This window comes from Bufo gargarizans, chromosome 9 (genome assembly GCF_014858855.1).
Source record: "Bufo gargarizans isolate SCDJY-AF-19 chromosome 9, ASM1485885v1, whole genome shotgun sequence".
NCBI classification, from domain to species: domain Eukaryota; kingdom Metazoa; phylum Chordata; class Amphibia; order Anura; family Bufonidae; genus Bufo; species Bufo gargarizans.
The window spans coordinates 34,330,677-34,619,034 of record NC_058088.1 but is presented as its reverse complement, the minus strand read 5'-3'; the positions used below and the strand labels follow the sequence as shown (position 1 = coordinate 34,619,034).

General features: G+C 45.5%; 2 protein-coding genes across 2 annotated transcripts; one reads left to right on the top strand and one right to left on the bottom strand.

Annotated features, from left to right (window-relative positions):
• Nucleotides 1-88,154: 88,154 nt before the first annotated feature.
• Nucleotides 88,155-131,458, bottom strand: LOC122919302 (UAP56-interacting factor-like). The gene is made up of 9 exons (XM_044268246.1): nucleotides 131,300-131,458; nucleotides 112,189-112,323; nucleotides 111,959-112,107; nucleotides 106,091-106,188; nucleotides 105,697-105,778; nucleotides 101,948-102,000; nucleotides 101,797-101,868; nucleotides 101,578-101,698; nucleotides 88,155-88,394 (listed from the first exon to the last, which is right to left on the bottom strand). The coding sequence occupies exons 1-9, from the start codon at nucleotides 131,307-131,309 to the stop codon at nucleotides 88,299-88,301; spliced, it is 816 nt and encodes a 271-aa protein (XP_044124181.1). The 5' UTR covers nucleotides 131,310-131,458; the 3' UTR covers nucleotides 88,155-88,298.
• A 19,591-nt stretch (nucleotides 131,459-151,049) lies between these two features.
• LRCH2 (leucine rich repeats and calponin homology domain containing 2) lies at nucleotides 151,050-263,387 on the top strand. The gene is made up of 20 exons (XM_044268945.1): nucleotides 151,050-151,386; nucleotides 180,909-181,053; nucleotides 184,114-184,240; nucleotides 184,353-184,458; nucleotides 185,518-185,654; nucleotides 196,470-196,603; nucleotides 200,389-200,476; nucleotides 203,165-203,273; nucleotides 204,089-204,192; nucleotides 210,922-210,989; nucleotides 211,407-211,514; nucleotides 218,361-218,406; nucleotides 221,330-221,440; nucleotides 228,704-228,748; nucleotides 234,944-234,994; nucleotides 250,284-250,341; nucleotides 251,923-252,032; nucleotides 255,919-256,056; nucleotides 259,698-259,775; nucleotides 260,329-263,387. The coding sequence occupies exons 1-20, from the start codon at nucleotides 151,050-151,052 to the stop codon at nucleotides 260,446-260,448; spliced, it is 2,220 nt and encodes a 739-aa protein (XP_044124880.1). The 3' UTR covers nucleotides 260,449-263,387.
• Nucleotides 263,388-288,358: the final 24,971 nt, after the last annotated feature.

The window sequence follows — 288,358 nt, the reverse complement described above, 5'->3', positions numbered from 1 at the left end:
TGCAGTTTTTTCAAAACCAGCAGTGAATTAAAGAAAAGAGCATAAGTTGTTATCTGTCCTTTATACTTTCTTTCCTTTCATGTTCTGCTTCTGATTTCTGCTTCCAAAACTGCATGCAGAAGCCTGGCCTTGTGGTCATATCCTTATGGTTTCTCTGCCTATTGTTTTATTTGAAGTTGTATCTGCACTTATAGGATGGTTTGACCTCTTTTCATACAAAGTATATCAGTTAAACCTGCCATTACAGTAACATTTTTATCCAAATGATAAGGGAAAGGACGGCTCACCCCTGATTCAAGATGGCAAGGTGCACCAATCAGATGTCGTACCCCGACCACCAAAAAAACAATTGTAATATAAAAAGAATGGGCACTCTTATACCTGGACCACACAGTTGATGAAGCGACACTAGTTTATTAATTGCAATAACCACCATTCATAAAGGTTAATAGCAGTACATAGAATTATATGCCCTATCTAAAATTAAACTACAGTAATAAAATTGATATAAAAATATTAAAAAATAAAAGTTTGTAAAAGTTAATAAAAGGATTGACAATACAATAAAGTCTTCAATCCGCTGATATAGCTGATAAGATAAGAAGGTCAGGAGGCCTAATAAACCGGCCAGATAAAAGAACAAGTGTGGAACCTAGGTCTGTTCCAACTGCCTGTATAAATGGATCAGCTACAGCAGTGGTGAATACCGAATACCGAGTCAGTCCCCAAAGAAGATAAATATATGTGAATTGTGAAACTAAAGATAAAGAAGTAAAACGTGAATATAGAATACCCTTCTCAGGGTATATACAAAAGTACAACAATATGCATCCAAATGCAGACACCAAATGCTGGCAAGAATAACAATCAATAGTACTCAAAATACAGTGAAATTAAGTGCAAATTACTAAAAAATATGTATAAAGTGATTGGAGACTAGCAAAGTTCGATCTTCAAACAGCCATGTAAAATCCACAAGTATCTCTGGAGATTCAAAAATAGCAGGCTCAAAAATAGCAGTAGGCAGTCCGTCTCCCTGGTTAATAGTAGCTCTAAAATATAAACTTGCTTCTATAGTAGAGTATTTGTAGATTTATAGTATTGGATCCACACAGTTCTTATAAGGTATCACAGGGTTAAAGTCCTACAGGTTTCAGCAGAGACTATCCAATGTCTGGTATGTCTCAATGTAACGGAATAGTATTGCAACAGTCAATATAAATGTAGCAGTATTAGTGGTGACTTACTTACATTCAGTCCTGCCGTCCACCGTGGCGTCCCACGTGGTGTAGGTAGCAGGGTAAGTGAGTCTTACTGCCGCTTGGAACGACTGTATAGTCCGATCTGATAGTCTTTGAATCTTCAGTCCTCACTCCAAGCGCTGGTCGTATTACGCTGTGGATGCAAACTATGTTGCCTTGATTGGAATGAATGTTCCACCTGTGATTCAGTCACGCCCTTAGGTAGCTGCACGGTAGCCAAAGGCCGCAATTCCTTTTACTTATCTTTATAAGCGCTTATTCGATCCGGACAAAAATAACAAATTTTGTAGTTTGTAGTTGTCCGGTTTTGGTCAGGACATTGGAGAAAAAGCAAAAAAGAATATGATTATTTAAACAACCCTCATCCAAACACACTTGTGATATATTTTTTGCCAAAGGTCCATAAGGACCCGATACATTCCCCTGGGAGACCGATAGTATTCGGGATTGAGTCTGTTATTAGTAGAGTATGTGTACATCTTCTTACAAAAATATGTAAAAACAACCCCCTCCTTTCTTAAAGATACGAGAGAAGTTTTGAGAATATTGGAAGAAAATAAGTATTTTTCTGTTGATATGTTTCTAATCACAGTTGACATGACGTCACTGTACACTATTATACCTAAGGAAGTTGGTTTGAGGGCAGTTGAGTTTTATTTGGAAAAGGATGAGGATTTTAAAGGAGGCCAAATAAGATTTATTTTAGATTGTATAGAATTTTGCCTAGGACATAACTAAGTTTGGTATGGCGATGAGTTTTATGTACAGACCACAGGTATGGAAATTCGCAACAAGTTTCGCCAATTTATTTATGGCGTATTGGGAACATATGTATTTAGACCCTGTGTTAAGCGGGGAGAAGGGTAATAGTAACCTGATACTGTGGAAGAGATATATAGACGACTGACTATGCATCTGGAAGGGAGAGGAAGAATCTTTGAAGGATTTTATTAGATATATTAATGATAATACCTGGAATATAAAATTCACAGAAAATAGCAGAAATTCTGTAAATTTTCTTGATTTGGAGATTATGGTGGAGGACGGCCAGATATATACAAAAAAGTATTTTAAACCTACAGACTGTAATGGATATAGTGATATCAATAGCTGCCACTATAATACTTCGATAGATAATATCCCCAAGGGACAGTTCCAGAGGATAAAAAGGAATTGTACAAAAATAAAACATTATGATGAGCAGAGGGAAAAAATCCTACAAAGATTCAAAGAGAAGGGATATAGAGATGAAGTATCAATTGAGCGTAAATAAGAAATAGCGAAAGAAAATAAAGTAGTAAAAGAAAAAACTACAAAAGATTGGTGAGAAATACAGATTTGCTTATTCTACACAATAGTATGTTCTCAGATTAAAGAACTAATAAAAAGAAACCGGAGAACCCTTAAGAATGACCTAGTTTTAGGGCATTCCCTTCCTGTAAAATCTCCATTTATATTCAAAAGAGCACCGACAATTCAAAATAAGATCATACATAGTTGTTTGCAGGAAGGAGAAACCCCACCCATCAGTGGCATGTTCACGTGGTGCGGTTTCTGGATGTAAAAACAGACCAAAAGAAGAAAAAAAGTATGAAAACAAATAATATCACTGCAACAGTAGATAAAAAAAAATCTAAAAGTGAGAGGACATCTATCTTGTGAAAGTATGAGGGTGATATACGTGCTAGAATGTCCATGCAAACTTCAATATGTGGGGGAGAACACTTAGGAAACTTAAGATAAGAATTGGTGAGCACATTAGAAATATTAGGAAGGGGCTGGAAACGCATAGCGTGTTGGCACATTTCAAAAAAGCTCATAAAAAAATCCGGAAGGTTTGAAGTTTATGGGGGTTGAACTTGTTTGAAATAAGTGGAGAGGAGGGGATCCAGTTAAACATATAAACAAAAGAGAAGCAGAGTGCATTTATAATATGAACACGCTGCAGCCTAAAGGGTTAAATATTGAAAGGGACATTAGGTCCGTGTGTATGTATTGAAGGAGGAGTTAATGAGAGTAGAGACGCCATTTAATCTGTGGGGATTTACATTGGAGTTTGGCAGTAGTGCGGTACCGGTGTTGTATCAGAAAAATGTGTATCTATAAAGGCGACTTACTAAGAGTGATATAGGAGTAATATGACATCACCTGTACGGAGAAGAAATAAAGTATAATAATAAGTTAATATGGGAGAAGGCGCAGTCAGAGAGTGCGATCTGGTAGACTGTGATGGGAGTGGGACGCCGCGTGCGACCCATGGTGTGGTGATACGAGGTACCGGTGTTGCATTAGAAAATGTTAATCTATAAAGGCGAAGCACGACTAATACAGAAGAAATATGTCATGACCCATACGGAGAAAAAATAAAGTCTAATAATAGGTTAGCACAGCAGAAGGTGTAGAGATAGTTTGCAATCTGGCAGACCACAATGGGAGTGGGAAGCGGTTTGCAACCCTTGACGCAGTGATAGGAGGTATGCGGCAGGTTGGTGGAGAGTGAAGTATCTAAAGTGTTAGATTTGGGATTTATGCCATCCGGACACATAGAAAGGGAAAAATACAAATGGGGCGATAAGATATATTTGTGAATACGATTAGGATTATGTATTAAAGTATTAGACTGATATGTGTATAGAACACAGGAACTGAGATCTAGTGATCTCAGTTTGTACGAGTTATATTTTTATTTAAAAATATTGGGCCAGGTGAGGAACAGGACCTGAATGGTGGAATAATGTTTCATGAGATCTTAAATATTTATTGATTAACGTGTTTTAAAAAAAGGGAAATGACGTAAGGTGTTGCATAAATAAATACCGCCCATACCTGAAAGGGCATTTTTTACATTTATATGTGAAGTTCAATCCTGTGAACGTCTAAAAAGCGGGTCTATGCTATGTTAATGCTTTAAAGGAGTGACAAGAATGATTCTGAATTGCCCGTGGATTTAAAGACACAGACGCTGCGACCGTGGAGAACAAAGGAGGAGATTAGCGGAAGTAGTGTGCTGAGAAACAACCTTACATTGTGTTACCTCTAAGACTAGTCTTTTTAGCGCAGACCCTATATTTGTGTTTTGTATTGACCAAGGCCAATAGAAAGAGAAAGTGGGCACATGCCCCAGTAGTCCCCACCATAACTAGGCTCCTGAGTTAAAGGGGTTTTCTGGGATATTTTTTATTGATGACCTATCCTCAGGTCCTAGGTCATCATTAGCAGATCGGCAGGGTCTGACACCCGACATCCCGGCCAATCACCTGGTTGAGGAGAAGGCCACGTTCCCTTCATTGTTTACCTGCTCACTGTCGACATTGCAGTGATGAGCAGTGTATTTACAATCCGTCCCATTTACCTCAAGTGTATAGGAACGAGCCATCCCATAGAAGTGAATCGGATGGCTTCTTTAACTACACCTGCTCACCGCTGCAATGTCGACGGCGAGCAGGTAAACAATGAAGGGAAGGTTGTCCTGGCAAGGCACGCAGGCCTTCTTTTCAACCAGCTGATCGGCGGGGGTGTCGGACTTCCGCTAATCTGATATTAATGACCGATGCTAAGGATGGAAAATAAAGATTGTAGTCAGCTTCTTCTCTTTGCAAGTCTTTTTCCAGTCCACACATAAAGACAGGCGTGTCTGGCCAACTTCTCTCTCCACTTCTGAAAGTGGCGATGCACACTAAATCTCGCATACGATACGCACAAAATGCACGCCACAAAACTGGAATAGCAGATTTGATAAATGAACCCCTATGCAAATTCTAGGCCGTAAAAAGGATTATGAAGTGTAAGGTGGCATTTCTATGGAAATTCTAATCATAGTATGAAAATCATTTGCCAATGACCTTTGGCACATGAATTGCACAGTTGTCCTATGGAGTGAGTTTCTATCTATGCTATGCTTAGATCTGTGGTAGCCAACCCAACTCCATATGTAAGCCAATACTCCTCATCAAAGGGCCACGCATCTTCAAAAAGGGCTGGAATAAGGGCTCAATCTACACACAAATATCTGCTCTGATGGACATACTTGCTTTTGTGTTTTCTCCGTTAGTGTTCGGCGCGAGCATTCGAATAGCGAATATTAATCGCGAATATCAGCACTTCGAGAATTCGTGAAGATTTTGAATATAGTGCTATATATTCGTATTTTCAAATATTCTAGATTTTTTTTTTTTATCTGAACCCATGATCCCTCCCTGCTTCTTGCTTGTGGGCCAATGAGAAGGCTGCAATATCTTTGTCTGAGATTAGCAACATCCCTAGCAACCAATAGGAAAGTTGCCTACCCCTTACTATATAAGAACCTCCCCAGCAGTCATTTTCTACAGTTTTTTGCAGTTCTGAGAGAGAGAGAGCGAGCAGTGACATTGCCGTGCTCTGTGCTTTGCTGTGTAATTACATTAGATAGTTAGTTAGCTTATGTAACGGACCGTTTCAGCAGACAAGGGGTTAAAATCCGTTTAGGCGATATGCCCCTTTCTGAGAGACAGGCACAGCTACTGCAGAACACCAACCTCCCGAACTGGATACAAAATAGCACTCCAAACTGGAACCTCGCGGATAGCTGCCAGCAGACGAACAGGAAAAGCATCCAATCAGCTTACACTCCTGGCAATCAGTCTCTAACAGCATATAGGGAATCCCCCCAATAACGAGACAAGGCTCCGTCTTGAGGGTCAGCAGTGGTCTGATGTGCTGGCACACCCAGCCTGGTTTTTATTACAGTTTTGCAAATACAGAACAGATACAACACATCCCCACAATGCATCATGGTTTCCTCCTCTCTGTCCCAGAGACAACCGAAGGCAATCCAATTATCTCTCAGGACAAAGGGAGATCACCAATACACATGTGGAGACAACAGGACAGACATCACCATTTAAACACACAATGGCACACCCCCACAGCAAACACAGACATTTAACATATCCCCAGATAGCTCAAGTCTGAGTGCATATCATTAGGTGAATGGCACTCAGAATACACGAATACAATAATATTAGCTATCTGGGTGCCCTCACATAACATACAATTTAACCGAACGCATAATAACCTAAAATACAATTCTACAGACAGATTTAAGCTGTGCGGCCGGTCTGTCTTCTCCTTTAAAGTTACTATGGGCCATAATCCTGAGGCAAGAGGCCTTCAAACAGCCCCCTCCAAAACACTGTGGCGAGGTTGGTTTCGCCACAGCTTATATATATAATACAGATAGTTAGTGGGAGATAGTCCGTGTAGGTTAAATCGTGATATAGTGTAGCTGATAGGTTTTGCTGTCCATACATACATGCTACAGACATAGTGCTGTGATGTCACAACAATACTTAGTGCACCAATCAGTAATATGTAGTCAGACCTGCTAAAATGTGAAGTTGCACGTATTGTGCCAAAACATGCGCATCATTAATTGCCAATTAGCTCAATTGCGAATATATTGAAGCACTCTATCTGCATATAAAGCTATTGTAATGTTCTGCCGTGCCAACCATTTTCTCCAGTCTCAGGAAACTTCTAGCAGCTTGGTAAATGTAGCAAAAGTGACCCACGCCTGTATTGCGCGCTCTTTACGCAAATATTACATTGCCAATTTTCGCAATCAATAAAATAATTGCGAATTCTCAAACATATGACGAATATTCTACAATATATTCATGAAATATCGCGAATTCAAATATTTTCCCTGCTGCTCATCACTATTCTCTGTATAGTTTATATCGAGGGAACAGAGACTGCAAATATGACCATATAAATAATACCATACTTACATGCAAACACACACACTTACAAATTTGAAGGTGGAAATGATGCTTCAGCACACGAGAATCAGAGAGACAGATAGCAACTCATTTGACGCTTAACATGCAGAAACGGTAATGCATCTGATATCAGTGCTCTCCGATGAGGACCAAGAGGGGGTCAGATACCCATCGTCTGATCGCTGCATTAGCCTCTTCTAATATTAGATTAACTCAAATGACATTACTGAAGCCTTCCTTTGTACTAATAACGTCTATCTTCCCTCTCAGGCTCCTCACAAGACATTCTTTGGATATGGTCACATATAATGGTTTTGGTGTTTGCAAACATGCTCCTACCAAGGCTTCCAGAAGACTCCCGCAACAACATTGTTCTGTCATGGTTAATCTTCAACGTCCTCAAAAAGGGAAGTAATCCAACATTCCTGTTTAGCCCATGATGGCAGACATTTTTATATTATTATAAAAAAAAATCAAAGAGTTTGCTGCTGTGAAGAGCCTGTCACTTTTTTACTGATGTACTCTGGTTTACTCAGACCTCCTCATATATAATACAGAGGAAGTCTGGATTTTCTCTAGAGAGTAATTCCAGAACTGGGAACTTTATTGCAAAGCAAAATAAATGTGGTGTAATATAATAATTCTTGGATAATATCAGTAATTTATAGATTTTTTTGATTTGTCCGATCTTTCCACGTTAATACCAAAGCCTGTGTGTGATCATATTAAATATATTTCATTCATATTATATGATATATCCAGGAATAGCAAAAAAAAAGTCCAGCTCCTTTTCCTTAAAAACCAATGCTTTATTCTTTCACATATCCAATTAAAATCCATGTGTACAAACAGAGAAACTGTAGCACAATGTGACGCGTTTCGGGCCACTTGAGTATGGGCCCTTCGTCCAGACATGATGATATATCCTATCATTTTCTCTCAAGCTTTAAAGGGGTCGTCTCACTTCAGCAAATGACATTCATGATGTAGAGAAAGTAATACAAGGCACTTACTAATGTATTGTTATTATCTATATTGCCTCCTTTGCTGGCTTGATTCATTTTTTCATTCATTATACGCTGTTCATTTCCATGGTTACGACCAGTGGCGTAACTAAAAATGACTGGGCCCCACAGCAAATTTTTCAACTGGCCCCTGACCCCCAAGCAACTTCTTCTCAACTCCCTCCCCCTGTGCTTCCACCACTCTTGCATCTAATTAAGATCGCTCTCTCAGACCAGGCCCAGCAGCCCCTCCATCCATTTCCTACAATGTCGCTGTACATAAAGTAATTTTATAATACTGTTGAGGGAGCCTTGACAATAAAATCTTTCAGACCTCATCCTGGGTGGGACCCTTCTGAGTACGGGCATCAAAGCCAAGTATTGGCCTCAGTGGTCACTTGGAATTTCTGGGCATATCATTGCTGCAGTACCGGAAACAAGGACCATTGGGGGCACAAGAGAGGTGGAGCTGGAAATCTAAGGGGTTTGAACGGGTGAGTAAGACTAGTTTTTTATTCCTGACCAGCTAGTTTGATTTGCTTTGGAAAAGACCTTTCATTGCCAATAGGTTCATGGGTGTATACCATTATATAAAAGTATCTTTTAGCAAATTTTCATACGTCTTGTTTTTTAGAGCGTGGTGCAGAGACAATAACATTTCTACCATTTTTGCTAATGGAATGAAGAAAGAAGACCAGTCATTATTATCTGACCCACAGTGAAACCTTTACTCCTAATATCGAATGAACTTTTCTTGCATGCTGGACTTGCCAACCATCGAACTTTCCCACAAACTGTACAGCAGAAGGATAGAGTCGATGGAAATTGTTCTTTTGGGGATGTCCAAGGATGGAACAGAGTTTTTAGGCGTCTTACAATGTTTGCTACAAATACTGCTAAGCATGCTCCTGGTCTATATAGAAATGCTAGTTACACAATTACAGTTAGGGTCCATTCACACGTCGGCAAAACACTGACACCGGCCATGTGCGTTCCGCATTTTGCGAACCACACATGGCCGGCACTTTAATAGAAATGGATTTTCTTGTCCGTGTCTGTGGACAAGAATAGGACATGTTTTATTTTTTGCGCAACCGTGCGGAAGTGCGGATGCGGAACGGAAGTGCGGATGCAGACCGCATCTTTTCCGGCCCCATTGGAAATAAATGGGTCTGGATCCGTTCCGCAATCCGGATCCATTTTGCGGACGCGTGAATGGACCCTTACAGTAGTTATACAACTAGTAGCATTACAACACTTGAAACACATAAGCCATAATTCTTGGATTTTTAAACCTTTTGTGACGTGTCTAATGTGAAATAAAGCAATGGATTCTAACTGGAGTGCTAGACGGATACTTACCTTTTGGATACAATAATTATACAATTATAATTTGTGGTTTGTTTTAAACATCATTATGTTAATATAAGTAAAGCTGTAAGAATATAAGAAGGTTTATTCAAGTTGTTCTGCTTTTAAGTTAAGTTCTATGACTCATCTATGAAGACCATCTATGAAGGCTGATGCCAAGGGGTACAAATTATTCTTATGTTCCTTGAAGCAACAAGAACTGACGAAAAATATCTGAGTGTCTACATTCCATGTAAGGGTGGTAACCCAAATGTGAGGTGTGTAGACAGTTACATTTTGGAACGCAGCCCCTAAGGCTGAGTTCACACGAGCGTGACAGATTTGGTCCGGATGCGTTCAGGGTGCGTTCAGTTAAACTCGCACCATTTTGCAAGCAAGTTCAGTCAGTTTTGGCTGCAATTGCGTTTAGTTGTTCAGTTTTTTCCGCGCGGATGCAATGCGTTTTGATGCATTTTTCACGCGCGTGATAAAAAACTGAATGTTTACAAACAACATCTCCTAGCAACCATCAGTGAAAAACGCATTGCATCCGCACTTGCTTGCAGATGCAATGCGTTATTAACGCAGCCCCATTCACTTCTATGGAGCCAGGGCTGCGTTAAAAACGCAGAATATAGAACATGCTGCGATTTTAAAGCATTGCAGAAGTGATGCATGAAAAAAAATGCTCATGTGCACAGCCCCATTGAAATGAATGGGTCAGGATTCAGTGCAGGTGCAATGCGTTCACCTACTGCATTGCACCCGCGCGGAAATCTCGCCCGTGTGAACTCAGCCTTAATGTGAGCTCTCACTTGCTAAGCTCCTAGCAAACCTGGTTCTGTGAATCTTAACATTTGATGCATTTCACAGTCAAATTCTACTGAATTAAAGAGGTTTTCCATGACTCACATATTGATGACCTAGCTATAAGATAGTATTCAAGTATAGGTTGACGGCAGCATGTCCATGCAAATTTCTTTATTTATATGCTCCATGAAAAATCTACAAAACGGGCAATAAAATGCAACGTTTCGACTGCTCAGTAGTATTTCTCAAGCTTTAGAAAGACTACTGCGTAGTCGAAACATTGCATTTTATTGCCCGTTTTTGTAGATTTTTCATGGAGCAACTATAAATAAAGAAATTAGCATGGACATGATGCCGTCAACCTATACTTGAATACTTACTAATCAGCTTTCGTGGATCCGGGGTTGTGGGTGAGCTGATGCATTCCTGCAAGGGTCGATGAGGTACAGTGGTGCTGCTCTACACATGATTTATCTTATCTAGCTATAGGATAGTCATCAATATAAGATTGATGGGGGTTGAACACCAGGAACCTGAACCAATCAACTCTTAGTGGCATCTGTGATTCCCGAAGGAACAGGGACGGACTGGGAACATGACCTTAACCATGGAAAGAAAACATTAAAATGGCCCCTATGTTGTAGGCAGGCCCTAATTTACCCAACAGGGCAATATAAGTTTTCATGGCCAATACAAAAAGGTGAGGCCAGCAATACCATAATGCAGAAAAAAATAGCTGTCCCTGTGCGGTGGCCCTCAATAGCTTTGATGTTCTGACCTCCTCCAATTATCTGGATATGTAGAAGGGGTTTTAGAAGGTGAGATTTGGGTCACAGCAGCAACCTGGCCCTACTCTCACATGCTGCCTCAACTTCCTCTAGTAATGACCAGTTCTGTGGCCTGACATGACTGTGTCCCTGCACCATTTGTACACTGAAAAATATAGTGGCCTGTGGCCTATGAAGGTGAACAGCAGGACAGGGAACCATGGGCTATCATGCCTTGCCAAAGTATCCTGAGGACAAAGATACAGTTGAATTCAGGAGAGGGACTTGGGGCCAATGGCCAGGTACCATACCTAAGTACCTGATGCTCCCAGTGGCAGAGGGGATGGCTCAGGCAACCCCCTGGACAATGGCCCACTGGGAAGTTTCCTTGTGGGGTCTATGGCCTCTCCGCCCCTGGTAGGAAACAACATACAGCGCAAAAACACCATTGCTCTGTGCACTGCATAGTGGCCTCTCAGGTACTGCAGCTCAGTTCTCTTGACTCTTGGGCATTGCAGGTTCACTTGAATAGGAGCTGGGCTGCAGCACCCAAGAATGGCCATTACACAGCGCATTTCCAACACATCAACATCAATAACTGACAGATTGACCAATCACTTTACAAGTCAGTGCTTACAGGATGAGTTCGCATATTTTGGCCATGATGTAGCCGAAACCTCGCTGACATGCAGACTGGCATCGTTTTCAAATAGATGGCAGCGAAAAGCAGTTTGATTGTTAATGCCCACAAGTTTTCAGCTAAACTGGATGTTGCTTGGTATCGGAGGCATCCTGTTAACCCTTGTATATAGCACATATATTGTATTTCATTTACATTAGTAAGCATGGACAAGGAATTCTATTTCTCACTTCTGTTTCCTTAACTCTAAGTTCACTGGACATTGTGACTTGATCCAATGCTTTATGCATCATTATGCAATAAACATATGATCATCCAGCTGGGACACCACGCAGATATTGCCTAACATTTTCTATTTCAAATGTATGCTTAAAAGGTTTGTTCAAGAATGTTTTTTTTTTTTTTCAGCAGCAAGTCGCCCCCCCCCCCCAACTTTACCATACTTGTAAAGGGAAGATTACTTACCTGCTTCCCAGTGCTGGCTCCCCACTCCTTCTCCTCAGGCCTGCAATCTTTGGCTGGGCTCCCTCCATGTCAACATCTGGTTTGACTGCGGTGGAGACCGGATCCCCCTGTGATCATTTGTCATGACATAAGGGGATCTGGTCACCGCCACTGCCACTGTTTGGCTGCAGTGTCATAAAGACTGTTTATATCGAGGTAGCCTGAGGAGCATCGGAGGCCTGGAGGAGAAGAAGCAGGGAGCCAGGAAGCAGACAAGTATTCTACCCTTTAAAGATCCAGTAAAGTGGGGAGTTTCCAAAAATCCCCCCATTCTTTCGCAACACCTTTAAGTGGGACAAACAATGATTTTATGAATATTATTGTAAAACGTAGCACTTGCATTTAAAAACACATATGGAAAGCATCACAAAAATTATATAAGCAATGATGGCCCCCAAACAGACAGACTGAGATGAATGGATGGAAGTCTTTTTCTGGAAGAACAATACATAAAAGAAATAGGCTAAGCTTGATAGTTGGCATTTTTTTCTTCTGTTTTTTGGATTTTAATCATTTTCTGTTTAAATTAGACCTATCGCCTCTCCTGACTTGTCTGTTCTAGTAGATAAGTATATTCCCTTTTAAATGACAATTCTTTAGCATCTCTTTTTAGAACTCTGTATTCCTTTGTTGTTCCTTCTAGAAAAGTATGAATAAATTGACAATTAGATGTTACCATTTGGGGTGTGTCCTTACACAGTCTGACGCTGCCCAATCAGAGCTGTATGTACAGGGACACCCCCCATTAACAAGATGAATGGTAACACCCAGTTGTCAGTTTATTCCTAAATTTCTTGGAGAAAAAACTGATAAACAACACAACACAGATTTATCAGAGAAGATGTTTCAGAAGAATTATTTCACGGAGAATACAAGTATCTTCCCAAACAGACAGGCCAGGAAGGGTGACAGGTCTTCTTTAAATAAAAATATCTAGAAGGAAAGGTAACACAAGCTAAGAGTATGTAACACTGAAACCTGAGGCCTCAGCTAAGATTACACTGGAGTACCCCCGATCTAGAGGAAATGTGAATATAATTACTGAGCAGTTACTGTTATTTTAGGTCATTTGCGATTTATCCAGAGCAGTGAGCATCAAAGAGCTACTAAGCAATATGCCCAATATAGAGAGGAAGTTTTATTTCATTCCATCCCATTCATTACAATGGCCCAAAAACATTATTCTAATTGCTCAGTAGTTACATATACATTCAAAGAGAAATGCTCCATTTTTGGCACGGCTTCTTCTATTTAAAAAGACCATCTGGAACGTGAATCAATATTTGCATGTGATGAGAAATTTATCTGCAAAACAGCTGCATGCGAGCTAAATAATAAGTATACATGTGAGCTCTGGAGAACGCCAGACACTGGGTTATTGTCTCTCAGTACATACTGAGCCCTAATTGCCTGTATCGCAGTATATTTACATAGAACTTAACTTCCTTTCTTGTCGGCAAACCTATCACCCAACACAGACGTACGTACTAGCATTTAAGTCCATAGAACCACAGACAATCCCTGCCATCAGCATCCAGAGCTGTTCAAAGGAAAACACCTTGATGAGTCAATGCAGAAATAAGAATAGAAGTAAAAAAAAAATAACATTGAGGGGGTTGTGCCATCTCAGCCTTTAATGGGCAAGATGGGAATAACTGGAGTATGCATCGGCCAGGGTTGGCGGAGTTACACAAATGGGTGCTCTTCTCCTCCCGTAACTCCCACAACAATATATTAGAGTTAGGCTACTTTCACACTAGCGTTGTTTAAATCCGGCGTTCAATTCCGACACCGGAACTGCCCGCCGGATCCGGAAAAACGTGTGAAAACGGATTACATTTGAATCCTGATCAGGATTTTGATCACAATGAAAAAATGCATTGGAAAAAACGGATCCGCCATTTATGGACTTTAACTTTTTTTTCACATTTTTCGGGTTTAACATGCAAATGCTGGATCAGGTTTGACTGAACACAAGGCGCCGGCGTTAATGCAAGTCAATGGGAAAAAGACCGGATCCGGCGTTCAGTCAAAGTGTTCAGAATTTTTGGCCGGAGGTAAAAATACAACATGCTACGGTTTTTTGAAAAGCCTGATCAGTCAAAAAGACTGAACTGAAGACATCCTGATCCATCCTGAACGGATTACTCTCCATTCAGAATGCATTGGGATAAAACTGATCAGTTCTTTTCCGGATTTGAGCCCCTAGGACGGAACTCAGCTAGTGTGAAAGTGCCATTACACAAACAGCTTGCTGTGCTACACCGCCTGCGTAGCCCCCATTCACCGCTATAGGAGCTATGGAAACAGCAGAGGACAAGCCAATCGGATGTTTCCGTAAATCTATCCTCACTTGGCCAGCACTTTCTATGGTTATTCCCATTTTGGCCGTAAAGCTGAGATGGAGCAACCCCTTTAATAATAACAGTACTGTCCTACATTTATAGACCACAAAACACTTTGATTAAAAAAATCATTGCTGATACTGACTATTTTTGGAAATGCAAAAGCTTTGAGCAAAGAAAGTGAACACTTGTTCTAAACTTATGTGATTGAGGCTTATACAGGTCCTCATGGCATGGCGGACTTATAGAGGTTCTGAGTCTGCTCAGACTCTTTCAATGCTTAGGAGTCCAGTGGGTGGTTCTATCAGTTACCAGAAGCTGTCTCTGTATATATTGCTATATAGAGACAGCTGCCAATCACTGAGTAGGACCGCCCACTTGACTCCTAAGCACAGAAAGTCCAGGGATTACAATGACAAAATTACAAGTTTTGCTGAATCTTTTCCCCAAAAAACATATATCAATCTGCCCAGCTCCTCCTCCTCCAATGCTTTATGCATCAATAGGCAATAAACATATGATCATCCAACTGGGTTGTTTACACCAAGCAGATATTGCCTAACATTTTCTATTTCAAATGTATGCTGAAAGGGGTTGTGCAAGAATTGCTTTTTTCATCAACAACCCCCCCTCAACTTTCCCATTCTTGTAAAGGGAAGATTACTTACCTGCTTCCTGGTGCTGGCTCCCCACGCCTTCTCATCCAGGCCTGTGATGGTCAGCTTGGCTTCCTCAATGTCAACATCTGGTTTGACTGCGACTGTGTTTGGCTGCGGTGGAGACCGGATCCCCCTGCGTCACGTGACCAGCAGTGCCACTGATTGGCTGCGGCAAAGTCATACAGACTGTTTATATTGAGGGAGTCCAGAGGAGCATCGCAGGGATGGAAGAGAAGAAGCAGGGAGCCAGGAAGCAGGTAAGCATTCTTCCCTTTACAGGTCCGGTAAAGTGGGGAGTTTCCAACAACAACCCCCCCCCCCATTCTTTCACAACACCTTTAAATGGGACAAACAATGTTTTTTAGATATTTTTGTAAAACTCAGCACTTGTGTTTAAAAACACATATGGACAGCATGACAAAAATTATATAAGAAATGATGGCCCCCAGACAAGGCTACCCATCAGTTTGCATAAAACAGACAGACTGAGATGAATGGATGGAAGTCTTTTTCTGGAAGAACAATACATAAAATAAATCGTCTGAGCTCGATAGGTATTTTTTTCTTCTGTTTTTGGATTCTATTCATTTTGTGTTTAAAATAGACCTATCCCCTCTCCTGACTTGTCTGTTCCTGTAGATAAGTATAAGTGTATTCCCTTTTAAATGACGATTCTCTAGCATCTTTTCTTAGAACTCTGTATTCCTGGGGTTGCCCCATCTTTTCCCATAAAACTATATATCAATCTGCTCAGCTCCCCCTGTTCTGCAAAACCTGATGGGCCCTAGTGCCCTCTCTGCAACTGCCGGGCCCTCTGCACCTTGATTAACAGGGCCAGGCATGATTAGGTTTACTGCCTGTTCTGTCAATCAAAGTGGAGAGGGCGCGGCAGTTGCTCCTAATGGCTCATTAACATATATTAAAACATAAAACAATGTGGGCACATATGAACATGGGACCAATACAGATCCCTTCAGCTGCCAAACACGCATAGGTAGATAAACATTTTCTGACAGATGCCTTTTAAAGGGTTTCTTTCATCAGAAAAATCGTTATGTAGCTGGCTGACATTAGCGATGTGCCAATGTCAGCAGAACAGCTGCCGTCCTTCACTCACTGCGCTTGCGCCTAATACTAAAATGGACGGCGCAGGCGCGGGATCTGCGGGCCACGGAGGAGACCGAGGATGTCAATCACCTTTACAAGGGCGTGCCAAACGGTGAGAGGACGGAGTCTCTAGGTGCTGCAGCGACGCCCACTAGCACCTGGAGGCTCATTTGCATATTAAAAATAATTATTATTTAGCGAGAACGGCGGCAGGCAGGGAGATATAAGTCATCCAGTCATGTTCTGCTGACATTAGCACATCGCTAATGTCAGCCGGATACATAACGATTTTTCTGATGACAGAAACCCTTTAAGTCTCAGATAAAACAGTCATGAATAATGAAGAAGCAAAGCTGACCCAATGGGCTAGTTTTGTTGTATTTGTTATTTATTATTTTATGATGCTGCTTTAAACTCATGGAACAATAGTGCTGTGGAGAACTGAAAGAAGATCTCCATTGTGGGCGTCTTGCATATAATATCGTAGCATTGTTTTCACCAACCTCAGACTAATAGACACAATACTAACGATATGGGAATTGTTGGCAGCCTATCAAAGCTGCTTTTCTGCTGCTGCTCAGCATGGGATTTATAGGCATCATAAACTTTGCTGGGAACTTGATACCTTCCTTCTGCCTCTGGTTCTTACATGGTACAAAGGTTCTTGGTCCCCTTTCTATCTGCTGTCTTTCCCTTCACATTGTAGATAACTTTAAACAGTGGACAATTCTATCAAATGATCAAAGTAAGTCTACTTTCACACTGGCGTTTTGGCTTTCCATTTGTGAGATCCGTTCCGGGCTCTCACAAGCGGTCCAAAACGGATCAGTTTGCATTCTAATGTATTCTGAATGAAAAAGGATCCGCTCAGAATGCATCACTTCAGCCTCCATTCCGCTCTGGAGGCTGCTTGCAGCACTTTGGTGTCCGTCTGATGAAACTGAGCCAAACGGATCCGTCCTGACACACAATCTGGCACAATAGAAAACGGATCCGTCCTCCATTTGTCCTACAATCGTCTTGGCTATGTTAAAGATAATACAAACGGATCCGTTCTGAACGGATGCAGACGGTTGTATTATCTGAACGGATCCGTCCATTACTTGACACAGGTCTCTCTACCTGTAATTTGTTTATGTAGGTACATTTGCAGGTACTTTTATACTTAAAGGGGTTATCCGACCCTTGAAATGCCCTCCCGTATGTCCGGGCCCTTCACAAACAATGTACTTACCTGGCTCCCCGACACATGCGTCACTTCTGAAGCCCGCATGGCCGTTGCTGCATCTCCATGTCACGGGGATGAAAACATCTGGCTTTGGGGGGAGTTTGGGTCAGCGGTTGACGCTAGAGAGGCTTGTTCCATGATTTGATTTGTCTCATTAACAAGAGTTCTTCCCCTGCGAGGGGCTGTCCCAGTTACATTTCAGGTGGCCCTGACAATCTGTGAGTAGCAACGCAAGCACAGAGGTTTTGCTACCAGAGCAGTGACTATGCATGCTACTGGGTAGCAGCACACGAACAGTTGCTGCTCCAGAAGCAGAGTGTATGGGCTAACTTTGTAATGGCAATAAGCACCAGGGTGCTACTCTTTATTGAATCCAACCAGCCATGACAAGGCATTACTAGCTCCAAGCAGAGACAACCAAAGCTTTGCCACCTATACCATACAGTATTGAACCTGCAAATTACATAGTATCTTGGAATTTGGATGTCCTCTTTGGACATTCACTGGAATTGGAGACTCTGTAGCCATCAATAGACATGTCTTGTTGTTGGGCTTTTTACAATATTAGATCTCTGATCTTTTTACAAATAATGGTGTAAGAGATTCTTTACCAAATTGTTGCACTGGTCAGTTCTCAATGATTGTAGTGGAATGAGAGCCCTCAACCTTGTCTGGAACTCCCACAATTCTCAAATTATTATGGCAAAGCCCATTTTCTAGGTTGTGCAATTTCTCAAATATGTAAGTGATGTTTTATGCACACTTTATCCTTTTTTTCAAATTAGTATTGATTTGGTTTCAAGTGTACCGACCCCTTCTTTCACAGTTGACCAGTGTTATATTTAGAGTAGAAAGGATAGATTTATTGTAATAAACGTACCTGTCCAGGCTCCAGCAGGTGCGACCGCATCCCTAGCAATGGGATGCAATGCTATGTTTGTCCTAGTAGCGCGCGTGTGCTGGGGGAGACAAGCAGTGGGATGATTGACAGCCCAGCTGCTCAGTCATAAGTCGGGTTGTGTTCTAACCTATGGAGCTCTGGGCTACTGGACCAATCAGGTTCTGATTCAGGGACCCGACGCTCTATTTAAATTCTCTCCTATCCATTCACCAGTGCCAGTGATAGTCTTAGTTGACTCACTAGCATTGTTCCCCTTGTTCCTGATTCCTGTACTGCTATTAGTAAAATGTGTTTCTGACCACTCTGTCTCATGTTCTGTCTTTTGATCACTCTCTGTCACACATTTTGGTACTGTGTAGCCCGTCTGGTTTTGATCCATTTCTGTCGACTCTACTTTTGTACTTGTTCTATCCATGTGTTTGTCTCTGCACCTATTTAACATAGGGACTGTCGTCCAGTTGGAGTGCAGCCGTTTGGGGCTGCAAGTAAATAGGGGCACAGGGTGGTCTCACACTCCTTGCCTATACCTTGGCTATATTCCTGACATTTACACTCTAATATAGCATAAAACACATCTTTAAGTGTGGTCCTTTATCCAGTTCTTTCACAGCAGCATCAGAAGTTTGCCTATCCTTGCCTTTACAGAGTGAAATAAAATGGTCACATCGCCATGTGAGTTAATCTCCTGTGGTTTGGTAGCTTCTACATCCCCGTCTGAAGACTCCACCATCTCCTCAGCCTCAGAGTCTTCTGATGATTAAGGCTGCAGGCACTGAAATTGGGTGGCAGCTGACTCTATCTGGTACATGAGCAAATCCCTCTGCCATCTCTTTTTGTTTCTCCATGGCCTGAGACTTTGAAGCAGAAGGACTAGCAGTGCCATCTTAGATCCCTCCCAACCGTCCCCAGCTTGATCCTTCTTGTTCCACTTCTTGGTCATCTCTGCTGCAGGTACTGTAAGATCAATGTGGGAGATGAATAGACTCCAGCTGTTCAAGGTCTGATTCCTGGCTGAGAAAAATAGGTCAGATAAAGGATAAAATCCAGATTGCTGTTCAGAAGCTCTACACATGCTTTGCTAGGCTATTCAGCAGGTCAGGAAAACGTATTACCAGTTTACATATGTTTGGTCATGTTCTTTTTACATAATCCTGATTTCCACTTCTTCGACTCTTGTTAAGTCAGCAATGTATCTATGAACTTTGCTTTCTGGTTTTGTGTGATGACTTGTCCTGATTGATTCCACTCCTTCTATGTCAACTTTAATATTGCTGCCTCCTTCGAATCACAGAAAAGTCATTATGAATACTTTACCGCAAGGCAATAAGTGTAGATTGCGTGTGTAATTTTCACCTAAAACAGCTGCTCCTGTCCAAATGCATATCAGCGAATTGGAAGAAGACTGAGGATGAGTTAAAATTCAGGCTGAAATAGTGGATCAGACGACCACATCTTACTTATGTGTGATCAGCTTTGTCCTGAACTTTGAATTTCATAGTCATAACTTTTTAAAGGCTATGTACACCTTTGGGGGAAATTTTTTTTAATTATTGCATTGCACTCATTTTGAGCAAATTTTTTTTTTTATTGGTCTTTATTAAAAATATGGAGTTATTTTTTTCTGTACAGAGCACCCTTTGCATTTTTCAGTAAGACCAGGAGCTGACAGACTCCTTATCTTTGCTCTCTGACCTCCTAAACACTCATTATAGCTGTTCTTATCTTTCTAATAAGAATTGTGGCTTAAATAAGTGTTTATGACCTTTTTATTAATTTAGAGATAAGGTTTATTGGATGACCATCACAAAGTGAAAGTACTGGTTACACAGCCAGAAAAACAGTTATCCTTTTGTGACAGAACAGCCCAATATTTTTAATAAAGGCCAATTAACAAAAATAATTTTAAGCCAAAAATGAGTACAATGCAGTCTTAAAAAAAATTGCCTCCAAAGGTGTACAGTCGTGGCCAAATGTTTTGAGAATGACACAAATATTAGTTTTCACAAAGTTTGCTGCTAAACTGCTTTTAGATCTTTGTTTCAGTTGTTTCTGTGATGTAGTGAAATATAATTACACGCACTTCATACGTTTCAAAGGCTTTTATCGACAATTACATGACATTTATGCAAAGAGTCAGTATTTGCAGTGTTGGCCCTTCTTTTTCAGGACCTCTGCAAATCGACTGGGCATGCTCTCAATCAACTTCTGGGCCAATTCCTGACTGATAGCAACCTATTCTTTCATAATCACTTCTTGGAGTTTGTCAGAATTAGTGGGTTTTTGTTTGTCCACCCGCCTCTTGAGGATTGACCACAAGTTCTCAATGGGATTAAGATCTGTGGAGTTTCCAGGCCATGGACCCAAAATGTCAACGTTTTGGTCCCTGAGCCACTTAGTTATCACTTTTGCCTTATGGCACGGTGCTCCATCGTGCTGGAAAATGCATTGTTCTTCACCAAACTGTTGTTGGATTGTTGGAAGAAGTTGCTGTTGGAGGGTGTTTTGGTACAATTCTTTATTCATGGCTGTGTTTTTGGGCAAAATTGTGATGGAGCCCACTCCCTTGGATGAGAAGCAACCCCACACATGAATGGTCTCAGGATGCTTTACTGTTGGCATGACACAGGACTGATGGTGGCGCTCCCCTTTTCTTCTCCGGACAAGTCTTTTTCTTGATGCCCCAAACAATCGGAAAGAGGCTTCATGGGAGAATATGACTTTGCCCCAGTCCTCAGCAGTCCATTCACCATATTTTCTGCAGAAGATCAATCTGTCCCTGATGTTTTTTTTGGAGAGAAGTGGCTTCTTTGCTGCCCTTCTTGACACCAGGCCATCTTCCAAAAGTCTTCGTGCAGATGTGCTCACACCTGCCTGCTGCCATTCCTGAGCAAGCTCTGCACTGGTGGCACTCCGATCCCGCTGCTGAATCCTCTTTAGAAGACGATCCTGGCGCTTGCTGGACTTTCTTGGACGCCCTGAAGCCTTCTTAACAAGAATTGAACCTATTTCCTTGAAGTTCTTGATAATCCTATAAATTGTTGATTGAGGTGCAATCTTAGTAGCCACAATATCCTTGCCTGTCAAGCCATTTTTATGCAACGCAATGATGGCTGCATGCGTTTCTTTGCAGGTCACCATGGTTAACAATGGAAAAACAATGATTTCAAGCATCACCCTTCTTTTAACAGGTCAAGTCTGCCATTTTAACCCAATCAGCCTGACATAATGATCTCCAGCCTTGTGCTCGTCAACATTCTCTCCTGAGTTAACAAGACGATTACTGAAATGATCTCAGCAGGTCCTTTAATGACAGCAACGAAATGCAGTGGAAAGGTTTTTTGGGGATTAAGTTAATTTTCATGGCAAAGAAGGACTATGCAATTCATCTGATCACTCTTCATAACATTCTGGAGTAAATGCAAATTGCTATTATAAAAACTTAAGCAGCAACTATTCCAATTTCCAATATTTATGTAATTCTCAAAACTTTTGGCCACGACTGTACAGTACATAGCCTTTAAATTATTTGCAATATATATAAGACTTGAAATACAGTAGTAGAAAGCAGTAGCCCCATGAAGACAACTCTTTCTGCATGGTAGCCTGTGCAGTGATCAGCTGATCACCGGTAGGCAATTGGCCCAAAAAGGGATGATTTTCTGACCATTTTTTTATTTTAAAAAATAATTACAAATCAGACAATGCAGTGTGTTATTAAGCAGGCAGTTTTTTTCCACCGTCCATTTACCCATAGCCATAAGTCACTGTTACTTTGACATTACTAATGGTGTCATGGCATTAAAGAGCTTGAAAGGGGTTTGACTTTTCTGGGCAATTGGCGCACTTTCGATTCAGACCGAATTTATTTGGACCAAATCAAATCTGATAACCAATTCGACTGAATCAGACGCCAAATGAATTTTGAGATATTCACTCATCTTTACTCAGAAGTCATGTGGGATGCCCTACATACTGATTGATATTTATCTCTGTATGCTGTGATACCAATGCTGGATTGGTAGTGGAAGGGAGGTATATTTCCCCTAGATTCCTCTCCTATGTAAGTAGCAGGTGAAAGAATCTCACCTGTGAGGTAATTAATGAAGCAGCACTGAGGGTGGGGATATAACAGAGCAGGAGGTCAGTCAGTCTCTCTCTGCCTGGGGACACAGAAAGCATGTCTGTGTGAGTGAGCAAACTGTGAGTACTAGGTTGCTGATGCCTTGTTTTGTGAGCTGGCTGGGAGAAGCCCACCAGCGGATAGATGGGAACCTCTAATGTTTAGTAAGTGCCGGACAGGCAAGACTTTTCTTTTGTTTTATTTTATTTGTGCAACCTGCTCAATAAACCTGGCTCCAGGCCAGCTTAAAACTTCTACCTTGGTGGCTGGTTGGAATTGTGTGAAACAGACAAGTGTCCTTTGACCCCAGCAAAGGCGATCCCGAGCTTATCCCCCCACAATACATACATGGTTGCCAACTGTCCAGAAATTTAGGTGACTTTTTTTCTGTGTCCGTGGAAAAAATTGATCTGTCCATGATTTTTTGGAGGCTGGTGGTACTTATTAGTAGATTATTTTGGTGGTAATTATCATCACTTTACAGCTCACAGTAAATAGTGGTGAGTTCTTATCAGTATATTGAGCTATAGACATGTAACAGGTCCGGTGCCCATTGACTTACAATCATTTTTATACCATATCTGGTTTGTTCAGTTTTGATTTAATACAACTGGATCTGGCCGAAAAGAATGCATCCAGATGTATTAAATGGCAAGCATCCATTTAATCCCGGTTTTGAGATCCTCTGCTGGATCTCAAAACTGGAATAACAATGCAGATGTGAAAGTAGCCTTACAAGTTTTGCTAAATCATGTCCCATAAATCTACATACATCAATCTGCTCATCTCTTCCTGCTCTATAACACTCTCTGTGACTTTTTAATGAATGAACAATACACCTGGTTTGTTATACGCCCTGTTCAAGGTCATGTAAGTTGCTACATTTGAAATGATCAGTCTGCCTTTATCAATGAATATCTTAATAATGTGTCCTGTATAGTGACTTGTCTACCTATTCCTCAATCCTCACACATGGTTGGCATCTTTGCACTTCGATCTGGTGGTACAGTACATCTACACTATGAAGGTGTAGACTTAATAGTCAAGGCTGTTATCAGCCTGCATTTGTGGGAGGGGCGTCTAGCTACTTATTCCCCCAGCTATCGCTCAGCCAGGCGCCCGAGCCTCACGCCCCTCCCTCCCGCCCCTTTTTTCAGCTTCCATCGGGAATGCCCCCTTTTCTTTGGTGTACCCGCGCCCGTGGCTCCCGACACAATTCAGCCACTATTTTCAGGGCAGGTTTCTCTGCGTACGCTGACGTTTTTCCTAGCCCTGACCATAAATTAGTATAAGATTACTTCATTGTAGAGATGAAGTTGGGTAAAGGGGCATCGATTTATCCTCATCAATATTAGTGAGGGTCAGTCACCTGCCACCAATCAGCTATTTTTGGCAGCCACCAGGACTAAAAACTGAAAGTGGATGGAGATGGAAGCAGAAGGTTCTGTCCACTGTGTAGAAGATGTGTCGGGGTACTGTAGCTCAGTTACCATTCCAGTGAATGTGAACCAGTGTTGGAAACTACACAGTGGATGGAGCCTTCCATCCACCAAATAGTTTCCAGTGCTGGTATTTGACGGAAGCATCTGATAAGTGGGAGTGTCGTGTGTTGTACAACCACCAATCTGATATGATGACCTATCCAGAGAATAAGTCATCAATATCCAAGTACCAGAAAATGCTGAAGACATTGGTTTACCACCATTTTTTTGGGGGGGGCACTGATTTCCTGCTTTACCTTGTGAATGGGTGCCCTGCTTTGCAGTATTGTTTTAGTGGATTAACTGCACTCAAATTTCTCTGTACAGTTGTACATATAAGACACTTTATTACACTTATAATACTATTTAGTAGAGTGATACCCCTTAGATGAAATTAAGGCTCTTTTCACACTTCCGCTAAAATTTCCATGTTTCTAACCATCACAAGATCAGAAAAACAAAAATAACAGAGCGCTTGATCTGTCTTAGGACACACATCAAAGGCTCCCGGTTTCTGTCATGGTGTCCCACGTTTTGATGGGAAAACTGGCTTAGCATGCTAGATTGTTTACTTGTACAATATTCTCGTAACAAAGCTTCTGTTGGAAATGTGAACAGAGCCTTACCATCTGCAACAGCAGGCCTTCGTCATGCTGAGTACTCTGTGATGTGTGGACGATTATCAAGTGACATGTTTGTTGTTTGCTTATACACTGGTGGCACTATTCGCCAGTCATCAATCTACGCCATCCTTTGTGCTACATTAGCATTTCACCTACAAATAATAAAGTAACGTCACTGACTTATTAACAACGCCCTTAGGTGACCGGTGAATCATTCAGGGCTTGGACAGGTGAAATCTATTTTTGTGGAATTCAGGAAATGTTACTTATGCTCTATATAAAGAACCAAGTAATGACAAGCTGTGCGTATACCTGTAGGAGTGTTCCTGACATTCATTTACACTTATATACTGGACTTATCAAAAGTAAACAGTCATCCACTGAACAAGCCCTTTATCATAGATGTGTTCAGGGTATAAGTCACATAGCAAGTTCTATAATAAAAAAAAAACTCCTGTGAAAGACATGTAAAAGTTCACCCAAAAGGAATTATTTTAACTATATCAATGCAAAAAATGTCTCCCTTTTTCTCTTTTTAACAGCAATTTCCAACTCTTTTTGTGGGTGGGCAGCAGCTCATCACATAAGTCAATCAAGCACCTGCATCTCCCACGAGTGTATTGTAATCAGCCCTTGTTAAACGCATCCTCATCTGCATAGAAAATAGTCCCTCACAGGCAACCCCAGTAATTCCACAAAAAATAGCACAATGGTATTTAATGCACCTACTGTAATTTCCTTCTCCACTGTTCAGAGAGTGTTATACTGTGGCTATATATGTCACGCTCGTGTGTGGGAGGAAAACACCACACCGAACATAGGAGGGAAAGGGGATACCTGTAATTTGCCCACTGGCCCCTGGTATTGCCCATACGGCACAGTTAGGTGAGTGTTAGGTCCCGGGCTACTTGAGAAACCTTGGCGTGGTGCCCGGGCTTAGATATGTCCTAAAACGTAGGACATGTTGGCTAATCTCTCAATTTTAAAATCAGTTTGAGGGTTTAGTAAGACTGCAGAGTGCACCTGTCTTTGTTATTATTTTGTTATATTGTTATATTGATTATCACATCCACATAATTGCTATCTTGTGTAGGATGTCTATTGTGGTACTTGTGGTTCGCTGCGGGCATCCTCCACCGTATGCATTTTTGCTGGGGATCGTCATTAGCAATGGGCCACAAGTGCAGGATTTGCTCCCCTATATATATGCACAACTGCATGTGGGTTTGAGCACCTCCTGCTAATACCACGCCATTCTTCTCAGTTTGTAGATACCGGAATAAGGCCTGGAAACTAGGGATGAAGATAGACACCTCCTAGAGAAAACTCTAACTCCAGTCCTGACAGACTACCAGTATGAACAGGCCCCCAAAAAAGGCAAGTTCATACACCAGATACCTAGAATCATATCTCCCCCTATAGGACCATGGAACTAATGTCAGGACTAAGTCTACGAACAGGAGTCTCCCTCAGGCCTGATGACAAACAACAGGGAAAGACAACAAACACATATTTATAAACAAAAAAACAAAAGGGAAAGGAAATACATCTTCAATGAAGCTTTGGTAGCACCAGGAACTCAGCCGAGAACCAAACACAAGCTAACCACAAGTCCAACAGAAGCTATAAACCACATAGCATAGTGGGAGAAACAACAATAAATAGAGATGGTAAAATTACCATAATAGCCACACCTGGAGAAAGAAGGTGTGGCAAGCACCAGAAACAACACAGATGTCATTTGATCTAAAAGGAAAACATGTCAGATCAAACCATGTGTTGCCAGTCTCACAGATCTCCTGCCACCTGTCGCGGGAACGTCCGTATGTCTCAGTAAGTCCGTGACAATATATTTCTATGAATTTAGAAGTAGGAGTGAATGAGTTAAGATGTCTAGGCTGCTTCACCTGAATATTTATGAGCTCACTATGCCTGCACTGAGAGGAGGAAAAGAGCAGGAAAAATCATGAGCATTTCAGTCCACCGACTGAACCCATTAGAAAGAGACCCTTTAATCCCTATACAGGTATCTGGACTTTGCTGCAGAGGAACTACAAGGTTGCTACTTCCTGGAGTAGTCCCAAAATGGTTAACAGCTGACCCACTGGGGTCAGAGACACCATTGTGATACACTAAGGGATCAGGCCAAACTCATAGTCAGTAACAGGCCAAGGTCTGGGCAGGCAGAGTAAGTGCAAATCTGTGAAACAGGTCTAAGGGTCAAAATTATAATCAGGCATAGGTCAGGCAGCGGAGAGTTAGTCATGAATCAACCAGAAGTCAGTGCAGCGCGTTTGCCCTTGAACAGCTGGAGACAGTTTGTGTGCACCCTAGGAACAGATATGAGAGACCTGGTAGGGAAGCACAGGACATCGCCTGCAGCAGGAAGAGGCACATGGGACGACAGTGGCCGTACCTGCTGCTGGCAGGCAGAGGAGGACTAGTGGGTCCAGGCCACCGACACAATAGAGACCAGTTGGGTGAGTAACGCAGTGTTCATCCCCGTTTTGAGGAGTGGGACATCTGTGGGCACAGGCTGTAACAGTCCCACTGTTAGTCACTGTTCATTTATGCCGTATGAGCCTTCAGCAGGGCTTTTGTTGGTGTTTCTGGCATTTAGATGGAAAGAGTAGATGGACACAGACTCAGCAAGTTCAACAGGGACAGATGTTTGCACAGGAATGGGGCAAATAGCATGACATGGGAAAAATAATAGACACAACATGTTGGGTGGAAAACAATTGGTCACAGCCTTTATTAGTTAATCTTTACCAATTAAATCAAATAACGTTAACTATGATTATCGCAAGTGAAAACTTCATGAAACAATACTAATTCAAACAATAATAACAACCATAACGAGCTTTAAATCATGAGGTGAGACACCTGTACCCCTTGTCGGCCCCAAATTTATATCACCAATGTTGATCACATGGGAAACCCTTGTCCCCAATGACCAACTTGTACCTTGGGCATAAGGGAAAATGTTCCCTAGCCCTAGTAAACGACTGGTCACCATACTTGACTAATCACCACCGCCCCCATTCTGGGCAAATCTGCCCAGTGATGGCATAACCAATCATTATGATGTTACCACTCCACTGAGTAATTCTGCACAGAGATGAAGCTGATACTTTTGGCTGAAATCCCCGCCCAAACTCTGGAAGGAATTCACGTAGGTTGACTATAATCATAGAAACATAGAATATGTCGGCAGATAAGAACCATTTGGCCCATCTAGTCTGCCCAATATACTGAATACTATGACTAGCCCCTGGCCCTATCTTATATGAAGGATGGTCTTATGCCTATCCCATGCATGCTTAAACTCCTTCACTGTATTTGCAGCTACCACTTCTGCAGGAAGGCTATTCCATGCATCCACTACTCTCTCAGTAAAGTAATACTTCCTGATATTACTTTTAAAACCTTTGCCCCTCTAATTTAAAACTATGTCCTCTTGTAGCAGTTTTTCTTCTTTTAAATATTCTCTCCTCTTTTACCTTGTTGATTCCCTTTATGTATTTAAAAGTTTCTATCATATCCCCTCTGTCTGGTCTATGATGACTATGATCCTGGATCCTGCCAGTCTGAGTTCTGATTAACCAGAACAGTTGTTTAAACACACACAAACAAGTCTTGGTGGTTACAATTCTAGGTTGAGGTTCTAAGTTTATTGGTTATACTTTCTAGCAGAGGCACTAAACTTTGCAGTTTACAAAAGCGGGTTTCTTATAACTCTCTCAGGTGATCTTAGCAGGACTTGCACTACCACCAGTTTGAGCATAGTGATACGCCAACGTTTAGTACAGATTATTAGCCACACATTCAGTGCAGTTTACTTCACCACCAACAAAGCTTTAAACTTCTCAGATGTTCACCGGTGGGCAAGCTGGATGGTCATCCTTAAGCCCAGGTGTCACGGACGGTGTACAGGAAACAAGGCAAAGCAACATGTATAAATGACTCGCTGGATCCAAAAGCTAAGGAACCAAGGGAGACCCCTGCAGAAGACCTGGCACTTTCCCTGGCTGCTCAGCCTATGCAAAGATCCGAATGGTGGAGGTTTGCATATCCACGAACCTTGACTATAAAGCCCTAAGCAGCCTACAATAGTGAGGGGACACGACCACCGGCTCCCTACACAAGATACGGAGGGAGTCAGGGTCACCTGGGATCCAGCAAACAGTAAATAACAGATAACGGTACAACACTTAGCTTTGTAGCAGACAGGAGAACAAGGTCAGCATGCACACACACTCCAGGAAGAAGTATAAGCCGCCCAGAAAAGCATTCTGGGGAGGAATTTAAAGGGAAGCAATTAGTCCAACACATGACAGCTGAGAGAGGCTAACGAGAGGAGGAACTGAATACCCCAACACAGAAACTCAAGGAGGAGGTTCTGAAAGGCCTCTGTCAGAGCTTCTCAGCTGTCTGGTTGTGACAGTACCCCTCCCTCTACGAGTGGACTCCAGACACTCAGAACCCACCTTCTCAGGATGGGACCTATGGAAAGCCCTGATGAGACGAGAGGCCTTAATGTCCGTCACTGGGAGCCACATCCTCTCCTCAGGACCATACCCCTCCCAATGAACAAGGTACTGAAGAGAACCGCGGACAAGACGAGAATCCACAATCCTAGAGACCTGAAATTCAAGATTCCCATCAACCATAATCGGAGGAGGAGGCAAAGGCGAGGGTACAATGGGTTGAACATAAGGTTTCAATAAGGACTTATGAAAAACATTATGGATCTTCCAAGTCTGAGGAAGATCAAGACGGTATGTAACAGGATTGATGACAGACAGGATTTTGTAAGGCCCAATAAACCTAGGACCCAACTTCCAGGAGGGAACCTTCAATTTGATATTCTTGGTAGACAACCACACCAGATCACCAACATTCAGGTCCGGACCAAGCACACGTCTCTTATCTGCCACACGCTTATATCTCTCACTCATGCTCTTTAGATTATCCTGAATCTTTTGCCAAATAGATGACAAAGACGAGGAGAATCTGTCCTCATCAGGTAAACCAGAAGACCCCTCTCCCGAGAAAGTCCCAAACTGCGGATGAAACCCATATGCACCAAAAAATGGTGACTTATCAGAGGACTCCTGACGACGGTTATTTAAAGCAAACTCAGCAAGGGACAAAAAAGAACACCAATCCTCTTGATTCTCCGCCACAAAACAGCGCAGATATGTCTCCAGATTCTGATTGACGCGCTCTGTCTGGCCATTCGACTGCGGGTGGAAAGCAGAAGAGAATGACAACCGAACCCCCAAGCGAGAACAGAAAGCCTTCCAGAATCTGGAAACAAACTGCGTGCCCCTATCAGAGACTATGTCTGAAGGAATACCGTGCAATTTGACAATGTGATCAATAAATGCCTGCGCCAGCGTCTTAGCATTGGGCAAACCAGGAAAAGGGATGAAATGCACCATTTTGCTAAAACGGTCCACCACCACCAGAATCACAGTCTTCCCCGAGGAACGAGGCAGGTCCGTTATGAAGTCCATGGACAGATGTGTCCAAGGACGGGAAGGAATGGGTAAGGGAAGGAGAGGACCTGATGGCCGTGAATGAGGGACTTTGGCACGAGCGCAAGTCTCGCAGGCTGCCACAAAACCCTCAACCGACTTACGAAGCGCAGGCCACCAGAATCTCCGAGCGATGAGATCCAGTGTGGCTCTTACCCCCGGGTGCCCAGCAAGGACCGTATCGTGGTGTTCTTTAAAAATCTTGTGTCTTAAAGCGAGAGGCACAAACAACCTCCCAGGAGGACAAAGATCAGGAGCCTCTGACTGGGCTGCCTGCACCTCTGCCTCCAATTCAGGAAAAAGAGCAGAGACCACCACACCTTCAGCCAAAATGGGACCTGGGTCTTCAAAATTCCCGCCTCCCGGAAAACAACGTGACAGGGCATCTGCCTTCACATTCTTAACTCCAGGGCGGAACGTGACAACAAAATTAAACCTAGAAAAGAACAAAGACCATCTGGCCTGTCTCGGGTTCAGACGCTTGGCTGACTCCAAGTAGGCCAGATTTTTATGGTCAGTAAATACGGTAATAGGGTGTCTGGCTCCCTCTAGCCAATGGCGCCATTCCTCAAAAGCCAACTTGATGGCCAACAATTCCCTATCTCCCACATCGTAATTTCTCTCTGCGGAGGAGAGTTTTCTTGAGAAAAAGGCACACGGTCGCCAATTGGCAGGAGAGGAACCCTGAGACAAGACCGCCCCCACACCCACCTCAGAAGCATCAACCTCAACTATGAAGGGTAAAGAAACATCAGGTTGCACCAAGATGGGAGCGGAAGCAAAACTCTCCTTGATATCAGAAAAAGCCTTACGCGCCTCTACTGACCAAGAAAAAAAATCTACCCCCTTTCTGGTCATATCAGTGAGTGGTTTGACAATAGAAGAATAATTCAAAATGAACTTCCTGTAATAATTGGCAAAGCCCAAAAAACGCATCAGCGCCTTCTGATTCTCAGGAAGCTCCCACTCAAGCACAGCGCGGACCTTCTCGGGGTCCATGCGAAAACCAGAAGCGGAGAGAAGAAACCCCAGAAATTGAATTTCTGGAACCGCAAACACACATTTTTCCAGTTTCGCATATAATTTATTCTCCCGCAGGATGAGCAAGACCTGACGTAAATGTTCCTTATGAGTTTTGAAATCGGGAGAAAAAATCAAAATGTCATCCAAATACACCAAAACAAATTTTCCCATCAAATGATAAAAAATGCTGTTCACGAAATGCTGAAAAACGGCTGGGGCATTCATCAAACCAAAAGGCATAACCAAATTTTCAAAATGGCCCTTTAGGGGTATTGAAGGCCGTCTTCCATTCGTCCCCTTCTCTGACCCTGACCAGGTTGTATGCCCCTCTTAGATCTAATTTGGAAAAGACTTTAGCCCCAACAACCTGATTAAACAGGTCCGGGATCAGAGGAAGCGGATAAGGGTCACGAATTGTGATATTGTTCAGCTCCCTTAAATCCAGACAAGGTCTTAAAGAACCATCTTTTTTCTTAACAAAGAAAAAACCAGCGGCAACAGGTGACTTCGAGGGTCGTATGTGTCCCTTTCTCAGACTCTCAAAGATATAAGCACGCATAGCGATCCTCTCAGGTTGGGAAAGAGGATAAACGAGATTTAGGCAGCTTGGCGTCTGGGATGTGCGGGGGCAAATCCTGAACTCCACTCTCAGAGAAGACATCCAAAAATTCAGAGAGAAAAGATGGTACAGTCTTAGTAGCAACCTCAGAAACAGATGTCATGAGGCAATTCTCTCTACAAAAGTCACTCCAACCATTTATTTGCCTCGCTTGCCAATCAATGGTGGGGTTATGCTTAGTGAGCCAGGGCAGCCCCAACACCAGAGGGGTAGGTAAACCGCTAAGGACGAAACATGACACATCCTCAACATGAGCATCACTCACAATTAAACGGATATTATGAACTATGCCCTTTAATGATTTTTGAGAAAGTGGAGCGGAATCTATAGCAAAAACAGGAATATCCTTTCCCAAAGTGTGCACCTGGAAACCATGCGTTATCGCAAATTGATTATCAATGAGATTGACCGCTGCTCCACTATCCACAAAAATCTCACAAAATATGTTCTTGCTCTCTAGCGCCACCCTAGCCGGCAGGACAAAACGGGAACTACAAGCAAATGGAAAACCTTCAATTTCCACCTCAACCCTGCCAATAGTATAAGATGGAACATTTTTAAAAGATTTTTTCCTGTTTGTTTCTTTATTACTCCCAGAAAACTGCCTGAATCTCCTAGAGGGACAAATATTTGCCAAATGATTTATACCTCCACAACAAAAACAAACCCTCCCATGCGGGCTGAATCTTCCATTGTCAGAAGCAATCAACCCCAGCTGCATGGGCTCCTGCTCAGAAGGGGCTGACGGCGACTGAGACCCCTGCGCACAGAATGGGACCGCTGCACTGTCCTGGGACTGAGTATGACAGGAAGGGGACATCTCTCCTCTCTCTCTAAGACGCCTGTCAATACGAACGGCCCGAGACATAGCAGAGACCAAAGAAATAGGCCTCTCATGAAAGGCAAATGCATCTTTCAATCCCTCTGAAAGACCATGGCAAAATTGACTTCGGAGTGCAGCATCATTCCAACCAGTATCAACTGCCCATCTCCGAAATTCTGAGCAGTATATTTCTGCGGATTGTTTACCCTGGCATAATAGACGTAGTTTAGACTCAGCCAGAGTAATACGATCCGGATCATCATATATCTGACCCAGGGCTAAAAAGAATTCATCCACTGAATGGAGAGGCCGTGCCCTCTCCGGCAGCGAAAAGGCCCAGGACTGAGCGTTACCCCTGAGCAGCGATATAATGATCCCCACCCTCCGTTCCTCATCACCAGAGGAGTGGGGAAGAAGGCGAAAATGGAGTTTGCAAGCCTCTCTAAAACGCACAAAATTCTCACTACCCCCGGAGAACGTATCCGGGAGCGAGATCTTAGGCTCAGAACAAACTCCATGAACGCAAGCTGAACCGGTCACTTGAATCTGAGAAAAAGTCTTACGGAGATCAGCTACCTCCAATGAAAGACCCTGGAAGCGTTCAGCCAAAAGTGAAACCGGATCCATGCCTGAGATGGTTAGGGCGGCTTATAATGTCACGGACGGTGTACAGGAAACAAGGCAAAGCAACATGTATAAATGACTCGCTGGATCCAAAAGCTAAGGAACCAAGGGAGACCCCTGCAGAAGACCTGGCACTTTCCCTGGCTGCTCAGCCTATGCAAAGATCCGAATGGTCACAGTTCAGGATGTCACAGTCTCCGCTCTATAATGGGTGTGGTTCATACACTTATCAAAAACTGGTCAGAGGCTCTTGGTGCAGCTCCAAGGCCAGTACAGCAGGTCCCGAGCCAGAGCTGAATTTTTGCTTTCACTTTAGTTGTGAATGGAAAAGAAAACAATAAAAGGCTCAAATCAGTACAAGATAATTATAGAGAAGTATCAAGTTTTATGGAGATTATAAATGTGTACATGTTCAAAGGGGGAGCTATATTGTGATCATTGGCTATTAGGACTATTGGTCACTCTGTCCTTATCTTCCTGTAACACATAATGGAATACAGAGCAAAAGGTGTTTAATGTTTTTGGCTTTCATTCTGGAGACTTACGCCAGTAGTTTGGATAGGTCAATACTGAATATTTACTCTACATTACTTTCATTCTGTGTTTAGTACATTCCCATGTAGTTATTTCCTTAACTGGTTAAATGAAACTATATTTATTTCTGGCTACAAAAATATTACACTATATCCTATATATTAGCAAAAATCCAGAATTGTAACATTTCCTCAAGCATGTAAAAACACTCGAAGTGTACCAGGATCTGATTAACCAGTATTAGAGGGGAAATAACAAGGGTTTATGTATCCACAGAGGTAGCCCACTGAGCTGCTATCGGACCCATTGAGAAGGAGTCCCAGTGTAGGTTGACCCCATTCATACTCCCCATAGACAGTATGAACCTATGCTGGACTGCTTTCTCTAGATAAAATACAACATAAACCAAAATTCCGGCGAGAACGAACGGATGAGAACGGGACAGATGAGAACCATCTGGTACGAGTTGTGGAACTACTGGTTTGAGAATGGAAGTTCCTGATCAGTTTTTGGTAACGCCATCATTATTCTACTGAGATCTGTAGTATAGAGATGAGCAAAAGCAATTTTTAAAGTGGTTATCCAAAGCTTTAACCCTCCACCCAAGATGTGATCTGAATCGAATCAAATGGTTGATTCGGCCAAATCAGACATGAATCTAATTTTAAGAAATCTGTAATGTTTCATGTACATATCATCCCCGGTTATAGGGGTTGCGCTATTTAGTTCAGCCCTTTTGAGATGTCCTATTAGAACATTTAGACAACATTGAGGGGGGTGATCTGGTAAAACCTCCCTCTGTGAAACTGAGCAGAGAGCCAATGCATAGTGTGGGTGCAGTACCTGTATATTGTGCGCCCATTCACATGATAGCTAATCACTGGGCGTCACAGAAGTAGTCAATCACCTGGGCGGCTTCAGGGTAAGTAGGAATTGTCCAGATGGGACAGCACTTTTAAGGCCCACCTAGCCGTAGTCTATCATTCTACAAAGATGGTTGGAAACCAGATGGGGAATGACAATATCTGGTTTTAGCTCATAACATGTTTTTTCTCATTAATTTCTTTGTTTTATGTCCCTTTAAATCCTGGCTGATTATTCAGGGAAACCTTAACTAATGGTTCTTGATTGGTCTGTGAAGCATCATTTGCAGATCCTTCTGACTCCATTTGAAAGGTAGGAAATTGTAATAGAATAGCCTGCCAAGACCAACAACTTTCACTTCTCAAAACAAACCTTGAAAGCGAGTCTGGCTTTATTGTTATCTGCACTACACAATGTACTGTACATGGGTTAACTTCCCCGAATCAACAATGATTAGACTTTATATGCAGACTCGACTTACTTTTAATCCATAACCATCAATCATCTCAGTTCTGCCTATGAAGCTTTAAAAGGGGTTAATGCAAAATACATGTGTGATTCATAATGAAAGCAAGATGTGACCACTAAGACAATGATTAACTAGGAAGAGAATGAGGAAATACTTAGTAGCTGAATGGCTTCATAAATGTTTCTTTATAACAATATGAGCATTATAGTAACGTAGCAATGATAACTGTAATGAGTCAGGCACTTCTGCTGGCAGAGTAAATTACAACGGCAAGACGGTATAGTCACATTTGCAAGTTTTTTGCTGCGATTTTGCCTTGATTGCTTGGGGGGAAAAAACTATAACACCAATATTATTCTGATACAGAGCTCCTGTATAGACCTTACATGCTGGCTCTTTGCAGTGACCACTAGAGGGAGCTCAGGAGTTTACTGCATACTGTTTGCACATAAAACTCAGCTATAAACCAGTATTTTTTTTTAAATCCCTCTAGTAGGCATTTCTATGCAGAGGCACAATTCATTCTTGAAAAAAATAAAAATAAATTGGTATACCAGAATGAAAAAAATATATATAAATTGGGAAAAAAAGAAGAGTATATGTGTGGTTTTCAAAACAAGAATTATCTTGGTCATTAAAAATGTAAAATATTTAGAGAATACTAGAATATACCTTAGAATAAACTTACATTACATAGTCAGCAGGTTTAGTCCACTGATAGCAGAGTGTTGCTGGTATTGGATTTCAAGGATTCATCCTCATGAAAACTTACGGTGGTTGCACACGTTTTTCATGGCATGATTCAGGGTGTTTTCGTTTTTATTTTTTATTTTTTTACCCACAAAAATAGTTCACCCAGATGTTACCTGAAAGTCAATAATGAAATACATTATAGTAATATAGATTTTTGTTGTTGTTCCTTTTGCATTTGTGGATCTGTGACTTCTCTGGTGTTTTTCAGGTGTTTTTACTTAAAGGGGTTTTCCAGGATTACTATGGTTTTTGACATATTTACTCATGTTGCTTACGTCGTGTACTTCATCTTCATGATGTTGTTTTTTTAGTTTGGACTTTCCTGATCCATTTTCACCATGCAAACAAATCCTCATAGTTTTTTTTTTTTTTGCCATCCTTTATGTAGCACCTCCTTTTGCTGTATGCAACCAAACCCATGGTGCACTTTTCCCCTCACTACGCTCAGCTAATTTTTAGATCCTCCCACCCAGCTAGTTACATAGATCACGGACTCTACCCTGGACTTAACTTTAAAGGAAATAAAAAAGAGATATATGGACATGTTCATGTAACCACAGCCCAGAATGTCACGTGCCGGAGGCCCAAGGCAGACCTCCGGGACGTCATGCGAACAGGACACAGGAAAACAGACCAAGGACCCACAGAGAACTTTTTTACAAGTGTATTAAAAGCACATGACAGTAGGCAGGTAGGCAATAGTGGTAGTACTACCACAGAACCAAGAGCACTGGCAGACCAGAGACAAAACCCAGAGAGTGGAGAGCCAGTGAGCCTCGTTCTTCACAGAGCCCCTGGTGGTGGGGATGAACTGGGCCAAGGACTTACTGGTCGCACCTCCAGGAAGGTCCCGATACACTTGGCCCCTATCTGCAGTGAAACACGCTGGTGCAAGCACCATCAGATCAGACGACAATGGAACTGGAACCCATACAAACACAGCACATGGAATAGACAACAAGACCAATGGTAACCAGTACAGAAGCAGGTGCCTGGACCCCAAGCGATATAAACAGAAACAGATCACCATGGAGATGAGCGCTTCGCTTCCACAATGGAAGTGCTCATCTCAGTGCCTGCCCCGCCGCCGCCGCACACTGCCTGCCCCGCCGCACACGGACCATGATGAAAGGGAACGGCGTTCCTGCCATGAAAAAAGTGCAGGAATGCCGTTCCCACGCGTTCCCCCTCGACTCGACCCCTGCGCAACACCGCTCAGAATGATCGATGGTAAAAACCCCTGGGTCAGCAGAAAGGAGCCACACCTGGAAAGACACAGGACAGAAGATAGACTGACCTTCTGGGTGAGCAGTGAGGCACTACACCCAGCAAGACACAAGAGATTGACCTCAGGCTCCACAGCTCACAGGTAGAAATAGCTGGATAACGAGGGCACCTGATAATCCAAACCCAGGCACACATCAGGGGAAGTTAACCCCATCAGAACAGGAAATCAAAAGCAAAAAACACACAGGCTGCAGTACAGGATGTTGCCCCTGGCCACCAGCATACACGGAGACCACAACAGCCAGTACACCAGAGCACAAACAACCCATGTAACACAAACAAACAGAGAAGCATCACAGGAAGAGCAAACATTTACAGGAAGCAGTTCACAGAAGACACCGCAGCCAGCACACAGCCCCAAGCAACCAGCCTGCACAGGTGGCAGCCTGCAGGCAGTATGCAAGAGGGCATGCAGCCAGCCTACACTGACACAACTGTCACAGTGAATCACACTGTGAAACAGAACAGAAGATAGGAGCAATAAAGGTACAAGAAAAACATTACACAATTAAAGCTGCTTTCATAAAAGGAGGCTGATGCAAACCAGAAAAACCTCTTTAAAGAACCATAAAAAAATGAATAGAAAAAAAAACTTGTGAAGAGAGTGAAAAATGCTTGAAATTCTTGAAAAAAATGATTTGGCAAGTAAAAAAATACAGAACAAAATATTCCACATATGACTTCAAGAAACCTAAACTTGAAATAAGTAAGAAGATGCTCTTTTGTGCAGTCAGTAAAGTATTTTGGCCATGTCTCTAGAAGTTGAGAGGATCACTGGGTTGCCTCCTGGGGTGGATTGGCCATAGACCTTACAGGGAAATTTCCCGGTGGGCCAATGCCCAAGGGGCCGCCTAAGACGTCCTCACAGCCGGCAAGTGATAATTTTGGGGGATGTATTTTGTGCTGATGGGAGCAGTATTTTCTGATGGACTGTGGTATTTGGCTCTGTTCGGGTGGTATAATGTTCCACAATATTGTATTGCTGGTCCTGCCTACTTGTGTTGGCCCTGCCTTCCATCAATTTCTACCCGACTACAAAATGGGGCCACTTTTAGTATTTCTTTCCAGGGCCATTTTAAGTTCCCAATCCGCTCCTGGTTGCCTTCTGTAAAGTGCCTAGAATCTAAGAGATCTTAAACAAGAAACTTCAGGTCTTGAGTGGTTTCTGACAGATCTCCAGTGCAAGTATAAGTTCACCTTGACGTGTTTTTACATCTTTATATTTACTATGTTCACTGTTGATAATGTGGCACATACATTGTTTATGTCATGCTCTGCCTCCTTGTCATTCCTTTTAATTCTTCCATGAGATGAGAACTAATCTGCCACAGGTTGTTAGAGACCTCCTGCGGTTCATATTTACCCTAACAACTTGCCTATCAGGTATGGGGGAATCAGCATGAACTATATGACACAGAAGAGTTAGCCTCAAATGGTATATGGTACAACTTAATATTTAACTTTTAATAATCACATTTTAAAAGATAGGCCCATAATAATATATAAAAACTTAAAAAAGTGCAAAAGAAATTACTCCAGTGCACCTAAGAAAAAGGAATGGTCTTGCCACTTCTGTAGAGTGTTATATGGAAAGGAGCAGACAACATGCCCTGAGGTGCCCCTACTTGGCTAAACTATTCTGTAGAGGAGCACCCACCCTGATAAAAGAGACCCCTCTGAGCCATCCCTAAAGGCTAGGACTCTCTATGTACATGCTAGTGCAGCTGATACCGACTTTGCCTTGGGTGCATGCCCAATGTTGTCCCAACGCATTTCAGTGGATTGTGAACCCAGAATCATCAAAAGAGAACCAAGGAGTAGAAGCATTCCAGCCCTTAGTACAGTATATAACAGGGCTGTAGATATGGAGCTCCCTGTGCGTATGGCTAAGCAAATGCCTGGTGCTGCAGTGCTGTGGCACTTACAGTCACAGCGTCCCACGTGAAGTAATTAAGTGCAGAAATCACATGCGGCTGACCATGCCTCCAGGAAATGCATCATACATGGTGCATAGCACATGAATAATGATCAGCTATGTAGGCCGCCAATACAAGGGAACACCCCTTGGCCACATCACCTGTAAAGCAGAAAAAAGGGGTCGTGGGTTAGGAGAGGGCTCGCCCGGTAAGGACGGGCTAGTCACACCCAAGGGTCCTCCCCATAGCGTTCTTTTTGATCAACTAAGTCACCCAGCTGATTCTACGAAACAAGTGTGCCCAGCGTACTATTATATCTGATATTTTGTGTGCTAATGCTGTTAACACTCTAAACAGGTGTTACAGATCAACAGATGTGAACCCACTGTGCTACTGACTGGCTGTACCCTGGAGGGGCATGACTAAGCAACTACCTGGTCTTTGCGAGAGCCTCTGATGGTGAGAATAGACTTGGGCCGTTAAGGTAGTTGCCAGGTGCCACTTCAGAGCAGTCCCAGAGTCAGTAGCAGCTGGTCCAAGTGGACCAGAAGAAAGCTGAGATAGGTACCAGCAGTACAGGCGTGGTAGACAGGCAGGGTCGTTACCAGGAGCAACAAAGCAGGAACCGAAGGATGAGGCAGAGGCATGGTAAGACAGGCAGAAGGTCAGGGCAGGCGGCACAGGTACAGGTCAGGCAATCCGGATCAGCAACGGGAGAGACAAAGCAAGCAGGCAGGGATCAGACAATAAGCAGAGTCCAGGGACAAAGTATAGGTCAGGATCACAAGTGGTTATCAAGCTCTTTAGCAACAGACTAGGACCTTGACACTCAAGAATCCGGTAAAAGGGCTGAGCCACTTAAGTTTGTGTAGGAGAACCAGGGTTGGTCAACAAGGTCACCTGACCCAACCCAACCCAGCCCAGGGAGCGATGTGTACCGCCGAGCAGTGACACATGAAACCAGCCGAACTCATGCTGTGTCCAGGGCTGAATGGAAGCTGTGGAGTGGAATCCTCAGAAGCAACATCACTTACACAGAGTGTCCCGGACTGCAGCGGTAACTGGGAAGCACTGGCCACAAATCACCGGGATCGCATTGGTAAGCAGGGGAACAGCGTCGCACAGCAGTCGCTGTTACAACAGGGCTTAGAGCTAGGGGCAGGGTGTTGGACAGGCCATCACTTTATAAAGGCCGGACAACCTTTATAAATTGAGCTGAGCTGCAATATCAAACACAACCAATGGACAGGACTGGTGCAGTTTTTGGAAGAAAGCAGCTGTGTTTTTCTAATAACCCTCAAGAATGTGATATACTGTAAATGTTAGCAAATTAAATGTGATCTTTGCAAAATAAAGCATTCTTTACTTTTGGATTACAAAATGGGAGATCTAGTTTTAGGTTATGAAATGGGTATTCCAACTTTTAGATATTGATGAACTATCGGGCAGATTGTGGAGGTCAAACACCCAGTATCCCCACCAATCAGCTGTTTGCGGCCCACTGTGCCAGAAACATTACAGTGGACCATACTAAAAGCAGGAGGAACTGCCCAGTACACTGGCACGGCCACTGCACAGTGGACGGAGCCTTCTGCTTCTGCCCACTGCTATGTTTCTGGTGCTGCAATTAGGTGGAAAGTTTCAAACATGGGCATCATCAGCTCAATAGCAATACTGGTGTTATTATATGCCTTGTCCCAATAAATTACTAATGATTATATCAAAGTTATGGAACTTACCAAGATCCTGGAAGCTGTATGCCAGTGTTCCTCAACTCTAGTCCTCAGGGCCTGCCGGCTGGTCATGTTTTCAGGATTTACTTAGTATTGGGCAGGTGAAATAATTAGTGTCAATGCATCAGGACTTACCACAGGTATTTATTCTGTGGGATATTCTCAAATCATGACCGGCAGGTGGGCCCTGAGGACTGGAGTTAAGAAACTCAGTTCTATGCCACATCCGGGGACACAACATTTTAAGGGAGCCTGTCACGTTAAAAATACAGTCCAGTCCGTGGGTAGCATGTTATGGAGCAGAAGGAGCTGATTGGTATGGTTTTGTGGGAAATGATTCAGCAGAACTAGTAATTTATTAAATCTTGTCCTATTTCAGGCTTAAGAGTCCAGTGGGTGGTCCTACTCCTGTATGAGTGTGCTACCAAGGAAGTCTGTCAATTTCTGTGAATTAAACCACCCACTGTACTCCTAAGCCTAGAACAGGCAGAGGTTCAAATTAATAAATTATTATTCTCTTGGTGCCAGCCAACTGGACTGCATCTTCAATGTGATGAATTCCCTTTACAGAACCTTCCTATTCTTCACCCTTACACACATAGGCATGGAATTTTCTGGTTGGATCCCCAGGTCGCATCATCAATTGGTGGCAGGGGCACTGTAGAGTATGTCCGGTAGAGATGTGATGTCGAGAATGGATGTGTAAATAAGATTAGCCAAGAGTACAACAGCAAGGTATCATGTATAAATCCAATAGGGCAAAGCAGGAGAGTAGTCAGGACATAGCAGGTTTGTAACCAGAGTTAGGGCATAATTACACAAAATAATGCCCAGAGAGGAAAAAACTAACCTAAAGTTCAGGCAAATTTTCAAGCAGAGGTGCTATCGTGACTAGATACAGCTAGCATGGAGATGCAGGAAGGGCCAGAGCAACAGAAAAGGGCTTTCCAGCTTTTGGTCTTCTGTTGGTACCAGTATGGTTCTGCACATTACTCACATTAAACTAGATTAAAATGATGATAAGAGCAATCCAAGTCATTCCTATTAGTAATGGTTATATCCTGGCGACATCATGTTTAGCATAAAACCTTATTAACCATTCTTACTAACTTCAGAGAGTGTTTTTGCATTCAACTTCCACCGTACCTTCTTGTAAGGAATATTATTTTTAACTTTAGCCCTGCCAGGAATAGCTATGTTTTCTCTGGCAGGGGTAGAAAGAGGGAATGGAAAAGTGATAACAGGAATGCTGCAAAATTATGCTGATATAATTGAAAAAAGAAGAACAGAGCAACCTCACATGGCATACACCCACAATCATATCCTGCAAAGAAAGAAGACTTTAGCTGAGGTCTCTAAAGTTAAAAATAATTTCTAAATCTGAAACAATTACAGCCTTATAAGGGAAGAGAAGAGCAAACTTCTAACCATAATTCTAAAACTACGGGCACTAGACAAAAATATAAATCTGCAGTGCCATGCTTCCTATTTCACAGCTGTCCTCACAATCCATGTTAACACTTTAGGACCATTGGTATTCCACTGTATGTACTTAAATACACAGTTACTATCACTCACGGGTAAACTAAACATTTAGGCATTAAAGCAGTACCCATAGAGCCCATATGCAGAGGGGCCAACAACCAATAGGGGCTTATAGTTGGCTAGAGACCCTTGCTATCACCAATGTTGGGGAACCATACTTGATTATGTTTATTTCCTCTGTGGCTAAATAACTACCTGATACCCTCAAGAAATGGGTTCCTTCCAATGAATCTCCAGAAAAGAAATCACAGGACCTGTTTCTGAATCTTTCTACAACCTGACATGGGGAATGACATGATTAGACTGCCATGTTTTTACAATTCGGTACAAACCATTGAAGTCCAACACTTGTAAAAACATTGTGACTTCTCTTCACGAGGGATTATTTCAGAGCTCTGGTGTAGTTGTCTCAGCCTGTCTGCTGCAAAAATTATAAAAAGACAGCCATTTTGAATTGAATATGTTGCACTAGTGCAATAAACAAGCCAGTGTTATTGACATACATAGAAGAGATTTGGTCCGCACTTCGGAACTTGGTGGTGCACATGGTAAGGAAAGGATCCCGGACTTTATGAAACTCAAAGAATCCCGACACGCATGTTTTCAGTTCACTTCATTTTTTATTCACATTATATTTTATTTATATAGCGCTACTATATTCCACAGCACTTTACAGAAATTAGCATCAAGCTGTCCCCAATGGGACTCACAATCTAAGTTTCAGTATGTCTTTGGAGTGTGGGAGGAAACCCATGCAAATGCAAGCAGAACATACAAACTCCAAGCAAATGTTGTCCTTGGTCGGATTCGAACCTAGGACCCCCAGGCTGCAAGGCTCCAGTGCTAACCACTGAGCCACTGTGTATGAATTGTCACATTAGGACACGGTTCGGACCATGCTGGGCCTTTGTCAGCCAAAATATAAAAAAGCTTTGAACTGATTTTTTTATTTTCATTGGCATACATAGGGAATGGAAAATAGAGAAAGAAGCGATCATTGAACAGTTAACTCTTCTTCTGGCCGGCTTTATGACTACTGCTGAGAAGTGCTGTAAACCCCTCACCGACTCTTTGCATTTATAGGTATAACTATTTGCCTAGATTTATCTGGCCAGAGCTATACATCTTTTATCACTTGCCTTCCATAATCCAGCTGAAATAATATATATTTTTTGCACCAGGTTGGCCTAGAAAAACAAGCCGACCTCTCACAGAGCAAAATTTAGACCTAAGTAAAGTATAGTGATATTTTAACATGCTGCATATTGATCTATACTTTGTGTATAATATATGCAGCCCCAGGAATCTACTGTAGACATGGAGCCATCTATTACACTATTTGTAATATGAGGGCATTAAAAAAGCAAACAGTGGCAATATATTCAGGTCGATCTATTGCATTTCAAACATATGCTTCTACTCCACTGTGTCATATGATCTTGCTGAATTTTAGACATTAAATTACAACAGGATTCTTGGCAAAGTTTCCTATAAATACATATGTCTCGACGCTCAACTAGTATGTAATCCGAAATGTAATGTATTCTTATGGGACACGAAACATACATACAGATCATCCACTGTTTAGAATATGATTTGTCCTCAAGGCTAGGTTCATAAATATGGAAGCATTTTGCGCCGTATTTGGGATGGGTGACCCAGCCTGACCATGGGTTTAACTCACCCGAACTCACATTATAGAAATCTACGATGCTGTGAGTGAAGCCTGCAGGCGAGCAATGACACAGATGAGAACGATGGACTATGATGCAGTTCTGTACGTGCCCATCCTTGGTGAACAGAGCCACACTGTGGAGGAACTTCTCTGCATCATCAAAAAGAAATCAAACACTGGAGTTGACCCATGCGCCCTGTGCAGGAGGAGCTTGAGGATGATGCCAAAGATGATGCAGGTGACCCAGACAGACAGTGGCAGTATGCAGTGAAGATGGAGGCAGGGAGGCGCTCTGAGTCCCTTGCACAAATAGCCAGATGAATGCTGTCATGTTTGTGTAGTGACAACCGCATTGTTATAATTCGGCAGAGGATTGACTACTGGATATCCACATTGTTAGAGACCCTCGCTACCAGTCAAAAATGGGGGCATTTTTTAGACCTTCTGAGAAGCGTGCAAATATGGACTACTATAGAGACATGCTATGTAGTCAGTTGGTCGCTGCCTATGAGCGACATCACCCGTCCACAGGTAGGTCTGATCAGGTGGGTGGGCAGGAGCATCACCAGCTCCATATACAGCAACTTCAGTCTATGGTGAGCAGTTTTCTTTCACTGCCTACTGAAGAAACCACCCAGCAGCAGCAGGACATGCAGCAGAACCTCAACCAGCAGGTGGTGGCATACTTGGACTGCCCCCTGTCACCCATGATCCAAGATCCGCTGGACTACTGGGCATGCAAACTTGAAGTATTTGCCATTGGCATGCTTTCCTGTAGTGTGGCATCAGAGAGGGTGTTCAGTGCAGTGGGGGGGCATACATAGTTAACCCTAAGAGAACTTGCCTTTCCTCCCAAAATGTTGAGAGACTAACCTTCATAAAGATGAATAAGGTGTGGATCAACCCAGATTTCCAGACGCTGATGCAACGGAATTAATCTTTTTGCCACTAATGATCATACTGTAGAGTGTTGCTATTCTAATGCTGCCACCCGCCTGCTGCCTCTACTTCCATTCCTACAATGGGGCTTTTTGGCCTACTGATATGTACATGTTCAATTTTTACAAGAATATGCATACCACTGGCCCTTGCTATCACACTGCTGTTTTTGGGTTCTGCTACTTCTGTGATCTGCCATTATCTTGTGCTGTATGCCACTGCTGTTGCCCCCCATCCCCACTCTGTTATGAGGCCTCTATTGTCACTGTTACTTCCACTGCTGCTGCCACCCTCCCCACTCTGTCATGGGACCACTACTGGAATCTTAGGATACTGCATGGTTAAGTCCATGTTGATAAATTACACCTGACGTTAACATTGATCTGTAGTACTGACACACAGTAAATCTACAGCTAACAGAAGGGATTAAAAAGCATGTGTTTTGGACTGCCACAACATGGATTAAAATAACTTTTTTTTTCTCTCCACTACTTTATTGGCGCTGCCTCCATTTCTTTATTTTGTTTCACTAAAGAGCCATTTGGACACAGCTCGTGCACGGGCATGCACATGTTTTTGGCTTTACTAAAGGCTGCAGTATGCTTTTATTTTAACAGAAGGGATTAGCTATGAATCTTGGTGCCCTTATTGAATTGTACTCATTTTGAGCTAAAAAATATTTTTTTAATTGGTCTTTATTAGAAATATGGCATCCTTTTTGATGTACAGAGCTGACAGGCTCTAGTAGCACCCTTTGGAGTTTCTGTCTTTTACGTCAGACCAGGAGCAGACGGACTCCTTATCTCTGCCCTCTGACAATATAAACACTCATTATAGCTCAGTTCTTATCTTACTTAAGTGTTTATGATCTATCAGTAGTTTAGAGATGAGGTTTATCAAATGACTGGCACAAAGTTAAAGTACCAGTCACACAGCTAGAACAATAGTTAACCCTTTATGACAGAAAAGCGTAAATATTTTTAATAAAGGACAATTGAAAAAATGATTGTTATCCAAAATTGAGTAACATGCAATCATAAAAAAAATTGCCTCCGAAAGTATACATAGCTTTTAAGTTCCAAGCCTTCACTCTTGGGCCACCAAGTGGGATGAATATGATTAGGCAGAGTGGCCTGGGTATACCTGATTTATCGTGATTCGTGAAGAAGTTCGGCAAATCACATTTTTCAAAACTTCGCTCATCTCTAGTTTTCACAGCCTGGCCCTGTCAATCAAAGTGCAGAGAGCGCAGCAGTTGCAGAGAGAGCTGAGCCTCTAGGTGTAACAGCAACACCCTGATTGTTCCTAGAGGTTCATTTACATATATTAAAACATAATTTTTCTCAGCAATGCGGACACATATAAACATGGGACCAACACAGATGCCTTCAGCTGCCAAGCGCACATGTAACAGGTCAGCCAGTGTCATAGGTACAAATCTGCTGACAGATGCCCTTTAATATTTCTTTTTCCAAAGAATGCTATGCTGCTATCTGTTATAAGCCTCCTATTCTGTTTCTGCCTTAAAATAGGCATGAAAATGGATAACCCTATAAATTTGGTCCTCATCCTGTTGTACACTGTCAGGACTCACATCATAGCAGATCTTTAGTAGAATTGCCCCCCATGAACAAATTACTTCATGGGGGGCAAAATACTTCATGGGGCAGTGTGGAGGCAAATTACTTCATGGGGCAGTGTGGGGGAAATTACTATATAGGGGCAGTGTGGGGGAAATTACTATATAGGGGCAGTGTGGGGGAAATTACTATATGGAGCAGTGTGGGGGAAATTACTATATGGTGGCAGTGTGGGGGGAATTACTATATGGGGGCAGTGTAGGGGAAATTACTATATGGGGCAGTGTAGGGGAAATTACTATATGGGGGCAGTGTAGGGGAAATTACTATATGGAGCAGTGTGGGGGAAATTACTATATGGGGCAGTGTGGGGGAAATTACTATATGGGGCAGTGTAGGGGAAATTACTATATGGGGCAGTGTGGGGGAAATTACTATATGGGGGCAGTGTAGGGGAAATTACTATATGGGGCAGTGTAGGGGAAATTACTATATGGGGGCAGTGTAGGGGAAATTACTATATGGGGAAGTGGGGGGGAAATTACTATATAGGGGCAGTGGGGGGGAAATTACTATATAGGGGCAGTGGGGGGGAAATTACTATATGGGGGTAGTGTGGGGGCGTTGCTATTAGGTGACATTAATTTTGGGGACACTATACAGGTATTATTACCTGGAGCAAAATATAGGGTGTGATTATTACTGGGGGCACTCTAGGGGACATTATAATTGCTGTAGACACTATAGGGACCTTTTGGGTCAAACTGGTGTAAAGTAGAACTGACTTAGTAGCCCACAGCAACAGATTCCACCTTTTATTTTTGACAGGTCCCTGAAAATGAAAGGTGGAATCTGATTGGTTGCTACGGGTTCTACTTTACACCAGTTTGATAAATGACCCCAATTATGAGAACTCTAACGTGTCTGTGTAACAAACTCTGTAGAGTCGAGATACGGCTGAAAGAATTAGTCATGGAGGTCTGGGTCAAACGAAGGAGAAGAGGAAAGAGAAGATCTACATGACAGGGGATGTCGCTGGAAGTAAGAGGTATGTGGTGCTGTATTCCCCTATATCTAGAGCTAGTGCACTGCTGTGACCTGCATCTCATTTTCTCCTCCAAGTCTTTTTTATCATAATCATATGTACAGTATTTTAAATTTGGCAACAAAATTTTTAATTTGTCACCTGTTGTCCTATGTAACAGCCCAGATAACAGTGAAAACTTTCTGTGTGCAGATAATGTAGTAGATATTCCATGCAGTCCTATGTAACACCCCACATAACACAATAGTTCACTGTGTTATGTGGGGTGTTACATAGGACTGCAGATAACATCTATGACATCTGTACTCAGAGAGTTATGAGATGGTGGAGGTCCGACTCCTGGCACCCCCACCAATCAGCTGTTTGAGGAGACCGCGATGTCCCAGTGACCGCTGCAGCCTCTTTGCTCCTTACCAAGCACAGCGCTGTCCAGTGGCGTACATACAGGGGTCGCAGTTGCGACCGGGCCCGGCACTCCAGGTTTTTTAATACTGGACTTTACTGGGACATGAGGAGGTACTTCATACTGGCAAATGAGGGGGAGGGGGTTGGCACTTCTTACTGGCAAATAGAGGGGTTGGCACTTCTTACTGGCAAATGGGGGGGTTGGCACTTCATACTGGCAGATGAGGGGGGTTTGGCACTTCTTACTGGCAAATGAGGGGGGTTGGCGCTTACTGGCAAATGAGGGGGGTTGGCTCTTCTTACTGGCAAATGGGGGGTTTGGCAACTTGGCACTTACTGGCAAATGGGGGGTTGGCACTTCTTACTGGCAAATAGAGGGGGTAGGCACTTCATACTGGCAGATGAGGGGGGTTTGGCACTTCTTACTGGCAAATGAGGGGGGTTGGCACTAACTGGCAAATGAGGGGGGATTGGCACTTCTTACTGGCAAATTGTCATGGAACCATGAACCAGACGTACAACAGAGATGAGTGGAAATAAGAAGGCTTTATTGGAAATCAAGCCGTAGCAAAAGTCCAAACGGATGGCTAAACCGAAGCAGGGTCTTGCGTAGACAGAGGTCAGGAACCAGGAGGGTGGTCAGACGAAGCCAGGATCAGGAACCAACGGGGTAGTCAGACGAAGCCAGGATCAGGAACCAACGGGGTAGTCAGACGAAGCCAGGATCAGGAACCAACGGGGTAGTCAGACGAGGCCAGGATCAGGAACCAGAAGCAGCAGCAGTCTTAGAAGCATGTGAACACAGGAGGACCAAGCAAGGAACTGAAGCCACAGACCTTCTATATATATGAGCTAGGCATCCAGCTCCTCCCAGTGGGAAGGAGAAGCCGCAGGGTGGGAGGCTACAAGAAACCCAGAAACCAAGATGGCCGCCAGCACATGTCAAACGAAGGTAAGACCATGACAGTACCTCCCCCTCAAGGGCCCCTCCTCCGCGGAGTAAGGAACGGTTTCTGAGGGAAGCGTGCGTGGAAGGCTCGGAGCAAAGCAGGAGCATGGACATCTGCGGAGGGAACCCAGGAACGCTCCTCTGGACCATAACCACGCCAATGGACCAAAAACTGCAACCGACCGCGGACCAGGCGTGAGTCCAGGATATTGCTCACCTCATATTCCTCATGATTGCCCACTTGGACCGGACGGGGCCGAGGAACCGAGGAAGTGAAACGATTACACACCAACGGCTTCAACAGGGAGACATGAAACACGTTGGAGATCCGCATGCCAGGAGGAAGCGCAAGGGCATAGGCTACCGGGTTTACCCTGCGAAGCACTCGGAAGGGACCAACAAAGCGAGGCGCCAGCTTGGGAGTGGGCACTCGAAGGTTGAGGTTGCGGGTGGACAACCATACACGGTCTCCGACCTGGTAGGAAGGAGCGGGCGCTCGTCTGCGATCAGCCTGGAGTCTCTGGCGCTGCGCAGAGACCTCAAGGGACCTCTGGATCTGTACCCAAGAAGCACGTAGGACGGAAAGGTGATCCTCCACAGCCGGAGTATCCTGGGGAGAGAATACCTCCGGTAACACGGCAGGTTGGAACCCATAATTGGCCATGAAGGGAGACGTCCCAGAGGAAGAGTTCACCGCCGTGTTCCTGGCAAACTCAGCCTAAGGCAGGAGGTCAACCCAATTGTCTTGGTGATCGGAGACATAGCAACGAAGGAATTGCTCCAAGGCCTGATTAGATCGTTCTGCGGCCCCATTGGACTGAGGGTGGTAGGCCGAGGAGAAAGAGAGATGAATCCCCAACTGGGAGCAAAAGGCGCGCCAGAACCTGGACACAAACTGACTCCCCCGATCCGACACAATCTCCTTGGGCAAACCGTGCAACCGGAAGACCTCCCTGGCGAAAATCGTGGCCAACTCTTGTGCAGAGGGTAACTTCTTGAGAGGAACACAGTGGCACATTTTGGAAAACCGGTCCACAATCATGAGAATGACCGTATGGCCTCGGGAGGCAGGGAGGTCCACAATGAAATCTATCCCCAGGTGTGACCATGGGCGCTCCCCGGTGGCTATGGGTTGCAAAAGGCCCAACGGAAGGTGCCGAGGGGACTTACTCTGGGCACAAACGGAGCATGCCGCTACATATGCGGCGATGTCGGAACGTAGAGAAGGCCACCAGAACAGACGTGAAACAGCCCAGGACAGCTGGTTCTTTCCAGGATGCCCCGCGGCCTTGGAGTTATGGTAGGTTCGCAACAACCGAGTGCGCAACTCCTCAGGCACAAAACACCTGCCGTTGGGTCTCCCAGAGGGAGCACCAGATTGAGCCGCCAAAATCTGCTCACCCAGGGGAGAGGTCAGGCTGGTGCGAATGGCGGCCAGGATCTGATTCGGAGGTATGACCGAAGTCGGAATCGACTCCTCCCCGGACAGCTCGGAGTACTGCCGTGATAAGGCATCCGCTCTGATGTTCTTGGAACCGGGTAGGTAGGAGACCACGTAATTAAAACGTGACAAGAACAGAGCCCATCTGGCCTGACGTGGTGTCAATCTCTTGGCCTCAGAAAGGTAGGTCAGATTCTTGTGGTCCGTCAGGATGAGAACCGGAACCACTGAGCCCTCGAGCAAGTGCCTCCATTCTTTAAGGGCCTGCACGATGGCCAATAACTCCCTGTCACCAATCTGATAGTTGCACTCCGCGGAAGACAGTTTCCGGGAGTAAAACCCACAGGGAAGCAGAGGACCCTCTGGTGTTCTACGCTGAGACAGAAGGGCGCCTACTCCCGTCTCAGACGCGTCCACCTCGAGGACAAAGGGCAACCCAGGGTTGGGATGCGACAGAATCGGAGCCGACACAAAGGCGGACTTTAGAGCCTCAAAAGCTCGGATGGCCTCGAGCGGCCAGACCTGGAAATTACTGCCCTTCCTGGTCAGATCCGTGAGAGGCTTGGCTAGCATGGAAAAGTCCCTGATGAACTTCCGATAATAAATGGCGAAGCCCAAAAAGCGCTGCAGGGCACGGAGACCACTGGGCTGGGGCCACTGTAAGACAGCCGAAACCTTCTCAGGATCCATGGAGAACCCCTCAGCGGAAATGATATAACCTAAGAAGGTTACCTGGGATCGGTGAAATTCGCATTTCTAAAGCTTACCGAACAGCCTGTTCTCTCGTAACCGTTGCAACACTCGTCTGACATCCATAATGTGGGCCTCCATGGATTCAGAATATACCAAGATGTCATCCAAATAGACCACCACACACTGCTGCAACAGGTCACGGAAAACATCGTTGATGAATTCCTGGAAGACTGCGGGCGCATTGCACAACCCAAAGGGCATAACCAAGGATTCATAATGACCGGTCCTGGTGTTAAACGCGGTCTTCCACTCATCACCCGCCTTGATCCTTACCAGGTTATATGCCGCCCTCAGGTCGAGTTTAGTAAAGACCGTGGCCCCTTTGAGGCGATCGAACAGCTCGGAAATCAAGGGTATCGGGTAAGCGTTCTTGATCGTGATGCGATTGAGACCCCTGTAATCGATGCAAGGCCTCAACTCACCGCCCTTCTTTTTCACAAAGAAAAATCCAGCCCCTGCCGGGGACGAGGATTTGCGAATGTGTCCGCGTGAAAGCGCCTCCCTCACGTACTCCTCCATGGCCTCATTCTCCGCTACCGACAGTGGATAGACTTTGCCACGAGGAGGAACGGCACCGGATTGTAACTCTATGGCACAATCGTATGGGCGGTGCGGAGGTAGGGCAACCGCGCGCACCTTATCGAATACATCCCGGTACTCTTCGTATTCAGGAGGCAACAGAGAGTCCGAGGAAGTACACAGCAACTTGACAGGCCCATGGATGCAACTAACCCCACACTGCGGTGACCACGAGAGGATCTCGACCGATCTCCAATCGAAAGTCGGATTATGCTTCTGGAGCCAGGGGTACCCCAAGACCACCGAGTAGTGTGGAGACGAAATAACCTGGAGACAGACCGACTCTCTGTGAACGGCACCAATGGCTATCCCCACTGGAAGGGTCTCATGAGTCACGTGTGGCGGCAGAAGGGGTCTGCCGTCTATCGCCTCAAGAGCCAGTGGGGAACCTCGAGGCTGCAGAGGAATGGAATTGGCGGCAACGAACACTCTATCAATGAACAAACCACCAGCACCAGAGTCCACCAACGCCTGGGTCGTCACCGAGCCCCCGACCCAGGAGAGGACAACCGTGATCAGTGGTTTGTCAACACGGGAAACCGGGGACGAGGAGAATCCACCCAAGATCTGCCCCCGACAGGACCTCAGGTGCGAGCGTTCTCCCGGACGGTTCGGACATGCCAACCGAAAATGCCCACCGAGACCACAGTACATGCATCGGCCCTCGCGTCTCCGGAGTGCCCTCTCCCCCTCGGACAGGCGAGCAAACCCCCGCTGCATGGGTTCACCCCCAGACAAGTCATCCCCAGGAGGCGTGGGAGGAGAGGGAGGCACGGGTGGGACAGCAAACGTAGGCGCCAATCTGTTAGGAGACCTCCGCAGGCCCTCCTTAAAGGAAGGTCTCTCCCTGAGTCTGGTGTCAATCAAAATCAGGAAAGAAATAAGAGACTCGAGCTCCACTGGTAGGTCCTTAGCTGCAACCTCATCCTTCAAGGCATCCGAGAGACCATGAGAGAAAGCAGCGACCAGAGCCTCATTATTCCAGCCCACCTCTGCTGCCAGGGTACGAAACTCAATGGCGTATTCAGCTACGGATCGTGAACCCTGTCTGATGGACATAAGGAGCTTCGCAGCAGAGGCAGCACGAGCCGGCACATCGAATACCTTCCGAAGAGAAGCAACAAAACCGGAAAACTCGGCAACCACCGGATTGTTGTTCTCCCATAAAGGGCTGGCCCAGGCCAAGGCCTTGTCCGAGAGCAGCGAGATCAAGAAGCCCACCTTTGATCTCTCAGTAGGAAAGGCATGTGGCAGCAACTCGAAATAAATGCCCACCTGGTTAAGGAAACCTCGGCACTGAGTTGGCTCTCCCCCAAAGCGCTGTGGAAGGGGGGCAGAACCGGTCATACCCTGAGACACCGCAGGCGCAGCAACAGGTGTCGGGGTAGACTCTGGCGCAACAACCGGGGCGGCAGTAGGAGCGGGCCCAGGAGCGACAACCGACCCATCGGCAACGGAAGCGAAATGAGCCGTGCGTTCAAGCAGGGTTTGCAACGCCACAGCGAACCGACCCAACAGGTGATCCTGCTGATCAAGTCTGGCAACCAGCGTAGGTAGCGAGGATGGCCCTGTACCGTCAGAATTCATGGCTTGGTCCTAATGTCATGGAACCATGAACCAGACGTACAACAGAGATGAGTGGAAATAAGAAGGCTTTATTGGAAATCAAGCCGTAGCAAAAGTCCAAACGGATGGCTAAACCGAAGCAGGGTCTTGCGTAGACAGAGGTCAGGAACCAGGAGGGTGGTCAGACGAAGCCAGGATCAGGAACCAACGGGGTAGTCAGACGAAGCCAGGATCAGGAACCAACGGGGTAGTCAGACGAAGCCAGGATCAGGAACCAACGGGGTAGTCAGACGAGGCCAGGATCAGGAACCAGAAGCAGCAGCAGTCTTAGAAGCATGTGAACACAGGAGGACCAAGCAAGGAACTGAAGCCACAGACCTTCTATATATATGAGCTAGGCATCCAGCTCCTCCCAGTGGGAAGGAGAAGCCGCAGGGTGGGAGGCTACAAGAAACCCAGAAACCAAGATGGCCGCCAGCACATGTCAAACGAAGGTAAGACCATGACACAAATGAGGGAGGTTGGCACTTCATAGTGGCAAATGAGGGGGGTTTGGCACTTCATACTGGCAAATGGAAAGGGTTGGCACTTCATACTGGCAAATGATGGGGGTTTGGCACTTGATACTGGCAAATAAAGGGGGGGTTGGCACTTGACACTGGCAAATGAAGGGGGGGTTGGCACTTGATACTGGCTCACGGGGGGTTTGGCATTTTATACTGGCACACGGGGGGTTGGCACTTGATACTGGCACATGGGGTTTTGGCACTTGATACTGGCACATGGGCGGTTGGCACTTGATACTGGCACATGGGGGGTTGGCACTTGATACTGGCACATGGGGGGGAGAGGCACTTGTTACTGACACATTATTAGGGGCACTATTGGGGACCACAGGGCACAGTAGTGGGGTGGTAGGATGTTTTGTCCAGAAGATGGTAGGATGATGGAAAAGTGGTAAATTAAGATTATTATTATTTTTTTCAAACTGCAGAGATTAAAAATGGCGCAAAAATGGTGGTCTGGTCTGAAAGGAGAAGACAGGGACAGAGAACATCTACATCGAAGGAGACGTCACTGGATGTAAGAGGTAAGGGCGCGATTTATCGGTGGGGCTGTGTGTGGGTGTGGTTTGAGGGCGGGTGGGGACACAGGGGCCCCATAATCTCCTATTGCCCGTGGAAATGCCCCTACCGAGACCGGGGGGGGGGCCCATGGATCAGTTTCGCACCAGGGCCCCATGGATTGTGTGTACACCACTGGCGCTGTCCATTTAATAGCTCTGTACTTGGTATTGCAGCTAAACCCCAATCACTCAGATGGGACTGAGCTACACCTAGGCCATGTGAACGATCTCTTCCTAGGGTGTTACATAGGACTGCAGATAACATCTATGACATCTGTACTCAGAGAGTTTTGAGATGGTGGGGGTCCGACTCCTGGCACCGCCGCCAATCAGCTGTTTGAGGAGACCGCGATGTCCCAGTGACCGCTGCAGCCTCTTTGCTCCTTACCAAGCACAGTGCTGTCCAGTGGCGTACATACAGGGGTCGCAGGGGTCGCAGTTGCGACCGGGCCCGGCACTCCAGGGGGCCCGGCCGCCTGTGGACCCCTGGCCCCTGCAGTAGTGCCACTCAGACTCAGGTGTGGGCCCGCGGCAGCTGTGGCTCCTTACCAAGCCTAGGAAGAGACTGTGGCACTCACGAAGCACCGCAGCCTCTTCATACAGATTTTTTTTTAAACTAAAATGGAGGGAGGGGCCGAGTTGAGTAGACAGCCCCGGGCCAATCATGCATCCGCCCCTGTAAGGTGGTATTTTGTTTTGCACTACAATATTGCTGGCCCCCACCTACTTCTGTTGTCCCTGACTGCATGTGCTGGCCCTGCCTAATTATATTAGGATACTTTTACACCTCCAGAGTGAAACTCCTGCATGGCTGTTCCAACAGACAAGTGGAGGATCGGCAGCACAAACCGCACCATGCAGCGGTTTGTGTCGGCCGGTTCTACGCTTGTCTGCCAGAATGCATACGGATGACCGCCGGACACTATTATAGTTAATGGGGACAGTGGACATTCCATTCGCATCCGGAAGCATCGGATCTGGAGAATTCCAGCATGCTATTCTCTGCCAGCCTGACAGAATTCAAACCGGAGATGTGAAAGTAGCCTAAGCCAGTTCCATTGCCAGTAACCAGAATCAAAGAAACTACGCATAGCGGCATGATGTGAGGACGTAGGCGTGCCGCGATCCCTCCCACCCTCCCATCTGTCTCCTTGTGCCGGACCGCTTGTACCTGCTCTATGTCGGTGTCTCCCCTGTGCTGTCCTTGGTTTGCTGTTGGGTGAGGAGCCCTGGCTGAAGTGAAGGGCCAATCATGCCCCACTGTCTGTGACGGTGGGGCCTGAGTGGAGGTGTCGATGCTGGTCTGGGCTGGCAGTGGGGCCTTGTTCGGCGTCTGCTGAGTTCTCCTGATCCTGCTTGCCTTGCTCTCTCCTGCTCTTGTTGGACCTGGCTGGATGGCAGAGACGCCGTGGAGAGCACATGTGCTGGTAGCCGCGTCCTGTGGTGGTTCAATTGTTGCACGTCTTGCGGACCTGCGCTTAAAGTTTTGGTCGGTCTGCTGTATGTGAGTAACCTGAGGGGTGACCTCTATGAACCAGTTTTTTAAAACGATCAAAAATTAGCAAAAATTAACAACTGCTTACACTGGCTAACATCTGCTAACACCTGTGGACTTGCTGGCATATATTTAGCTCCGCTACGCCTAGTGAACCTGGGCTGTTTTTGTATCCATCTTATAAATATTAGTTGGCCCACCTTGCGATCTCTGGTGATATAATATTCGAGATGGACGATCCCTATGGAACAACGTCCTGGAATCCTTGGCAGAGAATAACTAAAAGCAGCTAATTAATATCTGCCGCCTTAATCTTTTGGTTGATGAACTTGTGTCTTGATGTGATTAACTAGGCATATTAGCAGAACTCCAATAATAAGCAAAGCTGGTACTCACTAACATTTATTGCAACTGCTTTGGCTGAGGGACCCTTTGTCCTTGCGTCATTTTTTGGACTGTTATATAACCTGCCGCACCTCTGCATGTTCTCTCCTGTTTTGGTCCGTATAAAGAGGTCTTTGTCTTACGTGGACTCCGCAACGCTTCCCCTGTGGTAGCAGGGGTATGGACGAAAACGGGGGACTTGGGGATTGCCTATGATATACTGAGTCTGCGACAGGACTGGAGTCGAAGTGTTTCCTGAGATGTTCCCCAAGCCCGGTAATATTTTGGAACCTATTTTGCAGGCGTGAAAATTGTTATTTGCTTTTTCTCCTTTTTGCCTCTTTCTCTATCTTAATATTGTAAAATGCTGTATGTTTCATAAGATAATGTCAGCAAAGGTTCCAGGTAGGAAGTCCTTGGGTGTAAGCGGAGGTAGCCCAGTCTCAAAAATGGATACATTTTTTTTAAATCACTGCAGTATAAGACTAGGACTAACCAGAAGGGTAACAAGGAGAATAAAGATGATCAAATAGATCCATCAAACACAGAGGGGATTGATGATGTAGAAGAGGGAAGGAGTGATAAGCATATAGTAACAAAAGAGAGGATAGATATAGTGGATAAGAAGTTAACAGATATCCTGAATGCGGTTCAAATTTCGAACCAATCATTGGGAGATCTGTCCGCTAAAATCTCCATAGTTCAAACTGATCTGTCCTTAATCAAAGACGAGATGAATAAAGTGCGTGAGAGAGTGAAAGATCTTCAATTGACTACTAAAGAATTAAAGCGAGAGACGGATGGGATTAAAAATAGATTGGGGGCGATAGAAACTGAAAAGAACCTATCACAGGAAAGAGTCACCGAAATGGAGGATAGATCCCACAGACCGAATATACGTCTGGTTGGGTTCCCAGAAGGGTCTGAAAAAGAAGACCCGACAGGGTTTATCCAACAATGGTTACTAGATGTGTTTGGCGTGGACAGATTGTCTACAGGGTTTTTGGTGGCGAGGGCCCACCGGATACCAACTAAACAGTCATCTGTAGGGGGCCCTCCAAGAGCAATTATTGGCCAAAATGATAAATGTTCTGGATAGGGACAATAAAATGAAAAACAAAAGACTCTTATTTCCTTTGGAGTATAACGGGACGGAAATAGAACAATATCCGGACTATTCAAGGGCTACACAGGAAAAAAGCCGTGAATTTAGAGAGGTTAAGAAGAGAATGGCGGTAGCTAAGATTAAATATTCCCTTTTCTATCCGACTAAAATGATAGTGATATACCAGGATCACGTTCACTTCTTTAACCAACCAGACAAAGTACGGGAATGGCTGGATGGTAGGTTCTTGATCTATAGGCACTTTAACACCTAATGGAGACGGACGGAGGGTGGATGGGCGGGGTGGAGGGGCAAAGTGTAAGGGGTTAGAAAACCATTAGGTTTGTCTGACCAAGTGGGGGTGGGTGGGTGGGATGGCAAGGGGGTGGGTAAATGGAAGGTGGGATGGTTCGAGTGGGTTGATGGGGTCTCGCTGGTCGCTTTGGGGCGCTCTCTCTCTTTCCCTCCCTCCTCTACCCGTCTCCGTGGTGGGTGGTAACATTGCGTAAGAAAGTACATGAATAGAATATTAACATGGAATATACGTGGAATGGCCGAGAGGGCTAAGAGGGTGGTCATATTTGATGTAGTTACGAGACATCTTCCCGCAGTAGTATGCCTCTTAAAAACACACCTTACAGATGAGAACATTAACTATGTGAAAAGGAAATGGGTGACTACCATGCTTGCTGTTTGGCGTATTCCCGGGGTGTTAGTGTCTATGTCCACAGAACTATGGATTATACTCCAATCGCCCATAGAATTGATAGAGAAGGTAGATTTGTTTTTTTGGATTGTTATTTAAATGGCATCGAATGCATATTGGCATTTGTGTATGTCCCTCCCCCTTCTCTGTGTGTGTTATGTCATATTTGCTGGACTTTATCGGCTCTAGAGCACGTTTTCCGGTTCTGGTAACTGGGGACTTAAATGATGTTATAGACTTGGAGGAAGATAGATACTCTAAGGATCATCCCTTTAAAGTAGATAAAGATAAACCAACACCATTAAGAAGAGTCTTGCGGGAAATGGCACTGACAGACATCTGGCGATATCTATACAGGGAGAAAAAAATGCATTTTCTTGTTTTAGCTGGGGCGAATACTGTCATGTCCAGAATATATTTAGCTTTAGCTAATCCTGATATTTTAGATTGTGTAACCAAAATGAAGTATGAAATACACACGATATCCGATCATTCCCCAATGGTTATCACGATAAAAATGGGGAACGTCAAAAAGAAAACAAGAAACTTCAGATTAAATCCCCAGTGGATTAAGTTAGTTAAGGATCAGGAAAATATAACAAGGGAGATCCGGGAATTTTGGCTATTGAATGCTCCGACTCTTTTTAAATCTTAAATGCGTGGAGTATACATAGCCAAAATCAACTAGAAAAAAAAAAGAATACGCTGCAAAAGAATTAGCTCTTAAAAAAAAGGTCCAGTACCTATAGGGAGAGTTACTCAACAATAATACTACTGTACAACAACATTTTGAGGAAGCCAGACTGGAGTATAAAAACTACCTATTTGAAAAAGCACCACATAGGGTTTTCTTTACTGGAGCTAAAATACTTCTCTCAAGCAGGGAAACCAGTAAACCTCTTGTCATTCCTGATCCAAAATCAAAAAAATATTAACAGAATAAAAAACATTAAAGGTGGAAATGGGAGATAATCTCGCACCCGGAGGAGATCGAGAGAGAATTTGTTAAGTATTATAACACCTTATACACAAGCAATAAAAGCCAGCAGGATGGAAACGTTGAAAAGTTTCTGGAGAATATCAACCTTCCTAAACTAACAGACCAGGAGTGTAAAATATGAAATCGACCCATAGAATTAAAGGAGTTATTTGAGGCTGTTGGAACTATTTAAGGAAACTCTTCCCCAGGGACTGACGGGCTCCCGTTTGAAATGTATCGCCAATATGGGGACATAATCCTGCCAATGCTATTACAAGTTCTAAATAACACCTATCAGACAGGTCAGTTACCGCTATCCCTATCTGAAGCAGTAATCACACTTATCCTAAAAAAGGGTAAGGACGAGAGAGAGAGATCGGTGCGTACCGCCCGATCTCTCTCTTAAATAGAGACTATAAAATTTGCGCAAAAATATTTTCTAACAGACTAAAGGGAGTTATTAATAGGCTAATCCATCCAGACCAGAATGGATTTATACCCAAGAGACTGGTGCAATCTAGCATACGTAGAGCTTTTTTAAATATCCAGGTTGATCTGGGGGGTGGTTCCCGCTCCATCCTGTCCCTAGACGCTGAGAAGGAGTGCAGTGTCCCAGGGGGGTCAGTAGTGTATGCTGGGCTTTGTAGTGCAGATGTACCCACTAACCTGGGATCCACTGTCGTCTTCAATTCTGGTCAGATACTGGAACAGGCAGGTGATTAAAAGTTCGTGACGCCAGTGTCAATTAAACGGTGACACGCCGTGTATGGTATGGTGGAAGAATGAAGCAAGCATAGGGTAGCCAACAAAAACTGGAACTTTACTGAATATCAGCGATAATAATACATAGACGCAGTTGGAAGCGCCGTTCCATGAAAGACAGTTGGTTTTCCATAAGAATACAGGTGGCTCTTGGAATTACAGAATGGCCGGTCTCAGCAATGTTTTATACAGAGTGTTGATTACAGGAGATGCAGTACAGGCGGCTTGCACACTATTCCTGACTGGTCCTGAAACATGTGACTTTCTCTCCAAGGTCTAATGCCCTTTATCTGGCGTACCCTTGAAGCTGTCCTTATCTAGTACCTCCTCTGTTATCTTGAGTACCTCTTGCTTTATCTGATCGGCCTCTGTGGTATTCTGTGTCTTCAGGCTGATTAGCTATGCCCTTCTGACTTTTATGCATACGGACTCAGGAGGGAACCCTCTCTGCACTGAGTCTGGAAACTTCTAAACTTCCTGAGCTAGGCCCTAGCCTATTTATACTGAACTGGGGGCTCCCTCTGCTGGCTGTGATAAGGATTGCCGGTAACCGGCCTGACTGGCTTAAAGGGAACTACACATTCAAATCTAGCAGTGTCGGGTAGCCTACCCGTATGCTGCACACCCCCAGACTTTAACGTGAGTAAGGCCTCGTACTCACACACATGCCTGAACCAACATAAGCTGATGCATAAGTTAAACATGGCATTATAAATATAATAAACAACTATTTCACACAAAAATATAACATTTGCAATAAATGACGCGAGAAAGAGGGGCGTCTTCTTTCTTCTTAGGCACGGCCGCTGACCTGGCACAGCGGACTTAAGGTGAACCAGGTTAGTCTATTTTTCTTGACTGAAGTATAATAAGGAACTACACAGGGTTTCCCCGTGGGTGTAGAACAGGCAAGGGCTCACGTGGAGGAGTCCATTCTTGAGCACAAACATCAAGCAGACTATTTCCGATAGTAACTGTTCGGGAGGAGACGCCACCAGTATAGTCAAAGTCTCCTAAATGGACTGGCGGACGTCCCCTGGTCATCCGGGTGGACCTTCTCAACACAGGGGTTTCCTCTTCCCTTAGCACCGAGGTAGAAGAGAGAGGAGCAACAGGAGGATCTCCATCCGTGAGACCTTGGTCAGGAACAACGGGAACAACAGGAACAACAGGATCCACTAGAGGGGGAACTGGATCCGGGGCATCTTGAACCGGCTCTTCTGGAAGTAAAGGTACAGTAGGTGCCGGAGCGGGCACCAACAAGTTCAACCATGGTGTCAGAAGCCAATGCATGGGATCAGCGTCATACCTTAGATTTCGGACAGCCTGCATAGGATCCTCGGGCTGTATCGATGACTCTGACACAGGGGGTTCAGATATAGAACTCTCGGCACTGGGTCCTGGTGTCAGGCAGAGCTTTAACCGGTTTCGGTGCACAATTTGGGATCCCCTGCCCTCCCGGGTGATCTCATAAGTGTGAGTTCCAACATTTGGGATTGCAGTGACAACATAGGGACTTTGCTCCCATTTACTGTCCAGTTTACTGGTACGGCGGTTATTTTTTAACCATACCACAGCCCCTATCGTCAGGGGTTCTGCATGGGCTGCTTGGTCATAGTCTCTCTGCTGCCGGTCTCTAGCATAGTCCATACGTTCCTGAACAATAGCTTGGGCCGTATTCAATCGCCTTTGGTGTTCAGCAACCCAGTCGGTATTAGGGAATGGGTTGATGCAATCAGGTACGAGTACATCCAAGGAGTGGTCAGCAGGCAATAACCCTTGGCGCCCAAACATCAAATAAAAGGGGGTATACCCGGTGGAACAGTGTATGGTATGATTGTATGTGAACATGAGCTGTGGCAACAGATTAGGCCAATCTCCCCTGGTTTCAGGAGGCACGGTCCTCAGCATCTCTATCAAGGTCTGATTCATTTTTTCCCATAATCCATTACCTTGCGGATGGTAGGCCGTCGTCCGGATCTTCTTACAGTTGTGCAGGCGGCACAGTTCATGGAACAGGTGGGACTCAAAAGCAGGACCTTGATCGGTGAGGATCTTTTCTGGACAACCGTAGGGCAGGAGGAAGTGTTTCCAGAACAGTTCGGCTGTAGTCTTGGCCGTCTGGTCTCTCACAGGCACCGCTACAACAAACTTAGTGAAATGGTCAATAATAGTCATAGCGTACACATACCCTGAGCGACTAGGCTCCAGTTTCACATGGTCGATGGCGACAAGTTCAAGAGGACGAGTACTTACAATGGGTCTCAGTGGTGCCCTCTGATCATGGTGTTCACCTCGTTTCAAGGCACAGGCTACACACTCCCGTCACCACTTCTCCATGTCTTCTCTCATGCCCACCCAGTAAAACCGCTGGCGGATATTTGCCTCAGTCTTTTGGACCCCAAAGTGACCGGATTGATTGTGGTACATCTCCAACACCATACCTGCATCTCGTCGGGGTATGAGAATTTGATGCACTCTTTCGTTGGACACTGGGTCTAGGCTTCTCCGTAGCAACAGGCCCTTTTGTATGAAGAGTTGATGGCGCTGTCTCCACAGTTTGATGAGCTCAGGATCTGTACTCTTACGCCGAATCCTCTCAGGGGCTCTGCCACTGGTAATGAAGTCCAACAATTCACCCAGCACTCTACTTTCAGACTGTAGTTTCACCCACCTTTCTTCTTTAAGTTCCGGCCTACTGGAGGGTGAAGGAACTGCAGCTCTGTTACTGGTAGCCCGAGCCTGATCCTGTTGAGCAAATTTATGGTAGAAGGCCGGCATTTCTACATCTTCCCAAGCATCTCGCACATCATCAGGAGCTGTCTCTGTGGGAAGTCTGGATAAAGCATCAGCATTGTCATTAGTACGTCCAGCGCGATATTTTACAGAGAAATCATAGTTGGCGAGACGAGAGGCCCATCTTTGCTCCAAAGCCCCCAATTTAGCTGTATTTAGATGTGCCAGAGGGTTATTATCAGTGAATGCAATGAATGGGGTAGCGGCTAGATAATCTTTGAATTTTTCCGTCACTGCCCACACTAGTGCCAGGAATTCTAGTTTGAAGGAACTATAATTCTGGTCATTTTTCTCAGCTCCTTTCAGGGAGCGGCTTGCATAAGCTATCACTCTTTCTTTTCCCTCTTGAATCTGGGCTAACACAGCCCCCAGGCCCCGCTTGCTAGCATCAGTATACAGATGGAAGGGCTTGCTGTAGTCGGGATAACCTAACACGGGAGGCTCGGTCAGTTTTTTTTTTAACAACTGGAACGCTATCTCTCTCTCTTCATTACACTCAATGAGCACTGGAGTTCTAGGACTTTTCTTGGGCTGCCCCCTCAAAAGTTCCTGGATAGGATCGGCTATTTGAGCAAAATGGGGGATGAAACGTCTATAGTAGCCGGCAAAACCAAGGAAACCCCTCACCTCTTTGACGGTAGTGGGTACCGGCCAGTTACGGACAGCCGCTAACTTATCAGGGTCAGGTTGTACGCCCTCTCCGCTTACCACATGTCCCAGGTATTTTACCGCAGGTTTGAGCAGGTGGCATTTAGATGGCTTTACCTTCAGGCCATATTTGACAAGGATTTCAAAGACCTCTGCTAAGTGTTTCAGGTGGTCTTCATATGTTTTTGAGTACACAATGACGTCATCTAGATACAGCAGCACTGTTTCGAAGTTTTTGTGACCCAAACACCGCTCCATTAGTCTCTGGAAAGTTCCTGGGGCATTACATAGCCCGAACGGCATACAATTGAATTCGAACAGGCCCATGGGAGTGGTGAAAGCAGTCTTTTCCCTATCTGCCGGGGCCATGGGTACTTGCCAGTAGCCACTGGTCAAGTCCAATGTGGAGAAATAGGCAGCGGAGCCCAGAGCAGTTAGTGACTCTTCAATGCGGGGCAGTGGGTATGCGTCTTTGTGGGTTATTTGGTTAATTTTTCTATAGTCCACGCAGAAACGGATACCACCATCCTTCTTCTTTACAAGGACCAGGGGTGCCGCCCACGGGCTACGACTGTCCCGGATTACATTCGAGTCTTTCATCTCTTGGATCATTTCTTTTACAGTCTGATATGAAGTAGGCGGTAAGGGTCGGTATCTCTCCTTGATAGGAGGATGAGAGCCAGTAGGTATGGTGTGTTGTATGGCACTAACCTCTCCATAATCAGTAGCATGTTTACTGAAGGCCTGGTGGTGCTCTTTGACAAGCCGTAGTATCCCTTCTTGTTGATGTTGGGGGGTAGTCTCGTCCCCGACATGTAGCTCTTCCCACCAGGGTACTTGTGACTGGGGCACCGGCGGACATCCGCTGACTGCAGCTGGCGGCTTTTCTGTCACTGGAAGACGGATAATGTCTTGGAAGAACACCTGAGAAAGCTGGGCAACAGGGTAATGCTTAGTAAGCGCAACAGGATGATCACTCAGGTTAATCAGACGGACAGGTACTTTACCTTGGGAGACGTTCACCAGGCACTTGGCAGCTCTCACATAAGGGTAGTTCTCCATCTGGATTGGTTCCACCAGGGCTGGATAATCTTGGCCTTGGACTCCCAGGACAGCACGACACCATAAGAGAGTTTGGGAATTAGGAGGCAAAGTCACAGGCTTATTATCACGAATCTTGGCAGTACAAATTTCTCCTTTCCCGTTAGCAAACCTCTGCTGGGCACTTAACACAGTGATAGTCTTTTGAATCACCCTTTTGGATGCAGTGGAAGCGGTGGGCAGAGTCTGGTGTAATACGGCAAGGATTTCTGCATAACAGTTTTTGAAGACATTGGTGCCTAGAATGACAGGATGTCCTCCTCTGTCGCCGGCCTGTACTACTATCACCCCCTGTTGAGGCAAGGTTACTTCTCCCACCTGCAGGGTGGGTTCCCAGTATCCATGGATCTTTACCGGTTTGCCATTGCTGGCGATAATCTCTACCCAGGATTCAGGCGGCTGGGTCAATTGATTGGTGTCCCAGAATCTTTCAAAGGCGGGCAGCTGAATAGTAGTGACCTGAGACCCAGTATCTAATAGGGCTTCAAAGGGGACCCCGTTAATCTCCACATTGATTTTAGGATGGGATCCTACATACCGTGGCATCCAATTTGGATCTTTTGGACCTAGTGTTCTACCTCCCGAGGGGTGGTCCTCAGCCTCAGGGGTTGCCCGTTTAACTGCCAGCAAGTGGATTCTGTGTGTCCCATCTTTTTGCAGTATGTACACACGGGCCGCTGGCGACCCCTATTGCGCCTCCCAGGATCCCTGGGGTGAGTCTCTTGGTATGGAGGTGGGAACGGCTTAGAGGGTGACAGGAACTCCTCTTCTGACATCATAGGTTTTTCCCATTCCTCCATTTTTCTGCACACTCTCTCTAGGCTTTTAGTGAGGTGATTTACTTGCTCTGTCAGCATGGCGATAGTATCGGTAGCTGTAGCTTGAACAGCTTGACCGGCCTCAGCTCGGTTAATGATAAACGGTTTTGACCTGCAGGCTGATAACTCAGGTGGGGTGCTCAACTCTGTAGATACTGCTGACCCCAGAATTTTTATAGCCAGTTCTTTAAAGTCCAGAAAGGTACTGTTAGGGTGTTGGGCGGACAGCATCATTAATTGGGTCCTTATTTGCTCACTAGACACTCCGGTAATAAATTGTTCCCTCAGGGTCTGATCCTGGTTATCAGCTTCCTTGGGATCTATCTGGATTACAGCCCCCAAAGCCTCCTGAAGTGATAGGGCATAGTCACGGAGGGACTCACCGGACTTCTGTTTCTTGCCAAAGAAGTGCATCTTTATCTCTGAGGCAGTCCTCGTTTCAAAAGTGGCCCGGAGGCGGGTGAATATCTGCTCCAGAGTACTCCTTTCAGCAGCAGGCCAGGATAATACCTCTCTGCGGGCAGCCCCCTCCAGTTGCGCTAGCAAGATTTCCATTTGCTGATCGGCATTTATGGGGTACAGTTTGAATAAGGCCAGCAACTTTTCTTTAAAGTCTCTTAGGGTATGGGCCTCTCCGTTATAGCGGGGAAACCATGGGGCCCCAAAATAGTAAGGCATGGTAAAGGGCATCATGCTGGGGGCTATAGGATGATTAGGAGCCGCAAGCTCTCCCGGGTCCGGCCGCTCGGCAACTCCCGGATCTGACATATTAACTTATTACGAGGTGGCCGCTGGTGACTAAAGGGGCCGGAACAATCCCCTTCCCTCCGGATACAAGTTCTTACCGGTTTCGCCGGGTGTGCGCAGGCCAAATCTCGAGAGACTCCGGACGTCCTGTGTACGCGGTGACGTTGCTGACGCAGGAAAAGCAGGGCCGCGGCGGTGCGATGATGAAGAGGGGCGGGATTCTCTGTGTCTTTGAAGGGATCCGCCCACGGAGGTCCTCAGCAGCGCGGGAAACTTTACTCCAGGCGGCCGGTGGCCATCTTGATCACGATTCCCTGACAGCAAGCAGGGTGTTGCAAAGTCCAATAAATCACAGTCCACAAATACGATTTTCTCTCTGGGGGTAGCGCAACACAGTACAGCGTCTCTGATTCCTCCCAGGCACAATTTCAATCCACCGGCTTGGAAATAAAGGGTGCAGTCCTCGCAATACGGTGGTGGAATAGTTAAAGCACACAGTTCACACTTCTCTGCACTTCAGAGGTATGCGGATCCTGTTCGTGACGCCAAAAAGAGCGATGCAGTGTCCCAGGGGGGTCAGTAGTGTATGCTGGGCTTTGTAGTGCAGATGTACCCACTAACCTGGGATCCACTGTCGTCTTCAATTCTGGTCAGATACTGGAACAGGCAGGTGATTAAAAGTTCGTGACGCCAGTGTCAATTAAACGGTGACACGCCGTGTATGGTATGGTGGAAGAATGAAGCAAGCATAGGGTAGCCAACAAAAACTGGAACTTTACTGAATATCAGCGATAATAATACATGGACGCAGTTGGAAGCGCCGTTCCATGAAAGACAGTTGGTTTTCCATAAGAATACAGGTGGCTCTTGGAATTACAGAATGGCCGGTCTCAGCAATGTTTTATACAGAGTGTTGATTACAGGAGATGCAGTACAGGCGGATTGCACACTATTCCTGACTGGTCCTGAAACATGTGACTTTCTCTCCAAGGTCTAATGCCCTTTATCTGGCGTACCCTTGAAGCTGTCCTTATCTAGTACCTCCTCTGTTATCTTGAGTACCTCTTGCTTTATCTGATCGGCCTCTGTGGTATTCTGTGTCTTCAGGCTGATTAGCTATGCCCTTCTGACTTCTATGCATACGGACTCAGGAGGGAACCCTCTCTGCACTGAGTCTGGAAACTTCTAAACTTCCTGAGCTAGGCCCTAGCCTATTTATACTGAACTGGGGGCTCCCTCTGCTGGCTGTGATAAGGATTGCCGGTAACCGGCCTGACTGGCTTAAAGGGAACTACACATTCAAATCTAGCAGTGTCGGGTAGCCTACCCGTATGCTGCAGGAGTTTTACAGGGTGGAGTGGGAATATCTCTGGAAAGTAATGTATCGGATGAATATGGGTAAATATTTTATCAAATGGGTCCAGATCTTATACAATCACCCCAAAGCCAAAATCAATATAAATGGAGTATGGTCGGAGCAAATGGAGCTACATAGAGGAACAAGACAGGGATGTCCCCTCTCTCCTTTACTGTTCGCTCTATTTATAGAACCACTGGCAGGCAAAATTAGATTGGATTAGGGGATCTCCGGTTTCGGTATGAGGGGGATTTTTGATAAGATAAGTATGTATGCAGACGACATTCTGATCTTCCTGGAGGATCCAACATCGCAGTTGCCTTATCTTATGGAATTAATAAATAGGTTCAGTGATATCTCTGTATATAAAGTCAACTGGGCAAAATCAGTATTGCTAAAGTCTCCGAATCCCCTGGGAATTAGGGTATTAAAAAATACAGAATCTATGGAATATCTGGGCATAAAGTTAAGCGCAAACATATTAGACTTCGTGAGATTGAATGTCACCCCCCTACTGACTAGATGCAAAAGTAAAATTGGTGTTTGGCAGAAGTTATCTATGGGACAGGTGGACGGAATTGCATTAATAAAAATGGTTTTGCTTCCCCAGATTCTGTATATTTTGGCGGCCTGTCCAGTTTGGATAGAGGATCATTTCTTCAACCATCTGGAACGACTGCTGAATTACTTAATCTGGGGAAGAAAAAGGGTAAAACTCAAGCAAAAATATCTCTGGTTAGCAGAAGAGGATGGAGGTTTATCGGTCCCTTTTTTCCAGGGATATTACTTGGCCTCTCAAGTTCAGTGGATAAAGCCGGATGGAAATAATATAAAATAATTTCTGGAACGGGGTTTTAATGGCCCAAAATACAGTATATTTAGCATATTGGAGACGGGATTTATTAAAAATAAAGGTAAAAAAATGCCCAATATGTTGAATGGTGGACTTGTCTTGGGGAAAGATAAAAAAAAAATTGGGAATCTTGAACACTTCAAATTTCTCACCTTTGTGGTGTAATAGTAACATTGTAGAATTCCAATGAATCACTGACTATAAATACTGGGTATTTTTATGGTATTATTTATGCATCACAATTAGTGAAGAATGGGATAATAAAAGCACTAAAAGAATTATGCCCTGGAATTAATATAGACCCAATGAGCCAATATCGGTATCACCCATTAAAACACGCATTTGAAGCCACACAAAATAGGGAATATTTCATCACAACAAAACATGAATTTATAGATTTCTGTCACAAACACATGACAACAATGGTGACCATCTCTCAGGTGTATAGGATAATAAGGAAGGGACTGGGGAAAATATTAAAGTTTAATAGTGAAGAAAAATGGGCAAAGGATATAGGATCAAACACAATTGAATGGGGTAATATATACAAAAATATAAAAAAGACAACGATAGCTAGCAACTTTAGGATTATTTATTTTAATATTATTCATAGAATATACTTGACTCCAATATTGCTAAGTAAGATCTATAAAGAACGTGAACCAAAATGTAGGAAATGCAGAGAAGAGCCCGCTGACTATATCCATATGATATGGACCTGTTCAAGTATGCAATCTTATTGGCGAGAGGTCTTCGGTTTCCTAAGTGTAGAGTCCCTAATACCCCTCCCATATAAACCAGAAGTGGCCGTTCTTGGGTGTTTTCCATCACTAATAAGGGAAAAAGAGAAAAAAAGGCTCTGGATAAGAGGCCTTATGGCGGCAAAAGTGATCATTGCAAGAGAGTGGGGAGCAAAAAGAGCACCTAGCAATAGGGAATGGAAAAACCTTCTGGTAAGGATCGAGAGATATGAGGAATACGTGGCAGGTGCTGAATGAGTGCCACCGCTGCCCGGGAAGCGGGTGGGGTGAGTGGGGGAGAGAGAGATTGGAGCGACAGTGGTGACGTCCACCGAGATAACCATCATGGGGGGGGAGGGAAGGGTGATAAGTTTGGACAGACAGTGGGAGATCTGAGTCTAATGCAATATGGAACTGAACAGGAAGTTTGTGAATTTTTTTAAATAGGACAGACTATACATTAGATCTGCATTTTTTTCTCTGTTCAATGTGATATATAATGTATGATATCTGCTATGTTGGCAGAACCTGTATTGATGTACTTAGACTCGGCACTCTCAAACCTTCTGTTTTTTAATTTTGTGTTATAAAGGAAAAACTGAATAAATAAACTTAAATAAAAGAAAAGAAAAAAAAGCCTAAGCTTTGCCTAATTGTGTTGTCCTACCTTCTGTCAGTTTGGACCCACCTACAAAATAAGGCAACTATTAGTTTTTTTTCTAGGGCCACTTTAAGGTTCCAGTCTGGCTCTGGCAACCATCCCTTTTAAAATTGGTTACTGCGTATAAGCACGATCAAACTACAATTTCACCAGAAAGATCTCGACTTAAAGCAAGGCAGAATGTTTATGAACTTCAAGCAACTACATTTTCAGCGCCTGGAGCCACTTGGCTGATAATCTGCCCTTCAACCAACTAGAAACTTTCACTGTCAAATAAGTTTCAGTGTGTTGTGCACTAATGCAAAAAATAATGCACAAGTAGCAACTGTTTTGCATCACCATTTGCATCCTTGGCTAGGTTCGTTCTGGGGCACAACCACTCCAACCAAATATTTTACTGCAAACATGGTGTGAAATCGATACCGAGAATTGCATTGAAAAGTGATCAGCTAGGAGGTGACCTTTTCAAAGATGTCTACTATGCATGATATCTGGTGGAACTGGTCTGGATAAGGGCTGGAAAAGGTTGTGGTCTTCTGGTCCTATCTACTAGCTTTTGGCTACGGTGGCTGCTGAAAACAGCAGCTTGTGGTGAGTGCTCGTTGTCCGACCTCCACCGATCTGATATTAGTGACCTATGTGGAAGCTAGTCATCAGTATCTGAAAGCTGAAATATGCTTTTAATTACATTGAGCAGGGCTTTCACAAGAGCTTATGTAACTCAACTTGAACTGAAAATGGAAGAAGTGAAACTTGAGAAACTATTGTGTGTATGGACGGATTGGCCATAGACCCTACAGGGAAATTTCCCGGTGGGCCGATGCCCAGGGGGCCACTTAATCTCTCCTCTTGCCTTGTCAGCAAGGTACATAAAGATGTCTGTTACAGTGCGGTTTACTGTGACAGTTGTGTCCGTGTAGGCTGGCTGCATGCCCTCTCGCGTACTGGCTGCAGGCTGCCGTCTGTGCAGGCTGGTTGCTTGGGGCTGCGTCTTGTGTATGTTTGCTCTTCCTGTGATGCTTCTCTGTTTGTTTGTGCTCTGGCGTACTCGCTGCGGAGGACTCCGTGTATGCTGCTTGCCAGGGGCAACGTCCTGTACTGCAGGCTGTGTGTTCCCTTTCCTGTTCATGCAGGCGCCCCACCCTGTTTGGATCAGATGGGGTTAACATTGCCTGTTGTGGTCCTGTTGTGTGGCTTTTCAGGTGCCCTCTTTATCCAGCTATATCCATCTGTGAGCTGTGGGGCTTGTGGTCAGTCTGTCTTGTGTCTTGCTGGGTGTAGCACCTTGCAGCTCACCCAGGAGGTCAGTCTTTCCTGCGTCTTTCTAGGTGTAGCTCCTTGCTGCTGACCCAGTTTTTTTTTGCCACCTGCCCTTTTGTGTGGTGTCGCCTGGCATTGCATTGGTGTTTGTTGTTATTGCCTTGTCTGTTCTCCTGTACCTGTTCTGTGATAGTATCCTTGTCTGATCTGTACCTGTCCTGTATGATGTTATGTTATCCTGGTCTGTTCATTTTTGGCGAAACAGCAGTGCGCAACTGCATCTGATGTATTCTGTCCTTTGTCCCGCCTGGAAGTGCCTACTGCTTGTGATCCTTGTTTGTTCATGTCTGCTTGTTGTGCCTTTCTGCATCTGTTCCTTTACCGTGTACGTCCTGCCTTCGTGAGAGGGTCCCTGGCTTCCCCGGAGTCTGCGTGAATCTCTTGTCTGTGTATTTATAGTCTGTGTGCAACTCTGCCTGAGACCGCCATGTTTCCATTCCGCTTGGGGTCCAGGCATCTGCTTCTGTGCTAGTTCCCGTTCGCCTTGTTGTCTGTTCCATGTACTGTGTTTGTATGGGTTCCAGTTCTGTTGTTGTGTGTTCCGCTGGTGGTTTCACCAAACTGGTTCTCTGCAGGTAGGGGCCAAGTGTACCAGGACATTCCTGGAGGTGCGACCAGTGAGCCCTCGGCCCAGTTCATCCCCACCATCAGGGGCTCGATGTAGAAAGGGCAGGGCCATCTTTAATATTGATTGGACCCTGGGCAAGAATTTACTTGGGCCCCCTGGATCCCGCCTTCCCACACCCTAGCATGCAATCATGCCCTCCACCACAACACACACAAAAAAATCCACATACCTCGTAGAGTAGTAGACTTTAATAATGATGAGTGGCCACAAGAGGTGTTCCTTGGCAGTAATGTAAATACTGCCTTTTTTTTCTGAAAAGGCAGTGTTTACATTAAAAAGCTTGCAGAGACATGCTATAGACACCAGAACTACTACGTTTAGCTGTCGTGGTTCTGGCAACTATATTGTCCCTTAATATAGAGAAAAAAAATGAATCAGCACAAAAGTATAAAATAAAATAGCTGTATCATTATTCTAAAAATTAAAAAAGCACAACTTCTGACACAAATATATAGTATTTTGCATCCAGTGACGTCTATTTGATGTAGATGTTCTCTTTCCTCATCTTCTCCTTTCAGACCTTCAGATCAGACCACCATTTTTTAGCCATTTCTCGTCTCTGCAGTTTGACAAACAAAATCTTTCCATCATCCTCTCATCTTCTGGACAAATCATCCTACCACCCCCAATACTGTGCCGCTGTGCTCCCCAATACTATACAGCAGAAACAGATAAACCCCCTAATAATAGTAGTACCATGCAGATAGTGCCCTTCAATAATTATTGCAAAATAATTGTGGAGCCCCAGTTATGGGTCTTCAACACAGTGAAAGCCAGATATCCCTCAAAGGAAGGAAAACCGAGCAAAGGGGTGTCCCCATTACAGAGATGACCAAATCCACCATATTAAGTGGCCCCTATGTCAAGATCCCACTCTTTTACAAGCTTTAAGGATGTGACGGGGAAGACCTAAGCCAGTTATCCATCCACAGACAGCTGTTTCAGGGTGTTGCCCCTCATCAGTGTGGAGTAGGATTCTGGCTAACCGGGAGCAATGCCTTGGAGACTACTCAAACAAAACAATGGCTGATCTTAGGGAGACCAGCTACAGAAAACACTGTGGGGCCTCATTTAAGTGTCTTGACACAGCAATCCAAAGTGCAAAGCTCCCTGGGAAACAATAATTATTGGCACACAGTGCTCTAAAATAACTGCGCCCAGCAAATAGTGCCCCTGACACTAATAGTGTAAACATAATGACCCCCAAAAATAATTGTGGTAAGCTGATACTGTGCCAAGGTGCCCCCACAGTAATAGTGCTCCCAAACGTCCCACCAATAGGAACAATTCTCTGCTAGAGCACAGGTGGTAGTGCTCCTACAGTGCCCCCAACATGTCCCCACTGTGCCCCAGAAGTAATAATGCTCCCATAGTGCCCATACTAGTAATCATGTTCCCCATATACCCCCATTAGTAATAAAGCCCATCATAATGTCCCCCAGTAGTAATAGTTCTCCTTATAAATTGCCAGTGCAAAAAATACCCCCTTTTAATGCCCCCAGTTTAGCTAATGTCCCCATAGTGCCCCCATAATGTGCCAGTAGAAAAAAATATATACAGTGCCCCCAGTAAATGCCTCATTGTGCTCCTTTCCCCCCTTCTTCCTAGTGTCCCCCATAATGTACCAGTATAAAATACCCCATATATAGTGCCCCAGTAGATGCTCTCAGTGTCCCCTATAATTTGCAAGTATAAAATACCTCTTCTTAGTGCCCCCTATGGATGAGCCCATAGTACTCCTCTCTCCCCTTCCCCATAGTACCCACCATAATGTGCCCCAGTATAAAATATCCCTATACAGAGCCATATAAAATACCCCTTCTTTGTAGCCTCAGTAGAAGCCCCCATAGTGTTACTCTCTCCCCTTCCCCCATATTAAAAACCCCTTCTTTGTGGCCTCAGTAGATGCCCCCATAGTGCCCCCAATAATGTGCCAGTAAGAAGTGCCCCCATAGATGCCCCCATAGTGCCACCCAATAATGTGCCAGTAAAAAGTGCCACCAATATAATATGCCAGTAAGAAGTGCCCTCATAGATGCCCCCACAGTGCCCCCAATAATGTGCCAGTAAAATGTGCCACCATAGATGCCCTCCAATAATGTGCCAGTAACAAGTACCCCCATAGATGCCCCCCAATCATGTGCCAGTAACAAGTACCCCCATAGATGGCCCCCAATCATGTGCCATCAACAAGTGCCCCATAGATGCTCCCCAATCATGTGCCAGTAACAAGTGCCCCATAGATGCCCCCAATCATGTGCCAGTAACAAGTACCCCCATAGATGCCCCCAATCATGTGCCAGTAATAAATGCCCACATAGATACCCCCCAATCATGTGCCAGTAACAGATGCCCCCATAGATGCCCTCCAATCATGTGCTAGTAACAGGTGCCTCCATAGATGCCCCCCAATCATGTGCCAGTAACAGGTGCCCCCATAGATGCTCCCCAATAATGTGCCAGTAATAAATGCCCCCATAGATGCCCCCCAATCATGTGCCAATAACAAGTGCCCCCATAGATGCCCCCAATCATGTGTGAGTAACACTTGCCCCCATAGATGCCCCCCAATCATGTGCCAGTAACAGGTGCCCCCATAGATACCCCCGAATCATGTGCCAGTAACAGGTGCCTCTATAGATGCCCCCCAATCATGTGCTAGTAACAGGTGGCCCCATAGATTCCCCCCAATCATGTGCCAGTAACAGGTGCCCCCATAGATTCCCCCCAATCATGTGCTAGTAGTAGTACCATATAAAAAAAATAAACACTTATACTAACCTCCTTCAGGCTGGCAGCGATGCTGGCCTCTTCCGGCCTGTGTACCGCGCTGTAAGGTTCAGGCGGCGCGACATCATCGCGACGCCTGCACTGGCCTCTGATAGGCTGCAGGCCTAGTTCCTGCAGCCTATCAGAGGAACGGGGAAGGGAGACGCTCCTCTGCCCCGCTGCAGCACTTCCATCTGTATCGCTGTCCTGAGGACGCTGATACAGATGACTATGGAGATGAGCGCTTCCACAATGGAAGCACTCATCTCCCTGTGCTCTGCCGCGGTCCCCTACATCACCAGTGGCCAGCAGGACTCAAGAGGCAGCTGCCTTAGGCCCCCCAAGAGCAACCGCCCCTTTTTCCCTGTGTTAATGTAGGAGCTTCAAACATAGCTTTATACTCGGGGGGGGGGGAACCTTCCTCAGTCGGCGATTGGCTAAGCGGTATTTCCTTTGTGTCTAGCTAGGACCAAAATGGAGAGACCAGCAGGGACCTGTAAGCGCCAGAACAGGAGTGGTGGGGGATCTATGATATCAGTAGCATTTTTCTATTATTTTTCAACCAACTCTGAGTACTTTGCCAAAATGTTTCCCCACTGTACAGCCCCTCTAAGCTCCCAGGTAAAGAGGCAACCTCCTATTATGAGCCATTTTTAATACTGGGAGTTTTCTCGTATGGCAAATTGGCTTTTGGCTCCCCACAGTCTCCAAGACCCTGGTGCACCCCATATAGCAATGGAGCAGGCAGGCTTTATGGTGTGCCAGCTGGCAGCATTATGTAAGAGATATGACAGGTGCGGCATGCTGTGTGGAGCGAACAGTGACTTCTTGTCAGCTGTCATTGACCACTGATTGCTCTACAGGATTAAATGTCCCTTCCCCGAGTACCACATAATAACTGACCTCTGTTTTAGCTGCCAAATGGAGAAAAACATTTTCAGGAAGTAGAGAAAAAAAAGCTAAGCTTTGTGAATTACGGTTCTTTCTACCAAGAGGGACAATCATTGTAATGGATGAAAATGCCCCTTTGTTTATTTTGGCTTTGGGGCACTTATGGCTAGCAGTGGGGGAAAAAACACCCGCCATGTAGATACTATGAGTAATTGTTCCAGTTCTTCTTGATGATACCTCAGGCAAGTGGAAAGAATGATTATTGGATGACTGCTCCTCTTCATTATTAAAGGGGGTTCTCCGGGATTTACATCCTCAGGATAGGTCATCAATATGAGATCGGTGGGAGTCCAACTCCTGGCAGCCCAGCCGATCAGCTTTATGAAGAAGCGGAGCCTCCTCCTAGGCCATGTGACATCATGTCCATCAGTAAATAGCCTAGGCACAGCTCAGTCACATTCATGTGAACGGGTCTGAGCTACAATACCAAGCGCAGCCGCAATACAATGTACGGCGCTGTGATTTTTTTAGTGGCAAGAAAGCCACGGCGCTCGTAGGAGCTCCGCAGCCTCCTTAATGGATCTGCTAAAAAAGGTATGCTTTTAATCAGTAGGGTCAGCCTGGTTTAACAGGGTTGATTCTGCTGACAGGTGCCCTTAAGGAGGAAGCAGCATCCAGTGAAATGCAGCAGACCCTTTGTCCGAATTGTGACACATTCCCATCCACTCAATTGTGCAATTAGGCCTCTATTCAATTTATTCTGACAAAAGAGCCTCCCGACTCTTTGAAAAGAGCGAGAAAAAAAACAAAACACTGGGATTCTTGCAGTTTACAAATACAACGGATTTCCCCTTTAAGATATGGCAGTTTTACATACGCCAAATAATTACTCTGCAGAAAGAAATCCTTCCAGATCCCTGAGCCAGTACATCAGCAGAGAAGCCTGACTCATCCAGGCATTTACAGTAAGGTATGAGACTAGAAATCGCTGACTGCAAGCTTATCTCATTAATAAGTGACCGCGCCAATACAATGCAGACCTCCAGTGTTATAAGGCAGATAGCTTATATCCTACACATCACCTTATATACTGCCCAGCACCATGAACAGTCTACCTGTATATACAAGCTTAGGAAAGAGGCAGAAGTTTCAGCTGTACCCAGGCCCTGGCACTTGCCAAAAGTCTCACTTCCACATAAGAGGTCAACAATATCCTTATAGGGGTTGTCTGGCTGCAGAAGCAAATTTAAAGGGAATCTGTCACCAGTACCACCCTAGATCGTTTGTAACTGTATGACGCATGCGTAGTTCAGTTAATGAGACCGGTGCCAGCAGAAGATAACAGACGGGCCGGGTGATGACAGAAATAAGGCTGAGTTCACACGGGCGAGATTTCCGCACGGGTGCAATGCGTGAGGGGAACACATTGCACCCGCACTGAATCCGGACCCATTCATTTCTATGTGGCTGTGCACATGAGCAGTGATTTTCACACATCACTTGTGCGTTGCGTGAAAATTGCAACATGCTATACTTTGTGCTTTTTTCACGCAACGCAGGCCACGTAGAAGTGAATGGGGCTGCATAAAAATCACAAGCATCCGCAAGCAAGTGCGGATGCGGTGCGATTTCCGCACACGGTTGCTAGGAGACGATCGGGATGGAGACCCGATCATTATTATTTTCCCTAAATAATTGAACTCACCTCATCCACTTGTTCGCACAGCCCAGCTTCTCTTCTGCCCGCACATGCGCAGTATCGGCCGGTGTCCAGCTAACTCTGCTGTGTGCCTTCATCTTTGCTGTGCAGTAGGAAAAAGACCTGTGGTGACATCATTACGCTCATCACATGGTGTCACGGCTGAGGATGGGGAAAACCCTCAGCCGTGCGGTATCAGAAGATGGACGGTCAGAGCATGGCCAGGACAGGAATCAGGGAGCAGGTCACCTCCTAACAATCCCTAATTCTGACCCTGTCTCCTAGCCTGTATGAGCCGACCCTGATGGTAGGAGGGCTCATACTCCGGAACCTGATAGTCCTGCTAGCCCTCAGGGTGGCCCTGGACTAGGAGCAGGGAAGACGACCTGTTCCTCCTAGACACGGAGAAACAGGAGTCTCACTGGCCAATCTACAAAGAAAGGGGAACATAAACAGACATATGGCAAAGACAGGTAAGTGAGACTAGTACCACACCTACCTGCCACAGACACACAACCTGGAACCCATGTACAAGTGCTGCTGTCCAAAACAACGCAAAGGACACAGCACACACCAGACATCACACGGGAACCCAGGAAACCATATGCTGCAATAATAAGGAGACCAAACAATCTTCAAAACACCATAAGTGAACTTATGACCACAAGGGTGGACCACTACATGCACACAACACCACACGTTGCCACGGGCAACCAAGTGAAGGAAAGTGTCACAAAACACACCATAGGCCGTGACACATGGTCCGTCACATGATCCATCCCCATGGTGATGTATCATGTGATGAGCGCAGTGATGTCATCAAAGGTCCTTTTCCTACTGCATAGTAAAGATGAAGGCACACAGTAGAGTTAGCCGGACAGCGGCCGATACTGCGCATGCTCCGGGAGCCTCACCAGCGGTTAGGGTAGGGAAAAATTACAGGCCAGTGCGCAGGCGCGGTGATCGGATGGATGTTCTCAGCTGGACACCGGCCTACACTGCGCATGCGCTGGAAGCCTCACCAGTGGTTAGCGTAGGGAAAAAGCACTGGCCAGAGCATGACATCGCCGCAGCTAGGAGATGGAGAGAAGAAGAGGAGGGGAGGAACAAGGCTTTGTTCAGACAGGCCGGGGTAGGGTCCAAAATAAATTAGTACAGCCCCTTCAGCTCTTTTTACCTAATCAGCATATAACAACCTGTTTTATTTGGGGGGGGGATAGACATGATTAACAAATGGCTATAGCAGAACTACAGTGCCATACAAGCAGTTACAAAAGGTCCATGGTAGTGACATATTCCCTTTAAAGGGATTTTCCGAGATTTTTTTCCCCCTCTGGAGACATCATCAGTATCTGATCTGTAGGGATCCAACACTCAGGAACTGCACCGATCAGCTGTTTGCGAAGGCAGTGGCGCTCCTGTGACCACGAGGTCTTCTTTCAGCTTTTCCTAGGTCAGTGACGACACGTTCATGTGTCCAAGGAGCAGCTCAGCCCCATAGAAGTGAATGGGGCTTAGCGCGATACCAAGCATTGCAGTGGGGCTCACAGGAGCACTAGTATGTCTTCTCAAACAGCTGATCAGCGGAGGTCCTGGGTGTCCGACCCCCACCGATTAGAAAACCCTTTTAATGGGGGCTGGGAAAATGTTTAAAATAAAGAAAAAAGACACTCAACATTGCTCAGTTCCAGCACCGAAGATCCCAATCCCTCCGGAACTGCTGTGACACATCATCTTTGATCCCATTATATTGCCTCGGTGGTTCACGTGACCACTGATGAGATGTCACATTTCCAGTCCACAGTATAGCCTCAATGCTGGAATGGGGCATTGGTGACTAGGTGAGTGTCTCCTTTGATTTTACTTGATGGTTGGGGGTGCCCCAAACAGCAGAAGAAATAAATTACGTCTATTCTCACGCCATACAGCGGTGAAAGGGTTAAGCATTAAATTAATGCAGCAGAATCAATTACAGAACATACATCAACGTGGCTATCTTTAGTGTTTGTTACCAGCAGACCAGAGAATCTATCAATGTCCCAAGAACCGGGAAGTGCATTAGCGTTTGCTGTCTCAATGGGGCTGAAGATGGAATTTGCCTATTTCTATAGTCATGTGTCTGGTTTTTTTTTTTTTTGTTTTTTTTTTAAGGGAATGTCCATCTTGTAACAACATGCAGTTTTTAGGTCCAAGTTTTTGTGCTGATAGATTTCTTATTGTATCTTTGTAGCAGAAATCTGTTGACAGGTAAAAGAATAAATTCTGATTGCAGGCAGTTACCACTAGAGGGAGCTTTATGCACTATGCTTTATCATTGAGTTCAATGTGTAAATCATATGTAGGAACCTGCAGGCAGCCTGAATGTATAAATCATAATCAGTAAGCAGCTCTGAGTTGTCACTTTTGGATCGTCCTTGCAGATGCTCTCTGGATTTTACTAGCTTTAGATCTTTTTTATTTTACTCTCATTAACTTCTAGTAAAAAGTGTAACCAGATCTCCTTGTACATTAGCTCAAGCCATAGTTCATCTCTTGTGTGTGCTCCTTTAATAAATACTGAGAGATCAGTCCAATTATTGTCAGTAACGGATTATTGTTAATTTGTTGATAATTATGGCCACTTCTTTGTCACCTAATCATCTAAACACTAGGGTGCAGCTGATTTATTCTAACTGTATTCGCTCTACAGAGGTGTCTTTTCAGTCCTACATACAGCATTGTGACTGAACCCATCAGAGGGATTATCTGTCACTGAAATCCTCCAATAACATTGAACTTCCGTGTTACTAGACTGCCACCTGCTGGAAATAAGATGCACTACCAGATTTATGTATGAAAACTATTTGTCCTGTGTATTTCATTACGATTATTGTGTTTAAAACTATTTGTAATTTATATTTTAGGATTTTAGTTTCTTTAAGACAATACTTGTCAATGTCTGATTAGCGTACTTGAAAAGTGTTGAGTGAACTTGCGATTTGCAGGTTCGGTGTTTGGGTTCGGGTTATCTAAGAATTCCGTCATAAATTCCCTTACCACGGACCATAACAGAATTATATGACGACATGCACCACGGAAGCCTATAAGAGGCATTCCGTATTGCATTCCGTCATAATAGACGTCTATGGGCCCTTTCACACTTGCGTTGTCCGGATCCGGCGTGTACTCCACTTGCCGGAATTACACGCCGGATCCGGAAAAACGCAAGTGTACTGAAAGCATTTGAAGACGGATCCGTCTTCAAAATGCGTTCAGTGTTACTATGGCAGCCAGGATGCTATTAAAGTCCTGGTTGCCATAGTAGGAGCGGGGAGCGGGGGAGCGGTATACTTACAGTCCGTGTGGCTCCCGGGGCGCTCCAGAATGACGTCAGAGCGCCCCGTGCGCATGGATGACGTGTTCCATGTGATCACGTGATCCATGCGCTTGGGGCGCCCTGACGTCACTCTGGAGCGCCCCGGGAGCCGCACGGACGGTAAGTATGCTGCTCCCCCGCTACACTTTACCATGGCTGCCAGGACTTTAGCGTCCTTGCAGCCATGGTAACCATTCAGAAAAAGCTAAACGTCGTATCCCGCAATGCGCCGAAACGACGTTTAGCTTAAGGCCGGATCCGGATCAATGCCTTTCAATGGGCATTCATTCCGGATCCGGGCTTGCGGCAAGTGTTCCGGATTTTTGGCCGGAGCAAAAAGCGCAGCATGCTGCAGTATTTTCTCCGGCCAAAAAACGTTCCGTTCCGGAACTGAAGACATCCTGATGCATCCTGAACGGATTTCTCTCCATTCAGAATGCATTAGGATAATCCTGATCAGGATTCTTCCGGCATAGAGCCCCGACGACGGAACTCTATGCCGGATCCGGACAACGTAAGTGTGAAAGGGCCCTATGCTGGTCAAACTATTGATTTGGTTATAAATAGTGTTGAGTGAATTGAAGCACCTGAAGTGGAATGTGATCTGAAGTTTAGGAAAAATTTGATTTATGACAAATCCAAATTTCCTGGTGCTACGTGGCAACGAAGTTTTTTTCCTAAAATAGCGGCTACACGTGTTACCAGGGGCTGACTGGCAACTTTTGGCCCAGGGGGCAAGTAACACGCAGAGGCCCACTGAGCCCCCCTCCTGCTTACCCATTTCCCCTGCCTCCTCCTGACCCCCCCATGACACTTTCGTCAGCCATGTAAATTACAACACAGGAAAACAAAATAAACTAAGGATGCTCCGATATATCAGCCGCCGAAACATATCAGCCGAAAATTGCATTTTTGGTATAATGCCGAAAGTGTCATTTTCTGGCTTATACAGTGTTGCATCCGTGTATTCTCTCCTCCCCGCTGCTCTGTGTCACCCCCCCCCCCCCCCCCCAATGACACCTGATGACTTTTGCAGAAGAAACTGTATATTGTGGGGCACAGTGGATGCTTTATGTGTATAACATAAACATATTTCATATGAAAACTTACAATTACTTGGCTTGACCCTTGGGGATCTCGAACACTTCCACACATTTTGGCCGGGTGCTCGGCGGAGCTGATGTGTTTTATCCTAATGAGAAAAATATCATAATAAGGATTTGGAGAAGGGTAGAGGGATAGCAGAGCAGGGAGAGGATGGTGCTGCTACTAGGGGCTCATACCATGGGGGAGTAATAAAGCCCACCATAATGTCCCCCCCTAGTAGTAATAATTCTCCTTATAATAGACAGTGCCAAAAATACACCCTTGTAATGTCCCCAGTTGAGCTAATGTCCCCATAGTGCCCCCTATAATGTGCCAGTAGCCAATAGGCCCCCCTATAATCTGCCAGTAGCCAATAGGCTGCCCTATAATCTGCCAGTAGCCATAGGCCCCCCCTATAATGTGCCAGTAGCCATAGGCCCCCCTATAATGTGCCCAGTAGCCATAGGCCCCCCTATAATGTGCCAGTAGCCATAGCCCCCCCATATAATGTGCCAGTACCCATAGCCCCCCCATATAATGTGCTAGTAGCCATAGGCCCCCCTATAATGTGCCAGTACCCATAGCCCCCCTATATAATGTGCCAGTAGCCATACCCCCCATAATGTGCCAGTAGCCATAGCCCCCCTATAATGTGCCAGTAGCCAGATAGGGCCCCCCTATAATGTGCCAGTAGCCAGATAGGGCCCCCCTATAATGTGCCAGTAGCCAGATAGGGCCCCCCTATAATGTGCCAGTAGCCATATAGGGCCCCCCCATAATGTGCCAGTAGTCATAGCCCCCCCCTCTAATGTGCCAGTAGCCATACCCCCCCTAATGTGCCAGTAGCCATAGCCCCCCTATAATGTGCCAGTAGCCAGATAGGGCCCCCCTATAATGTGCCAGTAGCCAGATAGGGCCCCCCCTATAATGTGCCAGTAGCCATATAGAGACCCCCCTATAATGTGCCAGTAGCCATATAGGGCCCCCTATAATGTGCCAGTAGCCCATAAGCCCCCCACTATAATGTGCCAGTAGCCAGAGAGGGCCCCCCTATAATGTGGCAGTAGCCCATAGGCCCCCCACTATAATGTTCCAGTAGCCAGAGAGGGCCCCCCTATAATGTGCAAGTAGCCAGATAGGGCCCCCCCCCCTATAATGTGCCAGTAGCCAGATAGGCCCCCTATCAGTGACAGAAATGAGAAGAAGGAAAAAAAGCCAGTCAGACTTATACTTACCTCCAACCTCCAGCACCTTCACTGAAATACTCCCGTCCCGCCTCCAGCGCTGCTGTCGATGTTCTTACTTTACGGCCGCGCAGCGGCTCAGTCAGGTGGCGCGATGACGTCGTCGCGTCGCCTGCGCCGGTCCGGCAGCCTCTCTGATAGGCTGCCGGCCGCATGCCTTCCCGCTCCCCGTCTCCCTCCGCAGGCTGCAGTCACATATCATTCCGCCGGGACCAGTGGCGTAGCGTGGGTTGCCAGCACCCGGGGCAAGCAAAAAATTGCGCCCCCCCCCCCCTACAGGCACGCCCCTTTTAACAGATACTGTAGTAGATCACTAGCAGTCCTATGTAACACCACAGATAACACAGTGATAACTCTGAGTACAGATAATGTAGTAGATGGGTGTAAGCCCCCAGAATTCAGAACACACACAGTGTGACCTGAAGTCTGGGGCCGAATGCGGCAGGGTGGGCCATATTCTCAATCTTCTCCCCCAACCCTACCGTGAAACAGATATGTGCAGCATGGACATTATTATTACAGTATAATACCGCCCCATACCTGTTACATCCAGTGACGTCTCCTGTGATGTAGACTCTCCTCGACGTCTTCATTCAGAGATAAGACCACCATGATAACTTCTTTCAGCCGCTTCACGTCTCTGCAGAGTTTCCCAGAATTTTTTTTAGGTTCCTCACTTTACTCTCATCCTCTCCTTCCTGGTGTCTCAACAACTCATCCTGCTGCCCCCCAATACTGTGCTAGAACCAGATAGTCCCCCATTCCTCATAATATTATTTCCTCCTGTATATTATAATAGCCCCCTCTTTATTATTAATATAATGACCCCTCTTTGTTATTAATATAATAGCCCCCTCTTTATTATTAATATAATGACCCCTCTTTATTATTAATGTAATGGCCCCCTCTTTATTATTAATATAATGACCCCCTCTTTATAATTAATATAATAGCCCCCTCTTTATTAATATAATGGCCCCCTCTTTGTTATTAATATAATAGCCCCCTCTTTGTTATTAATATAATAGCCCCCTCTTTATTAATAATATAATAGCCCCCTCTTTGTTATTAAAGGGGTTATCCCATCTTAGACAATGGGGGCATATTGCAAGGATATGCCCCCATTGTCTGATAGGCGCGGGTCCCACCTCTGGGACCCGCACCTACAACGAGAACGGAGTCGGGGAGAGTTGTGGCTGGAGGACCCCGGGTTTCCCAGGGTCCGACCACCACAAGGCACAGCTCCCCGCCTCTCCCATTGAAGTGAATGGGAGCGCACCGCACATGCGCGGCCAACGCTCCCATTCATTTCTATGGGGCCGACGGAAATAGCCGAGCCAGCGCTCTGCTTTTTTCGGCAGCTCCATAGAAATGAACGGAGGGCGGCTACGCATGCGCAGTGCGCCCTCCTCCACTTTCTCTGCTCCGTTCTCCTTGTAGGTGCGGGTCCCAGCGGCACCTATCAGACAATGGGGGCATATGGATATGCCCCCATTCTCTAAGATGGGATAACCCCGTTAATATAATAGCCCCCTCTTTATTATTAATATAATAGCCCCCTATTTATTATTAATATAATAGCCCGCTTTTTATTATTAATATAATGGCCCCCTTTTTGTTATTAATATAATGGCCCCCTCTTTGTTATTAATATAATGGCCCCCTCTTTGTTATTAATATAATGGCCCCCTTTTTGTTATTAATATAATGGCCCCCTCTTTGTTATTAATATAATGGCCCCCTCTTTGTTATTAATATAATGGCCCCCTTTTTGTTATTAAAGAGGGGGCCATTATATTAATAATATAGAGGGGGCCAGTACATTAATAATAAAGAGGGGGCTATTATATTAATAATAAAGAGGGGGCCATTCTATTAATAATAAAGAGGGGGCCAATACATTAATAATAAAGAGGGGGCTATTATATTAATAATAAAGAGGGGGCCAATACATTAATAATAAAGCGGGGGCCAATACATTAATAATAAAGAGGGGGCCAATACATTAATAATAAAGAGGGGGCCAATACATTAATAATAAAGAGGGGGCCATTACATTAATAATAAAGAGGGGGCCATTATATTAATAATAAAGAGGGGGCCATTATATTAATAACAAAGAGGGGGCCATTATATTAATAATATAGAGGGGGCCAGTACATTAATAATAAAGAGGGGGCTATTATATTAATAATAAAGAGGGGGCCAATACATTAATAATAAAGAGGGGGCCAATACATTAATAATAAAGAGGGGGCCATTATATTAATAACAAAGAGGGGGACATTACATTAATACTAATGTATTGGCCCCCTATTTATTATTAATATAATGTCCCCCTCTTTGTTATTAATATAATGGCCGCCTCTCCCCTCCTCTCACCTAATTACACAGGGTGGGACTACTCTGCACTCAGGGACAGTCACTGACTCAGACTGTCACTCACTCTGGGTCTCTTGAATTACTCTCTGCCTGGCCTGGAGTCTGGACTTCTGCATCTTCATTCATGCTCCGGCTACTGGCTCTGCACTGCCTTTCCCGCCTGGAAGGTGGGCGGGGCCTATCGGGAACTGCCGTGCATGCCCCGCACCCTCTCCCCTCCTCACTCTGCTCTGCAGCCGGACGCTGTGTGAAAAAAAAAAAAAAAAAACACAGCTTCAGACTCGATTTAACTTGTGCCAGCCCAGCTGACAGCCGCGCCCCCCTGCAGCGTGGCGCCCGGGGCAACGGCCCCCCCCCCCCCCACACTACGCCCCTGGCCGGGACTATGAGCTGACAGAGAGGCCCGGGGGGCAATTGCCCCCCTGCCCTCCGGCCCAGTCCGCCCCTGCGTGTTACAAAGAGAAAGTTAAAAGCCTGGGAATGTGAGATCACCCATAATGCCATGCAGCTAGCCAATGAGTAGATGGTTAGTGAGAGTGCAGGGACAGTGTAGGAAGAATGTAGGGCGAGTTTTTACACACTGTAGGGTGTGATGGACGAAAATAGCGAAAATGGTTGTAAAATATGCATAAAGGATGCTTGAAATACAGGATTCTATTATTTCTGTCCTTCTGACAGATCAGAAGAATGGAAAATGAAAAGGTGATCTGAATCCAGTGAAACGTGTCATAGGCTTGTAATGCAAGACCTGCAGTGACATTCTGCACATAGGATTACGTACGCTGCACATGAATGTGTTTTTGCATTGTGCTGTAGCAGATTCCAGACATGAAATGTGTCTTAAAGGGGTTATCGTGGGAAAAATAATGATGACTTTTCCTAAGTACAGGTCACTGTTATCACATCATCGGGGGTCCAAGTCCCGGCACCGCCGCTGATCAGCTGTTTCAGGGAGCCACTGCGCTCACTAAAGCTCTGATGAGCGATGCAGGCTCCCGACAGCTTTCCAAGGACAGCGCCGTACATTGTATAGTGGCAGTGCTCGGTACTGCAGCTCAGCCCCATTTACTTGCATGGGGCTAAGCTGCAACTAGGCCATGTACAGTGATATCACTGGCCTAAGCAGAGGCAACGGCGCCCAAAGCCTATTCTGACAGCTGATCGGCGGGGGTCCTGGGTGGACCACCCCCCGCAGATCTGATACTGATGACCTATCCAGAGGATAAATCATAAATACCCTTTCCTAGATAATTCCTTTAATTTTACCTGACCATTTGATGATTTGAGCAATGGCTGCTATCCCATACCGGATAATACAGCGACAGCCTCAGCTTTGACGTTGAGGATGGAAGGTGGGAACAGCTGTATTCCTTCTAGTTTGATACAATATTTGTGCCACAGACACAGTCAGTAGCTGTACTTATAATATGCCACCCCTAACCAGGGGGGCATAAATGACAGATCCGCTTTAAAGTACTTATAATACATCACAGATGCATGTAAGGGCAAGGGGTTAATTAAGACCCGTCTGTTCTCCTGACATGTCTGTTTTATTACATACTCACATCACCCTTAAAATGACAATTCTGCAGCATCTTTTTAAGATCTATATGCTTTCCTTTCCCTCTGTTATTCCTCTTGGAAGTGTACAGATAAATTGACATTACCATTGTCAGCAGCAACAGCATCCAGTCAGCGCTGTTAGTGTCAGAGTATGTAGGGGCCCAGCCTATTGATAATGGAAATGCCCAGCTGTCTATTAAGTTGTATTATTTCAGAAGGAATAACAGAGGAATGGTACAAAACAGAATTCTTACTAACGGTGCTCCAGAATATTTGTTATATGAGGAATACAAGTATTTACTAAAACAGGAGAGCTGACATTCTGGAAATTAATGGAGGTTTCAGATCACAGACTTCCCACATGTATCCAGGAGGATTCTGTAGACTTGTACTGTAAGTACAGCAACCTGTCTAAATAATGGAGCAGAAGAGTTTGCCTGTCATGAGGGAGGACCGCTTGTCTGGTTGCATTGCATTTATCTAAAGTATTACATTTCATGTATGGATGCTTAAGTCAGAGTGGAGTGCAGAGTAAGGCTACTTTCACACTAGTGTTGTTAGAATCCGGCAGGCAGTTCCGTTGCCAGAACTGCCTGCTGGATCCGGCAAACAGTATGCAAACTGATATCCTTTTTTTTCTGGATCCGTTAGACGGAATCCATAATAACGGATCTGGTATTAAAAAAAATTCAAAGTTAAAAAGCGAAACCAACTCCTCCTATATCCGGGCACATGAGCAGACCGGAAAACCAGATCTGGCGACGCAGCAATTTCCGGAACACTTGGTACCGGATCTGGCATTAATACATCTCTATGGAAATTAATGCTGGATCCGGCAAGTGCAGTATTGTTCTGGGATTTTGGGCAGGAAAAATACCATACAAGGGAAGAACGGAAGACATCCTGATACATGCTGATCGGATTGTTTCCCATTCAGAATGCATTAGTTTTTTTCCAGTATTGAGCCCCTTTACTGGATTTCAATACCGGAAAAGAATAACGCTAGTGTGAAAGTACCCTAAAAAAGACCATCTTAAAGAGACACCTTTTGGTCTGTTACTACCTGTGCAGCTGTGAAGCCTGTAACATCTGGGAAAGTGCATCTTGTGTACCATCTTGACAGTCCATACCTGATGAGAACTGTCCTGTTTGCATATGAATTCTTCAATAAAGAACTGTTCTCTTGCACAACTGCCTCCGCATTGCTTCCTTCACTACTATTGCACCGAAAAGTGTTGACATCACAAAAACTGGGACCCTGCCTTGCCCCTCATCAAGGGTACCTCAATCGTCAGGCAGGAGGATCCCAGAACTGAAGTGTGCCCTTCCCATCCTGCCACTTTACAAATCACTAGTCAGACTCTACATAGAGTATTATGTACAATTCTGGGCTCCTGTGAACAAGACAGACATAGCAGAGGTAGAGGGGGTTCAGAGGAGGGCAACTAAAGTAATAACTGGAATGGGTGGACTACAGTACCCTGAAAGATTATCAAAATTAGGGTTATTCTGTGCAGATAAAAAAAAAATTCACTATGAAACTGGAGAACCCCATATACCTAACAGTCTCTCATAGTAGACTAAAATTCTAGCAAACCAGCCTATTACTCACTATTCTCTAGCTTCCAGATTTATGGGTCATTTATATGATTTATGATACTTATACTTCATTATTCATCATATTTTGTACTGCTTCTTTTATAAATAAGACAAATTGTATTACATAACTTTATTAAGTATGATGGGAGTTCTTGATTCTTCAGTGCACTGCATTAAGTCTCTATCCAAATCTAAAGTCCTGGAGAAGAACAGCTGAGGTTTACACGTACTACATTCTTCTGTCCAAATGAAGCTGATGTTAAGTGAGCATGACTGTCCGCCCCACTCGTCTAGCTGGTATATACTGTCCTTTAATCTTGATTGTAGAAAACCGTTCATTCAGTGTGACATTCGTCTGAAAAATACACAGGATCACATCAGCATTTATTCTTCCTACTGTGCAACAATGAAATGTGAATGTTCAACTTTGTTTAATCTCAAAATTTGTCACAAAATATAAGAAACCCAAGTAGAGAAGTACTCTGAAAACTTGGACAACCCATCAAGTTCTATTACTGTTTAAGCACTGAAGATTATATCTTCAAAACACTGCTCCAATAAGTGTTGTGGGATTACCATTGAGACAGACCATGCAGCATCTGTTGGTTCCTTGTTGAGAAAGGACCCAGTCCTAGTTGGTCCTACTCTCTTTGTTATAGGGTGGTGAGAACCTGTGCAGGACTCTCCTCAATAGAGGAACCGTACAGTTAACAATGAAGGAGGTAAGGTAATGGCCTATGGTCATTGAAAAGGTGTGGTGGAGAATTGTATACCTCTTCTGTCCTGGGTGGCAATACTCAACACTGAATCAGTAATACAAGTTACGTTTCACAGTTAAATCATATTCACAGTGGGTGGAAACGTTGTAAATGGAATAAAACTACAAAGTTTATTAGGTATACGTTAAAATGAAGGGGGAGGGTATGCGAGCCCTACATCAATGTGTACAAACAAACAAAAAAACGACACTAAACTGGTCGATACTCTGAACTGTACAGACAGACCACCAAATATCCCCTCAGAATTCCCTTGCGTAACAACAGTGGATTATTGGCTGTCTAAAGGGATATAACCCAGAGTGTACGCAGCTAAATAACGCACTACACTCTACAGTGCATACAAACTGGTATCTATTGATGAAGCTGCTGTGACGCAGTGTGTCTTCAGCATATTACCAGCCACTGTCAGTTCAAGAGTAGCAAGTCACCAGACACCTGTAGACTGCAAGGCCGGGATCTACTTGAAATCAGTGGGTAGGGGGCGTGGCTTCGGCATGGCGGCGTGAGGACGTGTGAGCAGAGAGCTCCGTGACCAGACCCAGGAGAACGATCAAAGACCGCTCCCCTACCTGCCTTTCTTGGCCATGACTAGAGGGAGACGTTCGAGGAGTCAGCCCGCGGTCCCCCCTGAGCAATCTATCGGCCGCTTCCTCCGTTCCAGTCAGCAGGAAGGGTGCGACTCACCTAAGATGGCTGCCGCTCCCTCGTCCCTGCGCCCAGCAGCACCGCCATTTTCGCCGGCGCCAGCATTGGAGATGTCCCGGCCACCAGCTCGTCACCTGGGAGAAGACATTACTCACCATGCTGAGACTACAGTGAGTAGCCAGGACGCCGGTCCAAGTCCTTCGTGGCGCCACGCTGCATCATCCCAGCCGGAGCCCGCGGGTACCGCCAATCAGGCTAGTTCAGGGCCTACTGAAACGGAGGGCTTGCGTACAGCAGTCGCTTCTCCATATGCGGCTAACAGACATTCTGCTGAACCTAGGCAGTCTATGGACAGGGCCCCGGCTCACTTATTGTCCCCTGTTGATATCTTTAAGGGGAACCCTGGGGTGGACAAGACGCCGCCTTTGAAGGCTGCAATCCCCATTTCAGGCCACACGCCAGGTCACATGGGGCTGGACCCAGCCACCCAGTCCCTCAGCCAAAGTGTGCCGGCCATCTTCTCCACGCTGACACAGCAACCAGAGGAGCCACAGGGGTCTCCCTTACCCCCGCCCTCCATTGATCGCACGCTGGCAGAACTGTGGGAAATGATAAGGGCGCTACCCACTAAATCGGACCTGGAGGCGCAGGTGGCCCGTATTGAGAACAAACAGGCCCAGGCCCTGCAAGCTGTCCGAGATGAAGTCCATCATTTGGATGATCGCTTGTCCTCGCTAGAGCACCGCTACGCAGTTACCGCTTCCGTGGTTCACTCCCATTCGGAGTCACTATCTGCACATACTCTTCAGATGCAAGATTTCTCTCTACACCTCGATGATGTGGAAAATAGAGGTCGCCGAAATAATCTTAAGCTCCGCAACATCCCGGAGTCTGTTCCTAATGACCAACTTCATTCCGTAGTGGTTGGCATTTTTAATTCAGTCTTGAGTCCATAGGACTGCAGGACCCAGAAACCGTGATGCAGACAGACCGCGTGACGTTATCTGCCGGGTCCATTTTTATACAGTTAAAGAGCGTATCCTGCGCAAGGCCTGGGAAAAAAAGGAGATTTTCTTTGAGGATATACCAATCTCCATCCTGCCTGATGTATCCCGTCTGACCTTGTCTATGAGAAGAATGGTCAGGCCCTTGTTGGAGGCAATCAAAGAGGCGGGGGCATCCTATCGCTGGGGACATCCGTTCCATATAATTGTCAGGTACCCTAACGGCCAATCCATGCAGGTTCGTTCTCTGGCTGACCTGCCGGATCTGTTCAGGTTCCTCGATGTCCGCCCCTTCACGGTTCCTGACTGGACTCTGCCTACGTCTTTGCAAGGTTTGCATCAGGAACTGGACTTTCCACAAAGAGCACCATCTACATCCCCGAGACGGCTGTCTCCTGGCCACTCCGACTCTTTCCGCGGCCGCCTTTCCGGACCACAATACCAGCCTCCTCGGCGCCTTCCCCCACCTCCTCGCTGATCCACCGGGGTGTCCGCAACTGAAGAGTCTGTCTGCCTGAATTGTTAAGGGTGGTTCAGCTAAGCGGTTTTCGGCATCCCTTCATTCTTCATGGACTTATGTGATCCTGAGATAGTCTCGGCACCGCCTCTTCTGTGTTATCGTCTTACTCTTGAGATGACTCCTGTCCCTATATTTCATGTCTCATTGCTCCTAACACTGCCTTCCTCTATTCCACTCAGCTACAATACCATAACCTCGGGGGAAGGGGTCTTTGGTTCTTATTCTGTCCTGTTTTTCTTTTCTGGTCACGGACCGCTCTCCGTGTGAAATGTGTTCTTTCTTCCTTGTAGACGCCGGCTGTTTCTCTCCCCCCACTAGGGCACTGTGAGTTCTTGCCTCTGTGAAGTCTAACAGACAGGTGACTCGCAGTTACTTCTACCTTGATAGGGTTTTTTTGTCCCTCTCCTGAGGGCTAGATTTCCTCCTTCTTTCCGTCCCGGTGTTCCTGTCCCCCCCCCTTTTCTCCTTTCCCTCATCCCCGCTGTCAGTGCTCTCTGCTCTCGCTGAGAAGTTCTACTTGTCTCCGTTCTCTATCTCACAGTATTACACCATGTCTGACGTTTTGTTGGTCTCCCTTAATGTACAGGGGTTGAACTTGCCGGAGAAGAGATCGTCCCTTCTACGTCTCCTCTGGAAGAAACGCGCACACGTGGCGTTCATCCAGGAAACTCATTTTCGTTCGTCTTCCACTCCGAAGCTCTCGGACAGGCGCTTTCCACATGTCTACCATATTACTGATCCGGATACCAAGACGAAAGGTGTGTCCATCCTCATCTCCAATGCTATCTCATGGGACCTGATTGACTCTCGCACTGATGGAGCAGGCAGGTACCTATTTGTAAAGGGTAACTTAGCGGGCTCTAAAGTTACACTGGTAACAGTATACGCCCCCAACAACTGTCAGGTGGGATTCTTATCTAGAACCCTCAGGGCCTTGGAGGATTTCACGGAGGGTCTGCTAATTCTTGGCGGGGACTTTAACATTGTCCTGAATCCTCGCTTGGACTCCTCCAAGGGCCAGGTTTCCTTCCCACTCTCCGCCATTACCAGACTTAGGGAGCTCTTATTTTCCCGCCAACTTGCTGATACCTGGCGTATCCTTCATTCAACATCCCGTTCTTTTCACATCCCCACAATTCCTACTCCAGACTGCATTATTTCTTCCTGAACCATGCTAGACTAGACCTTCTCTCTAAAGCTGAGATTGACCCTATTACATTCTCGGACCATGCCCTGGTCTCCATATCCCTTACCCTCCCAGCCCACCAATCCAGAGCCTGGCATTGGCAGTTAAATGACTCACTTCTCCAGGATCTCCAGGTCATATCGGAAGTCCAGAGAGACTTGTCTGAGTATTTTGCGACCAATGTAACTCCCAAGAGCGACCCTCTTACCATATGGGAAGCCCATAAATGTTATATCAGAGGCACCTTTATCAAATTGGGGTCCCGTGTGAAGAAGGAAAGAGCAGCGAAGATATCTACCCTTCTAACGCGCATACACACACTAGAACAGCAGCATAAGAGGATTCTGGACTTGCAGCTGGGAGCGGAGCTTACCCAGCTAAGGGAACAGGTTCGCGCTTTATGCCTTTCAAAAGCCAAAGCGACCTTAATTAAGTGCCGTAGACATTTCTATGAACATGGTAACAAACCAGGCAGAACCCTTGCACGGGCGTTACAAAAGACTAGGCTGCGTTCCTTTGTCCCACAGGTATCCCTTCCCTCCGGTAGACAGACCTCTCTCCCGAAGGAAATAGCAGAAGCATTCAGGTCCTACTACCACACCCTGTACAATCTTGGCGACTCTCATCAATCCGTTAGCCCTGATCCCAGCCCCTCAGTAAGGACTTATCTTGAAACTGCGGGCTTGCCATCTATGTCCCCAGAAGCGGTTACTGATTTGGAGTTACCCATATCATTGTCTGAGTTACAAGCAGCCATTAAGGACACCCAGTCAGGGAAGGCCCCGGGTCCAGATGGACTTACGCTCTCCTATTATAAACATTTTAAGGACACTTTGCCTGCTTATTTTATAGCGGCCTTTAATTCATTGGATAGGGCCCGCACACTTCCGAATGACACCCTAAGGGCGCATATCACAGTAGTCCCCAAGGAAGGGAAGGACCCCTCATGTTGCCAGAGCTACCGCCCCATTTCCCTGATTAACGTGGATCTGAAATTATTTTCTAAAATACTTGCCACTCGCCTGCTACCTCATTTGCAAAAATTAATCCACTTAGACCAAACCGTTTTTTTACCTCTAAGAGAAGCCCGTGATAGCACCACGAGAGCAATTAACATGATCTACCGTGCAGTTACCTCCAAGACTCCAACTTTATTTCTATCTACCGACGCCGAGAAGGCGTTCGATAGGGTCAATTGGGAATTTATGTTCGAAACCCTGCGCTGTGTGGGAATGGGGACAAAATGATGGCTCGAATTACTAACCTCTACTCCAACCCCTCGGCAGTGGTCAAGGTGAATGGTCAGTTCTCCATGCCCCTGTCCATCCGGAATGGTACCAGACAGGGCTGCCCCCTATCCCCTTTGATATTCGTGATTTGTCTGGAACCGCTTCTGTGTCACATAAGGGGGAACCCAGATATTTCAGGGCTGCGGATTCATGAGACTTCGCACAAGGTTGCAGCTTATGCTGATGACCTTTTGTTCTTTCTCACCAATCCTAGGGTTACCCTCCCGAACCTTTTTCAGGAGCTAAAAATATATGCTCACCTCTCGAACTTTAAAATCAATTATCAAAAATCGGAGGCATTAAACATAACCCTTCCCCCCTCCATGGTCCAATCTATCTCAGGCAGCTTTCCATTTAAGTGGGCTCGCTCATCCTTGAAATACCTGGGGATTCAACTGACCCCCATACTAGCGGAGCTCTATCAGGTCAACTATCCACCTCTTCTTCGAACCATAAAAGCAGATTTGGATAGGTGGCATACTGGTACGTTTTCTTGGTTCGGTAGGATATCTATTTTTAAAATGAATATTCTGCCGAAGATCCTGTTTTTCTTCCAAGCCCTACCGATCCACATCCCCAGACTCTTCTTTCACACTCTCTTGAAAATGTTGACCCACTTCATATGGGCAGGCAAACCGTCCAGGATAGCTAGGGTCCGTACTTTTCCGTCCCAAGCTGGAGGGTGGTTTAGGGCTCCCCGACTTCCTCTCATACCATAGGGCATCACATCTTCTTAGGATAGTTGATTGGTGTCGACACCAGACGTATAAACAATGGGTCTCAGTTGAGCAGTCCTTCCTATCGGCTCCATTGTCAGCCATTCCTTGGTTGGCCGCCCAGGTTCCATTGGAGGCTCGCCTACACCCGACAATTGGCCCTTCCTTGAAAGCCTTAGGCTGCATTCAGAATCGTCCGGGTATCTCTCCATCCCCCTCTCCTATGTTCCCTATTTTGGGTAACCCTCAATTCCCCCCAGGGTTAGAGCGTGGTCCTTTTAGAGAGCTGGTGAAATGCAACAAATTCAGGGCCCACCATCTGATTTCCGCGGATCAATGGCTTTCCCCACAACAGATCTCGGAGACTGTGGGTCTCCCTACCCTCAATCCCTGGCAGTCTAGACAACTTACACACTTCCTGTCTTCACTCCCTCCCGCGACTACATACGTCCGTGCCAAGACAGACTTTGAGGCCCTCTGTGAGCAGTCCGGAGTGACTAGACGCACCCTTTCACGCACATATTGTCTGTTAACATCCCCCCCGGACCAACCTCCCCCCAATTTTGTCTCCCAATGGGAAACTGACTTGGGAATGACTCTCTCTTCAGAACAGCGTTTGAGGCTATACACATGCATTCACAAATCATCTATGGCTAGCAATGTGCAGGAGGCGGGCTTCAAACTCATGTCCCGTTGGTACAGGGTCCCGACTAGGCTCAATTCTATCTTCCCATCTGCCTCGCCCATGTGCTGGCGTTGTGGCTCTGAGAGGGGTACATTACTGCATGTGTTTTGGTCTTGTCCCCTTCTCTCGGCTTTTCTGGGACTCAGTGTGGGGGATCACGTCAAAGTTCACTACGTATACCCTCCCGAAGACGCCGGCCTTTTTTCTGCTCCATCAGTGCGAGATTCCTTTGGCATCCTATAACAAGTCTGTGGTACGACATCTGGTGAACGCGGCGAGAGCTTGCATCCCATGCCTATGGAGGCAGTCTTCTGCTCCCTCCATATCAATGTGGATCAGTAGAGTCCAGGAGATTATGAGAATGGAGGATCTTACTTCATCACTGAGGCACACTGAGAAAAGATTCTCCAAAACGTGGAGTCACTGGTTGATCTTTTATGACTCGGCTGAATGTAAAGCCCTTCTAACACCTGAGCGAGAGTAAAGGTTTGAGTATGCTGCCCCCCCTTTCCTTGTCCGTGTCGGCATTATGTTTGCATTTAGTTTGCATATTTCTGTTCCACAGTTGGTTGTGGTTTTCCCGAGTAGGGTTCAATAATTGCACGACCAGTCGATTGTCATTTATTTTACCTGTGATTTGTAATTGAGAGGTAGTTACCGTCAGTCTCATTGCGTGTCATGCTTTGGGATTATTTATTTTTACCATGCTTTGGTACTGAGATGTATTCAATATCAGTCTCATTGCTTGTCTTGCTTTACTCTAATGAAAATTGGAAAATTTAAATAAAGAATTTACAAAAAAAAAGAAATCAGTTGGTAACACAATGCTAGCCTCCCCACCAATACTGTATAGTCCCCTTGCTGCCTCTATTGTTGTGCAGTAGGATTGTCTGACTACAAGAACATAACGGCTATCTACCCTATGTCCCCATAAAGGGGTAGCGCTGAACCTGTACCCTATTCACTGCTCTACGTTTCGCCCTGTAGGCTCATCAGGAGCTAGGTAACCGGAGTTCAGAACATACAAACATATAGAACGCTGTGTGCCTCGTGTGGTGAGGCAACGGCACCGGCGCTGGGGTGGCCGTAATACGGCCGCCGCTTACAGCTTGTCAAATAGGGGAAGCCCCTCCCCCAGAGGGGTGGATCCAACAGTTGCCGGCGAATAGGAGAGCGGTAGGTGTGTCACACGGACTGAGCGCCTCCGCCCTCCCCCCGCCCATCTCGGCGACGCAATCCTCTCTAGAGTGTAAAAACACTCCCATATATCAACAGGGACCAATCGGCGGTTATATAAACACTAACAGGCATCAGCACCAAAGGTACTATGAAGCTAAGTTACGGATGTAAAGATCCAATAATAGGGAAGTAACCTGCAGATCTATAATGACCAAAGGGTATGCCACTAGACTCATTTCACTGCTCGCAGGGGTACAGTACTCACACCGGTCCGCAGTAAGCACACCATACACTGCAAAAATGCAGTGTATGGATTACAATGCATACCCCCTGATAATGTACAGAACAAGGAAAGCGGCGAAGCCGGTAGGAAAAATAGTCAGTGGGGACTTCTAATCATGGGGTACATAGTGAGGTCCAGCAGAACCAGACATCACCTTTATATGAAACACGTATATGAGATGTGTTCATTCAGGCCTCCTGGACGTACGGTTCGTAACCTGAACGTTCATTCTGCCTCCTTCTGTAACAGTTTTGTATCGAAGTCCCCTCCTCTAGGAGTTCTTCTAATGACCTCAATACCTTGAAATCTGATCGCCTCCAGGTTGCCAGAGTGGCTTATGTGACGTGCGATAGGGGTGTCCACATCATTACGGATATCATTGAGGTGTTCCCCTATCCTCCGTCGGAACTCCCGTATGGTTTTGCCTACATACTGGAGGCGACACATAAACGTTGCCAGATAGATGACCCCTCTGGTCCTGCAATTCATGAATGACCAAATTGCAAACCTTTGTTGTGTCACGGTACTGATGAAACTGTTCCCCCTCTCAATAGCACCGCATGCCACACACCCGCTACAGGGGAACGTGCCCTTAGGTTGGCGATCGAGTCACGTCCCCGGTTGTGGGGGTTGTAGAAAGCTGTGTACTAAACGATCTCTTAAACTGTGGCCTTGGCGAAAGGTAATGCTTGGGGTATCACCTACAAGGTGTCCCACATCTGGGTCCGATTTAAGGATGCCCCAAAAGCAGGTGAGGACCTTGCGTACATATCTCTGAGCCTCATCAAATGTGGCAATAATCCGGACTTGGTTATCGTCGCCACCTCTAGTACGTGGTACCAACAATGTATCGCGGTTTACTGTAAGCAAATGCTGGTATGCGTTCGTCAAGACCTATCGTGGATACCCCTATCTGTAAACCTACTCTGAAGGTCCCTAGCCGCCACCAGGTAGTCTGCCATCCTAGAGCAGTTTCTGCGTAATCTCAAGTACTGCCCTTTGGGAATACCTTTTTGGCCCCCAGGGATGTGGGGCTGTGGGGGCCTTTTTGCAAGAAAGGGGTATGCACATGTGGCTGCACAATGAGTTTGTACTGGAGTTATTACTGTTTATTCTGGAACATAACATGTTTTTGTTTAATGGCCGCCTGTTCCACCAGCTCAGGGGAGTGGCAATGGGTAGCCCATGTGCACCGACCTTTGCCAATCTCTACTTGGGCTGGTGGGAACGGAAAATGGTTTTTACTGAGGAGAAAAACATGGATTAAACACATAGGCCTGTGGTTACGCTATATCAACAACGTGCTGATCCTATGGTCTAGGAGTGTGAGTGACTTTAACCTTAATAAGAATGACCTGGGACTATATTTCACGTCGGAAATCCATCAAAACCACATCACCTTTTTAGATCTTAACATCTTTAAGGATCCTGAAGGGAATATAGGCACACGGAAGGACACAGCCACTAATAGCCTCCTACGTTGGGACAGCTGCCATCCGGTAGCTCTTAAAAAAGGTATTCCCAAAGGGCAGTACTTGAGATTACGCAGAAACTGCTCTAGGATGGCAGACTACCGGGTGGCGGCTAGGGACCTTCAGGGTAGGTTTACAGATAGGGGGTATCCACGACAGGTCCTGACGAACGCATACCAGCATTTGCTTACAGTAAACCGCAATACATTGTTGGTACCACGTACCAGAGGTGACGACAATAACCAAGTCCGGATTATTGCCACATTTGATGAGGCTCAGAGAGATGTACGGGAGGTCCTCACCCGCTTTTGGGGCATCCTTAAATCGGACCGAGATGTGGGACACCTTGTAGGTGGTACCCCAAGCATTACCTTTTGCCGAGGCCGCAGTTTAAGAGATTGTTTAGTACACAGCTTTCTACAACCCCCACAACTGGGGACGTGGCTCGATCGCCGTATTATGGCCACCCCAGCGCCGATGCCATTGCCTCACCACACGAGGCACACAGCATTCTATATGTTTGTATGTTTTGAACTCCGGTTACCTAGCTCCTGATGAGCCTACAGGGCGAAACGTAGAGCAGTGAATAGGGTACAAGTTCAGCGCTACCCCTTTATGGGGACATAGGGTAGATAGCCGTTATGTTCTTGTAGCCAGACAATCCTACTGCACAACAATAGAGGCAGCGAGGGGACTATACAGTATTGGTGGGGAGGCTAGTATTGTGTTACCCACTGATTTCAAGTAGATCCCGGCCTTGCAGTCTACAGGTGTCTGGTGACTTGCTACTCTTGAACTGACAGTGGCTGGTAATATGCTGAAGACACACTGCGTCACAGCAGCTTCATAAATAGATTCCAGTTTGTATACACTGTAGAGTGTAGTGCGTTATTCAGCTGCGTACACTCTGGGTTATATCCCTTTAGACAGCCAACAATCCCACTGTTGTTACGCAAGGGAATTCTGAGGGGATATTTGGGGGTCTGTCTTTACAGTTCGGCGTATCGACCAGTTTAGTATATTTATTTATTTTTTTTGTACACATTGAGGTAGGGCTCGCATACCCTCCCCCTTCATTTTAACGTATACCTAATAAACTGTGTGGCAATACGCAGAATCATGATGAGGCTTAGGACATTTCATCTTTGCTATGAGGTACTCTTCTCTTAAGGGGCTGTCTTTTTTTTAACAGACTCTGTTTGTTACAAAGATACATTGACGAAAAGCAGATCACAGGACGTATGCTGCTGGGGCTAAAAAGTTGTGAAGAGGTCCTGATTCACTTTTTGTAAATACCTCCTAATATATACTTGTGGGAGAACTTCATAATTCTATTTGACCAGAATTCTGGGGGAAATAAATAGCACATTTTGAAGAACCATTTTTGCACCAAAATTTGCAACTTTCATTTAATTCTCTCGCCACTTTTTAAAAGTGAATGGAAAGTGGGTATAGCTAGGTTAATTAGGTGTTCAAGCAGAATTATCAATTGTCACCAAAAAGTTGCAAAAAAAAAGATGCAGCATGCCTTATCTTGATGCGGAATTCACGCTGAATCTATTATTGAAATGAATGGGAAGCATCAGGGAAATGCTCTGTATACTGGAGTATACCGCAGTTTTGAAGATGCCGTCTCAGTGGTTCACTGCTTAAATTGGTTAAGATGTCTTTGGTTTATACTGGTATTCCAAGAGCTGTGTATGAGGAGCAAGGGGTTAATTTTACCAGCTACTTAGAGACAGTTGCTAGCTGTGGGTTGGTCCCACCCTTGGGGTCTTTGTTGACTAGCTGGTGGCGAGCAGATGGCAATCGGGGTGTAAGCAGCACAGGTGTGATGCTGGTGCTACAGACAGGAGAAGCTGACAGGAATACTCTAGTCCTGTGAGCCACAAGTAGCTTTAGGAGCAATCCTAACAGAACTCAGCCTCTGAGAGAAGGAAGCAGATACTTTTACAGAAGGTTGAGGGCCATTTTAGGGGCAAGGCATGGAAAAAACATTAGTGATGGTAACAAATGAATGTAGGCTGTGGACTTCACTGCATTTGGTTGGAGATAAGCTTCAGGTACCTTGCCATCCTTCATACTTATTGTAAAAGAGATTTTGCATCCCTTTTCCTAATATGCAAGATTGCTTATATTAAAGGGGTTGTCCAAGTTATTTTTGTTCTAACCAAATGTAAGGGGTTTCCAATTCACTTACTTCATCTACAATGGCCCCTTTCTCATATTTCACTAAGTATCACATGACCTGTGACGTCAACTTTTTCCCCTGCTCTGATAATGTTCCATGCACAAGCCTGAGGGAGCAGGAAGGAGCAGGTCTGCCTCTGTGCACGGAACGTCCGTATGAAGGCTGTGCTGGTTGGAGAACCAACAAGCCACGCCACCTTCACTGCCCAATCTGCTGGCTGAGCTGTCTGCCCTGTGTCTCCCCTCCCAATAGATTCTTCAGCTAGGTTTAACCCCTTCTACCATCACCAGCACAGACTAGGGGCTGGAGACTCTGCCTCAGGTACTGAGCAGCTGCAGGGCTTACTCTTCTCCAGGCAATGAAGAAACAAATGCTGTGCACAGGATCTTCCCTCTCTCCTCACATTGCAAACACAGAGCTGACTGGAGGCGTTCTCTCCTCTGTACTCTTCTGCTGGCTGTAAGGAAATGTCTGCAAAGCATTGCACAAGAACAGGTAGGGGGAAGATCCTGTGTGTATCAGAAATATCATCACTTGTAGTTCTACACATACAACATGCTGCTGAATATTCCAGCTGTCAGACTGAAAGTAGGGCAGCAATTTTATTCACTCCCTTTGCAGAGCAGGGGGGGGGGGGGGAGGCAGTATTTGTTGACACCATAAATATTCATGAGGAAAACCTCAAAGATTGTTGTTACATACCCCCACAGCTCTGCAACTGCATGTCAACAAAGGGGCCAGGACAGAATTAGGTACATACATTTTTTTTTATTTTTTTGCGTAAAACTTGCTTAGCCTATGTGTATATTGCTGATAATCATATTTACAGTGCTTTTTTTTTTTTTTTTTACATAACTCGGAAAACCCCTTTAACTGGTAAGAGACTCAAAGAGGTGCTCATTGTATGGTCCATATCCTCACATAGCCTTGGGAAAACTGTGTGTACCACATGAAAATACTGAATTTGCTTTTGCAATGCCTGTGTGTGTCATCTGCCTAAACTACTTTAGTATAGTTAACTTGCTACCCCAACACCAGCCTCCTCATTGCCTTGCATCACCTACGTGCACTGTCACACCATTGCCCTTCTTGCCGGTACTACAAGGGAGCCTTGCCTTGCACCTCAAAATCCACCAACATCAAGGGCACCCCATCTACCACGGGCAGGGGATCCTGAACCAGGGTGTGCCCCAAGGGGAAGAAAGGATGTGTCCCTCTCATCACTGCATGTTCCAGGGAGCTCCAGGGTGAGAACCCACCACTACCACTCCTGTCCTCTCCCTTTCCCCTTGCAGGAGGAAGATTTGTCTGGCTACATATTTTATCTGCAGCAACAGATGAATGGACATGCATACCTTATATAATATATTAACTGCTTTCTATGCTTGGACGATCCAAAGTGGGGTACATCTATATTTCTTAATAAGACATATGGCTAGGGATGGTAATATAATGTTTGCCAACAGGTATCCAGCTCAACACTAAAAAGGGTAGACCGTTATCCTTTATCACCAGAATAAACTGGTTTTATCTCGCTCAAGCATAAAGTCAAGAATTCACCAAAAAGTTGGAAATTGCTAATAACTTACATGATTGGCCATAGCCCGGAAATTGAATCTCAGAGGAACTCCTTTAGGAGGGGGATCTATAGGATGCGCTCCTGTTTTTCTAAATCTCCCTCCTGGTCGCTTCATTGCTGGTCTTTTGGACCTATGATATAGAGAGAAGACAAAATCATTAACAAATTGTATAAATAGATTCTTATTAATTGAATGGAGCAGTATGTAAGATGGAAAATGTCTACTCACTGAGGATCAAAAGTTGCTTTAGGATTAGGGACTGAAACCGTTAAGGTGGATCCAAATCCATCGTTTTGCCACCTGGAGAAGAAGAATGCACTCATTACAAGATCTAAATAACTTTAATGATAATAAGCTAATAATTTTTAATGATAATAACCTTCTTAAATTTGTCTGTCTTTTACCACGATTCATAGTGACTTGTTGCGTCAGCTGGGAGAAATAAAAAACATAAGATGTATTAATTTTATTTTCTGAGTAGAAGTTTCATACAAAAATAACATCTGAATCAAAATGTCATGGCAAAACCTGAAATGGAGAATCACTTCACTAAAACCCACATCTGCAGCAAGTAAATTCATGACATGAATAATAATGATAATCTTTCCCTCTCCTCTCCCCTGTCCATACGTTCTTCTTTTTCTTGTCCTTCCACCCAATCATCTATTATCAATTTTCCATTGCCCCTTTCGTTACTCACAAGGACGGTTAACCTCACCATACAGGGAGTGCAGAATTATTAGGCAAGTTGTATTTTTGAGGATTCATTTTATTATTGAACAACAACCATGTTCTCAATGAACCCAAAAAACTCATTAATATCAAAGCTGAATATTTTTGGAAGTAGTTTTTAGTTTGTTTTTAGTTTTAGCTATTTTAGGGGGATATCTGTGTGTGCAGGTGACTATTACTGTGCATAATTATTAGGCAACTTAACAAAAAACAAATATATACCCATTTCAATTATTTATTTTTACCAGTGAAACCAATATAGCATCTCAACATTCACAAATATACATTTCTGACATTCAAAAACAAAACAAAAACAAATCAGTGACCAATATAGCCACCTTTCTTTGCAAGGACACTCAAAAGCCTGCCATCCATGGATTCTGTCAGTGTTTTGATCTGTTCACCATCAACATTGTGTGCAGCAGCAACCACAGCCTCCCAGACACTGTTCAGAGAGGTGTACTGTTTTCCCTCCTTGTAAATCTCACATTTGATGATGGACCACAGGTTCTCAATGGGGTTCAGATCAGGTGAACAAGGAGGCCATGTCATTAGATTTTCTTCTTTTATACCCTTTCTTGCCAGCCACGCTGTGGAGTACTTGGACGCGTGTGATGGAGCATTGTCCTGCATGAAAATCATGTTTTTCTTGAAGGATGCAGACTTCTTCCTGTACCACTGCTTGAAGAAGGTGTCTTCCAGAAACTGGCAGTAGGACTGAGAGTTGAGCTTGACTCCATCCTCAACCCGAAAAGGCCCCACAAGCTCATCTTTGATGATACCAGCCCAAACCAGTACTCCACCTCCACCTTGCTGGCGTCTGAGTCGGACTGGAGCGCTCGTCCCTTTACCAATCCAGCCACGGGCCCATCCATCTGGCCCATCAAGACTCACTCTCATTTCATCAGTCCATAAAACCTTAGAAAAATCAGTCTTGAGATATTTCTTGGCCCAGTCTTGACGTTTCAGCTTGTGTGTCTTGTTCAGTGGTGGTCGTCTTTCAGCCTTTCTTACCTTGGCCATGTCTCTGAGTATTGCACACCTTGTGCTTTTGGGCACTCCAGTGATGTTGCAGCTCTGAAATATGGCCAAACTGGTGGCAAGTGGCATCTTGGCAGCTGCACGCTTGACTTTTCTCAGTTCATGGGCAGTTATTTTGCGCCTTGGTTTTTCCACACGCTTCTTGCGACCCTGTTGACTATTTTGAATGAAACGCTTGATTGTTCGATGATCACGCTTCAGAAGCTTTGCAATTTTAAGAGTGCTGCATCCCTCTGCAAGATATCTCACTATTTTTGACTTTTAAGTCCTTCTTTTGACCCATTTTGCCAAAGGAAAGGAAGTTGCCTAATAATTATGCACATCTGATATAGGGTGTTGATGTCATTAGACCACACCCCTTCTCATTACAGAGATGCACATCACCTAATATGCTTAATTGGTAGTAGGCTTTCGAGCCTATACAGCTTGGAGTAAGACAACATGCATAAAGTGGATGATGTGGTCAAAATACTCATTTGCCTAATAATTCTGCACTCCCTGTAGATGCTGCTATGTCTGCTATCCTGGTATTTACACCCATGACCAGGGGCGGACTGAGAAGCCTCAGGGCCCCCTGGCAAAATAAATAAATCAAGGGCCCCCTTACAGGCCCCGCCCATGTTCTGCTGCAAGCCCAACCCACGTGTACAGGACCAGGCCCCTCCTGAGTCCTATCCTATACAGGTAAGTATTACGATTCGCAACTAGGGTGGCCACTTGCTTCACCCCAAAAAGGAGGACATCCTAGGCCACACCCTCAACCTGAGAAAGCACGCCCCTCTCCCAGTAAGTGCCCGGCAAAAGAAAAAAAAATACGTCACTATAGCGCTTTTACTTTACTGGACTCTGCGGGATGGAAAAGCACTGTATTATTAACCCAGTTCAGCAGTCCTGAGTCCCCCATTCACAGTAGTTATTAACCCCTTTCACTAGTCCCCTCTTCAGTGAAGAGGGGACTGCTGAAGGGGCTAATAAATACTGTGAACAGGGGACATTTGAAAGGGGTTAATAATTACTGTGAAGGGCCTTCAATAGTTATTAACCCCTTTCAGCAGTCCCCCATTCACAGTATTTATTAACCACTTCAGCAGTCCCCCAATTACAGTATTTATTAACCCCTTCACTGAAGATGGGACTAGTGAAAAGGGTTAAAAATACTGTGAATGGGGGACTGCTGAAACGGGTTAATAACTACTGTGAAGGGCCTTCAGTAGTTATTAACCCCTTTCATAAGTCCTTCATTCACACTGGTATTTATCAGACTTTTTTATAACTTATTTTTCTCCCCTTTTCACCCCAGCCCTGCCACAGCCCACAGCAACAGCAGCGCCGCCAGCCCAGCACAGTCTTTCAATTTCTTTCAGACCAGACACGGCTGAGACGTAAAGCTGCCTAGGCTACCACTTAACCCAAAACCACTACCTCAGCGCAGCTGTGCTCACGCTCCTTTAGAGTTCCCTTCCTTCTCCCGCAAATCCTGCAGCACCAATGAGTGCGCGAACAGCGCCGCGGTGTGTGTGACGTCAGTGCGGTGTGGAAGGAACACAGTGACGACTGACGTTATGTGCACTGCTGCGGCGAGCCCCAATCCCGGCCGGGCCCTCGGACCACGTCCGACCGCTCAGTCCGCCCCTGCCCATAACTATAACAAGAACTTAATGGCACTATTCAGAACTTTTGAGACTCAAATTCTTTCCATACTTTTTCATTCTCTATCTCAGTCAATGGTACACTGCTTAAGTCCATTGGTCCAATAAAAAATTGGTTGGGAGGGGGCAAAATCTTAGAGATTGGGAATTGATATATTGTTACCTTATTCTTTGTTCTTAATAACCTTAAAGGGGTTGTTTTGACATTAAATGTTATTTTCATATAATTCAGGATGGATGGAATTACTTTTGTTATTTACCTTCTGTTCCAAAATGCTTTAGTTGTGAGATATTCCCTATAATCCATTATAATGGCACCCCCTGGTGTTCAGTCTGTATGGTAATGTGTACGTCCTCCTACTGAGCTGGCTCCCTGCTGGTCAGCTTCATAGGTTACAGGCCACTTTAGGCCTGAAACCTAGGAGGCAGTAGAATGCAGGAGGGCACGATAACATCACCACGACCTCCTACACTGGGTCTCAGGTGGAGTGATGACATGGTCACAAATTGCTGAGACCCAGCAAAGGAGTTTGCAGTGATGTCATCGCAACCGCCTGTGCGGGGACACGGGAACTCAGGACAAAGTCCAGAAGAGGCCTGTGGCCTACATCGTGGACGGCAGCGTGGAGTGGGCCACAGGTGATTATTTTCTGGCTATAAATCATAGTCTAGTCTTCACTATTAGAGTATCAATATGCTGCCTTACCCTTGAATTTCGGCTGACTAGATTGGTTCTTTGCTGTCTTTGCCCATCTTGCATTTGTGGTCTTCTATTCTGTGTGTTAATTCTGTTGCAATACAAAATATGATAATTAAAGGGGTTATCTGTGATTAGATAAAAGGGACTGCTTTTTTTTTCTCTTCCAGAAACAGCGCCACTGTTGTCCATGGGCTGTATCTGGTATTACAGCTTAGCTCCATTCACTTGAATGATGATGAGCTGCAATACCAGGTACAAATCAAGTATATGAGTAGAATTGATTCTGAAAAAACAGTAGACCCTTATATATAATCTCAAACAAGTGCGTTTCCACAGTATAATAATGGTTACACATGCAATTACAAGATTTCAAAATGACTCTCTAATCCTCTTCTCTTACCTCCTTGATAACGACTGCACAGGGATATTTGTTGCTCTATACTTCTTTGTGTTTCTTTGGACCTTTTGAGTTCGTGTTTTTACCATCTTCTGAGAACTCTGTAGAAAGACTGAGTGTTAAAGATGGAATCACAGTTAAAGGGGTTGTCCGGGCTACAGATTTTGAGGCCCTATCCTCAAAATAGGTCATCAATATCAGATCAGTAGGGGTCCAACACATGGCATCCCACCAAATAGCTGTTCTGGGCAGCCGCCAACCCCAGAAGCTATATATAGATACAGTGGATATAAAAAGTCTACATACCCCTGTTAAAATGTCAGGTTTCTGTGCTGTAAAAAAAAATGAGACAAAGATAAATCATTTCAGAACTTTTTCCATCTTTAATGAGACCTATAAACTGTACCACTCAATTGAAAAAAATCAAACTGAAATCTTTTAGGTGGAGGGAAGAAAACAAAAAAAAGCTAAAATAATGTGGTTGCATAAGTGTGGGGATGTAGCTGTGTTCAGAATTAAGCAATCACATTCAAAATCATGTTAACTAGGAGTCAGCATACACCTGCCATCATTTAAAATGCCTCAAATTAACCCTAAATAAAGTTCAGCTGCTCTAGTTGGTCTTTCCTGAAATTTTCTTAGTCGCATCCCACAGCAAAAGCCATGGTCTACAGAGAGCGTCCAAAGCATCAGAGGGATCTCATTGTTAAAAGGTATCAGTCAGGAGAAGGGTTCAAAATAATTTCCAGGCATGGGCGTAGGGATCACCATAGCAGCCATAGCAATGGCTATGGGGCCCTACACCACTGGGGGCCCAGGCTGCCTGCTGAGGATTATTATAATTTTTTTTAATTCATGTGGTATAGCTACAGGGGTCGCAGGCCCCTCCAGGACAGACAGAGAAGGCGCTATCTGCAGGGCCTGCAGGCTGTGGGCAGTGCGATAGGGGGAGGCTGGAGGCAGAGAGGCGTACCTGCAGTGAGGAGAGGGAGTGGTCCCGCTCCCAGTCTGGGCAGCAGTCCTACTGGCCGGAAGTGGAACAGGTGGAGCGTACAGCGAAGCAGCGTGCTGCTGAGCCGGGCAGCACTGCTGGAGTGTGGGCGCGCAGACGTTCAAGTGGCTGTGAGGTGAGGGCTGGCTGACTCTGGGACTGGTTAAATTTACTCTGGAGTCCTGGACCATTATATCTAGGGAGGAGGGGGGAGCAGGACCCTGGAGGTCTGGACCAGTACATTTAAGGAGAAGGGGGGAGCAGGACCTGGAGGTATGGTCTGGACCATTATATAGGGGGGAACACAACACTGGACCATTATATCTTGGGAGGAGACCCTGGAGGTCTGGACCATTATATTTAGGGGGAAGCAGGACCCTGGAGGTCTAGACCAATTTATTGAGGGGGGAGCCGCAGGATCTCCAAGGTCTAAACCATTAAATTGTGGGGGGGAGCAGGACACTTGATTTCTGGACCATTATATCTGGGGACTGGCGGTGGGAGATTTAGGATGGGTGTGGGGGTGGGAGGTCTTGGAGGAGTGTGGGGATGCTGGGGTGGGACGTACTGGAGGGGTGTTTGGGTGGGAGCTCTGGAAGGGGTGGGAGGTCTGAGAGGTATGTGGGGGTGGGAGATCCGGGAGGGGGGCCCATACATTTTTTTGCTATGGGGCCCAGTCATTTCTAGCTACGCCCCTGTTTCCAGGGCATTAGATCTACCATGTAACACAGTGAAGACAGTCATCATCAAGTGGAGAAAATATGGCACAACAATGACATTACCAAGAACTGGACGTCCCTCCAAAACTGATGAAAAAAGAAGAAGAAAACTGGTCTGGGAGGCTACCAAGAGGCCTACAGCAACATTAAAGGAGCTGCAGGAATAGTTGGCAAGTACTGGCTGTGTGGTACATGTGACAATAATCTCACAAATTCTTCATATGTCTGGGCTATGAGGTAGAGTGGCAAGACAAAAGCCTTTTGCTACGAAGAAAAACATCCAAGCCAGGCTACATTTTGCAAAAACATATCTGAAGTCTCCCAAAAACATGTGGGAAAAGGTGTTATGGTCTGAGGAAACCAGGTTGAACTTTTTGGCCATAATTCCAAAAGATATGTTTGGCGCAAAAACAACACTGCACATCACCAAAAGAACACCATCCCCAGAGTGAAGCATGGTGGTGGCAGCATCATGCCAAGGGGCTGTTTTTCTTCAGCTGGAACTGGGGCCTTAGTTAAGCTAGAGGGAATTATGAACAGTTCCAAATACCAGTCAATATTGGCACAAAACCTTCAGGCTTCTGCTAGAAAGCTGAACATGAAGAGGAACTTCATCTTTCAGCATGACAACGACCCAAAGCATACATCCAAATCAACAAAGGAATGGCTTCACCAGAAGAAGATTAAAGTTTTGGAATGGCCCAGCCAGAGCCCAGACCTGAATCCGATTGAAAATCTGTGGTGTGATCTGAAGAGGGCTGTGCACAGGAGATGCCCTCGCAATCTGACAGATTTGGCGTGTTTTTGCAAAGAAGAGTGGGCAAATCTTGCCAAGTCAAAATGTGCCATGCTGATAGACTCATACCCAAAAAGACAGAGTGCTGTAATAAAATCAAAAGGTGCTTTAACAAAGTATTAGTTTGAGGGTGTGCACACTTATGCAACTATATTATTTTATTTTTATATTTTTTCTTCCCTCTACCTAAAAGATTTCAGTTTGTTTTTCAATTGAGTGGTACAGTTTATAGGTCACATTAAGGCCTCATGCACACGACCGTTGTTGTGGTCCGCATCCGAGCCGCATTTTTTGCGGCTTGGGTGCGGACCCCTTCACTTCAATGGGGCCGCAAAAGATGCGAACAGCACTCCGTGTGCTGTCCGCATCCGTTGTTCCGTTCCGTGGCCCTGCAAAAAAAATATAACATGTCCTATTCTTGTCCGTTTGGCGGACAAGAATAGGCATTTCTACAATGGGCCGCCTGTTCCGCAAATTGCGGAAGGCACGCGGGCGGCTTCCATTTTTTGCGGATCTGCGGTTTGCGGACCGCAAAAAACTGAACGGTCGTATGCATGAGGCCTAAAGGTGGAAAAAGTTCTGAAATGATTTATCTTTGTCTCATTTTTTTTACATCACAGAAACCTGACATTTTAACATGGGTGTGCAGACTTTTTATATCCACTGTATATGTGTGTATATATATATATATATATATATATATATACACTCACCTAAAGAATTATTAGGAACACCATACTAATACGGTGTTGGACACCCTTTTGCCTTCAGAACTGCCTTAATTCTACGTGGCATTGATTCAACAAGGTGCTGATAGCATTCTTTAGAAATGTTGGCCCATATTGATAGGATAGCGTCTTGCAGTTGATGGAGATTTGAGGGATGCACATCCAGGGCACGAAGCTCCCGTTCCACCACATCCCAAAGATGCTCTATTGGGTTGAGATCTGGTGACTGTGGGGGCCATTTTAGTACAGTGAACTCATTGTCATGTTCAAGAAACCAATTTGAAATGATTCGAGCTTTGTGACATAGTGCATTATCCTGCTGGAAGTAGCCATCAGAGGATGGACATGGTGGTCATGAAGGGATGGACATGGTCAGAAACAATGCTCAGGTAGCCCGTGGCATTTAAACGATGGCCAATTGGCACTAAGGGGCCTAAAGTGTGGCCAGAAAACATCCCCCACACCATTACACCACCACCACCAGCCTGCACAGTGGTAACAAGGCATGATGGATACATGTTCTCATTCTGTTTACGCCAAATTCGGACTCTACCATTTGAATGTCTCAACAGAAATCGAGACTCATCAGACCAGGCAACATTTTCCCAGTCTTCAACAGTCCAATTTTGGTGAGCTCGTGCAAATTGTAGCCTCTTTTTCCTATTTGTAGTGGAGATGAGTGGTACCCGGTGGGGTCTTCTGCTGTTGTAGCCCACCTTTCTTTCCCATTCTGACATTCAGTTTGGAGTTCAGGAGATTGTCTTGACCAGGACCACAACCCTACATGCATTGAAGCAACTGCCATGTGATTGGTTGACTAGATAATTGCATTAATGAGAAATAGAACAGGTGTTCCTAATAATTCTTTAGGTGAGTGTATATATATATATATATATATATATATATATGCCCCGATTCATCAAGACCAGCATATGTGGCATCAGTCTTGACAGGGCCTGCACTGCTGGAGGAGGTATGTAATTTATGTATAATAAATATACGCCTTCTCTGGCAATCCGTGCGCCATAATGAAATCTACAGCAGCTCAGTTTTTGCCTTAAATAAGGATGAATGTGCCGATGGCTCCACCCACATTATGCCCTGCCACACCCCTTTTTTCGTAAACTTGGCGAGGGTGCCGTAAAATGGCAGTTGCTACTTAAAAAGTCAAAATGTCATTGAATAAGTCATAAAAACAGGATTTTGCAACTTTTTTAAGCCAAAAAGACACATAGGGTGAATGGTGTATTTTCCCTTTAGTGTATGGAGCAGAAGCAGACAGCTCCATACACTGTGTAGTGGCCATGCTGGGGTACTGCAGCTCAGTACAAGTTACCAAGTGCTGAACCACAGTATATGTTAAAAACTACACAGCATATGGACCTGTCTGCTTCTTCTCCATACACTGTATAGCTTCCTGAAACAATATGTGTAGCCAAGACAACCAATTTAATTCCAGTGTAAAGATGGAGAAGTTTAAAGTTTATTTCCAATTGCCTTACAACTGCAACTTGTCTTAGGAGCTGCGGCCGTGAGCCACCGCTGTCCTGGTAAACTTACCCAGGAGATCAGACCCTCCTTCTGTAGCTCTCCTGGCCAGGCTTGGGCCCGGTCTGCCTCCTCAGCTTGCCTCGCTCCCCTGCACCCATAGGGTGCACACGTGTACTCCTGCCTGCTTTTAAAAAGCGCCTGCACGTCCCAGTCAAAGGTTTGCAATCCTGGGGAACTTCAGGCACCTTCCCCAGTCGGTTTTTTAGCTTGCTCCTTGCAAAGGTGTATTGTTCCCGGCTGTGTACCAACATCTTCCCATTTAGACCTCTTTCACACGACCGTATGGCTTTCTTAGTGTTTTGCGGTCCGTTTTTTCACGGATCCGTTGTTCCGTTTTTTGTTTCCGTTGTGTTTCCGTTTATGTTTCTTTTTTCCGCTCCGTTTTTCCATATGGCATACACAGTATACAGTAACTACATAGAAAAAACGGGGCTGGGCATAACATTTTCAATAGATGGTTCCACAAAAATGGAACGGATACGGAAGACATATGGATGCATTTCTGTATGTGTTCCGTTTTTTCTTGCGGACCCATTGACTTGAATGGAGCCACGGAACATGATTTGCGGGCAATAAAAGGACATGTTCTATCTTTCAACGGAACGGAAAAACGGAAACAGAATGCATACGGTGTACTTTCAATTTTTTGGGCGGAACCATTGAAATTAATGGTTCTGTATGTGGACCGTATACGGAACCCAAAAAACAGCCCGTAAATGGGGGGAAAAAACGGTTGTGTGAAAGAGGCCCTACTCACATTACTCACTGCAGTGAAGTCCAGATCCCTGCATAAGTGTTAAAGGGCGAAAACCAGAGGACTTCCAGGATAACACCCTTAGGTTTGGTCCAAAGACAAACTGGTTAGTTGGCGGAGTGGTTCCATAGCCACTGCCGTAACACAAATCCTAGCATGTACCGACAGCCTGCAGGATCCACTAGAGGGATATATCCACAGCAAGAGGAATATGGCAGCCGGGACCCAGCACTGACTTGCAGGCAATGAGTAAGGCTTGATAAGGACATTTTGCTAACATTTTAACACTTTTGAATTAAAGGTCCAGCAATTTTTCTGGCATGAATAGTTACCTTTGTATTCAAACTTGGCCTATTGAGGGGGCTCACAAAATTCAGTGAAGCAGCCGCTCTTTGTCTTGTTATTGGACCAAGGGCATTGTTCCTGATCGTCACGCCAGAATACCTTTGCTGTCTGAAACTTGGTTTAAATCTTCCGGACCCTAAGAAACAATAAACATTTTTAAAAAGTTGCCATAAAATGCATCACTATAAAACTGAAAGCCATTAGTTATTATAATAACCTTGTTGATTTCTTGGAGCGTTCCTAAAATATCTCTTATTCTGGAAATTGCCTCTTTTAATTCTGCCATTCTGCCCAGTCTGATTCAAGGGGGACTGAGCTTCTGACTCTTCATTTTGAAGTTTTATGATGTCATCTGAAAAGGAAAACTAGTTTAAAGGTTGAAGTAGACATTAGAGAGAGTCTGTCGCTCTCAATTCACTTCTAAAATACGCATATGGCCTTGTAAGGGATGAGGAACATACCTTTCCTTTGTAAATCCATGTTCTATAGGCCACCAATGTCAGATAGGAGCGGGTCCCACCTCTGGTACCCTCTCCTATTTCTAGAACAGGCCCCCTGAAGTGAAGGAAGCATGGTCACAACAGAGTCCATTCACTGGCCACACCGCAGTCCATTCACCGCAATAGGACTGCCAGAAATAGGGGGAACGAAGGGTGGCCGCACTTGCACGCCTGCTGTTCCTGGGGTCCGTTCTAGAGATAGGAGCCATTGATAAAATATCCTAGTGATATGCCGTCAATATCTGAGATGGAAATACCCATTCAATTTGCATCAAAATAAACATAGAAATTTTTCAGAATTTCAGGCGTGACTTTTGGGCTCTGATTAGGTGCACATCCCCTACAAGACCGTATATTTACTTCCGAAATGTTTTATGAGCGTCTCTTCAAGATTTCTGAGTGTTGTTCATTATATATATATATATATATAGGAATGTCTTTTTTTATGAATATATAACATGCATTCAATAAGGGTACATGCACACGTTCAGGATTCATGTGCGGAGAATCCGCACTGAAATCCGCAGGTGTTTGCAGGCAAATCTGTGCGGTCAATCCGCATTAATTGGTGCGGATTTGCGTGCGGATTTGGTGCAGATTTTCCGCATGCGGATTTCACTAAGTGAATGAAGAAAATCCGGTCAGGAAAAAAAAAATTAATTAACATGTCGCGGATTTTAAAATCCGCACCGCAGGACAAAATCCGCACAGAAAAAATCTGCATTGTGTGCATTGAGAATTTCAAATTCTCATAGAATACAATGTACATGACCTACGGTGCGGATTTTCCGCAGACAAATCCGCACGCTGGGCTGCTAGATCACCACTAGCACATCCGCAATATGCAGTCCCCATAGCTCTCTGTGCTTTTATATGTAAATGAACCTTAGATGAGTCCTGTCTCCTCCATGCTTCAGAGAGGAGCCCAGCCACGTTCACTGTTGCCCAGCACCGCACCGCATCCTCTGAATCTCCTCCTTGCTCCCTGACGTCACAAAGCTAGAGCGCCGTAATCTTGCGATGCGCGAGCTAGCTCATGCGCAGTTCATTCCCTGAGGCTGATGTCAGCACAGGGAAGGAACACTGCGCATGCGCTAGCTCTCGCATCGCGAGATTACAGCGCTCTACCTTTGTGACATTAGGGAGCGAGGAGGAGATTCGGAGGATGCGGGGCGGTGCTGGGCTCCTTTGCAGTGGGTGTGGCTGGGCTCAGAGTCAGAGAACGCTGGACTCATCTCTCAAGCATGGAGGAGACAGGACTCATGCAAGGTTCATTTACATATATATAAAATCGTTTTTTTAACACAATAAAAGCACACAGAGCTATGGGGACTGGGTATTGAAGATGTGCTAGCGGCGATCTAGCAGCCCATGTCCTCAGCTCTATACCCAAAATCCAGGTGACAGGTTCCCTTTAAGGCCTCTTTCACACGGGCGTCATGTTTTTTCCCCGAATAAGATGCGGGTGCGTTGCGGGAAACTTTTTCAGCGCGAGTGCAAAACATTGTAATGCGTTTTGCACGCGCGTGAGAAAAATCAGCATGTTTGGTACCCAAACCTGAACTTCTTCACAGAAGTTCAGGTTTGGGTTAGGTGTTCTGTAGACTGCATTATTTTCCCTTATAACATGGCTATAAGGGAAGATAATAGCATTCTGAATACAGAATGCATAGTACAATAGGGCTTGAGGGGTTAAAAAAAAATTCTAAAGTAATTTAACTCACCTTAATCCACTTGTTCGCGCAGCCCGGCTTCTCTTCTGTCTTCTTTGCTGTTCACAGGAATAGGACCTGTGATGACATCACTGCGCTCATCACAAGGTCCATCACATGACCCAGATTTTTCCCTTTGAAACGGGGGCGTTGCCGTTACACCTAGAAGCTTTGCTCTCTCTGCAACTGCTGCACCCTCTGCATTTTGATTGACAGGGTCAGGTGTGATCACTCACATTTACACTGCCTGGTCCTGTCAATGAAAGTAGAGAGGGCTTAGCAATTGCAGAGCAGAACCTCTAGGTGTAACGGAAACGCCCCCGTTGCTCCTAGAGGCTCATTTGCATATATTAAAACATAATTCTTCTCAGTAATGCGGACACATATGAACATGGGACCAACACAGATGCCTTCAGCTGCCAAGCGCACATGTAACAGGTCAGCCAGTGTCATAGGTACAAAACTGCTGACAAATGCCCTTTAACGTCTATAAACATCAGTGGAGGCTTCACTTCTATTTAGAGAGGGGATCAGTTACAGTTTAGGAGCCCCTTACATTTTTTCTGCTAAGGGGCCTCAATGAATCAATCCTGGTTATTCAGTCACTACATCACTAACCTTATGTAAAAAATGAAAATCAGACATCATATGGGACAATCTCTTTCTAGCAACATCCACCCTGTACTTCACATGGATCCAGAGCTCTCCCCATTCATTGCACCCACTGCTCTGCATGACCCTCTTCAGGGTGACAACCCAGGGAGTGCATCCTTTCTGCTAAAGCCCCCTCCCTATAATAGCTCAGGGGTTTGTGTCCTTTCCGCTGCGGTTCTCTCCCTGTAACTGTTAGAACTTGTAACAGCCGATATGAATGGTGGCAGTTGAAGGATGGAACTGAGCATGTGTGACCATCTCAATAGGGCTCATTCACGCGAACGTGTGATGCCCGTTGCCCTATTGCGGACCGCATTTGCGGATCCACAATACACGGGCACCGTTCCGTTGCCATTCCGCATCACAAATGTGGACCCATTCATTTCAACGGGTCTGCAAATCTGGAGATACGGAATGGAAGAACGGAATGGAACACTACGGAGTGCATTCTGGGGTTCCGTTCCGTACCGCAAAAAGATAGAACTTGCTCTATCTTTTTGCGGTACGGAAGGATCGCGGACCCATTCAAGTGAATGGGTCTGCGATCCCCATGCGCCTGCCCCACGGACGGTGCCCGTGCATTGCGGACCTCAATTTGCGTGTGAACGAGCCCTTACTCTGCAGAATAAACACAAGAGCTGTCATTATAATGAAGTAAAGAAAATATCTCAGAAGAATGGAAGAAAAGAAATTATGAAAGTAACTAGTTTTTCGTACTGAATTATTTAAAAGAATGTTTAATGGTGGCAAAACCCCTTTACTGATATGTATATGCAGCCAATGCGGGTAAATTACTAAACTAAAAAAGACCAGAATTCAGGCTTTACTTATGACAAAAAATGATGATTCTGCCTAGCGCTAGATGAATTACGTATATGTTATAGGTACTTTTTGCTCTTAACTAGAAAGTATTGAAATGTGTCTTTGGAAAGTGCGGTGGTGAAGAACACAAGGCACCAAATTGTGCCAAAATAACGGCACAAAATATTGCTCTAAAGTGTGTTAACTGATTGGAGGCATAATGAAGAGAAAAGTGTCTAACATGTCTATCAAGATGGACAATAAATTTGGGATGACTTCTGCCTGTCTGCTCTAAACTTAAAGGGGTTGTCCGTTTTCTGGCTACTATTGACAAATGTGTTTATAAGATGATTATATGGTACTTACTAATATAGTCTTTGTTAAAATGATGTGCCTTTTTCTATAGTTTATAAGATGTGCTCCCTTGTTTGCCAAGATATTTGTGCCGGGAGGTCCTGTCCGTAAAATGGCTGCTGATGGAGGGTCATGTCATGGTCTCCTCTATTCAAACACATTGCACCTGCACTAAACTCCAGGTGCATTTTATTTGAATGGAGGAAACATCATGTTTAGGAAATTTGCCTGGTCACATGACCCTCCATCAGCAGCCATTTTATGGACAGGATCTTTGTGTAGACGGCACAAAAAACTTGTCCAACAAGGGAGAATACCTTATGAAATATAGAAAATGGTGCAGAATAGAAGCAAATACTAAATTAGTAACAGTCATATAATCATCTTACAAACACATTGATCAAGAGTAACCGGAAAATGGCCAACACCTTTAAAGGTGTTTTCCCATCTCGCTAGGATATGCCCCCACCTCTGGGACCCGCACCTACAATGACAACGGAGCAGAGAAATGAACGGAGGGCGCACTGTGCATGCGCAGCCGTCCTCCTTTCATTTCTATGGGGCCGCCGAAAATAGCTCAGGGGCCGCGCGTGTACGGTACACTCCCATTCACTTCTATGGGAGCAGTGGGGAACAGCGCTGTCATCACCAGATCTTTGAGAAGTTCTGTTAGACGTTCTTCAGTACCTTCTGCATGATCTTCTTTTGTTTTGCTTTCGTTTTGACATCTCTCCTCCCCTCCCAGCTGTCATCTATTAGCAGTGATTGCCTCCCTATATATCTCCTCCCCATACTGCCTCACCTTGCGGTTTATACAACTTCCTGGAGTGTGCTGATGCTAGAAGCTGTTACTGCTGCATCCACAAGATAAGTCTGTTTCTTTATTTCTGTTTTCCTGTGGGCTTGATCCTAGGTGACCCTGACTCCCTCCGTATTAAGTGTAGGGAGCCGGTGGTCGTGTCCCCTCACTATTATAGGGTGTTCAGGTGTCATACAGTCGAGGAACGAAGGTATGCAATTTTCTACCATTGAGATTTTTGCATAGGCTGAGCAGTAAGGGAGAGAGCTAGGGCTCTTACAGGGCTTACCCTCTTGTTCCTTAGTTTTGGATCAAGTCAGTCGGATCTTCATTTGTGTCTTCTAGTTTTCTGTAACACCATCCGTGACAAGCGCTTAGTGGTGGGCACACTCCGGGAAATCCGGGGTCCTCCAGTCACAGCTCTCCCCGCTCTGTTCTCCTTGTAGATGCGGGTCCCAGAGGTGGGACCTGCACCTATCAGACAATGGGGGCATATCCTAGCGATATGCCCCCATTGTCTGTGATGGGAATACCCATTGAAGACCGCAATAACAAATCCCCCCCCCCCCCCATGTGAGTAGAATAAAACTGTATAAAACTACAAAACAGGCCATAAACCAGATATAAGTACAATAACAATAGTAAAAGTCTACTTAGTAGTTTTGTAAAGTAACATCTTGTTAGTTTCATTCCCATTTCTTAGAATACTGTGTGCACTTCAGCTGATGAAGAACGCACATCACTGCTAGAAGACGCCATCTATTCAAACCCCACAGACAGGACTCCCTTCTGATATTCTATGATCTGCGCTGTCATTCTTAATAATACGGTAGGAGGGGTAGTTCTTTGAAGCCACTGAATGCATAATAGATACATGCCCTTATTATTTCCTCCATCATGAAGACAGAAGAGCAATTAACTGTGAGAGATGACAGGATTCTACTTAAAATGTCCAGCAAGTGAAAGTCGATGCAGATTTCCCTTTCAGCAACTGTCCCTGTCAGACAATCCGGGTGTCACAGTGAGCGGGGGACACAGCTGCTGCGTCTTACCACTTTCTGAGCTGTGTCATCTTTATGATCCAGGCCCGAATTACATTTAACCCTCTATATCACTAGAGAGACCAATAGACTCCACAATGTACCGCTCTCTTGTCAGATGATGGGTTTATCGTGGACCATGCTGCAGTGATGATCTACTCACACTCATTCCGATAGAGGACAGAGAGGTGGTCACGCCATTATATCCACCATAAAGTAGCCTTGAGTATGGTACAGGGCCTGTGCTACCATTGAATGTTATTTTAGTATAATTCAGCAAGATAAACTAGTTATATTTGTAATTTGCTTTCTGTTACAAAAATACTCGAGTGGTGGGATATTCTCTTTACTTCACTGTAATTGTGTTTAATGTGGATAGCAATGTGCACGTCCACCTACTGAGGTGGACGTACATGCTTAGTTCCATTCTTCTCTGACAGTTACAGGGAGAGAGCTGCAGCAGAAAGACAAACCCACTGAGATATGACAGGGAGAAAGCTGCATCTGAAATGACATACCGTATTTTTCGCCCTATAAGACTCCTTTTTGAGGAGGAAAATAAGAAAAAATATTTTGAACCAAAAGGTGTGCTTTTGGTGGGTTTTGAACTAATGGTGGTCTGTGGAGGACACTATTATGGGGGATCTGTGGATAACACTGTTATTGAGGGGATCTGTGGATGACACTGTTATAGGAGATCTGTGGATGACACTGTTATAGGAGATCTGTGGATGACACTGTTATAGGAGATCTGTGGATGGCACTGTTATGGCGGGGATCTGTGGATGACCATGTTATGGCGGGGATCTGTGGATGACCATGCTATGGGGGGGATCTGTGGATGACCATGCTATGGGGGGATCTGTGGATGACCATGCTATGGGGGGGGGAATCTGTGGATGGCACTGTTATGGTGGGGATCTGTGGATGACCATGCTATGGGGGGGATCTGTGGATGACCATGCTATGGGGGGGGGGGGGGGATCTGTGGATGACACTATATAGCATCTTATGCTATATGTGTCATCCAGAGATCCCCCCCCATAACAGTGTCCCCCAATACACCAGGCCCCGCCGCTCACAGCAGTATACATATCTAAACAGTAATCCTTAACCTTGAGTAACTTTAAAGCAGCGCTATCCTGTTTACTACATTACAATCAAGCGTCCGTAACAGGCAGAGTGGGCGACAGCGTAACGTCACTCACTCACATCACGCGCCAGCTCCGCCTGCTTCATTCGTAAAGTGGGAGGAGCAGGCGCGTGACGTGACGTTACGCTGTCGCCCACTCTGCCTGTTACCGGAGCTTCATTGTAAGGTAGTAAACAGGATAGCGCTGCTTTAAAGTTAAAGTTACTCGAGGTTAAGGATTACTGTTTAGATATGTATACTGCTGTGAGCGGCGGGGCCCGGTGTAAGAGTACAGTGACTGCACCGGGCCCCGTCCCTCCTCGCTGATACATCGCTGCACTGTGCAGCATCGCAGCTGGCGATGTATCAGCGGTAGCGATGTAAAAATGGCAGCATTCGCCCAATAAGACGCACTGACATTTTCCCCTCACTTTTGTGGGGTAAAAAGTGCGGCTTATGGGGTGAAAAATACGGTACTTCCTGAGAAAGGACACGCCCTTCCTCCCAAGCTGCCAGCCTGGAGAGAATCTTGCAGAGCCATTACAGAAATAAGTGAGGAGATCGCTGAATCCACACGAGGTACAGAGCTGGTTGTAGGTTTGTTAGAAAGAGATTAGATTATAGATAGATGATAGATACTGTAAATAGATGATTGATAGATAGATAGATAGATAGATAGATAATAGATAGATAGATACTAGATAGATAGATAGATGATAGATAATAGATAGATAGATAGATAGATAGATAGATAGATAGATAGATAATAGATAGATAGATAGATGATAGATAATAGATAGATAGATACTAGATAGATAGATAGATCGATAGACAGATAGATAGATAATAGATAGATGATAGATAGATAATAAATAGATGATAAATAGATAGTAGATAGATAATAGATAGATGATAGATAGATAGATAGATAGATACTAGATAGATAGATTGATAGATAATAGATAGATATATACTAGATAGATGATAGATAGATAGATAGATAGATAGATAGATAGATAGATAGATAGATAGATAGATAGATAATAGATAGATAATAGATAGATAGATAGATAGATAGATAGATAGATAGATAGATGATAAATAGATAGATTTTCCCTACTACAGAGAATTAACATTGAGTTAAATCTTAAAGATTTCCAGAGGATTTGCACAATGGAGAATAGAATGTAATTGTATTTATTATGTTTAACAGACTAGAAATATCCCTAAAGGTAAAAGCCTTTGCTAAGTGCAGAGCAATGTCCCCCATAACAATAAAAATACCCCCAGTACATTTCCATACATGCAGCCACTGAAGGCCGGCCATTATAATGACTATTTCCGCCTGCGGTGCTTGTGTTACTATTCGCCCAGCCCCGCTGTATATTCTCCAAGCTCCATTTACTCTGCAATTTTAGAAATAGAAATTGTGCCTGAAGGGTGGATACAGTCTGATGGTATGAAGTGACTACATTGTGTCAGAGATGGTGCTGAATGACAGCAGACACAATCCCACGTGCCCAGTGATCACCTATAGAAAGAGTAGAGGAATTGTACATCCTTTGACTCACTCCGCTATACACAGTGTTCTATGGGCTCCAGCTAGTTGTGGACTTGTTGCTATATTGTTGTGGGATTTGCAGACCGCTGTTGGTGTGTGTGACCTGCCATGCGCTGCTATATAGGATGTAATGATTCTATGAGATTTTAGTGCATTGGATTTAATAAAGATTGTTCATTGTACTAATTGTGCGTGGCTCTTTTTGGTGTTTATAGGGTTTATGTACCGCGCTAATGGCAGTTATCTAAGTGTTATGGGATCCTTGGATTATAGAAAAACCATGGACATAGTGTATACACACAGTATAATCTGCAATGACACATTGTAGCCAACTTTTTCATCCTGCACTTTTCTGTTTTCTGAATTCTTCAGAGTTTTTCGATGGGATCATACAAAAGTAAAGCCAGTATGGTGGACCACAATATTCCTAAAGTTCTGTTCTCTGGAGACATAGGCATCATCTGTCATCATGCGGTTCCTCCATGTGGCGTTATATTTCAGCAGTAAACACCTACATAGTCCCGCTTGTGATGAAACAAACCAGGATTTTTTTCCCTTTTGAATCCAGTTTTAAAAAACCCTCTAATGTCTCTCAGAGACACACATAGATCTAGTAATGGGCTATAGCGCCATATTACAGATATGTACAGCACTAGCATACAGCCATGTGTATGAAGCCATAAGGCCTTTCCTTTTGTCATCTCGGCTGCTGTACCCATGAAAAACATCAGATTTGCCTGGTCCCTGCCGCTGTGTTCCAGCTCCCTGCTCTGGTCTACTGATCCCTGTCTGTAAACTACTGGAAGGATGGCGGTCATATGCCAATGGCTGGCCTCGGCAGTGAAGGCGGCTCAATACTGTTGGGTCACATGCCACCTCTGAAGCCAATCATTGGCTGCAGCAGCACACATGACCCTGTTCATTCAGAAAATTACAGATGGAGGCCAGAAGACCAGTGAAGGGAGCCAGAACGGAGCAGTGGGCACCAGGTGAGTACAGGAGGGTAAGGCTAAAGTTTTCAAAAAGCAAAACAAAATAGGTGGTGCAAAGTTAGGCCAGACAGCCAGATTTATCATCCAGCATCGGCCACTATGATAAAGGGGATTTAAAGGGGATGTATACATGGTGGCTTTTCATGCAACGCAGGCCCTGTAGAAGTGAATGGGGCTGCATGAAAATCGCAAGCATCCGCAAGCAAGTGCGGATGCGGTGCGATTTTCACGCACGGTTACTAGGAGACGATCGGGATGGAGACCCGATCATTATTATTTTCCCTTATAACATGGTTATAAGGGAAAATAATAGCATTCTTAATACAGAATGCTTAGTAAAATAGGGATGGAGGGGTTAAAAAAAAATATATATAATTTAACCCACCTTAATCCACTTGTTCGCGCAGCCCGGCTTCTCTTCTGTCTTCTTCTTTGCTGTGCAGGAGGAAAAGGACCTGTGGTGATGGATCATGTGACTGACCATGTGATGAGCACATTGATGTCATCAAAGGTCCTTTACCCAGGTCATGAAGAAAGAAGAAAGAAGAGAAGCCGGGCTGTGCGAACAAGTGGATTAAGGTGGGTTAAATATATATATATTTTTTTAACCTCTCCATCCCTATTTTACTAAGCATTCTGTATTAAGAATGTTATTATTTTTCCTTATAACCATGTTATAAGGGAAAATAATACAATCTAACCCAATCTAACCTACAATCTAATCTTCTGTGAAGAAGTTCGGGTTTGGGTACCAAACATGCCGATTTTTCTCACGCGCGTGCAAAACGCATTAAAATGTTTTGCACTCGTGCTGAAAAATTGTGCATTTTCCCGCGACGCACCCGCATCTTATCCAACTCAAATCCATGACGCCCGTGTAAAAGAGGCCTTATATAATAACACTAAAATAGAGAACTTAAAGGGGTTGTCTCACTTCAGCAAATGGCATTTATCCTGTAGACAATGTATGCAGGGAATATGGCCACAGCTGCAGTACAGATACAAAGTGGCCAGAACAGGAGCTGCTGCGCATGCGTACCTATGTGTGCTCCCACGGTCCGACCACCAGAGAGGCTTGATTGCATGGTGGTCATAACCAAGGAAACGAGCAGTGTATAATGTAATGGAAAAATAAATCAAGCCAGCAAAGGAAGCAATATGGACAATAACAATACATTAGTAAGTGCCTTGTATTAACTTTCTCTACATGATAAATGCCATTTTCTGAAGTGAAACAACCCCTTTAAAAGAAGAGGAGGACGTGTATGCTTTATACAGCTGTCATATAATATGTATATACGGTACATCTGTCATATATGATATATTTGGGGGTCAGCACTTATTTGAAGTTAGGGAGCAGGATGAAGCTGTCTCTGTGTAGGGGGAAGCAAAAGATGACAATAAAGATGTTAGAAATATTTTCCCTGGTCTTCACAGTATAGCAGGGATCAGCAGCCTATGGCTCTCTAGCTGTTCTGAAACTACAACTCCTAGAATCCTCCTTTCACTTCTATGGGAGTTAAAAGAACAGCCAGGAAAGTATGCATGCTGGGAGTTGTAGTTGCACAGCAGCTGTAGTGCCGGAGGTTGCTGATCCCTGCAGCAGTGATGGTCAGTTCGCATTGTGCGCCAACGAACACATGCGGGCTGCCATCTTGACTCACCTGTCCGGCGATGCACAGGTAAGCCCTTACCTGTGCCGGTCTGAAATCAAATGCGGTTACCGGGAGCAGGCAGTTCCGAACAGCCACCGGGGGCCTTCATCGGGCTGTTCTCGGAACTGCCTGCTCCCGGTGACCGCATTTGAGTTCAGACCGGCTCCCGGCACAGGCACAGGTAAGGGCTTACCTGTGCATCGCCAGATGGGTGAGTCAAGATGGCAGCCCGCATGTGTTCGTTGGCGAACACTCCGAACTGACCATCACTGCCCTGCAGTACAGGACAAGGTTGGGGTTGGTGGATCTGCATTATTGCTGTTCTTCTACATAAATGATATTCGCATGTGCGGATCTCCCTCGCTGCTCCTCTCATTGCCATCCATACAGCTGACACATTGTAACCAGCGCAATCTATTTTACACCCAAACACATGTATCTGTAAATAATATATCAAAGTGTGTCTGCTCGCTTTGAAGATGACTTAAATACATGCAAACAGCAACTCAACGTATACAAAACTCCCGGCTCAGGCTTGAAGGGATTCTTCTACCGCTGCCTTTGATCAAAATTAAAACATCGAATCAACAAAACAAAGATATTGCTATTTTGTACTAAACTTGACGCATCAGATCCCTGCTGGCTCTTCACAGAACGACACAAGCCCAATGCTGCATACTGGGTGTCTAGCACTAGAGCGTCCTGGAAAGCTGCCTAATTATACAGCGAGAAGGGGCAGGAAGAGTTAAAGGGGTGGGGCACATTTACCAATCTCACCTGTTTTTGGCCATAAAAGCGGACTAGCTGTATTGCTAAGGCCTCTTTCACACTTGCGTTGTCCGGATCCGGCGTGTACTCCACTTGCCGGAATTACACGCCGGATCCGGAAAAACGCAAGTGTACTGAAAGCATTTGAAGACGGATCCGTCTTCAAAATGCTTTTAGTGTTACTATGGCAGCCAGGACGCTATTAAAGTCCTGGTTGCCATAGTAGTAGTGGGGAGCGGGGGAGCAGTATACTTACCATCTGTGCGGCTCCCGGGGCGCTCCAGAGTGACGTCAGAGCGCCCCATGCGCATGGATGATGTGCCATGCGATCACGTGATCCATGCGCTTGGGGCGCCCTGACGTCACTCTGGAGCGCCCCGGGAGCCGCACGGATGGTAAGTATGCTGCTCCCCGCTCCCCACTGCACTTTACCATGGCTGCCAGGACTTTAGCGTCCCGGCAGCCATGGTAACCATTGAGAAAAAGCTAAACGTCGCATCCGGCAATGCGCCGAAACGACGTTTAGCTTAAGGCCGGATCCGGATCAATGCCTTTCAATGGGCATTCATTCCGGATCCGGGCTTGCGGCAAGTGTTCCGGATTTTTGGCCGGAGCAAAAAGCGCGGCATGCTGCGCTATTTGCTGCGGCCAAAAAACGTTCCGGAACAGAAGACATCCTGATGCATCCTGAAGGACGGACTGTCCATTCAGAATGCATTAGGAAAATCCTGATCAGTATTCTTCCGGCATAGAGCCCCGACGACGGAACTCTATGCCGGAAGACTATAACGCAGATGTGAAAGAGCCCTAACAAATACACCATTTCAGGTTCAGATACTCTTTAAGGGTACTTTCACACTTGCGGCAAAGGATTCCGGCAAAACGCATGCAAACTGATGGCATCTGTCAGATGGATCAGGTACCTGACCCGTATGACAAATGCATTGACATGCCGGATCTGTCTCTCCAGTTTCATCCGGAAAAATGGATATGTCATTTATTTTTTTCACATTTTTTGCGGTCTGATCATGCGCAGACCGCAATGCCGGATCCGTTTTGCCGTATCCGGCATTAATGCATATCAATGGGAAAAAATGCTGGATCCAGCTTTCTGGCAAGTGTTCCCGGAATTTTGGACGGACATAAAACCGCAGCATGCTGCGCTATTATCCCCGTCCTGAAAAGTAAAAAAGACTGAACTGAAGACATCCGGATGCTCTCTATTCAGAACGAATTAGGATAAGGCCTCATGCACATGACCGTTGTTGTGGTCCGCATCCGAAACGCATTTTTGGTGGCTCGGGTGTGGACCCATTCACTTCAATGGGGCCGCAAAAGATGCGGACAGCGCTCCGTGTGCTGTCCGCATCCGTTGCTCTGTTCCGTGGCCCTGCAAAAAAAATATAACATGTCCTATTCTTGTCCGTTTTTGCAGACAAGGATAGGCATTTCTACAATGGGCTGCCCGTTCCGTTCCGCAAATTGCGGAAGGCACACAGGCGGCTTCCGTTTTTTGCGGATCCGCAGTTTGCGGACCGCAAAAAACAGCACGGTCGTGTGCATGAGGCCTAAAACTGATCAGTTATTTTCCAGTATTGAGCCCCTAGGACGGAACTCTATGCCGGAAAAGAAAAACGCTAGTGTGAAAGTACCCTAAAGAGAGACTACCCACACCACTTTAAGAATAGTAAAAGGGGTATTCCCCGTCTGAGAGTGGAGCCAGAGGTGAGACCCGCACCTTTTATACTGTTTAGGCCTCTTTCACACTGGCATGTGCGCCCCATTTCCGTATTGCGGACAGCATTTGCGGATCCGCAATACACGGGTGCCATTCCGTGGGCATTCCGCATCACGGATGTGGACCCATTCACTTGAAAGGGTCCGCAAATCCGGAGATGCGGAATGGTGCGGAACGGAACCACGGAACGGAACCCTACAGAGTGCTTTCGTGGGGTTTCGTCCCGTACTTCCGTTCCGCAAAAGGATAGAACATGTCCTATTTTTTTTTGTGGAAAGGCCAGATCGCGGACCCATTTAATTGAATGGGTCCGCGATCCGCTGTGGCTGCCCCACGGACTGTGCTTGTGTATTGCGCCCCGCATTTTGAGGGGCCGCAACATGGCAACGGGCCGCACACGCTAGTGTGAAAGAGGCCTTAACCAGAGCTTCACCCCCTAATGGAAAGTAGCTAGATTATGCAATCCATGATGGTCACTGTTAGGCCCCTTTCACACGGGCGAGTTTTCCGTGCGGGTGCGATGCGTGCGGTGAACGCATTGCACCCGCACTGAATCCTGACCCATTCATTTCTATGGGGCTGTGCACACGAGCGGTGATTTTCACGCATCACTTATGCGTTGCGTGAAAATCGCAGCATGCTCCTCTTTGTGCGTTTTTCACGTAACGCAGGCCCTATAGAAATGAATGGGGTTGCGTGAAAATCGCATGCATCCGCAAGCAAGTGCGGATGCGGTGCGATTTTCACGCATGGGTTCTAGGTGACAGTCTATTCACTGTATTATTTTCCCTTATAACATGGTTATAAGGGAAAATAATAGCATTCTGAATACAGAATGCATAGTATAATAGTGCTGGAAGGGTTAAAAATAATAAAAAAGTTAACTCACCTTCTCCTCTTGTTCGCGTAGAGGCCGGTCTGTTCTTTAGCTGTGGCTGAAGGACCTTTGATGACGTCAGATCACATGCTCCATCACCATGGTGATGGACCATGTGATTGGAGCATGTGATCTGACGTCACCTCAGGTCATTCAGTCCACAGCTAAAGAACAGACCGGCATCTACGCTAACAAGAGGAGAAGGTGAGTTAACTTTTTTATTATTTTTAACCCTTCCAGCACTATTATACTAAGCATTCTGTAGTCAGAATGCTATTATTTTCCCTTATAACCATGTTATAAGGGAAAATAATACAATCTTCAGAACATCAATCCCAGACCCGAACTTCTGTGAAGAAGTTCGGGTCTGGGTACCAAACATGCGTGATTTTTCTCACGCGAGTGCAAAACGCATGACAATGTTTTGCACTCGCGCGGAAAAATCGCGCATTTTCCCGCAACGCACCCGCCTCTTATCCGGGCAAAAAACATGACGCCCGTGTGAAAGAGGCCTTAGGCCTCTTTCACACGGGCGAGTTTTCCGCGTGGGTGCAATGCGTGAGGTGAACGCATTGCACCCGCACTGAATCAGGACCCGTTCATTTCTATGGGGCTGTGCACATGAGCGGTGGTTTTCACGCATCACTTGTGCGTTGCGCTAAAATCGCAGCATGCTCTATATTGTGCGTTTTTCACGCAACGCAGGCCCCATAGAAGTGAATGGGGCTGCGTGAAAATCACAAGCATCTGCAAGCAAGTGCGGATGCGGTGCTACTTTCACGCACGGTTGCTAGGAGACGATCGGGATGGGGACCAGATCTTTATTATTTTCCCTTATAACATGGTTATAAGGGAAAATAATAGCATTCTGAATACAGAATGCATAGTACAATAGGGATAGAGGGGTTAAAAAAATAAAATTCAAATTAAACTCACCTCATCCACTTGTTCGCACAGCCCAGCTTGTACTCTTTCTTCCTCTTTGAGGACCTGTGAGAAAAGGACCTTTGATGACGTCACTGTGCTCATCACATGGTCCATCACATGATCTATCCATCAAAAATAGACAAGTATAGCACATGTTCTATTTTTTGGGCGGGGCCCCATTGAGATGAATGGGTCCGCATCCGATTCACAAAAAAATTGTTCATATTCACGTAGACTGGTCTAATTTATTTACGCATGAAAAAAAGCCCTTAACAAAAGTGTCTAGGATTAGAAAAAAATTGCAGCTTTTTTTTTTTTCTGAAATTTTGTTTCTGAAAACAGCGCCACACCTGCCCGCAGGTCGTGTGTGGTATTGCAGCACAGCGTTGATGGAGCTGAACTGCAGATATAACTCATGAGTAAGTGTGGGGGTGTTTCTGGGAAAAAAAAAGCAGACGCATTTTTTCTAATCCTGGACAAACAGGAAGCATTTATGGTATGAGTAGTCTTTGGTTTTTGGATATATTTGTCTGTGTTGACTCATACCTTGCTAAGAATAACCTGTCGTATCTCCACTGGGCACTGCCAAGGAAAGATCCTCATACTGCGCCCATACTAATTTGTTTAGTCACTGCTGTACGACATAAAATAGCACAACGACTAAGGGGGGATATTCCCAGAGCATGTCAAATTGTTGAACTATAAGACCCAGCATGTCCTGTGATGTGAACAGACAAGTACAGCATAAGGCCTCGTTCACATGACAGGTTGTTTTTTGTGATCCGCAAATTGGGGATCCGTTGTTCCGTTGCCGTTTTTGTTTCCAATGTGTTTCCATGTGTATTTAGTTTTTTTGGGCAGACAACCCCCAAAAAAAAAGCAAGGTAAAAAAAGTGTAATTTTAATATCCCCACCCAGAATACTGGTATATATGCTGGTCCCCAGGCAACGGATTCTACAAAAACGGACGCGGATGACAGACGATTGTGCATCCGCATTTTTTGCAGTCCCATTGACTTGAATGGGTCCGCTAACCGTTTTTCACGGACAAGAATAGCACAGGTTACCACGGACGCGGATAACAAACAGTGGACTATCCGCATTTTCAACGGCTCCATAGAAATGAATGGGTCTGCATCAAAAATGTTAAAATCGGCGGAACGGATGCGGAAACAAACAATGATCGTGTGCATGAGGCCTAAGACGCATTGCCACAGCATGATGATTGATTCAATGCTATAAATCCATAGGGGGTCTAGCAACAACCGGCGCTTAGGGGTCATTCACACAAACGTATTTTCTTTCCGTGTCCATTACGTTTTTTTTGCGGAACCATTCATTTCAATGGGTCCACACAAAAACAGAAGTTGCTCCGTGTGCATTCCGTTTCCGTATGTCCATATATCATTCCGTAAAAAAAATAGAACATGACCTATTATTGTCCACATTACGGACAAGGTTACGACTGTTCTATTAGGGGCCGGCTGTTCCGTTCCGCAAAATACGGAATGCACACGGATGTCATCCATATTTTTTGCGGATCTGCTTTTTGCGGACCGCAAAACACATACATTTGTGTGCATGAGCCCTTACATTATGTGAAAATGCAGGGGCGGTTACATCCGATACCGCTATACATAATAATGGAATACTGCAGATATAGGGCTCATGCACACGGCTGTGTTCTGAAGTCCGCAAATCGTGGATCTGAAAATCACAGATTCTGACCGAGTCCAAGACTCCATTTATTTTTCAACTTCTGTAGAAATGTCCTATCCTTGTCCGCAGAACCACGGGAAAGACGTGTGGATAGCACACAATGTTCTATCCGCATCTATTGTGGCACCATTGAAATGAATGGGTCTGCTTCCGATCTGCAAAAAATGGGGATTCGGACAGAAAGTACGTCCGCATGAGCCCATACCGAGATGGCGAACTCGGCGACTGATGAGTATGTCTCATCACAACATCCTCTTGTTATAGTGAAGCCCTATTGATGGACTGTGAGTCAATCTGGCTTCAGAACGGCTTCTTGTTTGCTGGGTTTGCAGGGTCCGTTTGTCATGGGCACCAGGAATATTCTTGACACATGCATCAAATGGACCCATAGGCCTCCCATTAACCTGACAGACTAGTATATGACAGTGTACTTCATTTTTTAGCCGTATTGATTAGCACTTTTCCATACATAAGCATGCAGTAAAAAAAAAAAAAAGTATAAGATGTGGCATAAAGGTTTTTTATTTTTACATAGGTGCCTACCTATCTATACAAAGGCGGCACATTGTGGCACAATACAGTGTGAAAATACCTACACTCCTCCCAGTAACAGCTGTGACAGCGGCCACTGCAGGGGAAATGTGGAATTACACTGTAACCTGAGTAGTGCTGCCGACACTGACTCTTGTTCCCTAATTAAGGCCTTGTGACATTTATTTTTTGTTTGCATCGGATCTGCATTTTTCCCGTTCACTTTAATGGTGGTGCAATAGATGCAGACAGCACGCCATATGCTGTCCACAGCCGTAAGTCCATTGATATTGGTACACACCTCCCTTGCCTTGCTGCAGCAGACTGCCATTGGAATACATTGCGAGGACTTCTGAGCTCTGCCAGTCCTCTCCGTTATAACCGTACACTGAAGAGTCCTGTCAATGTATTCTAGTGGCGATTTGTACCGGTACGTCGGGGGGACAGGGTTGGGTATCAACACAGTGCCAGCAGTCCATGTAGTACCTCAACGGGCGTGAAGGAGGGGTAGGGCCAGGGGTGCACCACCAATGAGGCCAGGTGAGGCGATCGCCTCAGGAGGCACCAGGTAGGGGCAGGATGGAGGCAGCAGAAGGGCCGTGGGGAATAAAGAGGTTAGGTTAAGAAATTGGCATTGGGGGCGAGCGCGTTTCAGTTTTCGCCTCAGGCAGCAGAACGGCTAGGTGCGCCCCTGGGTAGGGCTGTCCTTGTAATCCATAGATGCTGTGGCTCTCCAGTCTGGTTAACAAAAATACAGAAGTAACGCCCTGTTTTCCAGATCGTAATAGTACCGCAGACATAACAATTACCGTTAAGGCCCCATTCACACGACCGTATTTTTAGTCCGCATCCAATCCGCATTTTTTTGCGGATCAAATGCGGACTCATTTATTTCAATACGGACAAAAAAAAAAGCTGACTGCACACCGTGTGTCCGTTTCGCAGCTCCGCAAAAAAAAATAGAAAATGCGCAGTTTTGCAGACAAGAATAGGCATTGTTAGAGCTCCTGCACACGCACACATGCAGATAGCAGTCCGCAATGCACGGGCACCGTCCATATGGCCTGCGCTGACAGAGGCAGACCCGTTTAATGGGTCTGCAATCCGTCCGCTCCAGACAAAATATAGAAAAAAATATAGCTCCATAATGCTTTCCTGGCCTTCCGCTCTGTGCCTCTGCTCCCTATCTTCCAACTTGCGGAACCTTTCAAGTGAATGATACGGTGCGCATGCGGCCAGCGCCTGTATATTGTGGACCGGCTGTTTGCAGGCTGCAATATGGGCATGGCCGGCACACGTGCATGAGCCCTTACCATGCAACACAGACATCACACGAACGCCATCCGTATTTCTTGCGGACCAACATTTTTCGGATGTAACCTAAATATAGTCAAATCGCTCACGTCATCCAGAATAATTCCATCACCAGCCTTACTAGTTCTACTAATCAGCCATGTTGTTAGGAATAGAAGAGGGGCAGTGACTACCCCAGAGCACATGTCCTTAGACAGGACACTTGTGGTGTCAGCAGGGACTCTCCACAATGCAGCACAGCAGCAGTCACCTACCCAAGGACATGTCAATCTTCTTATTGTCCTCCTGGACCTTCAGCTTCTGGCTGACTCTCGTCCACCTCCATGGCTGCCCGGGGGGAGCTCCCTGACACCAGGCACAATGGCTACAGAAAGCTCCGGACACAGAGTGCCCTCTCCAGGCTGGAGCGCATGTCCTGGCTCCATGCCAACTCCTGAGGATGCCAAATAGGGGCATGAGCTCTTACTACAGGGCAGACCCTGCCTGGAGCGCTGCCAGGACGGGCACAGGTGCTGCTGTATACCAGGCAATCACCCGGGGACAGGCAGCACCGACACTGGAGATACAAGGTGTCTGATCCGTATTCACATCCATAGAAACTCTGCGCTTATCACAGGCTGGAGACTAAGGGGACATGTATGTACATTTCCAGCAGATGGCGCTGTTCTACACCAATACTATAGGGGGAAGGGAACGTCACATTTCATGTGCTTTATATTCAGTACTTCCCTTTTATCTATCTATCTATCTATCTATCTATCTATCTATCTATCTATATCTATCTATTATCTATATCTATCTATTATCTATATCTATCTATTATCTATCTATTATCTATATCTATCTATCATCTATATCTATCTATCTATTATCTATATCTATCTATCTATCTATCTATCTATCTATCTATCTATCTATCTATCTATCTATCTATCTATCTATCTATGCGAGCGAGCCGAGAGCGAGCGAGCGAGGAGCGAGAGCGAGCGAGCGAGCAGCGAGACGAGCAGCGAGGAGAGAGAGCGAGCGACGAGGAGCGAGAGCGAGGAGCGACTAGAGCGAGCGAGGAGCCGAGAGCGAGAGCGAGCGCGAGCGAGGCGGCGAGCGAGCGAGCGAGCGAGCGAGCCGAGAGCGAGCGAGCGAGCGAGCGAGCGAGCGAGAGAGGAGAGAGCGAGCGAGCGAGCGAGCGAGGAAGAGCGAGGCTAGCGAGCGAGCGAGCGAGCGAGCGAGCAGCCGAGAGCGAGCGAGCGCAGGAGCGAGCGAAAAGCGAGGGAGCCGAGCTAGCGAGCGAGCGAGCGAGCGAGCGAGAGCGAGAGCGAGCGAGCGAGCGAGCCGAGAGCGAAGCGAGCTAGCGAGAGAGCGAGCGAGCGAGCGATCGAGAGCGAGAGCGAGCTAGCGAGCGAGCTATCGAGCGATCGAGCAGCGAGCGATCCTATAGGATCGATCTATCTATCTATCTATCATCTATCTATCTATCTATCTATCTATCTATCTATCTATCTATCTATCTATATCTATCTATCTATCTATCTATCTATCTATCTATATCTATCTATCTCTATCTATCTATCTAATATCTATCTATCTATCTATCTATCTATCTATCTATCTATCTATCCTATATCTATCTATCTCATTATCTATCTAAAATCTATTTATCCTATCTATCTATCTATCTATCTATCTACCCTATATCTATCTATCTATCTATCTATCTATCCTATATCTATCTATCTATCTAGAAAAGAGAAAAAAGGCAGCACTCCAAATTGTGATGAAAAAAGTTGACGGTTTATTCACCCATCTAGCAGCAACGTTTCAGCTCTCTCTTTGGAGCCTTTGTCCAGCATACATAAATAGTGCAAATAATTAGCAGAGTTCTAAATTGACATATAACAATAAAGTGCAAGTGCATAAGTAATATTGCCATATAAGAAGTATAGTTCATCTATCTTCATAATTCAAACCCCCATAGCTGTGAACATGATCATACAAATTCCATAACATGATCAATACAGTGCAAAATCACAAAATATACATGATTGGCAATCAAGTGTGATAAAGTGTACAAAGTGCATCTCAATAATAAATCAATTAAAACATTAAAAACCTTTGAATGGATCACATTGAGCCAAAGAGACCTGGTGGGAACTGTTGGCGTCCGGAAAAGCAGTCGGCGCATGCGCCGCTCCATCTGTTATCGCGAAACACATAGTAGTTACAGGGAACATGAAGACCACAATAAAGATGGCCGCTATTGAACATCGCACTAGGGCGCATGCTCATGCCAATACAGGCCGGCAAGCATCCAGTACAGAACTGAAAGACACATCTATAGTGTCCAAAGCACCGCAGTTAGAAGCAGACAAGGCTGATCCACATACAGAAGACCGACGGGTGAGTGCCGGCCTCCAAGTGGAATGTCTGTGACAGCGGGGCGGCACGGTCATCAAACCGCAAAAACCCTACTGTCCAGACCTGACAGCATATCCGCTCCGTGACAGAATCCACCACGTTATGGATGGGGTCCACAAAACTGTGAGCCCACTTCTCCTGTCAGTGGGGGGGTCACGGATACACTGCATCGGAGCAAATAGTATATTGATTTTGAACATGACAAAGCCACCCCCGTCAGTGAGCAGTGTCATCCGAGCCCCATCCGCGGCTGGAGTGGCACCGAAACACAGACATGGGCTGTCACCAAAAAATTGGTAACCCAACATAGTAAGCAAATGAATAACATAAATGGATCGCCGGCACAGTTCCTCCAGTCTTCACCATACGTGACCATTCATGGCATACAGTCAAAATTATTGTCCTACAAAAAAGGAAAACACAGTTAGTATATAGCACATGCTGTTTTCCATACACAGACTCAAAGTCGAGAGTACAAACATAACCAATGACTAGACAACCCTAAATTCTACATTTAAGCCCTGTGGCTTCAAAGTACCCAGTGTATAGATCCAATAGAGCTCTCGTCTCTTCTCTACAATAATTTAGTTCTATCACCACCTCGCCTCGAGGGGGGTATTTGTTCCAAAATTCTAAAGCGTAAATCATTTTGTGTATGTTTAGCCTGAGTGAAGTGTTTTGATACGGGAAGATCCATTTTTTGTTTTCTAATAGAATATCGATGTTGATTGAGACGAGTTTTAACGTCCCAAGTAGTCTCACCTATGTATAAAAGGTGGCAGGGACACATCAACAAATAAATAACATAGGACGGATCACATGTTAAGTATTGTTTGATCTTGACTCTTTGTCCAGAGACCGGGTGAACAAATGAGTCACCTCTTAACATCAGATTGCAGTTTACACAATTATAGCATGGAAAGCTGCCTTTGTTCTCTTTTCTATACATTTGGGATCTTGGTCTCAGATCCCCGGGAGGATTTGCACCCGTGCTTATTGTGTGCTGCTTTTTTTTCTTTTTCTTTTCTTATCTATCTATCTATCTATCTATCTATCTATCTATCTATCTATCTATCATCTGTCCATCTCATATCTATCTAATTTACCAACTGATATTCTGGTGTGAATCTGACACTGGTATTACACCAGTGTAGCTCACTCGGTACGTTAGGATATGTCTGTAATATTGTCAGATGCTCCCATGTTCCCCTGTAGTGAGCTATACAGCTGGGGGTCCAGAGCCACCGGTTTGGAGACCACTGCTATAGGATGTGCAGAGGCAGCCCCTGGTGGACATTCAGGGGGTTGTAATGACCCTCTTTGTTAGGCTACTTTCACGCCTGCGTTCGGTGCAGATCCGTCCTGTATGAACGGATCCGTTTGCCGTATTCTTTTTAAAAAAAAGTCTAAGTCAAAACGGATCCATCCTGACTTACATTGAAAGTCAATGGGGGACGGATCCGTTTTCAATTTCACCATATTGTGTCAGTGAAAACGGATCCGTTGCCATTGACTTACATTGTAAGTCAGGACGGATCCGTTTGGCTCCGCATCGTGAGGCTGACACCAAAACGGGGGACGGATCCGTTTTCAATTTCACCATATTGTGTCAGTGAAAACGGATCCGTTGCCATTGACTTACATTGTAAGTCAGGACGGATCCGTTTGGCTCCGCATCGTGAGGCGGACACCAAAACGCTGTCCGCCTCCAGAGCAGAATGGAGGCGGAACGGATCCAAAGTGATGCATTCTGAGCGGATCCTTGTCCATTCAGAATGCATTGGGGCTGAACTGATCCGTTTTGGGCCGCTTCTGAGAGCCCTGAAACGGATCTCACAAGCGGACCCAGAAACGCCAGTGTGAAAGGAATCTACTGTAGATTGTGGGCCCCAGTGGGGACAGGGACAATCTCTGTACAGCGCTACAGAACATGTACAGGTTATATAATGAAGAAAAATCTGCTATATACGATAAATAGTATGTATAACTGTCCCTGTATCTGGTAGACCAGCTTCTCCCTGCCTCTTTACTTTCTGACAATTACGAGCGCTGACTGCCCGCTCTCATGTATCTTCTGTTGGCTCGTTACTTATTCAGTGCACCGGGGATACAGAAGGATCATACACTATAAGTGCTCGCCACATTGACAGTGTAAGGGTACGTACACACTAGCGTTATTCTTTTCCGGGATTGAGTTCCGTCCTAGGGGCCCAATGCCCAAAAGAACTGATCAGTTTTATCCTAATTCAGGATTAAGCATTCAGAATGGAGAGCATTCCGTTCAGGCCTCATGCACACGACCGTTCAGTTTTTTGCGGTCCGCAAAAAACGGAAGTCATCCGTGTGCCTTCCACAATTTGCGGAACGGAACGGGCGGCCCATTGTAGAAATGCCAATTCTTGTCTGCAAAACGGACAAGAATAGGACATGCTATATTTTTTTTGCGGGGCCACGGAACGGATCATCTTTTGCGGCCCCATTGAAGTAAATGGGTCTGCACCCGAGCCACAAAAACTGCGGCTCGGATGCGGACCCGAAAAACGGTCGTGTGCATGAGGCGTCGGAATGCATCAGGATGTCTTCAGTTCAGTCTTTTTGCCTTTTCAGGACGGAGATAATACCGCAGCATGCTGCGGTTTTATCTCCGTCTAAAATTCTGGGACACTTGCCAGAATTTTTTTCCATTGAAATGCATTAATGCCGGATTCGTCCCCGAGTGTTCCGAAAAAAATAAATGCCGGATTGTTTTTTACGGATGACACCGGAGAGCCGGATCTGGCATTTTAATGCATTTGTCATACGGATCAGGATCAAGTTTGCATACGTTTTGACGGATCCAGCAGGCAGTTCTGGCGACGGAACTGCCTGCTGGAATCCTCTGCCGCATGTGTGAAAGTACCCTCAAAATAGCCGTGAGACAGCGCAGAATATACGTAGATTGTCAGTTCTAGTGATATATATGAGGGAGCAGTGAGCCCAGCATCTTCACAGCTCAATACTGTGAAGACGGATATTCCTTAGCAATGCTCATTTATAAAGTGCTGCTAAGGGACACCTCAAAGCCAATTTTTCTATACACATGTAAAATTTTTCTTAATAAAGTACCAATATTTCGTTTCATAAGATGTAGTTTCCCCTGCCCCAAAAGTGGGGGGAGAATGGCAGTGCATCTTATAGCGCTAATTCCTTTATAGAAGCGGTCATTAGTATTCCGAGGCGTGGGGAGCGAGGAGTGTAGCGCTGCTAGCGCTGGCTGTACCGCTGGCTGTACCGCTCCCTGAGTTTCTCCCAGGCACTGGGGTGTCCTGACTGTGTGTATTGTCGGGCTGTAGTGCACCTAGGCATGCACTATGACCGGACACGGTGCGGCAAGGACCAAGGAACAGTGAGTGCAGAAGAGATGGCAGTGCTGTCCGGAGAAGGAGAGGTAAGTTCATTTATTGTTTTATGTCGGATCTGAGGTCTGATACAACTTTGGGGTCTGATCTGAGGTCTGAAGGATCTTGGGGGGTCTGATGAGAGTCTGATATGAGGTCCAAAGGGTCTTGGTGATCTGATGGGGGTCTGATCTGAGGTCGGAAGGACATCAGGGGTCTATTGGAGGTCTTATTTGAGGTGTGATGGAGCTTGTGGGTCTGATCAGAGGTGTGATGAAAAACATGTTTTCTTATTTTCCTCTTCTATATCCTAATGTTTTATGGAGCAAAAATACGGTATATTACAAAAATTTCCTTGTCAATTCCCCTACATATTGCAAAAAAATGTAAATGACAGTTACACTTTAACACAGCCTATAGAGCCGTTTATAGTAGTTCTCCTATAGGATGTCAGAACTATACCACTGTCAAATTTATGATTGCTTTAGTTTTGCCATAAAATAGTTTTTATATACCTGTCAAGGACCTTTGAAAAGAGCCCAAGGGGCTGTGCCAAACATCTGTGGAGCCCAGCAGCACCCTTTCCGAGGGAGCCCAACACCATCCTGCATCCCAAAGTCCCCTCCTAGCTCCTCCGACATCATTCAGAGGACTCTGTGTAATCTCACCTGTGCTCCTCACATAAGCCCCTATGTGGTCTTCCATGTGGGGCGGTGCTGGGGCTCCCTCGAAATGAGCACACCTGGGCTCCACAGTCGTTTCGCACAGCCCCTTGGCCTCTTTTCAAAGGTGATTGACAGGTATATAAAAACGATTTTATGGCTAAACTAAAGCTACCATAAATTTGACAGTGGTATAGTTCTGACATGCTATAGGAGAGCTACCATAACCTATAAACGGCTCTATAGGCATAATCTAGCTGACAGAGTTCCTTTAAGCTGGCCATATACATTAGATAGTTCAAAGCTATCCCTCCTGACTAGGGATGACCGAATCGATTCATATCATCTGGACAAATTCTGTGGGGGACTGTCCCTCTGCAGATGATTCCCCACTGTGCGACAGATTAACATGACCGCACATCTCACGCGGCCTTGAAAATCTCATGCATGTGCAGTTACTGTATCTGCGCATGCACAGATGATATGCCTACCAAAACTAATTAGCGATTGTGCATGCACAGCTAAAATTAGTTAAGGGGCGCACGCAAATTTGTTGATGCAGATTCATAGGCATATCATCCACATGTGCCGAAACTTGCAGTAACAGCACATGTGCAAGATTATCAAGGCTGTGTGAGATGTGTCGGGGGAGAGGGGAAAGGTCCCCATATACAGTTGTGTTCAAAATAATAGCAGTCAGACGTTACTAACCTGATCAATCACTGTTTTTGTTAGAAATGATATTTATACATGGCAAATAATTTACTAGCAGGTGTAGTAGAGTAATAGAAATTCAACAGACCCAACAGTCATGACATGCATGCTGCTGATTCTCTGTAATGCAATCACTTATTGAAAGGAGCATGTTCAAAATAATAGTGTGGAGTTCAATGAGTGAGGTCATTCATTCTTTGAAAAACAGATGGCAATTATTATCCTTATTTAAGGAAGGAAGGCAGCAAATGTTGTACATGCTGGTTACAATGCATTTCTCTCTGAAAATCTGAGGAAATTGGGTTGTTCCAGACATTGTTAAGAAGAACAGCGTATCTTGATTAAAAAGTTGATTGGAGAGGGAAAAACATATAAAGAAGTGCAGAAAATGATAGGCTGCTCAGCTAAAATGATCGTAAATACTTTAAAATGGCAACGAAAACCTGAAAGACGTGGAAGAAAACGAAAAACTACCATTCAAATGGATAGAAGAATAGCCAAAATGGCAAGGACTCAGCCAACAATCAGCTCCAGGAAGATCAAAGAAGGTCTAAAGTTACCTGTGAGTACTGTTACAATTAGAAGATGCTTATGTGAAGCCAAGCTATCTGCAAGAAGCCCCCGCAAAGTCACACTGTTGAAAAAAAGATATGTGCTGAAGAGGTTACAATTTGCAAACTAAAGCTGTAGAAACCAGTGTCAGGCAGCTGCTGTCAAGGCCAATAAGATATTGGGTTGCATCAAAAGGGGCATAGATGCCTGTGATGAGAACATAGTCCTACCACTTTACAAATCACTGGTCAGACCACACATTGAGTACTGTGTACAGTTCTGGGCTTCTGTGAACAAGACAGACATAGCAGAGCTGGAGAGGGTACAGAGGAGGGCATCTAAAGTAATAACTGGAATGGAGGGACTACAGGTCCCTGAAAGATTATCAACCTTAGGGTTATTCACATTAGAAAAAAGACGACTGAGGGGAGATCTAATAACTATGTATAAATATATCAGGGGTCAGTACAGAGATCTCTCCCATCATCTATTTATCCCCAGGACTGTGACTGTGACGAGGGGACATCCTCTGCGACTGGAGGAAAGAAGGTTTGTACACAAACATAGAAGAGGATTCTTTACGGTAAGAGCAGTGAGACTATGGAACTCTCTGCCTGAGGAGGTGGTGATGGTGAGTACAATAAAGGAATTCAAGAGGGGCCTAGATGTATTTCTGGAGAGTAATAATATTACAGGTTATAGCTACTAGAGTTCGGTTGTTGATCCAGGGAGTTATTCTGATTGCCTGATTGGAATCGGGAAGGAATTTTTCCCCTAAAGTGAGGAAAATTAGCTTCTACCTCACTGTTAACAGGCTGAACTGAATGGACAGATGTCTTTTTTCAGCCTTATAAACTATGTTACTATGTAACTATACAGTCTTCTAAATCTTCCTGACGGTCTTTTGCGGTCAAGCAGGAGTTCTGATTTGCCTTTCTATCAATCCTACGAGCAGCTGTCTCTAAAATTGTTCTTGGTCTTCCACACCTTCTCTTGACCCCCACTGTTCCTGCTAACTGCCATTTCCTTAACCACCTACCGACCACCTAATGCAGGGATGCGTCCTGCGGGCGGCCGGGTTATTCCTCCTTGACGCATCTATGCGTCATCTCGCGAGAGGCGAGATTACGCGCATATGCGGCCCGCACATGTGCAGGTCGGCAAAAGGCGCACAAGGAGTTGGTCACCAGCCTGCCAGCCAATGATCAGCGCTGGCAGGATGGTGACTTTTAAAATAATGAACCACCAGGCATATAACACATTATATTTATAAATTTAATGTGTTAAATGGCTTCTGTGCTCTCTGCCGGTCCTTTTCGTCGGTTGGTCTCAGCAGAGAGCACAGATCACAATGAGTTCACCAAACACTACATATTTAGCCCCAGATCACCAACCCCCCCCATCACCCCAATTAACCCCTTGATCACCCCTGTCAATCACTAGTGAAAGGGAAAAAAGTGATCAGTGTAAACTGTCACATTTTTTTCCCCACCAGTATTGACTGTTAGGTTTAGGTTAGTTTAGGCCCCCTTTGGTAGGTAGTTAGCTTCAGTTAGCGCCCAGCCCACCGCACCGCAGTCTGTTATTCGCTGATTAGCGTATCGCTAATCAGCATTGTGTCATGGAACCATGAACCAGACGTACAACAAGAGATAAGTGGAAATAAGAAGGCTTTATTGAAAATCAAGCTGTAAGCAAAAGTCCAAACGGATGGCTAAACCGAAGCAGGGTCTTGCGTAGACAGAGGTCAGGAACCAGAAGGGTAGTCAGACGAAGCCTGGATCAGGAACCAGCAGGGTAGTCAGACGAAGCCAGGATCAGGAACCAACGGGGTAGTCAGACGAGGCCAGGATCAGGAACCAGAAGCAGCAGCAGTCTTAGTAGCATGTGAACACAGGAGGACCAAGCAAGGAACTGAAGCCACAGACCTCCTATATATATGAGCTAGGCATCCAGCTCCTCCCAGTGGGAAGGAGAAGCCGCAGGGTGGGAGGCTACAAGAAACCCAGAAACCAAGATGGCCGCCAGCACATGTCAAACGAAGGAGAACAGTAAGAAGGTAAGACCATGACAGTACCTCCCCCTCAAGGGCCCCTCCTCCGCGGAGTAAGGAACGGTTTCTGAGGGAAGCGTGCGTGGAAGGCTCGGAGCAAAGCAGGAGCATGGACATCTGCGGAGGGAACCCAGGAACGCTCCTCTGGACCATAACCACGCCAATGGACCAAAAACTGCAACCGACCGCGGACCAGGCGTGAGTCCAGGATATTGCTCACCTCATATTCCTCACGATTGCCCACTTGGACTGGACGGGACCGAGGAACCGAGGAAGTGAAACGATTACACACCAATGGCTTCAACAGGGAGACATGAAACACGTTGGAGATCCGCATGCCAGGAGGAAGCGCAAGGGCATAGGCTACCGGGTTTACCCTGCGAAGCACTCGGAAGGGACCAACAAAGCGAGGCGCCAGCTTGGGAGTGGGCACTCGAAGGTTGAGGTTGCGGGTGGACAACCATACACGGTCTCCGACCTTGTAGGAAGGAGCGGGCGCTCGTCTGCGATCAGCCTGGAGTCTCTGGCGCTGCGCAGAGACCTCAAGGGACCTCTGGATCTGTACCCAAGAAGCACGTAGGACGGAAAGGTGATCCTCCACAGCCGGAATATCCTGGGGAGAGAATACCTCCGGTAACACGGCAGGTTGGAACCCATAATTGGCCATGAAGGGAGACGTCCCAGAGGAAGAGTTCACCGCCGTGTTCCTGGCAAACTCAGCCCAAGGCAGGAGGTCAACCCAATTGTCTTGGTGATCGGAGACATAGCAACGAAGGAATTGCTCCAAGGCCTGATTGGATCGTTCTGCGGCCCCATTGGACTGAGGGTGGTAGGCCGAGGAGAAAGAGAGATGAATCCCCAACTGGGAGCAAAAGGCGCGCCAGAACCTGGACACAAACTGACTCCCCCGATCCGACACAATCTCCTTGGGCAAACCGTGCAACCGGAAGACCTCCCTGGCGAAAATCGTGGCCAACTCTTGTGCAGAGGGTAACTTCTTGAGAGGAACACAGTGGCACATTTTGGAAAACCGATCCACAATCATGAGAATGACCGTATGGCCTCGGGATGCAGGGAGGTCCACAATGAAATCCATCCCCAGGTGTGACCATGGGCGCTCCCCGGTGGCTATGGGTTGCAAAAGGCCCAACGGAAGGTGCCGAGGGGACTTACTCTGGGCACAAACGGAGCATGCCGCTACATATGCGGCGATGTCGGAACGTAGAGAAGGCCACCAGAACAGACGTGAAACAGCCCAGGACAGCTGATTCTTTCCAGGATGCCCCGCGGCCTTGGAGTTATGGTAGGTTCGCAACAACCGAGTGCGCAACTCCTCAGGCACAAAACACCTGCCGTTGGGTCTCCCAGAGGGAGCACCAGATTGAGCCGCCAAAATCTGCTCACCCAGGGGAGAGGTCAGGCTGGTGCGAATGGCGGCCAGGATCTGATTCGGAGGTATGACCGAAGTCGGAATCGACTCCTCCCCGGACAGCTCGGAGTACTGCCGTGATAAGGCATCCGCTCTGATGTTCTTGGAACCGGGTAGGTAGGAGACCACGTAATTAAAACGTGACAAGAACAGAGCCCATCTGGCCTGACGTGGTGTCAATCTCTTGGCCTCAGAAAGGTAGGTCAGATTCTTGTGGTCCGTCAGGATGAGAACCGGAACCACCGAACCTTCGAGCAAGTGCCTCCATTCTTTAAGGGCCTGCACGATGGCCAATAACTCCCTGTCACCAATCTGATAGTTGCACTCCGCGGAAGACAGTTTCCGGGAGTAAAACCCACAAGGAAGCAGAGGACCCTCTGGTGTTCTACACTGAGACAGAAGGGCGCCTACTCCCGTCTCAGACGCGTCCACCTCGAGGACAAAGGGCAATCCAGGGTTGGGATGCGACAGAATCGGAGCCGACACAAAGGCGGACTTTAGAGCCTCAAAAGCTCGGATGGCCTCGAGCGGCCAGACCTGGAAATTACTGCCCTTCCTGGTCAGATCCGTGAGAGGCTGGCTAGCATAGAAAAGTCCCTGATGAACTTCCGATAATAATTGGCGAAGCCCAAAAAGCGCTGCAGGGCACGGAGACCACTGGGCTGGGGCCACTGTAAGACAGCCGAAACCTTCTCAGGATCCATGGAGAACCCCTCAGCGGAAATGATGTAACCTAAGAAGGTTACCTGGGATCGGTGAAATTCGCATTTCTCAAGCTTACCGAACAGCCTGTTCTCTCGTAACCGTTGCAACACTCGTCTGACATCCATAATGTGGGCCTCCATGGATTCAGAATATACCAAGATGTCATCCAAATAGACCACCACACACTGCTGCAACAGGTCACGGAAAACATCGTTGATGAATTCCTGGAAGACTGCGGGCGCATTGCACAACCCAAAGGGCATAACCAAGGATTCATAATGACCGGTCCTGGTGTTAAACGCGGTCTTCCACTCATCGCCCACCTTGATCCTTACCAGGTTATATGCCGCCCTCAGGTCGAGTTTGGTAAAGACCGTGGCCCCTTTGAGGCGATCGAACAGCTCGGAAATCAAGGGTATCGGGTAAGCGTTCTTGATCGTGATGCGATTGAGACCCCTGTAATCGATGCAAGGCCTCAACTCACCGCCCTTCTTTTTCACAAAGAAAAATCCAGCCCCTGCCGGGGACGAGGATTTGCGAATGTGTCCGCGTGAAAGCGCCTCCCTCACGTACTCCTCCATGGCCTCATTCTCCGCTACCGACAGTGGATAGACTTTGCCACGAGGAGGAACGGCACCAGATTGTAACTCTATGGCACAATCGTATGGGCGGTGCGGAGGTAGGGCAACCGCGCGCACCTTATCGAATACATCCCGGTACTCTTCGTATTCAGGAGGCAACAGAGAGTCTGAGGAAGTACACAGCAACTTGACAGGCCCATGGATGCAACTAGCCCCACACTGCGGTGACCACGAGAGGATCTCGGCCGATCTCCAATCGAAAGTCGGATTATGCTTCTGGAGCCAGGGGTACCCCAAGACCACCGAGTAGTGTGGAGACGAAATCACCTGGAGACAGACCGACTCTCTGTGAACGGCACCAATGGCTATCCCCACTGGAAGGGTCTCATGAGTCACGTGTGGCGGCAGAAGGGGTCTGCCGTCTATCGCCTCAAGAGCCAGTGGGGAACCTCGAGGCTGCAGAGGAATGGAATTGGCGGCAGCGAACACACTATCAATGAACAAACCACCAGCACCAGAGTCCACCAACGCCTGGGTCGTCACCGAGCCCCCGACCCAGGAGAGGACAACAGTGATCAGTGGTTTGTCAACACGGGAAACCGGGGACGAGGAGACTCCACCCAAGATCTGCCCCCGACAGGATCTCAGGTGCGAGCGTTTCCCGGACGGTTCGGACATGCCAACCGAAAATGCCCACCGAGACCACAGTACATGCATCGGCCCTCGCGTCTCCGGAGTACCCTCTCCCCCTCGGACAGGCGAGCAAACCCCAGCTGCATGGGTTCACCCCCAGACAAGTCATCCCCAGGAGGCGTGGGAGGAGAGGGAGGCACGGGTGGGACAGCAAACTTAGGCGCCAATCTGTTAGAAGACCTCCGCAGGCTCTCCTTAAAGGAAGGTCTCTCCCTGAGTCTGGTGTCAATCAAAATCAGGAAAGAAATAAGAGACTCGAGCTCCACTGGTAGATCCTTAGCTGCAACCTCATCCTTCAAGGCATCCGAGAGACCATGAGAGAAAGCAGCGACCAGAGCCTCATTATTCCAGCCCACCTCTGCTGCCAGGGTACGAAACTCAATGGCGTATTCAGCTACGGATCGTGAACCCTGTCTGATGGACATAAGGAGCTTCGCAGCAGAGGCAGCACGAGCCGGCACATCGAATACCTTCCGAAGAGAAGCAACAAAACCGGAAAACTCGGCAACCACCGGATTGTTGTTCTCCCATAAAGGCTGGCCCAGGCCAAGGCCTTGTCCGAGAGCAGCGAGATCAAGAAGCCCACCTTTTATCTCTCAGTAGGAAAGGCATGTGGCAGCAACTCGAAATAAATGCCCACCTGGTTAAGGAAACCTCGGCACTGAGTTGGCTCTCCCCCAAAGCGCTGTGGAAGGGGGGCAGAACCGGTCATACCCCGAGACACCGCAGGCGCAGCAACAGGTGTCGGGGTAGACTCTGGCGCAACAACCGGAGCGGCAGTAGGAGCGGGCCCAGGAGCGACAACCGACCCATCGGCAACGGAAGCGAAATGAGCCGTGCGTTCAAGCAGGGTTTGCAACGCCACAGCGAACCGACCCAACAGGTGATCCTGCTGATCAAGTCTGGCAACCAGCGTAGGTAGCGAGGATGGCCCTGTACCGTCAAAATTCATGGCTTGGTCCTAATGTCATGGAACCATGAACCAGACGTACAACAAGAGATAAGTGGAAATAAGAAGGCTTTATTGAAAATCAAGCTGTAAGCAAAAGTCCAAACGGATGGCTAAACCGAAGCAGGGTCTTGCGTAGACAGAGGTCAGGAACCAGAAGGGTAGTCAGACGAAGCCTGGATCAGGAACCAGCAGGGTAGTCAGACGAAGCCAGGATCAGGAACCAACGGGGTAGTCAGACGAGGCCAGGATCAGGAACCAGAAGCAGCAGCAGTCTTAGTAGCATGTGAACACAGGAGGACCAAGCAAGGAACTGAAGCCACAGACCTCCTATATATATGAGCTAGGCATCCAGCTCCTCCCAGTGGGAAGGAGAAGCCGCAGGGTGGGAGGCTACAAGAAACCCAGAAACCAAGATGGCCGCCAGCACATGTCAAACGAAGGAGAACAGTAAGAAGGTAAGACCATGACACATTGGTACTTTATAGTATCTGTAAGTGATCAGAACTGATCACAGTCAGATCTATAATAGTATTAGTGTCACCTTAGCTCGCCCTCCACCCAAAACGCAGGCCTGATCGGTCGCCCACACGTGCGTTCACCCACTCCCGCCCCGCTGCAGTGACAAAATTTTTATTTATTTTTTTATCACTGCACAATCACTACACAAGCGCTGCGGCGATAAAAAAATCAGTTTTGATATTTTTTATCAATCGCAGCGGCTTCCTGTACTTTGCTGGCCTCCCATTTGTAAGACAAGTTAATGTTAATAAATTTATTGCGTTGCTGCCTGTTTTTTTTTTTCTACCTTCTAGGTGGACCAAGCGATCAACCAGCTGCAGCACTGATGTGCATTCTGACAGAAGCATTGCGCTGCTGTCAGATTACACAAAAGTCGGTGTATGCGGCGCTGCAAGACGAGATTTCTCCTCTGCAGTAAAAAAGTAGGGCAATGTGGTTTGGGGTGTATTTTTACATATACCCATGCTGGGTGAGAGAAATATCTCTGTAAATTGACAACTTTGTATAAAAAAATGTAAAAAGTTGTCATTTACAGAGATATTTTTCACACACAGTATGGATATATGTAAAAATACACCCCAAAACACATTGCTCTACTTCTTCTGAGTACGGCGATACCACATGTGTGACATATTTTGCAGCCTAGGTGGGCAAAGGGGCCCAAATTCCAATGAGTACCTTTAGGATTTCACAGGGCATTTTTACACATTTGGATTCCAAACTACTTCTCACGCTTTAGGGCCCCTAAAATGCCAGGGCAGCATAACTACCCCACATGTGACCCCATTTTAGAAAGAAGATACCCCAAGGTATTCCGTGAGGGGTATGGTGAGTTCATGTAAAATTTTATTTTTTGTCACATGTTAGTGGAATATGAGAAAAAATTCAATTTCCGCTAACTTGTGACAAAAAATAAAAACTTCCGTGAACTCACTATGCCCATCAGCGAATACCTTAGGGTGTCTACTTTCCGAAATGGGGTCATTTGTGGGGTGTTTCTACTGTCTGGGTATTGTAGAACCTCAGGAAACATGACAGGTGCTCAGAAAGTCAAAGTGCGTAAATAAATTTTTTTGCACCATAGTTTGTAAACGCTATAACTTTTACCCAAACCAATAAATATACACTTATTGCATTTTTTTTTTATCAAAGACATGTAGAACAATAAATTTTGAGAGAAATGTATATAGAAATCTAGTTTTATTTGAAAAATTTTACAACAGAAAGTGAAAAATTTAATTTTTGGGCAAAAATTTCGGTCATTTTTGATTAATATAAAAAAATGTAAAAATGTCAGCAGCAATGAAATATCACCAAATGAAAGCTCTATTAGTGAGAAGAAAAGGAGGGAAAATTCATTTGGGTGGTAAGTTGTATGACCGAGCAATAAACGGTGAAAGTAGTGTAGTGCAGAATTGTAAAAAGTGGGGGGGTTTAAAGGAGTTGTCCAGCCACTTAAGATGTTTTTTAAATTTAAAATCATTCAGATTGGTGTAAAATGATAAAAGAATACCATACTGATCCACCATCACTCCTGTTCTGATGCTTCCTTGGTCTCCTGCTGGACTCTGTACTTCCTAATCTCTCTTAACATGGACATGTGACCGCTGCAAGTCAATGAGTGGCTGTAGCGAGTGACCACTGTGGCTGGTGATTGCCTGAGCAGTCACATGTCGTTATCAGTGGGGACCAGGAAGTACATAAACGGTGGGGGATCTGTTTGCTCTTTTCCTTATTTCTCTGTCCACCTCACTGAGGTGGTCGCACACGCTCAGTTTAAAGTTTCAACTGTCTTCAGCCATAGCTTCTGTTAGATGTGGCAATTACTGGTAAAGAGCTACAGCAGAAAGGACACCCCATCCCCCCGAGCTGAAGCAGAAAGAAAGGACACCCCCCCCCCCCCCCCCTGAGCTGCCAGCCTGACATAAATCTAGCAGAACAATTGGAGCAATGAATGGGGAGATCTCTGGATCCATGTGAGGTACAGGTCTGGTTCTAGCTTTGTGAGAAAGACATTGTTATGTCCTATACGATGTCTGAATTTCATTTTTAACATCAGTCATGGCAGAACCCCTGTAAACCCCCACCTCTGAGAGCCTTTTACTTCCTATCAGTTGAAGCTGTATTATAGCTGTGCAAGCACCAGGCTTGTTGTGATGTAGACAGGAGGGGGTTAACATGGCAGTGTACTATCTCCTGGCATACGGGAAATGCCTATGAAAATGACACCTGTTTCTAAGTAATTTTCAGAATAATTTAACACTATAGTAAAATCTGATTGAATGCATGTTAAATATTGCAGAAATGATACGGTAGTATTAAGAATAACTGTGTTGGCATAGCAACAGCATGTGCTATATATTACTTGAGAGCGGGTACCTGGTGTCATAGCTGGGATGATGTCAGAGGGGCAGATCCGGTGGCCTGCACGTATTCTACCCTATATAAGGACAATTTCCATTCATAGAGTGCAATCTGCATTAGAGGGAACATAAGCATTTCCCCTAATTACAGAACGTGTCAAGCGCTGGAAGTTTCTGACATTATTCCTACGTTGGAGCGTGTCTAGCGCTGTCTGGATGTCAGTCTGGGGGGATGTTCTCTAAAACAAGTCAGTATGTGCAGAATATATGTATGATTGGTGGGGGTCTGACCACCCTGAGCCCCACCATCCACAAGAACAAAGGGTCCACAAATACCATGGCAGGGCTGCACCTGGGAGAGGGGCTGTGCAGGCGGTATATAAGGATAACCTACCCTCATACACATAACTTATGCTCGACCAGCCTGAAGTCACATCCTACAAATGCTCAATGCTGGGCAGGTGTGTTGTCTTACCTCTTACGCTGGGTTCACACCTGAGCGTTTTACAGCGCGTTCCTACGCGCTGTAAAACGCACAACAGGCAAGAACCAATGATTCCCTATGGGAAGGGTTCACACCTGGGCGTTTTACAGCGCGTACGATCGCGCTGTAAAACGCCCGACGCTCAAACAAGTACAGGCAGCTTTTTTTGGCGCGTTTGACGCGCGTTTGGGCCATAGACTCTTTGGACAACACTGCTGTCAATCACCCAAACGCACGTCAAACGCGCATTCACTATTAAAAAAAAGGCGCATAAAACGCACAACAAAAACGCGCATAGAAACGCGCGTTTGAGAAACGCCTAGGTGTGAACCCAGCGTTAAAGGGGCTGTCCACTTAGCACTACCTTTGACCTTTAAGAGTAACTGTCACCGTGATTAACCCTATGATACTGCCTGACTACTGAGATCGGTATTACCGATGCAGAGAAATTATTACTTGTAGTTATACAATATGCACAGTAAATAATATGCTCGGAGCACTAAGGGGCTGGCCTAGCCCTTCAAAGCACCATTTCACCTTTGCCTTTCTCACTTGCCACTCTCCCTCCCAGTGAGATTGATCGGGCCTGGCATCCTCACTGCCCAAATGCCTGGCCCTGAAATCTTGTACAGGAGGATCTCCGAGCGGTCGCCCTCGCTCTGAGAGCTCTTCACTGCACATGCACTGATGTTACTGCCGCCTGTGCGTGTGCGAGATTTCGTGGCCAGGCATCGGAGCAGTGAGGATGCCAGGCCCTATCAATCTCACTTACCCTGGGTTCAGACCTGAGCGTTCTGAAAGGAGCGCTCTGTACAGGCGTGCACACATTGTCGCGCGTTCCCGAATATCTATGTGCGGGAACGCGTGACAAATGCCCCCAAAAAAGCTCAAGAACTTGTTTGAGCGTCGGGCGTTTTACAGCGCGATCGTACGCGCTGTAAAACGCCCAGGTGAGAACCATTCCCATAGGGAAGCATTGGTTTCTCCTTGTTGAGAGTTTTACAGCGCGTAGGAACGCGCTGTAAAACGCTCAGGTGTGAACTTAGGGTAAGGCTGGTTTCACACGGGCGTTGCGGATTGGGGCCGGATGCGTTCAGTGAAACTCGCACTATTTTGCAAGCAAGTTCAGTCAGTTTTGTCTGCGGTTGCGTTTAGTTGTTCAGTTTTTTCCGCGCTGGTGCAATGCGTTTTGATGCATTTTTCACGTGCGTGAACATCTCTTAGCAACCATCAGTGAAAAACGCACCGCACCCGCACTTGCTTGCAGATGCAATGCGATTTTCACGTAACGCAGAACTGATGCGTGAAAAACAACACTCATGTACACAGACCCATTGAAATGAATGGGTCAGGATTCAGTGCGGGTGCTATGCGTTCACGTCACGCATTGCACCCGCGCGGAAAACTCGCTCGCGTGAAAGGGACCTAAGAGGGGGAACTGACAACTGGCACAGGACGAGGTCAAGTGGTGCTCCGAGGGGGTAGGTCAGCCTCTCAGTGCTCTGAGCACCTCATTTCGGGCTTATGCACACGAAAATTTTTTTTTTCCGTGTCTGTTGTTTGTTTTTTTTGCGGTCCTTATGCGGAAACATTCACTTCAATGTGTCTGCAAAAAAACTGAAATGACTCAGTGTACATTCCGTTTCCGTATGTCTGTTCCGCAAAACATGTCCTATTATTGTCTGCATAACGGACAAGGATAGGACTGTTCTATTAGGGGCCGGCTGTTCCGTTCCGCAAAATACGGAATGCACACGGAGGTCATCCGTATTTTTTGCGGACTGTAATATACATATGGTCGTGTGCATGAGCCCTTACATATAACTAAAAAGACTAATTTCTCAGCGTCCGTAATGGCCGTCACAGCAGCTCTCTGACAGATACACTGAAAAGGAGGACGCAACAGTCTGCAGATGCACTGAAAGTGAAAGCAGTTGAACATTTTTAATAAAGATGAATTAAAAAATATATTTTAAACCCAAAATGAGTAAAATGAAATGATAAAAAGTCCCCTTCGCTCACACATGTTGGATTTGACACAAAGTTTGGTACCAAAATCTACCTCACATTCGGCCACATCCCATGTGTGTGAACTAGGTTTCCACAAACCCTGTTCACGGTCCTGTGCATGAGCCCTAACTGTGCGCCATTGTCTCCAGCCGCTCATATAATGGTCTTCTGAGGTAAATGATGGGCACTACGCCCGGCGCTGCGCCAGAAACCTTATCTTTTATTATAGTATATAACACTACTAATAGCAACCACCGTATTGAATCTCTGTCTGTGCGCCCAGGCGGCTGACATCCGATGTACGAAGTGACGACGAGCCCCTCAGAGCCGCACTTTTGTTTTGGTTTCGCCTCCCACCGCACACAGGTTTCTGGAACGCCCCCTCACGTCTCCGCTCTTGGTACAGCCCTCCCTTCATCAGGATACCCTGCGCCTGCGCATAGTGTTGAGCACTTGCTAACGGTGTCATTATAGCAGGGCTATTCCTTGATAGAAATGGCGGCGAGTCAGACAGCGGTGGCCACTGCCGCTGCGGGGGGCACCGGTGGGCAGAGTGGAGGAGGGGGGACTGGGCAAGGTGGTGGTGGTGGCGGCGGCGGAGGAGGGGGTGCTGTGAATACCACAGCCGGTATCTGCCCAGGCTCCTTGTCTGTGTTCCCCAGCTTCCCCCATGGACCTCACTGGAGCACCGGGACCCTGCACCAGCACACGGCGAGGAGCCTGGACCGGGCCCTGGAGGAGGCGGTGACGTCCGGCATCCTGAACCTGAGCGGCCGCAGGCTGAGGGAGTTCCCGGGCACGGGCTACGATCTGACGGACACCACACAAGCAGGTGGGGCCATTGTCAGCGATCCGCTCTAGAGCGTCCCCCCCATTGTCAGCGGCCGGGCCATAGACACAAAGCTGCTCCGTGCGTGTGCCTGCTCAGCCAGGGTTCACACTGTGCAGTGACACAGGCCACCAGTAACGGCCTTCACTAGGACTGAGCGCAGACTGCACCTGCTGTGCGGATCACATAGGGTTAATCATGGAATGCATGGACTGACAGCAGAAGAAATCCGTCCTCTGGGGTCCGCAGCGGTGGTACTGATCACGGGACACCCTCTGGGGTCCTCAGCGGTGGTACTGATCACGGGACACCCTCTGGGGTCCTCAGCGGTGGTACTGATCACGGGACACCCTCTGGGGTCCTCAGCGGTGGTACTGATCATGGGACACCCTCTGGGGTCCTCAGCGGTGGTACTGATCACGGGACACCCTCTGGGGTCCTCAGCGGTGGTACTGATCATGGGACACCCTCTGGGGTCCTCAGCGGCGGTACTGATCACGGGACATCCTCTGGGGTCCTCAGCGGCGGTACTGATCACGGGACATCCTCTGGGGTCCGCAGCGGCGGTACTGATCACGGGACATCCTCTGGGGTCCGCAGCGGCGGTACTGATCACGGGACATCCTCTGGGGTCCGCAGCGGCGGTACTGATCACGGGACATCCTCTGGGGTCTGCAGCGGCGGTACTGATCACGGGACATCCTCTGGGGTCCGCAGCGGCGGTACTGATCACGGGACATCCTCTGGGGTCCGCAGCGGCGGTACTGATCACGGGACATCCTCTGGGGTCCGCAGCGGCGGTACTGATCACGGGACATCCTCTGGGGTCCGCAGCGGCGGTACTGATCACGGGACATCCTCTGGGGTCCGCAGCGGCGGTACTGATCACGGGACATCCTCTGGGGTCCGCAGCGGCGGTACTGATCACGGGACATCCTCTGGGGTCCGCAGCGGCGGTACTGATCACGGGACATCCTCTGGGGTCCGCAGCGGCGGTACTGATCACGGGACATCCTCTGGGGTCCGCAGCGGCGGTACTGATCACGGGACATCCTCTGGGGTCCCCAGCGGCGGTACTGATCACGGGACATCCTCTGGGGTCCCCAGCGGCGGTACTGATCACGGGACATCCTCTGGGGTCCTCAGCGGCGGTACTGATCACGGGACATCCTTTGGGGTCCGCAGCGGCGGTATGCTGTGGTGCACGTTGGCGGTATTTTTCACGGGACAGCTTCTATAGTGTTGTGATAAAGTGATTGTTTGCATTCAGTGTCAGACTGAGTTGAGATTTCAGGAGAACGGAAAGGACGGATTCGGCACATAACGGAGCCTACGGACCCTATAGACCAGTCATTGTGAACCTTTTAGAGGCCGAGTGCCCAAACTGCAACCCAAAACCCACTTATTTATCGCTAAGTGCCATAATGGCAATAACCCGAATACCAATGTTGTATATCTTACATGTACTTTATCATGTAGCTATAACACCCTGCCTGTGCTGTTCATAGTGCGCCCTGCGCTGTTGAATGGCAGGAAAAGTCTAAGGCATATTGGTACACCATAGACTTTTTCCAGGGGGCAGGTGCCCACAGAGGGCGCTCTGAGTGCCACCTCTGGCACCCGTGCCAAAGGTTCGCCATCACTGCTATAGACTATAATGGGGTCCGTTAGGTTTCCGCTCAGAGGAAGATTTTTGAAGTGGAGACAAAAGTCCTGCGCGCGCTACTCTTGTCTCTGCTTCAGAAGTCTTCCTCTGAGCGGAAACCTAACGGACCCCATTATAGTCTATAGGGTCCGTAGACTCTGTTATGTGCTGAATCCATCCTTTCCGTTCTCCTGCTTCTATAACAGAGAACAGATAGGCTGAACGCTGATGTGAACACAGTATTAGGCTGATCTGTTGATCGTGACATTTGTTGGACACAGATAAAACCTTAGAACAAATTTGTGTGATCTGCAATGTTTTCTGACATTTGTGCTGATGAATCCATAAACCCTTTTTACCCCTGACGATAACAGCATCATGACCTGCTGTTCAGCGGTCACCTAAGGAGCCTGTGTTTCCAAGTAACAGGCGGTGGTAGCCTTCTGCCATTAGGAAGACCACGTAACAGGCGGTGGTAGCCTTCTGCCATTAGGAAGACCACGTAACAGGCGGTGGTAGCCTTCTGTCATCAGTGTATAGGTGCTGTATCTGTGCACACATCAGTTGTGTTCGGCTCCCGGTCTCATAACATAGTCTTGCTGTAATACTGTAAATTGCAAAGGGTTACATGGGGTATGCTAAAATGTGAACGCCACTGTTAGTGCCTGCTCATACAGCAGATTCTGATGCTGTGAATATCCGGAACGTATAATGCAGCAGAAATCGCCACAGTTGTTTACTGCAGATGCTGCAAGTGGACACCTGCCATGGCTTCCAGTGGTGGCTGTCCGCACACTGCACCAAGAGTGGACATGTGGTTTTAAACTCCCTACCTGCTATCTTCACCCCAGACCACACATGTGAACGGCCCCTTATAGAGGCGTCCAGCTGTTCCAGAACTACATCCTTCAGTGCCCCCTGCGACTTCAGCCTGTGGCTATTGCCGGCATGTTAGGTGTAGTAGTTCTGTACCTGCTGAAAGTAAATCCTCAGGGTGTGATCCGCAAAACAATGCGGCTGGCACATGGATGGAAAATACGATCGTGTAAGGGAGGCCTCGTAACGGGGAGTCCTTCAATCATAAGCTAGAGAGTATAGTAGCTCCAAAGAGTCCCTGCAGGACCCAGCTTGTCCTGGTTATGTAGAGAGCCATTCATTTTAATGGTCGTCATAGTGGTGGTGCTGCAGGGGAATTAAACACTTGCTGATATGTTTCCCTTTGAATTACCGCCGACTACTAAGGGCACCAGCCGCAGGGGCGACATACCATATCGTTTTTTTTTTTCCCTCGGGGTATCTGGCTGATGAGAGGGAATTGTCCAAATCCAGCAACTTTTATGTTTTCTGCAGTTAGCTCTTTTTAGGGGAGCGTCAGACGTTGTATATAAGGCTGGTTTCACACGGGCGTTGCGGATTGGGGCCGAGTGCGTTCAGTGAAACTCGCACTATTTTGCAAGCAAGTTCAGTCAGTTTTGTCTGCGATTGCGTTTAGTTGTTCAGTTTTTTCCGCCCGGGTGCAATGCGTTTTGATGCGCTTTTCACGCGCGTGATAAAAAACGGAATGTTTACAAACAACATCTCTTAGCAACCATCAGTGAAAAACCCATCGCACCCGCACTTGCTTCCGGATGCGATGCGTTTTTCACGCAGCCCCAATCACTTCTATGGGGCCAGGGCTGCGTGAAAAACGCAGAATATAGAACATGCTGCGATTTTCACGCAACGCAGAACTGATGCGTGAAAAACAACGCTCATGTACACAGACCCATTGAAATGAATGGGTCAGGATTCATTGTGGGTGCTATGCGTTCACTTCACGCATTGCACCCGCGCGGAAACCTCGCTCGTGTGAAAGGGACCTAAGTGTTCTCTGCAGGACAAGCCTCTCTTCTAGCTGTGTATACAGAGCAGGGCGGTATACGCCATTTCCATGGTATGCCAGTTTTTTTCAACTGAGCCTTAGGGCTGATGCCCATGAATGTAAGGGCTCCGTGCCTGTATTGTGGACCACAAACGACAGGTCTGCAATATACGTGTACTGGCCGCATCTATTCCGTGCTGCGGACCCATTGACTTGAATGGGCTAATGATCCGCAAGATACGACCGAAGACAGGACATGTCCTATGTTTTGCGGAGCAGAGGCACGGAGCGGAAGCCCATGGAAACACTACGAAGTGCTTCTGTGGGCTTTCGGGTCCGTGCCTCCACACCGCCAAAAAAATAAGACGTCCTAACTTTTGCCATATCTTGCAGATCGCGTACCAATTCAAGTCAATGGCTCCACAGCACGGAGAGCACGCGCCCAGTGCCTATGCATTGCGGACGACTAGTTGTGGTCCACACAGCCCGGGCACGGATTCCTTACGTTCGTGAGCATGAGCACCTATAGTGCTTTCACAACAGCTGTGCATGGTCTGTGAAATGTGGTCCTTGTGACGCATTTCCTAGAGCGAATGCTGCTACATCAAAAGTTATCTATGATGCCGTCAGTTCAGCGGCTCGGCTGTCGCATTTCCCGATCACACACGGCTGTGTGAAAGTAGCATTAAAGCGGTTTTCTCATACATTTATAATGTCTGCATGGTTATCACAGGGGTCTGACTGCAGGGACCCCCAATGGTTATGGGACTGAAGGGGGACTGAGTGAACAGAGCAGTAATGTGCATTGTGCAGCTATTTTTTCTGTTCAGCACCCTGCTATCTCCACCAGTCCCAAAGACATTGGGGGTCGTTTACTAACATCTTTACACAAGGTTTTTGCATAAGTTACAAAACCCCCGTTTATGATGAGCCTTCACCTCGTCATAAATTAGGCACTTCCTCTGACAGCACGGGACTGTGAAAAATGACCCATTGGATTACAGCAGTGGTTGCACTGCTCTCGTCACTCAGGACTAGAGGACCCTCTCATCAGTGGGGTCCAGTGGTTGAGCACCCCAGCGACCATGCATCAATGGGAATTCCCCTTTAAGCTCACAAACTTTTTTTTTTTTTTTTGTTTCCACGATGGGGGAGATTTATCAAAACTGGTGCAAAGAAAAACCAGCTTAGTCACCCATAACAACCAGTCAGATTCCAGTTGTAATTTCTTAGAGCTCCTTTGAAAAAAGAAAGGATCAATCTGATTGGTTGCTAAGCTAGTTTTCCTCCCTTGCCCCTCCTGCAACATCTCAAGCTGTGATTCAAATAGCAGTTCAGATCTGTAAAATTGTTCATCTTGAGCTTCCTGGTTCATGGAAATACACTTCTGCATCACGTAAAAAACAGTAGAAATGATTGTTATATGAAGCCTAGAGATCTCCTGCCGCTCTGCCTGCTCCAGTCTTTCTGTTCCTGGCAGGCTCCCCTTCCGCTAGCGTCTGGCTAGGCTTTTCACAAGAACGGATATAGGGCCGCTGCGTCTGGTTGCCTCTGTTGCTGTGTAGGCAGGTGCTGTCATCTGCCCCTTTAAATAATTTCCAACAATCTGTGTCAGGGCTTGCTCTGTATTGGAAACGGGGAGTCCCCGGCTGCCGCGCTGTTCAGCCTCGCAAACCATATTCAGGGGAATGAGAATTTATTTCACAGCATTGCTTCCTAAGTGATGGAGGAGAATGTATACTTCCCTATATACTGTGATCAGTGACTGCCCGATCCCTCGTTATACCGTAACGGTGTCGGGCAGTGTGGTTGTTTTCCTCTCCCGGCCCCTGCAGTGGGGTGCACTCCCTGTGCCCACGTATTTATCTAGTCCTGTGATAATGACACATCTAGGATGCCGTCCTGGCCGCCCGTGCGGCTGTTACCCATCCATTTATTGCAGCCGCGGTCTTTCATGTCTCCCGGCCTGCGTGCGGTGCTTTTGTTGCTGGAGGCAGGGGTATATTTATGGGCTTTGTGCTCTCGCTATGGAATTCCAATGAGCTGGATTTTATAGGACAGGGACTGGTAATTGCTGGTATTGTTCGTTTTCTTTTTTCAGGCTTTGAATGGTTTTAAATATACATTTTATTTTAATATATTAATGTTATAGTGAAGGATCTCGTGCCCCCCCCCCCCCCTCTCCAATTGACAACCTGTTTTTGTGTATGGCGTCCTGCATACAGACTTCTTATTAATTCGCCTGCATTAGAACGTTTATTTTGTAGCAGAAAATTCAGCGTTTGAAAAATCGGTTCCATTAATTTGAATGGGGAGGCGAGCACATGGATTTCTGCAAGCCCCAGTACAATGAATGGAACAGATTTTAAGCCACAAAATCTGCCACGTGTGAAGGTGTACTTACAGATCTGTGATGCTGTCAGTTGTGGTCAATGGACCTGCTGTCTGGCCAGGACATACGGATGTAATACACGGTAAAAGTGCCCATAATACGCTTGTCTGAGATTGGCCTATGTCATATAGACGTATACAGTTTCATAGGAGGTCACTTAGAGGGGTTCTGCAGCTTTTACTTAGGCCACTTTTACACTAGCGGCAGGATGTTCTGGCGGTGGAACAGCCTGCCGGATCCGTGCTGCCGCTAGTGCACCGTGCTGCCGGAAGTCCGCTCTGGCCCCCTTGACTATAATGGGGGCGGGCCGGAGGCAAAGGTCTCAATAATGCCTGTACAAGCGTCATAGACGCCTGTTCAGGCCATTTTACTCCCTGGAAAAAGTGCACCAATACGCCTTAGGCTACTTTCACACTTGTGTTCAGAACGGATCCGTCTGCATTATATTGTAGAAAAAATTCTAAGTGTGAAAGTAGCTTCAGACGGATCCGTCCAGACTTTACATTGAAAGTCAATGGGGGACGGATCCGTTTGAAAATTGAGCCATATAGTGTCAAATTCAAACGGATCCGTCCCCATTGACTTACATTATTGTAAGTCTGGACGGATCTGTTTGCCTCCGCCTGCTGAGCGGAGCGGAGGCCAAACGCCGCCAGACTGATGCATTCTGAGCGGATCCGCATCCACTCAGAATGCATTACGGCTGGACGGATGCGTTTGGGGCTGCATGCGAGAGCCTTTAAACGGAACTCACAAGCGGAGCCCCGAACGCAAGTGTGAAAGTAGCCTTAGACTTTTCCCTGCCATTCATCAGTGCAGCAATGCTGTCTGAAACAACCAATCACAAAGCTCCTTACAGTAAGGAGCTTAGTGATTGGTCAGTTTGAGCTTATGGCACACCGCTGTGAAGTGATGGAAAAGGAGCACCATTGTCACTGGCGGGGTAAGTGGCCTTGCTGCGCAGTGAAATTTAGTGGGGGTCCCAGATTTGAGCGCCTTATTTTTCTCTATAACGATGAGTCTGAAGCCCTCAGCCGAGCGCCGTCTCTCCTCCCTGCTGAGCGCGGTACTGAAGACGGCCTCAATAGGAGGTCTATGGGACCGTCTTCACTACCTCGCTCAGCAGTGAGGAAAAGTGGCTGAGCGTTTCTAGAAGTCAGCGAGGGTCTCAACGCTGGACACGCCAACAGGACACCAGCAGCAAGAAACGCCAACCTCAGACTTGGGTCTGACCTCCAGCTGCAAAACAGCGAGGACACGGGAGGGAGACCCTCAGGGCAGGTCAGTCTATTGTCCCGTAGCCAGAAAAATAAAGGAGGAGCAGCTTCTAGATACAGCAGACTGTGATGTTCCTGTGTACCCGGTGCGAGGCCCAGCACAAGCCCCCTGGCTGATACCCATGTCACAGCATGACCGACTTACAGATACCCCTCCTCTCATTGCCAATGCAAATCCTGGAGATAGCAGGCGGCGCAGAGAGGATGCTGCAAGCACCATGGAACAGGAGGCTGCGTGAGGGGCAGGGTCGGGTTCACACAGACTGTACTGGCCATGGAAAAGCATCACTGTCCCACTATATACCGTACACTATTACACAATGTGCGGTATAGTCCAGGACACTATCATACTGTATCACTATGTACACTATGACAGTATATACAGTACAGTATAACAGCACACAATCACACTACATCCAACTATGTGCAGAGCTCTCTGTGCCACCCTAAGACTACATAACGTTGGAGGAATGACTGTAATTAGGAGTCTACTCTTCGCACTATACCGGCACGAACTGGTGGCACTGTTTAGGTGGCAGTGGTCTTATGTTTAGTATATGATGTCAGCTAAATTTTAAATTGTCTAAATTTGCTATTTATGCATGGAAGTTAGTTCTGGAATACTGGTTTCCCTGCATAAATAGCCCCCCTTAATGTTATGTAGGCCTTCGTATTAACTATTTGAATTACTGTAACCTTCGTACTTCTCATCTGCTAAAAATGCTCCTCAAAAAATGGTAAGACAAGTATTTTTACTCGGGCGGAAAAAATGTAGCGCGACCTCTGACGTCGTAGTTTTATTCTGGCCGCATCTTGGCATGTTTGCCGTGCTGCGGCCGGACCTCCGGCCCACCCCCATTATAGTCAATGGGGCCGAAATGGACTTCCGGCGGCACAGTGCACTAGCGGCAGCACGGATGAGGCAGGCTGTTCCCCCGCCGAAACAGCCTGCCGGAGAAGGCTGCTGCTAGTGTGAAAGTAGCCTTACTGATGATCTATCCTCGGAACCCCCCATCGATCAGCTGTTTGAGAAGGCAGCAGTGCCGCAGCGTTCTCGCTGTTTCCGACAGGCCCAGTGATGTCACGACTAGTATCCCTGCTCCGGGCGTGACTAAGCCCCATTGAAGCGAACGGGGCTTAGCTGCGCCCAGGCCGGTGATACTAGTCGTGACGATGCTGGGCCTGGACGACTGTATTTTAGTCTGCATCCGATCTGCATTTTAATTTTCATTTTAATTTTATTTTTTTCCCGGACAGGATGTGGACCCATTCATTTCAATGGGGCCGCAAAAGATGCAGACAGCCCTTTTCTTGTCCATTTTGCAGACAAAACAAAGGGCGGGATTCACCTGGCCGGTATCTGGCTTATCCCTGTGGTGTATTTTATATAGTAGCAGCACTATAGATGGGATTTACCAAATCATCCGCGCTCTGGAGGAAATACATCTGTGCAGAAATTGACACGTGGTGTGGGGTTGAAAACTGCAGCATGCCAACTTGTGTCGTGGGACTTTACCCTGCAGACCCATGTAAAGCCTCATGTGAAGCGTGCAGATTGTGCTGCGGATGTCGATGCAAATCTATACCCATTTGGTTTCTGTTCACATTATGGGGACATAGGTGAAAGGGGGGTTTTCCCGTTGTTTCAAGTTATTCCCTGTCCACAGGATAGTTAATAACTATTAGATCAGTGGGGGCCTCGTACCCTCTGCAGCCCCCCTGAAATGAACAAAACGGCTGGTTGGACACGTGCAGCCGCTCCATTCATTTTTGGGAATCCTGGAGCAAGTCAAGCTCTGTACTCTATCTCCGGAACTCCCATAGAAATGAATGGAGCTGCCACATGGGCTGGCCTCTCCGTTTATTACGGGGGGGGGGGGGGTGTACGGGGCCCCGTTCTTGTGGTCCCAGCGGTAGGATCCCCCCCGATCTAATGGTTATGCCTTATCCTATGGATAACTGGAAACAGCTGGATTACACAGCTAATGGAATAAGCCGTTAGAATCGATAATCTGCTCTACAAATAGTCGCAGTGTGGCTTCACCCTTATGTGACATGCCACCCGGCTGCGTTTTCACAGCTCGAAAATAGTCTGGTGACAACAAGTTGCAGACGAGTCGCACATACTTTTGTGTCGCAAGACTTTTCTGTGACTTGTCGCCCTAGCAAGACCGCCATCTGTGGCATTGTGAGCAGAATGAATTACCTGGTGGTCTCAGCTTGGTCCTGCTGATGTGACCGGAAACTGAATTATGTCACTAAGAAGACTGAAGGGGCGTCCAATTAAAGTTCTTGTGTTCCTGAAACATTCTTCTGTTGTCTAAGGCCTCCTGCACACGCCGTATCCTTTTTGCGGTCCACAGACCACGGATCCCTTCCTAATGTGACAATCAGTGCCAGGCTGTAGGGAGACGTTCCTTTCACAAGAGGAAAACCGGGTTCTACTAAAAGGGTCCATTCACACATCAGTATGTGTTTTGCAGATCCGCAAAACACGGACACCGGCACATCGCCGGCACTCTTATAGAAAATGCCTTTCCTTATCCGCAATTGTGGACAAGAATAGGACATGTTCTATTTTATTTATTTTTTTCGGAACGGAAGTGCGATTCCTCAAATGCAGATGCGGACAGCACATTCCGGCCCCATTGAAAATGAATGGGTCTGCACCTGTTCTGCATAATTGCGGAATTGATGCGGACCTATTTTGCGGATGTGTGAATGGACCCTAGAGCAGGCAGGTGGATCATGGCTGCTGTCCTGCATCTCTCCCGGCACACTGCTCGCCTGCTGTGGATTACTGCTCCTGCTCCTTTTGTGCCTAGGAAATGAGAAAGGAAGCTATTTACTGCTATGGCTTCAGGACGACGTATCTGTTAAATCCAGCGCAGCAACCTCCAAAAATAACTTCCTGATTTCTAAAGCCGCCAGTTATTGTTAGCGAGCGCCCGGTGATCCGTGCCCAGTATGTGTCAGCCCAGGAAGCCTCATCCAGAGGAAACGCAATGATATACGCTGATCTGTGAGCCTGATGTTGGATGGTCGGTCTGTGATCTTGGGTTGTATTCGTACAGTATGGAGCCTCTGACGCTAATTTCTCTGGATGCGACCTAGCCGCATACTGCCATTCAGCTCCAGGGCCCATTGCCTATTATCAGAACCGGTGGGGATTCGGCTGGGCAAAAACTTGAGCGCTGCGGTATATAAATGCCCAGGCGTGGCTGGATTCCTGCAAGGTCCCATTATAGTCTATGGGTTCCGGTAGGCAAGCAGCACTATGCAGCTAGGCCGGATCTGGAGAACTCGGGTAGGCTTTTCCTCAGCCAGAGCTGCCTGCCGGATTGCTTTAACGCTAGTGTGAAACCAGCCTTAAAAGGATAAATCTATAGCCCAGGGATCCATGAAATTGGCTGTACGTCGGTTTCGGTATTAGGCCTTATGCACATGGCCGTTGCCCAGCCATGCCCATATTGCAGCCCGCAGACAGGGGGTCCGCAATATACGGGCACTGGCCGTGTGCGCATAATATCACGGATGCGGACCTATTCACTTGGCTGGGTCCACAATCCAGGAGATGCGATGCGAAACGGAGGCACAGATCGGAAGGCCACAGAAGCACTACGGAGTGCTTCTCTGTGGGTGCTCTGTCCGTGCCTCCGGACCGCACTACTCCGGACATGCACTACTTTTTTGTGGTGCGGACCATCTGATGTGGATCGTGAACCTCATTCAAGTGAATGGATCTGCAGACGGCGGCCACACTCGGTGCCTGTGAATTGTGGACTGTCATGTGCATGAGGTGTGGGCCTGATTCCCCATTATCAACACTGCTCTTTTTGCAGGAGCACACAGCATTAAGCCTCATGCAGACGTCCGTGGAACACAAACCGTGAGATACCGGCCTGGATTCCTGCTGAGTGCAGGAGCGCACGGCGTCATTGGTTGCTATGACGCCATGCGCTTAGTGCTGCCGCTGCTGTACAGTAATACACTGGTATAGATCATATTACTGTACAGCAGTGGCGTCACGAAGCGCATGGCGTCATAGCAACCAATGACTGTGCGCTCCTGCACTAAGCAGGAATCCAGGCCGGTGTTCCACGGACGTGTGCATGAGGCTTTATACTGACTTATAATGCTGTGCGTCTCTGCATGACCTTGCTGCTAAGGCTACTTTTTACACTTGCGTTTTGGGCGGATCCGTCATGGATCTGCAAAAACGGATCCATTACAATAATACAACCGCATGCATCCATCAGGAACGGATCCGTTTGTATTCTCTGTATCATAGTCAAGACGGATCTGTCATTACCTCCATTGAAAGTCAATGGGGGACGGATCCTTTTTCTATTGTGCCAAATTTTGTCAGAGAAAACTGATCCGTCCCCATTGACTTACATTGTGTTTCAGGACGGATCCGTTTGGCTCAGTTTCGTCACACTTCAGGCAGCGTTTTGGTGGCCGCCTCCAGAGCGGATTGGAGACGGAACGGAGGCAAACTGAGGCATTCTGAGCTGATCCTTTTCCATTCAGAATGCATTATGGCAAAACTGATCCGTTTTGGACGCTTGTGAGAACCCTCAACGGATCTCGCAAACGGAAACCAAAACGTCAGTGTGAACGTAGCCTTAATTATTAGGGTTCATGCACAGAAACGCATTTTTGGGCCACATCAGATCCGTATTTTTTTTGCTGGTCGGATCCAGACAAATTCACTGCAGTGGGGCCTCAAAAGATGTGGACAGCTCGCCCGTGTGTAACGGAAGTGCCAGATTCTGTACGTAACGCAACGGAGCCAAACAGATCCTATTGACTATTATGGGATCCATTCCGTTTCTCTTTTTGCTGTATGGCGCCCACTTGGGGCGTCTGTTTAACGTATACATCATGTGCCTATTTTAAATGTGGGACAAAAACGTCATGTGAACACAGCCTTGCCATGATTTTTGGATGCTGCAGTTCACTTGTCACCTTCATGTGCCTGATGAATCCAATTTGTGCTGAAGGGGTTAGAAAAGGGATTTGTATCTGTATATAGTCCCGCTTGCAAAAAACCAGTAGCAGTCGGCTGGTTTAGCTTCCGGAGACGGCCGAGTACATCGCTCTGCTATTTCCAGAACTTCCAAAGAGAGGAATGGAGTGGAAGTGTGCGTACCCAACCTGTTGCTGCGTTCATTTCGGAGGGACACAAGGGATTGTCTCATGCACACAAGCGTATTTATATATCACATATTTATTTATTTTTTACGTATCCATTCCTTTTTATTTTTTTATTTTATTTTGTTTTGTTTTGCAGCCCGTATGCGAAACCATTCACTTAAAAACGGAAATGACTCCGTGAGCATTGCTTATCCACGTCGCCATTCCGCAAAAAAATAGAACATGTCCTACTATTGTCCGCATTACGGATAAGGATAGGACTGTTCCATTAGGGGCCAGCTGTTCCGTACTGCAAAATACGGAATGGATGAGCCCTTAAAGTAACAACTAGTCGCAGGTAGCTGTTAAAATGCCATGAAAAACGCTTGGCGTGAATCCAGCCGGAGGCGGTCAATACTCGGGGCCCAGGAGATCTGGTCAGATCTATTAGAATTTCAGATCCAGCGATGATTTTCGTCATATTGTATTATCGGTTGTTTACATGTGCATGCGTGTTTGTATGTAGTGTTAGCCGTGTTTTACGTGAGTCTGTGCACACAGATACTGGAAACTTGCTCTTATCTAGGTTAGACACAGGGCGAGATCCTCACATGATATCGGGGCATGAGGACTGGTGGATTATCGTGCTGTTTATAGCTAGTTGTGCTTTTGAAGGGGTCTGTTAATAAGGGTACTTTTACAAGAGCGTTTTTCTGTTCCGGTATTGAGTTTCGTCAGTTTTATCCTAATGCATTCTGAATGGAGAGCAATCCGTTCAGGATGCATCAGTTCAGTCCCTCTTATGTTTTTTGGCCAGAGAAAATACCGCAGCGTTCTGCAGTTTACTCTCGGGCCAAAAACCCTGAACATTTGCCGGAATGCCGGATCCGGCATTAAATTGCCACATTAATCCGGTCTGCGGACCGCAGTGACTGATCCGGTATTTCAATGCATTTGTCAGACAGATCCGGATCCGTCTGACAAATGCGATCAGTTTGCGACGGAACTGCCTGCCGGAATCCTCTGCCGCAAGTGTGAAAGTAACCTAACCCAAGTCACATTGTGGGTCACACAGCTAACACATGAGACCTCATTTCACCACTTCTGTGGCTGCAGTGTTCCAAAAGTGAAGTTTAACCCATATGCAAATGAGATGTTCAAGTGCCCAGGGCCCCCGACGTTACTCAGCGGAAACAGTATATGCCTGCGAACTCCAGCGCCGGCCCGCGCATTTGTTATCTGTGTGTGTGTGACCCACAATGTGGTATGAACAGACCCCCTTTAAAAGGGTTATCCAACCCCTATAATGCCCCCCAAAATGCACGGGCACCACATACAGGTTATACTTACCTCGGCACCTGCGTCGCTAGGGAGGCTCGTTCCAGTTGCGGCCTGCTATTGGCTGCCACCCCGTCGCCAGATGTTTTGATCCACGGCAGAGATGCAGCCGCGGTGTGGGCATCAGGAGCGACAATGGTGACGGGGGGCAGGGTAAGTGTAACCTGTATGTGATGCTTGGGCATTTTGGGAGCATTATAGGTGTTGGGTAACTCCTTTTAAGTCATTGATAATTTCATAATTATATGGAACCCCCAAAAAGAGCTGGCGGAATTTCTAACTCCCAGGAGGAGATTGGGAAGTCGTGTCTACATTACCGCTTGCCTACACGTGATCCACAGCGCGAGAGCAGGAGGTGTCTATAGGCTTGGTGCCCGGGTAGTTTTATAGGCTTGGTGCCCGGGTATTTTCACCCACAAGTGCTGTGCCTGAGTACGACGATGGCGCGGTTTCACAGTGCGCTTCCTCCAGGCTCCTCACGCTCTTCCAGTGACATTTCTCTTGTCTGCATAAAAAGAGGAACGAGTCTACACAGGAAACCTCATTGCCAGGCCCTGCACTAGTTCCTTAGTCTGCCTGTATGCCACAGAACGGTGTAAAAAGATTTATAATCGCTTTAGGACAGGGGTCGGCACACCACGATTCCCAGCATGCTCCATTCCTTTCTATGGGAGTCCTAAAAAGAGCAGAGCAAGTATGCATGCTGAGAGTTGTAGTTTCACAAGAGTTGTAGTGCTGGAGGTCTCCTACCCCAGCTCTGGGAAGATTCGTTAGGACCCTTAGGCCTCATGTACACGACAGTTGTTTTTCTCGGCCTCAGTTCCGTTTTTTGTTTTTTTCTGCGGATAGGATGGGGACCCATTAATTTCAATGGGTCAGCCAAAAAATGCTGAGGGTTCATCTGTTTGTGTTCCACATCCGTTGTCTGTTTCCCTTCAGCAAAAAAAAAAAATAGTGCATGTCCTACTTTTTTTTACATTTCCGTAAAGGATAGGCATTTTTTACAAGGGATCTGTGAGAAAAAAAACGGGTCCGCACAATTTGCGGACGCAAAAAACAACTGTTGTGTGCATGAGGCCTTACACACATTCTGGATTTGTCATAAACCTTTATTTGCAGATTCTGCTCCTAAATGCTCATCCACGAGCACTCCACTCCCCGTGTTTACCCCATTCACGTTGGGAGAGAGATCAGTGCGGACAAGAATGCCATATAGAAACAGCGCCTCATGTGTGTTATCAGCAAACAAATGCAGGTGTGTAGGTGGGTAATGCACTTGCTGTGCCTTTAGTACTTGGTGGCGTACTGTTCTATCACCGCCCAGTGAGCGGGTGTTTGGGGCCGCAGCCTCGGTTCACAGCCGGCCGCGCTGTGGGAGCGATAAGCTGGTACGTAAAATGAACAAATCTATATGGAAAGGGAACAACGATCAGGCGCTGTCACCCATGGACTTAAAGGCAGAATTCTAGGAATATAGCATTATTTTAGAAGAATTTCTTTTCTTCATGTATTGCGCCTGCCAAAGAGGGCTGTCCGCCCCCAAAACGCGTACATATATTTACAAATCCATCCCTGTGACAAGAGTGCACATGTTCATGTTTCTTACAGATTTTGCGAGGACAGGCCTCAGATTAGCGCCCTTCAAGTTGGACACTACAGCAATCACCCGGTGCAGAGGAGGGCCATATGAGGGCTTTTTAATTTATTTTTTGTAGCATAAATTCAATTTTTTTTGGGCAACGTCTATTTGGGGCACATGTAACGTATGGATTAACCCTGACTTTCCTGCTCCATCTGTGCGATGTTTCGGAGGACACGCCTGATTAAGGGGGTATGGTGACTTGGTCCTCCAAAACGTCGCGCGGCTGGAGCAGAAAAGTTGGCGTTCTCTAAATGCTATTATACTATGAAGTATGAATTGAGGTCAGAGGACTGACTAAAAAATGGCGGCACTTTAAAAGTACCTTGTGGTGGTGAGTAGTACATTGATGCTTACTGCGATATATTGAATTAACTTTATTACACATTGTGTGAACAGGGGCTTAGGCTGGGTTCACACGGACATCGCGTTTTGGCTCAGGATACGTCCCGGGTGCATTGCGGCAAACCCGTGCGATGTGCAATGTGTTTTGCACGCGCGTGAGAAAAAACTGAATGTGGTACCCAGACCCGAACTTCTTGAATGATGTTCGGGTTAGTTGTAGTGTAGATTTTATTATTTTCCCTTATAACATGGTTATACGGGAAAATAATAGCATTCTTTAATACAGAATGCATAGTAGAAGGTCAATTGAGGGTTAAAAAATAAAATTAACTCTCCTCCTCCAATTGATCGCGTAGCTGCCGGTCTCCTGTTCTTTCTTCAGGACCTGTCAAAAGGACCTGTGGTGTCGTCACTGAGCTCATCACATGGTCCATCACCATGGTGATGGATCATGTGATTGGACCATGTGATGTGACGTCACCACAGGTCCTTTAGCCGGCAGCTCATGATTAAAGAAGTAAGAAGAGACCGGCAACTACGTGATCAAGAGGAGGAGGTGAGTTAATTTATTATTATTTTTTTTAACCCTCAATTGACCTTCTACTAAGCATTCTGTATTAAAGAATGCTATTATTTTCCCTTATAACCATGTTCACCGCTCCTCTGCACAGCCCCATAGAAATGAATGGGTCCGGATGCAATGCGTTCACCTCCCGCATTGCACCCGCGCGGAAATCTCGCCCGTGTGAACCCAGCCTTAGTGAGGCTCTGCAGCAAACAGCTGGAGATTGTCCTGCGTGTGGCTGGCTATGGGTGATTTGGACTGGTAAAAGTAACGCAGCATGTTGCTGTATTTTTTTTTTCCAGCATTCTTGATGGGATCTGTAATGGACTCTTGAACCCGGAAGTGACTGTGTCATTACCTGACCAGAGGCCCATCCTAGAGATCTGTCTTCTCATACCGCTCTGTGATTCACAAAAAAGCGCGACGCTCTCCTTTATGGCCCGGCGTGCTCCAGGTCAGACCATAGCGGCGGATCTCCGGTCAGGACCTCTGATGTGGGAAGTACTAGAAGCTGGATTATTCTCCTTGGAGATCCCTCCGAGCTGCAGGATTCTCCAGAGCCTACACTTTCTAATAGTTCTCATTATTAGATGGCTTTGAACCTTAATTATTGCCGTCGCCATTCTAGATATGTATTTTTATTTTTTTTCTTTGCCAGGTCTTCAGATGTTGCACCATTTCCATGCATATAAATCGGAGAAAGCTCTGAATGCTGATTGAAGTTGCAGTTGTTACAGCCTCATGTCGCCGTTCTATATATGTATTTTATTTCTGTGTCAGGTTTTAAGATCTTGCGCCGTTTCTTTGCATATAAATCAGAGAAAGCTCTGAATACTAATTGAAGTCGCACATTCACCGAAGACTTCTTCCAGTCCTCTGAAATGTAAATGTAAGACTGTTTTGATGGTTAATCATTCCTCCGAAAACGTATAATAAGCGCACATGTTGTTCTGCTCCACTGCCCCCGTCAGTCCCCACACAGAGCAGAGCCCCGGGGTGTTCTCTGTGCCCATTAGAGCCAGTAATGCATATGTTGATGCCAGTGTAGTAGCCGGGCTCCTGTGTTAAAGCGGTATGATATGTATGGGTAGACATACCGTTGTTTAGGGCAAGGGGGATTCATACCACAATAAAAAAATATATATACACTTTTCTTCCACTGGGTCCCTCTGCTGTCTGTGCCCACCCCTTTATGATATACCACACACTGTGCGCTCTTGTTTTGTCTCTTTTGCTGCTATTTCACGTACTAGAATTAAAAGGGGTTTTCCAAGCGTTTAATACTGATGACCTATACATCAGTATCTGATCGGTGGAGGGGACCCCCTGCCGATCAGCTGTTTGAGAAGGCACTGGCAGTAGCAGCGTGGCCTACTCCAGCTTTTCCTAGGCCGAGTGATGACACATTTTTCGGTCACGTGGCCTAGGCGCAGCTCAGCCCCATAAAGTGAATGGGGCAGAGTGCGATACCAAGCACAGCCGCTATACAATGTACGGCGATGTGCTTGGTGAGCCGAGAAAAGGCTGCGGCACTCTCCGGAGCGCCTCTGCCTTCTCAAACACCTGGTCGGTGGGGGTCCCAGGTATCAGACCCCCACCGATCAGATATTGATGATTAGTGTTGAGCGAAGTGAGCTTTAGATGAAGCATCCAAAGTCGCTTTTTTTCCAAAACTTCAGAATAATACTGTACGGAGATTCTTCTCCATACAGTATTAGAATGTATGGGCTCCGATGAGCCGAAGTTAGTTATTCACAAAGTTGCTCGTGACTTTGTTGAATAACTTCAGTAATAGATTTTTTAAAGTGGAAAACCACTTTAAAACTTGAAACCCAACTCGGTTCTGACTAGTACCCTCATACAAGGTTCAGGTGTGCATGAGGCCTAACTGGCCGATCCTCTGCTGCTCCGAGGCTTACAAGGTTCCCTTTTTGTCAACTTTATTATTTTGGTCCAGTATTGACGCGCAGGAAATGACCACAGCAGTGACCTGCTGCTACGGCAGTGGGTATGGAACCATATTCTAGGGGCGTTGTCCTGGCAGTCCCTATGGTATTCACTCTTTAACCCCTGTACAGGGATCTTGCACAGGTACCACTGGGCCCCTACTTCTTGGGCTAGTCTCTGTGTCAGACAATGGTGCAGGGCCCTGAAGGCTCAGGCAGAATCTTAGTCGGGGACGGGCTAAGGTCATGGCAGGCAGAGTAGACGCTATACGGTAAATTTAATTCCACTTAGTCCCTTGACTATAGAACGTCTTTATACAGTTGCTAAAATAATTAAGATGTAACTTTTTTTATATTTGTATTTCATAAACACACTGTGTGAGACCAATTACATCTCTCAGTAGGTGACAGCCTTATGCCTTTTGTATCTGATCCATATGATGTGGAGCTGGTGCCGTTTGTTTCTCACCAGTAACATCAGTAATAGAGCAACAAAGCGGCCATCTACACCCTCATTGGTTACATTTCTATCTCATTTGTGTATTGAGGATCGGGCGAGACTATGGGCCAGATTAATCATTAGCTCAAGTCAAAATAATGGAGTGAAAAAGTTGAAAATTTTTGCACAATCACTAAAACTGCGTAAAAATTTGCGACTTTTATTGGCTCTGCACTATGCTTGCCAGTTTTCTGAAAGTGGGAGTGTTTTCTTATGTAAATGAATCTAGACAGATTTACTATTGCGACAATCTAAAAAGTCGCAAAAAATGCGCTTTTTCACTCCAGTGAGGACCATGCTTATCTTATGCGACTTTTTTATAGAACATGTGACTTATTCGCAAAGACGTGCAAATTTTGTAAAGCCACTTACTGAAGGATAAACTGCTACCGTCAAACCACATTTACCACAGTATTAAAGGACCGTTAATAAATCTGACTTATGGAAAAGTGGAGTAAGATGTAAGTGTAATGATAAATCTGGCCCCATGTCTCCTACTGCTCACACAAACACGTTCTCTGCCTCCCGGCATCTTCAGGGGATCGGGCAGGTACCTGCTCTATTAGTAATGTTACTGGTGAGAAGCCAACAGCACCAGCTCCACATCATATGGATCAGATACAAGAGGCATAAGGCTGTCACCTACTGAGAGTTGTAATTAGTCTCACACAGTGTGTTTGTTATGGTTTTAATGAAATACAGATATAAAAGTTACGTCTTGATTATTTCAGCAAGTGTATAAAGACGTTCTATAGTCAAGGGACTAAGTGCAATTAAACTAATACTGTAAATGTCGTACACTTTGCTGAGAGGTCCCTGTATTTGTGTTGGCATGTACTGTACGGTAAATGGTCCGAGATCAGCTCAGGCAGCAAAAAGTCAATACAGGAGTCAGGCACTAGTCAGGCAGTGGAGGGTCAGAAACCCATAAAGAGCACTGACAACAGCACATCTTTGCAGGATACTAGCGCTCTTGAACACCTATTTCTCTGGTGCCTTAAGTACCTCAAGGATGCAAGCCATTGGCTGGTGAAGATTGGGGTGCATGTGTGGCCCTTTAAGAGCCAGAAGGAGTGCATGCCCTATGGAAGGAAGGCTTTGATGGCAAGCAGCCTGCAGGGAAGGACAGACCAGACCCCGTAGGGGGGGAGCTGTTGGGACGAAGGCAGAACTATATACTATATGCCAGAGATCAGCAACCTCCAGCTGTGGTGAAACTACAACTCCCAGAATGCTCCATTCACTTTTATGGGAGTTCTGAGAATAGCCAAGCAAGTGCACATGCTGGGAGTCGTAGTTTCACCACAGCTGGGGTGCTGAAGGTTGCTGATCCCTGCTATATGCCATCAATAAGTGATCAGTGTACATCTGACTGCTGGGAGCGGCACCTTTTAAAAAGAGCAAAGGTGCCCAAAGCATACAGGCGATAGTGGAACTGTGTCGGGTAAGGCTACTTTCACACTAGCGTTCGGGGCTCCGCTTGTGAGCTCCGTTTGAAGGGGCTCACAAGCGGCCCCGAACGCATCCGTCCAGCCCTAATGCATTCTGAGTGGACGCGGATCCGCTCAGAATGCATCAGTCTGGCAGCGTTCAGCCTCCGCTCAGAAAGCGGACACCTGAACGCTGCTTGCAGCGTTCGGGTGTCCGCCTGGCCGTGCGGAGGCAAGCGGATCTGTCCAGACTTTCAATGTAAGTCAATGGGGACGGATCCGTTTGAGCCATATTGTGTCATCTTCAATCTTCAAACGGATCCGTCCCCCATTGACTTTCAATGTAAAGTCTGGACGGATCCGTTCAGGCTACTTTCACACTTAGAATTTTTTTTACAATATAATGCAGACGGATCCGTTCTGAATGGATCCACCGTCTGCATTATATGAGCGGATCCGTCTCAGACGGATCCGCTCTGAACGCAAGTGTGAAAGTAGCCTAAGGCTGCATTCACACGTCTGCAAAATGGGTCCGCATCTACAATTTTGCGGAACGGGTGCGGACCCTTTCATTTTCAATGGGGCCAGAATTCCGTTCCCGAAAAAATAGAACATGTCCTATTCTTGTCCGCAATTGCGGACAAGAAAAGGCATTTTCTATGAGAGCGCCGGCGATGTGCGGTCCGCAAAATGTGTAACGCACATTGCTGGTGTCTGTGTTTTTTTTTTTTTTTTTTTTTTTTGGTGGACCGTTTATGGAACCATTCATTTCAATGGATCCGCAAAACAAACGTAAGTTACTCCATGTGCATTCCATTTCCATATGTCCGTTCCTCAAAGAAATAGAACATGTCCTATTATTGTCCGCAAAACAGAAAAGGATAGGACTGTTCTATTAGGGGCCAGCCAAAACCAGGTGCGGCTCTAAACACAGAACAGAAGCAGGTCTCTCCATTATACCTTAGGTCTGTATAAGCTTCACTCCTGGTTTTGGCTCACAATAACTGAAGGAAATCGCTGACCAAATAACTGAAGTGTGAACTCGGCCTAAGGCCTCATGCACACAGCCGTTGTTTTGCGGTCTGCTTTTCACTGAACCGTTGTTCCGTATCTGATTTTTTTATTTATTTTTTTTCTCTATGATTTATGTCCTCTTCTGTTCTGTTATTCCACAAAACATATCTGTATGGTTTCCATATGCGATCCTTTTTTTTTTTTTTTTTTTTTTTTTTATGCGGATCGGAAACGGTAACTTATTAATCACCAAACACATGAGCAATATGGCCTGGGCATAGGATGTTTACAGTATGGATCCGTGAAATACGAATGACACGCGGATGTGTTCCGTGTGCGTTCTGTACTTTTTGCGGACCCTTTGACTTGAATGGGGCTTTGGACCGTGATTTGCCGACAAGAATAGGACATGCACTATTTTTTTGCGGAACGGAAATACGGAAACGGAATGCACACAGAGTACCTTCCGTTGTTTTTGCGGACCCATTGAAGTGAATGGTTCCGCATACGGTCCGCAAAGAAGATGGAATGAAGAAAATACGTTCATGTGCATGAGCCCTAACAAAGAGATTGTCTTGTACTATATGATGTCTGATTTTAATTTTGCACATTAATGGGTCCCTTTGTTCTTGTGACCGATGGAGTGCCCACATATCGTGAACATTATGAAGCCAAAACTAGCCGATAGTAGATCAGCGGTAACATGTTCCCGAAGTCTCAGGTCTGCCGCTGTGCTTCCCAGTTTACAAATCAACATCCTTGTTTCTGCTGCGTTGTCTGTGTCAGGTAAAACAAACAGTAGTAATTGTAACACATTAGCATCTGCTACATCAGTCAGCACAGACGTAAGATATACATGTACAGCAATGTACTAAGGGATCTAGTGATCACTGCGGAGAGGCAGAATAGGATTGAGGGAATGTGGGGGAAAAGTGATCTGTGTGCAGGGCATGAGTTTTCTTCACATTTTTATTTTATATGTCCTGCTTGTTGAATGTCAGTTTTTTTTTTTTTTTTAATAGTACAAATTCCCAGGCCCCTCCTATAGACAATGCTTACCTAGTCCCCCGACACCCACGCCCCTTCGGATCCCTGCATGGCCATCGTTTCATCTACCCGTCGCTTGGATCAAAATATCCGGCAACGGGGATGGAGCAGCCAATATCGCACCACGACGATGACCAGCCTCCCTTGCGTCACCTGTGATATTTTGATCCTTGCGACAGGGAGACGAAGCGGTGGCCGTGTAGGGATCCAGAGGGACGCCGGTGTTGGGGACCGGGTAAGTATCGTCTATAAGAAGGGCCTGGACATTGTGGGGGAATTTGTACTATTTGGATAACCCCTTTAAGTATACAAAAATTATTTTGTGATGCAACAAAAAGTATAATTATGGCAACAGAAGCCAGGCATTTCATAAATATCTATAAACATTCTTACACCTCGGTTCATGCGTTTAATATGTGCTTTAAATTGTAGCAAAATGAGTTTGTAAGGCTGAAAAAAAGCCATGTGCCCGTTCAGTGCAGCCTGTTATGCTATAATGTTGATCCGTGAGGTAGCAGCCAGTTTTTCTCATCTCAGCAAGTTGCGGAATGGATTCAGACCCATTCATTTGGGGCTAGAAAAGATGCAGACAGCACTTCCGACCCACATCCGCACTTCCGTTCCGCAAAGTATAGAACATGTCTTTTCTTGTTCGTGTCTGCGGACAAGAATAGGACATTTCTATTTAAAGTGACTGCCATGTGCGGTCTGCAAAATGCGAAATGCACATGGCCGGTGTCCGTGTTTTGCGGATCCGCAATTTGCGGACCGCAACACTTTCGGACGTGTGACTGGACCCTTGGGGGGGAGAGGGAAAGTATTTCCTGGCAGTCAGAATAAGGCCCCATTCACATGACTATATTTTTGCTCCACATATGAGCCTCATTTTTTTTTTTTTTTTTTATCGATTGTATCCTTTTATTTCAATGGGTCTGCCGTGTGCTATCTGCATCCGTATGTCTGTTCCGCAGGCCCACAAAAAAGAGCCTGACCAATTCTTGTCCATTTTGAATAGACATTGTTACAGTGTATCCGCTAAATATATAACAGATGGAACACGGACATCGTCCCTATTTTTTTTGCATACCGCAAAATATAAACGGTCGTGTGAATGCACCCGAACTCCCTGGATCAACAACCCTTCTCCAGAAATCTAGTGACTGAGAGGCTAGTTTCACACTAGCGTGCAGGGATCTGGAAGGCTGTTTCGCCAGAGCCCACTAGATCCAGTTTTAGGCTACTTTCACACTAGCGTTCGATCGGATCCGTTCTGAACGGATCCGATCATAATAATGCAGACGGAGGCTCCGTTCAGTACGGATCCGTCTGCATTATTTTAGCATATAACAGCTAATTGTGAAAATAGCCTCGTACGGATCCGTCCAGACTTTCAATGTAAAGTCAATGGGGGACGGATCCGCCTGAAGATTGAGCCATATTGTGGCATCTTCAAACGGATCCGTCCCCATTGACTTACATTGTAAGTCTGGACGGATCCGCACGCCTCCGCACGGCCAGGCGGACACCCGAACGCTGCAAGCAGCGTTCAGCTGTCCGCCTGTCCGTGCGGAGGCGAGCGGAGCGGAGGCTGAACGCCGCCAGACTGATGCAGTCTGAGCGGATCCGCTCCATTCAGACTGCATCAGGGCTGGACGGCTGCGTTCGGGTCCGCTCGTGAGCCCCTTCAAACGGAGCTCACGAGCGGACCGACGAACGCTAGTGTGAAAGTAGCCTTAGTCTAGCCGATTCTCAGCATATTTGCTGGGTTGCGGATCTCCGGCAGTCCCCATTATAGTTAAAGAAGAACTCATGCAAAAAATTGTATTCTCTAACCTGCTAGAAAGGTATGATGATGATGTAATCTGTGGTGAATGAAGGTAATGTTCTCATCAGTGACTGTATTTGTGAGCTATCCCCTCCGTTCTGATCCTCAGCTGTGTCATGTGACCAGCAATCAGTCTTTCCAAATGACACAGCATCTTATGTGTGGACAGGAATTCAGTTTCTCTACATATTCCTATGGAAGCCTCCAATGTCAACCTCATAGGAATGAATAGAGAAATAACTGACTTGCTGTCCTGTCGGCGAGTTGATGATCAGAGAGTTGGTCACATCACACAGCTGAGGATCAGAAGGGAGGTTATAACTCACAAATACAGTCAGATGAGAAGATTACGTTCACTACAGATTACATCAGGCACCTTTCTAACAGGTCAGAATAAAAAAATGTTTGTGTGAGTTCTACTTTAAAAGGGTTTTCTGAGATTTTCATACCTCAGTATAGGTCCTCAGTATCTGATCGGTCCCCCCTGCCGATAAGCAGCAGGTCTTGTGTCTTGTAAAGTGTTCCTGGCATGTTGGCACCTACCAAAAGTGATCCAAGAAAGAACATGCAATGAACCAGCAACAGGGCAATGGTGCCCAAGGCTCATTGACTCATGTGGAGGGTGATAGCCGGAGTGATCCCACAGAAGTATTGCAGCACAAATTGCTAGAAAAAAATCCCTGCTAGCTATAGAAGGGCGTCAGAACACGCAGGGCTTCGTAGCCGCGCAGTACGCAATGTTACGGCTGATCAGTGAATATGGATATCTATTTTCATATGAAGAACTTTGTCAGACAGCTTGCCTTATGGAAGGCAAATGCTTTCGCTCATCATCCAAGCCCAAGGACCAGATGTATGAATATGACTCCACTAAAGTAGCCTTTGAGGTGGGCGTGCCGCTCGTTCAGAGTCCAGAACCCCTTTTAGCTTTTGAGGCAGCCGTGTCCTGGGTTAACCTGTGAACAGCAGAGAATCCCTCGCCTTTTGCGTCTTTACTCATTCAGATGTAATTAGATCTCTGTGAAGCTGCGTCTTGTCTGTAGTAATTGGTTATTCCTCCTCCTTCGGGGGATTCGCAGGTTCATAAACGGCCATGGAGCGTCGTTCTGAATTGTTAAAGACCCAGCGGCCTCCCCTTTGTTCTTCTTCGATATTTCATGAAGAACTTTGCTCTTGAAGTATTGATGATGCGATGGATATTTTGTGGGTAAATGCAGAATTGAATTCCAGATAGCAGTTTTTTACAGACCTGAAGACGCGGGCCCATCATGGCACAGACCAGTCTTCTAGGCCTGGTAGTGAGATCACACCTTCCAGTACGTTTGTACAATGGGTTAATGGCAATTCGTTATGGGACTAGATCTTGTCGTGTAAAGGAGCTGCTCCACGAACGAAGGTGTCTAGAAAATGATTCATCATATGAAACAAATAATTAGAAGTGGAAGCTTTAAATAAATAAAAAAATGTTGCCATGTTTTCCCAGATTTCCAGTTACCTGCTGTAGTAGTGTATGTGACGGCCAGAGGTGGGATTACACCGCCGTTGAGGAAGCAGTGCTCGCATGGTGCGCTGCCTCCCCTTTAGACAACTGATCAGCGGTGGTGTCGGGTGTTGGACCCCCCACCACTCAGATATTCTGAGGATAGGTTATCGCCATCCACTGCCTGCACAAGGGGTTTTCCCATCCCAGACAATGTATTCCCCCATTGTCTGATAGGTGCAGGTCCCACCTCTGGGACCCACATCTATCTTATAAATGGAGCCAGCAAAGTTCCAGAGAGCGCACTGCGCATGTGCGACTGCCCTCTATTCATTTCTATGGGGCTGCCGAAAATAGCTAAGCGACGATTCAGCTATTTCCATCGGAAAATAGTAGTGAATGGAAGTGGTGGTTGCACCACCCCCCCATTCATTTCTGTTGGCTATGTTTGGTGGGCCAATTGGAAAGCATGGTGGTGGCTGGACCTGGCACTTCTGGCCACCACCTTCCCCGCTCCATTCTCGATGTAGGTGGGGGTCCCATCTCTGGGACCTGCACCTATCAGACAATGATATGCCCCCATTGTCTGAGATGGGAATACTCTTTTATATTTTGTCATAGATGAAAAAGTTTGGTTACATACACTTATGTTCGTGATTGCACAGTTCAAAGAAATAGTTTGTATTGCCCCTGCCCTCTCTTTTTTTTTGTTTTCTATCTCCAGTGGGCAGTAGGCACACAATTACATTTGGGCACTATCTGAAGAAATAGCAATACTCCGAGGTACTAAAGAGGATAAAGAAAATAATACTGGTAAGGGCTCATGCACGCAACAGTATGTTCGGTCCACATCCGATCCTTATTTTTTGCAGATCCATTTGTTTCAATGTAAGACCTTGTCTGCAAAACAGCCAAAAATAGGACATGTTCTATCTTTCTTGTGGGGCCGCGGAATGGACATACATTGAAATGAATGGATCTTCAAAAAATAAGAGCATTTCTACAGTAGTTTGAAAAAAAGTGGTGTCCTGCACGATGCCAGGATCAGTGCTTTGTAAATCTGTGATTTGTGGACCACAAAACGGCTACGGCCACATGAGCCCTAATAATGGGAAAATGGAAAATTAGCATTTGTGTGTTCTATGCCCTCTTAAAGGGGTTGTCCGAGTTCAAAAAAATATATATACCACTGTAAATCTCATAGTCGGCAATATATACATAAGCTAAGCAAGTTTTTTAGGCAAAAAAAATTTAATTTCCTAGTTTCCCTTGTTCTCTTCTGGCTTCTGTTTACCTGCAGTAACAACAATCTCTGAGGTTTTCCTCATGAATATTTGTGCGCCCCCTGGACGACTCCGCTTTGCAAAGGGAGTGAAGAACTGTGCTGCCCTGAGTGACATGTCTGACTGCTCGGATACTTAACAGCATGTTGTATGTGTAGGACTACAAGTCCCAGCTGTACAATGACACTGCTGATACACACATGATCTCCCCCTACCGGTTCTTGTGCAATGCTCTGCAGAACTTCTGCAGTCTGTCAGCTATGTGTCTGCGGTATGAGGAGGGAAGAACCTGTGCCCAGCAGTTGTCTCTTCACTGCCTTCTGCTGCTGCTCAGCGAAGCCTCCAACCCTGAGTCTGTGCTGCTGATGGTAGAAGGGGTTAAAGTAGTTGTCTCACTTCAGTAAGTAGCATTTATCACACAGAGAGTTAATGCAAGCCACTTACTAATATATTGTTATTATCTATATTACTTCCTTTGCCGGCTGGGTTCATTTTTCCATTACATTATACACTGCTCGTTTACATGAATACAGACCACCCTGCATCAGTAGGAAAAAGCACTAGCCTATGTGTACTCCCATGGTCCCTGCCACCAGAGAGGCTGATGCTTTTTTCTATAGTGTGCAAGCATGACCACCACTAATGGATTGCAGGGTGGTCTGTAACTATGGAAACGAGCAGTGTATAATGTGATGGAAAAATGAATCCAGCCAGCAAAGGAAGCTATATGGACGATCGCAGTACATTAGTAAGTGCCTTGTATTAACTTTCTCTACATGATAAATGCCATTTGCTGAAGTGAGACAACCCCTTTAATCTTTCCTGAAGAATCCAGTGAAAGGGAGACACAGGGCAGATGGCAGTGCGTGGGGGCGTGGCCAGCCCAGCGATGGCAGTGCGTGGGGGCGTGGCCAGCCCAGCGATGGCAGTGCGTGGGGGCGTGGCCAGCCCAGCGATGGCAGTGCGTGGGGGCATGGCCAGCCCAGCGATGGCAGTGCGTGGGGGTGTGGCCAGCCCAGCGATGGCACAGAACTGCTCCTCAGGCTTATGTCCTAGACCTCATCAGAGCAGGGAGAGACGCTGACATCACAGATCATGTGACCCTCAGTGAAATCTGAGAAAGGAGCCACTGCAGATGAAGGAAGTGAATTGAAAACCTTTTTACATTTCATTAGTTAGAAACCTACAAAGAACAAAAAAATAACTGACAACCCCTTAAACTTGCTCAGTTTCTTCTCTAGTGCGCTCCCAGTCAGTACGTGCACTATTAGGGTCATGGAGTTCAGCCTACTAGGCTAGGGTTACAACTGCAGTGCGACATTTATATAGCAAATGGGATGGTTTTTTGTGCGGCTGTCGCGGTCCCAGCTTGTTGCATTGCAGCACCACTGACTCTTGTTACAAAAAATGGGTCCTGTAGTTGCCCTTTTCTGAACCCTCTCCAGCTCTGCTATGTCTTTCTCCTGCACCGGTTTCCCATATTGTACACAGTACTCGATGTGCGGTCTGACTAGTGATTTGTAAAGTGGAAGGACTATTGGGATCATTTGTAGAACTGGCTTAGTTGCCCATAGCAATCAATTAGATTCCTCCTTTCATTTTCCAAAGGAGCTGTCAAAAATCAAAGGTGAAGTCTGATTGGTTGATGTGGGAAAGTAAGCCAATTCTACTTTACACCAGTTTGATAAATTACCCCATATGGTCTCATCACGGGCATCTATGCCCCTTTTGATTCCCCCCATAATCTTATTGCCCTTGGCAGCAGCTGCCTGACACTGGTTGTCCTTTTCCACATCTGTGTCACCCAGTGTTTTCCTCTTGTAATTCGCCTTGGCGTGTATTTTTCACTCCCACGTGCCTGACCTTTGTCTATCATTATTAGTAGAGATCAGCGAATTTCATATATTGAGAGCAGAATTGCGTTATGGATTCCGTTACCACGGACCATAACGCCGTTCTATGACTGAGGCATTCCGTTATTTATTCTGGCATAATAGAAGTCTATGGGCTGCAAAACGGAAACGGGACGGATCAGTTTTGCAGCCCATAGACTTCTATTAAGACAGAATGAATAACGGAATGCCTCCGTCATAGAATTGCGTTATGGTCCGTGGTAACGGAATCCATAACGCAATTCTGTTTTTACCACCAAGCAAAGAGTGAACAAATTTCATAACCTGAAATTGGCTCATCTCTAATTATTAGACGTCCCGTCCTGTAGCGGGGCCAGCATCCCGTCCTTCACGGCAAGTTCAACAGTTGTAATGCAGAGTCTTGCAGTTGAGTGACTCCAGGTTTCACTCATACTTGCGTCTCCTCTCGTAATCCGCTTGCAGGATGGGTTTTGTGTACTGTGGTGCTGACATCCTTGTCATGATGGATTATGGCTGTGACTGCTGAGAGTCCCTAAAATAACATATTTGTCATCGATGTGTCCTCCGGGTGGCGGTGAGATAAATCGGAACTGATTAGCACATCAGAAGTAAATCCAGAGCGACCACAGCAGATTATAGACAGTAAATGGGAATTATGGGAAAGGTACTGTTTGGTTGTGATGAGAAATTAGGGTCCAAAGTCCTGGTGAAAATGGCCGCTTAGTCGTCTGCCTGTAATAGACCAGTGCCTGCGCTGAATGCATTAGATGCAGGTAGTAGAAAGGATTCTACTTGTTCTATTTTTGACATTTTCTCTCTCCATTCCATTACTATATTGTACTTTCTTGTATTTCCTCTTCAGTGAATGAAGACTAGATGGTACACGGCTAATGTTGTTTCTTCTGGACGCTGTTTTCTTTCCTTAGACTTATCCAAAAACCGGTTTGCAGAGATCCCGCTCGACGTCTGTTTGTTCGCACCGATTGAAACCTTAAATTTATATCACAATTGCATCAAGGGCATTCCAGAGACCATAAAAAATCTCCAGATGTTAACGTACCTAAATATCAGGTAGGTGGGTTCTCCCCTACACATTTATACCATCCATGTTGTATGCTGGCCTTATAATAAAACACTCTCTTGCTTGTATCAGTACTAAAAGTGTAACTCCGTGGGGAAAAAAAATCTGCTCTGTGTAGAAGCTGCCAACGATGACGTGATATAACGGCACTAATCGCTTCAGCCAGTCAGTAACCTCGGCTATTACGTATTGTACTTAAAGTGGTTTTCCGAGAGGTGTTTTATTTTATTTTCAATTTTTTGAGGTCCTATCCTCTTGATTCTGAATGGAGAGCAATCCGTTCAGGATGCATCAGGATGTCTTCAGTTCAGTCTTTTTGACTGTTCAGGACGGAGATAGTGTGAAAGTAGCCTTACATTTACACTGCATAAAAAAAGCTGAACGTGTGGACCCAGACTTAGGCCAATTTCACACGAGCAATTTCGGTTAGAGAAACGTACTGTATTATGACCACTTTTCCAGTGCTACATTCTGCTTCTCCGATCCAAACTCACAGCATCATAATGACTTAAGATGCTGTAAGCTCAAGTTAGAGGAGAAGTGTTCAGTCTAGGAAATGCCGCATGTATCCTGGACCGAACACACTTTTGTGAAACTGGCCTAAAAGGAAGTCACCTCATTTTCACTTATTAAAGGAGTTCTCTGGGAATGATTTCAAATTGTCCTGTCGTAGAATGTGAACAGCAAAAAAGGTCCAATGTATGGATCCAATATGCCTCCCTTCTAAGTAGTAATTTTTTCACATAACCTCCCCTTCTCGGTTGATAAACCCGCTCTATAATTTGGAATTTTAGTTGTGACATGGAATGGTTACATTTGTCAAAGTGGAACGGTACGGGGAGTAATAAATTCTTATTCCGTATAGTGGACTTGTGTTTACCAATGCGGTCCCTCACGGTCTGCATGGTCCCCCACATACAGTAGGCCGCAGGGACATTTTATAAGGTAAATCGCGTTTGTTGTATCACAGGTATAATAGCCCTTGATCATATACGGTTTTCCAGTGTGTGGATGGTAGAAAAACTGGCCCTTTTGAACATTGGTGAACATCCCTTAGAAGGGAGGCATATTGGATCCATACATTGGATACTCTACAACCCAGGGGGATGAATAGGGATTATGAGATTATGTGTTTTTAATAGTTTATAATTTGGAGTGTTGATAGCCGCGCTGATAGCCGAAGGTTTTTGGGCCTGTAGAATAACACGATTTGAAACCAGAATGGACACTGTTATGTTATACATGTCATTTCCTGTTTGTTTAATCAGCTGATGATGTCATGACCAGGTGATCCTGCACCTATAAATGTAATCAGGTTTTCATTGTCATCATGCAGTTGAGAAAGGCTGGACGGGCCGAAAAGCGTCCTGTTATTACTTTGTAGTCACAATAAAAGAATATAACTGATTAAAAACTATAACGTCTGCTGGGACCTTTTTTGCTGGATTTGATCTGGATATTGCCCCTTCCCGTGCAGCGTGAGAGAGGATCGTGAGCTGTTACCTCTGCTTCACATTGTAGAATGTGAACAGGACTAGTTGCCACCACTTGCAGAGCTGCCTATGGGGGCGAGGGGACGGGGCCACACTACACTGATCTACAGTAGATGGTAATGATGTCATCCTGGGTCCATTCACACGTCCGCAAAATGGCTCCGCATCAGTTCCGCAATTTTGTGGAACAGGTGCGCACCCGATCATTTTCAATGGGGCCGGAATGTGGTGTCCGCATTTGCGGATCCGCACTTCCGTTACACAAAAAAATAGAACAAGTCCTATTCTTGTCAAAGAAAAGGCATTTTCTATGAGATTGCCGTCGCTGTGCGGTCCGCAAAATCTGGAACGCACACTGCCGGACGTGTGAATGGACCCTTATAGGAATGATCACCAATATGTAGCATATACAAGTACCAGAGGCCCTTAACCCCCCCCCCCCCCCCTTAGGCAGCTCTGCAAGTGGAAGAAACCTGCCCTGCTCAAATTCTAGGACAGGTTGCTGGCAGCAATTTTAAATCATTGCCGAGGAACCCCTTTAACCTACTGTCGGCGTTCTGCTGTACACCTACACATCATGCTAAACATACCTTTTGGCATTGGTGTTGGTTGAAACTCGCTGAGGAAAGTGGCCTAAATGGGTGAAAATGCTCCAAACCCAAACCTAGACACTGTAGCGTGTCTATAACCGGGGGAGGAATTCCTCCGCATGCGGTCCGCAGACGTCGGCAATCCCCAACAAAAAAATGCGTACAATGGAGGATGCCGGGGCGGACCGCACGCACCACAAGGACATCTTGCACAAAATGATACATTGTGCAGATGAAAATATATACATACACAAATCACTGCAAAAAATGCACCAAAATGATACGCAACTGACAATACTAGCCAATTCCTCAGGCCGATGTTAAAAGCTGAGAACTTTGCCAATGGTGTTGGTTGCTTGCAGCAGAAAATAATCTTTATTCCTTAACAAACTAACCCGTAGCGTCCATGGTGGCGTAATCCAACAGTAGAGTTTTTTTATGTGCTGATATGGGACTGAATTTCGCAGAAGGGAAGGGTGACAGAAGGGAGTGGAGAATGGTTAGGGCAGGCGGGCTTGGGCACTTAGAACGATGAATAACGCCATTAACCCTTCCCCCCCCCCCCCCTTCCGCCAAAAGGGCACTTGGGTTCTGTCATCAGATACAGACCCAGCTGGATTTAAAGGGGGTTCTCCCGGTTTTTTATATTGATGACCTATCCTCAGGAAAGGTCATCAGTATTAAAAAAAAACCTTTAAGCGGAAGCTGGATTTGGGTGTTGACCTTAAAATATTATTCCCTAAAAACGATGTCCATTTACAGAGAAATGTGTTCTGAGAACTCTCATGCTCTCTACCTGTGAAACTGCAAAAGCCTTGTCCCTCACGGTATAGAGAAGACATAACTTGTATCAGATCGTAGTATTTTATTGTTGGTTTGAAATCAATACCTGAAAGGACATGGCTGATGGATGGTGATATTTGCAGTGTTTCATTACGTTTTTTTCTTTTTTTTATACCTTTTTTAGTCGAAACCTTTTATCAACGTTGCCAAAATATCTCTTCGATTTGCCGCTGAAAGTTTTGGTTGTGAGTAATAATAAACTAGTGTCTATTCCTGAAGAGATTGGAAAATTAAAAGAATTAATGGAACTGGTATGTAAACTTCCAGCTTTATTTATTTATTTATTTATTTATTTATTTATTTATTTATTTTATTTTTTCTCTCATTTTTTTGTTGGCTGACATTCTTTCCCATTTATTCTAGGATGTCAGTTGCAATGAAATACAAGTTCTTCCAGCACACGTAGGAAAGCTTCATTCTCTTAGGGAACTGAATCTCAGAAGAAATAATCTCCACGTTCTACCAGATGGTGAGTTTCCACTTGACTGGGACAGAGCAGTTGTAGTTGCACACCGCCCCGTTCAAGTGAGTGGTACAAAGGAGCTGTCATTACACAGCTCGCTGCTACAATATGGACGGTGAGCAGGTAAAGTGAAGAGAACACAGCGCTTGCTCAAACCGCTAAATGGCATGAGGTGCTGGGAGTCAGACCCCCACTAATCCGGGAAGGTCATCAATATGGGAAAAGGGGAAAACCCCTTTAACTAGCACTAGCGTCGTGCTGTACCTGTTGACGCTCAGTTCTAGCACCCTGGCTCTATTCAGTGCTCTTCCGGTACTTCCGTGCACTTAAGCACTCAGTCATGTGCGCTGCTGCAACCAATGACTGGCCTCAGGGGTGACGAGAGCCATCAGTGATGTGCCATTTGTGGACACGTCATCGCGAAGGCCAGTCAGTGGTGCATGTGACCCCATCTGGAATATCACTGAGCAAAGTCAGGTAGCCAGAACTGAGTGTTGGGGCAGCCGGTGAGTGTGATTGCCTTCTGTCAGCTCACCAAGCACAGCTCCATCCATTTGATAGCAGTCAGCCCCATTCACTTTAATGGGCTGAGCTGCGCCTAGGCCATGTGACTGATAAACGTGACATCTCACGGCCTAGGGAAAGCTGTAAGAAGGCAGTGGTGCTGCTTCAAACGCTGGTGCCTTCTCAAACAGCTGATCAGTGGGGGTCCCGGTTGTCCAGAGGATAGGTCATTAGTAGAAAAGTCTTGGAAAATCCTGTTAAGAAATCTACATATTACCGGAAACAAATATGCAGTGTAAATTGCAACACAATGTCAATGTATGTTGGATATCCACTGTGGATTATAATCTTTGCAGCTCCTAAGGTAAAGTCTGCGGCAAAATCCTCTTATATTGTTTATTGGTGACAGGAACAACAAGCTTCCCTTTTATTGTGCTCCCTGGTTGACCACGTTGTGTGCGCTGAGCTTCTCTTGAAAACGTTTTTAGTTTGTTTTCTAGTCTTTCTGATTAACTTTGAACAAAAGATTTTTAACATTTGTGTTCTGTGTTTTCCCCATAGAGTTGTCATCACTTCCATTGGTAAAACTGGACTTTTCATGTAATAAGATTACAGAAATCCCAGTAAGTTACAGGAAGCTACGGCAGCTTGAAGTATTAATATTGGATAATAATCCTATGCAGATACCTCCAGCACAGGTAGGTGGCCGGCTGAATGCAGCAATCAAGGTGCTCAGTCCAGCATTTCCATGTTGTCTGTGACTTTTGTTGGCATTCTCAACGGTGTGGGATTATTTTCTGGCTGAGGCGTGGACTTTTAAAACTCTTGTTGAACTTCTCTGGTGGATAGGGGATAACAGATTAGTGAGGGTTCTACCGCTGGGACCCCCACCGATCATGAGAGCAGGGACCCCGTGGTAAGTCTTTCGGAGTTCCGGAGATAGCCGAGTACAGCACTCGGGGAGGAGGGGGGGTGCTCCCCCCAGCATATGTAATAGTTATGCCCTATCCTTTGGATAGGAGATAACATCACACAACCAGAATATCCCTTTGAGAATTACAGCAGCCGTGAAAACGATTGTCCAGGATTTTTTTTTCTTATTTTAGATCATGCCATGATATGCAATTTGTGGGGTTATAAATGAATGTTTCAACTTTTATTATTATTATTATTATTATTAACCGCTTGCCGCCACGCTAACGCCGAAAGGCGTCATCGCGGCGGCTCTCCCAGGTCACACTAACGCCAATAGGCGTCATCTCGCGTGAGCCGAGATTTCCTGTGAACGCACGCAGGCGCGCGCGCTCACAGGAACAGAAGGTAAGCGAGTGGATCTCCAGCCTGCCAGCAGCGATCGCTCGCTGGCAGGCTGGAGATGTGATTTTTTTAACCCCTAACAGGTATATTAGACGCTGTTTTGATAACAGCGTCTAATATACCTGCTACCTGGTCCTCTGGTGGTCCCTTTTGTTAGGATCGACCACCAGAGGACTCAGGCAGCTCACTAAAGTAGCACCAAACACCACTACACTACACTACACCCCCCCCCCTGTCACTTATTAACCCTTTATAAACCACTGATCAGCCCATATAGACTTCCTGATCACCCCCCTGTCATTGATCACCCCCCTGTCATTGATCACCCCCCTGTAAGGCTCCATTCAGAGGTCCGTATGATTTTTACGGATCCACGGATACATGGATCGGATCCGCAAAACGCATACGGACGTCTGAATGGAGCCTTACAGGGGGGTGATCAGTGACAGGGGGGTGATCACCCCATATACACTCCCTGATCACCCCCCTGTCATTGATCACCCCCCTGTCATTGATCACCCCCCTGTAAGGCTCCATTCAGACGTCCGTATGATTTTTTACGGATCCACGGATACATGGATCGGATCCGCAAAACACATGCGGACGTCTGAATGGAGTCTTACAGGGGGGTGATCAATGACAGAGGGGTGATCACCCATATAGACTCCCTGATCACCTCCGTCATTGATCACCCCCCTGTAAGGCTCCATTCAGACGTCCGCATGTGTTTTGCGGATCCGATCCATGTATCCGTGGATCCGTAAAAAATCATACGGACGTCTGAATGGAGCCTTACAGGGGGGTGATCAATGACGGAGGTGATCAGGGAGTCTATATGGATGATCACCCCCCTGCAAGGCTCCATTCAGACGTCCGCATGTGTTTTGCGGATCCGATCCATGTATCCGTGGATCCGTAAAAAATCATACGGACGTCTGAATGGAGCCTTACAGGGGGGTGATCACCCCATATAGATTCCCTGATCACCCCCCTGTCATTGATCACCCCCTGTAAGGCACCATTTAGAAATTTTTTTGGGCCCAAGTTAGCGGAAAGTTTTTGTTTGTTTTTGTTTTTTTCTTACTAAGTCTCATATTCCACTAACTTGTGTCAAAAAATAAAATCTCACATGAACTCACCATACCCCTCACGGAATCCAAATGCGTAAATTTTTTTAGACATTTATATTCCAGACTTCTTCTGACGCTGTAGGGCCGCTAAAATGCCAGGGCAGTATAAGTACCCCACATGTGACCCCATTCCGGAAAGAAGACACCCCAAGGTATTCGCTGAGGGGCATATTGAGTCCATGAAAGATTGAAATTTTTGTCCCAAGTTAGCGGAAAGGGAGACTTTGTGAGAAAATACAAAAAAAATCAATTTCCGCTAACTTGTGCCAAAAAAAAATAAATTCTATGAACTCGCCAGGCCCCTCATTGAATACCTTAGGGTGTCTTCTTTCCAAAGTGGGGTCACATGTGGGGTATTTATACTGCCCTGGCATGTTAGGGGCCCGAAAGCGTGAGAAGAAGTCTGGGATCCAAATGTCTAAAAATGCCCCCCTGAAAGGAATTTGGGCCGCTTTGCGCATCTAGGCTGCAAAAAAGTGTCACACATGTGGTATCGCCGTACTCAGGAGAAGTTGGGGAATGTGTTTTGGGGTGTCATTTTACATATACCCATGCTGGGTGAGAGAAATATCTTGGTCAAATGCCAACTTTGTATAAAAAAATGGGAAAAATTGTCTTTTGCAGAGATATTTCTCTCACCCAGCATGGGTATATGTAAAATGACACCCCAAAACACATTCCCCAACTTCTCCTGAGTACGGCGATACCAGATGTGTGACACTTTTTTGCCGCCTAGGTGGGCAAAGGGGCACATATTCCAAAGAGCACCTTTCAGATTTCACAGGTCCTTTTTTACACATTTTGATTTCAAACTACTTACCACACATTAGGGCCTCTAGAATGCCAGGGCAGTATAACTACCCCACAAATGACCCCATTTTGGAAAGAAGACACCCCAAGGTATTCCGTGAGGGGCACGGCGAGTTCCTAGAATTTTTTATTTTTTGTCACAAGTTAGCGGAAAATGATGATTTTTTTTTTATTTTATTTTTTTCTTTACAAAGTCTCATATTCCACTAACTTGTGACAAAAAATAAAAAATTCCAGAAACTCGCCATGCCCCTCACGGAATACCTTGGGGTGTCTTCTTTCCAAAATGGGGTCACTTGTGGGGTAGTTATACTGCCCTGGCAATTTAGGGGCCCTAATGTGTGGTTAGTAGTTTGAAATCAAAATCTGTAAAAAATGGCCGGTGAAATCCTAAAGGTGCTCTTTGGAATGTGGGCCCCTTTGCCCACCTTGGCTGCAAGAAAGTGTCACACATCTGGTATCGCCGTACTCAGGAGAAGTTGGGCAATGTGTTTTGGGGTGTCATTTTACATATACCCATGCTGGGTGATATAAATATCTTGGTCAAATGCCAACTGTGTATAAAAAAATGGGAAAAGTTGTCTTTTGCCAAGATATTTCTCTCACCCAGCATGGGTATATGTAAAATGACACCCCAAAACACATTCCCCAACTTCTCCTGAGTACGGCGATACCAGATGTGTGTCACTTTTTTGCCGCCTAGGTGGGCAAAGGGGCGCATATTCCAAAGAGCACCTTTCGGATTTCACAGGCCATTTTTTACACATTTTGATTTCAAACTACTAACCACACATTAGGGCCCCTAGAATGCCAGGGCAGTATAACTACCCCACAAGTGACCCCATTTTGGAAAGAAGACACCCCAAGGTATTTCGTGATGGGCATAGTGAGTTCATGGAAGTTTTTATTTTTTGTCACAAGTTAGTGGAATATGAGACTTTGTAAGAAAAAAAAAATAATAATAATAAATCATCATTTTCTGCTAACTTTTGACAAAAAATAAAAAGTTCTATGAACTCACTATGCCCATCAGCGAATACCTTAGGGTGTCTACTTTCCGAAATGGGGTCATTTGTGGGGGTTTTCTACTGTCTGGGCATTGTAGAACCTCAGGAAACATGACAGGTGCTCAGAAAGTCAGAGCTGCTTCAAAAAGCGGAAATTCACATTTTTGTACCATAGTTTGTAAACGCTATAACTTTTACCCAAACATTTTTTTTTAATCAAAGACATGTAGGACAATAAATTTAGCGCAAAATTTATATATGGATGTCGTTTTTTTTTGCTAAATTTTACAACTGAAAGTGAAAAATTTCATTTTTTTGCAAAAAAAATCATTAAATTTCGATTAATAACAAAAAAAGTAAAAATGTCAGCAGCAATGAAATGCCACCAAATGAAAGCCCTATTAGTGAGAAGAAAAGGAGGTAAAATTAATTTGGGTGGTAATTGCATGACTCGAGCAATAAACCGCTAAAGTTGTGGAGTGCCGATTTGTAGAAAAGGGCCTGGTCACTAGGGGGGTATAAGCCTGTGGTCCTTAAGTGGTTAATAATAATAATAATAAATAATAATAATATTTTATTATTTATTATTATAATATTATTATTAGGCTGTTCTTTTCCTTTGCTAGGATTTGACCTTTACTTGATCATTCTCATGGAATCTCGAGAATGAAGGGGTTGCTTCAGCACTGCGTTCCCTGCACAGATTTTCCCTGCACAGGCAGATGGCAAGGATTGCCGCTGTATAGAGAAAACGTAGATGTTGCAGCACAAATTGAATGCTGCAACCCCTTCCAGAGGTTCGACCTCAGCAATCCTAGTTGACGGCATATTCTGTCAATATATCATTAGTATATAAGGTGGAAATAACCCTGTAAAATAATTTTCTCTGACTTTTTTCCATTGGGGGACACAGACCATGGGTATAGCTTAGAGGTATTAGTAGGAGGGACACTACAAATACAAAAGAGCTCCTCCTCCTCGGGCTATACCCCCCAACCCCACCAGGAGGAACTCAGTCTTTGCTTTAGTGTCTGGTGAAGGAGATTGACACTTTTTTATTCGTCTCCCTTTTGTTATTTTCTTCCAGCTGGGGACGCAGGTCGGCATTGCGCCTTCCTGGTCCCCCGTGGAGTACCCGCCGCCGTTTTTTGGACGTTGCCAGGCTGCCTCCATTATCCCCCCCAAGAAGGCAAGTGGATCCGGGCTCGACCTGTCAGCCCCTGCATCCCACCAGCTCCTGGGTCACCTGCTGCCACCCTCCACCAGAGCACTGCACTCCTGAGCAAGGAGTCAGAAGTCTGAAGAGGTGCATCCCTGCTGGTCCTAGAGTCGAGGGAGAAGATCTGCAGGAGCAGATAAGTATGAAGCTGCACTTCTGTGTTCTCCCTCTCTCCCTCTCCTAGGTGAATGGGGATCTAGGTGTCATTATTGTTCTGTCTGGGGCGCAAGGGTCATTGAGGCACTTAGCTGGGCAGGTGTCTCTGGGACGCTCCTTCTCGGGCGGCATATCATGTCTCTGAGCAGCGCCACTTTATCTCACAAGCAGCGCACTTCCCCCTCCGGTCTCCGCTTTTCTGGGCTTGCCATCCCCCTTGCTGGGGACGCCTTACTTTAGTTATTCCCCCACCACGCTGGGTGGCGCCGGGGCCATTTTATTTCCCTTCTTTAAACAGAGAGCGGAGCGCGTGCTCTTTTCGCGCTCCTATGACACGACCGGGGGGCGGAGCCTAGCTCGGTGCTCCGGTTCCTTCCTGCTTCTCAAACGAACGACTGCCCCTCCCCCCTCCCCCCTCTCTCTGGGTTTGTTGCTTGTGCTCTTGCCTGAACGGTAGGATTTTTCTCTCTACTGATTCCAGTCACTTTTTGTGAGGGACCATCATGCCTAAGTCCGGTAAGCACTCTTCTCAGACCCCAATAGGGTCCTGTATGGAGTGTCTGGTCCCACTTTGTCACTGGTGCCTGTGCCTCCTGCCCTGCCCCTGGACAGAATCGCCTTTCTCCAACTTCTCTTGCCCAAACCAGCCACCATGGTGGCTGATCTAGTAGCGGCTGTCCGTGACACCTTTAATCTCCAAGGGGATTCTCCTCCTTCCACTAGGGGGGAGTTTGCCCTTTTTCCGCCCAAAAAACCGGAGGCTGCTGCCTTTCCGGTCCATGAGGAATTTTCCGCTGTCATATCCAGAGCATGGAACCGTCCTAATCAGAAGTTTTCCGCCACAAAACGCATGGATACTCTCTTTCCTTTCCCGGCGGACAGCGTGGAGAAGTGGTCTTCTCCCCCTAAGGTGGATCCCCCGGTAGCCAGGTTGGCCAAGAACATGGCCCTCCCTGTCCTGGATGGCTCCTCTCTGCAGGATGCTGTGGACAGGCGCCTAGATTCTCTGGCCAAATCCATATTCTCACTGGCGGGCATGTCCTTGCGACCTTCCTTTGCCTCGGCATGGGTGGCCAGAGCTCTCTCAATGTGGCTGCAGCGCCATCACCAGGACCTGGCGGACCAAGGTGCGTCTGCGGACACACTGGATTTGGTTCTCCAGATGTCTCAGGCCTCCATGGACATTTTGCCCGCATTTCCGCCCTCTCGGTCATTCAACGCAGTGAGGTCTGGTTTAAGGTATGGGACGCTGACTCTTCTTCCAAGCGGTCCCTTGCGAACCTCCCCTTTGAGGGTTCCAGACTTTTTGGGGCTCAACTGGATGAGTTCATCTCTGCCACTACTAGTGGCAATCGCACCCACCTTCCCCAGCCTAGGGCTAAGCGCCCCTTTCGGGCGAGGACTTCCGGTTCTCGGTACCAGTCCTTTCGCCGCTTCTCTTCGAACAGGTCGTCGCCTGCTTCCTCTGCTGGAGGGCCCGCAAGAAGCCCTCCTTCAAACCCCAGCCTGCCAGGCGCCCGAGGACACAGTCGACCCGCCCTGCCGCTCCCAAGCAATCATCTGCATGAAGGGGCGCCCCCACCCCTCGTGGTGGGGGGCCGCCTGCTTTCTTATCAGCAGGTTTGGAGGGCTCATGTTCCGGACGCATGGGCTCTAGAGATTGTAACGTCTGGTTACAAGATAGAGTTCGCGTCCAGACCGCCGGAACCTTTTTTCCCCTATCGCATTCCGGGGGATCCGACCAGAGCCTCAGACCTCTTGCTGGCAGTTTCTTCCCTTCTGGACTGGGGGGTTGTTCCCCCCCACCCCCCCCCCATTCCCCCGGAGGAACAGGGCACAGGTTTTTATTCAAACCTGTTCGTGGTCCCAAAGAAAGAGGGGTTGATGCGTCCGATCCTGGACCTAAAACTGCTCAACAAATCTCTACAGGTGCGGAGGTTTCGAATGGAATCCCTCCACTTCGTTATTGTTTCTCTTCTTCCAGGGGAGTTCCTCGCGTCCGTGGACATCCAGGACGCTTATTTGCATGTTCCGATCGCAGAATCTCACCGATTCCTGCGTTTCACCATTGGGGGTCGTCACTATCAGTTTGTCGCCGTTCCTTTCGGGTTGGCAACCGCCCCTCGGGTCTTTACCAAGATTCTGGCATCGATCATGGCGCTTCTCCGTACCAGGGGCATTCCTTTGCTGCCCTATCTGGACGATATCCTGATAAAAGCCCCCTCGCTTCCGCAGGCCGAGGACAGTGTCCGGATCACTGATCAGACTCTGGAACAGTTCGGCTGGATAATAAATTTCCCAAAGTCCTCTCTCCTCCCATCCCAGAAGCTTTCCTTCCTGGGGATGATTTTGGACACCTCGTCCTCCAGAGTGTTCCTGCCTCTCTCCAAGTCCTCCCAGATCCAGGGGGCGGTGTCACATCTACTGCGCTCCCAGTTCCTCTCCATATGGGAATGCATGCGGGTCCTGGGTCTTATGGTGGCCTCTTTCCAGGCCATTCCGTATGCCCAGTTTCACACTCGCTTGTTGCAACAGGAGATCCTTTCCCTCTGGGACAGAACCCCTCGGGGTCTGGACGATCGCATCCGCTTGTCTCAGCGGGTTTGGGCAGCTCTCCCTTGGTGGCTATCCCCGATGAACCTGAGGTCGGGGAGATCCTTTCTCCCTTTCTCCTGGACGGTCGTCACCACCGATGCCAGTCTCCTGGGTTGGGGTGGCGTTCTCCAGTCTCGCACGGTTTAAGGGATTTGGTCAGCGGCAGAGTCTCGCCTTCCAATAAACGTTCTGGAACTGAGGGCGATTTTCCACTATTTCTCCCATTGGACCCCTCTCCTTGCGGGCCTCCCGGTGAGGATTCAATCGGACAATGCCACGGCCGTGGCCTACATCAACCATCAGGGCGGGACCCGCAGCCGGATGGTGATGCAGGAGGTGACGAGAATTCTGACGTGGGCGGAGTCGCACGTTCCGGTGTTGTCAGCAGTTTACATTCCGGGAGTGGACAACTGGACAGCGGACTTTCTAAGCCGCAACAAAGTGGATCCAGGCGAGTGGTCTCTGCATCCAGAAGTGTTCGAAGAAATCTGCCACAGATGGGGCCGTCCGGATGTGGACTTGATGGCGTCCACGCTCAATAACAAGCTCCCAGTATTCCTGGCTCGCACCCGGGATCCGAAGGCGTACGGGGTGGACGCGCTGGTGTCTCCGTGGCAGGACTTCAGTCTCCTCTATGTCTTCCCTCCGTTTCCTCTCCTACCGAAGGTTCTACGCAAGATCGAGGCGGAAGGAATCCAGACCGTTCTCATCGACCCAGAGTGGCCTTGCCGCGCGTGGTTTTCAGATGTGGCTCGGATGCTGGCGGACGCTCCATGGCCTCTTCCCGACAGACAGGACCTGCTGTCTCAGGGCCCGCTCTTCCACCAGAATTTACGGTCTCTTCGTTTAGCGGCGTGGCTGTTGAAACATCCTGAAGAAGAGGGGGTTCTCAGATTCAGTGATTTAGGACCATGATTAGTGCGAGGAAGTCTGCTTCCTCCCGGATTTACGATCGTACCTGGAAGGCCTTCCTGTCCTTTTGTGAGAGTTCGGGGTTCCCTTTCCCTTCGCTTTTCCATCCCGATGGTGCTGTCTTTTTTTCAGTCCGAGCTTGAGAAGGGACTGTCGCTGAGTTCCCTGAAAGGTCAGGTTTCGGCGCTGGCCGTCTTTTTTCAGAGGTCCCTTGCTCCTATGGGTCCTGTGAAGACCTTTCTTCAGGGGGTGGCACATTCGGTTCCCCCGTATGTTCCCCCTCTGCCTCCTTGGGATCTAGATTTGGTCCTGTGCGCTCTGCATTCGGCTCCCTTTGAGCCTTTGAGGGAGGTCTTTCTGACCTTTCTCACCTGGAAAGTGGTCTTCCTTGTGGCCATAACTTCCATCAGAATGGTGTCGGAGCTGGCCGCTCTTTCCTGCCAGGAGCCCTTTCTGGTTTTCCACCAGGATAAGGTTGTGCTTTGTCCGGTCCCCTCCTTTTTGCCCAAGGTGGTCTCTTCCTTCCACCTTAACGAGGATCTTGTCCTGCCTTCCTTTTGCCCTTCTCCGGCTAATCCCAAGGAACGCACTCTGCATTCCCTGGATGTCGTACGGGCCCTGAAGGTGTATCTTGCGGCTACTGCTTCCGTCTGCCGTTCAGATTCCCTCTTTGTGATTCCCGAGGGGCCTCGCAAGGGTCTGGCGGCCTCCAAAGTCACTGTGGCGCGATGGATCCGCTTGGCTATTTCCGTGGCTTATCGCGCTCGTGGTAGAGTTCCCCCCCCCCCCCCCCCCCCCCGGCTAGGATTACCGCTCACTCCACTAGGGCGGTGGGGGCTTCCTGGGCAAGACGCAATCGAGCCTCTGCATCTCAGCTGTGTAAGGCGGCCACCTGGTCGTCCTTACATACCTTTACGAAGTTTTATCAGTTGCATTCACTGGCTTCGGCTGATGCTGTCTTTGGCCGCAGGGTTTTGCAGGCTGTGGTTCCTGTTTGACCGTTGGACGTTCCTCCTGGCGGTGCTGATATTTTTTTTCCCACCCCATGGACTGCTTTAGGACGTCCCATGGTCTGTGTCTCCAATGGAAAAAAGTACGAGAAAAGGAGATTTTTTGTGAAACTCACCTGTAAAATCTTTTTCTCGTCTTTTCCATTGGGGGACACAGCTCCCACCCATTCTGCCGGTTGCAGGAGGGGTTTTCAATTCAGTTTCTGTTTGTGGTTGGACCTTATGGCTTGGCCGATGGTTTCCATAATGTTTTCTTGCTCCTTCTCCTACTGCTTGTGCATTGCCTGAGTTCCTCCTGGTGGAGTCGGGGGGTATAGCCCGAGGAGGAGGAACTCTTTTGTATTTGCATAGTGTCCCTCCTACTAATACCTCTAAGCTATACCCATGGTCTGTGTCCCCCAATGGAAAAGATGAGAAAAAGACTTTACAGGTGAGTTTCACAAAAAGTCTCCTTTTCTCCTTTTTAAGACCTAGGTTTTAGAGGAGGAAAAAAATAAAAAATAAATATAATGTTAATCACACCTCAGCTCAAAATGGAAGTGCTCATAAGTATTCGCCCTATAAGATGCACTACAATTTACCTCCCACTTTTGGGGGAAAAGATGTGTTTTATAGGGAGAAAAATACAGTATACAGGGAAGAACCACCTGAACCTGCAATATCCAGAGGATAGATCATAGTAACATAGTACATAAGGCCGAAAAAAGACATTTGTCCATCCAGTTCGGCCTGTCTTCCTGCAAGTTGATCCAGAGGAAGGCAAAAAAACCCTGTGAGGTACAAGCCAATTTTCCTCACTTTAGGGGAATAAAAATTCCTTCCCGACTCCAATCAGGCAATCAGAATAACTCCCTGGATCAACGACCCCTCTCTAGTAGCTATAGCCTGTAATATTATTACGCTCCAGAAATACATCCAGGCCCCTCTTGAATTCCTTTATTGTACTCACCATCACCACCTCCTCAGGCAGAGAGTTCCATAGTCTCACTGCTCTTACTGTAAAGAATCCTCTTCTATGTTTGTGTACAAACCTTCTTTCCTCCAGACGCAGAGGATGTCACAATCACAGTCCTGGTGATAAATAGATGATGGGAGAGATCTCTGTACTGACCCCTGATATATTTATACATATTAATTAGATCTCCTCTCAGTCGTATTTTTTTCTAAAGTGAATAACCCTAATTTTGATAATCTTTCAGGGTACTGTAGTTGCCCCATTCCAGTTATTACTTTAGTTGCCCTCCTCTGGACCCTCAACAGGTTAAAAGAACTGCAGACCCCTGTAACAGTGACCCTCTGGTATTTCAGAGAATTTAATAATCTGCTTCTGTTTTTTTTCTCTTTTGTACCGATACAGATTTGCCTAAAGGGGAAAGTTCACATATTTAAGTTTCTGAACATTCACGCCTGCTGCCGGACAGAGAAAAAGCCGGACTCTCTCGACTTGCCCTCACTAGTCAAAAGACTCCCTTCTCAGCCTTTCACTGACAGGTATTTTGTCATCACTCACACAAAAAGTTTTTTTTTCTGTGATGCTCAACTAAAACAAAATTACTTACCAAGGCAAATAACTTCCTAATAAAAAATGCAGCAGTTACTGCTGAATGTCCATACTGCACGCCACCAACATAACGTGGGAGAATGGCACTGGTTGCGGTGTGACTTTTTGCCACGTTGCAGTACAAAGTCAGACCTTTTGCAGGGTACCCTTGATGGTTTCATGCCGTGCATTTTGCTGGTCTGCATTCTGAGAGATGCAGTGTGTACATGAAGCCTCATTGGCATATCATGACTTGTTCACAGAATTGACTATTAGAAAAAAAATCACTTGTGAGTAGGGCTGCACGATATGGGAATTTTGTGTGCGATTGCGATTAGGGCCCTAAAAATTGCGATAATGGTATGCGATGCGATATTTTAAGCAAATTGTGCTAGAGGTCTATTTGCTTGGATTTTCAAGGCAAAAGCACACACAAATTACTGATAATGCAGAAATGTAGTTATGCTTTAACTCCAGAACTGAAATGCAGTGTTTTTCAAAATAAAACATCTTTTACTAAATTAAATAACATATTTGCATTACTTCAAAAGTACAAAATGCAAAACTTGCCATTTTCTTAATAGCACTGCACAGAACAACAGAGAAATAAAATAGAATAAATAGAATAAATAGAACATTTGTTCATTAAAATAACGACTTCCCTCCAGCCCCTCCTCCCTCCCCGCACAGTAACTGATGTATTGCCGGCTGCGCTGTGCAGCATAGCGGCCGGCGATACATCCGTGTCAGCCACGTGAAAAGTCAACCATTGCTTTTTGGGGGAAAAAGTTTGTCTTATAAAGCGAAAAATATGGTAATATAATTGCAGCATTTTTGGGTCGGCCAATTGGAGATTGCGATATGGTGATTTATTGCGATTGCTCTGGCGATATATTGTGCAGGCCTACTTGTGAGTGAAACTCCTTTTTTCCTTTTTTCTTTTTTTTTCTTTTTTTACTATGTGGTTTTCCATAGAAGTAGCAAAACCCTCAAGTATCAGAATGTTTTTGGTGTTGCTGCTCTGTGCCCCATCTGTTTTATGTGCAAGGCCTTAAGCACCTGTGAAAACATCACCTTGGATTTGAACCAGGAACCCCTATATCAGTGATGGCGAACCTTTTAGAGACCGAGTGCTCAAACTGCAACCCAAAACCCACTTATTTATCGCAAAGTACCCACACGGCAATTTACCCTGAATACTACAGTCCAATATAGTATATCTTCCATGTACTTTATCATTTAGCTATAATAGCCTGCCTACATTCAGTGCGCTGCCTGTGCTGTTCATAGTGCGCCCTGCGCTGATGAATGGCAGGAAAAGTCTAAGGCATATTGGTACACCATAGATTTTTCCAGGGTGTAGGTGCCCACAGAGAGGGCTCTGACTGCCGCCCCTGGCACCCGTGCCATAGGTTCGCCATCACTGCCCTATATTATGGACTGTGCTACATTAAGACCCCTTGCAGACGAGCATTTATCACGCTGCGAGTCAGCAGCGCAGCTCTCGGCCTGACCTCCTAGCACTGGGGGGGTCACATAGCATAAGGGTCCATTCACACATCCGTGTGTTTTTTTTTTTTTTTTTGCAGATCCGCAAAACACGGACAGCGGCAATGTGCGTTCCGCATTTTGCGGACCGCACATTGCCGGCACTAAGAGAATATGCCTATTGTCCGCTATTGTGGACAAGAATAGGACATGTTGTATTTTTTTTTTTTTTTTCAGGATCGGAATTGCGGACCCGGAAGTGCAGATCCGCAATTCCGGATCGGGGCCACACGTCTGGCGGCCCCATAGAAATGTATGGGTACGCAATTCCGTTCCGCAAAATGCGGAATGGAATTGCGGATGTGTGAATGAAGCCTTATATTATGATGCTGTGTAACCCTTACAGTTCTGGAATGTATTGGAGAACGCTGACCTAATGCTGCCTGTGTTATCCAATACATTCCAGAACTGTAAGGGTTACATAAGATCATAAATCAATATAATGCTATGTGACAGTGCTGAGAGGTCAGGCTGGCAGCTGTGCTGTGGACGCAGCGTGACACGCTCGTCTTCAAGGGGCCTAAAGGGCTTGTTCCAAGATTTAGGGTCTGACTACACCTAGACATAATATAATGTATTTGTGCGTTATGTTTACGCATTTCGAGCACTTTGGTAGTCACTAGTCATAATTTATCTCCTAATCTTCACCCCCCCCCCCCCCCCCAATTTGTCTTATAATGCTGTTAAAACTGACATCTTTTGTGTGTCCCAAATGCTCAGCCATGTGCCCAAACCCCCCCCAACTATCCTGTGTTTGAGTGTAAGGGTACTTTCACACTAGAGTTTTTCTTTTCCGGCGCTGAGTTCCGTCCCAGGGGCTCAATACCGGAAAAGAACTGATCAGTTTTATCCTAATGCATTCTGAATGGCGAGCATTCCGTTCAGGATGCATCAGTTCAGTTCCTCTTAAGTTTTTTAGCCGGAGAAAATAGCGCAGCATGCTGTATTTTTCTCTCCGGACAAAAATCCTGAACACTTTCCAAAATGCCGGATCCGGCATTAATTTCTGTTCAAATGTATGAAGGCTGGATCCGGTACTAAGTGTTCCGGAAAACCAGATCCGGTTTCCCAATCTGCGCATGCACAGACCTTTTAAAGATGTGAAAAAAAAATACCAGATTCGTTTTTCCGGATGATAACCAGAAAGATAGATCCGGTGTTGCAAAGCATTTGTCAGACGGATCCGCATCCGGATTAGTCTCACAAATGCATCCGTTTGCGTCCGGATTGCCGGATCCTCTGCCGCATGTGTGAAAGTACCCTAAGACATCGGGAGCAGCCGGAGCCTCTCCCTCTGCCCAGTCTGCAGTAGGACAGAAGGATTAAGCTTTGGCTAAATCCCACCGCCTCTGCAGGAGATGAAAATCGGCAGGAGATGAACCACTTTGCTTTCTGCAGAATTTTATTATATTTATATATATATATATTTTTTTTTTTTTTTTTTTTTTTTTTTTTTTTTTTTTTTTTTACTGGAGCATTCAGAAAAACATTGCATTGATTTCTAGGTTTGGTGTTCCTGTGAAATCCACATACAAGATCTCTCAGCAGTGTCTGAATGTAAAATAAATGGTGGTCAAAAGTAAGCTTTCAGGCTTAGGCTACTTTCACACTAGCGTTCGTCGGTCCGCTCGTGCGCTCCGTTTGAAGGGGCTCACGAGCGGACCCGAACGCCTCCGTCCAGCCCTGATGCAGTCTGAATGGAGCGGATCCGCTCAGACTGCATCAGTCTGGCGACGTTCAGCCTCCGCTCCGCTCGCCTCCGCACGGACAGGCGGACAGCTGAACGCTGCTTGCAGCGTTCGGGTGTCCGCCTGGCCGTGCGGAGGCGTGCGGATCCGTTCAGACTTACAATGTAAGTCAATGGGAACGGATCCGCTTGAAGATGTCACCATATGGCTCAATCTTCAAGCGGATCCGTCCCCCATTGACTTTACATTGAAAGTCTGAACGGATCCGCGCAGGCTACTTGCGCACTTGCGAAATTTTTTAAAGTTATTAATGCAGACGGATCCGTACTGAACGGAGCCTCCGTCTGCATTAATATGATCGGATCTGTTCAGAACGGATCCGATCAAGCGCAAGTGTGAAAGTAGCCTTACACAGATCATGTCCGTAAATTATCCAGACACGTACTTTTTTTGAAGGCTCTTTTATAGGGGTTTTTCATTTTATTTTACTTTTTGTCTAGTATTGAAGACTTCTACCCAAGTAAAAACCATGGACCTGACTCTGGAATTGGCAGCGACAATGGAGATAAGCGTCTGTCTACAACTGAAGTACGTTGTGCAGTTTAGCGACATGAATCCACAATCTGTGTCATGTGGTATCGGCCAATTTGTGAGATATTTTTATGAGAGTTTCCCGCTTTCCTTGTTTTCTATATACCTCCTGCAGTCCTCTAAAATAAAAGGAGTGACTGGTCAGGCATGCCTGCTGCCGCTCCATTCATTTCTATGGGAATTCAGGACATAGCAGAGCTCTGGAATTTCCTTAGAAATGAATGGAGCATCCGCGTGCATGCCCGACCGGACACTCTTGTCCCAGCGGTAGGATTCCCACCAATCGAATAGGGGATAATTTAATGTAACCGAAACGCCCCTTTAAGATGTACTTTTCCCTTTAATATTTTTCTGTCAGTGCGCAGCATATGTAACGTAACCTAGGGTTAGATGTGTGCCTCTCCACCGCCAGTCTTCATCTAAGTGACGTTTACATTTTTTATGGGTCACAGACTAAGTTGGGTTTGGGTGTATTTCCACCGCATACATCAGACCTATTCATAGGGCCCTATTCACCCATTGTATCCTTTGGTCGTCACCAGGCCGGTGTACTTTATTTGTATGGAATGGCGTTGTCTGCACCCCTCAAAAAATACTTCTGGGGCAAGGTTTGCCACTGTACGCCTATACAGCCGTATACACTTTGCTATGTAGTTTTCATAGATAATTAACAGGGCTGACTTGCAGCTTTTCTTTACTTTGCAGTTAGGCTACTTTCACACTAGCATTTTTGGGGATCAGTCATGGATCTGCAAAAAACGCTTCAGTTACAATAATACAACCGCATGCATCCGTCATGAACGGATCCAGTTATATTATGTCTTATAGAGCCAAGACGGATCCGTCATGAACACCATTGAAAGTCAATGGGGGACGGATCACTTTTCTATTGTGTCAGAGAAAACGGATACGCCCCCATTGACTTACATTGTGTGTCATGACGGATCCGTCTCGCTCCGCATCCCAGGACGGACGGATCCGTTTTCTATTGTGCTAGATTGTGTCAGAGAAAACGGATCCGTCCCCATTGACTTACATTGTGTGCCAGGGATGGATCCGTTTGGCTCAGTTTAGTCAAGCGGACACCAAAACGCTGCAAGCAGCCTCCAGAACGGAATGGTGACTGAACGGAGGCAAACTGATACATTCTGAGCGGATCCTTTTCCATTCAGAATGCATTAAGGGCAAAACTGATCAGTTTTTGGACCGCTTGTGAGAGCCCTGAACGGATTTCACAACCGGAAAGCCAAAATGCCAGTGTGAAAGTAGCCGGAGTCACCAGTCAGTGCAGGACATGTCCTGTAGTTTTTCTGATGGGCAGTGATACTAATTCTAAAGAAGGAAACAACCCAGACATCTGCTTACATATGTCTCCGCAGAAAAGTCTTCCTGAAGTGCAGTACTATTAAAGGGGCTGCTCCACCAACAGCACTTATCTGTTATCCTCTGCCCCTGTGTGAACCATCCTAGGGTAGGATGAGGGGTTTGCATCAATACAACCAAACCATGCTCATACACAAGAAGCAGGATATATGCCTGCTATACACCTCACAGAATCGGCCACGTGATAACTGTTATTAGTGCTCTTAAGCTCAATTTTGGAAAGTAGAAGAGATTTAAATACCATTTGTTCTGTCAGGGAATTGTAATTACGTATTCATGTTTACCCCAATGTACTGAGTAGTATCTCCCCTGTAGATTAATATGCATATAGTGACCTCTAGTGGTGGCTGGCTTAGAACTACATCCACTTTATGTATGTATCGACAGGCTCCGTTATTTCCGTCAGCCCCATAAAAGTGAATGGAGTGGTGGCCACTCTTGCGCTGTGCCCTTCACATGCATTTCAGTGGGGACGTCTGGAAACAGCGGAACACTCCTTGTCCTGCGGCCCGTACACCTAACCAGAAATCTACTACAGCTCATAGCTGCTGTAAATGTCTGCCTTCATTTACACCGGAAAACTGGCATAGATGAAGATATATTTATTGTGGCGTCTGTCCATGCCTTCTTCCCCGCCCTTGCCATGCTCCCTTTTAGAAAAGTGGCAAGTACAAAGAAAAAGGGGAGATTTTTCAGCGACGGTTTATCAGGCACGCAGGGAATTATAAATCCTCCCCCATATTGCGCATGTCCAGGCACCTCTCAATTCACTGTGTATAGGACTACAGAGAAATCCACGTGGCTGGCTCCTGTGGTCGCACACACACTACCTCACTCATTATACATTCATCTATAGGTTGACCTATACTGTGGATAGAGATAAAGGAGTCTTTTACTAACCAGAAATATGCCTATGTTAGGTGTATTTTTGGTGCAAATCTGCAACTTTTCCCTGCTAACGCCAGGTCTAAAACAGTGGGCTCGGAAGGGGACAGGATCGGCAGGTCCGCCTCATTGGCCATTTTCTACCCCTGGTTTAGGCATATAAAATTGGTGTAAATGTAGAGAGCTTTCTGTCTTGCGTTAACTTCAGCGGATCCACCACCGCTTGTAATGTAGAGGCCGTGGCTTTTACATAACTCCAGCGGATCCACCGTCGACTATAGGAGATATTAAGACTGGCGTCTAAAACATCGCTCTTAATAAATGACCCCCAAAGTGTTGCTTGTGAACCAACCCCTTTAGGTGTAAAATAAATGTTATGGAAATACCTGTGACCCTTAATTCTCTCTTGCCGTGCAGCCTTCTGACGACGATACAATCAGCCTTCACTCTCAGGTATCAGAAACAAGAGACCAGGCACTGAAAAATGACAATCATTTACTAGGGAGCAAACTGGACTCTCATAAAGGTAACCTTTTCATGGTGATGGATGTGGGTAGCCTTTCTGTAAGGGATATGTTCACACATTGCAGTGATACAGTGTACACAAAATGCATTTCTTAAGAACTGCTTCTATGGTACAATACATCATGAGAGCGAGTGTGTGTCGTCCCCCCCCCCCCCATGATTTTTTCCAGTTTTGTGACCACTCCTCTAAAAAAGTAATAGGAAGGGTGAGGTGCAGGGGGAGTACTGAAAAAAAAAATTTGCAAAGGGAAAGCACATTCTGTGGTTAAAAAAAAAATAAAAAATGCGAGATGTCTTTTTAAAATCCTTTTCACAATGATCAGTCATTAGTCTCCAGCAGCAATATTTGGCCAAAAGGCTCTATGTGAAACGTGTTTTTTTTTTTTTTTTTCAGATAAAATAACTAGAATAATCTTAATTCATTGCAGTCGAAGTATAATTTATGTTCTGTTTTTGGAAATGACACAAAGTGTATGTACTTTTATAAGGTTAACATTGTTTTTTCCAGTGCACTCCACCAGAAATGTAAACCAAAATGTGCACAGATGGGAATATTAGTGTGTTTTTTTTTTTTTATTTCTGAAATTCAGGGGTGTAAAACAAAAAAAGGGTTAAAGAATACCTATCATTTAGTAAAACGTCTGTCATGATGTTATGTTTGTAGGCCTGGGTACTGAAAACCCCTTTGCTCTGCAAAGTGCTTTGTTAGTGGAAACTGTTTTTCTCCTTTCTGGATGACATGTTTGTCTCTGTTTTTTCTCTCTCTCTCTACATATTTTCTTGTAACGGTTCTTCATTCATTTCTTAACCATGCAGGTCACGATCAGGAGATCTATGACTATGACCCCAGTGCTGAGGATACTGCTCTGTCTGACCATAGCGATGTTCAGCTTACCGGCCCCTTTGTTTCTTATATTAAGGTAATTTTAGTACAAGTGTAATTAACTGTTTCTCGCCCATTCCATTGGGGGACACAGACCATGGGTATAGCTTAGGCCCCCACTAGGAGGAGACACTATGCAAATAAGAAAAAACAGCTCCTCCTCAACTGGCTATACCACCATGCTCCAACAGGAGGACCTCAGTTTTAGCTTCGTGTCGGTTAAGGAGGTGACACTCCTGCAGGGTTGTCCTTGTATTCTTTTTTTTTTCTTCTTCTCCTGTTTTTTTTTTTTTTTTTTCCTCTCAATTAAGGACGCAGGGTCGCACGGTGCGTCCCTGGTCTCTCAGTGGAGCGAGCGCCAGGGTCGAATGGACGTCCCCGGCTACCTCCCCTCCCCCCCCCAGAAGATGAGTGGAACCGGGGTCGACCTGCAGCTCCGGTGGCCTACCAGATCCAGGGTCACCTAGTCCTGCCCTCTATCCAGATCACTGCCACTCCTTGTGCCAGATGACTGAAGAGGTGACCCTGCTGGTCCCGAACAGAGGGTGAAGACTGCAGGACTCAGATAAGTACAACGGCTCTCCTGCAATCTCCCCCTCCCCCCCCCGTACTAGCTGTGTGACACGGGGAGTGCATGCTTCTTTGGGGCTTGCCTGTGGATCAGGGTGGGCCTGCTGGGTTGAGGGGAGGAGGGATTCCTTGTTGGTGCTGTGGCTAGTTGCAGCGCCTTTTCCCGTTTTCGCAGAGTTTATTTTATTTAATTTTAATTTTTTTAACCCCTTCATCCCTGGCTGTGGATGCCATATTCGGAGCCGGGGGTCTGCCTTTTTCATATTTCCCACGAGCGCGCGATTTTCGTGCGATCTGTGACGCGACTGGGCGGCGCAGCATATCACGTCTGCTCCGGCGCTTCCGCTTTGCCTCAGCGCTTCTCCACTCCTGGCTGCTCCTCACAGATCACGGTAGGACTGTAGCGTTCTGCAAAGCTTTTGGAAACCCTGACTCCGGGATTGTCGCCATCATGCCTAGACCTGGAGCTCCCCAAAAATCTAAAGCGGCAACTCTGGTCCCACTGGGATCCTGTAAGGTATGCTGCCTGCCACTGTCTGTTTCAGGATCCTGTGACTCTTGCCTTGCCTCGCCTCAGGACAGGATCATCCTCATCCTCCTCCTCCTCCACCAATCCAGCCCAGTCCCTCCACCGCCCCTTCGAAGCCCGCGGAGCCCTCCTGGGCCTCTGCCATATCTAGGGCGGCCGCAGACTTGGCCCAAGTCTCGCGCGCGGCCATGGCCTTTATGCAACGCATGGCGGCCTCTGATCCTGTGGTTAGCACCGCTCCACCTCCCGGTGCCCCCCACAGAGGACGCTCGACCGTTAAGAAGCAGGGTACGCAGCAGCATCCCTCCTCGGATGACTCTGCTTCCCCCCCCCCCCCCTCACCTGAAGGAGTGTTCAGTCTCTCCCCCTCGCAGGGTCTACAGGTCTGAAGGGGAAAGGTCCGGCTCGGACGAGGACACGGAGCTGGAACCCTCGCCTAAGCTCTTCACCATGGTGGCAGACTTGGTCACGGTGGTCCGTGACACCTTTAACATCCAGGGGGAACAATCTTCCACTAGTAGCCAAGAATTCCCCCTTTTCCATTCCAGGAAACCAGAGGCAGTCGCATTCCCCATTCATGGCGAGTTCGCCAAGGTCCTTTCCCCTCTGGCTCTAGAAACCAGTCCTTTTGGCGATTTTCCTCCTCCAAGTCTGCGACAGCCTCCTCCGGCGGCTCTCAGGACTCCCGCAAGAAGCCTTCCTTTTAAGCCTCAGCCTTCCTGGCGCCCGCGGGCACAATTCCAGGGGAGTTCTTCCCGCCCCCGCGGCTCCCAAGCAGTCCTCCGCCTGGAGTGTGGGGCCGTCTGCTCTCCTTTCAGCAAGTCTGGAGAGATCATGTTCAAGACGCCTGGGCCCTGGAAATTGTAACTTACGGTTACAAGATAGAATTCGCTTCCAGACCTCCGGAACGTTTCTTTCCTTCTCGGGTCCCAGGGGATCCGGCCCAGGACTCGGCCCTTTTACAAGTGATCTCTTCTCTTTTGGTCCGGGGAGTAGTTGCCCCAGTGCACAGGGTTATACTCAAATCTCTTTGTAGTGCCAAAGAAGGAGGGATCAGTGCGTCCGGTCCTAGACCTGAAGCTATTAAACAAGTCCCTGCGGGTGCGGAGGTTCCGGATGGAATCCCTCCGCTCCGTTATTGCTTCTCTTCTTCCAGGGGAGTTCCTCGCGTCAGTGGACATCCGGGACGCCTATCGCAGAATCTCACCACAGATTCCTGCGCGTCGCCATTGGTGGCCGTCATTATCAGTTCGTCGCCCTTCCCTTTGGGCTGGCGACAGCCCCGCGGGTATTCACAAAGATCTTGGCGCTGCTCCTGGCGCATATCTCTGTTGCCCTACCTGGACGACATACTGATAAAGGCTCCCTCTCGTCCCCAGGCCGAAGACAGCGTCAGGATCACTGTTCAGACTCTGCAACAGTTCGGCTGGCTGATCAACTTCCCGAAGTCCTCTCTCCAACCTTCCCAGAGCGTGACCTTCCTGGGGATTATTCTGGACACCACTGCAGCCTGGGTATTCCTGCCGGATTACAAGTTCTCACGGATACGGGAGTCGGTGTCTCGCCTTCTGCATTCCCCGTGTATCTCCATCCGGGAGTGCATGCAGGTTCTGGGTGGCCTCCTTCGAGGCAGTCCCCTTTACCCAGTTTCACACTCGGCCTCTGCAATGGGCGTCCTGTCCTTCTGGGACAGGACATCGAGGGGTCTGGACTCTCAGATCCGCCTACCTCCTCGGGTTTGCATGAAACTCCCGTGGTGGCTGTCCCCTCAGCATCTGACTTCGGGGAGATCCTTCCTCCCAATCTCCTGGACAGTCGTCACCACCGATGCCAGTCTCCTGGGTTGGGGTGGCGTTCTCCGGGCTCGGACAGTTCAGGGAGTGTGGTCAGAGGCGGAAGCCCGCCTTTTGATCAACATACTGGAACTTAGAGCAATTTTTCTCTCTCTCATTGGACCCCCCTCCTAGCGGGTCTCCCGGTAAGGGTCCAGTCGGACAATGCCACAGCTGTGGCCTACATCAATCATCAGTGCGGAACCCGCAGCCGGACGGTGATGCAGGAGGTGAAAAGGATCCTCCAGTGGGCGGAAGCTCACGTTCCAATATTGTCTGGAAAACTGGACGGCAGACTTTCTCAGCCGCAACAGGGTGGATCCGGGAGAGTGGTCTCTGCATCCGGACGTATTCAAGGACATCTGTCGCCGTTGGGGTTGGGGCCGCCCGGACGTGGACTTGATGGCGTCCAGGCTCAACAACAAGGTTTCCACGTTCCTGGCCGAGCACGGGATCCGGAGGCGTACGGGGTGGACGCTCTGGTGTCTCCGTGGCAAGACTTCGCCCTCCTATATGTCTTCCCACCACTGCCTCTACTCCCAAACGTTCTTCGCAGGGTCGCGGCAGAAGGAATCCCGACCATCCTCATCGCCCCCGATTGGCCTGGCCGCGCCTGGTTCTCGGAGGTCACTCTGATGCTGGCAGACGTTCCGTGGCCTCTTCCTCTCAGGGAGGACCTGTTGTCTCAAGGACCGCTCTTCCACCAAAATTTACAGTCGCTTTGTTTAACGGCGTGGCTGTTGAGACCTCCATCTTGAAGAGGGGCTTCTCAGACTCTGTCGTGAAGACCATGATAAAAGCCAGGAAACCAGCTTCCTCCCGGATATACTATCATACCAGGAAGGCCTTTCTTGCCTTTTGCGAGAAGATAGGTGTTTTTCCCCTTTGTTTTTCTCTTCCGGTGGTCCTCTCCTTTCTCCAGTCGGGCCTTGAGATGGGAATGTCCCTGAGCTCTCTGAAGGGCCAGATCCATTTTCTTTCAGCGGTCTCTGGCTCTGCTCGGTCCGGTGTGGACCTTCCTACAGGGGGTGGCGCATTCGGTCCCTCCATATGTCACTCCCCTGCCCCTCTGGGATCTGAACCTGGTTCTGTCTTCTCTACAGGCGACTCCTTTTAAGCCCCTGAGGGACATTTCCCTGAGTCTTCTCACCTGGAAGGTGGTCTTTTTGGTGGCCATCACCTCTATCAGGAGGGTATCGGAGCTGGCCGCCCTTTCCTCTAAGGAGCCCTTTTTGGTCTTCCACAAGGATAAGGTGGTACTGCGCCCAGTCCCTTCTTTTTTGCCCAAGGTGGCCTCCGCCTTCCACCTTAATGAGGACATAATTCCGCCCCGGCGAACCCTAAGGAGCGTTCTCTCCATTCTCTGGATGTTGTCCGTGCTTTGCGGGTGTACCTGTTAGTTACTGCCCCATTTCGCCGCTCGGACTCCCTTTTTGTGGTTCCCGAGGGGCCTCATAAGGGTCTGGCGGCCTCCAAGACCACTGTGGATTCGGTAGACTATTGCCATGGCCTATTGGTCCCGGGGTAGGGTTCCCCCAGCGGGGGTTACCACGCACTCCACCAGGGCTGTGGGGGCCTCCTGGGCTAGGCGCAATTGAGCCTCTACATCACAACTTTGTAAGGCGGCCACCTGGTCGTCCTTGCATACCTTTACCAAGTTCTACCAGCTGCACTCTCTGGCGTTGGCTGATGCTGCCCTAAGGCGCAAGGTATTGCAGGCTGTGGTTCCTGTTTAACTGTTGGACGTTTCACTCTGGAGGTGCTGGACTTCCCACCTCATGGACTGCTCTAGGACGTCCCATGGTCTGTGTCCCCCAATGGTATGGGCAAGAATAGGAGATTTTTTGTGAAACTTGCCTATAAAATCCTTTTTCTCGTCTTTTCCATTGGGGGACACAGCTCCCACCCATTCTTGTCTATTGCAGGAGGGGTTGGTTCTATTCTATTGGGACCTTATGGTTAACGGCCCGATGACGGTATTACTTCGTTCGGTTTTTCTGTGTTAATATTTGGTTTTGGTCTCCTTCTCCTACTGCTTTTGTGCGCACTGAGGTCCTCCTGTTGGAGCATGGGGGTATAGCCAGTGGAGGAAAAGCTGTTTTTTTTTCTTATTTGCATAGTGTCTCCCAGGGCTGTGGAGTCTGAGTCGGAGTCGAGGAGTCTGAGTCAATTTTGGGTACCTGGAGTCGGAGTCGGCAAAAAATGAACCGACTCCGACTCCTACTAAATTTAAATTGGAATAAAAAAAAAAAAAAGCAAGTTTAAATGTCCGAATTCATAAACAGTTATAATTAATGACTTCTCTACTGTAAGAATAAAGGCCAATGCATGCAATGCCTCACGTAACCGCAAAACAAACGCGTTCAGTGATGTGAAGAAGCATGCTTTTCATATGCTTCACTATATGGCACGCAATGCACAATTAGGAGTGGCAATACATATACTTTCCATTGTGTTGTGTTCTGATGTTACAGGGAACACAATGCCCATGGTTTACCGAGCCTCTCACTGATAAGGGATTAAGTAAATATGTGTTTTGCAGGACTAGAGACACTTGTATAAGTGAAGGGAATGGAGGGTCAATAGTTCAAGACTGAAGCTGTAAACCATTGGAAAAACTGCTGTCATTCAGCTAAGGCTATAAAACGTGTAAACTCAGAATGTTATCTTAAAGGGACACTGACAGGGCCAATAAGCATATTGAGGTATATATATGGCACTACAGGTCTTATAATGGGTATTACAATCATATAAGTATCCCCCCTGTCCACATTATACATACAGTAAACTAAGTTTTATAACCTGCTCCAACGGTCTTCAATCTGCCCAAGGGGCGGCGTTTCACCTCTCTTGCGCCCAGCCAGCCTCCCCCAACTGCTGCTTTGAAGCGCCGCCCAGCTCATGAATATTCAGTTTGCTGGGCGGCTTCTGCGGTCCCCGCTCTGAAGCGCTGCGCTGAACAGTGCCCGGCGCATGCGCCGGCTCTTGTGAAGTCGGGGACAGTAAGCGCCGCCCAGCGAAGTGAATATTGATGAGCTGGGCGGCGCTTACTGTACCGGACTTCACAAGATCCGGCGCATGCGCCGGGCACTGTTAAGCGAAGCGCTTCAGAGCGGGGACCGCAGAAGCCGCCCAGCAAACTGAATATTCATGAGCTGGGCGGCGCTTCAAAGCGGCAGTTGGGGGAGGCTGGCTGGGCGCAAGAGAGGTGAAACGCCGCCCCTTGGGCAGATTGAAGACTGTTGGAGCAGGTTATAAAACTTAGTTTACTGTATGTATAATGTGGACAGGGGGGATACTTATATGATTGTAATACCCATTATAAGACCTGTAGTGCCATATATATACCTCAATATGCTTATTGGCCCTGTCAGTGTCCCTTTAAACTTTAAACATGACTATGGGATTCTTCTAGGGAAATCATGTTTTAAAATAAATGTCCCTTCCTGGATCCTCCCACTGCCCTATCTTCAGCAGAAGATCAGCACACAAAGGAGAAGGCAGCAGCTTCTGCCCAACTACCTCTCTGTGCTAGAAGAGCTTAGAAGAACTTTTCTTTCCTTCAAGGAATGTATAAAATACATTCGCATATTAAATACAGAGGAGTCGGAGTCGGGGAGTCGGAAGTACATAAAACTGAGGAGTCGGAGTCGGAGCATTTATCTACCGACTCCACAGCCCTGGTGTCTCCTCCTAGTGGTGGCCTAAGCTATACCCATGGTCTGTGTCCCCCCAATGGAAAAGACGAGAAAAAGATTTTACAGATGAGTTTCACAAAAAATCTCCTTTTTTTTTTATGGTTTTGTAATTCTGTGACTTGATTCTTTTGTTTAAGGAAAGAGGGAAACTGAACGATAAGTCAGAGAAAGTTGAAGAGCATGAAGAATGGGAGGAAGAACAAAGGTATTTCTTGTGAATTTTATTTTATTTTATTTTATTTTATTTTTCTAGGCTCTCTGGTTCTAAAGCTCTGCTACACTTAGCACTTTTGACTCTGCTTTATCGAGTAAGATGAGGCTCTACTACTGTTCCGAGTGAGCTAATCAAAAACTAGCTTGCAGCTGCCTTCTCTTCCATCCTCAACTCTCACTCCTAGATTTTTTTTGTGTGACTGGGGACAGAGAGGTGCCATTTGAGATAAGAGGCTGAATAAAGGAAAAGAGGAGAAAGGCAGCTAGAGAAGCCCTGGAGGAAACATAATTCTTCAGTGAGATATATTACAAAGTTTCCTATATTTACTATTCATTTGTGAAAACTTGTTTAGTTTTTTTACCCCCAATTTTTAAAAATGTACAATTCTTTATTTTTTTTACCCATCAGGCTTCAGAAGGAACAATTATTAGAAGAGGAAGAAGAGGATGAAATAAGGGAAGTAACAGACCTTAGGAAAATAGCAGCACAGTTATTACAGCAAGAGAAGCACAACAGGTAGCGTACTCCGCAGAGATTTCTATTGTTGTGAGCAGGAACTACTATGTCTTTAACACCTTATCTGACATGTGTCACTTTATGTGGTGATAACTTTAAAATGCTTTTACTTATCCAGGGCATTCTGAGATTTGTTTTCTCATCACATATTGTACTTCATGACAGTGGTAAAACTGAGTAAAAATGTTTATTTATAAAAAAAATACCAAATTTACAAATAATTCTGAAACATTAGCAAATTTCAATTTCTCTAGTTTTATAATAGTATTAACTCCAAAAATTGTTATTACTTTACATTTCCATTATGTCTACATGTTTGGATCATTTTGTGAATGCCATTTTATTTTTTGGGGACGTTAGAAGGCTTACAAGTTTAGAAGCAAATCTTGAAATTTTTCTGAAACTTTTTAAGGACTAATTCAGGTCTGAAGTCACTTTGTGAGGTTTACATAATAGAAACCACCCAAAATTACCCCATTTTAGAAACTACATCCCTCAAGGAATTCAAAACTGATTTTACAAACTTTGTTAACCCTTTAGGTGTTACACAAGAATTAAAGGAAAATGGAGATGAAATTTCAGAATTTCACTTTATTGGCAGATTTTCCATTTAAATCCATATTTTTCCCACTAACAAAGCAAGGGTTAACAGCCAAGCAAAACTCAATATTTATTGCCCCAATTCTGTAGTTTACATAAACACCCCATATGTGGTCGTAAACTGCTGTACGGACACACGGCTATTTTAGGGTACATATGATTTTTGGTACTTTTTCTGAGGCAAGGTAACAAAAAATAGTTGTTTAGGCACAGTTTTTATTTTTTGTTATTTACAATGTTCATCCGACAGGTTAGATCATGTGCTCTTTTTATAGAGCAGGTTGTTATGGGTAGGACAATACCAAATAGGACTACTTTTTTCGGTTGTTTGTTTCAGTTTTACATAATAAAGCGTTTTTGTCGCCATAGTTTTTTTTTTTTGGGCGACTGTCTTATGTAGGATATCATTTTTTGCGGGATGAGATGACTGTTTGGTATGATTTTGGGGTGCGTATGACTTTTTGATTGCTTGCTATTACACTTTTTGTGATGTAAGGTGACAAAATCTGGCTTTTTTTACGCCTTTTTTATTTTTACGGTATTCACTTGAGGGCTTAGGTCATGTGGTATTTTGATAGAGAAGGTTGTTACGGACGCGGCGATACCTAATATGTGTACTTTTTTTTTTTTTTTTACATTTAACAGAATAAAAGCATTTTTGAAACAAAAAAATCATGTTTTAGTGTCTCCATAGTCTGAGCCATTTTTTTTATTTTTTTTGGGCGATTGTTTTAAGTAGGGACTCATTTTTTTTGTGGGATGAGGTGACTGTTTTATACTATTTTGGGGGGCATATGCAATTTTGATCGCTTGGTGTTGCACTTTTAGTGATGTAATGTGGCAGTTTTTTTAGCACAGTTTTTATTTTATTTTTTTAACGGTGTTCATCTGAGGGGTTAGGTCATGTGATATTTTTATAGAGCTGGTCGATACGAACGCAGCGATGCCTATTTTCTTTTTTTCCCCCTATTTAAAAAAAAACTATCACTTTTTTTTTTTTTTTTTTTTTTTATATTTGTCCTACTGTGGGACTTCACCTTTTCGGGATTTGATACCTGTTTCAATTCAGTACAACACATTCTATATTGTACTGAATTGAGCTGTCAGCGTCTTAGGCTACTTTCACACTAGCGTTCGGGCGGATCCGTTCTGAACGGATCCGCCCATAATAATGCAGACGGAGGCTCCGTTCAGAACGGATCCGTCTGCATTATATTAGCTAAAAAAAGCTAAGTGTGAAAATAGCCTGGGACGGATCCGTCCAGACTTTCAATGTAAAGTCAATGGGAGACGGATCCGCTTGAAGATTGAGCCACATTGTGGCATCTTCAAACTGATCCGTCCCCATTGACTTACATTGTAAGTCTGGACGGATCCGCACGCCTCCGCACGGCCAGGCGGACACCCGAACGCTGCAAGCAGCGTTCAGCTGTCCGCCTGTCCGTGCGGAGGCGAGCGGAGCGGAGGCTGAACGCCGCCAGACTGATGCAGTCTGAGCGGATCCGCCTCCATTCAGACTGCATCAGGGCTGGACGGCTGCGTTCGGGTCCGCTCGTGAGCTCCTTCAAACGGAGCTCACGAACGGAAACCCGAACGCTAGTGTGAAAGCAGCCTTACACAGTAAGACGCTGACAGTTGCCTAGGAGACCCAGCCCTCAGGCTGGATCTCCTGGGCTTCCGTAGCTGGCAGGCCCCGATGCCTGTGAGAGGCATCGGGGCTGCCATGGCAACTATTGGGTCCCCACCACCGCAGCGCGGGTACCCGATGGCTAAGGAGAGGGTGTGGGTTAGATTGGATATTGGTGACCTATCTAGAGGAAATCGGGAAAACCCTGCAAAACCCCTTTAAACCTCTACTCACCCGGGCTACATGCGCACGACCATTTTGGTCTGCATCCGAGTTTTTGCAGCTTGGATGCGGACCCATTCACTAAAATGGGGCTGCACTCCGTGTGCTGTCTGCATCAGTTGCTCCGTTTCATAGGCCACAATAAAAATGTAACCTGTCCTATTCTTGTCCGTTTTGCGGACAAGAATCGGCAGTTATATTAATGGCTGTCCGTGCGTTCCACAAATTGCGGAACGCACACAGACGCCATCCGTGTTTTGCGGATCTACATTTTGCGGACCGCAAAACACACAACGGTCGTGTGCATATAGCCTCATTCTGTACTTGGGAGTCCAGTGGGTTCTCCTGTTCGGTGATTGACAGCCTTCCCTGTATGACAGGGAAGAACCTGTGGATCATATTAGACCAGGGATCAGCAACCTTCGGCACTCCAGCTGTTGTGAAACTACAATTCCCAGCATGTTCCATTCATTTCTATGCGAGTTCTTAGAAGAGCAGAGTAAGTATGCATGCTGGGAGTTGTAGTTTCACAACAGCTGGAGTGCCGAAGGTTGCCTACCCCTGTATTAGACTATAGTTTAGCGTTTCCATTTTATTCTTTTAGACCCATAGTTCACAACATGCTTACTGTGGGGGAAGGCTCCTAAAAAAAATTAAAAAAATTGCTTCTCAAAGTGTCTACAAGCACCCCATGCCTCTTTGACAGCTCTTGTTGCTGTCTCCCAGGGGTTCTACGAGCAGCTCTCATCACAAAATGTCCTAGGGTTAAAAATATTGTAGGGAGGAATTACCGGCTGATACAAAGTTAGCGGTTTTGAATCCATGAAGGTGTTAAAAACCTGAGAATCTTGGCATTTGGGGTCATTCGACTTTATAACCATATTACTGCATAATCAGAAACGTGTAGCAGAATTTATCATTACTCCCATGCCACTTATCTGGCATAAAAAGTCACAAATCCAGTGTTTAAAAAAGGCCACTGCAGCGACATTTTTTTTCGCAAGTGGTGTTTCAATGCTGCCCTCACCCTTTTCTGAATGGGGGTGTAATGTGATTGCTGCAGGTTCCAGAGGTCAGACCAACAGCAATCACGAGAACAGGGGTCGGCAATTGCCACCGAACTGCCACATGAGGCACCTTATAGACGAGCGCAGCACCGGTCGCAGACGGTCCGGACTTGCAGCGCAGCACCTGTCCTGAACTTCCAGCACTGCCAGGGTCGCATAGCATTATATTGATTTATGCTGTCAGTGTTATCCAATACATTCCAGAACTATAAGGGTTACATAGCATAAAGCAATATAATGCTATGCGACCCCCGGCAGTGCTGGAAGTTCAGGATGGGAGCTGTAATGCGAGTCTGGAGCGTGACACTCTCTTGTCTGAAACCAGTCTGAGAATGTTCTTGTGGGGATCCCAGAGGTCAAACCCGAGCCATTAATCAAACACTTATGCCCTGTCCTGTGGATGGGAACAGGCGTTATTAGTGGCACAACACCCTTAAAAACCTGTTATGTTGATCGTCTGTTTTTGGGAAGTTAGGCATGACCCTTGAATGTGAGTGCACCCTGACAGAAGTCTATTCCCCTCATACTCTTTCACGCTTGATTCTCCCTCTCTTCTGTAGGCCTGTCTATCAGTGTGGTCCACTAGCACCTGGCATGCACTGCCACATTCCTAATGTCTCTTCACAAGGCCTTAACAACTTTCTAACATTGTTTTTATGTACTCTTCCCCGTGTCATTAATCATGGCATTTAATCTTAACCTGTTTTCTTCTTTCTTTTCCTGGCAAAACTAACAACTCTTCACTTTTTCGAACTATCTCCTACTACTTTCTGCCTCTTTGGGTTTGGTTGATTTGATTGAAATGGGTCAACAGACGGAGGCCCTTGAGTTATAGGACTTCATTCAGTGAAAAGCTCTTCCAGAGAACACGAGCCGCTGGGCGGGCATCAAGGTATCACAGTTTAAGAGATGTCCTTCGGGTATACCATAAAGGTTTTAGGAACTTTATTATCAATGAGGCTTTCTTAAAGGGCATCTATCAGCAGATTTGTACCTATGACACTGGCTGACCTGTTACATGTGCACTTGACAGCTGAAGGCATCTGTGTTGGTCCCATGTTCGTATGTGTCTGCTTTACTGAGAAAATTGTTTTAATATATGTAAATGAACCTCTAGGAGCAATGGGGGCGTTACTATTACACCTAGAGGCTCTGCTGTCTTTACAAGTGCCGCATCCTCTGCACTTTGACACAGTCAGATGTGATGACGTTTTCACTGCCTGACCCTGTCAATGAAACTGCAGAGAGTGTGGCAGTTGCAGAGAGAGCAGAGCCCCTAGGAGTAACGGCAACTCCCTCATTGCTCCTAGAGACTCATTTGCATATGTTAACATTTCATTTTTCTCAGCAATGCAGGTACCCATGAGCATTTATTCCCAACCATTGTCCACTCTATCGACCCATGTAAAAAGGCCCTTATTGCCGCATTAAGCAAAGGGAGATGAACTCCTCACAGACTGTGCCTAATCGATGCATTTGTTGACAGAGATCGATTCAGTTTTAGAGGGTTTTTTTTTTCCGTACATATATACATGTAGACCTAAGCCTCAGTGGCATGTCTGGACTCAGACTCTGCAGATCAGACACTTCTGTGGATAGGGGGATAAGTGTCTTTTGTTGAAAATCCATTTAAAGTGATTGTCTCAACTGAGACATTGGTGGCATATCGTTAGGATATGCCACCAATGTCTGATAGGTGAGGCTCCCACCACTGGGTCCTGCACCTTTCTCCAGAACTGGACCCCTGAAGTGATCAGAGAGCATCCTATTCATTTCTATGGGACTGCCGAAAACAGACGAGCGCACTTGCTTGGCTATTTTTGGAAAACCCATAGAAATGAATGGAGAGCACACAGCATGGTGCACTCTCCATCACTTTTGGGGGCCCGTTCTGGAGATGGGTGCAGGTCCCACCTGTAAGACTTGCACTTATGTGACATTGGTGACATGTCCTAGCGAAATAGCCACCCATGTCTTAGATGATAAAACCCCTTTAAGTTCTTCCTATTGTCTAAAAAAGAAAAATGAAACCTTGAATACAAAATGCAGTGCAATGCCGGCCTTTGGTTTGTCACCTTCTCGGAAGAGAACAAGCACAATCTGTGATGTGAGATTTAAAGGATAACTGTCACACTTAGACCCTAATTTCGGTTTTTATATATGTAGTTACTAATAACATGATATTCCAGGATCAGTTACTATTAGACTGACTTACCCCATATTTAATAAGATTCAGCCCTTGGTAACCAGTCTGCATAAAACTGCAATTTCACTATTCAGTTAAGATGGCCGCCACTGCCCTCACCCTGAGGCTAATCCCGCCTGCCCTTACTAGCCAGTAACAATAGCCCCCCAAAAGTCAGTAACCAGAGCCCTCCCCCTAAAGGGTTAATCTCCTGCAGCACAAAGGGGTCCTCTTACCACATGTGGCTTTCATTTATACACTGAGCAGACGGCAGATCTCCCTTCCCTGGTCTGCGATGCTCCAACTCTGCATTGTCCCAGTCTGCTGAGTGAGGGAGCGTCTGCCAAGCACAGGGACAGGGAGAAGTGCACACAGCCCAGGCACTGTTATCAGCTGCTGGGGAGGACCTGGCTGTAATCATTTACTTACAGTCCCTGGCTGTCAGTAATCTGACCTTGCACGCTGCGTGCTTCTGCGTCCTCCGTCCTTCAACACAGAGGACGGACCCTGCATAGCAACCTGATTTTAAGTACAGGTAAAAGTAGGCAGTACAGGGAACAAAACTGTGGACTGAAGGGGTAATTGAGTACACAGTGAAAAGTTGAAATAGGGCCACCAAGGAGATATTAATCACCACAATCCAATACTCCCCCAAAAAATAAAAAATACGACAGTTATACTTTTAAAAGTAGAAAACGCTGCTCTGTAAATTGCAATGTACAATGGAGAAATGTGTCTATTATGTTTGAAAGTCTAGTTCTGTGCGTGGCTTATAAAAGCTAAACGTTAGAACAATGATTTCCTTAAAACGACACAGCTTAGATGCGTGATTTTCTTGAGTCTTAGGCCTCATTCCCATGACCGTTATTCGGGTAAAAAAAAAAGTGGCTCTGATGTGGACCCATATACTTCAGTGGGACCACGAAAGACTTAGTGTGCTGTTCTGCATCCTTTGCTCTGTTCTGTGGCCCTGCAAAAAAAAATAAAAAATAGAACATGTCCTATTCTTGTCTGTTTTGCGGAAGAGAGTAAGTATTTCTATTATGGGTGGCCCGTTACGACCGCAAAACATGGCGCGGTCGTGTGCATGTAGCCTTAAGCAGACGTGTGAATTCACGTTGTGTATTCTTCTTTGTCTTTTTCAGTGGATCTTCAGGAGATCATTCACAGTTGTCCCCATGTAATTGGCAGGTAAAAATCCTCCTCCTTTTGCATTACAGCAATGCCTAGTGCACGTGTGAAAGTGACATTAACCCTTTATTTGCAGGAGTGACCCAAAAATGGATGGGGCTGTGGAAATAAAACGTCTTCTAGCAGAATACAGGCTGACGTTTACAGTCACGATTCTGATGGTGGAAGTTTATTGTAGGATTGTAGTATAATGTGTCCGACAGAGAGCTGATGTCATTCCCTAGTGTGTCACTTCAGAACACTTTTGACATGTCATAGACACGTGGAAAGTTTAGATTTTTAGTGGTCACTACAACCTGTCAGATGACTAGTAATAAAGAGCTTGTAAGCACAAGGATGACCACCGCACTCTCCCAGGTAGCTTTCAGTGGGTGCACGTCCCCAATATGGTTTCCCTCCACCCGGATCCCCGGAGACAGCACACCAGGAATTTTGAGTAATGCTTCTTTAGTTCATTAGTATTCAGACACCAGTGATAATTATTTTTAAATCAGTGCAACGTTTCGGGAATTTTCATTCTTGATTTTTGGTACTTTTTCTGAGGCAAGGTAACAAAAAATAGTTGTTTAGGCACAGTTTTTATTTTTTGTTATTTACAATGTTCATCCGACAAGTTAGATCATGTGCTATTTTTATAGAGCAGGTTGTTACTGCTAGGACAATACCAAATAGGACTACTTTTTTCGGTGGTTTGTTTCGGTTTTACATAATAAAGCGTTTTTGAAAAAAAATATTTTTAGTGTCGCCGTAGTTTTTATTTTTGGGGCGACTGTCTTATGTAGGATATAATTTCGTATAGTGCAGGCATGCTCAACCTGCGACCCTCCAGCTGTTGCAAAACTACAACTCCCAGCATGCTTGAACAGCCTACAGCAGGGCATTGTGGGAGTTGTAGTTTTACCACGGCTGGAGGGCCGCAGGTTGAGCATGTCTGGTATAGTACATAGAGGTATACAAATGCATGGTTGAAAGCAGATACAGGATTAGAAAAATACTAAGGCTGTGCCACATATCAATGCTTGAAGTAACAGGACAGATGTAATTCTATATCTGCCCTGCCTGTATACATGATTGGTAAGTGTGTCGGAGGGAATGAACACAGGCACGGGACAAAATGGCCCAAAATTCAGAAAAAGAATACATTGAGAGCAATAGAGAACCAAGGCATCCAGAAAAGTACATGATTAGTAGGGGCGGGAGGATCCAGGCCCATCTATTTATACCAGTAAGAAGGTTATGTGGGATTGCCCAGTAGTGCAGAGCGGGCAGGCATATGAGGGTAGTCACATGGGACAGCACCTCCTTGGCATGTTTTGGCATTAAAAAGTCACAAATTGTGTTTAGACAGATTTAATATTACTAAAGCCAGAAACGGATGCAAATCAATGCTCATACCAGGTTTAGATTTAATTTCCTGACTTATTATCGGGGCATTTGCCTTCCTTTAATGTTGATGCAGATCACTGCCCACTTGTTAGACTGGCATATGAATTGCCACTCTTTAATAAATGTGGGCTGTTAATTGGCACACAACTGACTGTGACCGTTAGGCCTCATGCACAGAACCTGGACTGAACAGCATCGAGGCTGCAGGGATCTATAGTCCGTACAAGTGCCATGTGCATGTAGCCTAAAAGCCTGTCTATTAGTTTTGTGCCAATGGAACATAACATCCACTGTACAGTCGCAGCAATATACACAGCGGAAATGCCGAGCCTTGTGGCCGTATCCTTAAAGTAAGTTTCCAGTGCCATAAAAGATGTCTTTGTCTGTGTTTTCCCATCTTAAAGTAGTTGTGTCACTTCAGCAATTGATCTTGTAGATGTAGTTAATACAAGACACTTACTAATGTATTATCATTGTCCATATTGCCTCCTTTGCAGGCTGGATTCATTTTACCATCACATTATCCACTGCTCATTTCCAGGGGTTACGACCACGCTGTAATACAGTTGCGGTGGTCATGCTTGCACACTATAGGGAAAAGCAGCAGCCTCTCGGGGCTGGGACCCTCGGAGCACGCATGCTCCTGCCCTGCCCCTTGTATGTGCAGTGCAGTGGTGGTCATAACCCTTGTAAACAAGCGGGGTATAATGTGATGGAGAAATGATTCCAGCCAGCAAAGGAGGCAATATGGACAATCACAATACATTAGTAAGTGCCTTGTATTAACTTTCTCTACCTGATAAGTCATTTGCTGAAGTGAGAGACAACCCCTTTAATGCTTTTGCAGTTTCTGCATATCTATTATCAAAGAATCAGAGATTTGCTTGCCAGTAGAAGCTCTGGACAGCCATGCTAGGAAAATAAAATAAGTCCCTAAAGGGGTTGTCTCACTACAGCAAATGGCATGTATCATGTAGAGAAAGTCAATACAAGGCACTTACTAATGTATTGTGGTTGTCCATATTGCTTCTTTTTTTCATCGCATTATACACTGCTCATAGCCAGGGGTTACGACCACCCTGCAATCCAATTGCGGTGGTCGTGCTTGCACACTATAAGAAAAAGAGCCAGCCTGTCTAATGGCCGGGAGTGCGCATAGTGCAGCTCTCCTTTTTTTTTTTTTCCCCCTCCAATGTTCAATCATGGCCACTGCTGCTGGACTGCAGGGTGGGCGATCATAACCCCTGAATACAAGCAGTTTATAATTTGATTGAAAAATGAATACAGCCTGCAAAGGAAGCAATATGGACAATCACAATACATTAGTAAGTGCTTTGTATTAACTGTGTCTGCATGATAAATGCCATTTGCCAAAGTGACACAACCCCTTTAAGGAAAGAAAGCCATGTCTTGCAGCTCCTTTCCAGTCTGGCTGAGAGAGGTGTCTCGTGTTGTCCCCATCCCCCATTATATACATTTTGTGCTTAAAGGGCCTAAAATCTTAGGTAATTTCAATGACACAGTCTGTCTTCTGCAGGATAGGGAGAAGGACCGGATCAATGAGCAAGGGTGGCCGGCTGCAGACTGTGCTGTATGGCAAGCTGAAGAGAGGCGGCGATCCAAACAGACAAGGAGAGAGTACTTCAAGGTACCATTAGTCTTAATATTATGCTCGCCTTCAATAGCTCTTGGCTTAATGCTCTTTTAGCCAACAGTCATCTCTCCCGACTACGCCACATACATAGATACATTCTCGGCCGAGCGTGTATGTGTTTTCAGTGAGGAGAGAGGAGGAATCCACTTGGGGCTGTATTAGACGGCCTGATTTCTGCAGGCGATTGTCGGGAGGGAAGCGCTCATTAGTGGAGGAGACTGATGAGTCAGCATGGTGAGGAGCCATCGTTATGCCATCGTTCATCCCCATGCTGTCTAGTTTTTTGCAGACAGCAGATTGTAATTACAGAGCACTATCCACCGCCTGCAAACGGTTTTTTAGCATGCTTAAAAATCTGGGTCGCCCGATGAACAAGTGTTAGCTCGTTCATCGGGTAATCGGTGGCAATAATAGAATGCCGGATCATCACTAAGGAACATTCCTGCGAACTAGCCGAGTATTGGGGAGTCTAAAACAAGCTTCAGACAGCTCTGGCGGCATTTTATCTCCTGCTAGAACAAACTGATTTTGTATGTGAACTAAAGCAATACTAAACAGCGCCACTAGGTGGCAGCGTGGACGTGAAGAAACATATGTTACTTGTTCTGTGGCCATGTGGGCTTTTTGTTCAGTAATATTCCAGAATTGCTTAATCTCTGTAATACAGAAAAATCATCGGATACAAATGATGTAAATCCATGGTTAAGGGATTGAGTCAAGAGCTTGGAAGTGCTGCTTTAAGTGGTGTCTTCCTTCTATAAATCCTGCAGCAGTTCGAGTGTCCTTTCAAACACTCATTTCTAATCATTGCTTTAAACATGACCGGTAGTTGGCTCTTGTATGCGGTCCAAAAAATGATTGCTTTTTGGTAGCAGATGTCTGTGTGTACACATGGGTGCGCATTGGTGGGGCAGGTGGGTTGGAAGTTGTGAGTGAAAGTAATAACGTGTTCTGATTGACCTGCCTATCATTGGCGCTTGTCACGAGCAGAACATTTACCAGTGTAAAAGAGAAATTTAGCCCCAGAGCCTTATCAAGTAATCCTAATTCTCTGATTTCTAAACCTTTACCTTGATCAGCATGTGTAACATCCGCTAGTCTGGCTCTACATTGGTCAGCATGCTATGAATGACCGCCGTGTGCGCATCAAAATGACTAGAAAAAGCAAGCACTGAAGGATATTTACTGTACAGGACTTAGAATGGACCATGGTAAGGTTTAGGGTCCATTCACATGTCCGTATGTGTTTTGCGGATCCGAAAATCATGGACACCGGCATTGCGTGTTCCGCATTTTGCGGACCGCACATCGCCGGCACTCTCATAGAAAATTTGTCCGCAATTGCGGACTGGAAGATCGGGGGCGTGCTCCGGAGATGCGGAGAGCACATAGTGTGCTCTCCGCATCCATTCCGTCCCCATAGAGAATGAATGGGTCCGCAATTTGCGGAACTGATGTGGACCCATTATACGGACGTGTGAATGGAGCCTTAAAGGGATTTTCTTAGACTTTAATACTGACTACCTATCCTCTGGATAGTACAAACAGGTAAGGGCAGCATCTCCAGTGACTTCTTTATTGGACAGACTTTGCAGAAAGTGTGCCATAAGAATAAACCGCAACGTTTTGTCTACTACATGGCCTTTGTTAAGCTTGACAAAGGCTATGAAGTAGACGAAACGTTGCTGTTTATTCTTATGGCACACTTTCTGTGAAGTCTGTCCATAAAAGAAGTTGCTGGAGATGCTGCCGTTACCTGTTTGTACTATTCTGTGGGCTGCTGAGGATCTGCGGCTGTGGTTTGGCTGATGCATTCTGGTGTGGTCTTTTGATGGTCCGTGGGTGCTGCTACTGCATTCGCCGTGCCTTCTCAAACAGCTGATGTTGATGGTGTTGGACTCCCACCGATCAGATACTGATTACCTATCCAGATAGGTTATCAGTATATGTCTCTGAAAGCCCCATTAAAGGGGGTATCGCAGCGGAAATGACTATGAATGCCGCGCAGCCAATCATTGACTGGTACAAATTCTGTTATATTTTTACAGCATGTTTAGCCTCTGGGAACTTGGGAATTTCTCCCCCCCCTTACCCATGACTGCACCCACGCGATTAGGACCTCCCATTCGGGACAAGAAACCTGAAGAGAGAAAATGGTTCACACCCCCACCACACCTCAGTTCAGGTTTCCTGTCCTCCGGATAGGAGGTTCCTGAGGTATTCCCTTTTTTCTTTTTAGGTTCTCACCTCGAAGGGCTGGGGGAGGTCCTTGTCTACAACACTGTAATGGGACCTACCCCTGGCCGCGTAAGGGTCCATTCACACGTCCGTTGTTTCTTTACTGATCTGTTCCGTTTTTTGCGGACCAGATCTGTACCCATTCATTTTCAATGGGTCCTGAAAAAAAAATCATACATTGTGCTGTCTGATCTTTTATTTTTTTTTCAGGACCCATTGAAAATGAATGGGTCCAGATCTGTTCCGCAAAAAACTGAACAGATCAGGAAAGAAACAACGGACGTGTGAATGGACCCTAAGTCTCCTGTTGGAGCCGTCGCCTAAGCCTGTCCTGCTCCTGCCTACTCCCAAAGCCTCATTGGGGAGCCGCTGTGGCCGGTCCATGATAGTGCGGCGGCTGGCTGCCCACTTCTAAGATGGCAGAGTGTGCTCCAATGCGCTCTGCACATGTGCGCAGGAGTGGCATTAAAACTCTTCCGGCGGCGCTAACAGGAAGGGGAGGGGCTTGCCAGCCTCATGGATTAGGTTTTTCTGTTGGGCATACTGTTAAAAGGAGCCAAGGTGTGTAACAAGTCGGCAGAAGGAGGGGACAGCCAGCCGCGGTACACACAGTTCTGTGCAGGATCTGGAGTCTCCACTAATATGTCGGAACCAGGTGATGCTGGAACCGTCGAGGCCCACAAGCCCGGTATTGGACCTGAGGAGTGGGGAAGCTTGACTCTTTGCTTTGGGTGAGATTGACCCTCTATTAATAATTTTGGGTGTTTGCTTTTTATTTTTTTGTTAGGTAGCAAAAACACCTAAGAAATCTTCCGGCAAAACTAAACATAAGGAATGTGGAGGATGTAGAGTAACATTGTCAGCTGCATATGCTAAACCACTATGTCAAGCTTGTATAGATAAGTTAGTCATGGAAGAATCCCATAGCTTTATCTAAAACCATTAAAGCCTTAGTACGATCTGAAGTGAAGTTGTCACGGAAGGTGTACAGGAAACAAGACAATGCAAAATGAATATATGACTCACTGGATCCAAAACGAAGGAACAAAAGGGAGACCCCTGCATAAGACCTGGCACTCTCCCTGTCTGCTCAGCCTATGCGAAAATCCCAATGGTGGATGATCACATATCCACGTACCTCGACTATATACCACCTGAACACCCTACAATAGTGAGGGGACACTACCACCGGCTCCCTACACTAGACACGGAGGGAGTCAGGGTCACCTGGGATCCAGCAAACAGAAAATCACAAATAAATGTACAACACTTATCTTGTAGAAGGCTGGAAAATAGGATCAGCATGCACACACACTCCAGGAAGTTGTATAAGCCGCACACTAATGCATTATGGGGAGGAATTTAAAGGGATGCAATCAGTCCAACTATATGACAGCTGAGAGAGGCTAACGAGATGAGGAACTGAAATTCAAAACAAAGAAACCTCAAGGAGGAGGTTCTGAAAGGCTTCTGTCAGAGCTTCTCAGCTGTCTGGTTGTGACATTAAGTCCTTCAGTCAGGGCCGTCCGAAATCACCGGAAAGGCGTACCTATAACATGGACTTTAATTCTGATCTTTCTGGTGAAGACGAAGACATCGAATCAGGTCAGGAGTTATCGTCTGATTTTATGTCTTCAGCTGAGGATTCAGCGGGAAAAGCGTTATTTCCACCTGACGTTACTGAACCCCTATTAAAAGGCGTAAAAATCACGATTCAGTTGGAGTACGTAAAACAGCCTAAGACTATTGCCGACCAAGTTTTTGAGGGCTTTGGCCCTAAGCGCCATATAGTTTTTTCTGTTCATAAGAACATAGAAGCATTGATTAGAAAAGAATGGGAAAAACCCTGACAGAAACTTTTTTATACCGAATTCTGTTAAAAGAAAATATCCATTTGAAGAGCCAAAAAATCAACTCTTCCGTTTGATTTGGGCTGCTTAGGAGACCTTTGTGCCCCTACAAGTCTCGGACCGGCCATTGCTGCCTCCTGGGTCTCCAGGTCTTTAAGGCTAGGGTTAGGTCAACTAGAATCCCATATCAGAGACAAAACTCCTAGAGAGGACTTACTATCCTCCCTCCCAACTTTCCTCAAGGAAGCAGCCTTCCTTGCAGACGCTTCTACTGATGTGGTCCTTTTTTTCTACAAGAGCAGGCATTATGTCAAATACAGCAAGGTGTGCTATTTGACTTAGATCATGGAAAGGGGATTCAAGGTTTAAGTCTAGACTTTACTTTCTCCCTTGTGAAGGTTCTACTGTAGATCGTTTGGTTCCTTTCTGGATGACATCTTAGAGAGAGCCTCTGACAAATAGGAGTTTCCGGTTTCCCAGAGAACTTAATTTTTTTCATAATCCCCAGGCCAGTTTTAAAAGACAAAGGGGTAGGGAAAATAATAGAAGTGAGAGAGAAAAATTTCCTAAAAGATCTGGCGGGTTTTTGTTTAAAACCCAGGAGAACGGATCAAAAGACAAATCCCAATGATGCCATAAGTCAGGTGGGAGGCAGACTGTCTCAGTTCTGCCCAGCCTGGGGATCCTAAGTGTAATAGAAAACGGACTCCGGCTGAAGTTCCTTTCTCGCCTTCCAAAATTTTTCATTCAGACAGTTCGACCCAAAAATCTGGAAAAGAGGAAAGCTTTGGAATCAGATTTTTTTTCCCCTCTTAGATTTTTTTTTTTTCCCTCTTAGATTTTTTTCCCTCTTAGTTTGTTCAGTTCCCCAGACAGAGAGGGGCAAAGGGTTCTATTCCCCGTTATTTTTGGGGAAGAAACCAAATTGGCCAGCCTCTAGGTTGTCTCCTCCCTGGGATTTGAATATGGTTCTTTCGGCCTTATCTCAGAAGCTGTTTGAACCATTAAATGAGTTTTCTATTGCTCTCCTATCAAATTGCCTTCCTTCTAGCAATAACCTCTGCTAGACGGGTTTCTGAGATTCAAGCGTTTTCTGCTTTCCCTCCCTATACCACATTTTTGGAGGATAAAGTTATCATCAGACCAATTCCATCTTTCCAGCCGAAGGTGGTCTCAGGTTTTCAGACGTCAGGATGTGGTTCTTCCCTCCTTTTGCCCAAATCCAGCTAATCCGTCAGAAGAAAAATGTAATTGCCTAGATGTTAGGAGGTGTCTGCTTTTTTACCTAGATTCCACTTCTCCTTGGAGGATAGATGGAAATCTCCTAATCCAGTTTCAGGGAAAGTGTAGAGGCCACAAGGTTTCCACTAGCGTTATTGCTAGATGGGTAAAGAGTGCTATCTCTCTTGCCTATTCTTCCCTTAGTCTTCCCCCTCCAAGGGAGTTTGAGGCTCATTCTACCAGGGCCATTGCGACCTCTTGGGCAGAGAGGGCAGATGCTTCTCTTTCCCAGATATTTAGAGCCGCTACTTGGAGCTCTCTGTGACCTTTGGGAGGAAAGTGCTACAAGCTGCAGTCGTCCTCCTCCCCCCCCCCCCCTCCTAATTTTTATCTGGTTTATAGTTTTAGTCTCACATGGGTGCTGTCATGGGTGAGGTGAAAACAATAATTGTTCTTACTGGTAATTGTTTTTCTTGAAACCCATGACTGGACCCCAAAAATTTCCCTCTCTAATAATAAAAAAAAAGTAGATATATTTGGATAGAGCCTCTTTTCCTTGGAAATTTGGAGGATGGATTATCCTTTTTCCACTATTCATGTTGTGTACTGTCCTATTAATCCTTCTTGCTTGGTGGTTGGCACACCTCCAGAGTTTGGTTTATTATAATTACTGAGGTGTGCTGGGGGGTTCAGGTTTCCTACCCGGTTGGGAGGTCTTAGTCGCATGGGTGCTGTCATGGGTTTCAAGAAAAACAATTACCGGTAAGAGCAATTAAAGTTTTCTTGCCTTTTGGAATGTCCCTTTTTATAAAAAAAAATAACTAGCGCAAAAGCATAATTTTCTCCTTGGTGTTGAAAGTTAGCCGATGATGCAACATGCAGTGTGATGTTAAAAGGGACGATTTCTATGTTTTGTAAAGTGTGAGTTGTCCTCCCTTTTCCAGTGCTCTGGCATCGGTGTCCGATCGCTGGGATCCCTACTTATCCCGAGAATGTTGTTCCCTTCCACAGGTCATAATTTAAAAAAGGCAGGTGGAGCCGGCACCCTGGTGCTTATTTGGTTCTCTGTGGGACTGGGAGAGATCAGAGTGCTGACCCCCCACTGACCAGTTAGTTAACTCCTATCCAGTGAATAGGGGATAAGTTTGTAGTAAGCGAAATACCCCTTTAAATTAAGTTAAATAAAAGGCTAAACCAGGGCCTCATTCAGCTACTTCTTAGGCTACTTTCACACTGGCGTTTTGGTTTCAGTTTGTGAGATCCGTTCAGGGCTCTCGCAAGCGGTCCAAAACGGATCAGTTTTGCCCTAATGCTTTCTGAATGGAAAAGGATCCGCTCAGAATGCATCAGTTTGCAGCATTTTGGTGTCCGCCTGACGAAACAGCCAAACGGATCCATTCTGGCACACAATGTAAGTCAATGTGGACGGATCCGTTTTCTATGACACAATCTGGCACAATAGAAAACTGATCCGTCCTCTATTGACTTTCAATGGTGGTCAAGACGGATCCGTCTTGGCTATGTTACAGATAATACAAACGGATCCGTTCTGAACGGATGCAGACGTTTGTATTATCTGAAAGGATCCGTCTGTGCAGATCCATGACTGATCCGCACCAAACGGGAGTGTGAAAGTAGCCTAAAGTTCATAATGCAGTAATGAAATAGCTAAACATTGAGAATTCCTGGTGAGATCACACGACGAGTCCTGTGCAGTAAGGGAACCTAAAATGTAGTAATCTGGGAAATTTTCTAGTATGTTTTATTACTGAATCATGTAAATATTACAGTTGGGGGAAAAAAAGTTTTTTTTTGTGTTTAGATGAAAAGCGTGGTGTCCTTTTACTTCCAGGATAGATGACGTAAACTCTACATTAATGTGTTCTGAAGTGTTTGTAACCGTCACACAACCTTAGTAATTCCGATTTTGTGCGTTTTTTTTTTACAGTACAAATCTTCTCGGAAGTGTTCAAGCGGGAATGACAATGATGAGGTGAGACGCCCCGGAAAGTTCTTCTCTATTCCGCCTAAGTGGTATGATTTTCACACATGATCCGCATGACGCCTAATACATTGCTTCTTGTATTTTTTTTTCTTTTTAAGTATTCTTTCTATAATTAAAGGCGTTGTCCTCGTTCAGAGCTGAAGCCGGACATAACCCCTTCCCCCACTCAGCCCCTTTGAGGTGAGCATCAGAGCATTCCATACTCCAATGCTCTCCCTTGCCCTACGCTGTATCTCAAGTGTATTTACACTGGGGGGGGGGGGGGGGGGGCTTCGGCCTAGCAGTGTTGCTGATGACGTCACTGGCACTAATGGGTGGGCTTTAATGCTGCCCTAGATGTTTTACAGGCTAAGGCAGCATTAAGGCCCGCCCCATTAGTGCCGGTGACGTCACCAGCAACATTGCTAGGCGACAGCCTCCACCTAGCAGAGACCCAGTACATCACAGGATCGAATAAAAAAGCCCTTGTCCTGCACAATTTAGGGCAGGCGACAGCATCTCGGAGGGCTGCCTGGGTGAAGAAGGGGATATGTCCGGCTTTAGCTCTGAACCCGGACAACCCTTTTTAAAATTGTATTTTAGGTTTGTAAAAGTAACAAAAAGACCAGTAACATAACTGCAGGTCATCTCTCTGTTTTAATGGAGCCTTGCCAACCACAAGAAGTAATGGTATATGTACATACAATACAGGTCCTTCCTGGACAGAGGGGTTCCACTGCAAGAACCTTCATTGATCTTAAAGGGGTTCTCCGGCCCCTACTTGAAAATTGCCCATCTTCATTACCTGTGGAGGGAAGGTTAATACACCAATACTTACCCTCCACAGCGCAGCCCTTCCTATGATTCTCTTCACGGTCACGTGACCGCTCCTGAAGCATTTTCAAGTCTTCCGGTCCAGCACAGTCTCTTCTTTTTCTGCCTGAGGCAAGAGACGGAACGTCATCTCTGACGTCATCGCCTCCTGCCGGCCTTCCTCTGTCCCGTCGCTTGCACACTACTGCGCATGCGTCGGGACCGCAGTCTGTCTTCTGAGTGTACAGGCTTCTATGTGAAGCCTGTACTGACTCCTGCACAGCACGATGTAAGCGCTGTACAGGGCTCCGGATGGCGACCAAAATGGCCGCCGCCAAGAGGAAGAGAAACCGGAGGAGGAGGGGAGGGGCTGTGGTCACTGCGCCACCAATGAAGATAACTGACCTGTTAATACAAATACTGGAGGCGGGTGCCGGAATCAAATAGCTGGCACCCAGCCTCTATGACAGGGTGCGCTACGTGAGGGGTGGCGAAAGCAAATCAAAATTTTGGCATCTAAACAACCCTACGGGATTGTCACGATACCCAAATTTTGATTCTGTTTCGATTTGGCGACTAAAAATTTAATTTGGCTCCAAAATTTTTTTAGTTCAGGAGCCAATGGCTACCAGGTATTTTTTATTTTTTTTTGTCTGGAGCACTGACTATATATACATGAGTGATAGCATAGCGATTAGCCACAGAGGCTGATCGCTATGCTGTGGATGGCACTTGGGGGGGCAGTGTGGATGGCACTTGGGGGGGCAGTGTGGATGGCACTTGGGGGGGCAGTGTGGATGGCACTTGGGGGGGCAGTGTGGATGGCACTTGGGGGGGCAGTGTGGATGGCACTTGGGGGGGCAGTGTGGATGGCACTTGGGGGGGCAGTGTGGATGGCACTTGGGGGGGCAGTGTGGATGTCTCTGTTATGGGGGCACCGAGTATAGGTGATGGGGCTAGTGCACAGAACCGTTTCGATTTTCGGTCTGCAAGTTGTGGATCCACTAAATAAGGTTACTGTCCGTCTGTCCGTGTGATTCACTTATTTTTTATTTTTTTTGCCGTCCCATTGAGTTCTACGGGTTTTAGATCTGCATTATGAGGACCAGAATAGGACATGTTCTATCTTTCGCAGAACTGACTTATGGATGTGGAAAGCACAGACGTCATAATTTTTATTTTATTTTATTTTTTTTACTTTCGTATGTCAGTTCCAGTAAAGACAGTACATGTCCTATTGTGGTCCTCAAAATGAGGACCTCAAATCCATAGAACTCAATGGGACTGCAAAAAATGTGAATCGCAAAATGGATACGGTCATGTGCATAAAGGTTTAGATACACAGCTCAGCAGGTTGTATGATACAAAATGGGATTAGATACACCGCTCAGCAGCCCTTATCGTAGAAGATGGGATTAGATAAACACTTCAGCAGGCTGTATTGCACACAACAGGCTCTGTATCAGGCACACATACATGTTAGGATTAGATACAGATGTGTATGGGTGTGCTTGCCGATTCCAGCTGTTTATTACACTATAGAGGGAAGAGCCTGTGGACGGCCAGTGATGAGTTTAGATACACGGCTCAGCAGGCTGTATCACACAGGATAGGATTAGAGACAAATGTTTGGAAGTGCTTGCTGATTCCAGCTGTTTATTACACTATGGAGATGGTGAGGGCAGAGCCTGTGGACGGTCAGTAATGGGATTAGATGCTGAGTGAGAAGTAGATTTATGTCTGGGAGCAGAAAGATAGATACAGGAGTTATAGATGGAGTAGCTGCTGCAGACAGAGCAGAGTGGGGGGCGTGGCCAGCCTGTGACTCATCACTGCAGTGCAGCCAGGCTTGTGTATCAATAAAGTTATGTATTCAACGAAAACAAGAAGGGGAGAAAGTAAACAGATCTGCCAGGATAATGTGATGTCTTCCAGGGGGAAAGGAAAGCTCAGACATGAAAAACTGGTATTGGGGGCATATGTATGGGTGGTGAGGTGTGTTAGCAGCACATAAAAGAATTTTGATTTTGGGAGCGGACAACCTCTTTAACAATAGAACGGGGTCTTGCGCTGGATCTACTGCCATTTCTATGAAACTTTAGCAAAAGACCATGGTTTAAATGCAGAGCATACTATGTTTGTCTTGATTTATTTTATGCAGTAGCGAAGAGGTGCAGCCATAAAGAGGAGAGCAGGATGTCGACAAAAAATATATATATATTTTTTTTTCTTTGTTGAATATCTTGTCTGTATTGATTAGTGTCTTATGTTACATGTGCAGCCTGGATGCTGGCTACTGTTTAGTGCCCATTCGGCATAGGGTTGAAGACCTGAGGAGTATGAGGCAGACTGGTTGCTAGTGATGGGATGTTGAGCAGCCTTATTTACTAAAAACTGATTCTTGGATGTTCCTACAAACTCTCGTTCCTGATAATTTAAAGGTGCCACAGATCACCCGATGAACGAGGGAAACGCTTGTGGAGCGGGAGAAATGATCGGAGGTGCGGACATTTTTCCCAGGAACAGTACTTTTTGTATGGGGATGAGCGATAGCAATAACGATCACTCGTCCTCATACTGTGGAGGTGATTACTGCATGTAAATGCAGCGCTTCACCTCCACTTAATGAGCAGCTGCCTGTTAGGATGGATCGCTTCCTTCCCGAAAATTGGCTTCGCCTCAGAGCGTGTGACTGCGCCTTAATGATTCCCATGCACATTAGTCTATTGTTGGCAGGCACTGGCTGAAAATCTAATGTGTATTGGGAGCTCCGACCCTCTATTGACACCTTGACAGATGATGTTGGGGGACGGAAGGATTGGTGTTGTTGAATTTCAATTTTGGGAAATAATCCGCAACCAGAGGTCTCTGGCAGCAGCCTTCTTCTCTCTCCCTATTGAAGTCAGATACACACTCAGCTGAGCAGACCTTTTTTTTCTATGTACAAGGGCAACAGCTTTTGAAGTTGTATAGGCACCTTTAGCACGTCTTTAGCTGTAGTCACACAGTATTCTTTAGATTGTTAAAGAACTGCCATATGAGATCAATTCAGACTTCCAGTGTTCATGTCTGCGTGCTCGGTGTAGAAAGTACCGCACACGGACGGAACACCCACACTTCATAAAAATGATTTTACAGCACGATCTGTGCAGAGAAAATTGCAGCAGGCACCATTTGGGTCTGATTTTTGACCCATCTAGTGAATAGGTCTGTTAAAAATAACAGCACACAGATATGCCATCCATATATGCTCAATTTTTTTTAAATCACTCATTGTTTTGTGGCCAAATTTAAAGTGTAACTGCTGTTTAATTTTTTTTATACCCTAATGGTATAGTACACCCTGCTGTATAAATGCGTTGTGCATTATAATTTAATCTTTTTCAGTTTCAACTCAGAATAACATCCAGAAATGGGTGTCACTTTCACATTGAGCAGCCTCTTCTTACAGGGTTGTCATGTGCAGCCGTCTCCTCTCGGGGAGAGTACTGGGAGGAGGAGCTCAGCCCTGAGTGTCAGGGCTCGGGCAGAAAGTGGAGGGGGGAGGGCTGCTTTAGATGGGGATATCTCCTGAATGGTAGCAGCTAGAAACAAGCTGACATTCCAGGCTTTCATACAACACCAGAATGACACGAAGAAATTGGGAATAATCACGGGCAAAATCTGCTTTTACTTTCACTTTCACTTTAATCTGCATTTGAAGCATCCCGATTTCAATCAGTGATATCTTTCCCTGCACTGAACATATTGCTGTCCTTCTGGTATTGTCTGAAAGCTTGGAATGTCAGCTTTCAAACAATACAAAGATTACCAGATAACCAGAGATATGAGCAGCTAAAGCAGCCCCCCTCCTTGTCAGTATGGAGGAGAATGAGGGAGCAACTGACATGCTTGGCAGAGGAAAGAAAAAAAATATGAAATATATATATATAGAAACGTGACATTATCATCAGTGTAGTGACCTGAATAATAAAAAAATTTACTACACAGTGAACGCTGTAAAAAAAATTCCACAAAATGTCAAAATTGCTGTTTTTTTTCCTTTCCCCCTAAAAATAGTTATTTAATGCACTATATATATATATATATATAAATGGTTCCTAAAACTACTTTTAATGTGACTATTAAGAGGCTAAAACAAATGCTTACTGATTTTCATTTAATTGAAGGGCTTGTCTCTGGTTAGCTGTATGTGAGAGGATACACACTGCTTTGGGGTAGTGGGGAAGTTCTCTGCATTTTAAATTGGTCTTGCTAGTTCATGTGAGGAGAGCAAGGGGTTATGGGAAGTGAGGGAAATACAGGATGGCCTTAACAGGGCAAAGATCACCACAGGAAGTGCAGCAGAGGCCATTTTAGGAAGATGCTGAAATAGAGGCACTGAGAAATAGGGTTGCTAAGGGCTGAATACAGACATCAGAAAAGGAAAATTAACTGAAAAATAAAGTTTCATGAATATCTTCCCTTCAGCATCACATGTGTTAGGAATTTCATTTTTGGTAGTGAAATGGCAATTACACTTTACATCTCTCACCTGAATATGGCCTTAAAGTGAAGCTCCATTTTTGGGCCCTATGCAGAGAGGTTTTCTTGGATCAGAAGGCCATCAGTATCGGGTTGTTGTGCTCAGATTCTGGGCACTCCCTGTTTGTTAGCTGTCTGAAATGGGCATCTAATATTGCAGGTTTGTCAAATAGCTGATCGACTGGAATGTCCAGGATCGAATCCTCATGAATCTATTATGGGTGAACTATCCTTAGAATAGTCTATCGATATCCTGATCCTGGAAAGCCCCTTTAACTTCAGCACTCTCCACTGACTGAATACAGGAGATGGTAAATAGTGCTCGCTGTCCAGAGAACCGTTGTGAGCAATTGGGAAATGCAGAGAAACCCATCTCCCCTCTATGACCTGAAATGTTCCTGCTTGTAGAAGACGTGATTTGCTTAATAGATTTATATTAGGAAATGGCAGATGATGTATTTCATTAATCCCCAACCTGTGTCTCTCCAACTATTGTGAAACTATGACTCCCTGCGCTTGGAGGGCATACTAGGAGTTGTAGTTTTGCAATAGCTGGATAGCTACAGGTTTGGGACCACGGATGTGTATAAGGAATTCCTTCTGGTTGAGGAGGCAGATACTGTAAGCGGCTGTCAACCATATGAGATCATGGGATTTCAGCGTGTAAGTTTTTGTCTGCAGCAGTGAACTCTAACCCGTGGCTCCCAAGCTGTTGCAAGACTCCAACTCCCAACATGCCTTATATCTGAATGCTACCAGAGCATGTTGGGAGTTGTGGTTTTGCAACAGCTGGACAGCCCCAGGTTAGAAATTGCTGTTCTACAGAATGACTTCATTTTAACTCTGTTTTTGTTGATTTCATTTTAGAAAAACAGTGATAGTGCAAATGTGTCACCCTCATCCCCCGTGTCATCAGAGGTACACCTTGTGCTTTGTTTTCTTTTTATTTCTGTTCACTGTATGTTCTTTTTCATGTTGTGTGTTTTTTTTTTTTTTTTTAAATCAAGATTTTCTGCACTTTGAAATTTTTAAAGGCAGCAGGTCACAATGAGAATTCAATGTAAGCTACTGACAACACTTTATGGAGCTGAGCAGATCGACATATAGTTTTACGGGAAATGATTTAGGGGGTCATTACTGTCCAGAAATCTGCCTATATTAGGCGTATTTCTGGTGCAGCTTTCAGCGCAAAGGTTATTTCTAGTGTTGAGCGACGCGAGCTTCAAATGCTTCATCCGAAGTCGTTTCGTTCAAAATGTTGGAATAATACTGTGTTAGAATGTATGGGCTCCGGTGAGCCGAAGTAAGTTATTCGTGAAGTCCCACGTGACTTCTTTGAGTAACTTTTATAGATTTTCTTCGGTTCTGACTAGTACCTTGGAACAGAAGCAGAGTTTGATTTCAAGTTTGAAAGTGGTTATCCACTTTAAAAATCAATTACCGAAGTCACACTTTACTTAGTGAATAACTTACTTTGGCTCATCGGAGCCCATACATTCAATCACTGTATGGAGACGAATCTCCGTACAGTATTATTCCAAAGTTTTGAACTAAGCGACTAAGGATGAATCATCCAAAGCTTGCTTTGCTCAACACTAGTCATTTCCCCTCCCACGCCAGGTCTAAAAAAAGTGGACGTGGACATTCATTAGGGGTTATTAAGACCGGCGTTGAAAACGTCGGTCTTAATAAATGACCCCTTTCTAAGCTCTGATGTCCATAAGATGGTCTCAGTGATTGACGGCCTTCTCTCTACTACTGTGTATACAGAGAGATCTATCAATCACTGATGGGACCGCCTCCTGGGCTTCACAACCCGGAATAAGCAGGGATAGAACGTTTTACTGAAGCTTTCCCCACCTGTTCCAGGGACTGAGCGCGGAGCCGGTATTGTAATTATTTGGTATATATTCTGCTCCTCCTGCTCTATAACATGTTGCCTGCAGCTCAAACACCTTGGTTCCCTTTAAGCGTGGCTGTATTGTTCCTTTGATAATACCCTGCATGGCAGTCCAGTTTCTTCCTTATGTTTTTTATTTATTTTTTCTCTTCATTCTCTTGCCTAGTGCATTTGCTGTGATTGAGAGGCCATATGATACAGTGGTCTCCAGCAATGACTGTGGAGAAGGGATAGCTCATGGTGTCAGTATAATTTCATCCACAGTATAAATGGGTTTGCCACTATATCTTGTTAGTTCTGCACATGTGCTAGTAACTGCAGAGAGAGGCACTTAGTAATACACAGTTATTAATAAACCATCTGTAATGTCCTAGGGTGGTTTAAGTTGCTTATCCCTTGTTTACTGCAATCTTTTTACTGACAGCCTGACATTCTGGACTTAAAGGCTATGTACAGCTTTGGAGGCATTTTTTTATTATTATTATTATTATTATTATTATTGCTGCATTGTACTCTTGAGCAACAAATACATTTTTCAGTTCAAAAATTAGGACCCCTGTCTCTGTGCACCTTTTGAGTTTCTCTAGTAGCACGATCTGAATTTCTACTCTGTTCCCTCAGGCAGATAAGAAGGTGGCTTAAATAAGTGTTTATAACCTTTTGGTAATTTAGAGGTAAGGCTTATTAGATTATTGGCACAAAGTAGACGGTTAACCCTTTTTTCATAAAGACCAATTGAAAAAATTATTTTTAGCCCAAAATGAATAAAAAGCAATCATAAAAAAAAATTCCCCTGAAGGTGTACATAGTAAAAAAAAGCCATTGATGGACGGGACTGGTCACATGACTCTCTCTTTGAGCTGCCTCCATTGACTAACACTGTGCATGGCACTGTACATGTACTAGTTTCTAATGCTCTGCACAATGTTCGTCATTGGCGCTTTCATCAGAGGATATTTTGGGACTGTGGCATGTAAGCGATCAGTAGGAGTGATGCAGACAAGGATTAAAGGGGGTGTCCAATGAAGAATATACAGTTTTCAAACCAGCCCATGGATCTGAATACTTTTGTATATGCATGTAATTTAAAATGTATAATGGCTATTGAGTCATCAATGAAATCTATTGGTATAGCGCCACCTGCTGTTTACTCCTTTTCTAAGTTCTCTGTCCTGTTCACTGAGCTGTAACACATGCTCAGTTCCATCCTTCAACTGCCAATAGCAGCAGTAAACAGGACATGCTGACTGAGAGAGGACACACTCCCTAATCTGCCAGCTTTAAATAAGTCTAGCAGAACAATTGGAACAATGAATGGGGAGTTCTGTGGCCCCATGTGAGTTACGGGGTGGTGCTAACTAGATTATGTATGAGTCTAAAATCCCAGCATCTTACAGCTACGGTCCGCTGATCTGGCGGGCACAGGAGCTGTGCCCGCCCGATCAGCTGCATGGGTCCGATAGTCACTAATAGCTGGACCCCAGCTGTATGTGCTGGCATCGGTGAAAACACAGATGGTGGTGCATTAACCCTCACACTGCTGCAGTCAGCGCTGACATGTGCAGTATCCTCACGGGTCCCTGGTGTCCATCGGGTCCCCGTGCTGCTGTGATGAGAGTGGGATAAAATAAAGTTTTCCCCAAAAAAAAATGTAATAGTTTCAAGTTAAAAAAAGGCTTCTTTTTCCCAAAATAAAGTAAAAAAAAAAAAAAAGAGGAAAAGTAGACCTATTAGGTATCGCCGCGTCCCTATCGACTGGCTCTATAAAAATATCACAAGTGAACACCATAAAAAATAAAAACTGCCATTTTCTGGTCACCTTGCCTCACAAGAAGTGTAATACCAAGTGATCAAAAAGGCGTATTGAGCCCAAAATGGTACCAATCAAACAGTCCTCTCATCCCGCAAAAACCCTACCTAAGGCAATCATCCAAAAAATAAAAATAAAATGGTGCGCTCAGAAAACGGCAACACAAAAACAAGATTTTATTCTGTTCTAAAAAGCATTTTACTGTGTAAAACTTAAAGGGAATCTGTCTCCACATTTGGACATTATAGACTAGGGCTGAAACGATTATTCGAATAACTCGACTAAACAGAGTCCAAAAATTCATCGATGCAGTTTCCCTGCATCGAGGAATCGTTCAGATCACGTGATCACGGAGCGGGAGTGAAATTAAGCGTCTCACTCACCGCTTCCGTGTCCTCCGGAGGTCAGAGAGGCAGGACTGAGCGGCCGGCACAGCGGAGGGAGGAGGAGGGAGTGTCTCCCTCCCCACTGTGCGCGGCTGCTGCTGAAGACCAAGTAGGAGGAGGAGGGGAGGGACTGAGTAGGAGGAGGAGGGGAGGGACTGTGGCCACTGCGCCACCAATGAATGTGCCGGCCATATCCCACAGGGTCCCCCTCCTACCCCCCATCATTGGTGGCAGTGTCAGTTCCGATCGGAGCCCCAGCAGTGTAATGCTGGGGCTCCGATCGGTTACCATGGCAGCCAGGACGCTGCTTAAGTCCTGGCTGCCATGGTATGTTAGTGAGCAGAGAGCAGCGCATTATACTCACGTGCGCTGTGGCCGGCGGTCGCTCCTTCTCATAGGTCTGTGCGGCGCATTGCTAATGCTGTAAGCAGAAGAAGGAGCGACCGGCGGCCACAGCGCACGTGAGTATAATGCGCTGCTCTCTGCTTACTAACATACCATGGCAGCCAGGGCTTCAGTAGCGTGACTCCTGGCTGCCATGGTAACCGATCGGAGCCCCAGCATTACACTGCTGGGGCTCCGATCGGAACTGCAAACTGCCACCAATGATGGGGGGTAGGAGGGGGACCCTGTGGCCACTGCCACCAATGATTAATGGGAGGGAGGGAGGGAGGGAGGGGGAGGGGGGTTGTGTTACCAGAGGGGGCAGATCAGAGGCTGGGGGGAGGCAGATCAGAGGCTGGGGGGGAGGCAGATCAGAGGCTGGGGGGGAGGCAGATCAGAGGCTGGGGGGGGAGGCAGATCAGAGGCTGGGGGGGGAGGCAGATCAGAGGCTGGGGGGGGAGGCAGATCAGAGGCTGGGGGGGGAGGCAGATCAGAGGCTGGGGGGGGGGGAGGCAGATCAGAGGCTGGGGGGGGGGAGGCAGATCAGAGGCTGGGGGGGGGGTAGGCAGATTAGAGGCTGGGTGGGGGGGGTAGGCAGATTAGAGGCTGGGTGGGGGGGGGTAGGCAGATTAGAGGCTGGGGGGGGGTAGGCAGATTAGAGGCTGGGTGGGGGGGGGGGGTAGGCAGATTAGAGGCTGGGTGGGGGGGGGGTAGGCAGATTAGAGGCTGGGTGGGGGGGGGTAGGCAGATTAGAGGCTGGGTGGGGGGGGGGTAGGCAGATTAGAGGCTGGGTGGGGGGGGGTAGGCAGATTAGAGGCTGGGTGGGGGGGGGGTAGGCAGATTAGAGGCTGGGTGGGGGGGGGGTAGGCAGATTAGAGGCTGGGTGGGGGGGGGGGGTAGGCAGATTAGAGGCTGCGTGGGGGGGGGGGGTAGGCAGATTAGAGGCTGGGGGTAGGCAGATTAAGGCTGGGGGGGGGGGGAGGCAGATTAAAGGCTGGGTGGGGGGAGGCAGATTAGAGGCTGGGTGGGGGAGGCAGATTAGAGGCTGGGGGGGGGAGGCAGATTAGAGGCTGGGGGGGGAGGCAGATTAGAGGCTGGGGGGGGGAGGCAGATTAGAGGCTGGGGGGGGGAGGCAGATTAGAGGCTGGGGGGGGGGAGGCAGATTAGAGGCTGGGGGGGGGAGGCAGATTAGAGGCTGGGGGGGGAGGCAGATGGAGAGAGAGTGGTTAATGGAGGCTGCAAGCACCACCTTGGAATGTATAAAGTTATTTGGTTTAGAGAGGGGTTAATGAAGGCACCTCCAAGGTGCTTTCATTAACCTCTTCAGACCAATAACTTTATACATGCCTAATGCCAAGGTGCTTCCATTAACCCCTCCAAACCCAATGGGCATGTATAAAGTTATTGGTTTGGAGGGGTTAATGGAAGCACCTTGGCATTAGGCATGTATAAAGTTATTAACCCCTTCAAACCAATAACTTTATACATACCTAATTACGTACGTTACTTTAAGTAGCTTTTTCTTATTAGATTACTCGATGAATCGAGAAATATAATCGATAGAATACTCGATTACAAAAATATTAGTTTACTGCAGCCCTATTATAGACCGCTTACGATGGCGTTCTGGCATAACTTTAGATGAATCAAATGGTACCTTTGTTGTATTCTTCTGCGGTTCACCTGCGGAATTTTTATTTATTTTATTAATATGTAAATGAGGGCTCGCAAGAGCCCAGGCTGATAATCCTTTTTTGCTAATATCCCCGCCCCAGCCTCTGCCCGTCCTTCTCTCCCAGCGAAATCTCGTGCCTATTCTCTGCCTCGCTTGGGTGGAGCATGCCCACTGTGGGCACTGCATTGTTGTAGCTACTGCGCATGCTCCAGCCAAGAAGGGTCACCCATCCAAGCCCCCCTTCCAGCCCCTGCTGGAAGAAGAGAAAGGGTGAAGATGGCGGCCAGAATGATAAGTGAAGCCTGCTCCAGGCCATGGACACATCACCTAAAAGGGGGCGGAGCCTATTCCGGCATAGTGGGGCAAAGCGGCAGGCTTAGGGAAGTGAAGACTAGCTCCGATTCTTACGGCTGGAATCCAGGTGCATGAGCAGGGAAATCAGGCACTGCGGGGGGTTAATGAGCAGGAGATGCAGGGCCTGAGGGGGCAAGGCCTACTCTTCCCGCCACAGAGCTCATGAAGATCTTCACAGGGACATCCTCCTCAGACGGCGTCTACTCCTGGCTCTGGTGGGAACTGTTGAGCCTCCCCTCAGGTTAGCTGTACTCTCTCCAGCCCCAGATTACCCTACCATCATGTCTGATCCTTCTGGTGCGCTACCTCGGCTGCCAGTAGCCTCAGGCAAAATTCCCTTGCGGGCATTCTGATTCTGTCTGCTCTGCTTGTCAGATGCCCAGGCAGGGGTCCCCCCCTTCAGCCTGTACTGCTACCTCACTCTCCGGCAGCTGAGTTACCCAATTGGGCCAGAACTCTCTCTCCCAAGCCACCCTATGTATAGGGGGTCGCTTGGTTGAGAATCCGCCACCTGCGCAGGCTGCACCTCCCTCGGATGCACCCTCCAGAGCTTCTTGCTGGGGTGACCACCCCCTAGGTCACTTCCCTCTGGTGATCCCGTCAGCGCATGGCATTCACAAAAGCGTCCCAGAGTGGAACACTCTTCCTCCTCTGACGCATCTCCCTGTCCGCCCTGTGTACAGTCCCACTCAGGGTTTTCTTCTCCTGGGGACGTGCTGTCCGACGGAGAGGTTGAGAATTCAGATTTGGATATGGATACGGAGCAGTCTTCTAAGTTGGCATCCACTGTGGATAGCCTCATTGCTGCCATCCACGACACCTTCCGAGTGCAGGATGATCCCCCTAGCCCCTCCCCCCCACTGACCAACAGGGGGTATCCTTCTTCCGCCCAAAAAAAGGCCTCAAGAGCGTTTCGCCTCAAGCTTGGGATCATCCAGATATGCGCTTTTCCGCCCCAAAGAAGCTGGACATCCTATATCCCTTCCCAGCGGATTGCATTTCTATGTGGACATCTTCCCCCTAAAGTGGACCCACGAGTGGCACAGCTAGCTAAAAATACGGCTATTCCTATAGCCGATGGATCGTCCCTTCAGTCCGTTGAAAATCGTCGGATGGAATCCTTGACTAAGTCCCTCTTTGCTGCTACGGGGTCAGCCCTTAGGCCTGTGTTCGCCTCCCCGTGGATGGCAAAGGCGATCTGAGTGGGGCAGTCAGCTGGACCAGGACTTGTTATCCGAGGTTCCTGCTCAAGATCTCTGATCCTTGGCTCAGTTGCTCATCCAGGCAGGTAAGTTCCTCTGTGAGGCGTCCTTGAACCCTGGCGCCCTCATTGCGTGCTCGTCTGCGTTTGCGGTCACCTTACGCCGCAAGCTTTGGCTGAAGTTGTGGGCAGCGGACGCGACTTCCAAGCGTTCCTTAGTCGGTCTCCCCTTTGCCGGCACCCGTCCCTTTGGTTCTCGGCTAGACAAAATTGTTTCTGAGGCAAGAGCACTTATCTCCCACAGCCTAGTGCCAAGCGGGCCTCTCATGTTAGGTCAGGTCCCTCTCGTGGCAGGCCCTTTCGTCAATTCGCTAGTTCCCGCCCCGCGGCAAGCTCCTCGGCTGGGGGAGGCGGGTTTACTTCCCAATATGGACGCAAAAAGCCGTCCTTTCGGGCACAGCCCTCCTGGCGTCCCAGACCTCAGGCTGCTCGACCTACGGCAGCTAAGCAGTCCTCAGCCTGAAGGTGTGCCCCCACTCTTCCAGGACGTTTGGCGGGCCCACGTCTCTGACGCTTGGGCACTCGAGATTGTATCCTCGGGATACGTGATAGAGTTCCTGTCTCTTCCCCCAGACAGGTTTTTTTCAATTCTGTCTTCCATGGGACCCCGAGCGGGCCTTCTCCCAAGCCATTTAGTCCCTTCTGGATCGGGGAGTCCTCTCTCCTGTTTCCCCAGCAGAAAGGTTCAAGGGGTTTTATTCGAACCTTTTCATGGTCCCAAAAAAGGAGAGCTCTGTACGCCCAATCCTGGACCTCAAGATACTGAGCAAGTTTCTCCGTCTCCAGCGGTTTCGGATGGAATCCCTTAGTTCCGTAATTGCTTCTCTGAAGCAGGGGGGATTCCTTTCGGCCGTGGATATCCAAGATGCATACCTCACGTTCCCATTGCGCAGAGTCGCCAGTGCTTCCTGAGGTTTGCAATATGAGACCATAATTATCAGTTTGTCGCCCTCCCATTCGGGCTGGCAACGAATGAGAGGGCGCCTCGGGTATTCACAAAGATTCTGGCCCCTCGTCTCGCCCTACTCCGTTCCAGAGGCATCTTTCTCATGCCTTATCTGGACGACATCTCATCAAGGCTCCTTCTTTTGCTTAGGCGCCGAGCAGCGTATGAATTACGCTTGAAGCTCTTGCACGTTTCGGGTGGCTCTCTGACTCCCTCCAGACAACTGGTCTTCCTGGGTATGTTTCTGGTCACGGAAGCGGCACAGGTCCACCTTCCCTAGGACAAGCGACTGGCCTTACACCGCGTAGTTAGGGTTCTTCTCGACTGCAGGCTTCCGACCATATCGACTCTGCATGAGGACGTTAGGGAAGATGGTTGCCTGTTTCAATTTTTTCAAGAGCCTTGACTGTCCCATCCACCTCTTCCTCAGGTGCGGTCGTCCCTTTGTTGGTGGCTGTCTGTTCCAATTCCGAAAGGGTCCTTCCTTCCGATATCCTGGACCGTTGTTACCACCGACGCCAGTCTGCTGTGTTGGGGAGGCACATGGTCTTGGTCGGTGTCCAAGCTCCCGATCAATGTCCAGGAGCTCAGGGTGATAATTCTTTCCCTCCGACATTGAACCCACCTCTTGAAGGGTGGCGTACATAAACCAACAGGGGGGGGGGGGGGACACACAGCCTCGCAGTGAAGCAGGAATCTGCCAAGATCTTACGGTGGGCGGAGGCCCATGTTCCGGCAATTTCAGCAATCTACATCCTCTGTGTGGAAAACTGGACTGCGGACTTCCTCAGCAGGACCACGATTGATCCGGGCGAGTGGTCCCTTCACCCAGAGGTATTCGAGGCGGTCTGTCTACGTTGGGGGTCGCCCCGACGTGGATTTGATGGCCTCACAGCTCAATCGGAAACTTCCCACCTTTCTATCCCGAGCAAGAGATCCGGAAGCTTGCTGCGTGGATGCCCTAATCTCCCCTTGGCAAGGATTCTCCCTCCTTGACATGTTTCCCCCCTTACCCCTCCTACCCAGGGTTCTACGAAAAATCAGGATGGAGGGCATTCCGATGATCCTAGTCGCCCCGTCATGCTTGGTATGCCGACCTTGTTCTACTTCTAGGAGATATCCCTTGGTCACTACCCCTCGGAGACTACATTCTTTCGCAGGGACCTGTCTTCCATCAGTATTTAAGGTCTCTTCATTTGACGGCTTGGCCATTGAGACCGCCTTTCTAACACGAAGAGATTTTTCAGCGGATGTCATCCGCACTATGATTCAGGCCAGGAAGCCTTTGTCGTCCAGGATCTATTACAGGATCTGGAGGTCATTCCTTGGTTTCTGTTAAAGCCGTAATATTCCACCAGTTCGTTCTTCTCTCCCCACTTTCTTCAATCAGGGTTGCACCTTGGTCTGGCCCTTAGTTCCTTGAAGGGTCAGGTGTCGGCGCTTTCTATTTTTTTCCAGTGCCGTATGGCCCCCCCTGCGGCCTGTAAGGACTTTTCTTCAAGGTGTAGCACATAGGGTTCCCCCGTACCATCCTCCTTTACCATCTTGGGATTTGAATTTGGTCCTCTCAGCGCTCCAGACTTCTCCCTTTAAACCATTGCCGGAGATTTCTCTCCTACTCCTGTCCCTTCCACTGTACGGACTCCCGTTTTTGTCATTCTTGAGGGTCCTCGCAAGGGATTGGCGGCCTCCAAGGTGGCAATCGCACGTTGGATTCTGGCTGCAGTTGTGGAGGATTACCGCGCCCGGGGCAGAGTTCCGCCCTTAGAGGTCACGGCTCATTCCACCAGAGCGGTGGGCGCATCTTGGGCTCGGAGGATTCGCGCTTCAGCTGCACAGTTTTGTAAGATGGCTACTTGGTCCTCCTTACACACTTTCACAAAATTTTACCAGGTGCATTCTTGGGCCGCATGGTTTTGCAGGTGGCAGTTTCTAAGATGCCTGCAGGGACGCTTGCTTCCATGGGTCTGTGGTTTTTCCCTCCCTGTGGACTACTCTGGGACGTCCCATGGTTCCTGTGTCCCCCAATGAATATGGGCGAGAAAAGGAGATTTTTGTATAACTTTCCATTAAAATCTCTTTCTCGCTCATCATTGGGGGACACAGCACCCACCCAGTATTGTTGTCGACCACAGTTGTGGCAGTTTCTGGTTTGAACCCCGTTGGGTCTTTTGGCATGGTTTGTGTTCCATGTTTTTTTTCTTTGGTTGGCTTGCTTCTCCTACTGCTTGTGCACAAACTGAAGCTCTCTCTCCAGGCTGAAGGGGGTATAGCTTCCAGGGGAGGAGCTAACAGCTTTATCTAGTGTCAACGCCCGCTAGAGGACATACAGTCAGGTCCATAAATATTGGGACATCGACACAATTATAACATTTTTGGGCTCTATACACCACCACAATGGATTTGAAATGTAACTGAAGATGTGCTTTAACTGCAGACTGTCAGCTTTAATTTGAGGGTATTTACATCCAAATCAGGTGAATGGTGTAGGAATTACAACAGTTTGCATCTGTGCATCCCACTTGTTAAGGGTAATGGGACAATTGGCTTCTCAGCTGTTCCATAGCCAGGTGTGTGTTATTCCCTCATCATCCCAATTACAATGAGCAGATTAAAGGTCCAGAGTTCATTTCAAGTGTGCTATATGCATTTGGAATCTGTTGCTGTCAACTCTCAAGATGAGATCCAAAGAGCGTTTACTATCAGTGAAGCAAGCCATCATTAGGCTGAAAAAACAAAACCAACCCATTAGAGACATAGCAAAAAGATTAGGCGTGGCCTAAACAACTGTTTGGAAAATTCTTAAAAAGAAGGAATGCAAAGGTGATCTCAGCAACACCAAAAAACCCGGAAGACCACGGAAAAAAACTGTGGTGGATGACCAAAGAATTCTTTCCTTGGTGAAGAAAACACACTTCACAATAGTTGGCAAAATCAAGAACACTCTCCAGGAGGTAGGTATATGTGTGTCAAAGTCAACAATCAAGAGAAGACTTCACCAGAGTGAATACAGAGGGTTCACCACAAGATGTAAACCATTGGTGAGCCTCAAAAACAGGAAGGCCAGATTAGTTTGCCAAATGACATTAAAAAAGCCTTCACAGTTCTGGAACAACATCCTATGGACAGATGAGACCAAGATCAACTTGTACCAGAGTGATGGGCAGAGAAGAGTATGGAGAAGGAAAGGAACTGCTCATGATCCTAAGCATACCACCTCATCAGTGAAGCAAGTTGGTGGTAGTGGCATGGCGTTGGCATGTATGGCTGCCAATGGAACTAGTTCTCTTGTATTTATTGATGATGTGACTGCTGACAAAAGCAGCAGGATGAATTCTGAAGTGTTTCAGGCAATATTATCTGCTCATATTCAGCCAAATGCTTCAGAACTCATTGGACGGTACTTCACAGTGCAGCTGGACAATGACCTAAAGCATACTGCAAAAGCAACCAAATAGTTTTTTTAAGGGAAAGAAGTGGAATGTTATGCAATGGCCAAGTCAATCACCTGACCTGAATCCGATTGAGCATGCATTTCACTTGCTGAAGACAAAACTAAAGGGAAAATGCCCCAAGAACAAGCAGGAAATGAAGACATGTTGCAGTACAGGCCTGGCAGGATGAAACCCAGCGTCTGGTGATGTCTATGTATAGTGCCAAAAATGTTAGAATTGTGTTGATGTCCCAATAATTATGGACCTGACTGTAGCTATACCCACGGTTCCTGTGTACCCCAATGAAGAGTGAGAGAGATTTTACTGGTAAGTTATACAAAAATCTCCTTGTCTGCCATGTGCCCATAGAGCAGTTTACCACCACATATGGGGTATTTCTTTAAACTGCAGAATCAGTCATGTATATTGAGATTTATTTTACTGTTAACCCTTGTTGTGTTGCAATAAAAATTTGATTAACAAAATAAAATCTACCAAAAAAGTGAAATTTAGAAATTTCACCACCATTTGTCTTTCATTCTTGTGGAACACCTCAAGGGTTAATAAAGTTTGTAACATCAGTTTTGAATAATTTGAGCGGTGCAGTTTCTAAAATGTCATTTATGGTTGGTTTCCATTGCATAAGCCGCTCAAAATCACTTTATAACTGCATTGGTGCTTAAAGAAAATTTGAAAAATTGCTTCTAAAATTCGAAGCCTTCTAACGTCCTAAAAAAATAAAATGACATTTACAAAAGTATGCCAACATAAAGCAGACATATGGGGAATGTTGATTGATAACTATTTTATGAAGTATTACGATCTTAAGTCGAGAAATTCAAATTTAGAAAATTGATTTATTTTTTCCTAACTTTTGGTGAATTTTGGATTATTTTATATATAAAGGTGAAATATATATATAGACTCACATTTACCACTGTCATGAAGTACAATTTGTCAAGAGAGAACATTCTCTGAATGGCCTGGATAAGTAAAAGCAGTCCAAAGTTATTACCACATAAAGTGACGCATGTCAGATTTGCCATCTGCCTGGGATTTAAGGTGAAAAGTGGCTCGGTACTGAAAGGGTTAAATGGTTTTCTGGGGTTTGGATATTTGATCGGTCGGGGTCCGACACCAGGGACCTCTGCAGATCAGATGTTTCAGAAGGCAACGGCGCTTTTGTGATCACCACGGTCTTCTTGCAGCTTACCAAGCACAGCGCCAAGTGTGATGCCAAGCACAGCCACTATACAATGTACGGCACCGTGCTTGGTAAGCTGCATGAAGGCCACACCGCTTACACGAGCACCGTTGCCTTCTCGGACGCTCCCAGGTGTCAGACCCTCACCGATCGTATCAGTACCCTTTTATTCATGGGATAACCGTTTAAAGACTATGCAGACCTGATGGTTTAAACTGCCTAAAGAGTAATCTTTTCCATAAATCAGAGATTAGCTTTCTCTCCACTTGTCAGGGTCTTCTTGACACCCACAATCTGTACTTGCTGTATTCTAAGGGTCCATTCACATGTCAGCAGAAAGGGTTGCAGAACTTGTGCGGACCCATTCATTCTCTATGGGGCAGAAATGGATGCGGACAGATGTCTGCATCTGCATTTCCAGAGGGCGCCCCCGATCTTCTGGTCTGCGGCTCCGGAAAAGAATAGAACATGTCCTATTCTTGTCTGCAATTGCGGACAAGAATAGGCAGTTCTATGGGGGAGCTGGCCGGGTGTATTGCGGATCCGCAATATACTACGGACGCGTGAATGGACCCTAAATCTGCTAGTAAAATCCTTTTTCAGTAAAGCACTGATAATAATGGATTATCAGCTTAGTGAGAGATCAGGTTAGAGCGACTGCCTTTCCAAATATTTTGAGAGGGGAGAAGAAGGGAGCAGCTGCAGAGTGAGAGAGACGCACATACAGAGATGCTGGTTCAGCTTTTTGTAAGTGTTGTGCCATCTCACCCCAGTGCTGGATTTGCAGCTACAGTACTGCTGTATGATCTCAGCGCTACCATGTCTGTGTATGTGAAAGGTGGGGTGCCGAATTTCCTCATCTGTGTATGGGATGCATCATGCCAACTAGTGTCCACGCTCTCTGGAGCTGTGCTTAGAGGAGTTGAGAGATGGAGACTACAGAGGCTACTCCTCATGTATACATGTGTGACCTGATACAGAGAAGGTAGTCAATCGCTGTGTTTTAGGGGTAGAGTAAGCGGGACTCTCACAGGCTCTATTAGGAGTCCTGTCAAGATTGATTCTGCTTTTTTACTAAGACCTCCAAATCGTATTGACCTATATGTCCCAGAACCCATCTTCTTACCCTCTGATATTGTGCTCTCAGAGCAGCACGGGACAGATTCACTTTAAATGGGTTGTCCAGCTTCTACAACAATTTTACCTATGTCTCAGACAGCACTGCACATGACTTAAAAAAGGCTCCCCACATGTGCTGCTACGGCCGCTCACTGGCCTCACCGGTGACGTGTTCCCAGGTTGGCAGGTCACTTGCTGTTTGGGGAACTTGTCCTGGAAGTTTACTTTCTGGGGACCTCGAGGAGCAGGACCTGGTCCTCCGCACTGGAAGGACAGTGGCTGGGAACAGATGTGTGCATTTTTAATGTTATGTAGAGTGCTTTTTTTAGGGCAGGATTATATTCAGTGACTTCAGGGTCATGTCTTCCCCCACTGTGTATGCATTTCTGAAGAGATTGCAGCAGGTTTTTCATCTACTCCCAGATGTGCAATAAACAGTCTGAAAGTTTGTTTCAGGATGTTATTCTATCAATATTATGTCTAAGATGTCTAATATTTTCTTGTGTATGATAGGCTAACATTTCTGGAATATTTGCTGACTTAAGCAGAACGGTTTTGTACCTAAGACAATGTGAGGGAGATATACTAAGACTGATGTTACAAACTCCAGCCCTTCGGGTCCATTCGCACGTCCGTAGTGTATTGCAGATCTGCAATACACCTGGCCGGCACCCCCATAGAAATGCCTATTCTTGTCCGCAATTGCGTACAAGAATAGGACATGTTCTATTTATTTTAATTTTTTTCCGGAGCTGCGGACCGGAACACCGAGAGCGCATAGCGTGCTCTCCGCATCCATTCCGTCCCCATAGAGAATGAATGGGTCCGCACCCGTTCCGCCAAATTGCGGAACGGATGCAGACCCATTTCGACGTGTGAATGGAGCCTTAGTATAAAGACAAAGGCCTCTTACTAAATTTGGTGCATTTTCAGTCAGTCCGTGCGCCAGACTTCCAAATCTACGCTACGGGCTGGTATAGGTTTCAACTATCATTACCGCCAGTTTCTGGTGTAAATCTATTCTGCCGTGGAAGGCCACGCCCCTCCCACTAAGCCCACCCACTCTTCTTGTTAATAAGAACTGGTGACTCGCCTTGTGGAGCCCCTTAAAACCCAGAGTTGTCGCTCAGTTTTCACCGCCGGGCTGCAGCCCTGATATCCCATATATAATATTTAGCATTAGCCCACACCACTGGTACTAGACCGCTGAGGCCAGTGTACAATGGTACACAGGCTTTTGGCGCAGCTAAAATTTTAAATGACTGTTGCAACCTGGTGGAATGGATGGAGCAGAATCGCTGAATTGGGAGGGGGCTCCTGAAAGTGAGTTTTTTTTATGTTTATATATAACCTTTTTAAGTGGCCATTTGCTATGTATACATTTTCAAACTAATCATGATTGTCATGTTTAATGCATTCACTTTACAGCATTTTAGTGCCTCTTTCGAGTGGTTGTAGGAACATAAAGGGGCAATATGTCTCCACCAAGTATAGACTGTGTGCCATCAGGAAACTCATTTTCATTACTTTAGCCATTCAGAACCATCTTCTGTGAACTGGGAAGCAAAGTCTCACTGGCCAAACCAGCGTGCCCACACTTGAGCCATCCATATGAATGTCACTGCAGTAACAGATCACAATAATTAGCTGATCTTCTAAAAATAATAATTTGATACTTGTCTTGTAAGATTTTTGTTTCCCTGTGAAGTCTGACTTTTTTATTTTATATGATAGGATTGTGAAAGGTCACATAGCAATTCACCAACACCATTTGGATTAAAGCCAAGATCTGGTAAGCATGTCTACTTGTCGTCTTCACATGTTTAGGACCTAGGAATTACTTTCTAAATCTACTTGATCCACCTAAATATTCATGCACCCACCTGTCCTCCCCTCTTTGACAAAACAATTCCTTAAAAAATATATTCATTAATTGTTCACGTTGCCTTCACCTCTAGCCAAAAGTGTTAGTGATTGTGACCCTTTAACCAGAGTTTTCAGCAAAGTTTTGATGAATCATAGAGACATATAAAAACGTTTTGATGGGACCTGAGTGCGAAGACCCCCACTAATCGCTAGAATGAAGAGAGAACCCCTGGCATATCTCGCTCTCTCTCCCCTCTGCAGGAGGGGAAACAAGATGGAGTCAATACAAAGTGTATAGTGCAGTGAGGAGAGAGAGTGCAAATATGAAAGCGCTTCTTTCTTTCTTTTTTTTTTAGGTAAAAATGTTAAATTTAAAGATGCTCCAAATTTAACAAACAATGTGCAGCATTTGATACATTTGGTGCAAAGTACTCCCAACACAGACAAAAAAAAAAAAGCTAATTTCAGATATTGCCCTTATGATAACTTCCCCCTATAGACATGTTTGGAGATGGACAAACAACTTGTTCATACTTAAAAGTTTTACATTTACAACTTTGTATCTCAAGATGACCACTAACTTTCAGGCCACAATTATCTGTATATTCATTTTCAGCCCCCCTGATGCTCAGGTTGCAACTTTTTCCTAGTTTCTGATTTTGCTGATGTGGACACAGTCTGCAAATAAAACATTCTAGATTGGAGGTCTGTGTCCAGTAGGGATCGACCGATTAATGGAGTTACCGATTATTATTGGCCGATATTCATGATTTTTAAAGTTATCGGTATCTGCATCTAACCTTGCCGATAATGCGTCCAGCGAGCTATCACAGACAGCAGCGCGCTCATGTTCCCTCAGCAGCACAGGGAAGAAGGAGTCGCTCTCTCCCTTTTCCCTGTGCTGCGCGGCCAATGAGGAGAGACGGGGGGGCGGGCGCACTGTGCCACCAATGAAAGTTAACATCTAATACAAGTACAAGAGGCGGTGCCCAGCCTATATGGCAGGAAGCTGTGATCGGCAGCAGTTAACACCTCAGTTGTGGCTGATCGCCGGTTATGTGATTCTGCACTGACACACCCGCATCCTGTACTAAATGTTAATTAACATTTGTGGCGCAGTGCACCCTCACCAGTATTAAAAACATTGGTGGTGCAGTGTGCCCCACAACCCCCCCCCCCTCCGTATTAAAATCATCGGCCACAGGGTCCCTTTCTCCTCATTGGTGGCAGTGGCAGCTTCTGATCGGAGCCCCAGCTGTGTAATCCTGGAGCTCCGATTGATTACCATGCAGAGTGCTGTCGGAGCCATGTCAGATACAGCAGCAGAATGATGGCAAATTATTAAATTGTGTCTTCAATTTCCAATTGGAAAGCAAATGATTAATAACACTAATTCCAGCACAAAGATGTCCTTAGCCTTTGAATGACTGATGGTTTTTAGGAGCGTTGTATATTAATGTGTAATTTCACACGTTTAATCATGGTACTGGCTCTCCTCCTATTTCAGCTTTTCGTTCTTCTCGGCAAGACTTCGGGACATTAGATCCAGGTTTCACAATGCGAAGAAAAATGGAGCATCTAAGAGAAGAGAGAGAACAGATAAAACAGCTGCGGAATGTATGTGACAGTGGATTGTGTTTGCTTTTTTGAGGTTTGGTGGTCCCAGCATGAGGACAATTTCTTGATAACACTAGCAGCAATTATATTATGATGGGAGAAAGTGCCATATATGAGAAGACATTTTTACATAGGAGTCAAACAGGTCTCTACTATAGACAGCCTTAAAAGGGACCTGTCACCACTCCTGACATGTCTATTCTATTCCACATGGAATGACAGTTCTGGAGAAATTTTTCTTATGACTCTCTCAAAACTATTATTTCTGCAGGAAGTTTTTGAATAAAGGTACAACTGTTTGTTACCAGCTTTGGGTGTATCCCTAAACAGTCAGACACTGTCTAATGAATGCTGCCACTGTGAGACTGTGCAGGGTCACACCCCTGATAACACCCAGTTGTACCATTTATTCATAAGTTCTAGCTGGAGTAATAAGAGCAATGGTACAACATAGTGATCTAAAAAGATGTTTCAGAATTATTGTTACATGGCGAATTCAAGAAGTTACAAAAACAAATAAGTCAGAGGTGACAGTCCTCTTTAACCTCCTAACGGTCGCAATAAAATTGGGAAAAACCCTCCCAAAATTTAACTTTTTATAAAATTTAAAATTTTTAATGTGTCTGAAGTAAATCCTGTTGGTGCACAATGCAGGGGACACAATTGCCTTTTAACCCCTTAGTGACATAATTATTTTTAGCCTTAAGGACCAGTTACATTTTTTCTCTGTGTTCCGGCAGTCAACTTTTTAAAGGGAACCTGCCACCTGGATTTTGAGTATAGAGCGGAGGACATGGGCTGCTAGATCGCTGCTAGCACGTCCGCAATATCTATTCCCCATAGCTTTCTGTGTTTTTATTGTTTAAAAAAATAAAACTATTTTCAATATATATGTAAATGAGGCAAGTAAGAAGCCCAAGGAGCTATTACTAACGTTTCCAGAGCCCAGCATCGCCCACTGTGAAGGAGCCCAGCACCGCCCCGCATCCTCCGAATCTCCTCCTTGCTCCCCTACATCCTAACGCTAGAGCACCATAATCTTGCAGTGTCTGCATAGGGTTCCTTCCCTGTGCTGGCATCAGCCTCAGAGAACAAACTGCGCATGCGCTAGCTCGTGCATCGCGAGATCACGGCGCTCTAGCTTTGTGACATCGGAGAGCAAGGAGGAGATTGGGAGGAAACGGGGCGGTGCTGGACTCATCTCTGAAGCATGGAGGAGACAGGACTCCTCTAAGGTTCATTTACATATATGACGGGAACATTTATTTTAGGTTTTTCTCTGAACTGATAGTTCGTTCAAAATAGATTTTAATATCATTATTAATGTATTAAAAAGTATTTTTAGATAAGTGAGTGGATGAATAGGCTTAGAAAGTGACGACAGGTTACCTTTAAAGGAAGGAGAGGTTGGCTGCTTTAGCTGCTCATATCTCTGGTTTAGTAGCAGCTAGAGATATGGGCTTCTGTTGGCCAACGAGCTGTCCCATTGAAGTGAATGGGACTGCTTCTTGTAATTACACCTGCTCAATGCTGAGATGTCGACGGCGAGCAGGTAAACAATCAAAGGAATGCTGAGCTAGCACGGCATGTGGCCTTCTCTTTAACCAGCCGACCCCTGCCCATCTAATATTGATGACCTATCCTGTGGATAGTTCATCAATAAAAATATCTTAGAAAGCCCCTTTTAAAATGTATTAAAAAAATTAAGTTAAAAAATTACAGCTTTTCCCATAAAAAAAACAAACAAAACTATTTTCAGTGGAAAGAAATGCAAAAATAGAATCCCCTCCACCTATTTGGTATTGCTGCTGGGAAAAAAAAAAAGCAAACAAAAAACGCACCCCAAAATTATGCCAATGAAAACTGCAAGTTGTCCCTCAAAAATCAAGCCCCCACACCACTCTGTAAAACAAAAAATGAAGTTACGGGTCTTGGAATGCGGAGGCGTAAAAGCATTTTATAACTTAAATACCGAAAGAGTTAATAAGTGTCACCCAGTAAGTTATGTGTACATCAAAAAGGAGCCATTAAAACTACAACTTGTCCTTGAAAAAACAAGTACTTATACGGCTACACTCACGGAAAAATAAAAGAAAGTTATAGCTCTTGAAAGGCGACGATGAAAAAAATAGTTTAGTCACTAAGCCTTAATGCATTTTGGGGGAAGGGGTTAATAGTGATTTTAAGAAAAAACGACTGGGTCTGTTCAAATGAACGACTTGGGGCTGTTTCACATGAGCGGATGCCGTGCGTGACATCCGCTGCGTGAATGAGAGCCAAGACCCGCTGCGGACAGAAGAAGCACTAGGCATTAACATGATTGATAATGATAAGATAAGATGCCTTTATTGTCACTGTACAATACAATGTAATACAATGTACAATACAATGAAATGTTGTTTGGAGCAATCCTAGATGCCATGGACAGAGGAACAAGAACTGACATTTAAACTAAATGCAGTGTGTGTGTGTATATGTGTGTGTGTGTGTGTATGTGTATATATATATATATATATATATATATATATATATATATATATATATATATATATATATATATATATATATATATATATAGCAAGAGCAAAGTAGGAAGTGCGGACATGAGGTCATCTTGGGGTCATGAATGCAGCAGTCACTTTCAGTCTGTGGTAGTTTCTATCCTAGGAAGGGGCAATAATCTCAGAGCATTTAGGAGACTGATTGCTTTGGGGTAAAAGCTGTTCTTCAGCCTAGTGGTGCGGGCATGTAGGGCTCTAAGATGCCTACCAGAGGGTAGGGGAGTGAAAAGGCTGTGGCCGGGGTGAGTTGGATCCCCGCAGATAATTTTTGCCCTGTTGCTGCAGCGGGCAGTGAAGATGTCATCCAGTGATAGTAACTGAGTACCAGTGATTGGCAGAGTACCAGTAACTGAGTACCAGTGATGCTCCGTGCCTTTCTGTGATCTCTTTACTACAAAATCACAGTGAGATAAAGTTGTCACCGTGATTTTGTAGTAAAGAGATCATAGAGCGCCACGGAGCATTATAAATCATGTTAATGCTCCGTGCTTCTTCTGCCCGTAGCGGGTCTTGGCTGTCATTCACGCAGCGGATGTCACGCACGGCATCCGCTAGTGTGAAACAGCCCTTAATGTTTCTAATCAGTCTCTGTCTCCAGAAATTCAACAAAAGCTGTATAGACAAAACTAGGAAAAAGCTCTGAAACCTATCCTAATGACACACTAGCCATAACCAGAGCAGTATATTTGGGTGTCAAATTCACTTTTAAAATTGATGTGTATAATATATTATTACTAATGATCCACAGACAATACTCCCTATTGCACCATGTACAGCCTAGACTAACATTACTGAGAAGGAAGGGCAGGGTTTTATTCTTTAGTGTTGGCAGTGTGCCTGCTATTCAGTGCCAGTCGCGCTGAAGCTCTTGATTTAGCTGGGTACGTCTAGAACCAAAGTTCAGTAAATTAGCATTTAGAAAGTGAGTGCACAAGAAACAGGCAGCACAAAATAATGTCTATCTGTATTAAACATCTAAATAATTAAAAATCAGCCACAGGAAAGAGGGAAGACGTCATTGCCAGGACACACCACAATGCCAGTCAATACAGAACAAGCTACTTTCTCTGCAAATCGATCAATATATCACAATAATAACATGCAATCATACCGCTATATTACAGTCATCCCAAAATAAGTACAGGTAACCCATGTCCGACAACACTGCAAATGGCATCCACCCGGACACGTGTTTTCGCAGAAATACCTTGGTCTGGACCCCTTGATCAATGCATTTCTGCCCAAAACCACGTAGGAGTTTACACTGCCTCCATGGACATATGCAGCTTATAGTCCTTTATTAAAGAAATACATTATTTCTCCAGAATCTGGAGTCCAGGCTGAAGGTCATCTTGCCAGAAGATATTGGAGGAGCTCTTATGGACGGCGTAGTGTTATGTCATCTTGCCAATCATATACGACCCCGTTCAGTTGCAAGCATACACGTTCCATCACCAGCAGTGGTAAGATTTCTTTGGTTTTTTTTCCACGTATATTGTTTGGCCATTCATAATCAACCATGGCAGTGCTAACATAACGATAGAGCTATTAATCTTCTGTACCTCACAAACTTTCTTTCAGGGTATGGCCTCGTTCAGACTTCAGTATTTAAAGGGCATCTGTCAGCAGATTTGTACCTATGACACTGGCTGACCTGTTACATGTGCGCTTGGCATCTGAAAGCATCTGTGTTGGTCCCATGTTCATATGTGCCTGCATTGCTGCCAGAAATGATGTTTTAATACTTGCCAAGGAGCCATGGGGGGCATTGCAGTAACACCTAGAGGCTCGTCTCTCTCTGCAATTGCCACAACCCTGTCCTTTGATTGACACGCCAGGTGTTATGATGTTTTCACTGCCTGAGAGCTGAGCCTTTAGGTGTAACGGCAAAACCCCCATTGCTCCCACAGCCTCCTTTGCATGTATATTAAAACATAATTTTTCTCGGCAATGCGGGCACATATATGAACATGGGACCAACAAATGCCTTCAGCTGCCAAGGTACACATCTGTTGACAGACGCCCTTAATTTGTATTATTCAGGCTTTTTATTTTTTATAAAGGAAATTTGTCAGCAGTTTTTGACCATGCTAAACTGCTGACAGCACTTGGTAACAGCTGGGGAGAGCAGGGCAAACATACCTTTTGTGTAGCTTTCACTCTCAGGAGTAGTGAGAATATGAACTTTTATTCTGCCCCTTAAGTGCACTGAAACTTTTTTGTGAAGTGCACTCTACATTGAGCTGCTTCACAGTCTCTACGGCCTGCTGTGAGTGACAGCTGCAGTGGTCTCTCAGTTGGATGCCACAGAGCAGAGAAGGGCTGTTTTAGTTGTAAGGTGTGTAAACCAACACAAGCCGCTCCATCAGTGTAGTAAGCGGCTCGAGTCTGCTGCAGTGCTGGGATGTTACCGCTCAGCATAGTCCGTGACATTCCCAGTGTTTATAGCCAGTAGAAATATTCCTTTAATGGATCCATTAACAGTTTAAGGAGTCTAATTGTATAGATTCCCTGACAGGACTGATTGCAGTGTCAGACTGTGCAGGGACAGACGTGCAACTGGTAACACCCAGTTGACCAAAGTTCACATGTCTCTTAGGAATAATAGAGGAACCGTAGAAGTGCCACAGAATTGTCATATCATGTGGAATACAATAATTCCTAGGTGACAGGTCCTCATTAAATACATTCAATTAAAATGTTTGCTTTGTTCCCTGCCACGCTGTTATCAATCAGTGATATTCCCGGTGGTGTCAGGGTGTCGCAGTCCCAGTCTGCTTTGACACGATTGGAACTTTCTGTTCATGTTTTTTGTTCTCGTTGCTTCCTCTGATATTTGACCCTCGTGTGTATTGCAGGGAGTCAAGTCACACAAAGTGCTTGGGTTGCTACATCACCGGACCGCAGACTTCTAGACAAAGCCTATATTTTTTGTGACAGCGTGTCTTTGAACTATTACACAGTATTCATTAGAAGTGTTTTGCTATGCTTTGCAGGGGCGAATATTTAACATCTTTGTAAAGTACTTTCTATATAGTTAGAGCTTCCCCAGATACAGTTTATTTTAGGGCGGTAAACACTTTAATCCCAGATGTTTGCAGTGACCCTTTTTCACACACCTCAGTTGTCCAGCTTCCCGGTATGAGTGTTACCTCCTTATATCCACGTCCAAGCTATGTCTTTGACATTAACCACTTTCCGTCGAAGCACTGGTGGTTCTGGTCCTCACACACTTTGCAGCTTTCAGTTAGATCATCTTCCCCCTATTTCTCCTTGCTGTCAATAACAGCCTTAGCACTTGCACAGTAATAACCCAACAAATAGGCTTAGTTACCATGAATAAACCCTTCTGCACTGCACATGCCGGCATAATGGAGGTCCCATCTTCACTTGTCTGTCCACTCACAGCATTGAGGTCACCAGTTCTGATTTTTGGATGTAACTGCACAGTGCGCCAGAAAATTTGTCAATTTACATGCAAAGTTTAATGGCTTTGTTCTGTCCAGATATAGGTTTGCATTGTGTCAAAGATGTTATCCCATGATTAATACAAAAAAGAAAATCAGAAATCATCTAGTACAGTGATAGGCAAACTGCTGCTCTCCAGCTGTTGCAGAACTACAACTCTCAGCATGCAAAGACTGCCTTCAGCCTACAGCAGGACATGGTGGGAGTTGTAGTTTTGCAACAGCTGGAGGGCCGCAGTTTGCCTATCACTGATCTAGTACAATAAGCTAGAACCAGCCCTGTATCTCACATAGATCCAGAGATCTCCCCACGATAGATTTATATCAAACTGGCAGATCAGGGTTTGTGTCCTTTCTGCTGCAGCTCTCTCCCTATTACAGCTCAGGTAGAAGTTAAAGGATGGAGCTGAGCATGTTCGTCCACCTCAGCGAGGTGGACAGAGAAATAGGGGGAAAAAAACTGTGGCTATGTAAAAATTGTAATTACATGCATTTACAAAAGTATTCAGACCCAGGTGCTGGTTTACAGAAAAATCTGAATACTCTGTGGCACACCTCAGTTCTGCTGTATAATGTATTTTATTACTGCCGCTTCTAAGCCGTATAGATGTGAATGCAGCAGTGAATTAAGACAGTCACTCTATGTACAAACCAGCAGGACTCTCTCTGTCTGCCTCCTCCTCCTCCTCCCTACCTAATCCATAGACGTCTGTGTAATCTGATCCTTCTGTGAACAGGCAGCCCATCTTCCCTGGAGATAAATCTGAATGTAAGGGAAGGAATCTGATAAAATGAGAAGGAAACTTCTTTCTCTGATGAGATATATTACAGAGTTTCATATATTCGCTTGTACTATTTATTTTATACATTTAAGCATGACATTGGATGAAATCTTCAAAAACAACAACATTCATGGCCATCTCTCTCTGACTACAATGAATTGTTTAGCTCCATATTTGAATCCAGAATTTCTGTTTTAGTGAGGGCGGTGTAGCCTTAATTCTAGGGAGTAGTGAGGAGCCTCTACCAGGAGTAGCTTGACTTTGTCATCATTGCTGATGTGGTTGTAGGAGTACAAACCATTGTGCTGGATAATGCATCACTATAAGACCACTTAGACCTAGTTTGCTGGATGTTAAGCTGGCCATAGACATGAGATAACTGGTGGACAACTCTCTCTGCTGATCCTCTCGTGCATATGCACGCTCGGTTTGGCTGAGTATGCATATTTAGTGAAAGGGGAGAAATGTGCTGCCAGACACCCCTGGCCGTGGCTGATCTCCCTGAGAACAAAAGGATCATGCAGTTGAACTCTAAGTTACCCCATCCTGATCTTCCCTAAGAATCTGCTGTCAGGATTGTCTGAAGGCTCAATACACATTTATATACGGTTGGTCAACCCATCGACATCTGCCTGTTCGATCAACCTAGATCTACTGTGTATGACCAGCTTTAGATGAATGGCTTCAGGTCTGATAAAACCAAGAAGCTGATACTGTCCTAAATAAGTAAGTATCTGCACTGAAGCTGATGAATGCAAAAGTATAAAATGTAGAGGAACGTCCTGTGGAATAAATACCTGGAGCCGTGCTTCTGTTTGGTGTCTAACAGATGTGTTACCTTTTTTTGTTTTGCAGCCTAAACTCAGCATGGCAAAATGCAGGCGTAATGTAGAAAACTTTCTAGAGGCATGTAAGAAACTTGGAGTTCCACAAGTGAGTTTAATGATTTCTCCATCAATTTCTTTATTTGCAGGTTTTACAGTTTGAAAACAATGGACCAGACAGCAGCGATCATATCTATAATTTAGTGGAAACACACCTTTAAATTACACCTCCCCAACTTTGTCAAACTCTGGACTCCTATGTATATTGTGCTCCCTCCTCTGCAGTCCAGCCTTGCCAATATGAATTTTTGTATCGTCCTCTGTGCTATGTTACCAGGCCCGTAATACCTTTCCATAGCATCACATGAGCAGTCAGAGCAAGCAGCATCTTTGGCTGCGGGATCTGCCCAGAGAGGACATTGTGATTGTCCTCCCTCAATAGAAGTGTTAGAGCCAGGGGTGGCTGAAGAGCAGTCGTCTCCGCTGTAACTGTATGCCTACTCCTAGTCTGTATCTGTAAGATAAGTTTGTGCCCCCCTTGTTAGTTTTGGGGTAGGTTAGCGATATGGCTGTGAGCATCCATCACACCCCTTCCCCCATCTTCTATGTGACGTATTTGACATTTGCTATAGTGCATTTTCTCCTCCTGTTTTGTCTTCCAGGACCGGCTATGTTTACCCCACCATATCTTGGAAGAGAGGGGACTGGTGAAAGTTGGCGTCACAGTACAAGCACTATTAGAACTTCCCTTACTGAGAACTTCCCAACTTTCTTCAGTGTGACTTGCCATGGAAAGCCTAGTATTTCGAGCACTGACGTTCTTACGGCTCATTCTCCAGCCTCAATAGTGGACTTCCTGGCGAGACCTATCCTCCTGCAGTCATGCCAGCCCCAACATGTGAACTGTGCACAGCTACTGTCCTCTACTGAATATACAGATTTTTTTTAATTTTGTTTTTGTTTTTTTACATTTTTTTCTCAATTTTTATTTTTTATTCATGATTTTAATTGAAAACTGCCAGAACTGCATATCTGTGAATGCATGTTTGTGTGTATGTGAATAGGTATATTCATGAACACACAGCGTTGAGAGGCCTAGTAACACAGGTGACACCAATGTCCGGCTTTTAAGCATAGCTATGCGACCCTCCAACCTGCCCAGTTATTTCAGCTCCATCGTAAGGTGTCAGAACTGGGCTGCGCTATTTACAAGGTTCTCTTGATTTTTTTTGCATTGTGATGGATACACTGCTCATGTGGCGTGTGTTGGGTTGCAGCTCAGCCTAAAATTATTCTTGCTGACCAGTAAAAGGGTTTTCCAAAAATAGGATTCTATGACCCAATTTATTGTGAATTTGCAGAAATGCAGCGTGACTGAGTGAAAGGCTAGAAGTCTAAGGATGAAACCCTTTTAATGGCTAAGGAACGATACCTTAGAAATGCATTGCAGCTTCTGAAATCTGGAATTTCTTTTTATAGCTGAATGAAGTGCATTTCTGCAATTTTTAGGTAGGCATATAAAATGTGAGCCTGTGCTGTAGATTTGGAGCTCTGTATTAGGAAAAAAAAAAAAATAGATCCATTAAAAAGGTGTAGTACTAAAATTTGAATCGTCACAGAATTTAAGACAAAATAGCGTTTAAAGGGGTTGGCCTGTTTATTACACTGCACTGAAGAATAATTCATGTTTACAGGCATATCCCGTACCGACATCAGTCTCGATAGTTGAATAATTCCTATTGCTAGCTGTATGTGTTACCAGCACGTGCCACTAGTAATATAAACCGGACAACCCCTTAAAGGGTGGGCATTCACTTTACTTTGCAGCTGTTGCTTTAACCACGTTTTAGTGCTTGTAGATTTATGCAGTGTAAATATCTGAGCGCTCGATTATAAACCAGTGGAATCCGTTTTTAGATATTGGATTATTTATTGAACTTCTTATAATTTATATACTTTTTGGCATCTCGGTATTTTCATTTTGTGACCTTGTGACTGCTACAAAATGATACTGACGTAATTTCTCTGGTTTTATATTTTGTATATATTTGTAGTCTTTTTACCTATTATTTTTATAGTCTCAGTTGGTGCCAAACTTTCTTTGTTGTAGACTGTTTACATGTGAAGTGCCTGTGCAACTGACGTCATCGAATTTCTGCCAATTGAATGGAGACTTTGTGATGTCAGTTTTGTTTCGTTAAGAAATTAACAGGGTTTCACATTTTTTTTATGATTAGGGTATTTTATTGTTACTTTGCATTGTAATCACTGGGATCTGTACATTTTTTTTTAACTTATTTTAAGCTGTAGTTGTATTGAAACAATTTTTAGTTTTTTTTTTTTCTGGTTTAAGAAATCAGAATTTGCCTACGTCACTGGAAGTGCAGCAGAAGTATGTGAGTATTTGGAAGACCTCTAGCAACATCCGTGTCTTATCCCAACTCCTTTCTAAGAAAATGAATAATACATGACTATTATGTATTGTATTTAATACCTTTTCCCATGCAGATTTTTCAGTTTGAAGAGGCCCTGTCACCACAAATTACAATGAACTCTACAGGCAGTGTGTTAGAGCAGAAGAAGCTGAGCAGATTGATATATAGGCCCTGATTGATCAAGGCTGGCATGTGCTATGCCAGTCTTCATAGTGCACTGCCGGAGAAGGAATGTAATTTATGATGATGTGCAGGCCTCCTCCGGCAGTCCATGTGCCAATCTACCGCAGCTTGAAAATGCTGTAGAGTTCACTCACTGTTTCCGGTCTCTGGTGTGAATAATGATGAATGTACCGGGGATGAAAAAAATGTCACAAGGACATTTAAAAAGACGCAAAACCCTGGTTAACTTTTTAATGTCAAAAACACATAGGAGGAATGATGCATTTCCCCCTAGATTCAGTAAAACTTGTAATGTATTCATTTAAATCTCTCCTCTTTCTGATTTAATTGTTCACGGGAAGGTGTGATCAGTGACTGACAACTATCTCTGCATTCACACTTACACAGACAATGCTGTCGATCACTGATAACATCTCCCATGTATACAAAGAAGGCAGAAGAGGGAAAGATTTAACCATTATGCGCGCCACAATGTACAGTTACGTCATGATGCGGTGTAAGGAGTACGCAGTGGATGTCAAGGAGTCGGTCCTATCTGTGATCAACTGGCTTCCCTCTGACTATGTATACAGAGATAGCTGTCGGTCACTGATAGGACCACATCCTGGACTTCAATCCCCAATGTGAGCAGGGATTTAAATGAATGAAATACAAATTATACTGTTGTGTTGTCTCTCCCGCCCCCCCCCCCCCCCCTATATTTATTTATACAGCTCCTTCTGCTCTGTAACATGCCCCCTGCAAATTGCACTGCATTTTGTGGTGACAGATCCTCCAGGAGTACAATATTGATTAGCTGTCCTTAGGGTTTTTATTTGGTTACCTATCTTAAGAATGTCATCAGTATTTTGATTGGTGGGGCACTGCTAATGTTTTATGAGGCCACAGCACTTTGGGGGTCTCTGAAGCCTCCTCACTACTTACCAAGCACAGCGCTGTCCATTGTATAGTGGCTTTGCTTGGTACTGCTGCCCAGCCCATTTCACTTCTATGGGACTGAGCTGCGCCTAGGCCATGTGACTGATGAGCATGACGTCACATGGCCTAGGAAGGAGCGCCACAGCCTCTTCAAACAGCTGATTGGTGGAGGTGCCATAACGTCACATGGCCTAGGAAGGAGCGCCACAGCCTCTTCAAACAGCTGATTGGTGGAGGTGCCATAACGTCACATGGCCTAGGAAGGAGCGCCACAGCCTCTTCAAACAGCTGATTGGTGGAGGTGCCACAAGTCAGATTCCTACCAATCTGAAACTATGCTGGGTATAGGTCATCAATAATTTCCTCCTAAAAAAAAAAAAACCTTTAATCATAGACTCCTTTACACAGTCTTTATTTCATGGTAGTTTCTAAAATGGAAATGGATGAAAGAAACACATTTTCAAACACTTGTACCATATGGCATTTTTAAAGGATGCCTTTTTCTGTCTGCATTTTCTGTGGGGCTTGAATCACATGATTTGTTATGTGACAAAGATCATGTCCTTCACAGACCAGTAATGTGAAAAACGCAGACAATGCATTTTTAAACGCAGGAGAGAAAACTACTGAGCTCTATGAGGGGGAAGAAAAAAGACACAAACCCAAATGTATTGCTTGATATCTATAGTGCAAGATACAAAATGCACTGCACATGGACTGCCGGAGGATCATCAGGCCATAAAAAAATTGCTGTTAAACATGACATTTTTCAGAAAAATCTGTGTCTGAAAACAAGGCTTCCGATCCTTATTACAGTTGACACATTTGTATACGTTATTTTTTTTACGACTTTAATTCTGTTCATTCAGGTAAAATAGTTGCATTGATTATTAGTAAAAGCTGTCACTATCAACTAAATCCTGTGTAAAAAATAAATAAATCTATGGCCGGCTCATCACCATGTGGCTCTTGTACCGTGTGACCTTTTGGATTTAAAGGGATATTCCACTTGTTACGGTGTTTTCAGTTGAAATGTAAGAAGGAAGTTGAGTAACTTTGCAGATCTTTTGCTTCACTGTTTTTGTCCATTTCAAGTAATTTCACATTGTTGACTACGAATTCATAGACTTTTTTTTGAATTCTGTTTTAAAATTATTCTGGCTTCTCTTAGCCCACGCCGTGTTTCAACAGGGAGCGGGGAGTACGCTGCCACCAGACTCCTTTGGTGGCAACTTATCGCCCCCGTGAACAAAGAAGGATGGGCACGTTGAAATGATGCTCCACTCGTACGTGGTGAAGGGGGCATAGATCCAGGTTCAGCACTGAATACCTTTATCTTGATGGAAACATATATGGGAAAAGTAATTTCATCTGATGCATAGGGGCAATGTGGCGTGAAAATGTGTACTCTTTACATACTTAGTGTGTGAAAGAGAAAAGATACTAGTCCATTATTAAGGGGTAGTCCTATGTTACACAGCGGGTATAACTTATTTAACCACTTCCGTACAGGCAGCAAAACAAGCAGTTGCTCTTTAACCTGAACTACCAACGCACCCTTTAAGCTATGAATATGAAGGTATTGCATTAGACCTAGCTTTCATGAAGTAAATATGTTCTCTATTTTTTTTTTTTTACTGAAAACCACCAAATAGTGACTACTTTTTTTTCTAGTCTGTTTTTATTTTGATTGTAGATTTATTGATTTTCTACTTTCTGGGCATGATTATGGGGGCTGCCATCTTGCCTGAGCTGCTGTTTACAGCCTTTAGAGAATGCTTTACATCAGCCACATGGACTATGGGCACAATAGACGGGAGATGTCTAATGACCTCTAAAGGAGAGATTTCTAGACTTTCTCTGATCTGCTCAGAGGAGCAGAAGACATTGCACAGGGAGAGGGAGCAGATACCGGTAAGCTGTGTCCATCACCTATTATGAATGGTGGATTTTGTTATTTATACAGGTATATTACCTTTCATTGCAATCCTGCTTGTTATGTTAATGAGTTGACTGCTGAAAAGTGATCTCTACAGAACAGGATTTAAACAATAGGTCTGATGACACATTACCTTTTAAAGTGAGCCAGTCACCGCAAAATGCAGTACAATCTGCAGGCAGCATGTTATAGAGCAGGAGGAGCTGAGCAGATTGATATATAGTTTTATGGCAAAATATTTAGTAAAACCTTGTAATTTATACTTTTATATCTCTGCTCTCTAACTTCATTGTGCACGGGGGCTGTCTTATCAGTGATTGATAGCAAGTGTGTGTGTGTACATATATATAGCTGACAGTCAGTGATAGTTGTGCACAGGGGTGGCCTTAAAAGGGTTTTCCGACATTTTACTACTGATGACCTATCTTCCGGATAGGTCATCAGTATCTGATCAGTTGGGGTGAGCTGCGCCTAGGGCACGTGACCAATGAACGCGTTTAGTCTAGGAAAAGTTCTGAGAAGGCCACGACACTCACAGCAGGGCCTGTGCCTTCTCAAATAGCTGATCGTGGAGGTGTCGGACCTGCCTTGTAGTACCTGCCTCAAAAACAGCGCTATAGAACGCCCATTTGTGCCAGTGCTGTTAACGGACTCACTGCTCTGCCTAGCATAGTGAGGAGAAGCCCGGTATGTCGCCGTCAGTAAACAAACAGAACTTAAGATGAAGCGCAAGGCGAGGGTGAGCATCAGAGCAAGGAAAACACAAAGCATCAAGTATGTGTGAAGTGAAAAGAAAATGATGTATGGTTTTCTAAATTTTTTATAAATATCTGGAAAGTGTGGCTTGCATTTGTATTCAGCCCCCTGAGTCAATACTTTTAAGGACCACCTTTTGCTGCAATTACAGCTGCAGGTCTTTTGGGATATGTCTCTATCAGCTTTGCACATCTAGAGGCCGAAATTTTAGCCTATTCTTCTTTGCAAAATAGCTCAAGCTCAGTCAGATCGGATGGGGAGCGTCTGTGAAAAGCAATTTTCAAGTCTTGCCACAGACTCTCAATGGGATTTAGGTCTGGACTGTGCCATTCTAACTTATGAATATGTTTTGATCTAAACCATTCCATTGTAGCTCTGGCTGTATGTTTAGGGACGTTGTCCTATTGGAAGGTGAACCTCCATCCCAGTCTCAAATCTTTTGCAGCCTTTACCAGGTTTTCCTCCAGGATTGGCCCTGGATTTAGCTCGATCCATCTTCCCATCAACTCTGACCAGCTTCCCTGTCCCCTTGGTTTTCATGATTTGTTTGTTTGATCACTAATGTGCTCTAATAAACCTCTGAGGTCTTCACTGGACAGCTGTGGTTATACTGAGAATAATAAAGATAGGTCCGGCAGCACTCCTGTTTCCAAAAAACAGCCAATTTGGAAAGTCCATGCACTATACCTTAGCCACGGTAGTGTTGGTGCCAGCAGATTGGGATCCTGGCTGTTGATCCACCATCAAAATAGCAATATGAAAGAATCTGCAGCACTCGTCCGTTAGTGGTAAATAAAGTGGATTTATTCCATACAAACAGCAAAGAAGGCATTTCTTTGCTGTTTGTATGGAATAAATCCACTTTATTTACCACTAACGGACGAGTGCTGCGGATTCTTTCATATTGCTATACTGAGAATAAATTACACACTGGTAAACCCTATTTACTGTACTAATGAGGTGACTTCTGAATGCAATTGGTCCCTGGATTTTTTTGGAGTATCAGAGTACAGGGGGCTGAATAAAAATGCATGACACACTTTTTGGATTCTTATTTATTAAAAACATGTATAATTTTTTTTTTTCACTTCACACACTCAAAATCCCAGTAAAATCCACTTAAGTTTGTGGGTGTAAGGTGGAAAAGTTCAAGGGGTATGAATACTTTTTCACAGCACTGTATAGGTAGTGCAGAAATTACTATTGTTAGGTTAAAATCACAAAGTATCTATTTAGTTAAGTAGAAATGGCGTTGTCCCACAGAGATGTTTCTCAGAAATCGTTGTGATATTAAGTTGCGGAAAACCTCCTCTGACCACTGCCAAATTAAATAATTACTTGTTACAGGAAGTTTAGTTATCTCACAACATGACCCCATTTCATGTTCTCTGGGGATTTGTAGTTTGGTCAGTAGGTGGACGGTCAGCAGTAATTCTCTGGATTTACTAATTCTTGCGTAATTGGGGGCATTATCTTTTCTGGTCACATCACAACAGCATTACTTAAATATTTCAATTGAAACTGAATCTGTTCTAGTCTCTAGGGAGAACCTTTTTTCAAACAGATCCTCTTGATTTCATTGTATTTTTAAAGGGATTGTCTCACACCAGAAAATTGTTAATTAGAAGAAACTTGCTAATATACTCTAAATTTTCTAAACTTTACGGATGGCCCAATTTCACCAGTTCGAAAGGTTTGCCATTAACTCTATGGCCGATATTTATCAAGACTTCCATTTCCTATGACAGCCTTGATCCCTCTGCGCTGGAGTGAGATGCTCTTTAAGAGGCAAATGCCTGGTAATAAACTGGGCGCATCGCTGACAGTCCACTATACTAGAATCTTAAATCTGTGCTAGGTAGGGGCTGACATAGACGTCAGCTATTCAGTTAAAGTAGATCTAGTGGGCTACAGGAGGCTCCATTCCCTCCTGCTAAGTCCACCACTTAAGTTGCAGGAAGCTCAAAAAGTAGCAAATGTGGCATGCACCATAATGTGTAACTTTTTAACAGCATTTCTGTGGCATAAAGGCTTAAAGGGGTTATCCCATAAATAATGGAAATCAGACATCATATAGTCCATGACAACCTCTTTCTAACAAAGCCAGAACCAGCCCTGTACCTCACATGGATCCAGAGATCTCCCCATTCATTGCTCTGCTAGATTTAGATCAGGCTGACAGCTCAAGGGGGCGTGTCTTTTCTGCTGCAGCTCAGGAGGCGTGTCCATTCCACTGCAGCTCTCACCCTATCACAACTCAGGAGGCAGTTGAAAGAATGAAACTGAGCATGTGCGGCCTTCTTAATAAGCTGGTCAAAGAAATAAGAAACTAAGTGGCACTATACTGATACATTTTATGGAATAGTTCACTGGCTATACAAAATTTTTAATTACATGCAATTACCAAAGTATTCAGATCCAGGTGCAAGTTTGAAAACTGTCGATTTTATTTTTTTGGTGGGACAACCCCTTAAATAAAACTCCCCCACAGACTATGCAAAGGATTTGGTGACCAGTATCAGAAAAAAAAACTGAACCCCTATTGTATTACCAGTAAAAAAGTATTGGCACAGACTGTTGGACCTAAAATTGGGTTTAAAGGTAGAGATTCACTTTAAGCTGACTGGAAATTTCACATTCTGTCTAACCCAGCTTCATATTAGAAGTAGTGAAACCAATCCACTGTCAGTTTTCCCAGCACCATACCCATAGTGATAAATTGTTTATCCTGCCCACATGAGCTTAGGCTCGAATTCCATCTGCTGCCAACATGCCCACTACAGTAAAATAAAGAGAAGTTTAAGGTGGTTTGGACCATGTCAAATGACTTTCCACTCCCAGTTCCCTAAATGAGAACTGGGAAATAATATAATTTTATACAACTTTCACATGCTGCCACAACTTCTCTTTGCGTCGACAGCATGGGTGCTTAATAGCCCTAACCAATAACATTGGTTGAAATGTGGCCTAGTGTACTGAGTCCTATCAGCGTAGCGTTATGGTTATTTGCTTTCTTTTTCTCGTACTTTTCAGTATATTCCAATAAAACAATGGCATTCGAATGATCCCGTGTTTGTATGTGATAATGTTATTAAAGCCATATTGAACAGTGCATTGCCAATCTGAAAACAATCTGCTACCTCTACAGATTTCTGTAAGCTTAGTATTCTGCCAAAATCTGGCGCTTGTTAAGCAAAACTAAATTGTCGCCTGAATGAAGTTTGACAAAGATTGGGCGTATTATGGAAGTGGAACAGTTGACTACTGACAACAGCTGTAGGTGACCCTGATTCATTGGTATACCTCGCACAAGGGGTAGGACACGTAGTCCGTTTACCATCACTTCCTCAGACTGTACACTAAACATAGTGCAGATTCTAGGAAGGGAAGCAAAAACATCTCTGCAAACCTTTTGGTATTTGCAGATGTACGGTAGTTATCGTCATCTCTAACCTTTAGAGATTTTCATTGGTAATGGAGAAGGAACGTGTAATTCTTCCAAATAGTTTCCAAATAGTTTGCACATGACTTTCATCTGCCATGTTATCCAGCAATATGCGGTTTGCTAACAGTGCATGCAGCAGAAATTACCTTTGTGTAGATTCACTGGAAACAATCTAGAAGAGAATGCTAAAAGTAAACTAGCAATTCCTGCATGATTTTGACACACAATATCTTGTAGAAATCCTGCAGAGAACAAAGGATTTAAAGGGGTTCTGTCACTTCAGCAAGTGGCATTTGTTATGCAGAGGAAGTTAATACAAGGCACTTAATAATGTATTATTATTGTCCATATTGCCTCCTTTGCTGGCTGGATTCATTTTTCCATTACAATATACACTGCCCGTTTGCATGATTACGACTGACCTGTAATCTATTAGTGGTGGCTGTTTTTGCATACTATAGGAAAAGAGCACTGGCCTTTGTGGTGGCCCGAACTGTGGTAACGCACATAGGCTAGTGCTTTTTCCTATAGTGTGCAAGCACGACCACCACTGATGGATTGCAGGGTGGTTGTAACCATGCAAACGCGCAGTGTATAATGTGATGAGAAAAATGAATCCAGCCAACAAAGGAAGCAATATGGACAATAACAATACATTAGTAAGTGCCTTGTATTAACTTTCTCTACATAATAAATGCCATTTGCTGAAGTGAGACAACCCCTTTAATCCGTAGTGATCTTTTCCATCCTCCCTAGTGGCCAGATGAGGCGGTGGGGCTTTGAAAAGGGACCAGAATTAACTTTTTTGTGTCTTGCTGTAGACAGGCCCTTTACATGGGCAGACACAGCAGGAAGTTATTGAGTGTGAACAGTTTGTTCCCGATAATTGCTCGCACAGGAAGTGAAAGCTGCATTTATATGCAGTAATCACCTCTGCTGTCATTTCTCGTCCATTGAGAATCATTGCTTCTGGAAAGCTGATCCCTGTTTGCACAGCATGATCTGCTGCCCTTAAATGATGATTTAGGTGACTGCACAGGAGAGTGTTTGCTTGTTCATTGAGCTATCTAGGCCTACTTCAGACAGGGCAGTTATCGGGAAGGAGCTTAATTCCTAGGAACACTTCTTCCTCCTAATTTCTCTGATCATGGTTCCATGTAAAAGGGCCTTTACAGCAAGACACAGGACAGTGAGGAAGATGATGGGGAACATGGCTGAGCTCCTAATATAGAAGAGATTTATTTATATAGTTATCAATTGTAGTATGAGACAGAATAGAATGGAGGTGATAAACGGTCTATTTTATTTCAGCATTATCTGTGTTTAATGTTCCTTCAAAGGGGTTGTGGATAGATCATCAGTTCCAGATCTGCGGAGCTCCAATTCCTGGCACCCCCGCCTATCGGCTGTTTGAAGGGGTCTCAGCACTCCCATTCACTTGCATGGGATGGAGCAGCGAATGCACAAGCACCGCAACCCCTTCTAACAGCTGATTGGCAGGGGTGCTGGGAGTTGGAACCCCATCGATCTGCTATTCATGTTCTATCCCAATCAAGCACTGGTGTGTTTAAGCAGATCAATTTTTGTCCTTTTACCAGGACCAGAAGAAAATGAGAAATCATAGGCATTTGTGTACAAGGTTACAGTCTGTACACAGAAGGCTCTTCCATTGTAATTCCTCAGTCTTGGCCGCTTTTGTTATAAACATTTCCTTAATTGTGACATTCCTTCGAAATGTTGAGTGTTATTTTTAGCTGTTCTTGGAAGTCTTTACAATTGTTTTCATTAACCTCATGACCACAGTATCATTCTTTTTTCATTTTTTCTGAAGCATAAGCCTGACATATGTGTATTAACTTGGCTTTTAGAAATCGATGCTTGTTTTAGACTTGCAATTTGTACCAGTGGCATTACTTTCTTGGTTTTTGATTTGTAGTTGAAATTGCAATGACTATTTATTAGGCTATGTAACTGTTTGAAGAGACTCCTTGAAAGCACTAAAATTAAACGAGTTGTCTTCACGAGATGACCCTTTCTGTAATCAAAGTCAAATTGGCAATTGCCCGATTATCATGAGTCTGGCTCAAGAAACTATCATGAATCGGCAGCGATCACCAAGGAATCTGACCATCTAGACACTTCTCTTGCAATGGTCATGTGAGTCCATCTTAGTGCGACAACCCGTCTAAGGGCTAGTGCAGTTGGCCCATTCAGTAGTCTTACAAATTTTCAAGCAACGAACAGGAAACTGGAGTTTGCCATGTATGCCTATGCCCTCTGTGAGCTCTTTCAGAAATTGTGCAGAGCCCTGATGGGTTACATGTCACACTTCCATGCAGCTCTGAACTGAGAAAAGTCCTTCCTCAAAGTTCTTTAGGGACAGAAAAAAGTTTAGTGAGTGCAGATGAACCAGCTAGTTCATTTTTAGCAGAGGATTGCCAAAATCTAACAGGGACACGTCCTGGTGGCAGATTTTCATTAAATTGATCCCATGACAAGATTGACTAGTTGTTTTATTAACTTGGTGATATCAACACTTTCCTTTTTAGCTAAAGTGACAACAGGAAGTGCAGACATATTGTTTGACAACTACTTTGAGATACAACTTTATTAATCTCCTAAAACGGGGAAATTTCAATGTTGCTCTGAAGTGACTAGAGTTTGTTTTGAGGCCAATTTAAAAGTGATAACCAATATTCATGCAATTCTTGTTGCTTTTACAAACATGGCTGTACCAACAGAACAGAGAAATACCGTATGAAAAACACGCAATGACCAAACTTTAACTGGTAGTCTAACAGTGGATTTCCTAATGTATCATTTATGGGGTGGAATATAGAGCAAACCCAATATAAATTTCAGACTTGCAAATTATGTGCCATCTACTATATGACTGCAAAATTTCATCAAATACGAAATAAAATTGGTGTCTTAACGTATTAACATTGATCCAGTTTTAAGATCAATGACTGAAACTTCGTCCTGTAATCTTCCTGTAAATACTGATTCCTGCGCCAAAGCAGACTATGCTTATTGAGTAGCACCGATCTGTTCCATTGTAGACTAAAAATGCTGTCTATGTGGAGCACGCTTTTGAATTAAGATTGTTTTTATCATCTTATTTCTCTGTAAATATTTGTAATACTGCCTATACTACTATGTAAGTAACTTCCAACTCTCTACATTTATTATTTTTTCTGAAAGGGGGAAAAAAAACTTTTGGGAATGCTTCCAACTTTTCTATGTTCATCTTTAAACAATTACTTCCTTTTTGGTTTTGTAAATAGAACCCGTTTTAATTAATTTTGCATGTATGTCTGGAATAAGACTGTATATATTCTATGAATAAAATTCAAATCATTTCATTAACAGTGTCTATTGTCTTATATGGATCACTAATGAATAAAATAGACCTTTTTTTTTAAAGTAGTTTATGGATTATGAGTTTCCAATGTTTTTAAGTTTTAACTAACAAATGTTAAGTTATCTCCAAGAAAGGAGAAATTCCTTCTTAGAAAACCACGGCGGAACTAATATTCCAAGAATGTGTGTTTCAATTCTAGAAAATGTAGCACAAGTATTGTGCAAGTTGCAGAAGGGCATTGCTTATCATATTGTATGAATAAAACGTCATTCTTCTCAAAAAAAGTAAATAAGACTTATGAAACATTAGTCATCAATTGGGATTAACTGTACTTTAGGAAATGCAGGAAAACCTTTGTAATTGACATCAAAATAGCTCCCTGTATAACACATTCGGGTTGAGCGAACCAACACAGCAAATTTTGGGTTCGTACAGAAATTTGCGAGATCGGGGACCCGGACTTTTTCACTGAAGTTCGGGTGATTTTATCATTTTCCGTTATAACATGGTTATAACAGAAAATAATAGCATTCTTAAGGCAGAATTCTAAATAAAATGGCTATTGAGGGGTTAAAAATAATAATAAAAAAAAAAACTCAATCACCTTGATCGCGCAGCCTTTATCCTCTTCTTTCTGCAGGACCTGCGATGACATCACCACGTGGTGAGCGCGCTGATGTCATTGCAGGTCCTGCAGAAAGAGGATACCGGCTGCGTGATCAAGTAGATGAGGTGAGGTTTCTTTGATTATTTTAACCCCTCAATGGCCATTTTATTTAGCATTCTGTCTTAATAATGCTCTTATTGTCCGTTGTAACGGAAAATAATAGTGAAGTTCGGGTCCTCATAGACTTTAATGGGGTCCGGGTTCAGGGTCAAGTTCGGGTCCTGAACCCGAACTTTGACCTGAAGTTTGGGTGAACCCAAATTTCCACGGGTTCGCTTATCCCTACACATTATATACTGGGGGGCATTTATCTTGAGGGAAATATTTTAATTTAGTTTTGCAGTATTCTGTCTTGGGCGACTTTCACACTAGTGTTTTTACTGGATCCGGCAGGGTTCAGCAAAAAACGCTTTTGTTACTGATAATACAACCTATCTGCATCCGTTATGAACGAATCCAGTTGCATTATCTTTAACATACCCAAGACTAAGCTGTCATGAACTCCATTGAAAGTCAATGGAGGACGGATCCGTTTTCTACTGTGGCAGAGAGAACGGATGCGTCCCCATTGACTTGCATTGGGGGTCATGCTGGATCAGTCTTGCTCCACATCCCAGGACGGAAAGCAAACTACAACATGTTGCGGTTTGCTCTCCGGTATGGGAACGCAACTAAACAGAACCAAATGCATTTTAGAGCATTCCGTTTAGTTTTCTCCCCATTGACGATGAATGTAGACAAAACTGAAGCAGTTTTTTTTTCCGGTATTGAGCCCCTATGACTGTTCTCCATACCGGAAAACTAAAACGCTAGTGTGAAAGTAGCCTTAGAGTACATACTTTGCACCAAATTTATCAGATGTTGCATGGTGTTTGTTAAACTTTGTATATGCATTTGACTAGAAATGTTACTCCAGTTTTTCTGTGTCACCATTGTACTTGAGTGAGTTTGACTTTTTTTTAATGACTTTTAAAAAAAACTGTAGTGATACACTGACTAGCAAAAGGGTAAAAATGTTTTGAACTTTTGACTTTCAGGCTCCATATCTCACCAACCACTACAGTTTTGAACGTGAGACTCATAATTTTATAGACAATCATCTTGGCTATCTCATGCATAAATTGGACTTGCAACTATTTATCATATGATTAGTTATGCAGATTCTTGTCATGTAAATGCATCGTTGCTGTTTTGCTCCTGATGGTGGAACAATCTTTCTTTTTTTTTTTTTTTTTTTTTTTTTTCTCTTGTATACTACAAATTACAACCGGTTCTCAAATTCCCTAATAGATCGGTATGTTATTAGGTTGATTTCCAAGCGAAATGTCACTCTTTTAAATCCAAGAGCAGCCAAAAAGATTTCCCAAGAAAAGAGAGACCGCATCATCTAGCTCATCAATAGCGGTATCTTGGCCAAGAAAATTGCCAAACTGCGATACGTGAGTGCCATGACAGATGGAACAATACGAAATGAAGTCCGTCCATCCTTTTTTAAGCCAAGAGGTGGACGTCCAGGCAAAATATCGACAAGTCGGCTCATCACAAGGTCTATCGTTCTAGCATGATAAACACAGAAGTAGAGGTGGCTCATATGCTTCATAATAGGGAGATAACACGTCCATGTAAGCTCAGTGCGACACGCATTACACAATTCTGGAATGGTGGCTGGAATAAAAGGTGAAGAAACTTCAACTTCAATATCGTCATAAGAAGAGTCGGCTCAAGTATGCAAAAAAGTACAGTGGACAGTAGAAGACTGGAAACTGGCCATTTGGAGCAATGAGGCCAAAGTCAATAGACCAAGCTCTGATGGTTGCACATGGGTCTGGGGGAAAAACAAGGGAAAGGGGTGCTAACAGACTGAGAAATTGAAGGAACTGTCAATTTGGTGGAAGAAGCCTAATGATATGGGGTTGTTTCGCAGTCAAAGGCATTAGATACTTTACCAGGATCGATGGTGGTCTCAATGCTGAGCTCTATGTGATTATCCTACAAGACAAATTACTTCATACATTTGAATATTATGGGTATGGAAATGAAGACAGTGTTCCTGCAGGAGAACGACCCAAAGCATACATCGAGATTGGCGAAAGAATGGTTCAATGACAATGAAATAGAGGTGCTGGATTGGCCCCCACAGTCCCCAGACCTCAACTTAATCGAACACTTGTGGGTAGAGTTGAAGAAAAATCTGTATTCATACCCAAGTGAGTCGACTAGCATGCACATGGGAACATATAGAAGAGACAGTGTTGAAAGCCAGAGGTAGATTTACAAAATAATAAAAATTGAAATGTAGAATTTTAGGAGCAAAACAGTATCAATGCAGTTACATGACAAGAATCTGCCTAACTAATCATATGCTAAATACTTGCAAGTCCAAGTTATATATGAGACAGCCGATATGATTGTCTATCAAATAATGGTAGTCCACATTCTAGCTGTAGTGGATGGTGAGATATGGAGCCTGAAAGTCAAAAGTTCAAAACATTGCTACCCTTTTGCTGGTCAGTGTAAATCTTGCGCGAAACTCATTAACATAGCTAATAGTGTTGATCGAGCACCAAATTGCTTGAGCACAATGTAAGTCAATGGGAGAACCTTTTCATAGGAAAAGTTCAGAAATTGATGGAAACACCACCGAAATGGTTTGGGAACAGCATGGGGAAGATGTCTGGATGCATCTTTGACTCCCAGGTCGCTGCTGGGAGCGATGTTGTCCGAGTAGTATGCCACTTTTACAGACTGACAATAATACGCACAAAACCAAAGTTAAAATTGCTTTTAGAGGAAAAATTGTTAGGAAACATTCTTTCCTGTATATTCACTTGTATATAAAGTCCAAGTGCTATCAAAAATTTTGTTGGTTTTTGGAACTGTGGCCATGATTAAGAGGGGGCATGCTGGGGGCATCCGTATTGTGCCGCTAGAGGTGAAATTCTTGGACCGGTGCAAGACGAAGCACAGTGAAAGCATTTTCCAAGAATATTTTCATTAATCAAGAACAAAAGTTGGAGGTTTAAATACTATCACACGGCTACAGACTAAAAAAAATATCAAGGAGCCATTGGCTCCTAACCTGAAAAATTTAGTCTCCAAACTAAAATTTTTAGTTGCCAAACTTAAAATACATATAATCACAGTATAATAAAAAAAAATAAAAAAAACATGTTTACCTAGGGTTGTCACGATACCAAAATTTTGACTCTATTTCGATACCATAAAGTATTGTGATACTCGATACCACGTGAAAAAAATAACCCCCCCCCCCCCCCCCCCCCCAAAAAAAAGCTGCTTGCATTCCAGTTTTTATGGAACGTCTGGACCATAATAGAACAGTCCGATCCTAATTTTTGTTGGGACAAGGTGACAAATGCAAGTTTTTTTTTTCTGTTACGGCATTCACTGCATAGGAGATATTAATAGTTCACACCTTTTCGGGTGTGGCGATTTATGTAATTTTTTTTGTTTATATATTTTATATGTAAAATTGGCAAGGGGGTGATTTAAACTTAATATTTTGATATATCTTTTTTTTTTTTTTTTTTTTTATACTTTTTTATTTAATACCGATTTACCACCTTTAGGGGCTAGAACCTGGGATCTTTCTTCCCTTGTCCTATTCACCCTGATAGAGCTCTATCAGGGTGAATAGGACATCACACACTCCCTGCTGCTCTGTGCCCTGTGCACACAGCAGCATGGAGCTGACTATGGCAGCCAGGACTTCAATAGTGTCCGGGCTGCCACGGTAACCGATCGGAGCCCAGGATCATTTATGCTTAATACAAATGCAGACTGCCATTCGGGTACCGGACATATCCCATACCCAGCCTCTATGACTATGCACCCCGATCCGCCGCTATTAACCCCTCAGATACCGGCTTCCACAAAATATTGATTGAGGGGTGCGATACACCAGCTTCCACCAAATGTTGATTAAGGGGTTTGATTTACCTTCTTCCAGCAAATACTCATTAAGGGGTTCTATAAACCTGTTTCCACAAAATACTGATAGAGGGGATTGTTATAACAGCTTCCACCAAATATTGATTAAGGGGTTTGATATACCTGCTTCCACCAAATACTAAATAAGGGGTTCTTTATACCTGTTTCCACAAAGTACTGATAGAGGGGATTGATATAACATCTTCCACCAAATATTGATTGAGGCCTGCGATATACCGGCTTCCACAAATACTGCTCTTCTATAGTGACTTTGTCACAGGGTCATTTTGAAAATGACATGCAGAGGAAGAGGTAGGCAATTCCGCAGGGGTGGTAGGTTCCGGCCTGGTACACCTGCCCGACCCCTAAGTGGGAAGTTGGAGAAGACGCAAAAGACGCACCAGAGTTGGTTGAGTGGCTTGCTCAGCCTTTTGCTTCTGCACCCTCCTCATCCTCTGTATCGGCACCCTCCTCACTCTCTGCTGTGTGCACCCCCAAAGACACAACCACCATAGCCCCTCCACTCGAGTCAGAGGAATTATTTTCCTATCCATTACCAGACCTTACTGATGCGTAGCCATTCTTGGCATCGGTTGAGGAAGAGGCGGTAGCAACGGCTGCCACCCAGCGGTCTGATGACAGTACCCAGATCAGCTCAAGGAGGGTGGTCCCCGCTGTTGCTGCCTACTCCGAGATCTCTAATGTCAGTGGTGGTGCAGGTGATGATGATGACGTGTCTATGAACGTCACGTGGGTACCCACAAGAGAGGAAGAGGAGGGGAGTTCAGAGGGAGAGACGGAGCAGCAGATAGGGAGGAGAAGCAGGCAGAACTCGCAGTGCACAGGAGGCAAAAAGCAGACTGCAAATGTATCTGGAGCGAGCCATCCACCATCCATGGTCTCGCATCTGGTGCTCCCAGGACCCTGACACAGGGCTCCGCAGTGTTTTTTTTTTGTTTTTTTTTCCAACATGTCAGCTGCTGACAGTAGTGTTGCCATCTGCAGCCTGTGCTGTCAATGCCTAAGTCGCAGCAAGCCCAACACTCACCTAGTGACGACCGCCTTAAGAAGGAAACTGGCCTCCCATCACCGAGCCTAGTGGGATCAACACCGTCAGAACCCACAAAGCCACACTACTGGCGCTCCACGACCTGCCTCTTCTTCTCCTCTCTCCTCCCATTTGTCCTCCACCTTCCACCGTGCCGCTGCAATGGAAGGTCCCAGGAAGGAAATATTTCCCCCAGAAGGGCATCCCAGAGCTATATGGCCATGTTCAGCGGCAAGTGAATGGATTTCTGGCACACAGTGTCGGTGCCAAGATACATCTGACTAGTGTTGAGCGCGAATATTCGAATATCGATTTTTTTTTTTTTTTTTGGGTGAATATCGGCACTTCGCTAATTTGCGAATATTTAGAATATAGTGCTATAAATTAGATTTTTCGAATATTCTTATTTTTTTTTTATTGTTATATTTTTTTCTTTCCCACTTCCCTAAAGTTGTTCTTACCTGTTCTTAGGATTCCTGGCTGCTCCAGTCAGTACCCGTTGCTGATTCTGCCGACTTCTGTGCTCATGGAGCGTCCCCATCACCATGGGAACGTCTCCATATACTAGAATGTACTGTCAGATTTGAGAATTACGTTGAAATCACAATTCGATTAATTCAAGTTATAATAATCGAGATGCGATTTCAACTTGGACCTGATTTACTATGGTTGGCTTGGTAGAATTAGCGAATATGACGAATGTATTCGTTATATTCCACAAAACGAAGATAACAAAGTATTCTGCATCTTAGTTTTAGCTACCTATTCGTCAACTTCGCTAATTCTAGCAATCATATAGGAAAGTTTACTATAGAGACAGCTAAGTTTAATTCGCTATGCGATTATATTGCTTTGCTTTTTTTTTAAAATAAATAGAATAATTATAATACCTAATAATTATTATAATTATTCTATTTATAAAAAAAAGCAAAGTAGTATAATCCCATAGCGAATTAAACTTGGCTGTCTCTATAGTAAACTTTCCTATATGATTGCTAGAATTAGCGAAGTTGATAAATAGGTAGCTAAAACGAAGATGGAGAATGCTTCGTTATCTTCGTTTTGTGAAATATGACGAATACATTCGTCATATTCGCCAATTCTACCAAGCCAACCATAGTAAACCAGGTCCAAGTTGAAATCGCAATTCGATTATTATAACTAGAATAATCGAATTGTGATTTCAACTTAGCACTGCTATATTCCATATTAGGCTAGAATTAACGAATATGGAATATAGCAGTGCTAAGTTGAAATTGAAATTCGATTATTATAACTTGAATTAATCGCATCGCTATTTCAACTTGGACCTGGTTTACTATGGTTGGTTGGTAGAATTAGCGAATATGACTAATGTATTCGTCATATTCCTCAAAACGAAGATAACGAAGTGTTCTCCATCTTCGTTTTAGCTATCTATTTGTCAACTTCGCTAATTCTAGCAATCAAATAGGAAGGTTGACTATAGAGACAGCTGTGTTTAATTCGCTATGCGATTATATTACTTAGCTTTTTTTTTTTTTATAAATAGAATCATTATAATAATCAAGTATTTAACTATTCAATTTTTTTAAAAAAAAAAGCAAAGTAATGTAATCGCATAGCGAATTAAACACAGCTGTCTCTATAGTCAACTTTCCTATTTGATTGCTAGAATTAGCCAAGTTGACGAATAGGTAGCTAAAAACGAAGATGGAGAATACTTTATCTTCGTTTTGAGGAATATGACGAATACATTAGTCATATTCGTCATCTTCACTAATTCTAGATATCAAACAAACAATAGGAGAGTATCCTTAAGTTAAAATCGCAATATGCGATTATTTAAATCGCATATTAATCGCGATAACTAGAATAATGACGAATATTCGATTTCAACCAATATTCTATCGAATATTCATGAATTTCGTCGAAATCGAATATGGCACCTGCCGCTCATCACTACATCTGACCACAGACACGTGGTCTAGCAAACAAGGGCAGGGAAGATACATAACACTTACTGCCCACTGGATGAACCTTCTGACGGCTGACAAGCATGCAACCCGTGGCACCTGTGTGGATTTGGTATTACCACCACGGATTGCATACAGGCCTGCCTCTTCTTCTCCTATTCCATCCTCTGTCTCCTCCTCGGCTGACTTCTTTTTCACTGCTTCCGCCTCTTCTGCTGCACCCCCCCAGCTCCCCAAAACCTATTTGACGTGCCAGGTGAGACGTTGCCATGCTGTGCTGCGGCTGTTGTGCCTGGAAGCCAAGAGCCACACCGGTCCTGCACTGCTATCAGCTCTGCGGTCACAGGCCGATCAGTGGCTAACCCTGCTCAATTTGACAGTTAGTAAAGTGGTGTGCAACAACGGTGCCAATCTGCTGAGTGCGCTGAAACAGGGCAAAATGACACGCGTGCCGTGCATGGCACACATCCTGAACTTATTCGTGCAGCGATTCGTTGCCAAATACCCCGGGGTCCAGGATGTCTTGCGGCAGGCCAGGAAAATCTCTGGCCATTTTAGAAGATCTTACATGGCCATGGCTCGCCTTGCTGATGTTCAGCGGTGACACCACTTGCCCATCAGACATCTGATTTCTGACTGCCCGACGCGCTGGAACTCCACCTTGTATATGCTCGATAGGCTGTTCCAGCAGAAACGTGTTGTTAACTACTACCTGTACGAACTTTGCAGCAGGACAGGTTCTGTGGAGCTGTTTTTTTTTCACCGCGCCTGTGGCTGCTCATGTACGACGCATGCAGACTTCTGCGACCATTTAATAAGATCACCAAACTGGTCAGTCGCAGCCAGAGCACCATTAGTGACATCGTACCTTACGCCTTCTTTCTGGAGCATGTATTGCGTCTTATCATTGATCAAGCCGTCGAGGAGCAGGAACATGAGGAAGTCGCAATGCTGAATGAATTCCCAGAGGGGGCTACTCCATCTGAGACAAGTCAGCAGGAGTCTGAAGAGGAGTCAGAGGAGGATGGTGCCTGGGGGTAGGAGGAGGAGGAGCAAGAAGAACAGGCTTTAAACTTTTCTGGGATCCCTGGTGTTGTCTGTGCATGGAGGGAGGAGACCGAGGACAACATTCTCCTGGGCGATGAGCAGGAGTCAGGCCACTCCACCGCTTTCAATGGGGGCCTTCATGCTCCAGTGTTTGAGGAGGAACCCCCGTATAAAAAGTATAAAGCGCAAGGACCAGTACTGGGTGGCAACGTACTTAGACCCGAGGTACAAACACAAAATGGCGGACATGTTACCAGCATCACAGAGGGCTATCAGAATGCAGAATTTCCCGGCCTTGCTTCAAGAGATGCTGCATTCTGCTGTTGCGTGTGCTGGCAGAGGAATTTCCACCCACACAAACAGTTGCGGGTACTAATCCTACCGCGCAGGCAAGAAGAGGGCGGTTTGAAGATGTGTTGGTCACTTCGGATATGAGATCATCCTTGCAGCCAACCCATCGACAGCCGCCCTCCGGATCCAGCCTCAGGGAATGCCTAGACCGACAGGTGTCCGACTACATCAGGTTAACAGCCGATGTGGATGCTCTGAGAAGCGAGGAACCCTTTGACTACTGGGTGTGCAATGTAAAGTAAGAAAGTTGCGATTTCCAGCTCACCATAGACGAGGATACACAGAACAAGACTGGACCAGCCTTCTATGTAACATACAAAAGGATAAACGTCCCAGCATCCAGAGCTTCAGAAGGTTGCTTCGCCTTTATTCAGATTTATAAAAGGAATACATCCAGTACACACCTCACCCACTGTGTACTGGGTGTGCAGGCTTGACCTGTAGCCAGACCTGGCACAATTTGCCATGGAACTCTTGGCTTGCCCCTCATTGAGTGTCCTGTCCGAAAGAACGTTCAGCGCAGCAGAGGGGATCGTGACCGATAAGCGCACTCGCCTAGCTCACGACAGTATGGACTACCTTACATTTCTAAAAATGAATGAGGCATGGATTGCTGAGGAATTCAACACCTGTGACGACCACGTTTCATTGAATTTCACCAATTACCATTGTTTTTTTCTATTTTTAAGAGGAGGGATTTCGTTAGCCATGTTTTTAATCCAATTGTTTATTTTTTGTTCTTTTAAACATATGTAATCAGGGGCGTAGTTATAGGGGGTGCAGAGGTAGCCTTGTGCCGCATAAGAAGACACAAGTATTATAGAAAGTCCATGCTGGTCAAGTGAAACCTCTGGCTGGAGGGATAGGGTAAGGTCAAGAATTTGGCATCGGGTGGGGAGGGCCCATGAGCCTTTAGCTACGCCCCTGTATGTAATTGACATAAATTTGTACTGGCCTGCAGTAAAATTGATAACCAATGACCGTCTAATATACCTCCAGCCACATAATCACTTGATTTTTTTCTGTATGGTGAATGCATAATTTTTGGGGCCTGTAATCTAACTGGCCAACAGTAAAATTGTTATACGGTGACCGCCTTATGTACCTCCAGCCACTAGTGATGAGCAAGCACCAAAGTATTCGGGTGTTCGGCCCGAACACATTGCTACATTCGTGTGCTCGGCCGAGCACCTGAGTATAATGGAAGTCAATGGGAGACAACCAGGCACCCCCTGTTTGGAAGAGAAGAGGGTGTCTGGTTCATAAAAAAAAGGTTAGACATTAATGGAAACCACATCAAAATGGTTTTGCAACAGCATTAAGAGGATAGCTGGATGCATCTTAGACTCCTATTATGTATTATGTATTTGTCACCCTAATGATATTGATCTAGTTATGCAGGTCCACCCAAGCCATCCAACAGATGGCAAAATAACTTTGAGGTTTATTGGTTCTCAGTCAGATGAGAGCTGGTTTGGAATAGCTCATGGTGCACACGGCTGCCATTGTAAGGTATGCTGACTAAGCCTGTCATATATCTCATGGATAGATTGATGGCTTGCACATACCTGGCTTTAATGAACCAGAAACAATCTTCTCTTCTGAGCAGGGGGTGCCTAGGGTTCTCCTATTGACTTCCATTGTATTAAATTGTGTTTGAGCACCCGACTTATTCGGCCTAGCACTCGGATCTGCCAAGAATGCTCGCTCATCACTACCAGCCACATAATCACTTGTTCTTTTCTGTAGGGTGAATGCATACTTTTTGTTGCCTGAAATCTAACTGGCCAACAGTAAAATTGTTATACAGTGATCGCCTAATGTACCTCCAGCCACATTATCAATTGTTATTTTCTGTCCGGTGAATGAAAATTTTTTGGGGCCTGTAGTCCACTGGCCTGTAGTAAAATTGATATCCAGTGAATGTCTAATATATACCTCCAGCCACAAAATAGAATATTTTTAAAAGCATCCTGAAATCTAATTGTGAGAGGTGCATACCTTATAGGAATAAAGGGTTAAGGAACAAGAAGAAGCCAATGTGGATAAATAGAACTGTAAGCAATAAATGACAAAAAGAAAGCATTTAAATCACTAAAACAGGAGTGTGGCACGGAAGCACTGAAAAACTATAAGGAAAAAAATAGAACATGTAAAAAACTAATAAAAGCCGCCAAACTAGAGACCGAGCGATTAATTGCCAAAGAGAGCAAAACTAACCCTAAAATGTTTTTTAAAAGATTAAATCAGACAAATCGCCAGGACGAGATGGCATACACCCCCGTATCCTCAGGGAATTAAGTAATGTCATAGCCAGACCCTTATTTCTGATATTTACAGACTCTATACTGACAGGGAGTGTTCCACAGGATTGGTGCATAGCAAATGGGGTGCCAATATTCAAAAAGGGTGCAAGAATAGACCCCTGTTATGGGTAAACTGTTTAAAGGTTTTCTAAGAGATGCTATCTTGGAGGATCTCCAAGAAAACAAGCAAATAACATCATATCAGCATGGCTTCATGAGAGATCGGTCATGTCAAACTAATTTAATCGGTTTCTATGAGGAGGTAAGTTCTAGACTTGACAGCGGCGAATCAATGGATGTTGTATATCTGGACTTCTCCAAAGCATTTGACACTGTACCACATAAAAGGTTAGTATATAAAATGAGAATGCTCGGACTGGGAGAAAACGTCTGTAAGTGGGTAAGTAACTGGCTCAATGATAGAAAACAGAGGGTGGTTATTAACGGTAAATACTCAGATTGGGTCACTGTCACCAGTGGGGTACCTCAGGGGTCAGTATTGGGCCCTATTCTCTTCAATATATTTATTAATGATCTTGTAGAAGGCTTGCATAGTAAAATATCAATTTTTGCAGATGACACTAAACTGTGTAAAGTAATTAACACTGATGCGGACAGTATACTACTACAGAGGGATCTGGATAGATTTGAGGCTTGGGCAGATAAGTGGCAGATGGGGTTTAACACTGACAAATGTAAAGTTATGCACATGGGAAGGAATAATGCAAATCACCTGTACATACTAAATGGTAAAACACTCGGACCATTTTTGGAGAAAAGGCAGACCTTTTTATAATCCCTATTTAATCCTGAACTTGAACTTGACCTGTTACTCAGCTTCCCTGGCTGCTCTTCAGATTCTGTGCTGTACTTCATCCTGCTTGATATCCATGACCAGAGACCTCAGCTTATTGCTCTGGGTCGCCCAACCATCCATAAATTTCTGAACAGTCTGTAAAAATAGGCAACTTTTTTCCTGTGTCCGTGAAAACAATAGATGTGTCCATGATGTTTTTGAGGTTGGTGGTACCTGACTACGTTGTTTATCATCATTTTACAGGTCACAGTAAATGCTGGTAATTATTATTATTTTTTTCATCAGCATATTGAACTATAAACATGTATTACTTTAAGATGGTTTACCAATTTGTCCATAAAAAAATTTGTCTTATTATTTTGAGATAAGTTGTCCAGAAAAAAAGAAAAATTCTGGTTGGCAACCCTGTTATTGCTCGATCCTGATATTGACTTTGCTATGGTCATTGCCCACACCATCTATACCTCCAATTCATTCACATTAAATCTCAGCTAGACATTACCTTAGTCTTTGGGGAAACTAGGTACTTTCTAAATGGTAAGATGGTCCTATATGTTGATTCTTTTCCCAAGTATCACGTAAAAAATAGAGGTGGCTGTAGTTTCTCCACACCCTGTGCCTCTTTTTCTTTTCACACAACCATATTATTGATCTGTGTTGTTCATTTGCGTAATATGGTGCCCTAACTTTGCATCTGGGTTTAGGTTAAAACATATAAGGGGAGATTTATCAAACTGTTGTAAAGTAGAACTGGCTTAGTTGCCCATAGCAACCAATCAGATTTCACCTTTCATTTTTGACAGCTCCTTTGGAAAATGAAAGGTGGAATCTGATTGGTTGCCATGGGCAACTAAGCCAGTTCTTTTTTCATCAGTTTGGTAACTCTCCTCCGTGGAATTTTTTCATGAAATCCATGAAAGTATCATGCCATGTTTTATCCCGTGCTGTCATGCAGTATGGTGCCTCTTGGTACCAGGTCTGCCCTGCACGAAATACATTCTCATGTGCATGAACTAGTGCCATTTAAAGGGAACCTGTCACCTAGATTTTGGGTATAGAGCTGAGCACATGGGTTGCTAGATCGCCGCTAGCATATCTGCAATACCCAGTCCCCATAGCTCTGTGTGCTTTTATTGTGTATAAAAACCGATTTGATACATATGCAAATTAACCTGAGATGAGTCAGAGCTTGAAAATATGACTCTTCTCTGGTCACACAAGTAAGATATGACTCTATGTTAATTTGCATATGTATCAAATATTTTTTTTTTTACACATTAAAAGCACACCGAGCTATGGGGACTGGGTAATTGTGGATGTGCTAGTGGCAATCTAGCAACCCGTGTCCTCAGCTCTATACACAAAATCCCGGTGACAGGTTCCCTTTAAGACAGTACATGTCAATACCAGACAGATGAGTGGAGATTTATAAATTGCGTTCTAGTGACATTTGGAATGGAGTTAGAAAAGTGAGCAAAAATTGCACCTGATTTATCAAAGCTGTAAACATGGCATACCTGGTGCAAGGTCATAAGGACAACAGAAACTTATCTCGTCTGTCTTCTTCTGAACTTTTTTACTGATAGAAATATCTTAGAGGACCTGTCCCCTCTCCTGACAAGTCTGGTTTAGTAACTACTTGCATTCCCCATGTAATAACACATTGGAGCATCTATTCTTATGACTCTGTGATGTGTCATTCCTTTATTATCCCTGCAAGAAGTTATGAATTCATTGCTATCAATTTGCAATGAAGCTCCGGTTACCAGTTGGGGGTGTGTGCCGGCACAGTCTGGCACTGGCAGCACTGATTGGATCCAAGTGGTGACACCCATCTGGACCTTCATTGCAAATTGGTAGCAATTAATTCATAACTTCTAGCAGGGATAGTGAAGAAATGTAACAACAGAGAGTCATAAGAATTCTACACAAAAAAATTGCACAAAAAAAAAGGGATAAAAAGCCCAAATTCTGGCCCGGTTTGATAGATTCCTCACTTTGTGCCCCAGAATTATTACATGTGGAATCCAAGTAATTAGTAAAACAGACAAGTCAGGAGATGTGAAAAAAAGTTGTCTTGTTTTCTAAACCCATCTTCAACTACATTATTAGGAAATTCCAAGTTAGAAGATGAGGTCACCAGTTCAGGACCCTTATCTAGTAGTGGAAGCATGGAGCACCTACAAAGAGGAACTCTCCTTCTGTCACACAAATCATTGACTTCAGTGGAAACTGTGTAGCACCTCTTTTCCCTGGAAAGGAACGGCTTGCTTCCTGCCAGGTCTCCCCCACAGATTACATGATGATCACTGCAGAAGATGACAATGCGGAAAGTACAGATGCCCTTTCTTTTGCAGTACTTTCAATGAATACACTTCTTATCTCTGCATAGAAATGTGTTCTCCAATGTGGCCGCAGTCCAGTTTTATTGTTAAACATTCCAGAAGGAGCTCTGATTAGTCTATTTCTTATCAAAATGCGATTGTGTTTGAATTCATGGATGTGACACTTTATATGTGCGCACTGATAAACAGCTGTAAATCCAACCACAAGCTCATTGTAGAACGTGCAGCTGAATTCTATGGAAATGCACAAAAGAAGTACAAATAATGGCAGGGAATTCCGGCTTTTGTGTTCTGAAAAAGAAAGATGGGCTGCATTTTTCATGTCAGGCTTTAGGCACGGGACATTCTTGATACTGACTATTGTATGGGATGAGGCAAAAGTGGGGAAGGCAATTTAATACTGCACGGTCACCATCTTTACCCGGTTTGGTACATTGAGTTCATGTTCCATATAGTCGGCACGAGGTCTCATGGTGCTCCTGATGATTTCTTGCAAGAAAACTAGGCACTTATGTGCTGGACCCTACAGACTAGGAAACAGTTAGGGCACCTTACAACTAATACCCGGTGTACTCTACCATGTCTCTACTGTCAGTGCACCATTGTGCTTTTCTCACTTACCACATCCTCCTCTAGGACCGGTTTATTGACCAGAACTTGGGCTTCAAAAAGTTGCAAAAGTTGCTTTTGCAAACATTTTAAAAAGTTGCAAAAAACAAAACAAAACAACACAAAAGTGACATAAAAAGTACTACTACAATGTACTCACGATGCTTACCATATGCATTTTTATTTGGCCTGCGTGCCATACCTTGGTACCCTGTTACCCCCTGTTACGTATTAAAAACTAATAAAAATATGAATAAAAAAAAAAAAAAGTAGAGCAACATTTCTAGGCAAAAATGTTAAGTCTAAAGGCTGGCTGCTTACGGTGCAGAAAACTACATGAAATCTGCACCAAATCCACACCAAAAAAAGAACACAATTCTACACAATTTATTGCATGTTTGGTGTTATTTTGGGGCAGTTTTCGGTGCAAAATTGCTGTAGATTTTCCGCAGATCTCAGTCTTCCATTGAAAATGGTACAATACACACAAGAAAAACGCAACAACAATTAACATGCAGCAGGTATCAAAATCCATACAGCAGGTCAATTAACTATCCTA

What these genes read in the sequence shown, in the direction of transcription:
- LRCH2 (XM_044268945.1), top strand. Translation starts at nt 151,050, where the DNA reads ATGGCGGCGAGTCAGACAGCGGTGGCCACTGCCGCTGCGGGGGGCACC. An exon ending in GACGGACACCACACAAGCAG is followed by an intron (nt 151,387 to 180,908) that starts GTGGGGCCATTG and finishes TTCTTTCCTTAG; the next exon opens with ACTTATCCAAAAACCGGTTT. An exon ending in TCTCCACGTTCTACCAGATG is followed by an intron (nt 184,459 to 185,517) that starts GTGAGTTTCCAC and finishes TTTTCCCCATAG; the next exon opens with AGTTGTCATCACTTCCATTG.
- LOC122919302 (XM_044268246.1), bottom strand. An exon ending in CGCTCCAAGAAATCAACAAG is followed by an intron (nt 112,108 to 112,188) that starts GTTATTATAATA and finishes ATTGTTTCTTAG; the next exon opens with GGTCCGGAAGATTTAAACCA. An exon ending in AAAGCAACTTTTGATCCTCA is followed by an intron (nt 101,699 to 101,796) that starts GTGAGTAGACAT and finishes TCTATATCATAG; the next exon opens with GTCCAAAAGACCAGCAATGA.